The 243,653-nt window shown below is 38.1% G+C and overlaps 4 protein-coding genes and 1 long non-coding RNA gene across 11 annotated transcripts; 4 read left to right on the top strand and 1 right to left on the bottom strand.

The window, feature by feature from the left end:
* The first annotated feature begins 21,493 nt into the window (after positions 1-21,493).
* LOC116751019 (serine protease inhibitor Kazal-type 14-like) lies at positions 21,494-26,635 on the top strand. The gene is made up of 4 exons (XM_032626505.1): positions 21,494-21,561; positions 22,413-22,458; positions 25,427-25,635; positions 26,590-26,635. The coding sequence occupies exons 1-4, from the start codon at positions 21,494-21,496 to the stop codon at positions 26,633-26,635; spliced, it is 369 nt and encodes a 122-aa protein (XP_032482396.1).
* A 10,538-nt stretch (positions 26,636-37,173) lies between these two features.
* On the top strand, positions 37,174-75,992 carry SPINK6 (serine peptidase inhibitor Kazal type 6). The gene is made up of 5 exons (XM_032626504.1): positions 37,174-37,185; positions 37,707-37,838; positions 64,330-64,389; positions 73,946-74,061; positions 75,934-75,992. The coding sequence occupies exons 1-5, from the start codon at positions 37,174-37,176 to the stop codon at positions 75,977-75,979; spliced, it is 366 nt and encodes a 121-aa protein (XP_032482395.1). The 3' UTR covers positions 75,980-75,992.
* Positions 75,993-102,801: 26,809 nt separating this feature from the next.
* On the bottom strand, positions 102,802-189,631 carry LOC116751953. Of its 2 annotated transcripts, none has more exons than XR_004349374.1 (12): positions 189,553-189,631; positions 189,113-189,240; positions 182,349-182,446; positions 181,199-181,351; positions 118,660-118,758; positions 117,764-117,801; positions 116,691-116,804; positions 115,590-115,747; positions 113,499-113,632; positions 107,190-107,520; positions 104,110-106,776; positions 102,802-103,148 (listed from the first exon to the last, which is right to left on the bottom strand). It is a non-coding gene; the product is annotated as an uncharacterized LOC116751953 (long non-coding RNA). The 2 variants fall into 2 exon arrangements; XR_004349373.1 differs by lacking the exons at positions 107,190-107,520; positions 181,199-181,351 and adding exons at positions 107,124-107,189; positions 107,595-107,836 and having other exon boundaries at positions 189,553-189,622.
* On the top strand, positions 132,455-140,730 carry SPINK13 (serine peptidase inhibitor Kazal type 13). The gene is given in 4 exon segments (XM_032628458.1): positions 132,455-132,524; positions 134,586-134,623; positions 135,278-135,405; positions 140,682-140,730. Coding segments are annotated over 4 exon segments (285 nt in total).
* A 135-nt stretch (positions 189,632-189,766) lies between the features above and the next one.
* On the top strand, positions 189,767-243,373 carry FBXO38 (F-box protein 38). 6 transcript variants are annotated; one of them, XM_032626106.1, is made up of 22 exons: positions 189,767-189,882; positions 196,818-197,007; positions 201,175-201,308; positions 204,118-204,281; positions 204,491-204,656; positions 207,035-207,172; positions 208,337-208,474; positions 210,359-210,452; positions 211,462-211,592; positions 215,353-215,523; positions 217,167-217,309; positions 218,209-218,419; positions 225,868-225,987; positions 227,431-227,610; positions 229,190-229,699; positions 234,989-235,089; positions 235,306-235,408; positions 238,279-238,445; positions 240,363-240,508; positions 240,991-241,094; positions 241,584-241,697; positions 242,486-243,373. In XM_032626106.1, exons 2-22 carry the CDS (start codon positions 196,880-196,882, stop codon positions 242,662-242,664), a joined length of 3,342 nt encoding a protein of 1,113 aa, XP_032481997.1. In that variant the 5' UTR covers positions 189,767-189,882; positions 196,818-196,879; the 3' UTR covers positions 242,665-243,373. The 6 variants fall into 6 exon arrangements, with proteins under 6 accessions (XP_032481997.1, XP_032481996.1, XP_032481992.1 ...); XM_032626105.1 differs by having other exon boundaries at positions 229,190-229,924; XM_032626101.1 differs by having other exon boundaries at positions 229,190-229,957.
* Positions 243,374-243,653: the final 280 nt, after the last annotated feature.

The raw sequence follows: 243,653 nt of genomic DNA, 5'->3' as shown, positions 1-243,653 counted from the left end.
TAAAATGTATCTCCTCCCCAGATGAAGGCTAGATTCATGAGATGTTTCTCAGAAATATTAGAAAAGGCTGCAGCTAAAGAGAAATGCAAAAGCAGTAGGAGCCCAGAAGAAAATATGCTGTGAAGTGTATTGTTATAATTAGCCTTATTGTAAGTTTCAACTAATTAATTTGCTCTTTATCAGCTAAATATATGGTATGTAGTTATAAAGAAAATCTCAATCAGGGAAAGGTTATTTTATTTCAGATTGATAAACTCCCAGGCTGACAGAGCTAGAAGAAAATCAGAGATGATTTATCCAGCATGTTTAGTATATGGGAATCCTGAAGCCAAAAGAGGGGAAGTGATTTTTCTAAGCTTACCCAGATAAGTGCAAAGGAGAAATACAAATTCAAGTAAATGGTTTTTAATCTCATGTCCCTTACATCACTCCCTCTGGCCTCATGAACCACAGTTCCATGCTTTTCATGTAAAGAAAATTATCTATCTGATTATGTTTTCAGACAAAAGGGTGGATTTTGTATCAAATGATCCTAGAAAACTTCATTATCTACAGAAACAGTCACGTCTGTTAATCTGTGGAATACTTCACTTCCAAATCTATGGATCATGTGGCAGGAGACAGTACACATGCAGATTTTTTAGCATAGAGTAATGGGATTAGCAATGAAAAGTGAATTCTAATGGCTTGACTTAATACGAAAGAAGTCCTGGGAGCAGTAATAAAATGGAAAGTTGCCAGCTATTATATTCTCATCTCTGGATCCACTTTGCTCCTTAAATTTTAAGTTAGAAAGTTGCCAGAACTCCTACTGCCAAGGTCTCTAAAAATGAGCTCTGACAAGTTGTGTTCACAAAGGATATTTGCTTAGGTCCTGGCCTCTGGTCACAAGACAGACATGGATGATTCACGAAGGAAATGCCCCATCCGTCTCTACCCAGAGGCTGTTCCCAGGCACCCAGGAGAGGTGCAGGTAGTTGGAGAACCTCCAATTATAAGTACCCACTGAAGAATTTCTGGTGGAGCTGTTTACCCCCAGGTTAGCACTTATCTGGAAGCACAAGGTAGGTTTCTAAAGATGAATGGAATTTTGACATAGTCATTTTAATGTCAATATGTCAAACAAGAATAACACAGCATCAACAACTAAGGCAGTAGTTAAAAACTATTAACTAGTTTTCTTTTTATCTTTCCTTCACTCTCTATCACAAAGCTTGAAGAAAAAGGTATGTATTTTTACTTTACAGGATATTTGAAATAAACTGGACAAAAACATAAAAAGGGGCAAAAAATTACTCTTAATGGCTTGAGTACATTAGAAAGTAACCAAAGCAGAAGAAATTAAATTTTCAAAAGAAATCAAAGGGACGGAGTATTGACCAAGACTGCTGCCCGGCAGCTTCCTGAAGAGGAAGAGACTGCTGAGTGTATGACTATACAAAGTATCTGCTGAACCCTAGATGCATGGGGTTCTCAATCTCAGTCAAAAATCACCCTGTCTCATGGGTGGTACAGAATCATGGAGCAGCCTCAGTGAGGGGAACCATTTAAGGCTGGCTTGCACTGCTGAGATGCAGGCAGCAACCATGCCTGTTCAGAGATTATAGGGCCTGTTCTCATTTTCTGTGCACTGCTTAAGCATCTCAGATCCTCATAAACTCCAATAGTGAATGAGACCAAATCTCCCCAAATCTAGGCAGAATGAAGACCTCAGAGTCAGACATAATTTTATTTAGAGAAAAAGAAACAGATACTGTTGTACATATACACTTATTGATCGAAACTGACATCTACTCTGTGTGGGACCCATGTTGGGGATTGCTAGGAATTCCTGTGCAGTGTATGTCCACATTAAAGGCTGGCTGCCCCAGAATCACACCTAATCAATTAGTTTTGAAAAAAACTGAGCCTGTTAAGGAACTGGTAATAGAGATGAGCGTGGATTTGTTGAAGGGTTTTTTGATTTGGGCAATGTATTGTGATGATGTTGAGTTTCAGGTAATTCTATATACTGTTTTTAAATCCTTAGTTACTGAGTAGGTGGTGAAAGGAAAATGCAGTCATGTTAGTTTGTTGACCAGATTAATTCTTCGTATAAGTATTTCCAGAAAGAGAAGAACATGGGTAGTGAATTTTTAGATCATTATTCTTGAACCCTGAATTTTTTAACATCTTTATTGGAGTATAATTGCTTTCCAATGTTGTGTTAGTTTCTGCTGTAAAACAAAGTGAATCAGCTATACATATACATATATTCCCATATACCCTCCCTCTTGCGTCTCCCTCTCACCCTCCCTATCCCACCCCTGTAGGTGGTCACAAAGCACTGAGCTGATCTCCCTATGCTCTACAGCTGCTTCCCACTAGCTATCTATTTTACATTTGGTAGTGTATATATGTCCATGCCACTCTCTCACTTCGTGCCATCTTACACTTCCCCTTTCCATGTCCTCAAGTCCATTCTCTACAACTGTGTCTTTATTCCTGTCCTGCCTCTAGGTTCATCAAAACCATTTTTTTTTTTTAGATTTCATATATGTGAATTAGCATACAGTATTTGTTTTTCTCTTTCTGACTTACTTCACTCTGTATGACAGACTCTAGGTCCATCCACCACTACAAATAACTTAATATCGTTGCTTTTTATGGCTGAGTAATATTCCATTGTATACATGTGCCACATCTTCTTTATCCATTCATCTGTCGATGGACACTTAGGTTGATTCCATGTCCTGGCTATTGTAAATAGAGCAGCAATGAACATTGTGGTACATGTCTGTTTTTGAATTATGGCTTACTCAGGGTATATGCCCAGGAGTGAGATCGCTGGATCATATGGTAATTCTATTTTTAGTTTTTTAAGGAGCCTCCATATTGTTCTCCATAGTGGCTATATCAATTTACATTTCCCACCAACAGTGCAAGAGGGTTCTCTTTTCTCCACACCCTCTCCAGCATTTACTGTTTGTAGATTTTTTTGATGATGGCAATTCTGACTGGTGTGAGGTGATACATCACTGTAGTTTTGATTTGCATTTCTCTAATGATTAGTGATGTTGAGCATCCTTTCAAGTGTTTGTTGGCAAACTGTATATCTTCTTTGGAGATATGTCGATTTAGATCTTCTGCCCATTTGTGGATTGGGTTGCTTGTTTTTTTTGATATTGAGCTGCGTAAGCTGTTTGTATATTTTGGAGATTAATCCTTTGTCAGTTGCTTCATTTGCAAATATTTTCTCCCGTTCTGAGGGTTGTCTTTTCATCTTCTTTACGGTTTCCTTTGCTGTGCAAAAGCTTTTAACTTTCATTAGGTCCCATTTGTTTATTTTTATTTCCATTTCTCTAGGAGGTGGGTCAAAAAGGAACTTGCTGTGATTTATGTCATAGAGTGTTCTGCCTATGTTTTCCTCTAAGAGTTTTATAGTGTCTGGCCTTACACTTAGGTCTTTAATGCATTTTGAGTTTATTTTTGTGTATGGTGTTAGGGAGTGTTCATTCTTTTACATGTAGCTGTCCAGTTTTCCCAGCACCACTTACTGAAGAGGCTGTCTTTTCTCCATTGTATATTCTTGCCTCCTTTATCAAAGATAAGGTGACCATATTGTGTGGGTTTATCCCTGGGCTTTCTATCCTATTCCCTTGACCTATATTTCTGTTTTTGTGCCATTAACACAGTCTTGATTACTGTAGCTTTGTAGTATAGTCTGAAGTATAGTCTGATTCCTCCAGCTCCGTTTTTCTTTCTCAAGATTTCTTTTGCTATTCGGAGTCTTTTGCGTTTCCACACAAATTGTGAAATTTTTTGTTCGAGTGCTCTGAAAAATGCCATTGGTAGTTTGATAGGGATTGCATCGAATCTGCAGATTGCTTTGGGTAGTATAGTCCTTTTCACAATGTTGATTCTTCCAATCCCATAACATGGTGTATCTCTCTGTCTGTATCATCTTTAATTTCTTTCATCAGTGTCTCATAGTTTTCTGCATAGAGCTCTTTTGTCTCCTTAGGTAGGTTTATTCCTAGGTATTTTATTCTTTTTGTTGCAATGGTAAATGGGAGTGTTTCCTTAATTTCTCTTCCAGATTTTTCATCATTAATGTATAGGAATGCAAAAGATTCCTGAGCATTCATTTTGTATCCTGCAAGTTTACCAAATTCATTGATTAGCTCTAGTAGTTTTCTGGTATCATCTTTAGGATTCTCTATGTATAGTATCATGTCATCTGCAAACAGTGACAGTTTTTGTTCTTCTTTTCCAATTTGGATTCATTATATTTCTTTTTCTTCTCTGATTGCTGTGGCTAAAACTTCCAACATATTACTATGTTGAGTAATAGTGGTGAGAGTGGGCAAACTTGTCTTGTTCCTGATCTTAGAGGAAATGGTTTCAGTTTTTCACCATTAAGAATGATATTGGCTGTGGGTTTGTCATTTATGGGCTTTATTATGTTGAGGTAAGTTCCCTCTATGTCTACTTTCTGGAGAGTTTTTATCATAAATGGGTGTTGAATTTTGTCAAAAGCTTTTTCTGCATCTATTGAGATGATCATATGGCGTTTCTCCTTCAATTTTTTAATATGGTGTATCACATTGATTGATTTGCATATACTGAAGAATCCTTGCATTCCTGGGATAAACCCCACTAGGTCATGGTGTATGATCCTTTTAATGTGCTGTTGGGATTCTGTTTGCTAGTATTTTGTTGAGGATTTTTGCATCTATGTGTGTCAGTGATATGGGCCTATATTTTCTTTTTTTGTGACATCTTTTTCTGGTTTAGGTATCAGGGTGATGTTGGCCTTGTAGAATGACTTTGAGAGTGTCTTCCCTCTGCTATATTAAAGAGGAGTTTGAGAAGGATAAGTGTTAGCTCTTCTCTAAATGTTTGATAGAATTCGCCGGTAAAGACTTCTAGTCCTGGGCTTTTGTTTGTTGGAAGATTTTTAATCACAGTTTCAATTTCAATGCTTGTGATTGGTCTGTTTATATTTTCTATCTCTTCCTGGTTCAGCCTCGGAAGGTTGTGCTTTTCTAAAAATTTGTCCGTTTCTTCCAGATTCTCCATTTTATTGGCATATAGTTGCTTGTAGTAATCCCTCATGATCCTTTGTATTTCTGCAGTGTCAGTTGTTACTTCTCCTTTTTCATTTATAATTCTGTTGATTTGAGTTTTCTCCGTTTTTTTACTGATGAGTCTGGCTAATGGTTTATCAATTTTATCTTCTCAAAGAACCAGCTTTTAGTTTTATTGATCTTTGCTATTGTTTCCTTCATTTCTTTTTCATTTACTTCTTTATGATTTCTTTCCTTCCGTTAACTTTGGGGTTTTGTTCTTCTTTCTCTAATTGCTTTAGGTATAAGGTTAGATTGTTTATTTGAGATGTTTCTTGTTTCCTTGAGGTAGGATTCTATTGCTATAACTTCCCTCTTAGAACTGCTTTTGCTGCATCCCATAAGTTTTGGGTTGTCATGTTTTTATTGTCATTGGTTTCTAGGTATTTTTTGATTTCCTCTTTGATTTCTTCAGTGATCTCTTGGTTTTTTAGTAGTGTATTGTTTAGCCTCCACGTGTTTGTATGTTTTACAGATTTTTTTCCTGTAATTGATATCTAGTCTCATAGCATTGTGGTTGGAAAAGATACTTGATACAATTTCAATTTTCTTAAATTTACCAAGGCTTGATTTGTGACCCAAGATATGATCTATCCTGGAGAATGTTCCATGAGCACTTGAGAAGAAAGTGTGTTCTGTTGTTTTTGGATGGAATATCCTATAAGTATCAATTAAGTCCATCTAGTTTAATGTATCATTTAAATCTTATGTTTCTTTATTTAGTTTCATTTTGGGTGATCTGTCCATTGGTGAAAGTGGGGTGTTAAAGTCCCCTACTACGATTGCGTTATTGTCGACTTCCCATTTTATGGCTGTTAGCATTTGCCTTATGTATTGAGGTGCTCCTATGTTGGGTGCATAAATATTTACAATTGTTATATCTTCTTCTTGGATTGATCCCTTGATCATTATGTAGTGTCCTTCTTTGTCTCTTGTAATAGTCTTTATTTTAAAGTCTATTTTGTCTGATATGAGAATTGCTACTCCCGCTTTTTTTTTTTTTTTTGCAGTACACGGGCCTCTCACTGTTGTGGCCTCTCCCGTTGAAGAGCACAGGCTCCGGACACGCAGGCTCAGCAGCCATGGCTCACAGGTCCTGCCGCCCTGAGGCATGTGGGATCTTCCCGAACCAGAGCACAAACCCGCGTCCCATGCATCGGCAGGCGGACTCTCAACCACTGTGACACCAGGGAAGCCCTCCAGCTTTCTTTTGATTTCCATTTGCATGGAATATCTTTTTCCATCCCCTCACTTTCAGTCTGTATGTGTCCCTAGGTCTGAAGTGGGTCTCTTGTAGACAGTAATATATACAGGTCTTGTTTTTGTATCCATTCAGCCAGTCTAATGTCTTTTGATTGGAGCATTTAATCCATTTACATTTAAGGTAGTTATTGATATGTATGCTCCTATTACCATTTTCTTAATTGTTTGGGGTTTGTTTTTGTAGGTCTTTTCTTTCTCTTGTGTTTCCTGTCTAGAGAAGATCCTTTAGCATTTGTTGTAAAGCTTGTTTCATGGTGCTGAATTCTTTTAACTTTTGCTTGTCTGTAAAGGTTTTAATTTCTCCGTCGAATCTGAATGAGATCCTTGCTGGGTAGAATAATCTTGATTGTAGGTTCTTCCTTTTCATCACTTTGAATATGTTCTGCCAATCCCTTCTGGCTTGCAGAATTTCTGCTGAAAAATCAGCTATTAACCTTATGGGGATTCCCTTGTATGTTATTTGTTGCTTTTCCCTTGCTGTTTTTAGTATTTTTTCTTTGTATTTAATTTTTGATAGTTTGATTAATATGTGTCTTGACGTGTTTCTCCTTGGATTTATCCTGTATGGGATTTTTTACGCTTCTGGGATTTGATTGACTATTTCCTTTCCCATGTTAGGGAAGTTTTCAACTATAATCTCTTCAAATATTTTCACAGACTCTTTCCTTTTCTCTTCTTCTGGGACCTCTATAATTCAAATGTTGGTGCATTTAATGTCCCAGGGTTCTCTAAGACTGTCCTCAATTCTTTTCATTCTTTTTTCTTTATTCTGCTCTGTAGTAATTATTTCCACTATTTTATCTTCCAGGTCACTTATCTGTTCTGCCTCAGTTATTCTGCTATTGATTCCTTCTAGAGAATTTTTAATTTCATTTATTGTATGTTTATCTTTGTTTGCTTGCTCTTTAATTCTTCTAGGTCCTTGTCAAACGTTTCTTGTACTTTCTCCATTCTATTTCCAAGATTTTGGATCATCTTTACTCTCATTATTCTGAATTCTTTTTCAGGTAGACTGCCTATTTCCTCTTCATTTGTTTGGTCTGGTGGGTTTTCACCTTGCTCCTTCATCTGCTGCATATTTCTCTGTCTTCTCATTTTGTTTAACTTACTGTGTTTGGGGTCTCCTTTTTGCAGGCTGCAGGTTAGTAGTTCTTATTGTTTTGGGTGTCTGCCCCCAGTAGGTGAGATTGGTTTAGTGCCTTGTGTAGTCTTCCTTGTGGAAGGGACTGGTGCCTGTGTTCTGGTGGGTGGGGCTTCCCAGACCATGGCTCGAACCCACATGTCCTGCATTGGCAGGTGGATTCTTAACCACTGCACCACCAGGGAAGCCCAAAAGAATATACTTAATATTTTTGATTTTGTTGTTTCATCTGCAGAATAGCAATAATACTGCTCTTCTTGTTTCATAAGGTTAACCATTTAACAAGCCTTCATAAAATGTTGTGAAGTGTGTTCATGCTCTAGAAAAGCAAGGTTTACAGAGCTATTAATGTTGTCTACTACAGTACATTTTAAAGAAATGTGCTTCTATGATCCTTTTCAACTTTCCTGCATCTAATATAATCTTAATGCCCTTTATACGTCATTTAAATGTCTATTTGCTCTTTACTACACCTATGATTTTATTTGTTCTCAAATATAGCCACACCATTATATTTGCTGAGTGATCAAAGGGTTATTATGTAAAACATCTTCTGGTAGATGAGTTTCAGGATGTAGCTGTTCCAAATGTCTGTAGCTCAAGATAATAAGGAAGCTTTCCTTGACAAATGAAATAAATACCCTAGCTTGGATTAATAGCCAATCATCATTGCAAAAGCCAATTTTAATGAGGATGGGACCCTGCCCTGAGTATATATATGTGTATTTGGCAGACTGCTTTTTCTCTCTTTCTCTCTGAACTCCTTGCCTCAGAGCAGCATCTCTCTACTACCCTTATTCATCATCACTATGAAGAGCATCATCCTTGCTCCGGCAGCCACTACATGAGCTGTCACTCCACCTAGTAAGTTAGTATTCCTTTTTAATATTCATGCAACGTTAACCGCAACATATTCAGCCTTCAGTAATTATAGAATGTTAAAGTCAAAAGAAAATTTAGAAGACATCTATTTTGATTGGTCTAATCAACAGAGTGGGGGTGAATCAGACTTTGAGGAAGAGGAAGAGGAAGAGAGACTGAGAAGAATAAAAGGATTGTGAGCTTTCTGCTCAGTTCCTCATCGGGATCTCTCAGGTTTCTGACTTGGCCTTTCAGAAACCACCTATACAACTTTGAGACCATAACCCCAACTCTACCCTGGGCATGCCCACAGGATCTCCTGGACAGCCCTTTCTCCAATGACCAGAGATTCCCCCCACCACCTCATTATTATTATTATTATTATTTTTGGTCAGAATCATATATCTCCGACTTCCCCCCGAGTTATCCCTGAGTAAAGAAGTGACCTCTTTTAGGTCTGGCCTGGGCAAGGGATGTTGGGAAATGGGTTTTAGTTACTGTGCAAAATGAATTCAGCTTTGCATTTCTAATTGTGGAATTTTCTATTTCTCCAATTCCTTCTCTCGAAATGAATCTCGTCCTACTCTCTTCTGGCGATCAAGCAATAGGGACAGAGGTGAGTACATTTTCGGCATGCTCTTGGCAAAAATGAAATCAGAGCTAATGTGTAAATGAGTCATGAAAGTAGCTAAACTCACAGTGGGCTGAAATAATTCCCTAGGATGTAAAACTGTTCCTACTGTACTTTCCTGGTGGTGTTTCTTTCTTTAAAGGTTACAAAATGAATCTCCTTGCAAAAGGAGAAGAGCAGATAAAGTAAAGTTTTACCTTTTGGTAGCATTTTAAACTTTTCTCAGTATTTTTCACATTCATTATCCCACTGGACTCTCATTATAACCCTAAAAAGAGAGATTAATATCTCCTTCTTAAACTGCTAATTCTCATTTAAGGACTATTCTAGGTCTGATTTATTTTTGCAGCACAGCACCTGGTCCATAAAATATCTTCTAGACATGTTTGCTGAAAAGTTAAAGAGACTAGTATTCTTTCCACTCTCTTCTCCCTCTTTACCATCTCAATATGAGAATGACGCAGAATTGAAGGAAGAGAATGTAGGGTATTATTTTTCTTCCAATTACAGGTGGACTGCACCAAATACAACAGAAAAAGTGCCAGGATTGCATGCACAAGGGAATGGAGACCATTATGTGGCATAGATCAGAAAACTCACAGTAATGAATGCATGTTTTGTATGCTAAATCAGTAAGTACAGTACTCAATTTGGAGCCCTGTTTTGCTTTTGTTTTATGATCACAAAATTCACATTGGCCAAAATCTGCTTGGTTTTTAAAAACATGGTTTGACAAACCTTACCTTTTGTCATGATCCTCCAGTACTCTTTGGACATTGCTTTGTTTTGAAAAAATAGCTATATGTAAGGATATATATGTGTATATATTTTTTTGCTATCCAGCCAAATTCTCATTTATAGTATACAATGTCCCTCAGATTAGCTGTTACATATAGACATTTTTATTCCCACATTACATTTAAGGAAACTGGGTCTCAGGCGGGAAATATATTCTTGGTCAAAGTTTCATGAATCTCCTGTGTCACATTTTTCTTATCACTTAGTGGAAACTCAGAAGACAGCTGTCTCTATTTGGGCTGTTAGCCATGGACACTGTTATAAGACTGATCTATCCTTCATACCCCAGAGGAGAATCATGTTGCTTCTCTGATTGTCTGGAGAAGTCTAGGGAAGAGAATAAAAGCCCAAACGCAGAGTTGGAATTAGTTGGAATCCTCACCACCACCAGCCCCACCCATTAAATATTAAGTCCTCACTATAAACAACATCTCAGCTTCTAGGAGATTTTAAGAATGGTTATTACCAGCCATTCCAACAACTTTCTTTTTTTTTTTCATTCCAACAACTTGAATTCACTCCTTTCTGATTAGTAGTTAAAATCATGGGCTTTTTATGCTAAAAACCCTGCAGAAAGTAGGCACAGAGGGAACTTTCCTCAACATAATAAAGGCCATATATGACAAACCCACAGCCAACATCGTCCCCAATGGTGAAAAACTGAAAGCATTTCCACTAAGATCAGGAAAAAGACAAGATTGCCCACTCTCACCACTCTTATTCAACATAGTTTTGGAAGTTTTAGCCACAGCAATCAGAGACAAAAAAGAAATAAAAGGAATCCAAATCGGAAAAGAGGTAAAGCTGTCACTGTTTGCAGATGACATGATACTATACATAAAGAATCCTAAAGACATTACCAGAAAACTACTAGAGCTAATCAATGAATTTGGTAAAGTAGCAGGATACAAAATTGATGCACAGAAATCTCTGGCATTCCTATACACTAATGATGAAAAATCTGAAAGTGAAATCAAGAAAACACTCCCATTTACCACTGCAACAAAAAGAATAAAATATCTAGGAATAAACCTACCTAAGGAGACAAAAGACCTGTATGCAGAAAATTATAAGACAGTGATGAAAGAAATTAAAGATGATACAAATAGATGGAGAGATATACCATGTTCCTGGATTGGAAGAATCAACATTGTGAAAATGACTCTACTACCCAAAGCAATCTACAGATTCAATGCAATCCCTATCAAACTACCACTGGCATTTTTCACAGAACTAGAACAAAAAATTTCACAATTTGGAAACACAAAAGACCCCGAATAGCCAAAGCAATCTTGAGAACGAAAAATGGAGCTGGAGGAATCAGGCTCCCTGACTTCAGACTATACTACAAAGCTACAGTAATTAAGACAGTATGGTACTGGCACAAAAACAGATTGATAGATCAATGGAACAGGATAGAAAGCCCAGAGATAAACCCACGCACATAGGGTCACCTTATCTTTGATAAAGGAGGCAGGAATGTACAGTCGAGAAAGGACAGCCTCTTCAATAAATGGTGCTGGGAAACCTGGACAGGTACATGTAAAAGTATGAGATTAGATCACTCCCTAACACCACACACAAAAATAAGCTCAAAATGGGTTAAAGACCTAAACGTAAGGCCAGAAACTATCAAACTCTTAGAGGAAAACATAGGCAGAACACTCTATGACATAAATTACAGCAAGATTCTTTTTGACCCACATCCTAGAGAAATGGAAATAAAAACAAAAATAAACAAATGTGACCTAATTAAACTTAAAAGCTTTTGCACAGCGAAGGAAACCATAAACAAGACCAAAAGACAACCTTCAGAATGGGAGAAAATATTTGCAAATGAAGCAACTGACAAAGGATTAATCTCCAAAATTTATAAGCAGCTCATGCAGCTCAATAACAAAAAAACAAACAACCCAATCCAAAAATGGGCAGAAGACCTAAACAGACATTTCTCCAAAGAAGATATACAGACTGCCAACAAACACATGAAAGAATGCTCAACATCATTAATCATTAGAGAAATGCAAATCAAAACTACAATGAAATATCATCTCACACCAGTCAGAATGGCCATCATCAAAAAATCTAGAAACAATAAATGCTGGAGAGGGTGTGGAGAAAAGGGAACACTCTTGCACTGCTGGTGGGAATGTGAATTGGTACAGCCACTATGGAGAACAGTATGGAGGTTCCTTAAAAAACTACAAATAGAACTACCATATGACCCAGCAATCCCACTACTGGGCATATACCCTGAGAAAACCATAATTCAAAAATAGTCATGTACCAAAATCTTCATTGCAGCTCTATTTACAATAGCCCAGAGATGGAAACAACCTAAGTGCCCATCATCGGATGAATGGATAAAGAAGATATGGCACATACATACAGTGGAATATTACTCAGCCATAAAAAGAAATGAGATTGAGCTATTTGTAATGAGGTGGATAGACCTAGAGTCTGTCATACAGAGTGAAGTAATTCAGAAAGAGAAAGACAAATACCGTATGCTAACACATATATATGGAATTTAAGAAAAAAATGTCATGAAGAACCTAGGGGTAAGACAGAAATAAAGATACAGACCTACTAGAGAAGGGACTTGAGGATATGGGGAGCAGGAAGGGGAAGCTGCGACAAAGTAAGAGAGAGGCATGGACATATATACACTGCTAAATGTAAGGTAGATAGCTAGTGGGAAGCAGCCGCATAGCGCAGAGGGATCAGCTCGGTGCTTTGTGACCACCTGGAGGGGTGGGATAGGGAGGGTGGGAGGGAGGGAGACACAAGAGGGAACAGATATGGGAACATATGTATAGGTATAACTGATTCACCCTGTTATGAAGCAGAAAATAACACACCATTGTAAAGCAATTATACTTCAATAAAGATGTAAAAAAAAAAAAAAAATCACGGGCTTTGGTGTCAGACATCTGGATTAGAATCCAGGCTGCAGTTAGTAGATCTGTGACATTAGGCAAATACCCAATTCGCTACACAGTTCTGTATTCAGTAAGACAGAAATTATAATAGTGTTTAGGATTCACTGTGATAAAACATGTCAAACCTTAGCTAAGCAGCTGACACAGAGTGAATACTCAAAGAAATAAACTCTTCTTCCTTTTTATAATTTTCCTCCTTCTTTTCTAGACCTTCTGAAAATTTACAAATATAATAGCAAGTGTTATCCAAAATAAAGTCTCTCAGGGCTTCCCTGGTGACGCAGTGGTTGAGAGTCCGCCTGCCGATGCAGGGGACACGGGTTCGTGCCCCTGTCCGGGAAGATCCCACATGCTGCGGAGCGGCTGGTCCCGTGAGCCATGGCGGCTGAGCCTGCGCGTCCGGAGCCTGTGCTCCGTGCATCCAGAGTCCGTGCTCCGCGCGTCCAGAGCGGAGCCTGTGCTCCGGAACGGGCGAGGCCACAACAGTGAGAGGCCCTTGTACCGCAGAAAAACACAACAAAATAAAGTCTCTCGAGATATGCAAATTCATGCCCTAATAAAACCATCAGAGATTGAAGACTGAGATGGTATTGATTATATTATCTCATATCTTCTTTTTAGAAGGAAGAAATCTAATACTCAGAAAGGAGAAATGACTATAACAAAATTACATAAACTGTAAGTGCCAGAGATGTATGTGTGCATATTTTCTTTTAAAACTGCAAAAATGTTTGCACACTATATTATGCTTTTGATTTCCATCTGAATATTCATGGACTACTTTAAAAGTGCCCAATCTCCTTTTAATGTTGATCTTGTTTTTTATATTTTTATTTGTTTGCAAAATGATCATCTATCAAAGATGTTGATGGTAAATATCAGCTAACTAGGGTAGAATATTAACCAGCACTCTTCATTCTTAGTTCAGGTCAGACAACACAAAATGACATATGACTATGTTTTACTCTGTAGATTATGAAATATCAAATAACTGTATGACCCATTCAATAAAATTTACTTTTCCAGACAGAAAGGATCTCAACTCAGGAAACTTCATGATGATGAATGTGTAAGTATACACAGAAATTTTATTTATTCTTAATATAAAATGTTTTAACAATTTCTCACTTTCATCGAGAAAAAGTGTTTTCAGATATGTATTCTAGAAATGATCTATGACTATGAGTAGTCATAGATAAGACACCTGGCCAGCCTAAACAGAAAACCTAAAGTATAATTTATTTACCCAGAGGAAGACTCCACAAACTTTATTCGTAGCCCTTAACTGGGGCAGATTGATATACATGTGGTTATTTTCTAATACTGCAACTAATTAGCAGGTTAAGAAAAGAACATTAGGGACTTAAGAACACTAATAACAGTAAAAAAAAAAAGTTATTTAAAAAGCACGAAAAAATTCAAGAACACAAAAGTAGAGATAATTTAGGGGTAAAGAGCTATGTGAGTGGAAAGTCAATAATTTTAATAGAGCTTGAAATGTGACACTATAAGAGAACGGCAAACATGGGGTTGTGGTAGTAAAGACAGTTCATTTTAAGGATGGGCACCTAACCCATTGTGGTGGGTGAGGGAGAGAAATGCGGCCATGAAACTGTTACAAAAGTAAAATGATATTTGAAGGAGAAGTAGCAGTCAGTCTGATGGATGAAGTGGGTAAGGGCATGCAAAGTAGGATAAATATGAGAAGCAAAGGCACAGGGATGTTCAGGAGCAGGAAACACTGGGAATTCAGTCCTTAAATTCAGCTGGGATAAAAGGCAGAGCAGATGAGACTGGAGAGATAAGCATGGGTCATGAGGGGGCTTTCTGTTGATGGAATCAGTTAAATATTTGAACAAGATCAGATTTGGTTTCTAAAAATATCACTCTGGCATCAATGTGGAGGGTGAGTGAGGGTGCTGTTAGTCATATAATGAGCTAGTGTATTAGTATGCCAGGCTGCCATAACAAAATACAGATCTTCCTCCATTTAGGATGGGGTTATATCCCGATAAACCCATCATAAATTGAAAATATGCACCTAACCTACCAGCCTCACCTACCTTAAATGTGCTCAGAACACTTACATTAGCCTACAGTTGGGCAAAATCATATAACACACAGCCTATTTTATAAAGTAATAAGATCTTGAATATCTCATGTAATTTATTGAATATTGAAAAAGTGAAAAACAGAATGGTTGTATGGGTACAGAATGGTTGTCAACATACGGATTGTTTACCCTGGTGACTGTATGGCTGACTTGGGTGCTGTGGCTCACTGCTCAGCATCACAAGAGAGTATTGTACTGCTTATCACTAGCTCAGGGAAAGATCAAATTTCAAAGTACAGTTTCTACTAAATGCATATTGCTTTCACATCACCATAAAGTCAAAAAATTGTTATTTGAACCACCATAAGTAGGGAACTGTCTATACCACAGATTGGGTGACTTAAACAATAGGAATTTATATTCTCACAGTTCTAGAAGTCCAAGATCAAGGCACCAGAAGATCTGGTGTCAGGTAAGAGCCCACTTCCAGGTTCACAGTCTACTATCTTCTTTCTGTGTCTTCCCATGGTAGAAGGGGCAAGGTTGCTCTCCAGACACTGTTTCATAAGGGCACTAATTCCATTCATGAGGGCTATGCCTTCACGACCTAATCATCTCTGAAGAGTTCTACCTCCTAATACCATCACATTGAGGACTGACTACAACATATGAATTCTGGGGGGATATAAATATTCAGGCAGTAACACATGCGAGACCTTTAGGATGATGGTCATGCTAGCTCATGACTGGAATGGTGAGCACATGGGGTGTTGACCCTGTAATAATAAATAATTTGCTTAACTATAAACAACAACAATGACAAAGTCTACATATTGTAGAGTGGATATATTGTAGAGTACATTATATAACCTATGTTTTAAAAATATATGTAATTATACAATAATTACATAATTTTCTTTTTTAACCTATAAGTTGAAAAAGTGAGTTTACTTACATAAACTCTGCTTTTGTCTAAACAAAATTTTCCTAGGCAGATATGCAAGTCTGGACAATGTTGTCCTGTGGCTTCAATAAAAAACCCTGAGAAGGGAAAGACTTTCCCCTATGGTCCAGGGTGGGACCGATCACTTGTGTGGTGGCTTTCCTGTGATGGAGAAACAGCTCTGAGAACCTAAAGAATGGCAGATTAGTACTGTGGTGGAGTTATAATTGTTTAAAGAATGGACTAGACTGTGAAAGTTCTACGGTTTGGGCAGTTGAATTGACTTTCCTTTCTACTGGAGAACATGCAGTCTTAGGTAAAATCCTATGAAGGATTTCCACATTCCTAATGGTGGTAAGAATCTGCTTTGGCCACACACCTATGGTCAATTAACCTTCAACAAATGAGTCAAGAATGTACAATGGAGAAAAGACAGTCTCTTCACTGAGTGACACTGGGAAAATTGGACAGCTACATGTAAAAGAAAAAAATTAGAACATTCTCTAACATCATATACAAAAATAAACTCAACATGGATTAAAGACCTAAATGTAAGACTGGATACTATAAAACTCTTGGAGGAAAACATAGGCAGAACACACTTTGACACAAATCGCAGTAATATGTTTTTGGACCCATCTCCTAGAGTAATGAAAATAAAAGCAAAAATAAACAAATGGGACCTAATTAAACTTAAAAGCTTCTGCATGGCAAAGAAAACTATAAACAAAATGAAAAGACAACCTGCAAAATGGGAGAAAATATTTGCAAATGATGCTACTGACAAGGGATTAATTTCCAAAATATACAAACAGCTCATATAGCTTAATATCAAAAACAAAACAAAAAAAGAAAACAACTCAATCAAAAGATGGGCAGATGACCTAAACAGACATTTCTCCAAAGAAGACATAGAGATGGCCAACAGGCACGTGAAAAGATGCTCAACATTGCTAATTATTAGCGAAATGGAAATCAAAACTACAATGAGCTATCACCTCACACAAGTCAGAATGACCATCATTAAAATGCTGGAGAGGGTGTGGAGAAAAGAGAACCCTCCTACACTGTTGGTGGGGATGCAAACTGGTGCAGCAACTACAGAGAACAGTATGGAGGGTCCTTAAAAAACTAAAAATAGAGCTACCATATGATCCAGCAATCCCACTTCTGGGCATATATCTGGACAAAACTATAATTCAAAAAGATACATGAGGGCTTCCCTGGTGGCGCAGTGGTTGAGAGTCCGCCTGCCGATGCAGGGGACACGGGTTCGTGCCCCGGTCCGGGAGGGTCCCACATGCCGCGGAGCGGCTGGGCCCGTGAGCCATGGCCGCTGAGCGTGTGCGTCCGGAGCCTGTGCTCCACTACAGGAGAGGCCACAACAGTGAGAGGCCCGCGTAACGAAAAAAAAAAAAAAAAAAAAAAAAAAAAAAAAAAGATACATGCACCCCTAAGTTCACAGTAGCACTATTCACAATAGCCAAAATATGGAAACAATCTAAAGGTCCATTGACAGATGAATGGATAAAGAAAATGTGGTACATGTATACAATGGAATACTACTCAGCCATAAAAATTAATAAAATAATACCATTTGCAGCAACATGGATGTACCTAGAGATTATCATATTAAGTGAAGTCAGGTAGAGAAAGATAAATATCACATAATATCACTTGCACATGGAATCTAAAAAAAAAATGATACAAATGAACTTGTTTAAAAAACAGAAACAGACAGACACAGAAAACAAACTTACGGTTACCAAAGGGGAAAGGGTGGGGGAGGGATAAATTAGGAGTTTCAGATTAACAGATACACACTGCTATATACGAAACAGATAAACAACAAGGACCTACTGTATAGCACAGGGAACAATATTCAATAACTTGTAATAACCTATAATGGAAAAGAACCTGAAAAAGAATATATATATATGTATTATAATATATATATATATATATATATAACTGAATCACTTTGCTGTACACCTGAAACTAACACAACATTGTAAATTAACTATACTTCAATAAAAAAATAAACTTTAAAAAAAAGAATCTGCTTTGGACTGTAGAGTGAGGAGTTGGTTTTTTAAAGTATTTGTTTGAGGTGACACTGGAACATACAAACTGAATTATTTCATAGCTAGGAATAGGAGCCTGACATCTAGGAACAAAGCCCCAAATTGTAGCTTCTGGAATTCAACCATGGGTATGAGAGATGATGAGGAAGTCAAAGACTAAGGATTCTTTGAGGAAGATGGGATCCCTCAGTCTTATTTACTCTCCTCTCCCAATATTAGTTCAACTGGAATTTGGAAAAGCTAAAAATATTTTAGCTTGATATTTTCCTATGTTTTTCTTTTTCTTCTATGTATTTTCCTCTATGTATTTAATCTACAGGATTAAATACTGTTTGTAGACCTCTCTCTGTTATCTTATTTTTGCAGCTATTAAACAGGGTCACATATTGATGATATGCAATTCCTTTTATCTTAGGAAAGTTTGCTTCACTTTTACCTAGTCAATATATTGGATCTGTGGAAATTATTGTTTGATTTCTCACTGCTGTTATGGATGAGTATCAGAGGGGCCATGATTCATACTGGAATGTCACAAGAGTCAGGAAACTCAAATGTTAAAATTTGCTTCTTCAAGTCTGCCTTCCATGAGTAATTATTTGTTTAATAATATTCTCCTGCCAAGGTATAAGCTCCATTAAGGTAAAGAATATGCCATTCTTTTTCATGGCTGTATTTCCAGTGCCCATACAACTCCTGACAAACCAGAATCCCAGACAGTAGAAGGCCTACGGGAACTCATTTAACCAGTGATACCCTGCTAATAACAAAATCTGTGACAAAGCAAAGTTGAGAAAAATGTAAATTATTTATTATCAGGTGGGAAGTAATTTCACGCTCATTATTACCTTTGAATACTCATACAATGCAATCAATCTGCGGCTCTGAGCCCATAAAGCCCATATCAGTAGCGGAGGCAGGCAGTTTTCCAAGCTGTTTAAATGTTAGCTCACTTAAACCTCCAAAGAGTTCCTTAAGGAAGGTTTGATTACCCCATTGTGAAAATGGGAAAATTCCGTCCAGAGAGAAAAATTACTTTTCAAGTTGACAAAAATATTGTAACTTGATCTTTTGCTTTTATGTCCAGAAACCTTCCTAAACAATGGGATGCCTCTACCTCTGTGAACTGGGAGATGACTGATTTACTTAGGAAGATGACAGGGTATTTTCAAATTGTTCCATATTAGACTTACAGAGCCCACAGGTTGGATGAAAACCACTTCTTTCATATTCTAAGTGACCCAGGTCCTTTCTGGAAGTTTCCAGTAGGTCTGTTTTTAGGCTTTTATTGAAATGAAGTAATGAGACAAATTAACTGAGGTAAATAAAAATTTGTTCATTCCAGTATTGTTAAGAATAATGAAATTGAAATCAGCCTAATTGAGCAACTATGGAAGAATATTAATATAATAAAAATCCAGGGCTTCCCTGGTGGCGCAGTGGTTGAGAGTCCGCCTGCCGATGCAGGGGACACGGGTTCGTGCCCCGGTTCGGGAAGATCCCACATGCCGCGGAGTGGCTGGGCCCGTGAGCCATGGCCGCTGAGCCTGCGCGTCCGGAGCCTGTGCTCCGCAACGGGAGAGGCCACAACAGTGAGAGGCCCGCGAACTGCAAAAAAAAAAAAAAAAAAAAAAAAAAAAAAAAATCCATATATGTGATAGAATATGACACTAGGCATCTAAATTCATGTTCTATATGACTATATTTAAAGATCAAGAAAATATATATTTCTAAGTCAAAAAAGTGTAAAACAATATATACTACAAAAATTTGATCAAATATGACAAGAACATGTATATATGTTCATTTCTGTGTATGTATAGATTTTTTTTTAAAAAACTGGAACGATATAATTCAATACAGTTTATGTTTCACAGTTATCTATGGGTTTTGAGGTTTCTTGTCTTTTTATTTCTTTTCGAATATTTCTACTCTTTGAATTTTCTAAACTTGTATTTCCTTGACATAAGAAGAATTGCTTTTTAAAAAATGTAACATAGAGGCAGGAAGTTCAGAAATTAGGAGGAAACCCAGCTCTGATAAGGTATCTTCCTTGTTACAAAGCTGCAAAGGTTTGGATTGCTACAGGACAAGGCTGGACCCACTGCAAATGGCATCCACAGACCTCATCTGTCACTGCAACCTCCTCTCTTCCTCAGCTGTTTCCACATTTTTCATTCTGGCCAAAGGCACTAATTATTGTTGTGGAACATTCGATACTTCTATGCTCTTTCCTACTGTGGTATGTTTCTTCTGCTATTGCCTCTTTGGATTGCCCACCCAGGGCTGCCCTGGCCAGCGATCTGTTCCCACCACCCAAGTCTTGTAGGCATCTCTGTACTCCCTTCCCCAACACCTCCTGCTGAGTTTGTCTTTGACTCATCCTAAATGTTTGGCCTCCCAGGGCCTGCTCAGCCCAGCACACAATGCATCAGTGTCTTCCCTCTCCTACACAGCTATTCTATCCCCTCTTGAGGCTCTAACACATGCTCCTTAAAGGAGAGGCACCAGCCACAAAGAATTACATTACATCTCACTTCCTTTCTGAGGTGAGTCAACCTGGATACACGTTGCAGGGAGAGTGGGCATCTGGCATTGTGTTCTGGTACAGCTGGATCTCCCACTGTTGAAGCTCCATTCCTAAAAGAATCCAGGGAAGATGTCAGGAAGAGATGGGGATGTATTTAGAAAAACTTGGAGTCATAGACTGTCTCAGGAGCAGGCCAAGCAGACAGCTCTGGACATTGTGCCTGGAGCCTCCAGACATCCTGGAGAGTGGAGTACTGTGGAAACATCTCAGTGTCTCAGATAACAAATATCACACCATAGCATAAAGGCAAGTTCATGTATATTACCTATCAACATATGCTACAGAGCAGAGAAAAAGGCCTCTAGGACATAGGGAGGACCAGGTCACTTTCGCAGGAACAGGAAGACAGGGAGAGTTCAATGTGGTCCTTGGTCAGGACCTGGAACCTCCATATACCATTCTTTAGGGTCAGAAAGGCTGCTACAAGGAAAGGCAATCCCAAGGGAGGATTTGCTCACTGAATTCTCCCTTTCTGTGTCTGGATGAAATAGCTTTGGAACTCCTGTGAGATAGAGTTTGCAGTCTCTCAGAATGCTCCAAGAGGGTTTAGCTTTCCAAGTCAGAAGATTCTCAGCACAGCCAAGTAGGCCTGGAGTATTAGAAATCTTTGTCTTAATCTCAAGAGGCAATCTCTGCTTCATGACCAAGTACAGACCTGCTTCCTCTATTGAGACGCCCTTGTTGTCTAGAAGCCTCTAACAGCCTCATCATTTTCTTTGTATCCTTTCAAATAAAAAAATTTTGAGAGAATCGTCAGGTAAGGTGCCTTTTCAAGACACTTAAAATATCTCCATCCTAACATAATACAGTTATTCCCAAACAGTAACGTCTGATTTACTTCTGTCTTCTAAGTAGTCACAGGTCTGTCACTGAGATCTATACATTTATTTGTAACTAACCAAAGTTTATTCCTGAGCATTTGTTCTCGGAGAAGGAGCATACAATACGTATACTGGAGATGAATATTCACTTCAGAAGTGGTCTTAATATCCTGATAGCCTCTTCTTTTGTGATTGTATCAAAAGGCAACATCCTGAAGCAGTATCTCAGAGAATTATTCTAAGGACCCGCCAGGAGGAAAAATGGCCAAATCCTTCCCAGTACTCTGCTCACTTCTGTTCTTTATCGTGATACATTTGACGTTACCTTCTGGTGAGTAATGTAATTGTTTTGCGCAGGGATGTAAGGTTGATTGCTGGGCTGTGACATGATAATCTAGAAGAGAATGCTTTGAGATTTTTGTGTATATATATTTTTATTAAGTGTACCATTTTACTATACTTATATATCTGTATATATAGAGAGACAGACAATGGAGTGTGATCAAAAAAAAAAAAAAAAAGGCTCTGGGCCAATGGGCAGGGGCCTTAGCTTTCCCATCTATTAATGCAGACTATAAGACCTAACTCGTGGGGACCAGGGGCTTGGGTGACTGGGTGGGGTAACATGTGAAAGTGACTGGCAATATGCCTCCAAGACAGTGCATCACAAAAATTCAGAACTTTTGAAAATGCTCTGCCATATATCTGACTGGGTCATTATCTTTTGTGTCCTTTTTTAGAGAAGTCATGTAGAGCGACCTAGCTTCAAAGACTGAAGAGTTTAGTTTTCTTACATATCTGCCATGAATTCTTGGGCATTTCATAAGATATGGGGATTGGGTTAAAAGATCTCTTTAAAGTTCTAGCATTTCTTAATTTCTTTCATATATTGGCTGTCAGCTCTGAATCCTCTCAAGCCCAGGCTAATTACTGTTAATCAAAAAATTATTTGGTACACTGGACTGGCAGTGATGTACCTATATAGTCTTCTGCTGATTATCTACCAGGAGTAAAAGAGTCACTCCACATTTTAAAAAAATGAATGAATATATGTATAAATGAAATAATGTTTTCAATTATTGCAAGCTTTCTTGGTACTACATAGAACTCTTTTATTCTGTCAACAAATTAAGCTATGACTTACCAGATACTAGATTCTTTAACTATTTTCATTTATTATGGTTTCAGGCCCTCCACACTGGTGGCCACCACGTGGAAATATTAAGGTAATTTTCCTCTAAATTTCCTGGGAACGAGGCTCTGAGTTTTCTTTGGAATTACTATTTTAGAACCTTACTGAGGCCAGTGATGTTCTTCAATGTCACATGAATGTGGCAGGTACACTGTAGGTATAGGAGTTCAGAGGAGAGTAATCCAAACTGGGACCCAAGCTGAGATTTGGTCATAGGTATACCACAGAGCCCTCGGTAGTGCCTGGAAAATGTTTATGGACACTGGCGGTTGCCAGGGGGCATGGCAGGTTCTTATATGCCCACAGACTTGGGCATAACATGGTTTCTGCTCTGGAGGGGCTCACAGTTTGGTGGAAAGAATGCTCCTAACTGCCCTGTGATATGCAGAGAATGCCTACGGGAGTTGTGAATGGCAAACGCCAACTCTAAGATATAGACTGAGGAAATGTGAAGGAACAGGAAATCTCTGAACAGAGCCTCAAATTCTGTTTCCAACTCGTATGAGGGCAAAGTGACAGAGACACCTTTTTCATTTTCAGCTATACCTCTGAGCACTGAACATATTATGGGGTAAAATAAATGTTTAATAAATGGGGGAAATAGTGAAATGAAGGATTGTTTTGGTTTTTTGATGTGGATTTGCATCACTGCAGTTCCTCACTTCAGGAGCACTTGCACTTTAAGCTTTTGTCTCATTAGTAAATTTTAAATTTTACTTCTTAAAAAAATATATTCATGAGTTGACTGGTGAGAAAGATGTTTTGAGGGCAGCTTGGCCTTCAAGGGATGCAGAGATCAGAGTGTAGAACCTGTCAGAGGCTATAGCTCCAGCAAAAAAGTCTATAGAATTTGTCCAGGATTTATACTCTAGTCTCATAGAGTTGAGTCCTAAAGTTTTCCTCTTAAGAAGGTTGCCTGCAAGAGTAGTCCTCCACTTGTCCATAAATTTATAAACAAAAATAACCTTACTCATTCTTACTTATTTTCTCATGAAGCTTACAAAAATAGCCAGAAAAAACGAAGAGAGTGACTGTTTTTAAATTCTATAAATAATTCTATAAATAAAAGAAAAAGGATGGTACAATAGAGAATATCTTTTGAAAGTAGAGATACTACTATCAACAATGTGGTCAGTGAAGGCTTCTTGGGCATGGGGATATCTGAGATGTGAAGGGTGAGAAGGAGCCACCCAGATGGAGAGCAGTGAGTCACTGATTAAAGACCTGTGTGAGGGCTTCCCTGGTGGCGCAGTGGTTGAGAGTCCGCCTGCCGATGCAGGGCACACGGGTTCGTGCCCCGGTCCAGGAAGATCCCACATGCCGCATAGCGGCTAGGCCCGAGAGCCACGGCCGCTGGGCCTGCGTGTCCGGAGCCTGTGCTCCGCAATGGAAGAGGCCACAACAGTGAGAGGCCCGCGTACCACCAAAAAAAAAAAAAAAAAAAAAAAAGACCTGTGTGACTGGAACACAGAGAGGGAGGGAGAGGGTGCAGCAGATGTTATAGTTACACAGATGAATACATAGCCTACTCACCCGATGAAAATATATCCTACTCTAAAGAGAAAAAAAAGCTATATTTAAAGATGATACTAACTATTCTTGCTATTATTTGACTATATTCATTCAGTTTGAACTATTTAAAATCTTACTCATTTTGCACATATTTATACAGCAAGACTAAGTGCCAATATATGTGCTGGACACACAAAGGTTAGTCTAATCAGAAACAGACCTTACCCTTATGGGCTTATAATTCTTTGGAGTGTGGAATTAGTCAAGTAATTGTATAAATGCTTTATTACACACTGATTAGAGGTATTTAAAAAGGAATGGAAAGTTGGGATTGTATTTTGGGAACTCTCTGAGAAAGTAGGTCATAACTTGAGCTCTGAAGGCAGAATGAGTTTAGGTTCAAGAAAAAGACAATACATTTGATGGGGTGGTCGTGACAAACCACAAGACTCTGAGATGGAGGGACTATGGAGCACTTGAAGCAAAAACAAAACAAAATTTTTAAAAAGCCAAAAGAAAACCATGGAAAATGGCAAAGAGCAAGGTGGTATAAGGCAAGGTTGGAAAAGTCAGAAGGGTACAGATCACATAGGGTCTTTTAGCTTATACTAAGAAGAAATTTTTTATGTGCAGTGAAATGCAATTAAAAGAGTATAAGTACAGGAATAATATGATTCAATGGATGTTTAAATTACAGAAATTAGAGGCTACAGAGGAAAGGAGAAAGTGGAGGGGGTAGCTGGGTGACAGACAGATGGTGGTGACCTGGCCATGGTGCTGGTGTTGGATAAGGGAAGAAGGGAGAAGAGCTCAAATATGATCCCTCTTTCTCTAAATAGCCCAAACTCCTACCCACCTTGTATTAGAGGTAATTTATCTACCTATCTTATGGTAATCATAGAGCCCCTGAGACTATCATCGTCAAGCTCAATCATCCCAGAGTCACTGCTCTCAAGCCATCACTGATACCAACATTGCAAGCAGACATGGTTTCTGGTCCCACTGAGACATGCCCCTTTCTTTGTTTTCAGTTTTCCCTACAAAATCAGAGAGTTACTCTAAATGATCTCATGTTTTACAACTTCAAGATAAGAGTTAGCTTGGAGATATTTTTAGTAGATAAGATGTGATAAATATTTTAAGTCAAGGCATATAGATTTCAGTGAAACATCTTTTCCAATTATGGGGCTTCAGTTTCCTTAGCTGAGTTACCACAGAAAATCTCTAAGACTTATTCCAGGTCAAATATTCTGAGAATAAAGGAGATTGAGAGAGAAGCTAAATTTCCCAAATCTGTCCTGTTAACGCACTCTTCCTTTTCCCACTATAGCATAGCAGGCCTCCTTTCTCTCTTCCTGTCAGGAGGTCCTGACAACAAGGGCATCACGTACGTTGTTAGCTGATGGACATACGTGGGTTCTGGTTCCCTTGCTTTGTGGAGGGGGAAGCTAGAGAGCTTTTGTCAGACTAGGATATGATTCTATGTTTAGATTTTCCTAGTAAAGTCCAGGGGTGTCTGTGAGTGTAATTCTAGTCATATCATTCTTTTCAACTCAATTTCATGTGAAATGTCCATACAAGAAAGTAGATTGAGTTGGTTCAATGGAACAGTGAACCCCTGCCCTGGTATATATCAACCCATCTGTGGCAACAATTTGGTAACCTATGAAAATCCCTGCATCTTGTGTGTTGAGAGCATGTGAGTAATACTGGGAGAAAAGAAGAGAACAATGAAAAAGCTTAGTGCAAGGTGATTACCTCTTCTACCAAGTACAACAGCCTTGAAGCCAGGAATTTGCTCCAGTTTGCTCAGATAATAATCAGTCCCTGCTCAGGAGAACATGTGGCAATACAAAGCCCACTGGAGTGGAAAGCAGACTCGCTGTACTCAGTAGTGTTTGCTAGGCCCTTTCTTCTCTCAGCCCTCTCATTCCCATATGCCAATTGATAGATTTTTTTTCACTTGAAGCTTTAAATATCCCTTTGAGTCCTTAAAATTCTTTGATTTTAAAACAAACTATACTTTTGCCTTCTCTCAGATATCTTCAACTTCATATGTGTCTGAAACTCTGAGCTAGGATAGGTGACTATAAAGTTTGGGTCCTCTGGCTAGTTTAGTTTTTGGATTTATGTGACATGATTATCAGTGATTAGACACTAAGTCTCACTAAACTGTGGCTTCAGGGTTGATCTCTGTATAAGACAATGAAGTTCACAGGGAGAAAAACTCTCCCCGTGGCACCAGACTGAAGCCCTCCACCCAATGATCATTTTGTAATTTTCACAAAGAGCAATGAGACAGGAATGTGTAAACCTCAGGCCACCCCTACTAATGAGGAATTCAGCCAAAGTGTAAGAGTATTGACAGAGTAAGATGAGGACTGATATGCCTCATATATCATAAACTGAGGCCTGATTAAGTAACTTATTTTCAAAGAGCTTATAATATAGGTCATAATATCTTCAGTGGCATCTTGGAATCATGGAAGGATAACAGGGTAGGAAATCCAATAACGTGGCTTTTGTCTGTAATCAATGTCCTTTATGCTCTTAGTTTCCTCAAATATAAAATAAGGGTGATAGATAATTCTACAAGTATTTTTGTAGCTCTGATATTATATTAATGAAATATTTATTCTGATTCTTCCTTCAGGAAATCTCAGGGAAAAATTAGATTTCTGCATGATGGAAAATGCTGAGTGGACTCAGACATGAAAGAAGTACCTTTTTTTATCTTTCCATTGAGAAAATCGTTCTCTTGCAACTCACCCCTCCTTAGATGTGTTCTTAGTGACAGAGAGCTACCCCTAGTGAGCTTGTAGACCTCTCCCCTCATCGATTCGCTGCCTTCCATATTCTCCCTAATAAATAAACTTTTCTGAAAGTCTCATTTAACATGGGTCTCAGATCCGTATCTCAAGCCTCAGAAGTAGAACAAAATGAACATTTGAGCCAAAGGTCAGAGACAAACACAGGGCTTAATCAGGTCTCTGATACTGTAAACTGTGGAATAATCTATCAATATGTAAAGGCTCCTGGTTGTCTTCCAAAGAACACAACAGAAATTTCTTCCATATTCCTTCAGAATTAAAAATATATATATATTAATAGGAAACATGCCTAAAATAACCAGCTGAGCTTCCCCTTGCAGCTGTAACCAGAGTAGTCATCCATCCACCAGCTCTAGTTTGTCTAAGACAGACTTGGAATAGAAAAAGTACACCCTGGGAGAGTGCTCTAAGCTTTCACAGCTCTTGTCTGAGAGGAAACTGCTATCTAGAAATTAAATGAAGGTATAAGAGCATTCTCAGAACTACCAGTCTTGCCTGAACCAAGATGGCAGAGTAGAAGGACGTACTCTCACCCCCTCTTGCGAGAACATCAGAATCACAACTAGCTGCTGGACAATCATCGAAAGGAAGACACTGGAACTCACCAAAAAGATAACCCCACATCCAAAAACAAAGGAGAAGCCACAGTGAGATGGTAGGAGGGGCGCAATCACAGTAAAATCAAATCCCAGAAATGCTGGGTGGGTGACTCACAGACTGGAGAACACTTATACCACAGAAGTCCACCCAGTGGAGTGAAGGTTCTGAGCCCCACATCAGGCTTCCCAACCTGGGGGTCCGGCAACAGGAGGAGGAATACCTAGAAAATCACACTTTGAAGGCTAGTGGAATATGATTGCAGGACTTCGACAGGACTGGGAGAAACAGACTCCACTCTTGGAGGGCACACACAAAGTAGTGTGTGCATCGGGACCCAGGGGAAGGAGCAGTGACCTCAGAGGAGACTGAACCAGACCTACATGCTAGGGTTGGAGGGTCTCCTGCAGAGGCAGGGGAGGCTGTGGCTCACCATGGGGACAAGGACACTGGCAGCAGAAATTCTGGGAAGTACTCCTTGGTGTGAGGCCTCCCAGAGTCTTCCATTAGTCCCACCAAAGAGCCCAGGTAGGCTCCAGTGTTGGGTTGCCTCAGGCCAAACAACCAACAGTGAGGGTACCCAGGCCCACCCATCAGCAGTCAAACGGATTAAAGTTTTATTGAGCTCTGCCCACCAGAGCAACACTCAGCTCTACCCACCACCAGTCCCTCCCATCAGGAAACTTGCACAAGCCTCTTAGATAGCCTCATCCACCAGAGGGCAGACAGCAGAAGCAAGAAGAACTACAGTCCTGCAGCCTGTGTAACAAAAACCACATCCACAGAAAGATAGACAAGATGAAAAGGCAGAGGGCTATGTACCAGATGAAGGAACAAGATAAAACCTCAGAAAAATAACTAAGTGAAGTGGAGATAGGCAACCTTCTAGAAAAAGAATTCAGAGTAATGATAGTGAAGATGATCCAGGACCCTGGAAAAAAGAATGGAGGCAAAGATTGAGAAGATGCAAGAAATGTTTAACAAAGACTTAGAAGAATTAAAGAACAAATAAACAGAGATGAACAATACAATAAATGAAATGAAAACTACACTAGAAGGAATCAATAGCAGAATAACTGAGGCAGAAGAATGGATAAGTGACCTGGAAGACAGAATGGTAGAATTCACTGCTGCGAAACAGACTAAAGAAAAAAGAATGAAAAGAAATGAAGACAACCTAAGAGACCTCTGGGACAACATTAAATGCAACAACATTCGCATTACAGGGGTCCCAGAAGGAGAAGAAAGAACCCGACAAAATATTTGAAGACATTATAGTCGAAAACTTCCCTAACATAGGAAAGGAAATAGCCACCCAAGTCCAGGAAGTGCAGAGAGTCCCATACAGGATAAACCCAAGGAGAAACACACAGTAATCAAACTGGAAAAAAATCAAAGACAAAGAAAAATTATTGAAAGCAGCAAGGGAAAAACGACAAATAACATACAAGGGAACTCCCATAAGGTTAACAGCTGATTTCTCAGCAGAAACTCTACAAGCCAGAAGGGAGTGGCATGATATACTTAAAAGTGATGAAAGGGAAGCACCTACAACTGAGATTACTCTACCCGGCAAGGATCTCATTCAGATTCAATGGAGAAATCAAAAGCTTTACAGACAAGCAACAGCTAAGAGAATTCAGCGCCACAAAACCAGCTCTACAACAAATGCTAAAGGAACTTCTCTAAGTGGAAAACACAAGTGAAGAAAAGGACCTACAAAAACAAACCCAAAACAATTAAGAAAATGGTCACAGGAACATACATATTGATAATTACCTTAAACATGAATGGATTAAATGCTCCAACCAAAACACACAGGCTCGCTGAATGGATACAAAAACAAGACCCATGTATATGCTGGCTACAAGAGACCCACGTCAGACCTAGGGATACATATAGACTGAAAGTGAGGGGATGGAAAAAGATATTCCATGCAAATGGAAATCAAAAGAAAGCTGGAATAGCAATACTCATATCACATAAAATAGACTTTAAAATAAAGAATGTTTATAAATAAAGAGACAAAGAAGGACACTACAAAATGATCAAGGGATCAATCCAAGAAGAAGATATAACAATTATAAATATATATGCACCCAACATAGGAGCACCTGAATACATAAGGCAACTGCTAACAGCTGTAAAAGAGGAAATCGACAGTAACACAACAATAGTGGGGCACTTTAACACCTCACTTACACCAATGGACAGATCATCCAGACAGAAAACTTAATAAGGAAACACAAGCTTTAAATGACACAACAGACCAGATATATTTAATTGATATTTATAGGACATTCCATCCAAAACCAGATTACGCTTTCTTCTCAAGAGCACACGGAACATTCTCCAAGATAGATCACATCTTGGGTCACAAATCAAGCATGAGTAAATTTAAGAAAATTGAAATCATATCAAGCATCTTTTCGGACCACAAGGCTATGAGATTAGAAATGAATTACAGGGAAAAAAACGTAAAAAACACGAACACATGGAGGCTAACAATACATTACTAAATAACCAAGAGATCACTGAAGAAATCAAAGAGGAAATCAAAAAATACCTAGAGACAAATGACAATTAAAACACTACGATCCAAAAGCTATGGGATGCAGCAAAAGCAGTTCTAAGAGGGAAGTTTATAGCTATACAAGCCTACCTCAAGAAACAAGAAAAATCTCAAGTAAACAATCTAAACTTTCACCTAAAGAAACTAGAGAAAGAACAAACAAAACCCAAAGTTAGCAGAAGGAAAGAAATCATAAAGATCAAAGCAGAAATAAATGAAAAAGAAACAAAGAAAACAAGAGCAAAGATCAATAAAACTAAAAGCTGGTTCTTTTTTTTTGAGGTACATGGGCCTCTCACTGTTGTGGCCTCTCCTGTTGCGGAGCACAGGCTCCAGATGCGCAGGCTCAGCGGCCATGGCTCATGGGCCCAGCTGCTTCACAGCATGTGGGATCTTCCCAGACTGGGGCACAAACCCGCGTCCCCTGCATCGGCAGGCGGACTCTCAACCACGGCGCCACCAGGGAAGCCCTAAAAGCTGGTTCTTTGAGAAGATAAACAAAGTTGATAAACCACTAGCCAGACTCATCAAGAAAAAGATGGAGAGGACTCAAATCAATAAAATTAGAAATAAAAAAGGAGAAGTTATAACAGACACCATAGAAATACAAAGCATGCTAGAGACTACTACAAGCAACTCTATGCCAATAAAGTGGATAACCTGGAAGAAAAGGACAAATTCGTAGAAAGATATAACCTTCCAAGACTGAACAAGGAAGAAACAGAAAATATGAACAGACCAATCACAAGCACTGAAATTGAAACTGTGATTAAAAATCTTCCAACAAACAAAAGCCCAGGACCAGATGGCTTCACAGGCGAATTCTATCAAACATTTAGAGAAGAGCTAACACCTATCCTTCTCAAACTCTTCCAAAAAACTGCAGAGGAAGGAACACTCCCAAACTCATTCTATGAGGCCACTATCACCCTGATACCAAAAGCAAAGATTCTACAAAAAAAAGAAAATTACAGACCAATATCACTGATGAATATAGATGCAAATATCCTCAACAAAAGAGTAGCAAACAGAATCCAACAACACATTAAAAGGATCATACACCATGATCAAGTGGGATTTATCCCAGGGATGCAAGGATTCTTCAATATATGTAAATCAATCAATGTGATACACCATATTAACAAATTGAAGAAGAAAAACCATACGATCTTCTCAATAGATGCAGAAAAAGCTTTTGACAAAATTCAACACCCAGTTATGATAAAATCTCTCCAGAAAATGGGCATAGACGGAACCTACCTCAACATAATAAAGGCCATATATGACAAACCCACAGCAAACATCATTCTCAATGATGAAAACCTGAAACCATTTCCTCTAACATCAGGAACAAGGCAAGGATGTCCACTCTCACCACTATTATTCAATATAGTTTTGGAAGTCCTAGCCACGGCAATCGGAGAAGAAAAATAAATAAAAGAAATCCAAATTGGAAAAGAAAAACTGTCACTGTTTGCAGATGACATGATACTATACATACAGAATCCTAAAGGTGCCACCAGAAAACTACTAGAGCTAATCAATGAATTTGGTAAAGTGGCAGGATACAAAATTAATGCACAGAAATCTCTTGCATTCCTATACACTAATGATGAAAAATCTGAAAGAGAAATTAAGGAAACACTCCCATTTACCACTGCAACAAAAAGAATAAAATACCTAGGAATAAACCTACCTAGGGAGACAAAAGACCTGTATACAGAACACTATAAGACACTGATGAAAGAAATTAAAGATGATACCAACAGATGGAGAGATATACCATGTTCTTGGATTGGAAGAATCAATACTGTGAAAACAACTGTACTATCCAAAGCAATCTACAGATTCAATGCAATCCCTATCAAATTACCAATGACATTTTTTACAGAACTAGAACAAAAAATCTTAAAACTTGTATGGAGACACAAAAGACCCCGAATAGCCAAAGCACTCTTGAGGGAAAAAAACAGAGCTGGAGGAATCAGACTCCCTGACTTCATACTATACTACAAAGCTGCAGTAATCAAGACACTATGGTACTGGCACAAAAGCAGAAACATAGATCAATGGAACAAGATAGAAAGCCCAGAGATAAACCCACGTACCTATGGTCAACTAATCTATGACAAAGGAGGCAAGGATATACAATGGAGAAAAGACAGTCTCTTCAATAGGTGGTGCTGGGAGAACTGGACAGCTACATGTAAAATGAAATTAGAATGAATGAAATTACAACACTCCCTAACACCATACACAAAAATAAACTCAAAATGGATTCGAGACCTAAATGTAAGACCAGACACTATAAAACTCTTAGAGGAAAATATAGGAAGAACACTCTTTGACATAAATCACAGCAAGATCTATTTTGACCCACCTCCTAGAAAAATGGAAATAAAAACAAAAATAAACAAATGGGACCCAATGAAACTTCAAAGCTTTTGCACAGCAAAGGAAACCATAAACAAGACGAAAAGACAACCCTCAGAATGGGAGAAAATATTTGCAAACGAATCATCAGACAAAGGATTAATCTCCAAAATATATAAACAGCTCATGCAGCTCAATATTAAAAAAACAAACAACCCAATCCAAAAATGGGCAGAAGACCTATATAGACATTTCTCTGAAGAAGACATACAGATGGCCAAGAAGCACATGAAAAGCTGCTCTACATTACTAATTATTAGAGAAATGCAAATAAAAACTACAATGAGGCATCACCTCACACCAGTTAGAATGGGCATCATCAGAAAATCTACAAACAACAAATGCTGGAGAGGGTGTGGAGAAAAGGGAACCCTCTTGCACTGTTGGTGGGAATGTAAATTGATACAGCCACTATGGAGAACAGTAGGGAGGTTACTTAAAAAACTAAGAATAGAATTACCATGTGATCCAGCAATCCCACTACTGGCCATATACCCAGAGAAAACCGTAATTCAAAAAGACACATGCACCCCAACGTTCAGTGCAGCACTATTTACAATAGTCAGGTCATGGAAGCAACCTAAATGCCCATCGACAGACAAATGGATAAAGAAGATGTGGTACGTGTATACAATGGAATATTACTCAGCCATAAAAAGGAACGAAACTGGGTTGTTTGTGGAGATGTGGATGGATCTAGAGACGGTCATACAGAGTGAGGTAAGTCAGAAAGAGAAAAACAAATATCATATATTAACGCATATATGTGGAACCTAGAAAAATCGTACAGATGAACCAGTTTGCAGGGCAGAAATTGCGACACAGATGTAGAGAACAAACGTATGGACACCAAGCGGGGGAAGCGGCCGGGGGTTGGGGGTGGGGGTGGTGTGATGAATTGGGCGATTGGGATTGACATGTATACACTGATGTGTATAAAATTGATGACTAATAAGAACCTGCTGTATAAATAAATAAATAAAATTCAAAAATAAAAAAAAAAGGAAACATGGAGTGTTGTGCTCTTCCTGGCCATTCCTGTTTCCTACTTTCCACATTAAACAATCTCACTTTTGGACTCAGCCTTTAAGCAGAGGTATTTATGCATGTCTGGCTTGGATCAGCAGGGTCCTACATTTTCACCAGCCCCCCTTTTCTCCGTAGAGGAGGTTTACATTAATGGTATTCATGAATGTCCCATTGATCATTGGTTTTTTTGGGGTTTTTTGCGGTACGCGGGCCTCTCACCGTTGTGGCCTCTCCCGTTGCGGAGCACAGGCTCCGGATGCGCAGGCTCAGCGGCCATGGCTCACGGGCCCTGCCGCTCCGCGGCATGTGGGATCTTCCCAGACCGGGGCACGAACCCGTGTCACCTGCATCAGCAGGCGGACTCTCAACCACTGCACCACCAGGGGAGACCCTGATCATTGGTTTTTTTCTTAACTTCTCTTGACACTCTTGACATTTTAACCTTTGAAACATATAGGGACATGTTCTTCTTTGGGTTATATTCTCTCTCTCTCTCTCTCTCTCTTTATATATATATATATATATATATATACACACACACACACACACACACACACACACACACACATATACACACATATACACACACATACTTTATATGGAAAGAAGACTAACATAAAAATAACATGTTCTCTTTTCCTCAGCAGCTTGCTCCTTACTGGCCTGGGAAAGAATATCTCTTTTGACTCTGAATATCCTATAAGACTGTTGTCAGATTGTTTATATGTTCTGTTGGCTTTTTAACCTTAACTACCATGTTGATTACATGGGGGGACACATGGCTCCAGGGTCCTCTTAAAATTATCTCTGCATCTTATTAGAAAGAAGCCAATGGACTTCTCCCACTGACACTTTGGGTATCTGTTACAGAGGCGCCAAGGGAAGGATGCCATCTGAACTGGCACAATATGCAGTCTCTACCATACAGAGCTTAGGGTAAATCAGTGGAAACAATCACCTTGGGTCTCTCATCTTTAGAATATGAAAAGCAAATAGCTCTGGGGACAATGACAGTCTCTATCTTTATAGTGTGTCAATTTCCACTGCTCTGAGTCCTGGGCCATGCAGGAACACCAAGACATCCAGGGAGGATTGGTTTCCAACACTATTGCTTTGACTTCATGTTCACAAAACTCTTCCTTCAGTAGTAATCCATCTTCGATTAACACCATTCAGTAGCTTTTTCATCTCAAACATTTTAATTTTGATCTCTACAAGTTTGATTCATATCTTACATGTTCCTAACTTTTTTTAACATCTGGAATACAGTTACAATAACTATTTTTATGGCTCTATCTGCTAATTCTAATATCTGTGTCCATTCTGGGTTTGCTGCTTTTCTTCTCATTATAGATTATATTTTAGGATATTAGACATTATGAATTTTACCTTGTTTGGTTCTGAATATTTTTGTATTTCTAGACATATTCCTGAGCTTTGTTCTGACACATAGCTCAGTTACTTGGAAACATTGTGATCCTCTGGAATTTTGCTTTTAAGAGTTAGATGGGATCAGTGCAGTATTCACTAAGTGGGCTATTTACTCCTCATGACTGAGGCAAGACCCTTTTGAGTACTCTACTCATTGCACCATGGATTATAAGGTTTTCTGGTCTGGCTAATAGGAACAAGCACCGTTACCAGCTCTGTATGAGACATGGGCTCTGTTATCTCTAATCCTCTCTGGTGGTTCTTTCTTAGCCTTGGGTAGTTTCCTCACACAAAAGCACAAATCAGAGTACTCTGCTGAGCTTTCTCTCCAGTTCTCCCATGGTCCTGCAAACTATAGCCACTTTGGTCTCTCTCCTCTCAGCTCTGTCTCCTCAATTCAGGGAACCCACTTGCCCTCTCGGGGCTCCTCTTTCCTCTTCCTAGAATCTCTCACAATGCAGAAACCAAGGCCAACCATAGAGCTTACCATATTTGTTTCCCATCTCTCGGCAATCAGCACTCTTCATTGTCTGACTAGACAGTGTCATTGTTTCATATATTTTGTCTGATTTTTTGTCTTTTCAGATAGGAAGCATAGCTGGTCTCTCTTACTCCATATTATCCGAAAGTAGAAGTCAGCTTTATCTTTATCATGTCATTGTACTTACGTTTTCTTCTGATATCTTCTAACGTCTAGAGTACAATGTCATTATTTTACTTTTTCTAAGGACTCCAAAAGATAAGATCATGCTCTGTAATAATACAATTCCCCCCCACAGAGGATAATAACATGTTTACTTAAATTTGCTATACACAACAGTAAGAACTTTCATAATATTTTTTTCTGTTATTTGAGAGTAGACATTTTCAAAAAAGGAAAGGAGGTGAGCATATTTACCTAAATGCAAGACTTCCTTCCTTTTAGTGCAACCCCTAAAAGATGATCAATTCCACAAATACCCTACCATTGTCAACATGAAAGGAGAGTCTCCCTTAGCGTTCCTAGCTTTGACAACAACTGCCTGTGCTTTCTCTCCCTCTCCCTCTCCCCCTCCCTCTCTCTCTCTCCCCCACCCCACTCTCTGGCAGGTGTTTTGAATTTTGAAATCCCTCTGTCTGTCTGAAATCCCTAATTGTTGATCAGTCCCAGGTTTTTGTCATTGCCATCTTCTCTTTACCCATCCCCACCTCCTCTGCTTGACAATCTCTCTCAACAACTATAATTACTCTATTGCCTATATATACTTACAACTCACATTTTCACATCATGAGACTGTACCCATCTTCTTAGTATCAGATAGTAAACATCTTAATTTCACTGGCTCAGAATTTTTAAAATCAATCTATCCAATATAAATTTTATTTTTTCCTTTCTAAATGTGTTCCTCCATGTGTTTAGAGTTAATGAAAGTTAATGTCACTACTCTGAGTCCTTTCTCACTCAAACTCAATTTCAATATATAATTTCTATATATTCCTTATTTCATCTTAAGTATAAATTAAACCCATAAACATGTATTTAATCCAAGTCTTCATCACATTTTATGGTTTATTTTTATGTTCTTATTATTACCTCAGCCTCCATTCCCTTCTCCCAGACATAATTCTGCCTCCATTCTATAATGATTTAAATATGATCTGTTTTAAAAAGCACTATTTTTTGTCTTATAATACAAACATCTTAGTATGACTCATAAGATACATTTTTCATCTGCTACAGGCACTCTATGCCCAACTTTAACCATAATAACTCTTGAAGGACTTTTAACAAACCCCGTTTACCCATAAGGTGGCAGTAAAGCACTGCCGTTTAAATCAGTAACTGACTAGACCTATGAGCAACTCATAACATACCAATAATATGATTTTGAGGCAAGTTGCTAATGCTCAATGAGCTACATATTTCTCACCCCTTAAAATGGTGATAATACAGGGCTCCAATCAAGATGGCGGAGTAGAAGGACGTGGAACTCACCTCCTCCCACAAACACATCAAAAAATACTTCTACAAATGGAACAATTCTCACAAAACACCTACTGAACACTAGCAGACCTCAGACACCTGAAAGGACAAGAAAGATCTCCATGTAACCAAGTAGGATGAATGGGAAAAAAAAAAAAAAAAGAGGAAGCAGGATAAGACCTGCACCCCTGGGAGGGAGCTGAAAAAGAGGAAAGGTTCCTGCACCCTGGGAAACTCCCTCACCTGTGGGGAGATCAGCTGGGACAGAAATACAGCTTCAGAGGCTCAGAGAAGAGCATAATAAACAGTTTGTGGCAGGCAGAACAGAGAGAGACCTATACAGATGGTCATGCCACCACCCTGTGCGCCCCAGCTGGAGACATGCGTCTGCTGGTATGGGTTGGGACTGGGTGCTGAAACTTGGGGTTTAGAGGACAGACCCAGTGAGAGAAATGCGGTTGGCTGCACAAAGACAGCCTGAAGGGGCTGGAGTGTGATATGGTCTCATCTGGGAGTCCTCTGCGGAAAAAAGCCCAGGCCTGCCATAGAAGCAAAGTGCCATTGCAAAGTGCATGCAAAAGGAGGGGGTGGGGTCACCTTAGCAGCCTCTTTATCCACACGCCAGCCCCCACCTCCAAAGGCTCCAGGAGAGCACGCCCCAGCCACTGTCTTAGGGTTTCCCTCCTCAGCAGACTGCGCTCCCAGCTGCCACCATCAGCGGTCTCTTGCACCCCAACTGCCACCTTGGCGGGCTCCAGGAACAATTGCCAATGGGTTGCCCACATGCAGAGGCAGGCTGAAACCAGAACGTAAGCCCAGGGGCTGCACAAGCTAGGAAGCAAGGCTAAAGTGTCTCCCCCGCTGCTGTTCAAGGGCTCAGAGTTTACACCTCCACCACTGCTTTCTAAATTCAGCACCTGCAAGACATCCGAGTGGACAATGGGTGCTCCTGTGACCAGATGGACCTGGCCTTAGCAGCTGTAGGCCAGAGGGTCCAGGTGCATGACTACAGCGTCTTGGGGCCTGACTTCAATGGATCTGTGCTGGTGGGCCTTGTGAAAGCAATGCCTGAGGGACACCATGGCTGAATGCCGACATTCCCTGGTTGAGGCAGGGCCCAAGGGCAGTGCCAACAACAGTGTATTTTGGGAGCTTGCACAATGGGTGACAGGTGAAAAAACAGAACACACTCACTGGTGAACAGCTCTGGCAGAGGAATACTCCAGTAGCTCCTTTCCAGTGGGAGCACCCCAATCCCACCTACCTCCCAACACAGCTCAAAAATGCAGTTCAGAAATGGATCTGGGCCCTCTACTACAACAACGAGGGAACAGACCCAGCCCGTGACAGGGCAGTGACAACCACAGTGCAAAGAGGAGGTCCTGCTCAATATCCAGTGCAGGCTCTGGTCACAACACCAGTCACACCTCCCATCAAGGGAAATAACATCCAGCATATACTGAGGAAAGAGGTAACAGGCATCCACACTAAAAATAGCCCTCGCAACAAAATATATTAAATCCACACAGGCTAAACAGGAATGCTCCCACATAAAAATAGCCCTCCAAGACCATAGTATATAATGGTTTCTCCCAAGCTCATACAGCCAGAGAAATATAAGTAAAATGAAGAAGCAGAGGAACCACTCCCAATTAAAAAATCAAGAGAATTCCCCTAAAAGAACAATCAATGAAACAGACCACTTTAGTCTAACAGACATCGAAGTCAAACAGGAGATAATGAAAATACTGAAGGAATTAAGAAGGACTATTGATAGAAATGCAGATTACTATAAAAAGGAACTAGAAACTATAAAAAGGAACCAAGAAAAATTAGAGAACTCATTTGCAGAGATGAAAGCTGAGCTAAAGGCAATGAATACCAGACTGAATAATGCAGAAAAACAAATAAATGACCTGCAAGATAGAACAATGGAAATCACCCAATCAGAATAGCAGGCAGAAAGCCAAATGAAAAACAATGAAAGCAATAGAAGAGACCTATGGGATAATATAAAGCTTGCCAATCTACACATACTAGGGATCCCAGAAGGAGAAGAAAGAGAAAAGGGGATTGAAAATGTATTTGAGGAAATTATGGCTGAAAACTTCCCAAACCCAAAGGAGGAAACCGATATCCAGGTACAGGAAGCACAGAGGGTCTCAAACAAGATAAACCCAAACAGCACTATACCAAGAAATACTATAATAACAATGGCAAAAGCTAACAAAGAGAGGATTCTGAAGGCAACAAGAGAAAAACAAAGAGCTAATTAAAGGAAACCCCCAGAGGACTATCAGCTGATTTCTCTACAGAAATGTTGCAGGCCAGAAGGGAGTGACAAGGAACATTCAAGGTCCTGAAAGGGAAAAATCTACAACCTAGGATACTCTACCCAGGAAGATTATTATTTAGAATAGAGAGATAAAGAATTTCCCAAACATGCAAAACCTAAAAGAATACAGCAATACTAAACCTATCCTAAAGGAAATATTGAAAGTTCTTCTCAAAATAGAAAAGAAGTAAGAATCTATAGGACAGACAAAATCATAATTGGAAGGTATATCACTCAAATAAGCCAGTACACAGATTTTTTTTAAAAATCAAAAAATTTCTATGAAAGCGATGATAACCACAATGAAAAGCAAAAGGATGAACATCAAGATATAAAAGACATCAAAATCATAAAATGTGGGGAAGAGAGTAAGAAAATGTAGATTTTTTTCCCCAGAATGTGTTTAAGGCTATATAACTACCAGTCTAAAGCAAGCAGACATAGGAAGAGATTAATATATTCAAAAGACAGGGTAACCACAAATCAAAAATATACAATAGATTCACAAAAACTGAAAAGAACACAAGCATAATACAAAATAAAATCATCAAACCACAAAAGAAAAAACAAAAAGGGACAAAGAAAAAAATATAAAATCAATGGGAAAATAAGGTTTAAAATGGCAATAAATACATGTCTATTAAAAATTACCTTAAATGTCAATGGATTAAATGCTCCAATCAAAAGACACAGAGTAGCACACTGGATTAAAAAGCAAAACAAAACCAAGATCTTACAATATGCTGACTACAAGAAACTCACTTTAGGGCAAAGGAAACACATAGATTCAAAGTAAGGGCATGGAAAAAGATATTTCATACAAACGGAAATGAGAGGAAAGCAGGGTCACAATACTCATACCAGACAAAATAGACTTTAAAACAAACGCTATAAAGATAAAGAAGGACACTATATAATGATAAAAGGATCAATACAAGGAGAGGATATAACACATCACCACTTATGCACCCAAATACATAAAACAAATACTAACAGACATAAAGGGAGAAACTGATGGGAATACAATAATAGTAGGAGACTTTAACCCTCCCACTCACATCAATGGACAGATCTTGGAGACAGAAAATTAATAAGGCAACAGAGATTCTAAATGATACAATAGAAGAGTTAGACTTAATTGATATTTTCAGGACATTACACCCCAAAAAAGCAGAATACATTCTTTTCAAGTGCACATGGAACATTCTCTAGGACTGACCACATATTAGGGCACAAAACAAACCTCAACAAATTTAAGAGTACAGAAATTATTTCAAGCATCTTTTCCAACCAGAATGGCATGAAACTAGAAATCAGTCACAGAAAAAGAAATGATAAACAATTACATGGAGAATAAATGATATGCTTCTAAAAAAACCAATGGGTCAATGAGGAAATCAAAGAAGAAATTAAAAAATACCTTGAGGCAAATGACAATGAAAACACAACCACACAAAATCTATGGGGAATTCCCCAGTTGTCTAGTGGTTAGGACTCAGCACTTTCACTGCCATGGCCCAGGTTCAATCCCTGGTCAGGGAACTAAGATCCCACAAGCCATACAGGATGCAGCAAAAAGCACTTCTTAGAGGGAAGTTCACAGCGAAACAGGCCTTCTTTAAGAAACAAGAAAAATCTCAAATAAACAACCTAACCTACCACCTAAAAGAATTAGAAAAAGAACAACAAACAAAACCTAAAATCAGTAAAAGGAAGAAGAAAATAAAGGTCAGAAAGAAAATAAAGATTTTAAAAAATAAAAAAAAATCAATAAAACCAATAGCTAGTTCTTTTAAAGGGTAAACAAAATTGACAAACTTCTAGCCAGGATCACCAGGAAAAAAACAGAAGACCCAAATAAACAAAATAAGAAATGAAAGAAGAGAAATCACAACCGATACTGCAGAAATACCAAAAAAAACCATAATACTATGAACAATTATGTGCCAACAAATTCAACAACCTGGAAGAAATGGACAACTTTCTAGAAACACATAGTCCACCAAACTGAATCAAGAAGAAACAGATAACTAGAACAGACCAATCACTAGAAGCAAAAAAGAATCTGTGATAAAAACAAAAATAAGAATCCCTACAAACAAAAGTCCAGGGCCAGATGGCTTCACAGGCAAATTCTACCAAATATATAAAGAATAACTTATACCAATCCTTCTTAAACTCTTCCAAAAGACTGAAGAGGAAGGAACACTCCCAAAGACATTCCATGAAGCCACCATCACCCTGATACCAAAACCAGACAAAGACACTACCAAAAAAGAAAATTATAGGCCAATATCTTTGATGAATATAGATGCAAAAGTTCTCAACAAAATATTAGAAGATTGAATCCAACAACAAATTAAAAAGATCATACACCACAACCAAGTTGGATTCATCCCAGGGTCATGAGGCTGATTCAACATACGCAAATCAATCAACGTGTTAAACCACAACAACAAAAGAAAAGACAAAAACCACAGGCTCATCTCAATAGATGCAGAAAAAGCATTTGATAAAATTCAACATCCATTCATGATACAAACTCTTACCAAAGTGGGTACTGAGGGAACATATCTCAACATAATAAAAGCTAATTATGACAAACCCACAGTCAACATAATACTCAACAGTGAAAAGCTGAAAGCCTTCCTGCTAAACTCTGAAAAAAGACAAGAATGCCCACTCTTGCCACTTCTCTTCAGCATTGTACTGGCCTAGCCACAGCAACCAGACAAGAAAAAGAAATAAAACATATTCAAATTGGTAGGGAAGAGGTAAAACTGTCACTATATGCAGATGACATGATACTATATTTAGAAAACCCTAAATACTCTGCACAAAGACTATTAGAACTGATAAACAAATTCAGCAAAGAAGCAGGATACAAGATTAATATACAGAAATTGGTTCCATTTCTTTACACTAACAGTGAAATATCAGAAAATAAATGTAAACAATCCCTTTTAAAATCGCATCCAAAAAAAATAAAATATTTAGGGATAAACTTCACCAAGGACGTAAAAGATTTATATGTTGAGAACTACAAAACATTAATAAAGTACACTGAAGATGACTCAAAGAAATGGAAAGATATGCCATGCTCTTGGATTGAAAGAATATTATAAAATGCCCATGCTACCCAAAACAATCAACACATTTAATGTGATCCTTATCAAATTATCCATGACATTTTTCACAGAACTAGAACAAATAATCCTAAAGTTTATACAGAACCATAAAAGACCCAGACTTTCCAAAGCAATCTTTAGGAAAAAAAACAAAGTAGGAGGCATAACCCTCCCAGACTTCAGACAATAATACAAAGCTCCAGTAATCAAAACAGCGTCGTAATGGCAGAAAAACAGACATATGGGTCAATGGAATGGAACAGAAAGCCCAGAAATAAACCCACACACCTATGAACAATCTTCAACAAAGGAAGCAAGAATATACAGTGGGAAAAAGACAGTCTCAAAAAAAAAAAAAAAAAAAAAAAAAAAGACAGTCTCTTCAGCAAATGGTGTTGGGAAAGTTGGACAGCCACATGTAAATCAATGAAATTAGAACACTCCCTCACACCACACACAAAAATAACCTCAAAATAGTTTAAAGACCTAAATGTAAGACATGACACCATAAAACTCCTAGAAGAGAACATATGCAAAACATCTTCTGACATAAATTGTAGCAATCTGTTCTTAGGCCAGTCTCCCAAGGCAATAGAAGTGAAAACAAAAATAAACAAATGGGATGTAATCAAACTTATAAGATTTTGCACAGCAAAGGAAATCATAAACAAAATGAAAAGACAACCTATGGACAGGGAGAAAATATTTGCAAATGATGTAACTGACAAGGGATTAATTTCCAAAATATACAAACAGCTCATACAACTCAATAACAAAAAAAAACCAACCCAGTCAAAAACTGGGCACAAACCCTAAAATAGACATTTCTCCAAAGAAGACACACAGATGGCAATAGGCACTTGAAAAGATGCTCAACATCGCTAATTCTTAGAGAAATGCAAATCAAAACCACAATAAGGTATCACCTCACATAGGTCAGAATGGCCATCATTAAAAAGTCTACAAATAATAAATGTTGGAGAGGGTATGGAGAAAAGGGCACCCTCCTACACTGTTGGTGGGAATGTACATTGGTGTAACCACTATGGAATACAGTATGGAGGTTCCTTAAAAAACTAGAGTTATCATATGATACAGCAATCCCACTCCTGGACATATACCTAGACAAAACTATAATTCAAAAAGATACATGAACCCCTATGTTCACAGCAGCACTGTTTACAATAACCAAGACATGCAAACAACCTAAATGTCCATCAACAGTTGAATGGATAAAGATGATGTGGTGTATATATATGTGTGTGTGTGCACACACACATACACAAACACACACACACACTGGAATATTAGCCATAAAAAAAGAATGAAATAAGGCCATTTGCAGCAACATGAATGGACCTAGACATTGTCATACTAAGAGAAGTCAGAAAGAGAAAAACAAGTACCATATGATATTACTTATATGTGGAATCTAAAATACAATACAAATGAACATATCTACGATACAAAAACAGACTCGCAGACACAGAGAACAGACCTAATGGTTGCCAAGGAGGAAGGGGGTCAATGGTGGGAGGATGGATTGGGATTTGGGGATTAGCAGATGCAAATTACTATCTATAGGATGGATAAACAACAAGGCCCTACTGTACTGCACAGGGAACTATATTCAATATCTTGGGAAAATCCATAATGGTAAAGAATATGGAAAAGAAATATATATGTATAACTGAATCATTTTGCTGTACAGCAGAAATTAACACAACATTGTAACTCAACTATACTTCAGTAAAATTTAAAATAAAATAAAATGGTGATAATAATAGCATATACTGGATTTTGAGGAGAAATGAAGGTCCAAAAAGTTTAAATAGGTTTAAACTTTAAAAGGTTAAATAGTTTAAATAGATGTCCAGGCGAGTAACAAATGGGGGCAAAATCTTAGGTAGAAACAAGAGGGCCCCTCTTTCATTGCTTACTTATTAATGCCCATTTCTGAACCCAGTTAAGGGAGAAAGCTTGAGATGGAGAGAGATGTCAGCAATTTCTGATGTTACTTTTCTTTTTTTCTTCTTCCCAGGAAGGTGAGAGCTCCTAAAATAGTCCATGCTGAGCTCTTATTCGGGTTTCACATTAGATGAGAGTTGAGAAATGTTTCTAACTAATGAACGAAACATTACTCTTACAATTCTATGGGCTTATTTTTTCCCCTACTGATTAGATCCTTTTTACTCGAAGAAAATCAATTCAAAGAGTCAGAACTGAGTAAACTGTTAACCATATATTTTCCAAACAAAAATTAGGAGTTAGTTGGAGTGTGGGTCTGTGTAGGCAGCCAAAGAGGTTCATTGTTATTTGAGACAGCATGCAAAAAATGAGACAACTTACACTGCAGTTAGTTTTCTTCAATTTAAAATTTAAATCTGTATTTCAATGTAATTTTGCTTTGAAATAATAATATATACTCTTCAAGAAGCATTTAAAAATACAGAAAAGTAAATTTTAATTAAAAAATAAAATTAACCAAGCTGTAACATTTGTAACTTGGCATAATGAAAAGGCTTATAACATGAAAAAAATAAATAAATAAAATAAAATTAAGCAAAACATTAAAACTAAGACACACTGTCATTAATATTAGATGAAAATCTTTCCTGAACTCTTCCTGTTCCTCTCTCTCTCTTAATGACTAAGTATATAGATTTAGTGCAATGGAAATGATATCATAAAAACAGGAACATGCTACTTTTGAAATGAGAATTTGCTGAATAAAAGGTCCATATGCAAAAAGAAGAAGAAATCAGGGACTTCCCTGGTGGTGCAGTGGTTGAGAATCTGCCTGCCAACGCAGGGAACATGGTTCGATTCCCGATCCAGGAAGATCCCACATGCCATGGAGCAACTAAGCCCGTGTGTCACAACTACTGAGCCTGTGCTCTAGAGCCCACGAGCCACAACTACTGAGCCCGTGAGCCACAACTACTGAAGCCCGTACACCTAGAGCCCGTGCTCCGCAACAAGAGAAGCCACCTCAATGAGAAGCCCACACACCGCAATGAAGAGTAGCCCCCACTTGCCACAACTAGAGAAAGCCTGTGCACAGCAACAAAGACCCAATGCAGCCAAAAATAAATAAATAAATAAATTTATAAAAAAAGAAGAAATTATAACGTAAATGTGTGTAATAAATAGAAGATGAAACATTTAAAAGATATTTCCCAGAAAATCAAAAATAACAAATGTATAAGGAAAAACTCTAATAAAAAGTGTGTATCATATCTATTCTGAATATTACAAAACTTTCATGAAATATTTTGTTTTAATCTCTAAATAAATGGAAGTATATACCCATTCATCAATTAAACAGTTCAATATTATAAACAGGTACATTCACTCTAAATTGTTTTGTAGATTCAATATAATCTTACTCAAATAGGTAGGTTTTTTTTTGAGAATAACAATTTGATTTTCGAATTTATATGAAAATGTAATAGGAATAAAGAGCAGACAATATAATCTTGAAGAAAAACAAAGATGAAGGACTTACACTACCAGACAACAAGACTTATTCTCAAGCAATAATAATAAAGAAAATATATTGTTGCAAAGACAGACAAAGAGACCACTAGGATGGAATTCAGAGTCTAGAAACAGACTCATACATATATGATCATTTGATTAACAACAAAAGACACTGCAAAATTATGAAAGAGAACATCCTTTCATATACCCATGGGATATACACGTTGGAGAAAATGAATACTGACTCATCTTAATTTGAATTGATATTTATAAAAACAATTCGAAAAATCTTTTGAAGGGAAATATGTCTTCATGAACTTAGTGTAGGCAAATATTATTTAAACTGGCAAAAAAAAGCACTAAGTCTAAATAAAAATATGGTGAACCATGCAATATTAAAATTAAGAATGTCAATTCATCAAAATATACCATTAGTAGAGTAAAAGGTAAACCACCAACCAGGAGAAAATGTTTCCAATACATATATCCAACAAGTGGCTCATATTAGAACTATGTGGTGTCTAAGTTTTAAGATTAAATAGAGAGGTCAGCTAGAAAGAATATACTCACTGCTGGAAGAATTAGGCTCCCTCTGCTTTCTCTCCTTTTTTAAAATTCACATGAGCAGTAATATATCTTAAGCACACAGAAAGAATAGCTTAGTGGTTCATTTATTCTCCCATTTTGGTACGGAACTTTGGAGTTTAACTTTCCATCAGAGATGACTAAATCTAATTTTTAAATTCATTTCTTTCAACCTTTATTTCATGGTGTCTCTCTTCATTCTTCCCCTCACCTACCCAACCTATCAGAAGAGGAAAACAATAAAACTGCCCTTTTCCAAATCTTCAAATAGTCTTATCTGTGAAAAATTTGCAGAATTTTGTAATCTCATTATTTCTGCATCTGAGGTTAAATTTCAGGTTAGGAGTTAAGCTTTGACATACCAGACACCTTTTTCTTTCCTTATTTTCAAATTTTGCAATGTACTTTACAACCTGGTCCCTATGTATTTTTTTGGATGCTGATGGAAAATTTTGACACACTTTTCATTTTTGTGGTTCATTTGTTTAAATCTAGAAGAAGTCAATTCTATGACCTGATTTCACTCTGCCACTGTGCTTTGGTTATCAACTGCTGGATAGCAAATACTCCAAAACTGAGTGACTTAAAACAATAACAACAATTTGTTATTTTCACAATTTGGGGGATTGACCAATTAATTCTGCTTCACATGGGGTCAGCTGGAGTACTGGTGTGGCTAGAAGCTTCAAAATAACCTCATTCACAAAGCTGCAGTTGGTACCACCTGATATCATGGAGCTCAGCCACAACCATCACCTGGGAGCACCTCTTCTATTCAGCTTCTCTGCCATAAATAATATTAATTCAATTTTAACATATTTTTTTCTGGCTGGAGAGAATTTCCTGAACCCTGAGCTTTTCATCTACACTCTTCTTGAAAAATGGGAAATTCTTTTAGTTTACTTCTCCCTTCCTTAATCTTAGTGACAGCTAGAAGAACCACATGGCAGACAAAGAAGACTTCAGAATAAGAAATATTACCAGGGATAAACAGGAACATTACATAATGATAAAGGAGGCAATTATAGATGTGTGTTCACCTAATAACAATCCTAGATATGTGTTCATCTAAAATCAGATTATCAAAATATATTAAACAAAAATAAATAAGACTCTAAGAAAGAATTTTAAAAACTAACAAATATAATTGGAGATGTCAACACTTCTCTGTCATTGATAGAACAAGTGGATGGAAAATCATTAAGAGTATAGAAGACCTGAACAACACAACCAGACAAATTGTTGTAATTGATATGCATAGAGCACTTCACCAAACAACAGCAGATTACATAATTTTTTTCAATTGCACATAAACATTTACCAAGATGGACTATATCATGAGACATAAAACTAATTTTAAAAACTTCACAGAATAGAAATCACACAACGTATGTTCTCTAGAAGAAATTAAATTAGAAGTCTACAACTGAAAAATATCTCAAAAATCCCCAATTATTTGAAAGTTAACACATGGTTTCTAAAAAATCCATGAGTTATAGAGAAATATTCAAGCAGTTTTTAACAGAATGATATATGAACACAATCTATCAAAATTTGTTGGTTGCATCTAAAGTAGTTCTTAGAGGGAAGTGCATAGCATTTAATGGTGTAAGTAAAGAAATGTATTAATCGGTAATCTAAGTTTTCCATTTAAAGAAACAGGAAACAGAAAAGTAAATACAATCTAAAGCAAGTAGAAGGAAGGAAATAACAAAGGTAAGGGCAGAAATCAGTGAAATTGAAAGAAGGAAAACCACAGATAAAAATCAGTGAAACAAAAAGCCATTTATTTTAAAATGGTTGCCAAAAAGGGGGGCTGGGGCAGGAAGGGAGTAAAAATAACCAGTATCAGAAATAGTGGAGGAAACTCACAGATACTAGTTGGATAATAATATGATGAATGCACTCCATGCACATGAATTGAAGTGCTTAGATGAAATAGACAATGTATTGAAAGTCACAAATTATTAAACTCACTCAAGAAAAAATAAATAATGTGAACAGTTCTATCTAGTTAAAATTTTTTTCAGTAAAGACCCTTCCAGGGCCAGATGGATCAAAGATAAATTCTACTAAATATTTAATGAAGATTTAATCCAAATCTACACACTCTCTTCCACAAAACAGAAGAGGACAGACCACTTTCTAACTCATTTTATGAGGCCAGCATTACCCAGACATCATAGTCAAAGATAAGAAAAAAATCAATACACAGAAATTTTCCATAAAATATTAGCAAATCAAATTTAGCAATATGTATTTCTGGATAAAACAAAATCAAAACAAAAACTCTCTGCCGGGCTTCCCTGGTGGCGCAGTGGTTGAGAGTCCGCCTGCCGATGCAGGGGACACGGGTTCGTGCCCCGGTCTGGGAGGATCCCACATGCCGCGGAGCGGCTGGGCCCGTGAGCCATGGCCGCTGAGCTTGTGCGTCCGGACCCTGTGCTCCACAACGGGAGAGGCCACAACAGTGAGAGGCCCGCGCACAGCAAAAAAAAAATGTAAAAAAAAAAAAAAAAAAAAAACTCTCTGCCAACTAGATATGGAATGGAATTTCCTTAACCAGATAAAGGGTATCTGTGAAAAATCTGGATCCACCATTATACTTAGTTACGAGAAACCTAATGTTTTCCCCCTAAAAACAGAAAGAAAACAGGGGTTTCGGCTCTCAACACTTCTACTCAATATTGTATGGGGGTTCTAGTCAGTACAATAAGGCAAGAAACAGCCAAAAAAAGGGAAAGAAAAGAAAAAGCATCCAGATAGGAAAGTAATTAATAAAATTGTCTTTATTTGCAGACTACGTGATCATCTATATAGGAAGTATGATGGAATCTACAAAGCAACCTATTAGAACTAGTAAGTTTAGCAAGGGTGGAGGGTGTAAGAACAAAATACAAAATAAATTCTATTCCTAATATACTAAGAGGAAATAATCAGCAATTTAAATGAAAAATAATGCCATTTCTAACAGTATCAAAAATATGAACTATTAGGAAATATGTGATGAAAGTTGTGCATGTCCTGTACATTGAAAAAATAATTTGCTGAGATAAATATAAAAGTCCCAGAAAAGTCAAAACAACATTGAAAAAAGCAAAGTTTGAAAGCTAACTGGTTTTAAGAATTATTATAAAGTTACAGTAATCAAGACAGTGTGGTATTAGAGTCAGAATAGACAAATAGATAAAAGGAAAAGAATAGAGAATCCAGAAATAGAGCCATACACTTATAGATAACTAATTTTTACAAAGATGTAAAGACAATTCAGTGGAGAATGATAATCTTCAACAATGGTGCTAGAATGATTGGATGTATTTAAGCAAAAACAATGAACTTCAATCCACAGCTTACATCACATACAAACGCTAATTCAAAATGGATCCTAGAAGTAAAATATAAAACTATAAAAAGTTTAGAAGAAAATATTTTGTGACCTTAGGTTGGCCAAAAGTCTAAGATACGACACCAAAAGCATTATCTATAAAATAACTATTTGTAACATAGACTTCATCAAAATTAAAATCTTCTTTTTAAAAACACTTAAGGAAGAAAGATGAGACAAACTAGAGAAAGCATCAATCTTTACAAAGCATATATCTGATGAAAGAATGGAATTTAGCTCATATAAAACTCTCAAAACTTAATAAAAAGAAAACTAACAACCAAATATAAATGTGCAGAAGATCTGAATGGACATGTCAAAGCATATATATGGACGGTAAATAAGCCAACCAAAAATGTATATTTGGAAATCAAAGGGATGGATCTAAAACATTATGATATGTGAAAGAAGCCAGACACAAAAAGAGTACATCCCGTATGATTCCATTTATGTCAGTTCTTTTAAAAAATAATAGGGGAATTCCCTGGTGGTCCAGTGGTTAAGACCACTTTCCAACGCAGGGGGTGCAGGTTTGATCCCTGGTCAGGGAGCTAAGATCCCACATGCCTCCTACAATTGTTTCTTTCTTACTGCTCCCCAACTCATAAAACGGCAACTCCAGTTTTTCCAGTTGCTAAGCCAAATCCTTGACTATACTCTTTTTCTCACACCCAGCATGTGACCCATCAGCAAATTCTTTTGGCTCTATCTTCAAAATATGCCCTAAAGCTAACCACTCTTCATCACGTCCATTGCTAATCCTCAGTGCAGCCACTGTCTTGTTTCACTTGAACTATTACAATCTTCTAATTACCATCCTTGCTTCCTCTTTCAGTACGCATTCAACATTATACATCAACACAACACATTCAGCCAGAATAATTCTACACAAAATTTTTATCATGCCACTTCCTTCATCATAAATCTCTAACAACCAGGTTAGTTCTTTGATGAAGGCCCCATACTCCTACCTGGGAGCAATTCTCTGCTTTTTATTTTGTCCTCTGGTCCCTTGGTTATTCCCTCTGAATCACCTCTCCTCCCCTGGAGAACCCCCCCATAAAAAAATGGCTTATGTTTACAGCTAAGTAATTTTCTTAACCTACTTTCTGCCCATAAATATTTTGTATCACATTTCACAAAACATGGCTTCTTCATTTTTTAATGTCTGTCCCTTTCAGCCTAGGCTTGCTTAGTTTCTTCAAAAATGTTTTGGGTTCTGCAGGTACCATTTTGCATTACACTTTACTGGACAAAAGGCACATTTCAAATCTATTCGAGAGAAGTCCTTCTCAACCTCTGGTCCCTGTATGGTTACTGTCAGACAATGCCAAGTAGGTGCTCTATTGTTTCACAGAGAGTTGATGAGATATATCCTTAGGGTCCTTAGAAGGTCCTGACTAACTAGTACAAGGGGCTTATGAAGGATCATCTGAAAACTATCTGAGGTTTAAGAGGGTTTGATAGTTTCATACTTGTATACACCTTGAGATGTTTTACTGGAAGCAACCAGGCTTTTATTTTTGTCCCGAGTCTCTTTCTGAGAGAGACTAGGGATGAGAGACAATTGTTTAAAATCCAGAAAGCCGTAGGTTTTTATATCCCCTCTAGATTCTGCTTGAAAACTGAACAATTCCTTCTTTAGCTCAGCTCTCTTTTTTCTGTGCCTCTTGATGAAATCAGTTGATATTTTCAACATTTAACCTAGAAATCTCCTTAGCAAGATTTATCAGTTTATTAGATGACATTTTTCCTATCTTCCATGTTTGTTAAACTTTTCATCACTAAATTTTTAAAAAAGCCCCCTTTCCTCCAGCTTCTTGTAACATTTTTGTCATTTTTATTTAAGCCCTCTCCAATGGCCTCCTTGAGGCTCATCAGCCTTCTGCTAATAGCTTCTTCTAGGCCCTTCTAGCTTCTGCCTACCACTCAGTCCCAAAGCCAGTGCCATATGTTTAGATGTTTGTTATATGTATTTGTTATATCCACACACAACTTCCAGATACCAAATTTGGTTATACTTATTAGTGCTACATTATAAACCAACTTTAAATCAGTGGTATAAAATAACAACCATTTGATAGTATTCATGGATTCTATCAGGGCAGGGAACAGACAACAGGCAATATAATTTCTCTCTGGTCCATAACATGGAACTTCAGTTCTAGAAGATTCAAATGGTTGAGATGACTTGAATGACTGGGAAGTAAAATCATCTGGAGGTTCTGACATCTGGCCAGGCTGAGTTCAGCTGGGACTTTTGACAGGAACATTTATGTGGGACACTGTCAGGTAACTTGGGCTTCTTACAGCATGATGGCTGCATTCTAAAAAGGTACACACCAAGAAGGTGATCCTGTTCAAGCTCCCCCATTACATACTGAGTATGAGGAGACGATGGGGGCTGACAACATGCCTTATAATGTATAGGTCTCCATAAAGAGCTGCTTTCAGTAATCCTAAACTTTTTGCTGGTTGCAGCGACTGGGTAACACTTTATACTGTCTCCTTTGAGGAGTGGAGTGGGTATGTCCTAAGTGTGGGGAAAAGGGTGTACAAAGTTATCTAGTAGTCACAGGGGATAATTGTCTACAAAATTCATACTCCACTGTTAGAATATACAATCATTGCTGGGAAGTGGAAGCCCAACAAGGGAATTGATTTTTCTACCCCAAATTGCATATAACTGTGATCATGTGACTAGTTCTCAGCAATGATGAGTGTGTTGTGTTTTACTTTTAAGCCAAGTTGGTAAAAAATCATGTGTGACTCCTTCGCAATAATATTCTTCTTCCCATCACCTTGATGCAAATGAGCATGGCAAATTCGAGCCATGTGTTGAAGTCAGAAATGAAAGAGGACTAGGTCTCTTCATCACAGCTTGGAGAGAAGCTGCCTGTAAATCAGGGATAGTCATCTGGACTTGACACAATTGAAAAAACAGACCTCCTCTGTGTAAGTTATTATGCATTGGGGTAATTTGTTATATTAACTGAGATTATCCTACATAAAACAATTTGTAGGGAATTCCCTGGCGGTCCAGTGGTTAGGACTCCGAGCTTCTACTGCAGGGGGTATGGGTTTGATCCCTGGTCATGGAACTAAGATCCCACATGCCGCAAAGCACGGCCACAATTTGTAATAAAAGGTATGATGTGAAATTTACCTGCATCAAGAGTATGGAGATAAGGGAGTTATTGGGTTGTACTATCCGACAGATACAGGATGATTCAGTTTTTCATATACTCAGGCAACAAGACCAAGTCATACATATTGACTTCTATATGTAACATAACTGAATAAAATCTAGCTTTTGTAAATTGAATCATATAAAGCATTGATCCTCCCACCCAACATAGTCAGCTTCTACTATTTTTTCTAGTGTTTAGGAAGGATACTGGCATATGACAAATAAATCTTCACCCTCAAAAGGCTACAGAGTAATAACGAGTAACATCTATAAGTTAGGTATATACTCATAATATACACAATGCTATAAGCCATGAAAGGTAAAATGCTATGTTTTATTACAAGTCAGAAGAGAGAGATTGATTTCTTCTTGGGCAACTGTGGAAAACATTTCAGAACAGTCTTTATTTTAGCTTGTTCAGGCAAGTTGAATCAGATTCTGATAGGCAGGGGTAGCAACAATTGTTTTAGAGAAAATATTAATGAACAGAAGTGAAGGAAGAGAAAATACAGATTACTCAGGAGTCTAGTGGTACGAGCCTCTGATGCTTGGAAAGGAAACAAGGAGATGAAATTGAGACAGACGGTAGGCCAGATCACAGAAGAACCTTGAATCCCAAGCTAAAGCTCTGTAACTTTATTGGCTAAGCTTTGTAAGCAATGAGGAGGCACTCCCAGTTACTGTTTACCTGGAGTAACTTGTCTGGACCAGAGCTAATAGACATGGGAGAGAATCTGTGTAGCAGAAATAATGGTATTGTTGAACTTAGAAATAAAAATTCTTGCAGAAGCTTTTCTCTAGTTTAGGGCAAACCTAATAATGCCTTGTTCGAACTAAATCACTTGACCTGTGAAATACTGCTTCCTTGTGATTTTAAAAGACTTTGGCAAACTTTCCCCCCATATGGTAGAATGTATTAGCAAACATTTAAGAGGGCTTCCTCTGATGGTTATAATTAAGCTTCAAAGGGAACAGGCAAAGTCAGACATTGAGTTGGGCTGAAACTATTTCCATTTTCCTATTGTTACCAATATGCAATCTACCCTAGCTTGCTTTCCATCGTATTTTCCAGAGGGTGAATAAAGGTTCCGATTTGGTGGCAGGGAAAATCAGTATGCCAGCAAGAATTTTTAATGCTATATGATTCAGAGCTAGTTGAATCACCTTGGGCCACTGTACACTCTGTAAACAGCACGACACTCTGAACTTTTGGGTCCTGGCCTATTTTTCAATCTCCTTTTCAGCTATCTTTACCCAGGTATCCTATGCTTCAGCCTACTGAACTATTTGGTATTCATATAGTCAGTAGTCTTCACACATTCATGTCTATTCTCGTAGATTTCAGCTTGATTTTATCTACACCTGTGTGCCCTCCTCATCTACTTCATCATCCAGTCTTATTTTGCTACAGAACTCTTATTTTCCTTTAAGATTCACAGTTGTGCAAGTATATGTTTTTATTGAGAACTTCTATGATGATACTATCATTAGAAAAGATGTATAAGATGATACTATCTTAGAAAAATTAATTGGATCTTTATGCACTCACAGCACCTTGAAAAATATATTTTCTAGAATGTTATTACATTATAGTTGAATTGTATTGTCTATATCTGACTTGCTAAATTGTGAGCTCCCTGAGTACAAGAATAACACAATGTTATAAGTGCTAAAATTCAAAACGTGCAAATTGCTATGAGAAGCTAGAAGAAGCAAAGCCAAATAATCCTATAGAAACCATTCAAAAGCCTCAACACTCCAAAGCATGGTATAGAAATTAGGAGGCAGTTAAGCTAAGGTAACCAAAGATTAGTGAGTAAAAAAAGTATAAATAGGGCTTCCCTGGTGGCGCAGTGGTTGGGAGTCTGCCATGCCGATGCAGGGGACACAGGTTCGTGCCCCGGTCCGGGAAGATCCCACATGCCGTGGAGCGGCTAGGCCCGTGAGCCATGGCTGCTGAGCCTGCACGTCCGGAGCCTGTGCTCTGCAACGGGAGAGGCCACGGCAGTGAGAGGCCCGCGTACAGAAAAAAAAAAAAAAAAAAAAAATATATATATATATAATAAATATGAAAACAGTTTGCATTTTTTCATTCAAAAAATATCAGTAGGAAAATTTAGAAGAAAGTAAGATAAACCCCTGTCTTGGCCCTCAGGATCATTATAATCTCATAATCTCACATTGTAGATAAAGCTACCAAACAAGAATTAATCAGTAAATAATGTAACATAGCAGTTCAGTACCAACCTGAATTGGTACTGAATATATATGTGTCTACTATATACCTTAGATATACCAGTCTAGTTACCATGTCAAAGAAGACAACAAAATTACTCTGACCTATTTTTCTTGACACCTAAGGATAATGGCATCCTTCCACAGTGTCCCCTAAACCTATACTATAATAATCTCTTTTTCTCTCTTACCCAAATTAATGCCAAGCTGTAAGACTTAAATTTAAAAAATAAGAGATTTGAGGAGGCTTAATATAAAAACACATATACAAAATGCAACCTTAAAAATGAATTCAAGTAGAAGTATACAAAAACAATAAAGAAAGAAAGTCAAGAAGAGAGAAATCTCTGATGGATTTTCTTAAGACAATATTAAGAGTTATAACATCATAAATTGATACAGCCACTATGGAGAACAGTATGGAGGTTCCTTTAAAAACTAAATCTAGAATTATCATATGAGCCAGCAATCCCACTACTGGGCATATACCCAGAGGAAAACCATAATTCAAAAAGAGTCATGTACCAAAATGTTCATTGCAGCTCTATTTACAATAGCCTGGAGGTGGAAACAACCTAAGCGCCCATCATCGGATGAATGGTTAAAGAAGATGTGGCACATATACACAATGGAATATTACTCAGCCTTAAAAAGAAATGAAATTGGGTCATTTGTAGAGATGTGGATGGACCTATAGACTGTCATAACAGAGTGAAGTCAGAAGAGAAAAACATATTGTATATTAACACATATATGTGGAATCTAGAAAAATGATACAGATGAACTGGTTTGCAAGGCAGAAATAGAGGCACAGATGTCGAGAACAAACGTATGGACACCAAGGGGGGAAAGCGGCAGGGGGGTGGGTGGGGTGGGTGGTGGTGGGATGAATTGGGATTGACAACTGGGAGACTGGGATTGACACGTATACACTAATATGTATAAAACAGATAACTAATAAGAACCTGCTGTATGACAAATAAAATAAAATTCAAAAAAAAGAGTTATAACATCAGTTAACTTCCAAAAGTTTTATATAGAAAACTATACTTTATGACTTAGATTGAGTTCCACTGTGGCTAAAGTAATATAAATAAGTGTAGATAGCTTTGATCATAGTGAAATAGGATACGAAGGGAGTGTGGATTATGGGGAAGAGGTGATCAGTGGTGCAGGTTACATGAATTAAAAGAGAGGGAGAGAGAGCTGCCACTCAACAACGTGCAAATTGCAAAATCTGACTCCCAATGATGTGATTAACTATGTGCTCCTGAATGAGAGTCAGTGAGTATTAGAACCTATTCCTTCTATCTCATTAGGAAGCAGGGAATGATAGAGGGGTTTATAAGTGAGATTACAGTCCTGTTGAAATGTGGCTACAGGAAATCAAAGAAATCAAAGGAATGGTAGAAAACTAGACATAAGCAAATATCTACATATTTAAAACAAGGAAGAAGACAGATTTTGGAAAATATTAGCTAGAATAATAACTAATGACCTGTGGTGAACACATAGTGCAAGTTATTTTTTAAAAATCATATTTGTTTTTTTGAATAAATGTGGAATTGCTAAATACAAGACAAAAATTTGGATAAAAGATTAATAAGATATAGATTCTGTTCACGAGGAACATCTAGACAAATAGAGGATATGTCTGATGGGCATAATTTTACAAAGTAGAACATTTTCACAAGAAAAGCAAAGACACATGTCATGAGAACTATGAAAAATAAGTATTACTAGTGTCAAACGGCAAGATTCTCAAACTCAAATGCCTTGTAGGGTTAGCAAGTAAAGAATACATTTGAATGTGGCAGTTACCACTAAACTTTAGCCGACTTTTGCCACGGCAATGAAGGGCCCAAATATTAAAAAAAACAAACTTGTGTTTTATTTTCCTGTTAAATATTCAAACTGTAAAAGTCGTGGACTATTTTTTAAAAATTAAAAAACATTGTGTGGGTCAAATAAAATATATCAACAAGCCAGAACTGATCTTCATGGTACTAGTCTAGGATAAATTCCTTAGAGGATTAAGAAATGTTCTGTGAAGAATTCAGTAATTTGGACTTCCCATTGTATTATATATAGAATTTAGATGTGTAGTGATTTAAAAAAAGAAGATCCCAAGCAAAGACAACACCACAAGTTAAGGCCGGGAAATAGGAATGTGATGGAAGTAAATGAGAAACTATGGAGAGCTTATTTTGGAAGAGGTGTAGTCTGTGATGATGTGGAACAGGAAATATGACAATATGAGCATTTAGGGGAAAAGGTGAGGATGATCAGCATTCCACAGAGATTCTTTAAAAGCAGTCATGCCAAATATACTTTACTGTATTTCATAAGGGTGAGAGCTTGGTAGCATGCCGGAAAAAATATGAACATTGATTTCAGTAGAGTAACCTTGGAGGTAAGTTGGTAAAACATCTTCGAGCCTTTTTTGTTCAACATTTTTCAATGATATTGATGATGATCAAGAAGACGTTTACTAGATTTATAGCTGATACAAAGTTGGGAGCGATCACTAATGTGATGACATACTCAAGTCTAAACAATTTTGAGAGACTAAATGCAAAATTCCAACAAAACAGTCAAGGTGTTTTTGAGCCAAGAAAGTCAAAGAAATAAGATGCATGAAAATAACCCAGAAAGCCATCTTTAAGAATGGTAAGACTCAGAAAGTTTAATTAACATCCCTTAAATCACATAATTTGTGGCAGAAGTGGAATGCACATTCCAGGTCTATCTAGAATCAAAGTCTATGGTCTTTCTTAGTCATCAAAGAACCACCAACTATATAAAAGTACTATGTCTATTTCTTAGAACTTTAGATTGTACTTTGTATTGAGTGGAAGATTGAAGTAAATGTTCTTTAAGGTCACAATAAATTAAAAACTCTATGTTTTATTATTTTCTGATCAAATATTAATGAAGTTTGGACCTAATATGCTGAGTAGATTTTTATATAAGCTATATAAAATTTTTATATAAGCTAATGCTTATAACTTATTTTAATTGTTCTTTTTTTCATTTCATAGTAGCAGCAGAAAATACTTGTTTCAACAAAGATATTTCAATCTCAGTCATTTAACAAATATTTTCTGAGTGCCTATTAATTGCTAAGAACATTTAAAAGTCCTGTGGATACCACAAAATTTCTCCCATTAAGGACCCACATTTTACCAAATGGGCATGTCTCTGGTTCCCTTTCTCATTGGCTCTCCTCACTTCTTCTTCTCCCCAAAGATAGCATCTAAACCCAGAAAAAAGCTTCATGACACTTGCAGAACAGTGTCTCATCTGCACTGGCCTCTGGTGAGGTGTTTCTTACCAGTTGGTTCCTGGATATTGACTTCAATCTCCCCATGAATTGCTGCAAAATGTCACACGGCTCCCACGGTCTCTGTGTTCCCTGCTTGTTTCTCCACCCCCTCCAACTCCTTTTTTATCTATCTGATTTTAAGGACTCTTGGGGAAAGAAAACTTTATATTAACAAATAAAATGTCAAAAAATACAAGCACAAATATGTGTATGTCCCTGGACACAGACCTAAGCGTTTTCAAAACAATGAAGCTGCACCTCAATAGATGAAGTGATATTACAGAATAAGCAGCAAAAGTTATAGAATCAAAATCACCCTTAAAATTCTTTAAATGTGTACAGATGACTTTGTGTGTATTACTCTGAATGGTAATACCTGTGGGTAAAGGTATCACCTTATGTAACAGAAAATGTAATTTTACAGAGTTTTTGCTTTTAATTACATAAAAGAAAATGTGCATAGCTAATTTTTGGAAGTCAACTGAATGTATGTTGGGACTGCATTCTACTACGTCTATATAAAAGCCATGACTTTTACTGCCTTCTCCCATACCTCCTTTTATTTATTTTGTGTGTGTGTACATGATTCAACTCATTGAAACTTACCCTTAAATTATTTCCTATATTCCTTTCAGAGTATTACAGAAAACAAAATTCAAACTTCTCCCATCTATTTACTTGTAGCCAAAAGACTAGAAATACACAGCTTCTTTAGCATTTAGTTTCTCTGTAAACTATTATCTCAGCTTCTTAGTAAAGGAGCTAATTTAGTGATTCCCATAGCATGTTGCTTACCTTTCCCTTTAAGTTGTATGAAAAGAAAATAAATCTTTCACATGGGCTCAAAAACCTAACAAAAATTATTGTTCAAGATACTGGACATATCCTAAAATATTTATATATACCACTGATACAATATTCCCTCCCCAACACCTGCCCAGAGTCAAAATTTAATTTGTGCTTTCGTGCTCCCAAGCTTTGTTGTGGTGAACAGGGTAAATGATGAAGAAACAAAACTGAAAACGTTCAGAAAAAGAGGGTAGATTCATTCTTCCTAAGAATCATTCTACCAAAGCACCTACTGAAGGAAAGCTCTTGAAGGATGGGGGAGGTAGGGAAGGACAGAGTGGAAGGTGAGGAGACAGTAACATTTAGGTAAACAGAGATCCTGAGAGTTTAGAGCAAGGTACAGAAGCAACTACCATAAATGAAATTTGAGGGAGAGAAGTTTAAGCAGATATCTTAGGAAGGACACCATGGATTTTTATGATGGAATATCACTGACCACCACTGTTTTTCATTCTGTGTTAACTCTTTTGAACTGTCTTCATTTTGAAACACAAGGTTATGCTTAGACTGGCCCTAAATATTCTGATCACAGAGAAGAAGAAAGAAACGGAGAAGGCAAAAGTGCAAGCATTGGGAGTGGAATGGGGAAGAGGAAGGGAGCACCATACCTAAAACCAAGCCTTTGCAATGTTTCAAAGTTTCCAAGCACTGCCTTCAGGGAGGTGGATCTGAGATCTGTTCTCCCATCTTCTTGCTTGGCTGCCTCATGAAGAAACCCCTTCTCTGCTGCAAACCTCAGCAGCTCAGCATTTGGCTTGCTGTGCATTGGGTGAACCAAACCTGGTTTGGTTAACACTTGCCAGGCACATACTTTCCCTTCCCAATCCTATCTATACTCCTCTCTCCTCTATCATTTAAGTTCAAGTCTTTAAAAATTGTCAGGGAGGCAATGAAAAGAAAATAATTCTCACTTTTATCACAGTCACGCTTCAGTTCTGAATAAACAGTAATATCTTATTTGATTATCAAATTCAGTGGAATATAGTCACCATTTTCAAAGACAGAAAATGCATCCTAAATATTGAGATGAATCAAAGTAAAATTCCTAAAAATATGTAACTTCCAAATGGAAAACAAATATCCTGAAATAAAGGGAATAATAGCTGAACTTTCTATATATTTTCTTAAAGTGACTGTTTAAAAAGGAAACCAATTATTTAGATATATAACTTCTAAGTTAGTTATTTATACATTGCATTAATCACTTGTGTTTAAATTGGGCACATTTTTCATAGTCTTCCCATACTCGAAATTGTTATATTTTTCTTCATGATATTTTTAGTAGCAGTTTATGATTTGAGACAGACTTTCTCATAGTTTATCACTATAACCATGGTGGGGGTTTTTGTTGTTGTTCCCTTAAAGAAAGGTTTGGCATCCCACTCTTTGACCTGTCTAGCAATTAAATTGGCCATGACAGTAGGATTCATCTAATTTTGTATGAAAAGTATATTTTCAAGGAGTCAAAACATAAAGAGCTTTATTATGACTACTTTTTTTTACTTTTCAGAAAAAGGAGAAATATTAAATATTCTGCATTTCAAATATTCCTCAGTTCAGTAACTGTTAAAAATATTTTTTACAAATTAAAAAAAGATACATTGACTCCCTTGTTCATTTTGGCTCAAAATTGAAAATCACTGGCATTTGACAACAATATTTTAAAAAATAACAATCAGATTTCTGCCCAGAAAATGATTTTGCTGATACAGTTCTGGTGACAATGTAGACTACCTACCTCTTTCAGGTACACCTTGGATGATGTGGACTCTGAAAATCCAAGTTACATCCAAGATTCCATTCCCCTGTGGTTACTCATCTGGATCACAGACATGTAGACATAGCACCAAGTGGGACTCCATCAATGAGTCAGTCATCCCTTTCATGCAGCAAAACCTTAGAGGGAAGAGCAAGGAGGATGTATTGGCTATTAGGAAAACGTAGACTGCTGGCAGAAAATGACATCCTCTAATAAGATCTAAGGTATGACTCATACAATTGTCCTAATTTTTAAGATTGATGGGAAGCATAAAGCATTCTTTAAGTTGGTGACTGGTTCCAATAAATGCCTATATAGTACTGCACATGGCTTTAGAATGTGAGTTTATAAAGAAGGTGGAGATCCCAGCTCCCTCCATCATGTCTATATATATGTCTGAGTGTGTGGTTTAGAGCTCTGGGGAGTGTCTTGACAGAGAACCTGAGCTGGACAAAGCAGCCTTAATCTGAGTGAGCTAACCAGCACCATGAAAATATCAGGTGTCCTTCTGCTCCTCTCTCTGGCTCTTTTCTGCTTTTATTCAGGTGAGTTGTGTTTTTTTTTCCCTTAAAATTAAAATCCAATACTTATACTAAACGGGAAAAGACAAATGAATTTGTCCACCATATTTCAAAATCCTAACAATTTTTATATAAAAGACCAATTCTGAGAGATCATTATAATGACTGTGATGATGAAAATGGTGATGGCAATAATTACAGAAATAACTTTCATCTGTTGAGCATATACTATATTCTAGGCATGTACCCAGGGCTTTTATGCATTATCTCCAATACACATAGCAAGGTATTCATATCCAAATTCCATATATAAGAAAACTGTGGCACAAACAGTTAAGAAAACTGCAAGGACTTGTAACCAGTAAGCAGAATTTGGAATTTGAATCCGGGTCTTTAGACATCAATGATGTCTGTTCCACAGAAACAGTATGGAGAATGGGTACTTATTTTAAATATTAGCTTGGCTTTCCAAGACAAGGGAAAGCTTTCCAGTCCTCATTATTCTTCTAATTAGGACTCAACTGAAATTGAAACAAGCAGAAAACAGGAAACTCAACTGGAGAATCCTTCAGAAAAAAGTTATTGAACCTTAGAATTCAGAAACATATATGCTATTGGTGAACTAAACAATTCTTCAAGTAGGGGAATATCTTTGGCCACCTAAATGAGCAACAGTCATATATTCTATGAATTCAGATTGTTCAAAGGACAATTGTACTTCAGTTTGATGTTTTTCATCACATCATCATCTGTGTGAATGAACAGGGCCATTGCATCTATTTCTTTCCTTCTTTATTATTCTACTCTATGCTATTGTAGTGGGCAAAATACACACTAGAGTCTCTGGACCCAAAACCTAGGCCCATCTCATCTACCAATGTCCTGTGTCAACTAGAGAAACAGCTCAACTCTCTGAGAGATTCTCTCATTTTTAGAATCCTAGACATGAGACTGAGTCCTGGGACCTTCCAGGTCTGGTGTACCATTTTCTGTGACAAAAGTAGTTGAATTTTGCTGCTATCAGAAATTTAAATGCCCAAACATGTAAAAACAACAATTTTTCAATGAGATCGAGCAGATGAAGAAGTCATTGTTCACGGGAAACTGGTCATATTTTCATAAACAAATACATTCAGAAATATTAAAAAAATGGATAAACGATTTCTGTGATATTATGTAGTAAGTTTGACTACTAAAGCCAAGTAACTCGAGTAAGTGGCTCAGTCAACTGCTGAGATGACATAAAAACAGATTTGACTATATTAAAATCTACTTGCAAAGACTGACTCAGAAATCAACTGACAATCCTCGTATTGCTTCTCTTTAGAAAGGCTAATTCATCTATTTAATTGGACCTGGTTGACCAATACAAACAAATACTATCAATAATACTAAAACAGGGTCCTTGATAGACATGCTGGCATTTGGAAATGCATAGTGCCCAAGAGCCTTAATGTTGAGACCAAGAGAAATGAATTTCAGTCCTGGCATTTCCATTTTATAGCTGTGTGACCTTTCTGAGTCTCATTTTCCTCATCTGTAAAATGGGAATATAAAAGGACTAGTGCTAAATAGGGAAGTAAATGAGAAAATGCATGTAAAGTGCTTAACATAGTGGATGGAACATATTAAGTGTTCAAAAAATGTCTATTAATGTTACTATTACTAAGTTTTAATAACAAGAGTACTAGTTGGACTCAGGCATTGTTATTTAAGCTTGCTTCCACTTTGACATTTCATACATATAAGACGTTGGGCAAAATCTCTCCTCTTCTGATCAAAGATCTGTACAGCTGAGAAATGACTGAATATTGTAACAATGAGTCTTCCCTGGTTATAAAAATCACTTGGAGTGTTTACAGAACTACAGACTTCCAGACCGTATTTGGTCTTATATAATGGAATTTTTCAAGTGGTTGTCCTGGGAATCTGTATTTTTAATAATCAGTCATGCCATTGCATTAAGGTTGGTAATCACTACAGTAGATGAGCATTAACTTTCTTTCAAATTTAAAAGCTTTGTTCTCTCCTTATCCTTATCAAAATTCAGCAGCTCGTACCAGGATTGAAGCTAAGACTTTTATTATTTCAGGATTTTAAACTACCGTGCTTATTAGCCACGACCTAAAATCACACATACAATTATAAAGATGCAAGACTGTATTTATGGACTTCTTCTCTTTCGGGAATTTAGAGAGATGTAGCAGGAAAAATGAGTCACAGCAAAGAAAATTAGTTTGTCCTTGCCAGTCTAAATTTGGGCCAAGTCTTTAAAGCTGAGTATAGAAAGCAGAAGAACAATTTAGGACTCAAAGAACAAATAACAAACCCAATCCCTTTCCTCAACTGCCTGTGACAAAGTCTTTGGGGAGGGACCAAAAGCACTGAAATTTGGAATGGCAGAGTTAGAGGAAACTTTCCAACCCAACTTCTCCAAAGTGATGCCAGAAATGATAAAAATCATTCCCACAGTAAATTAGTGACTGGGCCAAGACAGTAACATGAATTTCCAGATCCTTAGACTATTTGTCTCACCCCACCCCAACCTCCAAGAAATATTACCTCATCACAGTCCATATCCACATATCACTTGCCAAGTCTCTACTGTTCCCTAAGAGGAGAGCACATATAAAAGAAAATAACCAAGCCAGGACTTGTTGAGATGGCCAAGAACCAAGAACAAGCATCATCCTAGGCTTGGGGATTTCCTGATTTTGCAAATCTCACTTTTTGCGTATTCAGAAATTACAGTGTTTGGATTTTATGCTTTTTTTTTCAGGTGTCTTCAGTCAAGGAGTTCAGGTCAGTACCTAATTTTATTTATCCTTCAGACCTGAGTGGTTCTTGGCTGGTACTCCCTGACCAAAGAGGTTGTCTATGGGTAAAAGAGCAAAGAAATGGACAAGCAGGCCAGAGGAAGAAAACAGCAGAAGTACTTAGTTTTCTAACTACAATATCTTTATGAGAATACTGTTTTCAGTTTAAAAGAAACTAAACACCCACTCCCAGATTTTGTTAAAGTAAAATGAATATAAATAAAAATAGAATGAACTTGTGGTAACATTCATGCTCTTTCACTGATTTCACTGTGTGATCTTAGGCAAGTTACTCAGCTTTTCTGAGCTACAATTTCCACAGCTATAGAAAAGGGATATTATTATTTACCTCACAGAATTGGACTTAAATTACATAAATTATGTGGGAGCGTTTGGTAAACTATGCATAGTTACAAAAACTATGAAAGGATTAGTTATTGATCAATAATTAACAGCTTCTGAAAGAGTTAGGACAGAGGTTATTATATTCTTTTTAGAAATAAGGCAACAAAGAGTTGACAGAAATCTTCTTTAGTGCTTTGTACTGAGTATACACAAACTGATCAATCAAACTTAAATACAACTTGGCTTAAAAATTGGAATGGGCACAAATTATCTTTATTGTTTGGCTGATTTTTTCCAAATTAATCCACCAACATTTTTCCAGTTTTCTTGTTCTATCAAAAAGGCAACAGAAACGAGGTATTTGCTCTGCCAATCACATCCCATGTCCATATTGAACATTAATACTTGACTTGGCACTGGTTGTTGTTTGCCTTGCTGTGCCCAAGAAACCTTGGCATCAAAAGTTTCCAGACACTACTGCCAACTAATTGGAGTTGGCAAAGAAGTTGAAAAATATTTTCCAACCCTAATATAACTACTACATTGCATAAGACTTTTTTTTCAAATTTTAGCATCTCAGAAATTGGAATGTATCTTACAATGAAAGACACCTTACAATTAATTGCCTGTGTGTGTGTGTGCATGCACCTGTGTGTGTCTAATGCATGCACACGTGTGTTTGTACTGGTATACATAATTGTACATTTTAAAATTGATTTCTTATGTTTAAATACATATGGTAGCACAGCCTATGTTAAATATCCAAAAAAAGAAACACGAAAAGGACATGAGATCCAGCCAATACATTTTATATCCCATTAGGTAGTAAAATATGATTAAGATCATTACACATAGGTTTTTAAAATATGGAATTTAATCCTGATTTTCTCATTAACACAAAAGTCACTTCCCTTCTTTGGGCTCTCATTTCCCAGATTGTTAATGTTTCCCAGATTTTTAGTGGTTCCTAAAGTTCATTTAAAATAATCTATCTGCTTGCTTTAGGATCTCTGGGGATGCTTACTAAATATTAATATGTAGATCCTCAGGGACCATGCCAGGCTTACTGAATAATAATCCCAGGTGGGAGGTTTTGAATCTGCGTTCTAAGAATCTAGTGCTGGGATGTACTGACTTTGGAGCGCTCAAGTATGTTGGAGACTATATAGATGAGCTCCAATTTGAAAACTTCCTGCCTGTGTAGTTTGAAGGATGTCTCTTTCCCTTCTCATTGCCTTTGTTTCTACATCTGTAAAATGAAGAGTTGGATTTAATGATCTTTAAAGCCCCTTCTGGCTTAGGTATCTGAATCAGTCTGAACCAAGCATGCCTTGCGAAGACTGCTGTCTCTTTTCCATTCAAATATAAAGGGCAGGGGCTTCCCTGGTGGCGCAGTGGTTAAGAATCCACTTGCCAATGCGGGGGACATGGGTTCGAGCCCTGGTCCGGGAAGATCCCACATGCCATGGAGCAACTAAGCCCGTGCGTCACAACTACTGAGCCTGCGCTCTATAGCCCACAAGCCACAACTACTGAAGCCCACATGCCTAGAGCCCGTGCTCTGCAACAAGAGAAGCCACCACAATAAGCCCGCGTACCGCAACAAAGAGTAGCCCCGCTCGCCGCAACTAGAGAAAGCCTGCACGCAGCAACGAAGACCCAACGCAGCCAAAAATAAATAAATACACAAATATAAAGGGCAAAGAGGGTACCACCTTTAGGATGACATCAAGGCTACCCCTTCTCTTCTGCATGCCTGGAAAGAGGGTGACAGTCCCAAAGCCAGGCAGAAAAAGTTGAAACTAACCTTAGAAGCATGCCTGCCCAGGTTTGATCCAGCCAAGACAAAAGGAAGAATGATTTTTTCCAACACTCAAGTCAATCTTTTCATGCCAAGAAGTCTCTTCATTATGAAGCATCTGATGGGAGATTACCGCTAGCAGTCTAAATTAGAGATTTGTAAAAGTTTCTCATTCTTTCAAAAATATTATTTGAGCTAAACAAAAAGCATGTTCTGAGACTTTTGGAATTCATGGTCCTACAAATTCATGGTCATTTCCCTGTAAATGTAAATGACTAATATGCTACCAACTCCAAGTAGGAACATTAAATAACATAAAATAATAATAAAATAAAAATAACTTAAAAACTACAATTTACCATCACCACCTTTCATTACAGAAATTGTCGTATAATAACAAATGCTTGAAAGTCATAATCTCAGAACAAGGATAGTCCTTTAACCTGGATAAATTTTGCTTCTAGAATCACTTACTACACTATGTTTATTTTTCTTATTTCCCCTATCAGGCTGTGTATTTGGGAACCATATACTTAAAGAGATGTTTAAATGAATATTTCTGATTGGAATTAACAAACCTCTCAAAAACAATAATTGGCAACCATTTTCTTTTACAATAATTTTGGGGATATCTAAGTTCAGTTTTATTTGTATTTTAAGATAAATGCATGGTAAATTTTAATAGTAAAACAATGCTCCATGACTAGAATATGTTTGGGGCTGTTAATTTTTCCTAATTAGCTTGAATTCACTTATAATTAATATACTGACAGAATACCTAATACAATTTGGAGATGTTAACCAGCCTCTATGACTTAACTACAGAGGAAAACTGAAGCCTCAGAAAGAGGACCTTGCTGAGTCAAGTTTACCAACAGCAGTAAAGCTATGCAGTCTACAACTCAGGACCCCTGACTCCATACTGAGTGAGCTTCCACAGCTCCATGCTACCTATAACCAGCAACAGAAAGCCATTGTGCAGTTCATGGGAAAGTGCTTTGAGCAGTATAATTGTCTAACAAATACATGTCTTAAACAAAGAAGTAATTAAAATAATAGTTTCAAGTAAGATAACCTGTCTCCACATGTTGAAGGAATTCTGAAACTTGAAGGAAATGGAGGAAAAGAGAACAGAATTGACTGCATTGGCTCAGGTCAGAAATGTTGAGGGTGGGTACAGGTGGTAAATTTGGAATTAGTGAAGATGCTTAAGATAAAGAAATACATGAAAGACAACACTTGCAAGGGGATAGAAATGATGTTTTAATCTGAGGGTAGGCTGAGGAATCTGAAGAATGGTGCTGTTACGAAAAATGGAAAAATTAGAATGTAAAACTAGTTTGGAGGGAAAAATAAAGTTATATTTTGGTCATAAATGAACATTAAGTATGAATCAGATTGTTGATTAAAAGTGTCTTGTACATTTCTGACCAACAGACATTAGAGTTAGAGATTTTGCTGAAGACTCAAGAAAAAAAAGTCTAGGACTCATTAGCACCACCTGGGAAAACATGTTCTCAGAGAAAATCAAGTGTATAAAATTTTCTTGAAAATGAACATGAATACTCAGGAGAAAACTAGAAAAGACAATAAAAAGGATAGAGAAGATATAGGTAGAGAACTGGAGTACTGACATATACAGAAATCAGGAAAGAGTTTTGAAAAGATGGGAGTGGTCAAGAGTAGCACATATAAAGAAATCATGAACATTTTATAAATAGCCAATGGATGTTCCCTGAAAGATGTCATTTTTTTAGACCAGTTTTGGTAGTGTGGAAGGAGCGTGAAAACCGGAAAAGTAGAAGCCAAGTCAGGGACGGGTTAGGAAAACTGGTACAATAAAGAAAGGGATTGATTTAACCACATAAGTAGTAAAGGGAAGAAGAAATGAAGTCCTACATCCTAGGGAAGTTGTGTCTGAAATTTTTCTTTGGCTTTATTTGTAGAATTAAAATATTAAACTAAAATATCAATGATGCTGACTCTTCAGTTGATTTAGTGACCATATAAACTCACTTCACACCCAAGTTAAATGATTTTGTAGTCACTGTTAGCAAAGATGACTAATTTGGGTAACAAAAATGTCACTGCATTCCAAAATATTTAGGAAGGCACAGTTCTTTGAAGAACCATAAGAGGTCAGGCTGACACTAAACACTGGCACCCAATGCCTGGAAGTAGTATCTGAAAGCTGGACTATCTAAGGAAATAAATGGAGGCACTTGTTAAATTCAACACCAATCTAAAATTTTTAAAAAACTGTTTTAAGGGCTTCCCTGGTGGCGCAGTGGTTGAGAGTCTGCCTGCCGATGCAGGGGACACGGGTTCATGCCCCGGTCCAGGAGGATCCCACAGGCCGCGGAGCGGCTGGGCCCGTGAACCATGGCCGCTGAGCCTGCGCGTCCGCGTCCGGAGCCTGTGCTCCGCAGCTGGAGAGGCCACAACAGTGAGAGGCCCGCGTACCGCAAAAAAAAAAAACAAACAAATTGTTTTAAGCTAAGTAAAGTAGGGTAAGAAATAATGGGCTCAAAAATTCTAGAACGTGATACAATTTACATTATTAGTGTTTATAATAGTAATCTTACACATGACACTTTACAAAGTGTTTTCATAGGATTTATCATTACAACAACCCTAGAAAACAGGCATTACTGGCCCCTTGTTAAAGATGAAGAAATTTAAACTCAGAACACTGAGTGCACAAAATAATGCAGCTAATAAGTGGGAGAAACAGAATTCAGGCTTAGGTTAGTCTAATCCCATCTTCAGGATAATCCCCTAGAATTACAGAGTATTAGAGCACTTGAAATAGGGGGGGTAAGGGTTGTCTTTTAGCTCTCCTAGGTCTCCCAAATGCCTCCTGGAGGACACTTTAAAGGAGAAAAGATAATCCTATTGTCACCCTTTGTCTAGACCTGCTTCAGCTTGGACTGAGAAGCCAATTGCTTGGATTCTGTTCAAAGGAGTCTAAAATAAAAATACAAAAGAGGAGAGAAAATCTCAGCTGAGGAATGACACGACACTCCAAAATCAGCCTACTTCTTTTTGGTTCTGAGAGATGTGGGCTCTTTCCAGTCTCAACTCTGATATTCCTCTGCCTCACTCTTTGTCTCACAAAAGGGATTTCTGGCTGGCTCTACAAAGGCATTCTTAACCTCGCCCAACCTCTGGCGCTCTCAGAGAGTGGTCCTTTTCTGCCCCCAGTCACCAAGCTAAACATTTTCACACAGTGAGTGAAGTGGATCCTCTAGACATAAAGGAGGAAGCATTTGGGCAATAGTTGTTGTTCTCCCACCCAACTGCACAACTAAGGACCCAGCTTTATTTAAGCTACTCCACCGGAAGAAGTCACAGCTAAATCTTGGGTTATCAAAGCTGGAGCACCATTAGAGTTTATCTAGTCTGACGGTACTTAGCATGTGCTATGAGTTACAGAGCCTTTCAGAATGTGATGAGAGACATAGTTAGGGCAGGCCTACAATGAGCAGTTTCTTTTCTACACTCCTCCTCCAGGACTATTTCAAATATTCCACACTGACTTTCTACAACTCTCAGGTGACCACATTTGATCCTTATAAAAACCCTGGGAATGAGACATGGCAGCTGTGTTTTCTGGTTTGGGGGTTTTAATTTTTTGGTTAAGAAAATTGAGGCACAGATATTGAGTACTTTGTCCAAGATAACACAACTGGCCAATGGCAAATGGCAGAACAAGTTCTATAACATGATTCCTGAGCTTACTTCAGGGATCATGAAAGGCCACTGCAATTTACAGGTATGTAGGTTTTTATCTATGTTAAGGAGGTTTGTTCATATACCGTTTGGTTGATTAGGTTTTATTCGCTGAAATCCTTTGCTTTTCCTAGTCTCATTCCCACGGGGCAGTGGAAGCGGCAAGTGGGTTTGGGGAAGCAGCTGGGTTCTAGAAATTCTCAAAGCGGAGACCCTCCCCCAGTGCCACTCCCATATCTGCTTTCTAAAGGACAAAAGACGCTACATCACAAGATGAGAAGGCCGGCTGCCAGGGAAAAGTGGCTTAAGGAGGCGTCTCTTTCATGTAAGAGACTTTCTTTTTTTCTTTTCCTTACCTGCCCTGAGAGGCCACCTCCGGTATCTTCCCCATAAGCGTCTTTGCCGTAAACATCTTTGCCCCGGGTGTTTTAGCCATGGGTAACTAATTAGCCGTAAGGCAATTTTGCCGTAAAAGATTAACAGGTTGATCGTTTGGGTTGATGATTCGCTTTCCACTGGTAGGCAGTTTGGTTTCATTTATCCATTGATTCAGTACTCCAATTTTTATATTACATAAATCCTAGCCCTCATAATAGTCTAGACGGTGAGGAGCACACTGGCAGTCTTAAAATAGTGGATGATAAAAACTACACATATGGGCTCGATAGAAAACATGGTGATAATACTTACTTGACAATATACCAGGAACAAACAACAGTGTAGAAGCTTTTACGAGGCAATTCAAAGCTTAGTTACAAATGTGCATCCTAGTATTTGGAAAACAATACCTCTGTTAATGAAGGCAGAAATTTTAGCAAAAAAGAAACAGTGCGATGCCGATGCCAAACGAGGAGACGAATCAAGCAAAAAAAGATATAATACTATGAACTAAAGACGTTGATGGCAAATGCTTAGGTACAGCCCACAAAATTAAATTAGGTATTTGTGCAATATGGCCCTGAATTTGCACACATTTTAAATGAATTCAAACATGCTGTATTTTGCAATAAAGTCTTTTTAATTTTGCTATGAAAAATAAATTTCATTATATCCTCATTAATGTCCCTCTTTTATTTTTAGTAATTTTATCTTTTAGAGCAAAATTGCCTTAGGGTCAACTAGCTATCAGTGAAAGTGTTTGTGGCAAAAATGCTTGTGGCAAAGATGCTTACAGAAAAGAAGTTTATCGTGAAAATATTTAGAACCTGTAGAGACACACATATCTCTGACTTGAGATGCCCTTTTCTCAGCTTCCACATTGCCTCTATTTGTCCCACTACGGCATTTACGACACGTTGTGCTGAAATCACCTGTCCCTCTGTTTCCCTAATGCAGATAAGATGGTGAGCTTATCGAGATATTTATAACCACTTCCTCTTTGTATCACTAGCACCCAAACTGTGTTTTCAAAATACTATCAATAACTACCCATTAGCTCTTTGTGAAATAAAGGAAAATATCTATGATGATTCTGTGGTTTAAAGAATTTTCTTGACTCAAGCACACAATTGCAAATGTGTATATTAATGACATAAATACAAAATGCATTAGCTTTTGAAAAAAATATATTCTATGTTTTACAATATCCTAAAGATTTTCCAGCTTTTATTTTCTGTTTGGAGACCTAAAGAAAAGATTACTCTCCTGGAAGTGGTATGAGAGGATGGAGTGATCTTTAAGAGCACAGGAGAGAGTGGGCCTGTAGGTAGGACTGTAAGAAGCCTAGGTATCTCCTATCTGACCGTGCACTAAGAAAATCTCTGGTTAGCACCATACTACCCAATCTTAATAGTACAAGATGCCAAATTTCAACAAAAAGTGTATACTTAAGAGTCTCAAGTATCTTAAATTTAATATATGTGATAATATTTTTAAACTCAGTTGTATAGCTCTTTTGCTGGGCATTTTCTCATGCAAACCTTCAGAGGGCGATATCAGTATATAATGGTTTGCTAATACTTTAAACAAATGGTTCCTCTTACCTCTGCCCATACAGTCCCCTAATAAGGTATTTTAATAAAGCCTATGTGGCCTGACTATAAGCATGGTCAAGGGTATACCATGACACTTGGTCTTTATTTCTCTCTATGAGGATGTGTTGGAAATCAACCATAGTATACTGTTGGAAATTCTGGGTCAGCTATGAGGAGTATGTTCAAGCACTGGTCTCAATGCTTCTGGTTGTGTGGCACTGGTAAGCCACTTAATTTCCTGAGGATCAATTATACATATTGGCTAGAGCTTCCCTGGTGGCACAGTGGTTAGGAATCCGCCTGCCAATGCAGGGGACATGGGTTCCAGCCCTGGTCCGGGAAGATCCCACATTGCCGCGGAGCAACGAAGCCCGTGCACCACAACTACTGAGCCTGTGCTCTAGAGCCCGCAAGCCACAACTGCTGAGCCCACGTGCGACAACTACTGAGGCCTGCACGCCTAGAGCCCTTGCTCTGCAACAAGAGAAGCCACCGCAATGAGAAGCCCGTACACCGCAACGAAGAGTAGCTCCCACTCGCTGCAACTAGAGAAAGCCCGTGTGCAGCAACGAAGACTCAATGCAGCCAAAAATAAATAATAAATAAATAATTTTTTAAAACAATTATACATATTAGCTAATATGTATAATATTGTTCAGTGTGCATCTCAGGGTTATTGTGAGACCACTGAGTTGATCGATATGAGAATAGTTTGGAGATTATGAAGCAATTAATAAACATAAGACAGTATTTTAATGGAACTGCGATGGGGTAAAGTACGGTCCCTCTATTCATGTTTAAATGTCACTTCATTCAACATAGCTGCCATCTGAAGAAGTTCAGTTCTACCTACTGCATATTGCCTGTACCCTGGAATAAAATGGCTCAAATATTATTTGCACGCCAGATATTGACTCAACTGACACTGAATTGAAAAGAATCTTAAAACTTCAGACTACTTCTGAGAGACCACTAGAACCAAGGGGATATATTAGTAGCATAAGCTCTATCATTCCTTCTATAGAGCACTTGATGATATTAATCAGTCATAGCGTGTGTTCTCACCAAGGTTTGATGCAACCTCAGAATCCTTCAAAACAGAGCAGTTTAGGGTAGCCATTACTCAGTTATTGTAGTAGGCACAAAAGTTCAAATTCTACAAACAGACTCTGGGACAGAGTAAATTACATAATGACATTGGAATTTTGTTTTCAAGAGTTAATAAATGGATGTAGCAGCCACAGGGAAAACTAACAAGCTAACAGATAACATCTGGGAGCTCCTAGCAGTGATCTTTAAAGCAGTGCAGAAGGAGTGCTATTGGAGTTACATTAATACAGTTAAAAAAAAAATGTCATTTAAAGACCAAAATCTACTCTTAGTCGGAACAATTTAGTGTTGGAGCAGAAAGTCATACCTATAGCATTTGCCTTACTTCTTCTGTAAAAAGTAAACATCTGCCTTACATCATTATCTTACTCCTGAATACAATAATTATTAAAAAGTCTTAATTATGTTTAATATATTCTAGTTAGAAAAGGAAAGTGATTTCCTATTTCAGGAAACTTTACATCACAACTACATACAATACTATAGATAATTCTAAGTTTGCTGTCCAAAACTTCTGTTCTGAGGGACAGCCCCTTAGACAGAATGCACTAATATCAATGTCTGTGTGTTTACTTTGCTAGATTGACTGTGCTGAGTTCCAGGACCCCAAGGTCCACTGCACTCGAGAATCTAATCCCCACTGTGGTTCTGATGGCCGGACATATGGCAATAAATGTACCTTCTGTAAGGCAATGGTGTAAGCATCACACTCACCAAAACTTCCTTGCAAACACAAACTTCCAGAATAAGACTATAACACTTTCCTTGAGATATTCTAGAAAGTTCTACTCATACCCACCCATAGAAACTGAAGAAATAAGCTGCAGGCAGATGGGTTGAAAACATATGGGTCTGTGACACAAATGAACCTATCTATGAAACAGAAATAGAATCACAGACATAGAGAACAGACTGGTGGTTGCCAAGGGGGAGGGGTGGGAGAGGTTTGGATTGGGAGTTTGGGATTAGCACATGCAAACCAGTATATATAGAATGAATAAACAAGTTCCTACTGTATAGCACAGGGAACTCTAGTCAATATCCTGTGATAAACCATAATTAAAAAGAATATGAAAAAGAATGCATGTATATGTATAACTGAGTCACTTTGCTGTACAGCAGTAATTAACACAACACTGTAAATCAACTATACTTCAATTAAAAAATTTAAAAAAAAGAAAACATATGGGTCAAAAACAAACCAAAAAAATTATCTAAATTATTTGAAAACATAAACAGTTTACTTTGTTATTATTAAATTTGACTCAGGAAAATTATTTTCAAAATTTATACATCTTTAAGAATTTTGACACAGTTTCTTATTTTTTCCTTTATTTCTAATTAAAATTTCAACAATTTTCATTCAGTTATGTTTGTTGTTATTATTAATAATTTTGGAAAAGAAAGAAATTTATAAAAGTGCAGTCAAGTTTGAAAATTCATCAAAATCAAAAACTTGTGAGAAAATTTATCAAGAAAAATATTACTTTAACCAAATTACTTTCAGACATTTTATTTTATCACAAATTATATGTTGCTAAGGCACCAAGTCCCATTCATTCTTCTCTTTTAGTCTGATGAAAAGAGCCTTTCAATAAAGAATAGAGGAGAGGATTATCCCTTATTAACCAGGCATTCAAACTTTACAGATAGTATACTAGGAAGATCCTATCAAGGGCCAATATTTATTGAATTTACATGTTTATAAGAACGGTGCTGTAGATTTTAGCCAATTGACTGTGAGATTCCTGATTAAATATAATTTATAATTAATAAAAATTTATTCGATCAGTCAACCAATCTTTTGGTCTGATCGCTCTAAAAGCAAGGGGGTTTAACCCAGATAAAAGTTTAACCCAGATAAATGTTACCTCACTTCCTCTATCGCTGTCATCATTTTCTTGTATTAGAGTTTCTTCTATGAATGCCTTAATTTCCCTCAATTTAGCCATAAAATTCCTAAGCACAGGGATTATATAAATCCCTATCAATAATAACAGGGCTAAGCACATAGAATGATATAAATAAATATTGAATCAATGCATAGTACATGTGTGTCTATGTTTCTATATAACATATCTGAAAAATCAATACCAAAATCTACCCAGGAAAAGTGCAGTAGGGTAAGGTGTGATTTGATTTAATGGTCCCATATTGCTGAGAAGGCCTGATATATGTCTGCTATAAAATGCCAAATGCCTGAATATTTGGTTCAACTTCTTACATCTTCTATCAGGTTAGAACTATGACAGTATAGTCTCCTTGCCATTATATCTCCTGTCACTTTTACCTTTTCTAGTTGTATACATATTTATTCTCAGATAATGAACAGTTAAAACCAAAAAGTCTAAACCCTAGTAAAACTCTGAAGTTTGTTAAGATTCAGGCCTTCTGCATTAGGCAGATGTTACCTCTGAGTGCATTTAAATAACCCCTGCCTAATCACAGACATGGATACCTGTAAAGCAAATGATTACATGGACTATGACAGAGTTAAAACTTTTTCCAACCTCTGTGAGGGATACTAATGATATTGCACTGAGCATATATTTGTCTTTCTTTTTTGTAGGAAAAGTGGTGGGAAGCTCAGCCTAAAGCACCATGGAAAATGCTGAATCAGAACAAGCGTTTTCTGCTGACTTGCCAGCTCCCTCATCCTTCTTTTCTTGCCTCTGCTCTTACTTTTCTCTAGTGAATCCCTTCAATTTATAAAGACACACCTTCTACTCTACCTTGAGCTTGGGGAGTTCAATATATATTTCCCTTGATTCACTCATCAATAAAGTAAATTCTGTAGAAGTACTGTTTGTGTTTTTACTTTGTGATCAAGAAAACATACAGATACAATATGGAATATTGACCTGGCGTAAACCTGGATAAAAAGACCTGTTTTTCTGATCAAAATCAACCATGCAGTCACTGTGGGATCTTAGGAAAATCCCTTCTCCCTCTCTTATTCTTGGAATTTCAGTGTGAATAATTTTTAACAAAATGACCATATGTTTATAATTATTTTACAATATCTACCATTTAAGTCTCAGATCATGAATTATAGGTTCTTTCCAATTTCAGGAAGAGTATTTTATATAAAAATAAAACATTTATCCTCTCTGGACCATAGTTTTCTTATCTCTATGGAATGATGGATTACATTACTACGTAATAGACATTACATAAAGACACGGTTTATTTGGTTTCCCAGCAACATCGAAGGGTCTAACAGAAAGAAGTGAATATATATTCAATGAATAATGAAATGAATAGATGCAAAGTTTCTAAAAGTGTGCACATTAAAGAATGTAGTTAATTGATCTTAATCATGGAATGAGAGAACTGGATGAAATGTGAGAAATCTTAAGGCCCAGAGAAAGCTTACTTATACTGCCAAAGAAAAAAGCTCCAGTTAGCAGAAAAGTCAAGGTTAAAACATAGCTCTTTGGGCTTCCCTGGTGGCGCAGTGGTTGGGAGTCCACCGGCGATGCAGGGGGGGCACAGGTTCGTCATGGCCGCTGGGCCTGCGCGTCCGGAGCCTGTGCTCCGCAACGGGAGAGACCACAGCAGTGAGAGGCCCGCGTACCAAAAAAAAAAAAAAAAAAAAAAAAAGCTCTTTTGATAATTAGCTCAGTCTCCACGTAGCTGGCTCAATCCTAGGTAAACAAGTTGAATATACAAATATCTCATTCTTAGCCATCCAGTTGGAAGTATTGAAAAATCTCCCTTTGAGTACTCTAATTCAGTAAAGCATGTATTTACAAATAACATCTTCCTGGATGAACTCACACGGAAGACCTCTCCAGATGCATTTTCTAGGTGATCATCCTTCTGCCAGCAAACAGTTACTGGGTGCCTACTCTGAAGCAGGCTCTGTTCTCCGTGCTTAGAATCCAGTGATGGACAGGGGTGAAAAAGGAAAAAAAAATCCCTACCTTAATGAAGTTTACATTCCAGGAAGGGGAAATAGACCCAAAAAACCCAATAATAATAACATAGTAATACTTAAGGCTAATTGCAATTCTAAGAAGAGTCCTAACTAGGAAGACATGGAGATGAGGGAGTTAGCCAAAAAACTTCGTGTAGAACAGCAAATGAAGAAGCTAGAACACAGTCCTTAAGGCTGAAGCACACCTGATTTATTCAAGGTTCAGCAAGGAAGCCATGGTGATTGAAGAGGAGTGAGCGTGTGGGCAAATTACAGGTGATAAGGTCAGAGAGGCATGAGCCAAATCATGAAAGATTTTGTAGTCATTGTTAAGATTTTTTCTTTTATTCTTATGTATAAAAGTGTGTTAACTATAGATATTAAGATCATGTTTCTGTTTGTAAAATCTCAATTATATTTTATGCACATAGATGTTACCCTTTATGTATATAATGGAAGAGGGCCTAACCAAACTGGGGGATGCATCTGATATTTAGGTAAAGAGCCTGGGAGTGGATTAGCTTGTGCTAGGGAAAATAAATACCTTCTCCTCTGTCAAGTGTGGCACTTGCACTCTTCCATGCTTAAAGGTTGTTCCCCTTGCTGAAGAAAAATAACCACATAATACATAATTAGGATAAGGTGATTCTTAAGAGGGTGGATCTTTGAATTGTACTGACCAGAATGTGAGTCATGACTCTGACATAAGGTATGTGTTTTTGAACACGTCATCTGACTTCTTTGTATTGTGATTTACTCACCTGTAAAACGGGGATACTAGTCTTTACCTCCTAAATGTACTGTGAAAATTAAGAAAATGATGCATGTAAGCACTTAGTCTCTGATATGCAACAAGAGCTCAAACATCAGTAACTTTTATTATTATATTCTGTCCTCAATTTCAGCATTACATTGTCTTTATAAAGCACTGGTCAGGACATCTTTGCTCTTTTTCTCAGTATTTACATAGTTTTTAAAATGTCTATCTTCTGTTCATTTAACATTTTTGAAAATTCACGAGGTGGTTTTTTCTGTCAATTTTATCTGTGTACTAAATTCCCCGCTCATTAGAGAAATTAAGCCCTTTTCTCTTTAGTTTCTACTCCCTGAAGTTATTTAGCTACTTGAACATCAACATGTAGAGTGCTGTGTGTATTTTGATAACTGAATCACTTCACATTTTTGGAAGTACTACCTCTCTGCGTGGCTCACTCCTCCTTTCTCCTATTGGAACTTTCACCTCCAGCCAGGCCAGATTCCTGTCAGCTGTCCACACAAAAATTACATTTCTACCACTTCGCCCTCTCCTGCCTGAAATGCCTCTTGTGCCACCTTCTGTCACTCTGCCTGCCTTTCTCCCTCATACAAATCTCATATCTACATCTTAAGACTACTATTTATTTGCAGGCTTATTTCCAGTGCCATAATTGAGTAAGTGAGCAAAATACTATCTCTTGTCTAGTTCTTAGCTAGTCTTTGGGTATGAAAGGGAAGCATATAAAAAGCAAACCACAGAAGACCAGCAATCATATGCTTCTTAGAAAGAAGAAGCAAGTCATATATAAAAATCAACACTCAAAATACAGGAGTTTGGGTTCAAGGATGTATACATTTGTCAAACCTCAGTGAATGTACACTAAAGATTTATGCATATCATAGTTTGTGAATTTTACATCAAAAGAAAAGGGTGTAAAAATGTAGTGTAGTCTTAGCTATAACATGCATAGTGAAGTTCTCAGAGAGAAGGGCATTGATATCTGCAATTTACTTTGAATTGCATCAAAGATGGATTAATGAATAAATGGATCAATATGGGATGAAACAAGTGTAGTAAAATACTAATGGTTCAATCTAGAAGGTGGGTTTATAGGGAATCAGTGTAAGATTATTTTAACATTGTTGTATGTTTAAAACTTTTCCTTACAAGTGTTTTTTTGTTTTTGTGGTACACGGGCCTCTCACTGTTGTGGCCTCTCCCGTTGCAGAGCACAGGCTCCGGACGCGCAGGCTCAGTGGCCATGGCTCATGGGCCTAGCTGCTCCTCGGCATGTGGGATCTTCCCGGACCGGGGCACAAACCCGTGTCCCCTGCATCGGCAGGCGGTCTCTCAACCACTGCGCCACCAGGGAAGCCCACAAGTGTTTTTTTTAATGATTTTTTAAAACACACAAACTCTGCCAACAGGAGCAGATACTGATAATTCTGTTTATGTTCCTCATTGTTGTGATATCCAGGAAGGAACACAATGTTTCAAGTATAGTTTGTACTCTTCAAAGCATAAAAAAGACCAATTTATTTGATCTGAACACCCATATCTATCATTATACCTTCAGATGACAATGGGAACATTGTCAAAACTGGGTCATAATAAACTTATAACCACTAACTATCCTCAGGCATTTTTTTTTTTTCCCCACACCAACTGTTGCCAAGTCACGTCCTTCTCAACTCTTCTCCATTTACTGGTTTTTTGAAGTGAAATTCCTTGCAAATATGAAATGGTGTGTCAGTGATTAGGCTTAAGTGAAGGGGGCTTGTCTTGGGTTTTTTCTGTGCCAATGTAAAGGTTTCTTGAAGTGGAAACACACAAACTCACACACACACACACACACACACACTCTAAAATGAAAAGGGGAACAAGAGGGGGGAAAAAGGCCAGAGAAAATAGTAACTAAGATAAAGACTGAAATAATTCACCACTAATAAGGTTAACCAACTATATACTATTTCCCATGGTCACTGTGATAAGCCCACAAACATTATCACATTAAAATTCAGCAATAGTTGTGAAGTTACAGTCCCATTTTATAAAAGAGAAGCCTGAGGTAGAGAGATATAAATGATTTGCCCATGATCCTATAGTCAGTGTGTTTCAGAATCTGGATTTACGCAACATGGTTATGCCAACCCCATGTTCCTAAACTACCTTTCACATAATCATAGTAAGTTGAGTGACTTGGATATAAGTGTTAAATTGGAGGGATTATATCGTATATATTTGGAGACATCAGAAATGGAAGTAGTCATAATTCAACAAAGGCTTAAACAAATGTGTAAAGAGGGTGGCATACATCTTCCATAATTCCTAATATGTGACAATTATGTTAATTTTGTGATGGGCCTACAGCTCTAGCCTGAGAAGGCCTGGTTCAAAAGGGCTACTAACCCTAAAATAGGCATTTAGTGAAATGTTCCCTGTCTCTCTCAAACTTTCCTTTCTTCTTTCCCAGTGCTGGTATTTGTGACTTTACAGAATTTTGGCTCATTACAGTTCTGCAGTTTGACTTAAGGGAAAATAAGCTGAACAGATTTTTCCTTCTTTAGTTTGAAAAGATTTAGACCTAAACTAACAAAAAAATGTGTCCTTGTAGGCCAAGTTTACCTCACCACAGCTACCCTTTAGATTTGATAAGATGTGTATACTAAAGGAATGAACATAAGAAAGCACAATTCCATAAGTTTTGGTATACTGTGTTCCCAATTTCATTTGTCTCAAGTTTTCCCCCCTTTTGATTTCTCCTTTGACCCATTGGTTTTTGGGGAATGTGTTAACTTCCACATATTTGTGAGTTTTCCAGTTTTCCTCCTATTGATTTCCAGTTCAGTAGTATTGTGATTGGAAAAGATATTTGATATGATTTCAATTTTTGTAAGTTTGTTAAGACTTTCTGTGTGGCCTAACATATGATCTATGCTGGAGAATGTTCTTGGTACACTTGAGAAGAATGTATATTCTGCTGTTGTTGGATGGAATGTTCTGTTTCATCTGGTCCATCTGGTGTACACTGTAGTTCAAATCAAATGCTTCTTATTGATTTTCTGTCTGGATGATATTTTGTTTAAAGTAGGATACTGAAGTCCTCTACTATTATTATACTGCTCTCTATTTCTCCTTACAGTTCTGCTAAAATTTGCTTTATATATTTAGATGCTCCAATGTTGGGTGCATATATATTTACAATTGTTATATCCTCTTGATGACTTGACTCCTTTATCATTAAATAATGACCTTCTTTATCTCTTGTTAAAATCTTAAAGAAAGATATTGAAGAAGACACAAATAAGTGGAAAGATATCCTGTGTTCATGGACTGGAAGAATTAATATTGTTAAAATGTCCATACTACACAAACTATTCTACAGATTCAATGCGCTCTCTATAAAAATTCCAATGGCATTTTTTACAGAAATAGAAAAATTAATTCTAAAATTCATATGGAACCACAAAAGACCCTGAAGGGTTAGAGCAATATTGAGAAAGAAAAAAGCTATAGACACCACACTACCAGATTTCAAATTTTATTATAAAGCTATAGTAATCAAAGTGGTATGGTACTGGAATAAAAATGGACACATATAGACCAATGAAACAGAATAGAGAACCCAGAAATAAACTCACATGTATATGATCAACTAATCTTCAACAAAGGCACCAAGAATACACAATGGTAAAGGATAGTCTCTTCAATAAATGGCATTGGGAAAACTGGATACCCACATGCAAAAGAATGAAACTGGACACTCATCTAATACCATATACAAAAATCAAGTTAACATGGATTAAAGACTTTAAAACAGTACCCAAAGTTTTAAAACTCCTAAAACAAAAATAGGGAAAAATCTCCTTGACGTTGGCCTTGACAATGATATTTTGGATATGACACCAACAGCACAGGCAGCAAAAGCAAAACTAAACAAGTAGGACTACATCACAGTAAAAAAAAAAAAAAAGTTAACAAAAGTGAAAAGGTAGGAATATTACTCAGCCATAAAAAGAAACGAAATTGAGATATTTGTAGTGAGATGGATGGACCTAGAGTCTGTCATACAGAGTGAAGTAAGTCAGAAAGAGAAAAACAAATACCGTATACTAACACATATATATGGAATCGAAGGAAAAAAAAAAAAAGGTCAAGAAGAACCTAGGGGTAAGATGGGAGTAAAGACACAGACCTACTAGAGAATGGACTTGAGGATATGGGGAGGGGGAAGGGTAAGCTGTGACAAAGTGAGAGAGTGGCATGGACATATATACACTACCAAATGTAAAATAGATAGCTAGTGGGAAGCAGCCGCATAGCACAGGGAGATCAGCTCGGTGGTTTGTGACCACCTAGAGGGGTGGGATAGGGAGGGTGCGAGGGAGGGAGATGCAAGAGGGAAGAGATACGGGAACATATGTATCTGTATAACTGATTTACTTTGTTATAAAGCAGAAACTAACACACCATTGTAAAGCAATTATACTCCAATAAAGATGTTAAGAAAAGAAGTGAAAAGGTAATCTATAGAATGGTAGAAAATATTTGTAACCATATATCTGATAAGAGGTTAATATCTAAAATATATAAGGAGGGCTTCCATGGTAGCACAGTGGTTAAGAATCCACCTGCCAATGCAGGGGACATGGATTCGAGCCCTGGTCCAGGAAGATCCCACATGCCGTGGAGCAACTAAGCCCATGAGCCACAACTACTGAGCCTGTACTCTAGAGCCCATGAACCACAACTAATGAAGCCCGTGTGCCACAACTAATGAAGCCCGTGTGCCACAACTACTGAGGCCTGCGCACCTAGAGCCCTTGCTCCGCAACAAGAGAAGCCACCGCAATGAGAAGCCTGTGCACCGCAACGAAGAGTAGCCCCCACTCGCCGCAACTAGAGAAAGCCCACACACAGAAACGAACACCCAATGCAGCCAAAAATAAATAAATATATTTTTAAAAATTAAAAAAATAATAAAATATATAAGGAACTCATATAACTAAAAAAAAAATCTGATTAAATAATGGGTACATGAACTGAACAGACATTTCTCCAAAGAAGACATACAAATGGCCAGCAGGTACATGAAAAGTGCTCAACATCACTAACCATCTTAAAAAATGAAAATTAAAACCACAGTGAGCTATCACCTCACACGGTTAGGATGGCCATTATGAAAAATTCAAAAGGGAACAACACTCTGACATAAATCACAGCAATATCTTTTTTGATCCATCTCCTTCAGTAATGGAAATAAAAACAAACAAAGGGGACCTAACTAAGCTCAAAATCTTTTGCACAGCAAAGGAAACCATAAGCAAAACAAAAAGACAACCCACAGAATGGGAGAAAATATTTGCAAATGATGCGACCAACAAGGATTAATCTCCAAAATTTAGAAACAGCTCATGTAGCTCAATATATATATATAAAAACAAGCCAATCAAAAAATGGGCAGAAGACCTAAATAGACATTTCTTCAAAGAAGACATACAGATAGCCAAAAGGCACAGGAAAACATGCTCAATATTGCTAATTATTAGAGAAATGCAAATCACAATAACCAAAACATGAAACAACCTAAATGTTCATTGACAGATGAATGGATAAAGATGTGGTACATATATACAGTGGAGTACTACCCAGCCATTAAAAAGAATGAAATAATGCCATTTTCAGCAACATGGATGGACCTGGAGATTATCATACTAAGTGAAGTAAATGAGAAAGAGAAAGACAAATATCATATGATATCACTTATATGCAGTATCTAAAAACAAAAATGATACAGATGAGCTTATTTACAAAACGGAAAGAGAGTCACAGCTTTAAAAAACAAACTTAAGGTTACCAAAGGGGAAAGGTGGGAGGAGGGATAAATTGAGAGTTTGGGATTGACATATGCATACTACTATATTTAAAATAGATAACCAACAAAGGACCTACTGTGTAGTACAGGGAACTCTGCTCAATATTCTGTAATAACCTAAATGGAAAAAGAATCTGAAAAAGAATAGATACATGTATATGTATAACTGAATCACTTTGCTGTACATCTGAAACTAGCACAACGTTGTAAATGAACTATAGTCCAATATAAAATAAAAAGGTTTCTTAAAAAAAGGGAACAAGTGTTGGCAAAAAGGGAAACTCTTGTACACCGTTGGTGAGATTATAAATTGGTACAGTCATTATGGAAAACAGCAAGGAAATTCCTCAAAAAATTAAAAATAGAACTACCGTGTGGTTCAGCCACCCCACTTCTGGGTATATATCCTAAGGAGATGAATTTGGATCTCAAGAGATATCTGTGCTCCCATGTTCATTGCAGTATTATTCAGAATAGCCAAGATATGGAAACAACTTAAGTGGCCATCGACAGATAAATAGATAAATAAATTTTGGTATATATTGTTAAAAGATAAACTGAGGCACATTAAAATTTACAAGAGTTTATTTGGGCAAACATCCATTCAAATCAGCCAGTGCCAAACTGAAAGTGGTTAGGAGTGCTCTGCTGACAAGCCAGGGGAAAGGCTTTAAAGAGAAGATGTGGAAGTAAAGCAAAGAATTACTTGATTAGCTGTAGCTCAAGTGGTTGTCTTATTTGGGAAAGCCTAGTTGGTGGCTAGCAATTAGTTGTTAAGTTTTGTTTTCTTGGATTCAAGTGCACTGACTCTAGCTTAGTTTGGGTTTGCTTACTACATAGCTACTAAGTCACTAGAGCCTCCTCAGTCTAATGGCCTCCTTGTTTAATTACTTTAACAATATATACAATTGAATATTATTCAACCAAAAAAATAAAGAAGAAAATCCTGCCATTTGTGACAAGAAGAATGAACCTATAGAACATTATGCTAACTGTAGTAGCCAGACACAGAAAGATAAATATTGCATGATCTCATTTACACATGTGGAATCTAAAAAGGTCAAATTAACAGAACTAGAGAGAATGGTTGTTGCCTAGGGTTGGGTGGGTGGAGAAAGGGTACAAACTTTCAATTATAAGGTGAATCAGTGGTGGAGCTCTACTGTACGGTATGGTGACTAAAGTTAACAATCCAGTATTGAAAAAGTACGTACGATCATCTCCTGAGAAAGGGAAGCAGTAGTGGGAGAAGGGAACCACGCAATTGTCAGGTCAGAGCAACAATGGCAGTTACCTTATTTTATTTTTCATAGGAATAATTTGACTTAATAAATACCATCAAGTTGCCATTACACAGAAAACTATTTGCTCATCCAATAAAATCTCACTCATTTTGTGGTAATAATCTTGTTAGATGTGCAATGCTTTGGAAACTTTTATGGACAGTTTAAGCAGACATCATTAAATACTTTCTTCTGAGCCTATAAAGAGGCACTGAGTCCCTCCTACAGATGTCATAACTATAGGTTAATTTCTGGGACTTACTGAAAACCTTCATACTCTTTTATGTAAGTGAAACCGGCAGAATCTCATAAACATATCACCGGGTACCATTTCATTTCTAACGTTCTCAGGAACGCAAGCTTTTTGTTCCCTAGATCCTAGATTCTAGATCCTAGAATCTGGGAAGAAACTTGCATCTACCTGCTAATAAGTTTTTTACGCACCTGGTTTGAAGGAAACTGTTGAACCATGCTGCCTAGGTGAGAAGTGCAATACTGCAGAAACACACTACAAGGGAAGCCCTGTTTGATAGAAATGTGTAGGCCAGTAGACAAAGTAAAACAAAAAAGATGACAAAAGGGAAGAATCATTCTTTTTCATGAATTTCCGTCTTTGCCCCTCTAGCTCAAAAGTTATCTCTTCACTGGGGGCCTTGACCACCTTAGTCCTCACTATCAACCCTATCTGTATTAGCAATCACTCTGTCTGTGCTCTTGGTGCATCTGTTCTATAAGAAGTTTGTCAGTCTATTTTTTGGAAAAATATCCATCATATAAAGAGATCCAGCAATAACACAAATGATGCAATTGGTAGATGAGATTATTAAATTAGTTATCCCTTATGTTCTAGAAGGTAAAGATAGAGCATGTTAATAGATGGAAGATATACATGGATATATAGATATAAAGAACCAGAGTGTATTGAGAAAAGCAAAATGAAAATACACCATGTGATATTAACAGCAGGTTAGCTATTTCAGAAGAAAAGATTAGTAAACTTGATACAGCATTGGAATGAACAAAAATAAAATACAGAGGGGAAAAAACAGAAAAAAAGTATTGAAGAGAGCATTAGTAAGTTGTGGGACAACTTCATGCAGCTTGGGAAAGGGTGATGAGGGAATAAAAATATGTATTTGAAGAAATAATAGTTACACAATTTCTAAATTTGATGAACACAAGAAACCCATAGATCCAGGCATCTTAATGGACCCCAAGTACAAGAAATATGACAATCCTTAGCATAGCCTGTGAAATCTATTATCTTAAGGCCTGCATTTGAGTCTAACTATTACTTTCATTTCTAAACATATACGTTAGCTCTTATTTTTCTTTTTTCCATATTATGCCTTATTCTTGAAATACTGGTTATCACTCTATGTGTCTCCAACTTTCTAGTAACTCTGAGGGCCAAATCCTCTGTGAAGTCTGGCTGTGACCACCTCCTCTCTGCCATACCTTCATCCTACTCAAATGAATGTGCTCTCTTCCGTGCGCCCCTACTCATTTGTATGTAACTTTAATCAGATTGTTTTCTTCTCCTTTAGCCTGTGAGCTTCTCTTACTCATCTTTAAATTTCCAGAATCAAATAAAGTACCTGGAATCAGTAGGTTCCACCCAGCAACTATTTGAGAAAAGAATAAAGAATGTAAGCTGTATGAATCTGTCTTTATTTCATTGTCAGCATTTAGTAATACTTGGAGTAAGTGGTGTTCAATTATTATTTTAGAGTGAAGGAATTTTTATTAGCATTTGAAAAATCAGAAGGATGTCTACATACTTCTATGTGCAAGACATTGTCTGTGCATGGAGACACAGGAGTGGAAAAAGATCCATGAGCTTATATCCTAATGTGTATGTGCCTACATTTGTCTATATGATTGTATTTATTTGGTAGTGGGAAAATATACAAGTAAATAAGAAAGACAATTTTTTACGTTGAAAAGCATTATGGAAGCAATAAAGCACATTGATCTGAGGTGGGGTGGAGGTATTTTGAATTGACAGGGAAATCTTCACTGAGCAGGTAGTATTTGAACTGATTTTTCTAGAAAAAACAGAAACTGGCTATTCAAGTTTCTTGGCCAGGAATTTCCCAGGCAGAGGAAACAATAAGAGCAAGAGCCATAAGGTGAAAAGTACCTGGTGTATTTGAGAGAGAGAAAGAAGTGTGGATGGAATTTACGCCCAATGACTAAAATCCATCTGTGAAATACTTGTTAAAATAAAAATGCCAAATAGGAACCATCATGCATGTGTTGCCTAAAAGCAAGGGGTTGAAGAAAATAGCCCTCTAATTCACATTCACGGGGAATATTAAGGGTTTTAAATTTAAAGACCATTAGGAGTATGCTCTCTGTCATTCTAATAAATTCCTTGACCTTGAAATCCCTCACATTTTAATTTTTCTGGAAGTTGTGACAACAAACTTCATTAATATTGTGCACAAACTGTACAGACTGGTCCCAAGGCTCTGATGGGGGCAGATTCAAATATGCAAATTGTTAGGAAATTACTTGATCACAATTATTGCCGAATGCTGGTGAAAGCAAGTTCTGAGTGTATTACATACAATTCACTTCATTCTGCCTAAACAACATTTTGGACGATTGTTCCTGACTCTTTGAAAATGGCATGAAATAAGCTTCTTTGATTTCTGGTGTCTCTAATAGCTGGGGAAATAGATTACACAATCAGGGTGGAGAATCCAGCTGGCTGCCAAATGTATAGGTACTTAGAAGCATGCATATAGATCTACTTATAAATACAGCCTGTAGAACATCCACAGTGGTGAACTCTATTGACACATTCCTTGCAGACCCAGCAGATATCACTGACCATGAAGTCATCAGTCACCCTTCTGCTTTTGGTCAGTGTGACCTATTTGTTCATCTTTGCTGGTGCGTACTATATATATACAAAATGGAATTCTGGACCAGACTGGTCATTGTCAGCAGTCATGATGTGATGTTATTGTTTATGATGATGATGATAAGGATGGTTAATGATGGTGACTGCCCATCACACTATAATTTTAGAGGAAACTTTTACTTACAGAATTAGCAGCTTTAATTACCACTATAATACTATGCAAGAGATAGTGTCACCTAATTGCAAAAACAATGTTATACCTCATAGGATGAGATGGTCTGTCCTAGGCCAAATGGGCCCCAAATGTCTAATCTATAAGTTCCAGGACAATTGTGTTGCCCTCAGCAAACCACATTTAAGAGCATAAGGTTACAAATAAGCTTCATTTTTCAAGGTAACAACTTATATTGAAATTAGAAATTCTCATATAAAGTCACCTTCAAGAAATTCTTATCTAAAGAGCTTCAACTACGAGAATGTTCCTGAGATGCTTCCATTTTACTGAAAGCTGAGGCATTCTTAGTTACCCTGTAGGTAAGCAAAGTAAAAAGATAGTTAGAGACAGAGAGAGAGATACAGAGACAGAGAAAGAGAGAGAGCACGCGAGTGAAAGAGCCCAGGACTAGGATCCTAATATCTGGCCTCTAATCTTCATCATGCTACTATGTTTTTCTTTAATATTGAACAACTTACTCCCTTTCTCTGGCTACTCTTCATCATATTAAAATAGAGTGTGAACCTCATTTGCTCTGAGACTTCAATAAAAGTTTATGGTTAAGTACATTGGCTTTAGAATCTAAGACCTGAGTTTGATTCCTGGCTCTGTCATTTACAAGGTGCATGTTCTTAGACAAGTTATTTGCCCCAGATTTCAGTTTCCTTATCTTTAAAATAGAATTATTAGTATGACTTAATATATGTAAGATTTAATTCAATGCTTGAGATATAGAAATCCCTCAGTATATGGTAGATATTAAGAATGGTGGTAAATTATACGATTGTTTTTCAGTGCTTTCCAAATTATTTTGTATTTTTTTTTATTATATAAGCACTTAGTTGCCCAATTGTCTTGATTATCCTTTAATCAAATGGCTTCTAGATTTTGGAATTTTCAACTTCTTTCTGGTTAAATATATGCCTCTTTGGCACCTATTTTTGCCTTCCTTTCTTAAGATATAGCCTAGTTTTAAGGTAAACGTTAAAGTGAACATGATTATATAAAAGCCACATAAATCATCAGTAGCAAATGTAGTGAAAAGAGCTTTGTACTGATCATTTTTAACCTGGCCTCTAGCTCAGCTGTGTAGTTAACAAGCTGTGTGTCCTGGAGCAGTTTTCTTCCTTTCTCTGGGCCTCAGTTCTTCATCCATAAAACAAGACAGTTGTAATTGATGGTCTCTGAGGATAATTTTAACTCTAAGATTCTGATTCTTGAATCTTCCTGAGCTGTGGTGATTTATCATTTTCTCTCCTTGCAGAGGCTGTGAGCCAAGGAGGCTCTCGGGTATGTGTTTCTCACTCTCGTGGGCCCTTTTCTATTACAACAAGAGGTTGTCTTACAGCAAAGGTGATCTTGAGTTGGGAAGTACTGTGACTATTTTATTAAGGTCTTCTGAGTTCATTTGGTTGGTCTGGTGAGAAGGTGGAATGACAGCATAACATGCTTATTTAGACAAAATATCATTATTAGTGCAGATGCCTTTTCCTTAACAGTAGAAAAGGACTTGAAGATTACCTCCCATTTTCTTTAAATTAGTCAGATGTCACATTTCCATAGAAAGAGTATATATACAGTTAAAGCCGTGAAAACAGCACATTGCTTATAAAAATATGGGATGAATATCTTTTATTTTCTAAATAAGGATAATTTTGAGAGTGAAAGCAGTTTTTACATAGTATTTTCAAGAAGACTATCATCAACTGAGACTATCCAGGCAACGCAGAGCATACGGTTACTCTAGATCTGAGTGCCTTGCTCATAAAAGTCTTTACGAATGCCTCATAAAATGCATTCCTCTTCCCTACACATACATATCAGACCTACTGATTGAACCAGAATGTCTAGGGATGTCGAGGCCTAGGATCTACATTTTAAGAAGCCCCCCAACATTAAAATTGGAGAATCACAGCTCTAAATTTTACTAAACACACTTGGGTATATAGAGAGAGTACTTGCCAGACTCACAGACACTGAATCTTTGGTAGCTTGTTTGGCAATTAGTAATCACAGAATCTACATTCTTGAGAGAGTAATTTGTAATAACAGGGTCTACAATCATAAACAATAGTTGTATACCTTAAAAATTTTTTAAATGTAGTCAGTATAGTTTTCTTTTTGAAATACGGGTTTTGAGAAAGAGAATATTCAAGTTTACATTCCAGCCTTGTTACTCAGTAAATGTTTGATTTTTGGTAACTTACTTCATCTTTCTGTGCCTCACTTTCTTTATCAATAAAATTCAGCTAATAATAGTACTTAATTCAATATTACATGAGTTAAGTGCATACTAAATGCTAAATAAAAATGAACAATTATTAAATCTTTAATGATTTAATCTTCATAACTGTTACATTTATCATTTCACTTTTCTAATTGAAGATTAAATATTTTAAACAAAATATTTATAAAGTAGATATAAAGAGAAAGAACTCTAGTACTTTAAAAAGTTAAAGTAATTCATTCAACAAACATCCTCCACACTAATACCAAAGAATGCTCTAAACATTTTTAACTTTATTCATATGGACTCTCTTACTTCAAAGTCATAATGTTTCATCTGCAAGAAGATAATATCCAAATTCTTTAGCTGGCTTTTCAATGTCCCTTATCAATCTGTTGACAATCTCCTTGTTCAGCCTCATCTCATTCTCTAACCACCTATGACCCCAATGCTTTTAACAACATCTCAACGCCCCTACTGGTTTCTAGCATACCAGGACCCTCCATATGCCTTGGCTAAGGCTGCTCTTTCATTCTGAAAGACAATTACCAGTCACACCATCGTTAAAAGTGTGCTCATTCTCTCATTTAGAAGGACCCTTAAATCTACCCTCATGTACCCTACATCTATGGAAATCTCCTAAGAGCAAAATCACTTCTACTCTGTCATCCCTATGAATGATTTATTACTTTCTCATCTGCATTTCTATTGGATTTTGTTAATATACTTAATTCAACATTTATATTATGCTACCCTTCACGGATAGTCTTCTCTCTTAGAATGTGAGCTCCTTAAGGTCAGAAAAAGTGTTTTCTCTCGTGTGGATCCTAGGTCTTTAAACATGGAAAAAATTCAATAAATACCTCACCTAATGAATGGATAGGTGGATGAATGGATAAATGAATCGACTGGTAGATGGACAGATGAATTTATGAATGAGTGAAAGATTCAGCAAATGTTAGAGAATATACAAGATAACTATCAGATGTGAAATACAGTATTTCTATTTTCTGAAAACTAGCCACCTACAAGAATTTTGAGATAAGTTTTTGTGATCCATACATCTTACCAAAATTTTAGTTTATGATGGAAGGTTCTAAACTGACTTTTTTATATTTTAAGCTTTTTTAAAAAATCTTTTCATTTTGAAATAATTTAACTTTATACAGGTAGTAAAAATAGTCCAAAGAAATACTATATGTCTTTCATGCAGCTCCCCCAAGTGTTAATATTTTATATAACTTTGGTACAATAATCAAAATCAGGAAATTAACATTATACATAACTGTTAACTAATTTATCATCTTGTTCAAATTTCACCAGCTGTCCCAAAAATATCATTCTCTTGGTGTAGGATTTTAATCTGAGATTACATGTAATTGTTTTGTCTGTTCAGTCTCTCCGACTCTTTCTAAGCAACAGTTGCTTTCTTGAGGCAAAATTCAGTTGTAAGATTTTAATTAGAAATTTGACAAAACTACAATGAAATTTCAAGTTACTGGCACAACGTAGGTATTCAATGTTTGTCGAATAAAAAGTAAAGAAATAAAATTGATTTCTTTATGGAACCATACAAAAGGGAATTAAAAAGGAAACATAAGCAACAAAAAGGAGAAAATAAAACTTTGAAAATTAAATCATGCTAAATAAGAGAGAACATAAAAGAGAATGTATTGTCTTTGGAAATTAACGTCTGGGGGGGGGCGAAGTCAAGATGGCCATACTAGAGGATGCGGAATTCATGTCTCCTCACAACTAGGGCACCTACCAGGCACCGGTTGGGGGGCCACTGACACCTAAGGGGATGGAGGGAAACCCCAGTGACTGGTAAGATGTGGGGTGTGAGGGGAGTGAAGGGGGAGAAGAAGTGGAGTGCAGGATGGGACTGGCCTCCTGAGGGCGGCTGGGGCAGGGGAAGATATCCCATACCCAAAGGGGTAAATTGGGGAACCATTTAGGAGGGCAGAGGAACAAAAGGGAGCATGAGCAGTTTTCCCCTGCCCACTCGGGCCCCTGGAACCTGCTGAGATCTCAGGCCTGATCCTCTGCCCACCTAGGTCCCCTCCAGCTGGGTGGATCCTGAGGAAGTGGGAAGGAGGGAAATGGGAGCAAAAGTAAAGGCTGGACCTCCAGGACCAGCACCCCTGAGGGGTGGCTGGGGGAGGGGAGGAGTTCCTACACCCAGAGAGATCCACCCACAGTTAGGGGTCCAGCAGCAATGGGGGAGACCCTGGGGGAAATGGTGGGGGAGGGGTGCAAAGGAATGGAAGGGAATGGGGTCAGTGCTTTCTCTCTCCACTTAGGCACCGAGGAGCCTGTTGCATTCCTGGTCCTAATCCTCTGCCCTGAGAGCCTCCCTCCTGCCATGCAGAACCCAAACCCCACCCCTAACCCCCACCCAGGGCCCTACCTCTACACTCGGAGACACCCTCCAACGCACTGGCCTAAACCGCACCCACATAGCCTCACTCAAGGTCCTACCTCCAAACTCTGGAAACACACACTCCAGAGGCCCTCGTTTCCACGTACTGCCTCTCCCCTTCCACACAGGTCCTAAGCGGAGGCCCCATCCCACCCTTGAACATGGCCCCGCCTAGGCCCCTCCCCATGCTCAAACATCGCCACACCCCCCAGGTCCTGCCCCACACTGAACCCTGCCTCTGCCTAAGTACCACCCCTGCTTAAACTCCACCCCCATAGACAAGGCTTTTTTTTTTTTCTTTTTTCCTCTTTTACAGAGGGGTTCTGTTTTACCTTGTTGATTCATTGTTACTGATTCTTTTATATTTTTATTTTTCCTAATTAAATCTTTTATTTTTCTAATTTTTATTCTTTATACTTTCTTTTGTTCTCTTTTGGCTTATTCCCCCACACCGTTTTTTTTTTGTTTTGTTTTTTCTATTGTGGTTTTATTTTACCCTGTGGCAGTTGTTTCAATTATAGTTCTATTTTTCCTAATATAATTTTTATCTTTCTAATTCTATTTTGTTTTTTATTCTTTGATATTATACTGCTCTTTTTTCCTTTCTTTCTTCCTTTTTTTTTTTTTTTTTAACCTTGCCACACAGCTTGCGGGATGTTGGTTCCCAGGCCAGAGGCTGGGCCCAAGCTCTTGTGGTGGGAGCTCCAAGTCCAAAGGCCTGGACTAACAGAGAATCTCAGACCCCAAGGAATATCAATCAGAGTGAGGACCCCCAGAGGTCCTCTTCTCAGCACCAAGACCTAGCTCTATCCAACTGCCTGCAAACTCCAGTACTGGACATCTCAGGCCAAACAAGCAGTAAGACAGGAATACAGCACCACCCATCAAAAAAAAAAAAAAAATGAAATGACAAAAAATATGTTATAGACAAAGGAGCAAGGTAAAAACTTACAAAACCAAATAAATGAAGACGAAATAGGCAGTCTACCTGAAAAAATTTGAGTAATTAAAGATGATCCAAAATCTCAGAAACAGAATGAAGAAAATACAAGAAACAATTAACAAGGATCTAGAAGAAGTAAAGAGAAAACAAACAATGATGAACAACACAATTACTGAAATTAAACATATTCTAGAAGGAATCAATAACAGCATAGCTGATGCAGAAGAACAGATAAGTGAGCTGGAAGATAAAATAGTGGAAATGACTACCACACAGCAGAATAAAGAAAATAGAATGAAAAGAATTGAGGACAGTCGCAAAAACCTCTGAGACAACATTAAATGCATCAACATTCGAATTATAGGGGTCCCAGAGGAAGAAGAGAAAAAGAAAGGGTCTGAGAAAATATTTGAAGAGATTATACTTGAAGACTTCCCTAACATGGGAAAGGAAATAATCAGTCAATCCAGGAAGCACAGAGAGTCCCATACAGGATAAATCCAAGGAGAAACACACCAAGAAACATATTAAGCAAACTATCAAAATTTAAATAAAAAAAATATTAAAAGCAGCAAGGGAAAAGCAACAAATCACATACAAGGGAATCCCCATAAAATTAACAGCCGATCTTTCAGCAGAAACTCTGCAAGCCAGAAGGGACTGGCAGGACATATTTAAAGTGATGAAAGGGAAAAACCTACAACCAAGATTACTCTACCCAGCAAGGATCTCATTCAGATTCGATGAAGAAATTAAAACCTTTACAGACAAGCAAAAGCTAAGAGAATTCAGCACCACCAAACCAGCTTTACAACAAATGCTAAAGGAACTTCTCTAGGCAGGAAACACAAGAGAAGGAAAAGACCTACAATAACAAACCCAAAACAATTAAGAAAATGGTAATAGGAATATACATATCGATAACTACCTTAAATGTAAATGGATGAAATGCTCCAACCAAAAGACATAGACTGGCTGAATGGATACAAAAACAGGACCTGTATATATGTTGTCAGCAAGAGACCCACTTCAGATCTAGGGACACATACAGCCTGAAAGTTAGGAGACAGAAAAAGATATTCTATGCAAATGGTAATCAAAAGAAATCTAGAGTAGCAATTCTCATATCAGACAAAATAGACTTTAAAATAAAGACTATTACAAGGGACAAAGAAGGACACTACATAATGATCAAGGGATCAATCCAAGAAGATTGTCTCGATTACTGTAGCTTTGTAGTATAGTCTGAAGTCAGGGAGCCTGATTCCTCCAGCTCTGTTCTTTCTCAAGATTGCTTTGGCTATTTGGGTCTTTTGTGTTTCCATACAAATTGTGGAATTTTTTGTTCTAGTTCTGTGAAAAGTGCCATTGGTACTTTGATAGGGATTGCACTGAATCTGTAGATTGCTCTGGGTAGTATAGTCCTTTTCACAATGTTGATTCTTCCAATCCAAGAACATGGTGTATCTCTCCATCTGTTTGTATCGTCTTCGCTTTCTTCCATCAGGGTCTTATAGTTTCCTGCACAGGGCTCTTTCATCTCCTTAGGTAGGTTTATTCTTAGGTATTTTATTCTTTTTGTTGCAATGGTAAATGGGAGTGTTTTCTTGATTTCATTGTCAGATTTTTCAGCATTAGTGGAGGATTGCAAGAGATTCCTGTGCATTTTCTATCCTGCTACTTTACCAGATTCATTGATTAGCTCTAGTAGTTTTCTGGTAACGTCTTTAGGATTCTCTATGTATGGTATCATGTCATCTGCAAACAGTGATGGTTTTATTTCTTTTCCTATTTCAATTCTTGTTTTAAATTTTTTTTGTCTCTGATTGCTCTGGCTAAAACTTCCAAAACTATGTTGAATAATAGTGGCGAGACTGGGCAACTGTCTTTTTCCTGATCTTAGTGGAAATGGTTTCAGTTTTTCACCATTGAGAATGATGTTGGCTGTGGATTTGTCATATATGGCCTTTATTATATTGAGGTAAGTTCCCTCTATGCCTACTTTCTGGACAGTTTTTATCATAAATGGGTGTTGAATTTGTCAAAAATTTTTTCTGCATCTATTGGGATTCTCATATGGTTTCTCTGCTTCAATTTGTTAATATGGTGTATCACATGGATTGATTTGTGTATATTGAAGAATCCTTGCATCCCTGGGATAAATCCCACTTGATCATGGTGTATGATCCTTTTCATGTGCTGTTGGATTCTGTTTGCTAGTATTTTGTTGAGGATTTTTGCATCTATGTTCATCAATGATATTGGCCTGTAGTTTTCTTTTTTTTGTGACATCTTTGGTTTTGGTATCAGGGTGATGGTGGCCCTGTAGAATGAGTGTGGGAGTGTTCCTCCCTCTGCTATATTTTGGAAGAGTTTGAGAAGGATAGGTGTTAGCTCTTCTCTAAATGTTTGATAGAATTCACCAGTGAAGCCATCTGGTCCCAAGCTTTCTTTTTTTTTTTTTTTTAAGATTTTAAAAATATTTTATTTATTATTAGTAATTTTTGGCTGCATTGGGTATTTGTTGTTGTTTGCAGGCTTTTTCTAGTTGCGGCGAGCAGGGGCTCCTCTTCATTGTGGTGCACGAGCTTTTCATTGCAGTGGCTCCTCATTGCAGAGCACAGGCTCTAGGCACGTGGGCTTCACTAGTTGTGGCACGTGGGTTCAGTAGTTGTGGCTCGTGGGCTCTAGAGCGCAGGATCAGTAGTTGTGGTACAGGGGCTTGGTTGTTCCGTGGCTTGTGGGATCCTCCTGGACCAGGGCTCGAACCCGTGTCCCCGGCATTGACAGGCAGATTCTTAACCACTGTGCCACCAGGGAAGTCCTGGTCCTGAGCTTTTGTTTGTTGGAAGATTTTTTTTTAAAAATTATTTTCTTTTTCTTTTTTTAAACCCCACATTTGTTTATTTATTTTTTTGGCTGTGTTGGGTCTTCGTTTTTGTGCGAGGGCTTTCTCTAGTTGTGGCAAGCGGGGGCCACTCTTCATCATGGTGTGCGGGCCTTTCACTATCGCGGCCTCTCTTGTTGCGGAGCACAGGCTCCAGATGTGCAGGCTCAGTAGTTGTGGCTAATGGGCCCAGTTGCTCCATGGCATGTGAGATCTTCCCAGACCAGGGCTCGAACCTGTGTCCCCTGCATTAGCAGGCAGATTCTCAACCACTGCGCCACCAGGGAAGCCCCATTTGTTGGAAGATTTTTAATCACAGTTTCAATTTCAGTGCTTGTGAGTGGTCTGTTTATATTTTCTATTTCTTCGTGGTTCAAGTCTCGGGAGGCTGTGCTTTTCTAAGAATTTTTCCATTTCTTCCAGGTTGTCCATTTTATTGGCATATAGTTGCTTGTAGTAGTCCCTTATGATGCTTTGTATTTCTGCGGTGTCCACTGTAACTTCTCCTTTTTCATTTCATATTTTATTGATTTGAGTCCTCTCCCTCTTTTTCTTGGTGAGTCTAATGGTTTATCAATTTTGTTTATCTCCTCAAAGAACCAGCTTTTAGTTTTGATCTTTGCTGTTGTTTTATTGTTTCTATTTCATTTATTTCTGCTCTGATCTTTATGATTTCTTTCCTTCTGCTAACTTTGGGTTTTGCTTGTTCTTCTTTCTCTAGCTCCTTTAGTTGTAAGGTTAGATTGTTTATTTGAGATTTTTTCTTGTTTTTGAGGTAGGCTTGTAGAGCTATAAACTTCCCTCTTAGAACTGCTTTTGCTGCATCCCATAGGTTTTGGATCGTTGTGTTTTCATTGTCATTTGTCTATAGGTATTTTTTGATTTCCTCTTTGATTTCTTCAGTGATCTCTTGGTTATTAAGTAGTGTATTGTTTAGCCTCCATGTGTTTGTATTTACAGATCTTTTCCTGTAATTGATATCTAGTCTCATAGTGTTGTGGTCAGAAAAGATACTTGATACAATTTGAATATTCTTAAATTTACCAAGGCTTAATTGTGACCCAAGATATGATCTATCCTGGAGAATATTCAATGAGCACTTGAGAAGAAAGTGTATTCTGTTCTTTTGGATGGAATTTCCTATAAATATCAATTAAGTCCATCTTCTTTAATGTATCATTTAAAGCTTGTGTTTCCTTGTTTATTTTCATTTTGGATGATCTGTTTATTGGTGAAAGTGGGGTGTGAAGTCCCCTACTATGATTGTGTTACTGTCTATTACCCCTTTTATGGCTGTTAGCATTTGCCTTATGTATTGAGGTGCTCCTATGTTGGGTGCATAAATATTTACAATTGTTGTATCTTCTTCTTGGATTGATCCTTCAATCATTATGTAGTGTCCTTCTTTGTTTCTTGTAACTGTCTTTATTTTCAAGCCTATTTTGTCTGACATAAGAATTGCTACTCCAACTTTCTTTTGATATCCATTTGCATGGAATATCTTTTTCCATCCCCTCACTTTCGGTCTGTATGTTTTCCTAAGTCTGAAGTGGGTCTCTTGTAGACAGCATATGTACGGGTCTTGTTTTTGTATCCATTCAGCCAGTCTGTGTCTTTTGGCTGTAGCATTTAATCCATTTATAGTTAAGATAATTATCAATATGTGTGTTCCTATTACCATTTTCTTAATTGTTTTGGGTTTGTTCTTGTAGGTCTTTCCCTTTCTGGTGTTTCTTGCCTAGAGAAGTTCTTTTAGCATCTGTTGTAAAGATGGTCGGTGGTGCTGAATTCTCTTAGTTTTTGCTTGTCTGTAAAGGTTTTAATTTCTCTATCTAATCTGAATGAGATCCTTGCTGGGTACAGTAATCTGGGTTGTAGGTTTTCCCTTTCATCATTTCAAATATGTCCTGCCGCTCTCTTCTGGCTTGCAGTGTGTCTGCTGAAAAATCAGCCGTTAACCTTATGGGGATTCCCTTGTATGTTATTTTTTGCTTTCCCCTTGCTGCTTTCAATATTTTTTTGTGTTTTTTCTTTCTTTGCAGTACGCGGGCCTCTCACTGTTGTGGCCTCTCCCGTTGTGCAGCACAGGCTCCAGACGCGCAGGATCAGTGGCCGTGGCTCATGGGCCCAGCCGCTCTGCGGCATGTGGGATCTTTCCAGACCAGGTCACGAACCCGCAGCCCCTGCGTTGGCAGGCGGACTCTCTCAACCACTGTGCCACCAGGGAAGCCCTGTGTTTAATTTTTGATAGTTTGCTTAATATGTGGCTTGGTGTCTTTCTCCTTGGATTTATCCTGTATGGGATTCTCTGTGCTTCCTGGACGTGATTGACTATTTCCTTTCCCATATTAGGGCAGTTTTCAATGATAATATCTTCACGTTTTCTCAATCCCTTTCTTTTTCTCTTCTTCTGGGACCCCTATAATTTGAATCTTGGTGCGTTTAGTGTTGTTCCAGAAGTCTCTGAGACTGTCAATTCTTTTCATTCTTTTTTCTTTATTCTGCTCTGCGGTAATTATTTCCACTAGTTTATCTTCCAGGTCACTTACTTGTTCTGCCTCAGTTATTCTTCTATTGATTCCTTCTAGAGAATTTTTAGTATTGTTTTAGTTTAGTTTAGTGTTTAGTCATTTATTGTGTTGTTCATCATTGTTTGCTCTTTTAGTTCTTCTAGGTTCTTATTAAATGTTTCTTATATTTTCCCCATTCTATTTCCAAGATTTTGGATCATCTTTACTACCATTACTCTGAATTTTTTTTCAGGTAAATTTCCAATTTCCTCTTCAGTTATTTGGTCTGGTGGGTTTTTACCTTGTTCCCTCATCTGCTGCATATTTCTCTGTCTTCTCATTTGTCTTAACTTACTGTGTTTGGGGTCTCCTATTTGCAGGCTGCAGGTTTGTAGTTCCCGTTGTTTTTGGTGTCTGCCCCCAGTGGGTAAGAGTGGTTCAGTGGGTTGTGTAGGATTTCTGGTGGAGGAGATTGTTACCTGTGTTTTGGTGGATGAGGCCGGATCTTGTCTTTCTGGTGGGCAGGACTGTGTCTGGTGGTGTGTTTTGGGGTGTCTGCAAACATTATTTTAGGCAGCCTCTCTGCTAATGGGCAGGGTTGTATTCCTGTCTTGCTAGTTGTTTGGCATGGGGTGTCCAACACTGGAGGTTGCTGGTTGTTGAGTGGAGCTGGGTCTTAGCATTGAGACGGAGATCTCTGGGAGAGCTCTTGCCAATTGATATTACGTGGGCTGGGAGATCTCTGGTTGTCTGATGTCCTGAACTCAGCTCTCCCACCTCAGAGGCTCAGGCCTGACAGCCAGCTGGAGCATCAAGACCCTGTCAGCCACACAGCTCAGAAGAAAAGGGAGGAAAAAAAAAGAAAGAAAGAAAAAAATAATACAGTTATTAAAACAAAAAAGTAAAAAAATATTATTAAGATAACGTGAAAAAAAGAGAGCAACCAAACCAATAAACAAGTCTACCAGTGATAACAAGCACTAAAAACTAAACTAAGATAAACTTAAAAATCAGAAACTGGTCAGTTGCCTACAGCAATCCCCAAGTGTTCAGTTGCTCCCAGAGTCCACCACCTCAATTTTAGGGTGATTCATTGTCTATTCAGGTATTCCAGAGATGCAGGTACATCAAGTTGATTGTGGAGATTTAATCCTCTGCTCCTGAGGCTGTTGGGAGAAATTTCCCTTTCTCTTCTTTGTTTGCACAGTTCCTGGTGTTCTGTCCTGATTTGGCCCCACCTCTGCCTGTAGGTTGCCCTCTGGCATCTGTTCTTTTCCCAGACAGGAGGTGGTTAAAGGGGCAGCTGATTAGGGGGCTCTGGCCCACTTAGGCCAGGGGGAGGGAGAGTTACAGAATGTGGGGTAAGCTTGTGGCGGCAGAGGCCAGCATGACATTGCAACAGTTTGAGGCGCACCATGCGTTCTCCTGGGGAAGTTTTCCCTGGATCACAGGACCCTGGCAGTGGCTGGCTGCAGAGGCTCCTGGGAGGGGAGGTGTGGATAGTGACCTGGGCTTGCACACAGGATTCTTGGTGCCTGCAGCAGCAGCATTAGTGTTTCATGCCCGTCTCTGGTGTCTGCGCTGATAGCCGTGGCTTGCACCCGTCTCTGGAGCTTCTTTAGGCCGGCCTTTGAATCTCCTCTCCTCATGCACCCCGAAACAATGGTCTCTTGCCTCTTAGGTCCAGACTTTTTCCTGGACTCCCTCCCGGCTAGCTGTGGTGTACTAGCCCCCTTCAGGCTGTGTTCACGCAGCCAACCCTAGTCCTCTCCCTGGGATCTGACCTCTGAAGCCCAAGCCTCAGCTCCCAGCCCCCACCTGCCTTGGTGGGGAGCATAGAAGCCTCTCAGGCTAGTGAGTGCTGGTCAGCACCGATCGTCTGTGTGTGAATCTCTCCACTTTTCTCTCTGCATCCCTGTTGTTGCACTCTCCTCTGTGGCTCTGGAGCTTCCCACCCCACCCCTGCCAGTGAATAGGCTTCCTAATGTGTGGAAACTTTTCCTTCTTCACAGCTCCTTGTCTGAGGTGCAGGTTCCATTCCCTATTCTTTTGTCTGTGTTTTTTCTTTTACCCTACCCAGGTACGTGGGGAGTTTCTTGCTTTTTGGGAAGTGTGAGGTCTTCTGCCAGTGTTCAGTAGATGTTCTGCTGGAGTTGTTCCACATGTAGATGTATTTTTGACGTACTTGTGGGGAGGAAGGAGACCTCCATGTCTTACTCCTCCGCCATCTTGAAGGTCCTCCCACTGAATGTTTTTTATACATGTCTTTTGTAAGGAAAAAAAAAGGATATGAAGGTGGTTGAATGTGTTTTTATAATGTGGCTCTAAATCTGTATATTTTAATGGATACTTTCATTAAAAATTAGTACTGGGCTTCCCTGGTGGTACAGTGGTTGAGAGTCTGCCTGCCGATGCAGGGGACATGGGTTCATGCCCCGGTCTGGGAAGATCCCACATGCTGCGGAGCCGCTGGGCCCGTGAGCCATGGCTGCTGAGCCTGCGCGTACGGAGCATGTGCTCCGCAACAGGAGAGGCCACAACAGTGAGAGGCCCGTGTAACACACACACACACACACACACACACACACACACACACACACACAAAAATTAGTACTGAAGAATGCAAATGAGTAAGTAACCCCCATGTGGGTCACTCTTTTAGATGTGAAAATGTTTACTGAAAAGCAGAGCAGGTCTGATATCACAGATATAGCAGCTTGAAACTTGCTTTCTTGTAGTTGGTCTACATTTCTGCCATTAAAACTAAGCTTTAAATGAACATTTGGGGGCTTCCCTGGTGGCGCAGTGGTTGATTGTCCGCCTGCTGATGCAGGGGACACGGGATCGTGCCCCGGTCCAGGAAGATCCCACATGCTGTGGAGCGGCTGGGCCCGTGAGCCATGGCCACTGAGCCTGTGCGTCCAGAGCCTGTGCTCTGCAACAGGAGAGGCCACGACAGTGAGAGGCCCACGTACCGCAAAAAAAAAAAAAAAAAAAAAATAGATGAACATTTGGCCACTCAAATGAAGCCTGTTTCTTGCTGGTTGAGTGGTGAAGAGAAATAAAAAAGCATCAGACTTGGAGCACAAATGAATATCCTAGATCCGTAACGGCAGAGTTGCCTGGCCTGCCAGGATCACCAAACTATCTCTTGACTTATTTGTGAGAGACAGAGAGAATAATATAGTTTTCTCCCAAGCTTCAGAAATCACACAATATCTTTGAATAGTCTCTGCAATTCATTCAATTATAGATATGTGCTATGTTTTAGCTGTCTTGGCTAACACTGGTGATCAGAAGGTTGACCTGGAGTACTTGTTAGAATTCAAGTTCCCAGATTCCTCTTCTAGAGTTTTGGATTCTTTAGGATAAAGAGAAGCCCAACTCTCTGCACTTTTAATAAACACCCAAGTAATGGATTATATGTTCACCTTTGAAACTATTTCTTTAATTACAGTTACCAGAAGTATTCATGTCTTTTAATCCACTAACCAACCAACCAAAGAAAGAGTATTTTAATAAAGATAATACTATTTAACATTTTATTGATTGAAATATTCATGATTACAAATTACATTAGATTTTGTATTACTGCACACACAATTAAGATGGGTTTTCAACTGTCACTGAATACAAAATAGAAATCTTTCATTGGCAGGTTCTTAGAGTTGGAAAAATTCTTCAACGATCTATATTTCATCTTTTGTAGTATTGAAGGCTTTGTCTGATCATCTAGGAATTTAAAGCCCTGATGGAGAAGACTAATTGTAGAATCCATTTCACAATAGAATTGCTATAAAAGCCATAGGAATGTGTGGCTGAGGCAGAGTCAGCAACAACCCCAATGACTAAAATCAAATTTTCCATTATCTTCCCTGTAAAGAAAGAAAAAGCAAAAAAGAAAAATTATGCTTAAAAAAGTATTTAAAATTGCCTGAGCACTGCACTAAGCGCTTCTCCATGAGGAGAATCTGAATATAAGAGTGCTAGGAGGGCTGTGCTCCCCTTCCTCAAACAGGTAGCTGGGCCCCTCCTTACCCCCCTACCCTACACAGGTCCTCCCAACCACCTGGGGCTACTTGGCTCTTCCTACATGCTTAGTCCTGACTCAGCCTTGGAACCCACTGAGGAGAGACCTCAGAGAGGAGGATTAGAGATTGTTTTCATGGTTCTCTAGAAGGAGAAGCCCATTTGGGGATTAAATGAGAGGAAACACCAGTGAGAGGAAATGAGGTGGGAAGTAGGAAGGCTGGCTGAACCTTGAGACTGGGAACTCCCTCGGGGGAATGAGGCAGCAAGGGAGGTTAGGTGGAAGTGTCCTAGCATGCCCTGCTCTCTAAGGAAAGTTTGGAGTCTTGTCAAGGAGATCAGGGGACAAAATGGACCACTGGAGGAGTTCCTTTCTAGCATAAATTGCCCATTGTGATGGATTTAAATTTCTGAAGTCAGTGGTTTTTCTTGCTCAGTTATGCTCTCTGTAGCTTGGAGCTACATCATAGAGGTTCTCATTCAGCCTCTGGAGTTAAGAATTACATTATATCGGTCAGCAGACTTCCATTAGTAAGTCACAGCAATTAAATCAAGTTAAAGTAATTGATTTATACAGTTGGGTAACATCCAACAGGGATGGATATACTCCGAGGTCAAATGAAAACTACTTTTAGGAATGAGACTTAAGGGAAAGGTACCAGTGTGTTTTTTTGGCTTTAACAGAGAAAGTACAGTTATTTTCCATCTATACTGTGACCTGGCTATCAGAAAAATGGAGGTTCCTATAATTTTGTGATTGTTTCTTCATTATTTTGGATGAGCCAATATTTAGTCTTGTGTTCTTACAGCTTTTCACTGCAGAAAACACATTTATTGGAGTACGTTCGGCCATTCGTTGCACAGATTGGGTCCATTTCTCTGGTGCAAAAATGTAACTGATCCACATACACGTTACATTCTGGCTGTTAAACAGACAACATAAAATTTTTCAGATAATAAACTTTTTGAATAAAATATTTTTTATTCCTAATACAAAATGGTATGCATCAAAATGGAATATATTCTATAGTCTATATTGAGGTTTAAAAATAGACATAAGTCATGCACAGAGACATAAAAATATATTGATATATTTTTGCAACCCCAATATTTTTTGTATTTTTAAAAAACATACAAATGGCTAAATGCATTTTAATAATTTAGCCACTCTGCCCCTACTTCACCTCATACATGGATCAGATTTTCACCATTATCTCATACCACAAAAAATTATAAAAGTGAATTTGTTATAATTCTTCTGTTTTCCTCAAGTTTCACTAATAGATAATCTGATAGTTTCAGATTATCACCGTATACGTATGTGTTCATATATATGTTTGTATATGTGTAGTTAACCATATACGTGTATATATATAATTTGTGTAGTGATGGCAGTGTTGGTAATTTACATAAATAAACAATAGTGTGTGTATCCTTACATGATCTGCTTTTTAGGCATCTTTAAAAATGTTTGTTTAGATGTTTAGAAATACAGTTGATTTTCTTCACCTCTATATAATATTCCAATCTGTGATTTTATGAAAATTATTTTATATTCCTGTAAGTGGAAAATTAGGTTTTTTTAAAAATAAATTTCTGTTTGAGTCCCTGCTTTCAATTTTATTTTATTTTTTTAAATTTTATTTATTTTTGGCTGCATTGGGTCTTCGTTGCTGTGTGCAGGCTTTCTCTAGCTGCAGCAAGCAGGGGCTACTCATTGCATTGGCTTCTCTTGTTGCGGTGCACAAGCTCTAGGTGCACAGGCTTCAGTAGTTGTGGCTCGTGGGCTCTAGAGCACAGGCTCAGTAGTTGTGGCACACCGGCTTAGCTGTTCCGTGGCACATGGGATCTTCCCGGACCAGGGCTTGAACCCGTGTTCCCTGCATTGACAGGTGGATTCTTAACCACTGCACCACCAGGGAAGCCCAAAATTAGTTGCTGTTGTTTTTTGCGGTACACGGGCCTCTCACTGTTGTGGCCTCTCCCGTTGCGGAGCACAGGCTCCGGACGCACAGGCTCAGTGGCCATGGCTCACGGGCCCAGCTGCTCCGTGGCATGTGAGATCTTCCCGGACCGGGGCACGAACCCATGTCCCCTGCATCAGCAGGTGGACTCTCAACCACTGTGCCACCAGGGAAGCCCCCTAGTTTTTTTTAATCCTCTTCTTTTTCTAGGGTGAACAATTCCACTTTAAACCGTTTTTTGATGCCTGTATATAACAAGGTTTATGCTCAATAATAAAACTGTGAATAATGGGATACTTTTACCTTGTCTGAAATGACGGATGGTTTTATATAGCTGGCAAGATTCTATTTCTTGAACTTAGTGTAAGAATGACACTTTATCTTACTTTTTGAAGGACTATTCTGTTATAGATATTTTTGATAAAATTTGCTGTTAAAACTTAAAATATAAAAAAAATTAAAAGTTTACCTTTTTCAATTCCCACATTAATCAGTATGAACTTACAGTTTCACGTGTCTCTCTTAAGGGTACAAAAGCAGTTTCTGCAACCATCACACAAAAGGTAAATTGAAAAGAAGAAGATGAACAGGGGAAAACAATGTCTCTGGTGGGAAGTACCCACATCTATGCAAATCACCTACTCAAACACAGCAAGTAATGAGGTGAGGCTTTTGTGGTAGTATCAAAATAATCATCTCACAAAATAACTTCAAATCTGGAAATAGAATTCTAAATTCATCTCACTCTGAAAAATAACTTTAAGTATGGCTTAATAATCACCAAACCCTGCTGTGGAGATACCACTTTTTTTCATTTTTATAAATAGAGACATCCTAGTCAGAGAAGACAATGCCTTGCTTAAGGCCACTTAATATGAAGAAGTTAATTACTACTTAGCATTCAACTCGAGTATCATGGATCTCTTTAATATCTCACAGCTACTTTACTCTGAAATTCATGGGCCATCTTGTGCTTTAAGAAAGATAAGTTTTCAGCAGAGGGATCAATTACTTCTCTCCTTACACAAAGCCTTGACTTCAGTGGACTCAGAGCTGGCAAACAACAAACAGGATTGTCAAGGATACCAGATCTAGAGGACTTTTTTACTGCCCACACTCTGCATTTAGCAACGATGAAATCTGACCTCCAAAAAGGGGGAAAAATCAGGTAAATATCTTTAATCATAAATAAACAAACAACTAAATTTTACTGCTCATTCTAACCCCCTCTGTCTCTACCTTTCTAAGGTGGGAAATGAGAAAAAGCAATCTACTGATGTAATTTTTAAATAGGTATTTGTAACATTTCATTTTGCCCGTTTAAGTATTACACACCCAACAGCAATCTCCTTCATTCCTAGATAATAGCAGTTGTTTCCTACATTTCCTAAAATATGTTAGTTGCTTCATCCAGGTCTGAAAATTTTACTCACCAAAATAAAGAGGAAATGCCAAGCCAATAATGATAATAACTCTGATCCATGATGAGAAGAGAGACATCTTATCAAGTCTGTAGAATAAATGCATAGGAATGCTTATAACACATGGCACAGGGACAAATTGCCCATTTCCAAATGAAAGTTTCTTACAGCTAAGGGAACTGCCCTTCTCTCCTAGGTTTGTAATCATGGTGGGAATCTTCCCCCCAACCCACAGGACACACATGTGAACAGAAGGCCTTGTAGAAGACTTGAGAGAAACACTAGGACAAGTTCTCTTTGCCCATTTAAGGAAGAGCGGTTTACTCTTCCAACCCTTGGCTCAGCCAAGGAGCCTGGCTGCATTTAAAGAAATATGCACTTTGGAATTTCAGTTTTTCCTCAGAAAACAGAAATAGTTATTTCAGGAAGGACTGACCTGCAGCAGTCCTCACAGCAATGTGACACACCAGGGCTACCTCCACAGCATCCCCACCTGACCTACCTGAAACAGAGAAGGCAGTGGAGAGTGAGGTCTGCAGCTCCAGGGACTGTGCCTATTTTGATTCCCTTTCCTTCTCAACCACTTCCCCCAGCTGAAGAGTCTCCTTTATTGGACTGTTGGTGACCAGCCTGGTGGCGTAAAACAGATGGCCCCCAGCAGATAAGACCCTGAGGTTTTCTGTGTTCTTCCTCACGAAGATCTCACACAGATCATCTCTCAGCAGGGGTTTGGGACAATTTTATCTGATGAACACATGTATGAGGAAGGGAGAAGGTGACAACAATTCTTTGAAACTCTAAGGTACAGAAGAGATGGGAAGCTTTCCGAGTTCCTGAGTTGAAAAGAAAGGATAATCAAAACAAGAAAGAAAAGAATGAGTTTTGGGAACTATAATTAGATACATACCTACACCCTTAGTATTTTGAAGGACAGTAGAAGTCCATTAGACTCAATGGGAGATTTGATTTTTATTAAACTTTTTATCTTGAGTTGAATGGAGATTCTCATCAAGCCGTAAGCACTAATGCGGAGAGTTCTTGTGTTCCTTTTAATCAATTTCCCCCACTGAGAACATCTTGTAAAATTATGGTACAAATTCACAACCAAGAATGTTCAAAACGACTGTCAGGGCAACCAGCTATGGAAACCTGAGGTAGAGGACAGAATGTGAATATTAAGAAGAGAAAGAAGGCTTGGGAATGAAACTGAGACCACAGGGGACAATGCCCTCAACTATATGATGAATAATTTGATCTTTACCTCAAAGTAAAGTGGGAAACTGTGCAGGGTTGGAAGTAGTAGGAAGGGGTATATAATATGAGCTATTTAATTAATCTGCTTCACAGTCTGACTCTGTGGGAAGAACTTTGGCAAATGAAAGTCCTGAGTTCAAATGCCATCTACCACTGAGTAACCTTGAGACAATATTCAGACTTTCTAATCCACTATTTCCTAATTTTAAATGTGGGAATAATTTCTGTCTCAATGATTTGCCATAAACATTAGGGATAAAATATTAAAACAGGATGCACTTAAAGTTGTGCTAGATTACATTTGTCACCCTAACCGAACCTTTTTTTTTTTTTCAGTGAAGAAAGCCAAGATTGAGAAAAGAACCTTTGAGTCTAGCACTGTTCCATGCCAATTTAATGGGAGGATACAAAATCTGGTAAGTGCTAAAATTTTTCCTTTATTATAGGAAGTTATTATCATGCTTTCGCTAGATTTTGAATTATTTACATAGATACCATCAGAGATGTCTGTGCAGATAATCCTTCTGGCACACAACCTTGGAGGGTAAAATTAAACTGAAGTTTAGAGTTGAAGTGATTGTACAGTCCTTGAATCCCACAACACTGGATTTTTTCTCTTATGTGCATTCATTAGCAGAGATTAAGAGCAGGAGACACTGCCTATGAGATACAACAGGCCATGAGGTTTCTAAATTAACCACGAAAGGGAATGTTAGATGTGTGGGTTATTTGATGCGTATTTTTTCTGAAAATGTTTAATGTGCATAAATACATTTATACTGTAAAGTTACAGATATTTAATATACAACTATACTAAAATCACATATAAATATATGCATATGTGTATATATGCAGATATATGCATGTGTATATATGTCTATATATGTATGTATATAATTCTATATATCTATATATTCACAAATATACTAACATTTACATGTAATAACACATATATATGTAATAACATTAACAATATAGACACACACACATATATATATATATATACACACACACAGAGCATATAGATATACATAGATATCTATATATGTAAGTTATCTAAGTGAGCCCTAAATGTTATCACAAGTATCCTCATAAAAGGGAGACTGAAGAAGATTTGATGCAGACACACAAAGAAGGCCAAATGAAGATGGAGTTAAGAGAGATCTGAAGATGCTGGCCCTAAAGATGACTGATGATAAATAGATAAAAATAGAGACAGAAGAATAAAATCAAGACATTTCTCTGTAACTTAGTTTTTCATTTAACAATCAATGGTATATCTTCATATAAGCATATACAAATACACAATTCCTTTTAAGTTATTCTTGCTACCAGTGTTGTAATGAACATGGTTGTGCAGGTCACTACATGCTCATTCAATTAGTTCTATATTTTTAGTAGTTGCATTTTTGAGTCACATAATATGTGCAGTTTAAATTTTAAAGATAAGACCAGTTTACTTCCTGAACGCCTTATATCATCTTACTATGAAAAAGACAGATTACAAGTATGGTTGGTTCTCTGTATCTCACCAAATGAGTGTCATCTGAAATATTCATGTTTTCACACTCACAGTTAAATATATACAAAAATATAAAATGTATATATTTGGATGATTTTGTTCAGTGACAAAATTTCTCCATCTGGGAATAAGCTGAAATTGTTTATTAAATAAGTTAATGAAGTCATAATTTCTATTTTTTTACTTTTAAGAATTTTCATCTACAAACATGGTTTAACTTCCAAATTATTTAAGTGCTGAATATGTGAAGAAAATATTCCTCTCTAATTAACACAATTCATAGTTATGTTCTGTAATGAGAAATTTGGAAATCTTTGGAGAAACTTCCTGTTATATATACATATACAAATGGAACAGCTTATTTGAAGTGGTGATGGGTGAACTTTGGCTACCCGGCCTCTTTTGTCTATTTAGAGTTAACTAGCTGGAGAACGCTGAACTACATGTCTATGTTTCCTCTCTAATATTCCAAAGTTTATGGTGCTTAGGAGATCCTGTTAGATGATCCCTGAGCACAAGATAATGCAGTCTGTTTTACACTGTCACAAGGTTCCCCTGCCCCAAATATATATTCCAGCTTTATTGAGTATGACATAACAGGCATACCTTGGAGATACGGAAGGGTTTGGTTCCAGACTGCTGAAACAAAGTGAATATTGCAATGAAATAAGTAACACAAATTTTTTCATTTCCCAATGCAAATAAAAATTATGTTTACACTATACATATGTAGCCTATTAAGTGTGCCATAGCACTGTGTCTTAGAAACAATGTGCATGCCTTAATTTAAAAATACTTTATTGCCAAAATATGCTAACCATTATCTGACAACACAGGGTTGCCACAAACCTTCAATTTTCAAAAAACACAGTATCTGAAAAGTACAATAAAGGAAAGCATGCCAAAAGACTAATGGACATAGATGAAACAGTCCCCAACAAAATATCAGCAAACCTAATTCAACAGTATGTTAAAAGGATCATACAACATGATCCAGTGAGATTCATCCCAGGGATACAAGGATGGTTCAATTTCCAGAAATCAAACAATATGATACACCACACTAACAAACTGAAGAATAAACATCATAATGATTATCTCAATAGATGCAGAAAAAGCTTTTGACAAAATTCAACATCCAATTGTGATAAAAAAGTGAGTATAGACAGAACACACCTCAACATAGTAAATGCTATCTATGACAAGCCCACAGCTAACATTATACTCAATGGTGAAAAGTCGAAAGCATTTCCTACAAGATCAGGAAAAAGACAAAGATGCCCACCCTTGCCACTTTTATTCAACATAGTATTGGAAGTCTAGCTGCAGCCATCAGAAAAGAAAAAGAAATAAAAGAAATCAAAATTGGAAAGGAAGAAGTAAAACTGTCACTGACTGTAGATGACATGATACTATACACAGAAAATCTTAAAGATGCCACCAAAAAAACTACTAAAGCTCAGCAATGAATTCAGCAAAGTTGGAAGATACAAAATTAATATACAGAAATCTATTGCATTTCTATATACTAACAATGAACTATTAGAAAAGAAAATTAAGAAATGAACACCATTAAGAAACTAAGAAAACAATTGCTTCAAAAAAATAAAATACCTAGGAATAAAAAGACCTGCACCCAGAAAATATAAGACACTGGATGAAAGAAGTTGACAATGACACAAACAGATGGAAAGATTTGCTGTGATGGAAAGATTTACCATGTTCATGGATTTGAAGAATTGACATTATTAAAATGATCATAGTACCCAAGACAATCTACAGATTCAGTGCCAAAACACCAAAGGCATTTTTCACAGAACTAGAACAAACGGTCCTAGAATTTGTATGGAAACACAAAAGACCCTGAATAGCCAAAACAATCTTGAGAAAGAAGAACAAAGCTGGAGGTATCACACGCCCTGATTTCAAACTATACTACAAAGCACCATGATCAAAACAGTATGGTACTGGCATGAAAACTGACACATAGATCAGTGGAGCAAAATGAGACCCCAAAAATGAACCCATACTTATATGGGCAATTTATCTACAACAAAGGAGGCAAGAATATACAATGCAGAAAAGACAGCCTCTTCCATAAATGATGTTAGGAAAATTGGACAACTACACACATAAGGATCAAACTGGACGCTTCTCTCACACCAGGCACAAAAATAAATTCAAAATGGATTAAAGATTTAAATGTTAAGACCTAAAACCATAAAACTTTTTGAAGAAAACATAAGCAGTACACTCTTTGACATAAGTCTTAGCAATTTTGTTTTTGGATATGTCTCCTCAGGCAAGGAAGACAAAAGCAAAAACACCCAAATGGGACTACATCAAACTAAAAAGCTTTTGGACAGTGAAGGAAACTATCAACAAATCTAAAAGGCTGCCTACTGAATGTGGGAAGATATGTGCAAACTTATTTCTCACAAGGGATTAATATCCAAAATATACAAAAAACTCATATAACTCAGTATGAGAAAAACAAACAACCCAATTAAAAATTGGGCAGAGGACCTGAATAGACACGTTTCCAAAGAAGACCTACAGATGGCCAACAGGCACATGAAAAGATGCTCAACATCACTAATCATCAGGGAAATGCAAATCAAAACCAAAATGATATATCACCTCATGTCTGTCAGAATGGCTACTATCAGAAAGACAACAAATAACAAATGTTGGCAAGGATGTGGACAAAGGGGGACCCTCATGCACTGTTGGTGAGAATGTAAATTGGTGACGTCTCAATGGAAAACAGTATGGAGATTCCTCAAAAATTAAAAAAAAGAACTACCATATGATCCAGCAATTCTACTCCTGGGTATTTATGCAAAAAAAAAAAAAGGAAAAAAAAAACACTAAGTTGAAAATATAGATTCACCCCTATATTCATTCCAACATTATTTACAGTAACCAACATACACAAGCAATTTAAGTGCCCAATCAATAGATGAATGTATAAAGAAGATGTGATAGTGATACACACACACACACACACACACACACACACACACACACACACCAGAGTATTATTTAGCTATAACAAAGAACAAAATCTTGCCATTTGCAGCAACATGGATGAACCTATAGGGTATTATGCTAATTGAAATAATTCAGACAGAAAAAGACAAATACTATATGATTTCACTTATACGTACAATCTAAAAAACAAAAACAAACACAACTAAACAGAAACAGAGTCACAGATACAGAGAACAAACCAGTAGTTGTCAGATGTCAGAGGGGAGGGGGTTGGGGGCTGAAGAGAAATAGGGGAGAGAGATTAAGAGGTACAAACTTTCAGTTACAAAATAAATCAATCACAGCTATGAAATGTACAGTGTGGGGAATCCAGTCAATAATTATGCAATATCTTTGTGTGGTGACAGAAGACAATTAGATTTATCATGGTGATCATTTTGAAATGTACAGAAATATAGAATCACTATGTGTGTACCAGGAACCAACACAGTGTTGTAGGTCAATTATACTTCAAAAACAAACTCATGGAAAAAGAGATCAGATTTGTGGTTACCAAAGATGGGGGGTGAGGAGAGATGGAATTGTATGAAAGTAGTTGAAAGGTAAAAACTTCCAGTTATAAGATAAATAAGTACTAGGCTTGCAATGAACAACATGTTAAATATAATTAACACTGCTGAGCATTATATATGAAAGTTAAAAGAGTAAATCCTAAGAGTTCTCATCACAAGAAAAAATTTTTTTCTATTTCTCTAATTTTGTATCTGTATGGGATGATGGATGTTCACTAAACTTACTATAACTATTTCATGATATATGTAAGTCAAATCATTATGCTGTAAATCTTAAACTTACACAGTGCTGTATGTCGATTATATCTCAATAAAACTGGAAGAGAAAAAAGAGGTATACAGTAACAATTGTTGGTGAGGATGTGGAGGAAACGGAATTCTCATACATTACTGGTGGGAATGGTTAAGAATATACAGCCACTTTGAAAAATACACTGATAGGTTCTGGAAGAGTGCAAGATAAACCTACCATACAAAGCATCCATTCTACTCTTGGGTGTTCAACCAAGAAAAAATGAAAAGAAAAAAAGACTTGTATAGTAATGTTCATAGCACCATTTTTCTTAATAATCAAAAAGTGGCAACAATTCCAGTGTTCATAACCTAGTGAAAAAGTAAAACAAAACATGGTATATCAATACAAAATGGAATACTACTGAACATTAAAAAGTAATGAACTACTGATGTATATGCTACAGTGTGAATGAACCACAAAAACCTGTAAAATGAAAGAAGCAGATATAAAAACAACATACTGTTTCATTGTCTTTACAGAAAATGTCTAGAAAAGGTAAAACAAGAGAATACAATGTAGATGAGTAGTTGCCTTGGGTTGGGGGTAGGAAGAGGGCATGACCTCCAAAGGATGAGAGGCAAATATTTGGGGGTGATGTAAACACTCTAAACTTTAATTGTGGTGATGGTTGCTTATCTCTCTCCCTCTCTCTCTCTCCCTCTATATATATATATTTCAATTATTACATCATGTCTAAAACTGATTAATTTTGGGTATGTAATTACAACAATAAACTGGTTTTTAAAAAGAATAAAATTTCAAGCTTTGTATTCAAACTCTCTTTACCAAAAGATCAGGTTTAAAATACTGTAAGATTTCCTGTGTCTCATTTTCATTATATGTAAAATAGAGAGCTGATGTCTACCTAATGTGATTCTTAGAAGAACTGAGTTAGGTAACATGTAGAAAACTGTTTCACAGAGCTTTTGAGGAGAACAGTCATGCAAAAACGAGGATTTCCATTCATTAGTGGATAATAACTTTAATCGATAACATTTAAATTCCTAGATGATAAGTAAAAGCAGAGCTGATCATTGTTATCTTATTTCTCGCATCTAAATAGGGCTTGACACATAGACCTTTATTTATGTGGAATTTAATAAAAAAGAATACATAAATGAATACACATGTTCACTGAAGAACTTTTTCACAAAGTCCTCTGCAAAGAAAAAGTGCTGCAATTGGCCGAAAGCATTTTTATAACGTTGCTCTACAAATTAACATTCTAATGGATACTTTCCTTAAGAGGGATATTTGAGATTTTAAATGATTTAATAGCTCCCACACTGATTACTCTTTAGATGTAAAAGTATCTATTGATAAGAACAGCATGCCTAGCATAGCATATGTCATAGATTCCCAGTTGTCATTCAACAGTCAACCTACATTTCTGCCACTACATTCAAGGTCTGAATGATCCTTTGGGCACACAACTAAAGCCTGCTTCTTGTGGCTGGAAAACTGAGACTAATGGAGAGACATCTGACTTGGCCCTAATAAAGCAAGTCCTAAGTCAATAAAGGCCGTGTTGCCTCTCATCCCAGGAGCACCCACTTACCTCTCAACTGACTTGTGATCAAGAATGAAAAACATATAAATTTTTCCCAAGCCTCATAAATCTTATATTATCTTTCTATACGTTCTGAAATTTATTCAATTATAGACATACCCGAGGTCTTAGAGTCAGTATTACCTAAGATTCATGATCATAATATTACCTGGGGTGCTTGTTAGATTTCAATTTCCCATAAACCTCTCCTAGAAGTTCTGAATCTTTAGAACAGACAGAATCCAGCGGCCATGGCTCATGGGCCCAGCCGCTCCACAGCATGTGGGATCCTCCCAGACCGGGGCACGAACCTGTGTCCCCTGCATCGGCAGGCAGACTCTCAACCACTGTGCCACCAGGGAAGCCCTGTACTTTTTATAAATACCCAAGTAATCTAATATTTGGTCATATTTGGAAAATATCTTTTTGGCTATAGGTATCAAAAATTGTTTATGTCTTAACCCATTACCCAACGAAATAAACAAGGGGCATGTTAAAAAAATATGTAACACCATTTAACATTTCATGGAGCAAAATATTTAGGGTTTTAAGTTGCATTAGGTTTTACATTATCAAACATATAACTAAGATACTAATTTTTCAAACTGTCATTGAAGAACTGAACATAGAGAGTAAAAATGCTGAAATGAAAGGATCTTAAAGTTAGAAAGAACTTGGAATATACTACATTCCACCTTGTATTCTACAGGGTTCACCTGGTCCTCTAAGAATGGAAGACCCTGACTCTGCAACTCTAATTGTCTGTAGAATCCACTGCAAAATGGGATCACAGTAGAAGTTGTAGGAATGTGTTGCTCCAGGAAAAAGTCAGCATTCACTATAATGAGCAACAGCAAATTTGCCACCACTTTTTCTGTAGAAAGAATCAGACAGAAAGTGAAAAAAAATTATTAAAAGAACACATAAAATTAAACACTGTGGCAGTACACAAAATGTTTCTAAATGAGGAGATCTGAACTATGGGACATTACAGAAAGGCTGTGCTCTACTTCCAGAAGGAGCTGGACCCTGCATGCTCCCCTGCCTTATACATGTCCTCTCCCTACTGTGGGGCTGTTTGATCCTTCCTACCTGCTCAGTCCTGACTCAGTCTTTGGACTAGACCTAAGAAAGGAAGGCATTAGGCATTGTGTTAATCCAGATTTTCCAAGAGGCAGAAACAATTTTGGGAGTAAGTGGGCAAAGATTTTATGAGGAACACATGTGTAACAAAATGGGGGAGTGCTGCAGAAAAGGCTGGCAAAGCTTTAGACCACAAACTCCTTCCGAGTGGAGGAGAGGGGGATGTGAGTTTGGGTGGAGGTGTCCTAGACTGCTCTGCACTCTCAGGAAGGTTTCAAAGGCCATGATGATTTCAGGAGACAAAGTTGACAATCACATGATTTCAGTGTGTAATCATGAGTCTGTTCTTTGCTCAATTATGCTCCCTGTGGCTGGAGGTCTGCAAGGCTGATTCTCATGACTTCACTGAGATCTTCTGTTGAGCATCAGAGCTTTGGAATAACATCATCTTGGCCACTAGTCAGCCATTAGTAGTTCATAATCAATTAAATTAAGCTAAGTTAACTAGTTCTTTCATTTGCAAAACATCCAGCATGGTTATAGTGATAGTTTAATACTACTTTCAGAAGTAAGAATTTTAAGACATGGTAGAAGTGTGTCTCCTTGGCTTTTAGAGAAATATTATAGTTATTTTCTGTGCATGTTGTGCCTACATTATCAGCAAATGAATTTTCTTATCATTTCATGATTTTTTATTACTTTGCAAGAGTAAATATTCACTATTGTGTTCTTACTTGAGTGTACCACAAAAAAAACCATTTATTGCAATAAGTGTGGCCATTGGTTGCAAAGACTGGATGATATTCTTTTGTGCATGTTTTCACACCACTGTATGGACCACATTCTACCTGTCAAATATAGAGAGATAATATACATTAGACAATGAATATTTGAATACAATCTTCTTAAATCTTAATATGAAATGCCATACATCCAGAAAAGGATAAATACAATATATGTCTAGGTTTAAAGAGAAAACTTTATGGAGTCACATCCAGTAATTAAGAAACTAATATCAGTATCTTTATAGAAATAGTGTATTAACAAAAAGGCCATGCAAGTGGCTGAGTGTATTTTTATACTGTAACCAATTTCCCACCCCCACCCATGACCTTCCCCTCCTAGGTGATATTTTTCTTATCACTCTCTCACTCACACAAACACACACACACACACACACAAGTAAGTCACCAAACTGAGTTTCTACCTCCCTCTAGAATTTCACTACATATCAATACATATATATTTTCACTATATTTATATATTTCATAGTTTTGGGTATCTTGGTAATTTTCACAAATAAATGATACAATATGTATTCTTATATGCCTTTCTTTTTATACTCCCTTATGACCTTTATTTATACTGATGTTCAGAGCTGTAATTTATTTTCACCCTTAAGTAATACTCCACTATTTGGCCATATAGAAATCATCACTGTCTATTCTCCTACACACTGGTAATTGGGATGGTGCTTTTTTCCCTTTCATTTTGTTAGGATGAATAATTCTACTCTAAACATACTTCTATAGCTCTCAGTTTTGTGTGGAGCAAGTAACTACCCATGATAGGAAATTTAAGGTAATAGGATAAATACGCTATCACCTTGTATAGACACTGCTAAATGGTTTTGTATTACTTGCTAGATTCTATTTCTTAACCTTGATGTAATAATAATACATACACACTTTTACTTTTTGAAGGAGTGTTTTTTACATTCTGTTTGATCAATTTTGCTGTGATTTTAAAAACTGAAAATGGTTAAAAATTTACATTTCAACTTCCAAATGAACCAGCAGTAACTTACCCAATGCTTGTAACTTGATGTTTTTGTAAGAGCAGTTTCTGCAACCACAGAACAGTTTAAAAAAATAAGAAGCCCACACACACATTGGCAGTAGAAATCTATGTAAGTGGTCAATTCAATGAACTACAACTAATGAGATAAGAATTTTGTAGTAGTAACAAAAACATAAATTCTCAAATATATACAAACCTTAGAAAAAAATAACCCCCCAATTATTCTAGCTTTGTGAAAAATGGTATTATGTATTATATTTTTTAGTAACTCCTAATACCCTGCTTGAAGATACCAATTTTTTAAAGCTCTGAAAAAGAGACATATCATTGTGATGAAGACAATGCCCTGGGTGAAGTCACTTAAATGTGAAGAAATTCTGCTCAATATCAGGGTATTATTCAATACCTATATAACAGCTCCTTTTTTCCCCCAAATTTTATGGGCCACCTTGAACTTTAAGGAAGATAACTGGTCAACAGAGGTATGAATGAGCTCTTTCTTAACACAATGCCTTAATTTCGGAGACTCAGAGCTGATAACTAAAACTTTAGATTTACAAGGAATACCAGATCTAGAAGAGCTCATTCTTTCCCCACATTTTGTAATTACAACCATAGAATCTGGGCCCCAAAAGGAAAAATAATTTAGTTAAACAAAGAGATAAGGTCTACTGCCCATTCTAATGCACCACTCTGTTTTAACTTCTCTAATATGGGAAATGAGAAGAAGCAATTCAATGATGAAACATTTAAAAGGAATTTATAGTAAACCCTGTGTCACTTTACCAATTTAAGAATTACGAATCAATGAAACTACCACTACATTCCTACGTTACAGCAAAATGCTTCCTGCATTTCTAGGATATATGAAGTGTTTTCCCCAAGACTGAAAAATTTACTCACCAGAATAAAGAGTAACGGCCAAGATGATGAAAATCACTTTGACCCATGATGAGGTGAGAGGCATTTTATCGAATCTGTCAGAGAAACTCCTCAGGATGTCTGAAACAATGGCACAGAGATACATGGCCCATTTCCAACAGACAGGTAAATGAAATCTAGACAAACTTAGAAAGTGTTTTACTTGTAGAGGAACTACTCCAACTCCCTAGATCCCAGGTTAAGGTGGACTGTCCCATCTGTTGCTCCCCCAACCCTACAATATCACGACATCAGAAGACTGCCCTAAAGTGTGAGAGAAAACCCATGAAAAGTGCTCTGTGAATAGGTGAGAAGAAGCTGATTATTCTCCCCAATCTTTGAGTCAACCCACAAGGAGCCTGGCTGCACTTCGAGCAAACATGCACATTTGAATCTCTGTGTGTTCTTCTGACAAATAGCAATAGGTATTTCTGGAATGATAAATCTGGAGCAATACAGCAGTGTTCCAGGGCTACTTCCCTAGGTTCTCCACTTGACCTGCCTGACGGAGAGATCAAGAGTGAAGCAACAGTGGCTATCTAATTCACCTTTCCTTCCTGACCATCCATCTCCACTCTTACTGACTTGTGAGTGAGGAGATTGGTGGGGTAATACAGAGCACTCAGGGCAGATAAGAGGCAGAGATATTCCGTGTCTCGCCTGGGGGGTATTCAGTAGGTCAGGAGTGATGCCTCACAGATATCTTGCAATACATGTTCCCTCAGCAGGGGGCTTGGGACAGTTTGATCTGATGAACCCAGAAGTATGAGGAGGAAAGAAGGAAATACCTGCAGTTATAGATTTTACAGTAAGAAGGTATGTGGGGAAAAAAGAAATGTGAAAACTTTCCAAGCATGTGAGTTGGAAAGGAACAAGAGAATCAAGCAGGAAAAAAGAAGAGTTTGGAAATGTCAATTCAACTGGGGTCTAAACTCTTAGAACTTTTAAGAAAAATCACCATTTGCTAAAGTATCTCTTATACAAACTACCTGTTAAAGAAAGAATAAAACTTGATGAAAGTGCTGGGGAGAAAAAAAATTTTTTTTTCCTCTACCCTCCTAAGTTCTTCTGGTTGGTCTAAGAATTAAGCTGACATAAGAGACATTCACAGGAGAAAATCAAACTTAATTATTTAAATATGGTGAATCCAAACATGAGAAACCCCAAAGACAGGCAAAATGATACACACATGCGCGCTAGGTTCCTCCCTGTCTACCACACCCAGTTTATATTATACTCTAGGTATCTCTGGTGATAGCTCCCTTCCTGGAACAGGTCCTCTATCTACATTCTTTAGGCAGTTAGGTCAAAGGTTCTTCCTGAGTCTTTTCTTTCTTAAAAACAATCAACCCAAAATAATCCTCATGCCAAAGAGATCCATTTAGGGGTGGCAAATTTTCCTTCCCTTCAAAAGCAAATCTATTAGAGGTCAAGTTAATGTTGTTCAATAAATTTTCATTCTAATGAATACATAAAGAATAGACACCTGAGATATTAAATTATATTTATAATTTATTTACAAATTATAAAGGGTGTTATATTTATCACCCTTCCATTCCCCAAAATATTTATGGAGTCATTACCATGAACCTGACATGGTAATTATGGTATACTCTTATTTTCAAATATTAATTGTACATTTCATTAGAAAAAAAATTTTTAATGAGCATTTGGCTTTCCAGTTAAGCACAATTCTCACTGGCTTAGAGGTGGACAGGAATGGACCACCATCTGTCACCTACCCCAAAATGGAAGACTTAACTTGTGGATGGCAGCCCAGATCTATCCATCTACCTTGGAACCATTACACGGAAACAAATAAAATCGTAAATAAGGGTGCTATAGTCTTTTACGTTTGTTGTATTAGTTTAGCCTATATCCTAACAAATACAGTGAACTTCAACCAACCTTCTGTACAGAGTTGCATTTCTTTGTATGTTAAGCACATGTATTATGGCAGTCTCAGTCTAATGATGGAGATGCTAACGGCTAGGAATGTGTGAGGCCTGGAATACTTGTGGCAGCCCCATTTCCCCAGTGAGTCAATGCTGTGGCTGGAATGGCCCTTGTGGTTCTTACTATGATTGCAGGACACAATTCGGGAATGCAAAGTGGATCATATTGTCTGTTTTTCCAGTTATGCTCCAGAAATAGGTCATGTGCAATTTTATGTGCTCTCCAAATTAATCTGTATTTTGGGGGTTGGGGGTGGAGATGTGTGAGGAGATCTGATTTACCCAGGTGTCATTTTTGAATAGGGATCAGGAAATCTTCTTAATGTTTTTCTGCCTGGAAAAACTAAAATTATGCTAGTAAACAAAGGATCACTTAGGCTCTTGAGAACAAGGGAAAAGGAACCCCAGGGATGCAACAGGTAATTAGTAGCCAAAAGACTCTGAATCTTTAGCAGATAAAACTCTCCTCAGTTGGAGGGTGCAGGCAGTTTTCTTTTCGCATGTTAATTTAATTTCTAAAGTGCTTCTAAAGGCACTCAAAAAGTGGACACTAGTGCTAAACATATTTAAAGACCTTCTAACTTACCTCACCCTTCTCTATACTCTTTTTCTTGTAATCCATACTTGAATTCAGCCTCCATCTCCTGCTCCAGAAGACACAAGTCCCCAACATACTTTTTGTCTATTATCAGGTGTACATGTTTCATGGATGTTCATGAACAAACAGATTTCAGTTACACAAAATAAAATGTTACATTTCTTCACATTCAAGTTTTACCATAAATAATAACTGCATAACATAAGCAATGAAGAGCCAGTGGAAGACTTGAGTAGGGCAACTACATCAGATTTGTGTCTCAGAAATAGCATTCTTGAAACTCCTAAATATTGAGAGAATGGATAGATTTCCCTAGAAGTCACAAAGAAGGCATATCACATTCATATATGAAAAGACTATATTAGAGAGGGCTCACTGACACATCTGAGCTGTGGCTGCTCTGAGAATTTTTGCTATTCAGTGTACCAAGGTTCTGCATTACCTTTTCAATTTTTATTTTAAATTTGCCAGAAAGTGATATGGGAAATTCCTTCACTTAAGAAGAAGGACAAAGAGGAAGACTGGCTGCAACCCCATGAAATTACTGATAATAAAACTAACTTGGAAAAGTTAAAAAATGTATACAAATATGAATTTATACAACAACTAAGTGGAGAAGCTGGCATTACAACTCAGTTCTACAGCCCCATCCATTAGCAGACAGGGTGCCTAAAGCCATACTGAGCTCACAGCCACCTCTAAACACACACCCTTGCCATGGCCCTGCCCACCAGAGGAACAAGACCCAGCTCTACCCACCAATGGGCAGGTACCAGTCCCTCTCACCAAGAAGCCTGCACAAGCCTCAGGACCAACCTCACCCACCAGAGGGCACAGACTAGAAGCAAGAGGAGCTATGATCCTACAGCCAGCAGAAAGCAGACCACAAACACAGAAAGGCAGACAAAATGAGAGGGCAGAGAAATATGTTCCAGAAGAAGGAGCAAGTAAAAACCCACAAGAACAACTAAATGAAGTAGAGATAGGCAACCTACCTGAAAAAGACTTCAGAGTAATGATAGTAAAGATGATCCAAGATCTCAGAAAAAGAATGGAAGCACAGACTGAGAAGTTATAAGATATGCTTAACAAAGAGCTAGAAGATTTAAAGAACAAATAAATAGAGATGAACAATAACTGGATTGAAAAATACACTAGAAGGAATCAATAGCTGAGGCAGAAGAACAAATAAGTGAGCTGGAAGACAATGGCTGAACTCGCTGCCACAGAACAGAATAAAGAAAAAAGAATGACAAGAAATGAGGACAGTCTCAGAGACCCTTGGGGGCAACATTAAAAGCACCAACATTCGCATCATAGGGGTCCCAGAAGGAGGAGAGAGAGAGATAGGGCCTGAGAAAATATTGTAAGAGATTAAGGGTGAAAACTTCTCTAACATGAGAAAGTAAACACTCATTCAAGTCCAGGAAGCACAGAAAGTCCCACACAAGATAAACCCAAGGAGGAACACACTGAGACACACATTAATCAAACTGACAAAAATCAAAGACAAAGAAAAAGTATTAAAAGCAACAAGGGAAAAGCAACAAATAACATACAAGGGAATCCTCATAAGGTTATCAGCCGATTCTTTTAGCAGAAACTCTGCAGGACAGAAGGGAGTAGCATGATATATTTAAAGTGATGAAAGGGAAAAACCTACAACCAAGAGTATTCTACTCAGCAAGGCTCTCATTCAGATTCAACAGAGAAGTCAAAAGTATAACAAGCAAAAGCTAAGAAAATTCAGCACCACCACACCAGCTTTACAAGAAGTCTTAAAGGAACTTCTCTAGGCAGAAAAGAAAAAGCCACAACTAGAATCAAGAAAATTATGAATGGAAAAGCTCACCAGCAAAGGCAAACATAAAGTAAAGGTAAGAAATCATCCACACACAAATACGATATCAAAACCGGCAATCATGAGAAGAGAGTACTAATACATGATATAGGAAATGCACTGGAAATTAAGAGACCAGCAACTTAAAACAATCTTGTACATATATAGACTGCTGTATCAAAACTTCATGAGAACCACAAAACCAAAATTTACAGCAGAAACACAAAAAAGAGAAAGCAATCCAGGGGACTTCTCTGGTGGTCCAGCGGTAAAGAATCTGCCTTCCAATGCACGGGATGTGAGTTCGATTCCTGGTCGGGGAACTAGTTTCCAACACGCCACGGGGCAGCTGTGCCCAGGCACCTCAACTAGAGAGCCTGTGGGCACCAAACTACAGAGCCCACGTGCTCTGGAGCCCATGTGCTGCAAATACAGAGCCCATGGGCTCTGCAACCTGAACGCCACAACTAGAGAAGAGAAAAAACCCGCCTGTCACAAGTAGACAGAAGCCCACATGCCACAAGATCCTGCATGCCTCAACAAAGATCCCATGTGCTGCAACTAAAATCTGACGTACCCAAAAAATATTAAAACTAACTAACTAAATGTATATTTAAAAAAAGCAATCCAAACACAACACTAAAGATAGACATCAAATCACAAGAGAAGAGAACAAAAGAGGAAGGGAAGATAAAAGACCTTCAAAAAACAAATCCAGGGGGTTTCCCTGGTGGTGCAGTGGTTGAGAGTCCGCCTGCCGATGCAGGGGACGTGGGTTCATGCCCCAGTCCGGGAAGATCCCACATGCCACAGAGCGGCTGGGCCTGTGAGCCATGGCTGCTGAGCCTGCGTGTCCGGAGCCTGTGCTCTGCAACAGGAGAGGCCACAATGGTGAGAGGCCCACGTACTGCAAAAAAAAAAAAAAACAAATCCAGGGACTTCCCTGGTGGTACAGTGGGTAAGACTCTGCGCTCCCAGTGCAAGGCGCCTGGGTTTGATCCCTGGTCAGGGAACTAGATCCCGCAAGCATGCCACAACTAAGAGTTCACATTGCTGCAACTAAGAGTCTGCATGCCGCAACTAAGAAGCCCGCATGCTGCAACTAAGAAGCACACATGCCACAACCAAGAGTCTGCATGCCGCGATTTAAGACTCTGGATGTTGCAACTAAGAAGGCCGCGTGCTGCAACTAAACAAAAGATCCCATATGCCTCAAGAAAGATCCCATGTGCTGCAACTAAGACCTGGCACAGACAAAATAAATAAATAAATCTTTTAAAAAGTCCAAAACAATTAACAAAATGGCAAAGAACATACATATCGATAATTACCTTAAATGTAAATGGATTAAATGCTCCAACCAAAATACATAGACTGGCTGAATGGATACAAAAACAAGACTCTTATATATGCTGACTACAAGAGACCCACCTCAGATCTAGGGACACATACAGACTGAAAGGGAGGGGATGGAAAAAGGCATTCCATGGAAATGGAAATCAAAAGAAAGCTGGAGTAGCAATACTCATATCAGAGAAAATAGACTTTAAAATAAAGAATGTTACAAGAGACAAAGAAGGACACTTCTTTGAAGTGTCCTAAGAAGGACACTACATAATGATCAAGGGATCAATCCAAAAAGAAGATATAACAATTGTAAATATATATGAACCCAACATAGGAGCACCTCAATATATAAGGCAAATGCTAACAGCCATAAAAGGAAAAGTTGACAGTAGCACAATAATAGTGGGGGACTTTAACACCCCACTTTCATCAATGGACAGATCATCCAGACAGAAGATCAATAAGGTAAAACAGGCCTTAAATGACACATTAGATCAGATGGACTTAATTGATATTTATAGAGCATTCCATCTGAAAGCAAGAGAATACACTTTCTTCTGAAGTGCACATGGAATATTCTCCAGGATAGAGCACATCTTGGGCCACAAATCAAGCCTTGGTAAATTCAAGAAACTGAAATCATATGAAGCATCTTTTCCAACCACAACACTATGAAAATAGAAATAAATTACAGGAAAAAAGAAACTGTAAAAAACACAAACACATAGAGGTTAAACAATATGCTACTAAACAACCAATGGATCATGGAAGAAATCAAAAAATATCTAGCGATAAATGACAACAGAAACACAACAGTCCAAAACCTGTGGGATGCAGCAAAAACAGTTCTAAGAGAGAAGTTTATAGTGATACAAGCTTACCTCAGGAAACAAGCAATATTTCTAATAAACAACCTAACCTTATACCTAAAGCAACAAGAGAAAGAAGAACAAACAAATCCCAAAGTTAAGTAAAAGGAAAGAAATCATACAGATCAGAGCAGAAATTTTAAAAAAAGAAACAGAGGAAAACAACAGAAAAGATCAATGAAGCTAAAAGCTGGTTCTTTGAGAAGATAAACAAAATTGATAAACCCTTAGCCAGACTCATCAAGAAAAAAAGGGAGAAGACTCAAATCAATAAAATTAGAAATGACAAAGGAGAAGTTACAACCAACACCACAGATATACAAAGGATCATAAGAGACTACTACAAACAACTACATGCCAATAACATGGACAACCTAGAAAAAATGGACAAATTCTTAGATACAACCTTCCAAGACTGCACCAGTAAGAAACAGAAAATATGAACAGAGCAATCACAAGTAATGAAATTTAAACAGTGATTTAAAAACTTCCAACAAACAGAAGTCCAGGACCAGATGGCTTCACAGGCAAATTCTATCAAACATTTAGAGAAGAGTTAACACCTACCCTTCTGAAACTCTTCCAAAAAGTTGGAGAGGAAGGAACACTCCCAAGCTCATTCTATGAGGCCACCATCACCCTGATAACAAAACCAGACAAAGATACCACAAAAAAAGAAAATTACAGGCCAATATCACTGATGAACACAGACACAAAAATCCTCAACCGAATTTAGCAAACTGAATCCCACGACACGTTAAAAGGATCATACGCTATGATCAAGTGGAATTTATCCCAGGGATGAAAGAATTTTTCTATATCTGAAAATCAACCAGTGTGATACACCACATTAACAAGTTGAAGAATAAAGACAATATGATCATCTCAATAGATACAGAAAACGCTTTTGATAAAATTTAACATCCAGTTATGATAAAAACTCTCCAGAAAGTGGGAATATAGGGAACTTACCTCAACATAATAAAGGCCATATGTGACAAACTGACAGCTAACATCATTCTCAATGGTGAAAAGCTGAAAGCATTCTGCCTAATATCAGGAAAAAGGCAAGGATGTCTATTGCTGCCACTTTTATTCAACACAGTTTTGGAAGTCCTAGCCATGGCAATCAGAGAAGAAAAAGAAATAAAAGGAATCTAAATTGGAAAAGAAGAAGTAAAACTGTCACTGTTTGCAAATGAAATGATACTATACCTAGAAAATCCTAATGATGCTACCACAAAACTACTAGAGCTCATCAGTAAATCTGGTCATGTTGTGTGATACAAAATTAATACACAGAAATCTCTTACATTCCTATACACTAACAATGAAAAGATTAGAAAGAGAAATTTAGGAAGCAGTCTCCTTTACCATCTCATCAAAAAGAATAAAATACCTAGGAATAAACCTACCTAAGGAGACAAAAGACCTGTATTCTGAAAACTATAAGATGCTGATGAAAGAAATCAAAGATGACACAAAAAGACAGAAAGATATACCATGTTCTTGAATTGTAAGAATCAATATTGTCAAAATGACTGTACTACCCAAGGCAATCTACAGATTCAGTGCAATCCCTCTCAAATTACCAATGGCATTTTTCACAGAACTAGAACAAAAAATCTTAAAATTTGTATGGAGACACAAAAGACCCTGAATAGCCAAAGCAATCCTGAGAAAGAAAAACGGAACTGGAGGAATCACACTCCCTGACTTCAGACTATACTATTAAGCTACAGTAATCAAAACAGTATGGTAGTGGCACAAAAACAGAAATATAGATCAATGCAACAGAATAGAAAGCCCAGAAATAAACCCACACACCTACGGTCAATTAATCTACTACAAAGGAGGCAAGAATATACAATGGGGAAAAGACAGTCTCTTTAATAAGTGGTTCTGGGAAAACTGGCAGCTACGTGTAAAAGAATGAAATTAGAATATTCTCTAACACCACACACAAAAATAAACTCAAAATGGATTAAAGACCTAATTATAAAGGCCGGACACTATAAAACTCTTAAAGGAAAACACAGGCAGAACACTCTTTGACATAAATCTCAGCAATGTATTTTTTGACCCACCTCCTCAAGTAATGCAAATAAAAACAGAAATAAACAAGGGCAACCTAATTAAATTAAAAAGCTTCTGCAGAACAAAGGAAACCATAAATAAAATGAAAAGACAACCCACCGAATAGGAGAAAATATTTGCAAATGAAGGTCAATACCCCCACAAAGGAACAATAAAAAAATGGGCAGATCTAAGCAGACATTTCTCCAAGGAAGACATACAAATGGCCAAAAAGCACATGAAAAGATGCTCAACATCACTAATTATCAGAGAAATGCAAATCAAATCTACAATGAGGTAACACCTCACACCATTCAGAATGTCCATCATGAAAAGGTCTACAAAAAATAAAGCTAGAGGGCTTCCCTGGTGGCGCAGTGGTTGAGAGTCTGCCTGCCGATGCAGGGGACGCGGGTTCGTGCCCCGGTGCGGCAGGATCCCGCATGCTGTGGAGCGGCTGGGCCCGTGAGCCATGGCCGCTGAGCCTGCGCATCCAGAGCCTGTGCTCCACAACGGGAGAGGTCACAGCAGTGAGAGGCCCGCGTAACACAGGAAAAATAAATAAATAAATAAAAAATAAACGCTAGAGAGGGTGTGGAGAAGAGAGAACCCTCCTAACTGTTGGTGGGAATGTAAACTGGTACAAGCACTATGGAGAACAAACAGAGGTTCCTTAAAAAACTAAAACTAGAACTACCAAATGATCCAGCAATCCCACTCCTGGGCACATATCTAGCAAAAACCATTATTCGAAAAGATACATGCACCCCAATGTTCACTGCAGCACAATTTACAACAGCCAAGACATGGAAGCAACCTAAATGTCCATTGATGGAGGAATGGATAAAGAAGATGTGGTACATATATACAATGGAATATTACTCAGCCATAAAACAGAACGAAATAATGCCATTTGCAGCAAACAGAATGAAATAATGCCATTTGCAGCAACAGGGATGGACCTAAAGATTATCATACTAAGTGAAGTAAGTGAGACGAAGACAAATATCACATAATATCACTCATAAGTGGAATCTAATTTTAAAAAAAGATACAAATGAACTTCTTTACAAAACAGAAACAGACTCACAGACTTCAAAACAAACATCATTACCAAAGGGGAAATGTAGGGGGAGGGATAAATCAGGATCTTGGGATTAACATATACACACTACTATATATAAGATGGATACCCAACAGGGACCTACTATATAACATGGTGAACACTACTCAATATTCTGTGACAACCTATGTGAGAAAAGAATCTGAAAAAGAATGAGTATATGTATATGTATAACTGACTTTGCTGTACACCTGAAACTAACACAAAATTGTAAATCAACTATAATCAAATAAAATTTTAAAAAATTCAGTTCTGCCTTTCTGAGAGAAATAAAGCTTATCTTCATACCAATAAATTCCCCTAGCTTCTTCATCTATGTCCAAGGAAGGCATTTATAAATAGAAAACTGACAATTCCAAAATGTATTTGATACAGAGGAACAGTTAAGTAATACCACAAGGAAGCTAACAGGCAAATGCAGAACGTGGTATGTTCTATGAAAAAACTGATCCAATTTAAACAAGTCAAGGACACAGAGAAAGAAGAGGAAGACAAGTAGGCTGCTCCGAATTAAGAGTTGTAAGAGACATAACCACCAGTGTCAAGAGTGGACCTTCTTTGGATTCTTACTCAAACTCTAAAAAAACAGCATGTTTGAGACAATAGGGCAATTTGATTATAAACATTTATCATTTTAGATGATACAAAAGAATTATTGTTAATGTTAAGTGTATGAATCTCAGTAGGATTACTGAAGAAAATGTTCCTGTGTATAAGAGATGCCGGCTGAAGTTGTAGGAATGAAATGACTATGCCTGAAGCACTTTATAATGCTTGAGGATTTTTCTAAAAAATTGCATAGGTAAAGCAAATGTGCCAATCTTGATAATTACTGAATCTATATGATAGGTATATATGAGTTCATTATGTTATTTTCTACATTTTTGTGTATGTTTGACCTTTCGTAATAAAAAATACTAATGTAAAAAAAGACTATATTATAAAGATGTTACTTTTACCAAATTTATGTGACTCCAATAAAAATTCCAGTAGAATTATGTCTTAGTGGACTAGACAGTGTGTCTAAAATATATCCATGATGATACGCTCTCAAGAATATCCAAGAACACAGTTTTAAAAAAATGGATGGATTTCTTTGTTCCTTCCTTCTGTACGTATTACTGAATACTAATCAAGTGATTTAAAAAAAAACAAAAACAAAACCCTGCAATGCACTGCAGTTACAAGGTCAAAATTAGGTAAAGATAGGGTCTTCTCCTTAATAGAGCATGCAATCTCATTATCTAGGGGGTAGTATCGTGGAGAGATTAGGAGTACTGACTGTGGAGAGAAGGAGATAGAGGGCAAAATCAAAGACGCTGCCAAGAAAGGCATAGGGTATCACACAAGACTGGTCTAAGAAGACTATGGATAGTAAATTAAAGGGAACATTCATTCTCTAAGATGAAAGAAAACTTAGAGAAAGTAATGGAACGTGGGCTTTGGAGTTAAAGGTACCTGTGTTTGAATCTCATCTCTGTCCATTTGTAGCTTTGTTAGTAGCTAGTTAGCTTCAGCAAATGACTTTACTCCCCTCAGCCTCGTTTTCTTTTTCCCTTACACAAGTTTCAGAGTGATATAAACCTCATGGGATTATTGTGAGGAATAAATATGATGAGAAATGTAAACCACATAGCCAGGTACTGGCAAAGAGAAAGGAATGGATGAATGTGTAAATCCCTAGGTAAGTTGATATGGAGAGAAGGATAAAAGTAGAAAGATAGATAATAAAATTTTCAGAATTACAAGGCAAAGGGGAAAAAAGTGGAGCTAGTTCATCCTGAGGTTTCCCTACACAATAAAGAAGAGGTGAAGTTTACTACTCAGAGTAATGTAGCAGAGGTGGGGTCAGACAGTTGAAAAAATTGGATTAAAAATGGAAATTATATGGAGATGGGTGGCATAGGTAGCAACCCGACATTAAATAATAAGAGACCTCCTTAGGAGTCTAGAGGGCCTAGGTCAGTAGTGATGATAGCAGGACTGCAGACTCCATTGTATGGAAGTTGTTCCATCCTTGCTCCACAGCCAAGGTCTGGAGCAGGAAAATAGCATGCTGAATTTATCCCGGCTTGGAAGAAAGAGGGAAGAATCAAGAACAGGATGTCAAGAGAGCATGCTCATGCCAAGGGGCTAAATATAAATGTCAGTCTATGGGACTCAGACTGAGAAGGGAAGACAAGCAGCAAAAGGAGTACTAACTACTCTAGGAGAGTTTAAAGTGTGTGAGATAGAAATTTTCCAGATTATGGCAAAATTTCAGTCTTGCCTACGTTAAGGTGGAGGGGAGGGAAACACATGGAGACTTCAGAAGACTTAGGTATTGCAAAGATTATTAGTCGTGGTGCGGGAGTTTCCCTGGCTGATGTCAGAAATCATGTCCTACAAAGATCAAACAGATAACCCTTCTGAGAAGCAGGATGGGCTAAATGACCTCTGGAGGCAGAGACCAGGAAAATGAATCAGCCTTGAATTTGGTGAATGTATACCAGATTATCTGGAATAAGGTAGGTAATTAACCTGCTTTGCAAATGTCATCTTGTTCTCATGATCCACAATCAGAAACCACAAGTGCAGAACCTCCAGGTCTGTCCCTGCCTGCTGGAGCATGAAACATCAGAGGAGGTGGTATAAGAGAGGGGTCAAACTAGGAAACAGCTATTAGCGCAATATCTTGCCAATCAACTGGTCACTCAACTGAGCAAGGAGCCTGCCTCCTCTGCTCAACATGCCCCTGGGCCACAGACTCATGGAACAGCAACTTTGCTCAGGGCTAGCTGTGACCTCAGGGTGACTACAGTGGGCTCACATTTTGCAGCAAGCTCATTCAGGCAAACATCTCTTCACCTCCTTATTCTAAGTCAGTGATGGTATCTCTTTGGCTTTCTTCTCTGTCACTAGGTTTCCCAGTACGTTTGTTTTCCTCCAGCACCCTCCTTTTGTTTCCTCTGCACAGCTAATATGGTTCTCTCTCATTTCTCTATGTGTCCACCAGCTACAATTTGGGGAAGAGACTGAATGAGTAGAGTAGGGCATGGGAAGTTGAGTAAATGACTTGGAAAGTATCTTCTCTTTGGGCCAAATCTTTCCATTCTTACAAAAGAAGAGTTTGGCTAAAGAAATTGGTAATTTAATATAGTTAAACTCTACTTATATTAATATCAGTTGATATTCTCAGTATCCTGTGATGTTCATGCTTTTTGAGGCTCATACTTCCAAGAAATGTTGAAGCTAGAATTTGAACTTACCAGTGTCATCAAAATCATGTGTACTATATATATATGAATCATAAAAGTGATAAAAATCAATTATCCTGATTTGTGTATCAGGAAAGGTATACATAATTTTTATGACCCCAGACCAACAATTCCATTTTCAATCTATTCTTTGTATTTGGGCACATGTAACTTGCCTGGAAGAAGAAACTTACTTAGGAAATGGAGGACTTGAATGTGGGAGAAACTGGTCTATCCCAGGAAATCAAACAATGTGTATTATAAAGTGACACATCCCTGATTGTGCAGCATAGTCCTCAGTTCACACCTATTTTCTCAGAATTCTTATGAATTCTTAGTGTCCATATTCACTAACATGAGTGTCTCAGTTTAGATGATATATTGTAGGATAAACCTATTTATACGTAACATGCTGGGGTCAGCCCTGGTGAGAGCCCTGAGGCTAATTCCTCTTCCAAGCCAAAACAGTGACTGTACAATGGCTGTTGGCAGGGGGCGAAAAAGTTATTTTAATGGTTTTCTTTCCCTCTTTAGAGCAGAAGAGCCTTCTTAGGTCTGAATCCCTAGAGACCAGGCCAGTTTGGAATCACCATGGCCAAGTTCATGGGAATGGCACCAATTCAGAGTAGTGGGTTCTCTCACGTTTGGAAAGCCAATTATGCAAGAGATTACGAATAAACTATCGTGAGCATTTTCACAGGCCTCACCAAAGCAGGACGTTAGATGAGATCAAATGGCTGCCTTTCCCTGCATGACCATATTTCTCCTGGTATCCTCCACTTTGGCACAGATTGTTTTTTCAGGTAAGCATATGTCTTTCTTTTACTTGCAGAAGAGAAAAAGAGTCATTTGTGACTGGATGGGTAAAGTTTTGCTGAAACATAGGCCTTTGGGCTTGATAATACAAATGGGGTATCAATTGGCTATCACTATTGGAAAAGGATTGCTATTGGATAGCAATTTAAAATTATTTTGAACATGACAAATGAAACAAAATAAACCAAAATGAACAAAAGTTTAGGTTCAAAGATATGTCACTGCCTCCATACCCTTTTCCTTCCACTGCAGTCCCACCCTCATCTTTTATGTAACCAATCTTGTTTTAGGTACCTATTTGCATCCTGCTTTTCCCAATTCAGAATGTCCTGAAAAGCAGTACATATCAGTTCACAGGGATTTCCTCATTCTTTTATACGACAGCATAAGACTTTTTTGGATGGATGTACCAAAGTTTATTCAACCAGTCTTAGGTGTACGGGCATTAGTTCGTGTCCAATATTTTGCAATTAAAAACAATGCTGCAATAAATAATCTTATGCATATGTATTTTTCTATCGTTGGGAGTTTATCTTCAGGGTAGGTTCGAATTGTGATTGAATGTGAATGCAAAGTAGTTTTGTTCAACGTTGCCAAATTTCACTTCATAAAAGTTGTGCCAACTTGCATTCCCACCAGTAATAGATGGTATTTCAATATAGTTTTCATTAGCATTTTTCTTATCATACTGCATTTGAATATCCTTCACAAATTTAAGGGTCATTTTCATATCTTTGGGGTTTTGTGTGTGTGTATGAATTGTAGGTCCATGTATATAACTCATTCAGCAATTGGGATTTTTTTCCCCTCAATTTTAAAGTATTCTTTATGTATCAGGTATATTAGGCCTTTATCTATGACATGTGTTGCAAATATTTTTTCCAGTTTATCAGATATCTTTTTTAGTTTATGTTTATATTTTGTCATGAAAAAGCTATTTTTATTTGGATGTAATAAAATGTATCAGTCCTTTCTGTTACTGCACAGAGATTGAGTCATTATCAGAAAGTCTTTTGTATATTAAGATTAAAGAGCAACTCAGTTGTGTTATATTTTGATCTTTGTATTGTTTTGTTTTTTATGTTCAGATCCAGGTCCATTTGAAGTTTGTTCTTATGTATGGTATGCAGTGTATATATATTACTTTATTTTTACTAGATGAAGGCTTTTATTTTTCTTTTTTCATAACTATATCCAGCTGCTTTTGTTATTAAAATATTCTGGCTTTTTAGAATTAGAGAGGAGCATTCCATCTTTTTTATTCTCTGAAAGAGTGCATAGGTAAACTGCATAGTCTATTCCTGGAGAGGTTGGGAGGCTTGTTGTTTCCTTTATGTGAAGATTTTAAAATCGTACAACTTTTCTAACTTTGTAAATTCTGACTTTTGGGAAGCTAGAATTTTCTTGGATATTTTAAATATCACCTAACAGTGAGAGATAAGGCAAAACTTCAATAGGTCTTTTCTTATTTTATTCTCCCATAACCAGCTGGTCATCCTCTATCCCTAAGCAACACCAGCACCCCTCGTAAAAACCAGTTCACCATATCCCTCAGTCTCTCCAGAGCCAAGGAACTCCTAAGCTTTCTCGTCATCATTTTTAGTATCCTCTTTAGTTCAGTATCTTGGTAGGAACTGGCCTAATCCTTTATTTACTGTATTACTTTTAATTTTTACAACCATCTTTAAAATGCATATACTTATCCTAATTGTTGTGACGAGGAAACTAAAGCCAACAAAAGTCAAGTGACTTAATGAAAATAACACGGTTTGCAAGTTAAGCATACAACTCCAAATGGTTTTTACTCTTTCCTCAATGACACAGCAAATTTATAAATGAAGTCAGGACTATGAATAGGAGAAAATAAATGAAGTAGTTAACAAAGGAATACCACCCACAAATTTTGTTGTCACAAATTATTTTGTATACTTTGTGCAAATGAGTAATTGCATTACATTTCTTTGTTCAGTCAGTAACTTCAGTGAGTGAAATCAAACTCCATGGAGAACTGTTTCTTTTAAGCTATTGTGTCTGTACTTTATTTGCAGAAATCTTCAAACCACATGACTATTCTAAATGGCCTATGGTAAATTTAAATTTCTAAATTCTGAATTCTGATTTTAATCTGATCACTCTCCTGACATGAGAGACCTAAAACTTCATAGTGGTTAAGTAGAATGGAAGTTTTCTATGTGACTTTGGGAATGTATCTTAACCTCTTCAGGCTTAGATTTACTCCCATGTAGCACAAACATTATAATAGTAAGATGCATCTCTGAACATTAAATGAATTAATACCTGCCAATTGTCCAAGGCCACAGAGTTTAACAACGGTATATACAGAATTTAATCCCAGTCTCAATACAGAACCCTCACTCTTAAAAACTACATTTAAGCCCCTATCTTCTAGGAGTTCAGAGACACATAACTATCTCTACTCACAAACTTCTTATAATGAGTTACTGGCACTGGGACTCCAAGTTTAAGTGAAAACTTTGCATTTGGGATTTAAGCTGAGTTATTATACTGCTTATGACTAGCAAATGATGAATGAGTGAGGATACTGTAGTTAGAAAAAAACTTGCCTGACCAAAGCCCAGAGGAGAGGAAATCTTGCAAAAAGATCAATTGACTAGTAACATTTGATATTATTTCTATGTAGGGCAGAAGTGACAGGCCAGGAATAGATGAGGGAAAATCTATCAGTTGTTATTCATATGATATTTTATGATGTTTGTAGCCCCCATGTAAAATGTACTACCCACTGGATCCCCTTTATGATGCAAACTGTCCTGAGGTGACAGCATATGTTTGTGCTACAAATGGCCACACTTAAAAGAATGAGTGTTTCCTTTGTGTTGATCAGTGGTAAGTTCAAAACAAAATACCATTATTTTTTCTCTATATTTCTTCACAGAAATTTCCAATAATTTTAGCAAGGAACTGGATTTGCTGATGCACGGGATTTTTTTTTTTTTAATAGCCTCTTGTTCACAAAAGACTGAGGACAGACTACATACATAGTAAACAGAAAAGTCTTTTTAAAAAATTTAGTTAACATTCAAAGTTGACTCATTTAAAAAAAAAGAAAGAAAAGCTTACATGATATTTTGGCAGAACTGTACAGAGATCATACTAGTAGATAGCCTATAGATTATATTCAAGCAATAAATAGAAATCCATCTTAAAAAAATCAAATTTTCTTTAACAAGTCACAGTGACATCCCTATGAGTAGCACCCATATTGTTGCCTGGAAGAAGTAAATATAGATACTGATACAGACATACAGACACAGACATAAATACAGGTGTAGATATACACGTTAAGTAACAAAGTGATTATGTGGTCTTACATGGAAAAAAACTGTCAAATTTTTTTGCCTTTCAAATAAATTCAATGGGAAATTTAGATTAAAAAGTTAATAATATTCCTTGTGATATATTTTAGCTCTATTTGAAACTGTTTTTACAAATCAGCCTTATCGTGTCTTGTCAGTAACTCTTCCATGACCTATGAGATCCTCTCTGTTGGGAGTCTCTAGGAGTACCCTCAGGTTTGATGATTCCCTAGTAGGACTGATAGAACTCAGAAAAGCTGTTATATGCATGCTAACAGTTTATTACAATGAAAGGATACAGAATAAAATCAGCAAAGGCAGAAAACTCATAGGGTGGAGTCTAGGAGATCAGGCACAAGCTTCCAGTCGTCCTCTCCCAGGGGAGTCACACAGGCAGTGCTTAAATTCTCCCAGCTATCATGTGTCATAACTTATATACTGACAACCTGGGAAGCCCCACCAAAGCTTTGGTGTCCAGGGTTTTTACTGGGGACACGCAGCACCTACATGGTTGACAACTACTTAGTCTCCAGCCCCCCCGCCCCAACCCAGGAGTTAAACTGATACAGAGCGGCTCAGCACCACAGGTGAACAAAAACAGGCATTCACCTCAGGGTAAATTATCTGGCATGACCTATGGCCCTAGGTTACAGAGTTACTCTTATCAGCCGGAATATCCCAAGGGTGTAGAGATTACTTCCTATGAGCTGATTTGAGCATCTCAAGTCTGCTGAGCTAACTCTTTAATGCATATCTTCCTTTGAGAAGAATCTTCAGGGACTTCGGCATCACATTAGCATGCCACTGCAATTATTTCTGAGCACTGAAGGAAATGAGGTGTAGAAACTAGTCCAATAAAGGTAATACTTGCTCATCTTCAGAGCAAGTACTAGACTCAGAGGATGATTTTAAAGGAAAAGAATGGGAACTGAAAAATGTGAATTAACCAAGTATCTCCCATTGACTTCAAAGAAAGATGAATGAGAATTCATGAATATTAGCAGACTATGTAGAATGATTAAATTACATAATCATTCCTTCCAAATGTGGTGGTTGTCACTTTCTCAGGCAGGGCTAATTAGGCAAAAGACTTTGGGAAGCGTCTTCTTAGCTCTTCCACATAAGCCTTTTCCACACTGTCTGGCATTTGGATGCACAACATTAAAATGAGCAGCATAAGAAGGACCCACCCACAATGGCTTGGGCTTCTGAAAATCAGCATAGGTTGATGCAGAATCACATTGGGGACTTGATTTTCCACTCTGCTACAACCAAATGGCTTCTCAAAGATGGTTCTGAGATTTTTTTCAGCCTCATCTAGGAGACTTGAGAAAGTCTCAAAAGCTCTATCAGCATGCCTCTGATCTGTTCTGGCACTCTCCCACCCTCTCACTCTCATTCTCTCTCCTTCTCTCCTTTCTTTCTTTCCTTCTTTTCTATCTTGTAAGTCTGCCAGATATACTATGAACACTGTTTTTTCTCAATCAAAGTATAAATAAGGAGCCTCTGCTGATTAAAAAAGAAAAAAATGGTTCTCTCATTGGAGCCATTATGAACATAGTTCTTATCAAACATATCTATTTCTGGAACACAGAGAACACTGATGCCAATGGCAGGGATGGTACAGTTGCCTGTATATTTGTTTTAATTCTCACTGTGACTTGCATGTATAAACGTGGCCTCCATGCCATTTCTGGATCTCGGGGCAACAAGAATAGTCATTATGCTCTTTTGAGTAATGGAAGCAGAAGAGTAATTCTTCTGTCTCTGCTCTTAGCTAGTGTTTTGAAGAAAAATTCTGAGAAACTGGACTCACAATCCTGAGAGATATCCGCCATTTATGAACAATGTAAATCCCTTGAAAAACAGAAAACTTAAGTGTGCATCTTGCCCAGAATTGAAAAAAAAAAAAAAAAAATCAGTCATTATCCTTAAAGGAATCCCCCAAGCCTACTCAGTGTAGGGCCCTCATAATAACTACCAAGAAAATAGAGTTGTCGGGCTTCCCTGGTGGCGCAGTGGTTGAGAGTCCGCCTGCCAATGCAGGGGACACGGGTTCGTGCCCCGGTCCGGGAAGATCCCACATGCCGCGGAGCGGCTGGGCCCGTGAGCCGTGGCCGCTGAGCCTGCGCGTCCGGAACCTGTGCCCCGCAACGGGAGAGGCCACAACAGTGAGAGGCCCGCATACCACAAAAAAATAAAAATAAAAAAAATTAAAAGAAAAAGAAAATAGAGTTGTATGAAACAGATCCCAGACTCTTCATAAGTTTGTGGTCTTATGTGGCAAAAAGAATATATTACATAAGAAAATTCATGATAATAGAAAACAGTATTGGTTCTGTTTAACCAGAATAGTATTTCAGTAAGTTTTAATGGTTGACAGTATTTCAAAAATCAGATTTTACCTAAAAATACAGGTTTCCAATTTATTTTAAAAAAATCAAACATTAATAGTAAGCTAGGATTTCACATTCAAGAAATAAGCAACAGTTATCTAGTAGCAGTTCCCCATCCAAATGGAGTGCAGGCAATATATATATATTATTTTTCAGATTCTTTTCCATTATAGGTCATTACAAGATACTGAGTATAGTTCCCTGTGTTATACAGTAGGTCCTTGTTGTTTATCTATTTTATATACAGTAGTATGTATATGTTAATCCCAAACTCCTAATTTATCCCCCCAACCTGCTATTGCCTTTGATAACCCTATGTTTGTTTTCTATTTCTCTGAGTCTATTTCTGTTTTGTAAACAAGTTCATTTGTATCCTTTTTTAAGGTTCCACATATACATGATATCATATGACATTTGTCTTTTTCTTTTTCTGACTTACCTCACTTAATATGATAATCTCTAGGTCCATGCATATTGTTGCAAATGGCATTAATTCATTCTTTTTTTTTACAGCTGAGTAATATTCCATTACACACACACACACACACACACACACACACACACACACACACCCCATATCTTCTTTATCCATTCATCTGTTGATGGACATTTAGTTTGCTTCCATGTCTTGGCTAATACTGCTATTAACATTGGGGTGCATGTATCTTTTCAAATTAGAGTTTTATCCAGATATGTGCCCAGAAGTGGGATTGCAGGATCATATGGTAACTCTGTTTTTAGCTTTTTAAGGAACCTCCATACTGTTCTCCATTGTGGCTGCACCAATTTACATTCCCACCAATGGTGTAGAAGGGTTCCCTTTGCTCCACACTCTCTCCAGCATTTATTATTTATAGAGTTTTTAATGATGGCCATTCTAACTGCTGTGAGGTGATACCTCATTGTATAACCTCATTGTAGTTCTGATTTGCATTTCTCTAACAATTAGTGATGTGGAACATCTTTTCATGTGCCTGTTGGCCATCTGTATGCCTTCTTTGGAGAAATGTCTATTTAGGTCTTCTGCCCATTTCCTGATTGGGTTGTCTTTTTTTTTTTTGATATTAAGCTGATGAGCTGTTTGCATATTTTTGAAATTAATCCTTGTTGGTCTCATCGTTTGCAAATATTTTCTCCCAGTCCTTAGGTTGTCTTTTCATTTTGTTTAAGCTTTCCTTTGCTGTGCAGAAGCTTTTAAGTTCAACTAGGACCCATTTGTTTATTTTGGTTTATATTTTCATTACTCTAGGAGGTGGATCAAAAAAGATATTGGTGCCATGTATGTCCAAGAGTGTTCTGCCTATGTTTTCCTCTAAGAGTTTTATAGTGTCTGGCCTTATAATTAGGTCTTTGATCCATTCTGAGTTTATCTTTATATATGGTGTTACAGAATGTTCTAATTTCATTCTTTTACATGTAGCTGTCCAGTTTTCCCAGCACCACTTACTGAAGAGAATGTCTTTTCGCTGTTGTATATTCTTGCCTCCTTTGTCATGAGGCAGTTAAAGTATTCTTAAAGAAAAAGTGCATGGACTGGTGGCGCAGTGGTTAAGACTCTGTGCTCTCAATGCACAGGGCGCAGGTTAGATCCCTGGTCAAGGAACTAGATCTTACATGCATGTTGCAACTAATGAGTTCGCATGCCACAACTAAGGAGCCCGTGTGCCACAACTAAGGAGCCCACAAGCCATAACTAGGGAGAAAACGAGCTACAATTAAGGAGCCCGCCTGCTGCAATGAAGACCCAGAGCAACCAGATAAATAAATAAATAAAAAGCTAATACTATGTTGAGAGGTTTAAAAAAAGAAAAAGTGCAAAAGAAAATAGAATGGGCAATTTACACAGGGCTCACTGCTTGGGAAAACACATGGAACTGAGAAACTGCAATGTCTTTAGGGAAATAAGGAAGATAAAAATTGTGTTGAAAGTAATGTCAGGTATTTAAAGGACAGTAATAAATAAGGTGGAAAGTTAGGCAGACGCTAGTCTTCTGGGAAACATAAATCCTAAAGTAAGGGGAACAGACTGTAGTCTATGGGCAGTGTAAACCTAGTGAAAATTTGAGTAGAGTGTGAATTATGTGAATTATTACGCATAGCATTATTGCTGTGGTTATCTTTTACTTCTTGGTAGAGAAATTTGACATTGCTACACTGAATGAAAAGGTATTAAAATGGGAATGGGTTGGGGAATGAAAGACTCTCTACTGAAAAACTTCACAGAGCAATTTTTGAATAATCAAGACATGGGGGGGAATGTGCCAACTGTGGTGGCCATGAAAAGAGACGGAGGTAAAGGGAATTGTAGAAGCAGCTCGCTTTCTCAGGACTTCATTTGGAAGAGAAAGGATGTGAAGCAAGGCCCCCTTTCCTTATGATACTAATCTCTTTTTTCTTCTCTTTTCTTTAGGGAATTCGGTCCTCATATTAAATTTGATAAATACGGAAAACGTGATTAATGGATAACAGAGTACTATATACTTGCTTATTCTTTTCACTAAATTCTGAAAATTATTTCTTTTGGAATTTGAGGGTGTATAATAAATAACACAACTCCATGCTGCACCCAAATTTGGAACAACATTGGAAACAAAAGAAAACTAATGGAGAACTGAGTATCACATTTATTAGAAATAAACACCATACTGAAAAAGGTGGTAGATATTCATCTCTGGGTACTGATTGTTTCAAGTCAGCTTTCAGTTTGCTCGGGGCTGAGGCCCGTTATCAAACGTGCTTATGAACACTCCCCTGAATTCAGTTTATTCCAGATGGCAGGCTTATCTGCAAGGTCAGACGCTGCCCCACTAATCTCACTTAAAGACGTGAACAAAAGGGAAAATATCCCCTCCACACATGCACACAGTTGTTTGAGAATTTCTACCTCATATTCATAAATGAAGCCCACTTTCAGTAGAAGAGAAAAAGGTCCACATGCTAACAGAAGGAGAGAAGAGCCAAGAGCTTTGGGGAACAAGCATGTTTTTGAGAGAAAGGGAGAGAGTACTCATCGTCTGACCCCCAATTGCAGTATACCTAATCCTCACTCCATCCCATTGTTCACATTACATCGTTCAATAAATTCCCTTTTCTTTTTTTGCTTGATCTGGTCTATAATCTGTCACTTGTAGCTGAAAGATCTTGACTAATACAGGGAGATGAAGTCATTATTTTACTTGAGGCTGGGGAAATGAAAAGAGCTCTCTCCTTTGCCACGTGTGCTCTGTGTTAGTACCTGTTGTTGCCACTAGATGCCAGCCTCAATCTTCTAACTTAATCTGACTAGTTGAACCAGACAGGTCCAGAAAGGTATGCACAAGTCTACTTTCTCCATCACCTTTCCAGCATATACACAGTCCACCTCTGCTAGCAGGGGAGACCCTCGTCCTCTTATGTCTTCATCCCTCCTGCCCCCAGCACTCCAGGCCAGTAGGATCCAGCTGGGTGGCTCTCTTTGGAGCTGGGGTGATAAAGTTTCAGGTCTCTCAGGTCCCTTAAAATGAAGAGTCTCTTAAAATACAGACCTTCTCTTGTTAATTATCATCTTGTATAGTTGAACACTATTTCATTATTTCACCTTTCCATCTCTGCCTCACCAAAAATAACAAAAGCAGAATCTTCTCCTCAAAAAGGGGGTGGAAGGTATAACTTGTCCTACCACAGAATAAAAAAGAGAGAACCAGGAAAATTCTATCTTTTATTTTCCCCTCCTCAAAAAAAAAGAGAGCCCACAATTATTCTACTTTAGTAGGAAAATAAACAGGCATAGTTAGAAATCCCTGACTTAACAAGCATCTTCTCTGTTGTGTGAAAATGCTGGGCTAACTGGGAGACAGATAGGAACACACACATGGTAACTAAGCTCATATGAAGTGTAAGCTGAGAATGGAAATAACCATCTGAAGTTTTAGATGATAACACAGGCATTCCAATAAAGGAAGGGGCAGTTTGACATCTTGGCCCAGCCTTAAAAGCAGAGGTAGAGTTCTGACAATAATTAGCCCATGTTCAGTGAGCACATGCACCATGCCAAGTGCTGTGTTTTATTTGCTTTATGTCAATTAATCCTCTCCACAGTCCTATAAGCCTGCTATCATTGTGACCCCCACTTTACAGATGAGGAAACTACAATTAGACAAGGTAAACTATGCAATCTTGTAGTTTATAAAGGACTGAAATTTAAACTCAATTATCTTGCTCCTAACCACAACCTTATGTTGTCTACAAACCCGAAAGGGACTAGAAAAAGAGAGCCTAGACGCACTAATGGACAAATAATGTATCAAAATAAAATTTTGTTTTCAAAATTATAAAATCATTCCTCAAATGGGAGCCAAGTTTCCTGCTTACTTTTCAGGTATTTAAAGTAAATTAGTTAAAATTCACTTAGCATCAACTTTTTAGGCTTGATCGCCATTTCTGTTTTCTGATCTCCAGATCTATTTATTCTCTACAAAACAGTAAGAAATTTTTTATAGAGCACAGGCAAATAAAACCTATTGGTTTGTTTAATGAACATTTATTGGGTGCCTATGCTGTGTCAGATACTGTTCTAGGCACTGGGCAGATAAGGCCTGTATTCTCAAGATGACCTTGGTAAGAGCATAGTGCTGGGGGAAAAACCATAACAAACAAATAAACAAAACCCACGAATAGCAAGGTCAGGAGTGGATACTGCCTGCTATAAGCAGAGAGATTGCTGGAGGGGCTAGGAGAAGTCAAGACCAGATGTTGAGATCAGAGAGACCTGGGAGATACAACGACGTCATGTAGGTAGGCCTTAAAGCCACGGATAGAAGTCTAGGTCTTATTCTGAATGAGATGAGAAGCTGTTAAAAGGGTATTCCTTTAATACTTTGAGCTACAGCCTGCTCCTCTAGATGCAACTCCTGAACGTAATTTATCTGTAAACACTATGGCGGATTTCTCACTTCTTCATCTGCCTCCTGACTTTCCAGACCCTTTCTCCTCAGAGCATGGTCAGGAACAGCACTGGGAGCTTGTTAAAAATGCAGAATTGCAGATTTCACTGCAGACGTGCTGGGTCAAATTCTACAATTTATCAAGATCCCCAGTGGAATTTTAATGCATCTCAGGTTGAGAGGCATTGATGTATACCCCTTAGAGGAGACTTTGGGAAAGAGAAGTGGTTTTTTTTTTCCCAATGGTTTTGTGTTTTTCCTGGGAGACACATATGCTCCCAAGACACTGCCTGGCTAAGTGTTAATGAGTCTGAACAAGGCTCACCTCAGCATCATTAATCGTTAGTGGTAAATGGCTAAGAATACAAGCTCTGAAACCAAACTACCTGAATTCAAACCTCAGCTTGATCTCATGTTACTTAAGTGAACTTCAGCAAGTTAGTTAGCCTCTCTCCTCTATACCTTAACTTTCTTATGTGATAAAAACTGTCTTGGACAGGGAGATCAGCCCGGTGCTTTGTGACCACCTAGAGGGGTGGGATAGGGAGGGTGGGAGGGAGACACAAGAGGGAGGAGATATGGGGATATACGTGTAGCTGATTTACTTTGTTATAAAGCAGAAACTAACACACCATTGTAAAGCAATTATACTCCAATAAAGATGTTAAAAAACAAAACAGGGCTTCCCTGGTGGGGCAGTGGTTGAGAGTCCACCTGCAGATGCAGGGGACACGGGTTCGTGCCCCGGTCCGGGAAGATCCCACATGCCACGGAGTGGCTGGGCCTGTGAGCCATGGCCACTGAGCCTGCGCGTCCGGAGCCTGTGCTCCGCAATGGGAGAGGCCACAACAGTGAGAGGCCCACGTAATGCAACAAAAAAAAAAAAAAAAAAAAAAAAATCCAAAATCATATTATTTTTTGAAACATTTTCTCTACAAGAAAGTAAGGTCCAAGAAATAAAGTCCTCACATGTCTTATTTATCTCTGTATCTCCAGTGTGGATAACACTGTCTGGAACAGAGAAGGGAAATGGTGAGGTTATTACCTGTGTTGTACTATTATTAAGTAACTTTGCATTGATATGTCAGGGTAGGGAGGACATACAGGATTATATACTATAAAAAAATATTAAAGAAGCTGATCTATATCATCTGGAGAAAAAAGAGACCTTGACTAGGCACTCTACAGCTGCCTTTGCATACTTGGAGAGAGCAGACACATTCTATTGGGCTCCACTGTAGAGAACCAGAATATATGGAAACCAGATAGAGATGCAGTTCTGTTCAATATGATAAAGAACTTCTGAGCAGTCCAAACAGACCAAAAATTCAATGATCTTCCTTGGTAACTAGTCTTTATATAGAACATCATGACTTTATGGGAAACTGGAGTAACTCCTTATTTGTTAATGTCCAAGGAAAACACCAACAGCTCTTTAGATGTTATGTAATGGGTAAACTGTGGCAAATTAAGTTTGGTGAAAATTAAGTTTAAAGTGAAAAAAAATTTCTGTATTGTAGAAAATTTAACAGAACCTTTAATAAAATAAAGTGCATTATGAATCTCCAGAAAAGAAATAGAGTGTCTAGGGTTTCCCAAGTCTAATTGACCAAAGAGTCCCTTTTTCAAGAAATACTAGTTAACATTTCAAGGGATACCAGTGTCTTGAAGATCAAAGGTCTAGGGTTCTCTGCATGAAAGAAGGACATGAATTGGTAGAGGGTGGGAGTGCAGAGGGAAGAATGTTATGGACTGATTTGTGTCCTTTCCAAAATCCACGTGATGAAGTCCTAACCCCTAATGTAACTGTATTTGGAAAAGTGCTTTCAAAGAAGTAATTAAGGTTGACTGATGTCATAAAGATGGGGCCCTAATCTAATAGGGTTTATGTCTTTATTAGAAGAGAAAGAGTTACCAGGCCTCATACACTCAGAGCAAAGGCCCTGTGAGGACACAGTGCAAAGGCGGCTGTCTTCAAGCCAAAGAGAGAGGCCTCAGGAAAAACCAGCCATGCTGGCTCCTTGATCTTGAAGTTCTAGCCTCCAGAACTGTGAGAAAATAAATTCTGTTGTTTAAATCACCCAGTCTTTGGTATTTTGTTATGGCAGCCCCTGCAGGCTAATACATCCTCTAATGTTGGCTAACTCTAGGGTTACAGGTGTTCCCTTCAGCACTGAGCACAGCAGACATGTTTTTAGTAACAAGAGCTGGGAGGTGTGTGTGTGTGTGTATGTAATCCAGATCCAGATAGTGTCAGGTCACCTAGAAGCAACATGAACCAACAGGAAATAGTCCTTACTGTTAATTCACAACATCTTGTCCCATGATTGAAACTATTAAGCCTCAGTGATTCAAAGAAAATTGAATAGAACCAAAGCATTGGATCCCTAGATGTGCTAACTCCCTGTTCCCACAAGAGGCAGGGAACAAGGTCCTGTCAGACACAAATCAAAATGCAAAGATCAAAATGCAAATATTCAGATCTCTGGGTCACTGTGACTCAGTGCACAGAGGCCTGATCACAGTGGAGGGGAGGGGAGGGGGGAAGGGGGGAGGGGGGAGGGGAAGGGGAGGAAGGGAAGAGGAGGGGAGAGGAAAAGAGTTGGAGTAGACTGCCCTGGGGGTCCAGTGGTTGGGACTCTGCGATTCCAACACAGGGGGCGTGGGTTCGATCCCTGGTCAGGGAATAAGGATCCCACATGCTGTGCAGTGTGGCAAAAAAAAAAAAAAAAAAGAGCTGGAGAGTGAAGGGGCCACATAGGGAAGGGAGAAGAGGACAGACAAAAGGCTAGAGCTAGTTCAGTCAAATCTAGGCCACTGATTTTAAACTGCCACAAGAAGGCCTTGAAGGTGTTGGATGCCAAGAAGGAAGGAGCCTGGGGTTGGGGGTGAGCTGGTACAGAAATAAGGAGAGAAAAACAGAATTAAGTAGTAGAGTTCCAACTTCTCCCTAGCCAGCCCCCATCCTCAGCCTTATTTATTACTTGTACATATTAGGGTTCCTAGGAGGGGTTTTTAACTTGAAAACTTGAAGCACCAGTCTAGCTGTGGGGGAAGCAGAAAGCACCAGATGGCAAAAGGGCTGTCACAGCACTGCACCTTAGATGAAGGTGGAGGACAGGGGATGAGGCCTTGTCTCCTGATTCTCAATCATCCCCTCTCCCACTGGGATCCTCCTTCTTTCCAGATGATTCTCACACATGAAGAAGCCATGCACCCTGACCTGGTGCTCAGCCCTGTCTGCTTGCTCACTTAAAACATCAGCTCTCCTTCCTGACTGCTCTGATGTGGCTGGTTTTACTCCTATTACTCCAATTTCCAATATGTCTTCAGGTCTACCTCTAAGATTTCGATTTAAAGGCAATACACCAGAGTGAGTAAAAAGTACGGGCTCTTAACCTTAACCATAAACTAGCCATTTCTCTAAGTCCCTGTTGCCTCAGCTAAGTAAAAGGGCAAAACCCACAGTGACTCAGTGTCATAACATACTTTGGAAGGAATGTTAAGCATGGTATTGACTGGGTCTGCTAAAAACTAGTACTAATTTTGTCTAGTGGCCACTAATTTTATATCCTTTGTTGACTATCTGACTTGCTCCCATCCAGGTCTGTGCCAAGCCTTCTTCATTCTACTCCAGCTTCCAGACCAACCTGATTCTTCCACTGCAAAAGGCAACCCCAGGACTTAACAGTCAGAGCCAAGCTTACAATGGGTACCCCTTCACCTTTCTTTCTCTTCCTTTCACAATATGTCTCTACACTCATCCGCTCTTCTCTGTCTTCCATGTCATAGGGAATGGTGTTACACTTGTGCTCTTAATCTTATTTCTTACTTTTCTATACTCCTCTAATTAGACACACTCCATCATGTTACCTTAAATTTCTTCTTCTTCCCTTTGTCTTTAAGACATGCTCAGTCCATCCTAGATCTTGCTGAAGCCTTTGTTTTTTCCATTCTTCTCCTCTGACTATCAAACATCTAAAAAAAAATAACCCTATCTTTCCACTTCATCCTGATCACCCTTTGATTCCATTCCCAATCCTTTTAGCTAAAATTGCATTTTAAACTGCAACAAAACACCTCTTCTTGAAATATAATGGCTTTTTCTCAGTATTCATTCTCTTCAAACTTTCACAGTAAACAATAAAGCTTATAATTCACTCTCTTTATTAGAACATTCACTTCCCCTTTTTTCCGTGACTGAACCTAATAGTTTCCTACATTAATTGGTATCATGATCTTGGGAAGATTACTTAAATCCTCTGAGCCTCAACTTACTCACTGATAAAACTGGATAATAAAAATTCCTCCCTCAATCAGTTGTCATGAATATCACATTCCATATCATTAGTTACCCTATATCAAGCTCTAATTATGATCTTAGCATCTGATATACAAACACACACACACCAGAGATTTTACCTATTTATAGACACATTTTATATATATATATGTATATATATATAAAATTGTATTTCACACTCAAAACCACTCTGTGAGGTATTATTTCTATGTTACAGATGAGGAAACTAAAATATCAGAACTTAACCTATGCACTCAAAGTCACACAGCCAACATTTATTAGAAACAAGATTGCAAATAAGATCCATGGGACTCAATGCACACTTTTTTTTTAAGGCTGCACCATGTGGCGTGTGGGATCTTAGTTCCCTGACTGGGGATCGAACCCATGCCCCCTACATTGGGAGCATGGAGTTTTAACCACTAAGACTAAACCACCTAAACCATCAGGGAAGTCCCAATGCACATATTCTTAACTAAGAGATTATACTGCTCCCCAAACAGATGTAAGAGTCTAAATTTTAGGGAGGCATGCAATGTCATTTATTATCTTTTGTATGTGTTATGCTTCAGAATGTACTACAATAAGCCTGCCAAGCAAAGCACTGGTGAAGCAGACTCTACTGCCTTCCCCCAGGTTTTCATACATATGTCCTCAAGATCAAAAGATAAATAACAGACATTTGGATAACTGTGCTTGGAAAATACAGTTTAAAATCTAATGTCAGCAACTCACAGCGGAGACTCTTGGCCTGTCAATAATAATAATAACAATCACAGCAACAATTACATGCACTGCACTTGAAAACAGACTTTCATGTAAAAGACTCCAATTATGTGAACTCTATTGGGGCTAGCAATAGGTCCCACTTGACATGGCATGAAACTAAGGCTCTGGGGTGGTCTCTGTGTCGTTTGCCAGCTATTTCCAGTTCTTCCCATTCCAGTTTTCAAAATTGGTGGTCAGTGGTTAAGAATCTGCCTGCCAACACAGGGGACACATGTTCAAGCCCTGGTCCGGGAAGATCCCACACGCCGCGGAGCAACTAAGCCCATGTGCCACAACTACTAAGCCTGCACTCTAGAGCCTGGGAGCCGCAACTACTGAGCCCGCATGCCACAACTACTGAAGCCCATGTGCCTAGAGCCTGTGCTCCACAACAAGAGGAACTACCGCAATGAGAAGCCTGCACACCGCAACGAAGAGTATCCCCTGCTCAATGCAACTAGAGAAAGCCTGTGCACAGCAAATGAAGACCCAACACAGCCAAAAATAAATAAATAATTTTTTTTTAAAAAAAGAGAGAGACAAGGTAACACTGTACCCAGTAACCTCTATGGTTAGGCCAGGCCACATCCACATGACAGTGAAGAAGAGTGACACTGGTGCCACTTCTGAGATGGAATATTCAATTGCTGTAAATGGAAATCCTCAGGAATGCATCTTCACTTCACTTTGACAATGAACAATATTCCAAATGGTGACTACCCTGTCTACTTGGAATCCATTGAAGGCATGCGGCACCATCAGCTGACCACCATACATGAATAGCTTGAGTAAAAATCAACTTGTACTGTTTTAAGTCACAGAAGTCTTGGGATTATATGTTACCACAACATAACCAGCTCTTCCTAACTGATATAGGCTCATGGCACAACTGACTTCCCCAAGATCACACAGCTAGAAAATGTCAATGCCTTTCTCCAAGCCTCATAAGTGCTAAGGTCACTAGTCCTTCCACTATATCCCAGCTTGCTTCATGGGTTTATTGCCTCGAAAATAAAACAACATTTTCCCAGGAGCCAAAATATAAACCGAAGTGTAACCTGTCTAATCTGAGTTTAATATCCTCTATTTTGGTGAAATAAAGAAATTTTGATATTTTCATTTATTTTGTAAATAGGCTAAGCAGCCTATACTTAATCTCTTCTACTATATGAGGTCTGGAATTCTAAGTAACAACATTCCCCACCTCCAGAGCAGACAGAAAAATACTTCTCACCTTGCATAATCAATCTGTTGGTCAGACAGGAAGTAGCAATTGAGTGACAAGGACTGTATCACCACCCAGGGTGTGACACTGTGCTTTGAGAGCCTCTCAGAGCCAACACTGACTCTGGATGACCTCACAGGAAAGGTGGAGAAACCAAGCATTGCCTTATAAACATGCCCCTTTCCTAGGGTATGGCTGATGCAGTTGTTGTGACGGTCCTGAGCAGCCTCTGAATCACAGCCATCTCCATCATGAAGATCATTGGGGATCTCCTTCTGTTCTGTACAGTGGCCCATCTCTGCACCTGCTCAGGTAAGTTAAGCGTAGATAGTGCCCTGTATAGCCATTAAGCTTGTTCTCTGAAATAGCCCCTCGTAGGATGTGAACATCTCAGAGAAATGTCTGGTCATGTGGATTTAAAGTATACTAGTTTGTAACAGAAACAGCCCTGGCCTGGAAAAGGAGACTCTTATGTCCCACCTGGAGTTGAGGGATTTGGATCTAGTGCATTCCTTTTAAGGATTTCTATTTCCATTCATGGAACCAAAAAAACCAAAAAAACAAAAAAGCCTTATTTTTTCGTAAGTCTCCCATTTTATTAGGACACTAGAAATTGCTGGTGCTATTAGATACTACTCCTCAGTGCAAAGACTCAGAGAAACTTGGATCTCTCTCCAAATCAATACAGGAGGATCGATATAAAGCACGATTCTCCAAAACCCAGGAGTCAACAATTAAACTTTTAAACAGTGAAAAATTACTTAAATAAGATTCTGATGCCTTGGAGATATCCCATTACATTCCTTTATATCAACTAGGAGGGGGAGAATATCAAAGATGGTGCTTCAGGCTCTTAGAAGTGGTGACTGCAATATTTTTATTGCTATCTGATTTAAAACATTATCAGAAACACGATGAACTCCAGAAAACGTCCCATGGTCAATAAACGGAGGAACTTTGGATGATTCTCTTACTTGAACCAAGGCTTACCTAACCTATTGGCCATTTGGCTTCCTCAGCAAACAGCTGGGTTTTGTGAAAGGACGGGGTCGGTGCTGAAACTCATCACCAGAGAACTACAGTCTCAATCGACAGACTTTCTGTTAATTAATGAGACATCACAACTTTGCTTTATTTTTAACATTTCCAACTGTATATCTCTTTCAGAAGCTGCCAGTCTGCCTTTAAAAACAGTGAGTATATTGAACCACACTTTAATTTCAGTTTAATTTCCTATTTAGTTTTACTTTAATTTCCTATTTACTATATTTAGCCAACAAATACTTATGAAATATATATGTAAGATTAATTCAGTATGCTTGGGGGGGTGAAAGGGAAGGCAGCCACAGATAAATTGCCTTTGCTTTTCAGAAGGCAGCTGAAGAAATATGACATACATATATGTAAATAACCACAGCCTAAAGAAAAATTTCCAGAATTAAGAAAGAGCAGGAGAGGACTTCTAGCTGAGAAGATGGTGATGTCTTCATGGAAGGGATAACATGTGAGAGGCAAGAGACATTTACCTTGGTTAATTGCACAGACTCTGGATTCAGATCCCAGCCCTACCACTTACCAGCTTTTATGTTAGACAAGTTCTCTTTTTAAGCCCAAATTTCCCTCATCTGTAAAATAGGGGTAATAGTAGAACCTACCCTATTCAGTTGTTCTGAAGATTAAACAAAGAAATTTCATGTAAGATTTAAGTTTAATGCCTGGCAAAGAAATGCACATATGTATACACACACACACATACACACACACACACACACATACATATATAATAGAAGTGGTGCTGGTAGTACTAGTATTTGTCAGAGTGGTCATATTATTATCAATAGAAGTAGCCACAGCAGCATCAGAATACTGGAGCTGGGACGTCCAAGATGGTACTGTGCTTCCTGTTCAGTAGAGGCCAGGGTAGCCCAGCTTGAGGACCAGGAGAAAAGCAGGACATCCTCCTGTGACTGTCGCAGGTAGACTGCAGCATTTACGAGAAGCACCCAGTGGTGGCCATCCCCTGCCCCATCACATACCTGCCTGTTTGTGGTCTGACTACATCACCTATGGGAATGAATGCCACTTGCGCACTGACAGCTTGTGAGTACTGCATGGGAAGAAAAAGCACCTAGGGCAGCGTCCTCCACTGCAATCTTCTCCTCTTTCCACAAGCCTGCTTAACTCTCCAGAAGCTATACTCTGCCCACCCAGAGAAGCTGGGAGAGATAGAAAACTTGCTGCCTCACAGTCAGATTAGGGTTGAGCCACCTGCTCTGCCAGCTTGGACTGGTCCCTCCATGACAGAACCTCTAATTCCTGTCTGTCAATTGAGAGAGTCTAACAAGACCATGAGCTTCCAAACTGCTGTCCCCAGAGCCCAGAGGTTCTGTAGAGGCAAGTCAGGAGTCACCAAAGAGGTTATGGGGATCGTTTGGGGTGGTCTCCAATCCCAACCAGCTTTCGACTATTTTAAGGAGTAGAGTTCCAAATAGTTTCTTATTGGAAGAAAGGGTTCTGAATCCCACACTAAAAAATAATTGAAAACCACTATCTTACATGACTTCTAAGAGACTTAACAGCCAACAGACGATTCTTAGATAAACTGTAGCCAGAGGGTCTTTACCCTCCTCAATTTCCTAGTGGCTCTAAATATCTGCAGCCTTAGGGAGATAGGGAGGATAAGGCTACCACAAAGATTATATTTTCTTTGATCTAAAATAGGGGAATACAAGCTGTCAGTACTTGGACCAGAATCCCATGAACATGTTTTAAGTATTTTGTTTGGCCTGCACAGGGTTTTGGAAGGCAATAACCACCAGGCAGATGTCACTTCTTTGGTACAAAACAGGCAACTCAGCATTTACTATCTTAACACCAAGTCCCCTTTGCTCACTGTTAACTCTCTTTTAGACCACTGGATTTTGGCCACTTGTCTCAGATCTTGTGGTTTTTCATCTTTGTGACTATCTTATCAAGTTAAAATATGGAGTTAGGGCCTGAGCCCAGAAAGACATGTCTACATATTGATTCCTACTCAGGAACTTTTATTTCACAAAAGGGAAGATTCTCTAATGTGCACAGACACTGGGTCCTCAGCCTAGAAACCAGCCTGTGTCCAAGGACACTGAAGGGGACATGTGGTGGGAGTTCTCACTAGTGCAGGATCCAGCCTCATCACAGGCCCTGCTGACCAGAAAAGGCTGAGGCACAGCCCACCTCAGCTTCCCTTGTCAGACTTCCCCCTTCTTTGTTGTTTTAAGACATTGGGTGATCAGTCTGGGTTCTGGGATAAGTGGAGGCAGCAGGTGGGATGGAAGTGTCACTGGTCTAGGGACATTCTGCTTCTGCCTCTGTCAGGAACTGCCTGAGGCCAGGACATTCCTTTTTAGAAACTCATTTTCCTCATCTGTAAGATGAGGTTCTGCCTATAATCTCTATAGTTCCTTTCAGCTCTAATATTGTGTAAAATTTCCTCTTGTGCTAATGAACCCTGTTAACTGTGTTGTTCCCATAGGAAGAGTACTGAAAAAGTTCAGTTTCTTCGTGAAGGAAGATGTTAACTTCTCCATAGACGTGATTACAGAGCAAGGATATTGTCATTGTCATCTTCGTCATCCCTGGGCCTCTTCCCTCATGTTGGCACAGGTTCCCAGGGCGTGGGGTTGGTAGGGAGGGGGCAGACACAGATTCAGAGTCATCTTTGCTGGGTGGAGAAAACTGCGCTCTCCTTCAGACTCCCCACCTCACTGACTGACAAATACAAACATGCCAAAATAAACTAAAAAGTACAATGAAATTCTAACAATTCATTGTTGAGGTCTAAGTATCAAATAAAATAATTACGCTTATTAAAAACTTTGTAGAACTATCATCTACCTAGTAACCTTAATAGATCAAAAGATAAAAACCCATTTTAAATGGAACATAAAGAGCAAAATATGTATAACACCAAGAGCAATGGTCATAAATTTTTTTAGGAATGACATGCCTTCATAACTACAAATTTATTCCATAAATACCTTTCATAGTAATAATTTTATAGCAAAAATTATCAAAATAAACCAGTGAACTTTCTGACACAGCTTAAAAAATCTAACTTAATCCTAAGGTTTAAAAAGTATATTTTTAGAATTGGCAAAAAAATTTTCATCTGCAATGAAAGAGACACTATTTGGGTAATTTATTTTCTAATTGTTCTAATGAAACTAATTCCTAGCCAAGTCTTCTTTACTTGACCATACCAGTCTGTTTTAACAATGATGCTGTGTGACTCTACTCAGGGAGTAGGGCACACTTGTAAATGCTACTCTAAATTTAACACAGCTCTGAACCACCTTTATTATTTTAATTATCAATCTAATTGTGCCACCAACGTCAGCTATTCCATGTTAATAAATACCGACCCATGATTTTAGACTCCCAACCCTCTAATCCTAATGTTAAATGCATAATTTATCCATAAACCTAGCCAGTTCAAGTGTTTAACTCAAATCTATGCTTAACACTAAGCTCACAATATTTGACTCCAATCTGTTAATCACAGTAAGGCGCTCAGTAATCTAATAATTCTCAGCCTTTGATGTTTCTGACACACCTTCTCAACCCAATCATAGACATGAAGAACCAGTATGTAAGTGCACAAAAGAGAAGAAATATTGGTCCAGAAATGCTGAGTAGTGAATAAAAACAAAAGACCACTCTTTCTCCTTCCATTTCATTTCCTTTTTCCTATCAAATAGCTTTCCTTTTCTCTATCTTACTTTTTTCTCTTTCTATATATTCCTTCTCTGTGATTTTTTATTGCTCTTTTAACTTTTCCTAACTTTTCCTTAAATTCAATACCTTTTTCTCATTCTCTCTAGCCCCCATAAGTATCTTTTATTTATTCAAGCCTTCCAACATCCATACCTCAAGGTCTGACTGTAAATCCCTTTGCAGCGATGGTCAGATGAGCACATATGCCCACATACACCCTTCGGGAAAATTTATATTTTTAGACATTTGTCTCAAAATGAAGAGAGCTTGGGACCCACCTCCAAAACTTTTATCACATATATTATTCTGTAGTCAAATCCTTACCTAGGTTTGAGGCCTAATTTATAGCTTATATCTCAACATTTAGAAATAAATTCTAATTTCACGTAAATCCAAACAATGTTCACCTTATATCTAAATCCCAATTTTTACCTTTCACAGCTACTTCTATAGCGTAATTCTTAACCATTCTCCTCAAAAGCCAACTCTTAATTCTCTCTTTTAACTCAAACCTCGAAATAGAAATCTTTAACATTATTCTGCATATGATTCATTTCATATAAATAAATCTGAGAACCAACACTGAAGTCAGTCCTGAACTTTTAAAACTGTCAACCAAATTTTTTGTTGTCTCTGGGTCTTATTTCTATTCACTGATTGAATCAAAATGCCTGTTTATATGAATACGGTACTCTGCTTGTGTGTGACTGTGTCACTGGAAGCTATAATCTCACTTTGTGTGTCAATAAGTATTTAGGTGTATGTTCACACGTGACTCTTTATAGATGACCAGATCATTGCTGGTGGCCCCAGTGATCTGGCCATAAGAACTGTATTTGAAAGTCATTATGCATGAGAAAATAGTGAGTTATTCATTTTCAGTTTATAAATATGCAGGTTGTTCCATTTAATATCTTACTGTTGACTATTTACACTGGTACAAATAAGTCCCTGTTGTTGGTTTCCCCAAGTACTGAAAGGCTGAAGTTGAAATAAAACAAAAATTTAAAACACAAGATAACAGAAAAAATAAAACACAGCTAAGGAATTTTCATTTATAACAAAATCATTTTTCAACCTGAACTGTTTCTTTGACTCCAGTTGCTTTAAAGTTAAATGATTTCAAGCCAATTCTGTGCCTCTGTGACAAGCTGCTTCTATCGAGACCTAATTGAGTCTGCCTTACTGCATGTCTCTCTCAGCTTGGGTCTCCTGGTTATCAGTTTGTGCCTAAAAAGCTGCCAGGAAGTGTCTATTTCTAATAGTCTTATTTATTTCCCACCGTGTCTATAAGCAATCTCACAGAGTTGCCCGAGAGGTGGGACAAGCAAATAAGTTCCTCACCTTCCACAGTCATTCTGCCGCACCAGTGAAGACACGATGCACTTGTGGCTTCCTCAAGCCAATGACCTGGGACCTCTGTGTTCTTTGGGAACTTTGGGGAAGGGATCAGTCTTGCCCACATACTTGGAGCTTTGGATTATAAGCCTGGATCTGGAAAGCCAGATATCTAATCACAAATGTAAATGTGAAGTAAATTTATTTTAAAAATTTTACATTTCCAGGTTTAGGCCTTGGAGAACACATGATTTTATTTAGTTTTACTCGCTTCTCTGTACTCATAAACATTTGCATCATTGAGGTCTTTATCAACCTCATCATCATTGTCTTCATTATAAAACTCCACCAAGCCATGAGAACACAACGAACCTTTAAATAGAAGACTGTGTGCTTACCCCAACCTGAACATTTACCAGGTGTGTAGCTGTGGGTAGGTCACTCTATATGTGCAATATCCTTTTCCTTACTGATAAAATAAAGAGAATAATAATCCCTAGTTTAACCTGTATATTGTGAGAATCAGATGAGATATGCATGTGTACATGCTTTGTAAATTATAAAGTCTGATAGAAATGAAAGGGATGATTATGATGTGTATGTCCTTTCTTCTCCAACATTTACAAAAGCATAAAAACATATACCACATTTTTTTGGCAATATGCTTGGCATGTTAAAGTCTCATGACCAGTAAATTCTCAGGTATTTTTCCTTGGTTTGAGAAATGGGAACATTTCTGTTCATTAGGAATTGATACTAGAAAGTGAAAAGGAGAATATGTAGTTTAAACATATAAGATTACACACATTTACTTATACAGTTTGCCCCATTTGAACATGGCCTCACTTAATAGCATGAGTAAAATTGCAATAAAAATGATATTTACATAATCTCAAGGAATATTATTACAATGTATTTATTAATTTTGAAATGAAAAAAGAGTAACTTTACAGTGGAGAACCTGGCAGCTACTAACTTACTCGAGTGATTAAAGTTAGCATCATTAGTGATGGGGCAAATCAACATCATGTATGCACACGTCAGGGGTGGGTCCAGGGGTGTATCTAGCAGCTGTGGACTTTGTTGGTACACTCACCAGGTAGTGGGTGGCATCACAGGATCCCAATGACCAGCACCTGGGAAGGAGTACCCAGAGGTACCTTTTAAGGCAGGAGCACTCTGGTTCTGCCCACGTAACACCACAGCTTGGAGGCAGATCTAGGGTGAACAGATCCTGGGGGAGCCCTACCACAGAGGCAGACCAGGTCCCAGGCAGCAGCAAAATCACTTCGATTCCTGGAGCCACAACACCCCAGCCTCCAGAGCCTAGCACTAGGTCTGGGACAAACATAATGGAGAAAGGGACGCAAAATTGGGCTGCCTCTGGGCAGAACAACAAACACCTGCACGTGCAGCCCATAGGTTCACTTTGACCGCATGGGCCTCACTTGCTTCAGCACTCACCGCCTTGGGGACAGAGCACACATGTAAAGGCAATGGACCCTTAATGAAACCAACCCTCAGCGCTTCTACTCTAAAATCTGGGGAGGAGACCCCCACCCTCAACAGGGCTATGACAGCCATGGAGCAAAGAGGAGGCCCCTCCCATCATCCAGTGCAGTCTCTGGTCACCACAACACCATCACACCCCTTATCAAGGGGATAATGGCCAGCACATGCTGAGGAAAGAAGTGGCTGGCATCCATACCAAAAATAGCTCTGGCACCAAAAATACCAGACTTACACAGTCTACATACGGATGTTCCCACATAAAAACACCCCTTCAAGGCCACAGTAGATAACTTGTTCTGTCTCTATGAGTTTATGGGAAACAGTTAAGTAACATGAAAAAGCAGAGGAACTATTCCCAATTAAAAGAACAAGAGAAATCCCCTGAAAGAACAAACAACAAAACAGACCTCTCAAGTCTACCAGACCCCAAGTTCAAAAAGGAGGTAATAAAAATGCTGAAGGAAATAAGAAAGATTATCAACAGAAATGCAGATCAGTGTAACAAGGAACTAAAAACTATAAAGAGGAACCAATCAAAATTAGACAACTCAATTGCCAAGATAAAAACCAAGCTAAAAGTAATGAATAGCAGACTAAGTTTCACAGAAGAATAAATAAGTGATCTGGAAGACAGAATAACAGAAATCATTCAATCGTATCAGCAGACAGAAAGACAAATGAAAAGAAGATGAAAGCAACATACGAGATGTATGGGATAATATAAAGTGTGCAAACTTACGCATAATAGGGATTCCAGAAGAGGAAGAAAGAGAAGCGGGGATCAAAAATATATTTGGAGGACTTCCCTGGTGGCGCAGTGGTTAAGAATCTGCCTGCCAACACAGGGGACATGGGTTCGAGCCCTGGTCCAGGAAGATTCCACATGCCGCAGAGCAACTAAGCCTGTGCGCCACAACTACTGAGCCTGTGCTCTAGAGACCACGAGCCACAACTACTGAGCCTGTGTGCCACAACTACTGAAGCATGCATGCCTAGAGCCCATGCTTCACAACAAGAGAAGCCACCACAATGAGAAGCCCGCACACCACAACAAGGAGTAGCCCCCACTCTCTGCAACAAGGGAAAAAAGCCCACATGCAGCAATGAAGACCCAATGTAGCCAAAAATAAAATTAATTAATTAGCTAAATATATATATATATATTTGGAGAAATTACGGCTGAAAGCTTACCAAACCTGAAGGAAAAGATATCCACATATGAGAATCAGAGAGGGTCCAACACAAGATGAACCCAAAAAGACCCACAACAAGACATCATAATTAAAGTGGCAAAAGTTAAAGAGATTATTCTAAAGGCAGCAAGAGGAAAACAAAAAGTTACAAGGGAACCCTCATAAGGTTATCAGCTGATTTATTTGCAGAAAATTTGTAGGCCAGAGGGAGTGGCATGATATATCAAAGTGCTGAAAGAGAAAAACCTGCAACCTAGGATACCCTACCCACCAAAATTATGATTTACAATAGAAGGAGAGATAAAGAATTTCTCAGAGAAGCAAGAACTAAAAGAATACAACAATACTAAACCTAATAGCAATAGTTAAGTTCTTCTCTAAATAGAAAAGAAGCAAAAACCTATAGGAAAGGGAAAAACACAGTAGGAAAGGCAAATACATAAAAGGATTGAAGATCACTTAAAGAAACCAGTACACAGACTAAGAAACAATCAAAAAAATTTTTTTAAGCAATTATAACTATAATCAACAGCAAAAAGATGTAAAATAGGACCTCAAAATCGCAAAATGTGAAGAAGGGAGGAAAAAAGTGTAGGCCTCTTAGAATGTGTTTCAACCTATACAACTATCAGTCTAAAGCAAGTTAATAGAGCTATGGGTTAACATACTTGAAAAGCAGGGTAATCACAAATCAAAAACATACAATAGACTGACAAAACAAACAAAAATGCAAAAAGAAAGGAACTTAAGCGTAATACAAAAGAAAACCATCAAACCACAAAAGGAAAAACAAAAAGATGACATGAACAAAGAAGAACTACAAAATCGATTGGAAAACAACGTAAAAATGGCAATAAACACATACTCATCAACAATTACTTTAAATGTCAAAGGACTAAATGCTTGGATCAAAAGACATATAGAGTCAAAGATTAGATAAGCCAAGAACTACAATACGCTTCATACAAGAGACTCACTTCAGGGTGAAAGACATATAAGTTTAAAGTGAGGGGATGTAAAAAAGATATTTCAGGCAAATGGGAATGACAAAAAACAGGGGTAGCAATATGGACAAAAGAGACTTTAAAAGCAAGTTCATAAAGAAATACAAAGAAGGACAGTATATAATGATAAAGGAATCAATACCAGAAGAGAATATTACATTCGTTGACAAATATGCACCTGATATAGGAGCACCGAAATATATAAGACAAATACTAACAGACATAAAGGGAGAAATGGACAGAAATACAATAATAGTAGGAGACTTTAACACCCCACTGACATCAATTGACAGGTCTTACAGATAGAAAATCAATAAGGCAACACAGATCCTAAATGACACAACACCAGTTGGACTTAATTGGCATATACAGGACACTACATCCAAAAGAAAAACCAGAATGCCCATGTTTTTTCAAGTGCACATGGAACATTCTCTAGGCTATATCACATGCTAGGTCACAAAACAAGCCTCAACGAATTCAAGATGACATAAACCATTTCAAGCATCTTTTCTGACCACAATGGTATGAAACTAGAAATCAACCACAGAAAGAGAAATGAGAAAAAAAACCCAAAAACGATTACACAGAGACTAAACAACATGTTACTGAAAAACCAGTGGGTCAATGGTGAAATCAAAGAGGAAATCAGAAAATACCTTGAGACAAACAACAATGAAAACATATCCTTACAAAATCTTATGGGATGCAGCAAAAGCAGTTCTAAGAGGGAGTTCATAGCAATAACAGGCCTTCCTCAAGAAACAAGAACTACCACAAATAGAAAACCTAATCTACCACCTAAAAGAATTAGAAAAAGAACAAACAAAACCCAAAGTCAGCAGAAGGAAGGAAACGATACAGATTAGAGAGGAAATAAATAAAATAGAAACTTAAAAAAACCTGAAAAGATAAATAAAACCAAGACCTGGTTTTTTGAGAGGATAAACAAAACAAAAACCTCTAGCCAAGCTCAGCAAGAAAAAAAGAGAGAGGACCCAAATAAACAGAATAAAAAATGAGAGAGGGAAAATAACACTGATACCACAGAACTACAACAAAAGCCATGAGAGAATAATATGAACAGTTATATTCCAACAAATTGGACAACCCAGAAGAAATGGACAATTTTCTAGAAACATACAGCCTACTAAAATTGAGTTAAGAAGAAAAAACAGATAATCTGAACAGATCAATCACTAGAAGTGAAATAGAATCTGTAGACAAAACAAAACAAAAAAACACAAAAAACACAACTCCCTGCAAACAAAAGTCCAGAACTGAATGGCTTTATTGGGGAATTCTACCAAACATAAAACAAGGAACTTGGCAAGCTTCCCTGGTGGCTCAGCAGTTCAGAATCTGCCTGCCAAAGCAGGGGACACAGGTTCAAGCCCTGGTCCAGGAAGATCCCACGTGCCGCGGAGCGGCTGGGCCTGTGAGCCATGGCCGCTGGGCCTGTGTGTTCGGAGCCTGTGCTCCACAGCCGGAGAGGCCACAACGGTGAGAGGCCCGCGTACCGCAAAAAAAAAAAAAAAAAAAAAGAAGTACATCCTTACCATCCCTAGGCCTGAAGGGGAAACAGGAGGAAACCCAGAAAGAGGAAGCCCTCTGTGGAGAAAATGATCTGACAGAACCTGACACACTGAAGGAAAAGTAGTCAATGGAGACCCTATAGGGAGGGCACCTCCCTCCTCGATCTCCTGCCTGCACTCTCCATTGGATGAATTAACGAGGAGCTACAGGGCAAAGAGTCCTGTGATAAAGTCCACAGCAGTTAGCGTCCCAGGGCACAGAGCAGGGTGAAGAAGGGAGAAGTGAACTGAAGATATCAGGTACATCCCCTGAGGCTGCTTGGATTTTTCCACTCACCCTGGAAGTGGTTTTCAACTAAAGGCCATTTGGTTGTAGAATTAGAGTACTGGAATTTTGAATTTCTAGAAAGGACTTCAGAGAAAAGCCAAAGGCATCCAGATACCAAATGCAGAAACCCTCCTCTCAACATCGGTGACAGCTTCTACTTGGACACCTCTCGCAATGGAGAGCTCATCAACTTGACAACTGAAAGCTTTGAATGGTTGGAAAGTTCTTCCGTATGTTGAATCTCTATTTCTCCCTTTAGTTTCTAACCATGGGTTCTAGTTGTCTTGCAGTGCCCACATAGACCAAGTCTGTTTCTTCTTCTCAGTGACAGACTATCATAGATTTTAAATGACTTTCATGGTTCATACTCAGTCTTCTTTTCCAGGTTAAACATTCTTGGAAAATATTCTCTTCATCTAAGCATGACATATGACAATACTTACCAATTTGAGTCAAAAGATGGGTTAAGGACTGGCTGTGCCATGGGACCTTGGACCAGTCATTTCAGGTCTCTAAGTCAGAGTCCTCGAAAAGTGGCAAAAATGGAAACAGAAGTAATCCCACTTCATAAAGTGAGGACCATGTCATAATATATGTGAGAAGAAACATGTGGTGGAAAGGGCACAGGCATGTGCCAAAGAGTGCTGGTCTCAAATCTAGTCTCACTTTATGATTATAAGCCAGTCACTCATCATCTTAGAGTTGTTAACACATTTTTAAAATGAGAGTAATATCTAGGCCCATGCATTGTATTTGGGAGCTCAGGGCAAAAATTAAGATGGAAGCCCATGTACTGAAAATTTATAGCTAAGACACATTTAAATAAAATTATATCCTCCTACCTTGGCAAATAATAGCTTTATTGCAATATGATAACCCAGGTTGAAAGGTAAAATTCTCAGACTCCTTAGAATTCTTTCCTGGAATATGGTGGCATGGGAGAAACTGGCCCCGGGTCATCAGTCTCTCTCCTGGACTGCATGCAGTATCTCTCTTCTCTCCACTCCCAATCCTGTCATGCCTCATGAAGAGCCTCATGCACATGGACCTACACACCAAAGCCTGCATGTCCAAACTTCACTCAAACCCCAGCAAATGGTCATGCCTAGGTCACATCTTGGGGTGAAAGGTGTGTATCCCAGCAACACAGGCTGCCTTGGAGAATGGAGCCAAGGAAGACATTTACATAGGTCCTGTAAGCAGAATCAAGTCTGCCTGGGATGGGAATTCAGGAGTTCAGGGTTCCAGGGTATAGTCCAGAAGGAGATTACAAGCGTGTGCAGCACATGTCTTTGACCTACATGCTCCTGGCCCTATAGGGAGAGGCATGGCTGGAGAAACTTGGGGGTCAAGGGCAAAGAAGTCCCTTTTGCAAAGGTTTAAAGATGGTAGCAGTGATACTTAATTTTCAAAACTATTGTAAGAATTAGCATGGAAGGGAAGTACTTAGAACATATAAAAATGTTAGCAATATTAAAACATATAAACGTTGTTGTTGCTATTGTTCCTGTTGTTGTTATTAGAATATGTTTGGAACACCATTAGGTACTACCAGAACACAGGTAGCATACTGGTAAAGCTGACTCCTTCGGACTCTAAAAGACCTTGTCATTAATTATAATATCAGGGAGAATCTACATTTATCATGGCTGTTAGTTTGAAGAAGCTCTTCTGGTCTTAAGTACTTTAAAGTACAGACCAGCAGTACACGTGGTATCCCTGAGAAGTTTGAGTCTTGTATTCCTATTTCTACTTTCTGGCTGTAAGCTTTGTATTCCTAAATGAAGCCTTCTCCCAGCTCGGCAAAAACTTCTAGCATGCTTTTACCATCTCAAATCACTAAGAGATGATTTAATAATCAAGATGAATTATGAAAATAATGCAAGTACAGGAGGGTTGGCTGACGCTGCTAGGTTACCTGTCTTGACTTTACCTCACTGCCCCTGGTCACCTCAAGCAAATGAGAATAGCACTTGCCTCCTGTCCCTTTGCCTTTGCTTTCCATCTGTCTTCAGTGTGTATGTCCCTTTCAGCACTGCCCTAGCCATGCCCCAGACAACGGCAGCCCCATGACTGTCTTCTGCCCAAAAAATTCTCAGATATTGTCACCTCACAGTTGCCTGGCAGACACTGTGAAAATGCGTTTTTATGACTATCAAGAAATCACAGAATCTCAGTGCTTGAAAAAGACCAAACACCTTTAATTTTTCCATTCAAAGAGGAATCTGATTCCATATCTCTGAGAGATCGTTATTCAACTTTTACTCCTGTCTGGATAGCCCTGAAGATGGGGAATTCAGGCCTCCCTAAGGCAGCCTGTGTCACTGTTAGGCATCCTGAAGATTCAGAAAATTGTTTGCTCACTATCTTTTAACCACTCATATGCCAGGCACTGCGCTAGGGGCCCAAGATGCAATGGTAAGATCATCCTTGTCCTCAATGAACTCTTTATGTTGAGCCAAAATGTTAAATAATAGAGTGGTTAAGTTGTTGAGCTCTGGAGTCAAATTTCCCAGTGGCGCATCCTGGGGAAATCTGAGAAATGATGGTATTTTTAAAATAAGACTTCTTTCCTTAGGAGTTAGGCCTGATTTTCTCATGTGTTTGTTTTGGTAACAATATAAATTAAGCCCTGTTGCACCTGGTCATAACACAACCTTCAGCACAGAATTACTGCTTATTCATGATCTGCAGGACGCTGCCTTGTTATACAAGCCACATATTATAATAGAAATCACATATAATGGACTTGAGTCTCCATGCATGCACCCTGGTTATTTATTTAATATGTTTTATGTTAAATATGAGATAGCAGATGCTATGAACAGGGAAGTAGGAATGGGTACGGTAATAATAAAGGGTAAAGAGATCACTCTAGGAAAGGATAAAGATGGCAGAGTAGGAGGATGTGGACCTCACCTTCCCCCAACAAACACATCAAAAATATATATACATGTGGAACAATTCTCACAGAAACCGGGAGGCAGAAGAGCTCTTATATAACCAAAGCTGCAAGAAAGATCCCCATGTAACAGAGTATAATGGCAAAAAAAGGGGGGGCATCAGGATGGGACTAGTGTCCCTAGGAGGGATCTGTAAAGGATGGAAGGTCCACACAAGTGGCCCCTCACCCTGGGAGGCCTCCTTGCCTGCTGGGAGGTCCACCAAGACAGAAAGAGGGGTGGGAGGGGTCTGGACTCTGCTCATTAGGAGTGTGCATTGCTGGCTTGCTAGCAATCAGGGTGGACAGAGAACAGCACTGACAGCTGCCTCCTTGCCACACTTCCCAGTCCAAAGTGCACACTGGGCAGAGCTGCTGGTACAAACTGCACCTAGGCACTGAATCTTGGGAAGATGGGCCCTCGGAGACGACTCAGTCTAGCTGTGCAAAATCTGCCAAGAGGGCCCCCAACAGGGCTGTGACAGGCACAGAGCAAAGAGGAGGCCCCACTGAACATCCAGTGCAGGCTCTGGACACCACAACACCATCACACCCCCTATTAAGGGGATAACAGACAGCACACTCTGAGGAAAGACGTGGCTGGCATCTATACCAAAAACAGCCCTGGCGCCAAAAATATAGGACTCACACAGTCTACGCAGGGACACATAAAAACACCCCTTCAGGGCCACAGTAGATAACTGTTTCTCATAAATTCATAGAGACAGAGAAAGCTAAGTAAAATGAAAAAGCAGAGGAACTATTCCCAATTAAAAGAACAAGAGTTATCCCCTGAAAGAACAAATAATGAAACAGACCTCACCAGTTTACTAGACATTGAGTTCAAAAAGGAGGTAATAAAAAAGCTAAAGGAATTAAGACTGTAACAGTCTTACAGTCTTACAGTGAAATGCAGATCACTGTAACAAAGAACTAGAAACTATGAAGAGGAACCAATCAAAATTAGACAATTAAATTGCCGAGATAAAAACCAAACTAAAAGCAATGAATAGCAGACTAAATAATGCAGAAGAATGAACAAGTGATCTGGGAAAGAGAATGATGGAAATCAACCAATCAGAACAGCAGACAGACAAATGAAAAAAAAAAAAGAAAGCAAAATATGAGATATATGGGGTAATATAAACCCCTATGCATAATAGGGGTTCCCAAAAAAGGGAATTGAAAATATATTTGAAGAAATTATAGCTGAAAACTTCCCAAGCCTAAAAAGAAATAGATATCCATGTACAGGAAGCACAGAGGTTCCCAAACCTGATAACCCCTAACAGACCCACACAAGGACACATAATTTAAAATGGCAAAAGTTCAAGATAAAGAGAGGATTCTAAATGCAGCAAGAGAAAAACAGAGTCAATAACGAGGGAACCCCCATAAGGCTATCAGCTTATTTCTCTACAGAAACTTTGTAGGCCAGAAGGGAGTGGCATGATATATCCAAAGTCCTGAAAGGGAAAACCCTGCAAACTAGGATACCCTACCCAGCAAGATTATCATTTACAATAAAAGGAGAGATAACAGATTTCTCAAAGAAGCCAAAACTAAAATATTAAATACTAAACACTAATACTAAATACTATTTTAGTAATACTAAACCTCACCTAGAAGCAATAATGAAAGACCTTCTCTAAATAGAAAAGAAGCAAAGTTCTACAGGAAAGGGAAAAACACAATAGGAAAGGCAAGTATATAAAGGGATTGAAGATCACTTAAATAAGCCATTACATTGATTAAAAAACAATCAAAAACCTTTTTTTGTAAAAGTGAAGAGAAAAAGGATAAATGTGAAGATAAAAAATAAAACAGGACATCAAAATCACGAGATGTGGGGTAGGGGAGTAAAAAATTGTACAACTTTTAAAATGTGTTTGAACTTATATAAGTCTAAAGCAAGTAGATATAGTTATGGGTTAACATACTTGAAAACCAGAGTAACCACAAACTAAAAACACAGATTCACAAAAATCAAAAAGAAAGGAATTCAAGCATAATACAAAAGAAAAACATCAAACCACAAAAGGAAAAACAAAAGAAAAAATGAACAAATAAGAACTACAAAATCAACTGGAAAACGAGATTTAAAATGGCATAAGTACTTACTTATCAATAATTACTTTAAATGTCAATGGACTAAATGCTCTGATCAAAAGACACAGTGTCAGACTGGATTAAAATAAACAAGAACCTACAATATTCTGCCTACAAGAGACTCAGCTGAAGGCAAAAGACTCACATAGATTGAAAGTGAGGGGATGGAAAAAAGATATTTCATGCAAATGGAAATGATAAAAAGCATGAGAAGCAATACTCATATCAGACAAAATAGACTTTAAGCCAAAGTCCATAAAGAAAGACAAAGAAGGACATTATATAATGATAAAGGGATCAATAAAAGAAGAGGGTATTACACTTGTTAACATATATGAACCCAATATAGGAGCACCGAAAACACAGCAAACAAGTACTAACAGACTTAAAGGGAGAAACTGACAGGAATACAAAAAAAGTAAAGGACTTTAACACCCCACTGACATCAACGGAAAGATCTTTCAGACAGAAAATTAATAAGGCAACAGATACTAAATGATATAATAGGACAGCTAGACTTAATTGATATCAACAGGACACTACATCCAAGAAAAGCAGAATACACATTCTTTTCAATAGTGCATGGAACATTTTCTAGGATAGACCACATACTAAGACACAAAACAAGCTTCAACAAATTTAAGGGAATAGAAATTATTTCAAGCATCTTTTCTGACCATGACAGTATGAAATTAGAAATCAACCACAGGAAGAAAAATGGGAAAAAAACAATCACATGGAGACTAAACAACATACTACTAAAAAAACCAGTGACCAGGGCTTCCCTGGTGGCGCAGTGGTTGAGAGTCCGCATGCCGATGCAGGGGACACGGGTTCGTGCCCTAGTCTGGGAAGATCCCACATACCGCAGAGCGGCTAGGCCCGTGAGCCATGGCCGCTGAACCTGCACGTCCGGATCCTGTGCTCCGCAATGGGAGAGGCCACAACAGTGAGAGTCCTGCGTACCGCAAAAAAAAAACAGTGACCGAACAATGAAATCAAAGAGGAAATCAGAAAACACCTACAGACAAATGACAATAAAACACAACCTTACAAAATCTATGAGATGCAGCAATCTATGAGATGCAGTTTTAAGGATGAAATTCATAGTGATACAGGCCCTCCTTAAGAAATAAGAATATCTCAAGTAAACAACCTAACCTACCACCTAAAAGAATTAGAAAAAGAACACACAAAACTTAAAGTCAGCAGAATGAAGGAAATAATAAAGATCAGAGAGGAGGTAAATACAGATTTAAAAAACAATAGAAAAGATCAGTAGAACCAAAAGCTGTTGTTTTGAAAGGACAAACAGGATAAAAAACCTCCAGCCAGCCTCACTGAGAAAAAAACAGGGGACCCAAATAAACAAAATAAGAAATGAAAGAGGAGAAATAACAAATGATACCATAGAAAATCATGAGAGAATACTATGAACAGTTGTATTTCAACAAATTGGACAACCCAGAAGGAATGCACAAGATTCTAGAAACTTACAGCCTGCTAAAATTGAGCCAAGAATAAACAGATAATTTGAACAGACCAATCACTAGACATGAAATAGAATCTGTAATTTAAGAAAAAATCTCCACAAACAGAAGTCCAAGATCGGATAGCTTCACTGGGGAATTCTACCAAACATAAAGAAGAAGTCATACTGATCCTTCTCAAACTCTTGCAAAAGATTAACGAGGAGGAATCACTTCCAAATTCACTCTATGAAGCCACCATTACCCTGATACCAAAACCAGACAAAGATACTACAGAAAAAGAAAACTATAGGCCAATATCTTCGATGAATACAGATGAAAAAATCCTCAGCAAAATATTAGCAAACCAATCCAACAATACATAAAAAGGATCACACACTATGATAAATTTAGGTTCATTCCAGGGTCACAAGAATGTTTTAACATATGCGAATCAATCAGTGTGATGCACCACATTAACAAAAGAAAAGATAAAAAGCACATGATCACCTCAACAGATGCAGAAAAAGCATTTGATAAAATTCAACATCCATTTATGCTAAAAACTCTCACCAAAGTAGGTCTAGAGGGAACATATGTCAACACAATAAAAGCCAGTTATGACAAATCCACAGCCAACATAATACTCAACGGTGAAAAGCTGAAAGCTTTCCCACTAAATTCTGGACAAGACAAGAATGCCCACTTTCATCACTCTATTCAACATAATATTGGAAGTCCTAACCAAAACTATCAGACAAAAAAAAAGGAAATTAGAGGTATTCAAATTGGAAAGGAAGAGGTAAAAATGACACTATTTTCAGATGACATGATATTCTATATAGAGAACCCTAAAGACTCCACACAAATACTCTTAGAACTAATAAATGAATTCAATAAGGTAGTAGAAGATTAATATAAAGAAATCTGTTGTATTTCTTTATACCAACAATGAAATATCAGAAAGTTTTAAAAAAATGTCCCATTTAAAAGCATGTCAAAAAAAATAAAATATCTAGGAATAAACTTAAGCAAAGAGTTGAAGGACCTGTATGTTGAAAACTATAACACATTGATAAAGGAAACTAAAGATGACTCAAAGAAATGGAAGGCTAACCTATGCTCTTGGATTAGAAAAATTAATATTGTTAAAATGGCCATATAACTAAAAGCAATCTACAGATTTAATGTAATCCCTATCAAAAAAACCCATTACATTTTTCACAGAACTAGAACAAATAATCCTAAAATTTATATGGAACCACAAAAGACCCAGAATTGCCAAGCAATCCTGGGGAAAAAAGAACAAAGCTGGAGGCATAACCCTCCCATACTTCAGACAGTACTACAAAGCTACAGTAATCAAAGCAACATTGTATTGGCACAAAAACAGACATATAGATCAATGAAACAAAATAGAGTACCCAGAAATAAACCCACATGACTACAGTTAATTAACCTACAACAAAGGAGGCAAGAATATACAATGGTGAAAAGACAGTCTCTTCAGCAAGTGGTGTTGGTAAAGCTGGACAGCCTCATGTAAATCAATGAAATTACAGCACTTCCAAACTGTACACACAAAAAAACTCAATATGGTTTAAAGACCTAAATATAAGACACAACAGCCTAAAATTCCTAGAAAAGACAAAAGCAAAACATTCTCTGACGTAAATCGTAGCAATATTTTCTTAGCTCTCCCAAGACAAAAGAAATAAAAGTAAAAATAAACAAATGGGACCTAATCAAACTTAAAAGCTTTTGCACAGAGAGGAAACCAACAGAATGAAAAAACAACCTACAGAATGGGAAAAAACATTTGCAAGCAATGCGACTGACAAGGGGTTAATGCTCCAAAATATACAAACAGCTCATACAACTCAGTATCAAAAAAACAAGCAACCCAATCAAAAAACTGAGAAGACCTAAATAGACATTTCCCCAAAGAAGACACACAGATAGCCAACACAGCACATGAAAAAATGCTCAACATTGCTAATTATTAGAGAAATGCAAATCAAAACCACAATGAGGCATCACTTCACACTGATCAGAATGGCCATCGTCAAAAAGTCTACAAAAAATAAATGCCGGAAAGGGTATGGAGAAAAGGCAACCCTCCTACACTATTGCTGAGAATGTAAACTGGTGCAGCCACTATGTAAAACATTATTGAGGTTCCTTAAAAAACTAAAAATAGAGCAATGATATGATCCAGCAATCCCACTCTTGGGCATATACCAGAAAAGATGAAAACTCTAATTTGAAAAGATATGTGTACCCCAATATTAACAGCAGCACTATTTACAATAGCCAAGACACGGAACCCAAATGCCCATCAAGACACGATTGGTTTAAGAAGGTATATATATACAATGGAATATTCCTCAGCCATAAAAAAGAATGAAATATTGCCATTTGCAGCAACAAGGATGGACCTAGTGAATATAACACTAATTGAAGTCAGACAAAAACAAATATTATATGATATCACTTATATGTGGAATCTAAAAAATAATACAAATGAATTTATCTACAAAACAGAAACAGACTCACAGATATAGAAAACAAACTTATGGTTACCAAAGGGAAAAGTGAGGTGAAGAGGAATAAATTAGGAGTATGGGATTAACAGATACAAACTACTATACATAAAATAGATAAGCAAAGAGGATTTACTGGGTAACACAGGGAACTATATCCAATATCTTGTATTAACCCATAATGGAAAGTAATCTGAATATATATATATATATATATATATATATATATAACTGAATCACTTTGGTGTATGCCTGAAAAGATACAATATTATAAATCAACAATATTTCATTTTTTAAAAAAAGGAGATTGCTCTAGCAAAACAGAACAATTGCCTTTAAGAAGTAAGAGAGGAAAGGACCCCCAAAATCAACTCTTTAGTAGACAATTATAGTCTCCTAATCCTTGGTTCTCAATTAAAGAGGCAAATCAGATTCTACTATGCAGTTTAAATGTGTGTGTGTGTGTTATATGTCTGAGTCACACTCTAGACCTACTGAATCAGAATCTTTGGGTTGAGGGGAGCAGGTGTTGAAGGCAGACGTAAATTAAAAAAAAAAAAAAAAAAAAAAATATATATATATATATATATATATACACACTTCTATGGAACTGAATAATTTAACAATCAAACAAAACAATGTTATATCATGCTGTCAAAGCCTCAGCTCCAAAGCCTGTTAAGAAGGAAACATTTTACCTGCAACTCTTGTTCTTTAGTGACAGGATGACTTTGCCCTCAGTGTCACATGTAAACAGTTATTAGCAAAGTGACTTCATAATGGGTTCTAAGGTTCTCATAACGGGGCCACAGCTCTCAGATCATCAACAGAACTGAGCCTTTGAGGATCTGCTATGAACTTTCAACTGAAGGAACTCCCGCGGATGAATCACGTTGTTCTTTACGGAAAAGATGAAACCTTTCTCTGTGGCTGTCTTGGCTATTGCCTATTTCTCATGTAAGGATTTATCACAGAACCTCAGGGAGGGAGTAAACATTTGATCTTCTAAGGGAAGTAACCAGCCAATGATAACTGACTTCTGGATGTTGGGATTTTTGAAATTTCTCTTGGAGTTAACGAATTCACTGCTTCAACCAAAATGATTATTGGTGGTTGAGTCCATTTTTTAATATCCCAAAAATTCTGCCACAGAGAGGTTCAGACTCAAGATATTTTAAGGGATGATCCCTAAAATGTACAACGAACATTTGATAAATAATCGGTCTCTGACTTGATAATCAATTTCCTCTCTCCTCCCTCTTCTTCCTGATACTTGCCCACCAGCCAGACACCCCCACACACTTGTGTCGTGCGTGCGCACACACACAAAGGCCTTCTACACAAAGCAGGGTCAGTTTCTGACGTGGCTTACTATTACAGCACAACCCGATGTTATCAAATCTCAAGAGAGGGCTCAGCTCTTCCTAAGTCCAGCAAAATGACACCAACAAGGGAGGTCTGTGATGTGAAACAATCTGCTGGCACGATGACAAAGATAGAGGGGGAGGCAAAGAGAAGCTTCAGCCTCAGAGCTGAAAGAAGTCAAGGCTGTGAGGTAGACATAAAGGATGAAGGTAACAAGAACAGTTAATAGTTTGGGTAAGCAGTTGTTGACACAGAGGCCAAACAAAGGAAGACGCTTCCTTAGAAACATAGAGAATTTGGAAAGAGTATATTCAAGACAGGAAATTAAAAAAAATATATATATGAAGGCAGGTATCTAAGAGTTCTGTCAGCAGGTAGCCAGGATTGACTATCAAGAACCAGACTTGTCTCTAAAATGGGTCTAGACAATGTGTGAGCTGCCCAGCAGTGGATATGTTGAGTCCCCGGGTTTAAATCTCTCCTGCTTAAGGTCAGCATTAAAGCTAGAATGGGCTAAGGCTGAATTCTCAGGTGGCACATTGTGTGTCAGGCATGAGGAGGGGAAGGAAACAGTGTTTGGGAATCAGGCCTGGTCAGACAAACCTTGTGTGAAGAAGCTGCATATTTTTCTATGATTTTCATGGTTATTGATTTGCATGAGGTTACTTAATGGGCAAAGTAGCTGTTCACATCTCAACACTACATTTTTTTGATCCTTTTACTAAATTTTTTTTTCCAGATATTATTGGTAACATTGCATATAAGGTAAGTTTGCTACTTCCTGCATAAGAATGATTTTACAATCCTAAGCTTGTAGTATTTCTATTAGGTTGAACCATATCAAACCATATAAAACTGCTAATATTTGACCATTTTTGAGCTACACAGTGGCAATTTACATGGTTCAAGCTAGACATCTCTGTCAAAATAAATACTGAGGAAAACCAGGACTCATCCCTGTCTCTTACTCCTCCTTCACCTCCTTATCTACCGATAGCAATTAAAGCTCCTAATTTTTGTTTTTTAATAACCTTCTTCCCTCTAAGTTCATTGCTGATGCTTTCATTCAAGCCCTTCTAACTTTTTGCCCATATTATTTCAAGAGCCATCTAACGATTTCTTTGCACTTAGTTTGATCCAGGGGTTGGCAAACCATGGCCACCACTTTTTGAAAATAGAATTTTATTGGAACACAGGCACACTCATTTGTTTACATACTGTCTCTGGCTGCTTTCAACAACAAAGCTGAGCAACAGAGAGTGTAGTACGGCTTTTAATTGGAAAATATCTACTACCTGGATCTTAATAGGAAAAGTCTATCAATCCCTACAGTAATCTTCTCCACAACCGTAAGAATGGGCCTACTAAAATGCAAATCTGATTGAGACACCACCCTCCTTAAAGCAGGACTCCTACTACTCTTAGCGTAAACTTTTTGCATATCCTCCTTGACCCAGCCTCTTTGTCCCTAAAAGGAGAACTCCCCTTTCTCAACTTTAGGTTCTAGCTAACTTAAACCATCTTGGGGTCCTTGCTATTCCCATTTGTCTTTGTACTGTAATTCCCTCTAGTTAAATTATCCTTCTTTCTATACTTATATCCAATTTTAGAAGTCATTTTCATTCTTTAGGAACACACTAAAGAATCAATTCTTCGGTAAATCCTTCCCAAACAAACCATATGGGCTTAATCATTAAAAGACGAGATAAGAGACAAAAACAGTATTTCCCAAAGAGTGATTTGAGTACTTTCTTATAGTATTAGTGATGACTGTAGTTAATATGCCAATGAATATCTTTTACTGCAATAATTATAGCTTTTTAAAATGTGTGTTAGAAAAAATGTAAGTACAACTTCAAATTCAAGATATCATGGATATTCATGCTTAGGACCAATCTAAGGGGACTAGTCAAGTTTAAAAAGGCAGCCAATTAAAGAAAAATGGTATATGAATTCAGAAGGAATCATGAACCAAGTAACAAATCTGAGAAACATTACTGTAAGTAATGGGAGCCACTGAAGTTTTGTACACAGGGCAGTAGGCTAAAAAACTGGATATATGGATAGACTGTGATCTGAACCTATGGAGTAGGGAATTGTGGCAGCTCATTCTTAATCTGCTCATTACACAGTTCACATGAACTTTCCAAGTCTCCCTGTTGCCTACAGACAAATTATTTTGTCACTCAAGTTCCTCTAAGACCAGCTTACTCCAACTCTGGTAATATTGAAGAAATCAGGATAAAATGGGGGAGATAACTGGTAAAATCTGAACCTGGTAGCTTCTTCCCTCACTATTCCAGCTTCCTAATCCTCAAAAGACTGAACTATAGCCAGTGCCAGAGTGGGACCACACAGGGTAGCCCAATCCAGGCACAAGAGTTAAAAGGAGGGTGGATTTTGATGAACTAAAATGACTCCAGAGGCACCTGGACAATGGTTATAGTCATTATTGCCACTTCCCAGAATAATCTACTTCCCTTCTAAGAAGTTACAGATACAAAATAGTCAAGGATTAGGGCTGAATAGCCTCAGCTGCCTTTCAGAGAGAAAATTCCAAAGACTCTGACTGCTGAATTTAAGAGTTTTCATGTTTGAAGTCTAAAAGAAGACATGTTTGATCATTATCTCCTCTCTGCACAAAACACCCGAGAACTTATATAAGAAGCCATTAAGAGATCATGCTGGGTAGAGTCTGACCTATGAGTTTTGTTTTAGGACGTTTCGTGCCATCATTATCAAAAGAAGGCTATACAACGGAAACACATATGCTCCGTAAGAGTCAGCCCATTATGTGCTTCTAATAATGTTACATATTCTAACTCCTGCGTGTACTGCTTTGCGAACATGTAAGTGAAAACCAAAATCCCCACACAGAACCCTCTTTTGAGAATCTAATGTGTAGCTGACTGATAACACTTCTACATATTTTGGAAAATGTGTGTGAACTCCTTAAGATGAGATCCTCTAAACTGAAAACAGCGTCATTGGAGTTTCAGTTCTGCTGGGTGAATCCAAGGGGTGTGGGGTAACAGGGACTAAAGTGAGATTTTGAGTCTCACCTACAACTCTAGCAGAGAAGCCTCCCTCTATCAGTGTTAAACATTAGGTTTCAATATGAGGTTTTATGTGAAAAAGGTTTTGTTCCTAAAATGTTTGAAAATCATAGCTGTCAGACAAATCACCCTTTTCAAGATAACAATTAAAGCAACAAGTCTCAGTACTCAGTCAGAAGATCTTGGGTTGAGTCCTGCCCTTGTGGTTAAGTGATACTGGCAAATCTCATAACTCCTCCAAACCTTGAGTTCTTATTTACAAATATGAGATTATATTTACTGCTTCACTTGCTAAATATGCTCTGACCACACTGACTCTTCTTTCCTAATATTTTCAAATGTACAAAGCTCTTTCCTGCTCCAGGACCTTTGGACAAACATAAGAATGTTTTCCCTATGATTTTCATAGGGCTAGTTCTTCCTCTTCATTTAAGTTTCAGCCTATATATTTATTCCTCACAGATGCCTTCCCTGGCCATTCTACCTAGCACAGATTTATCTCTGACATTTTCCACGTTAATATGCTTCTATTTCCTTCATAATTCTTATAACTCGCACTTTATTTTCTATTTCTTTTTTTAAATTAATTAATTATTTACTTATTTTTGGCTGCTTTTTGGGTCTTCGTTGCTGCACACAGGCTTTCTCTAGTTGCAGAGAGCGGGGGCTACTCTCTGTTGTGGTGCGCAGGCTTCTCGTTGCAGTGGCTTCTTTTGTTGCGGAGCATGGGCTCTAGGCACGCAGGCTTCAGTAGCTGTGGTGCGTGGGCTTCAGTAGTTGTGGCTCACGGGCTCTAGAGCGCAGGCTCAGTAGTTGGGGTGCATGGGCTTAGTTGCTCTGCAGCATGTGGGATCTTCCCAGACCAGGGCTCAAACCCGTGTCCCCTGCATTGGCAGATATACTTAACCACTGCGCCACCAGGGAAGTCCCCTTTTTTCTATTTCTTTATTTCCTAATTTTAAGCTCCATGAAGTCAGAAGGCAGGTTTTTGATTTATCATAGTACTTAGCACTATGTCTAGTACTTCATAAGCACTGTAAGTACTTATTGAATGAATGAATGAGTTCTTGGGGAGAATGAAAGTAATAATGGGTATAAAAAGCACGTTTAAACTTAACCCTTTATAAGTTATCTTTTTTTGAAGTTTTATCACTTGTTGTATGGACTCAATCTCTCAGAACTGACAGTGTGGTTAAGAGCGACGACTGATCCTTATTGACCTGAATTGGAATTTCAGCTCTTCTATTTAAACTATGATCTAGGACAGATAATTAACCTCAGTAATTACCTGAGAGGTTGGCCGTGAGAACTGAAAAAGATAATGCATAAAGGGAGCCTAGCATAATACCTGTCACATAGGAGACCATCAGTGTCCTTGTTATGTTGCTTCTAACTAGAGGACCAACTGTCCCAGTTTGCCTGAGACTGAGGGTTTTCCTGGGATGCAAAACTTTGAGTGCTAAAACAGGACAGTGTCGGACAGACCGGAATAGTTGTCATCTTACCATCAACATGCTTTCATACCTACCCCCTAGTTCTCCTTCCATATTTACCAAGTCTTTCCTTCACTCAGACCATAAAACCTATATCATAGTCATTTTCAGCCAGTACGACACTATCTTCCAGACAATCTCAAAACTTCACGTTATAGGCTTCCAAGGGAGTGCTCATGATAATTCCATGGAACACACTGACATTCCTTAGAGGGAAGAGAAACTGTACAGATGACTGCTACCCCTTCTCCCAAATTTATTACTAGCTCTTCACTTCCATCCTTTCTTCAAACTTACTGTCTACCCATTTTCCTAGGATCCCAAGGTTTCAGGGAAATGAAAAGTAACTTCTCAGTGCTAAGAATTTATCCTTAGGGTTTTAGTTTAAAAGCAGGATGAATATTACTCTGTTGAAGTATATAATCCAGGCTTTAATATATTCACAGAGTTGTGAAACGATCAACACTATCTAACTTCAGAATAATTTTCATCAAAAATAAACCTGTATCCATTCTACCATCCCCCCAGTACCTGGGAATCACCAGTTTACTTTCTGCCTTTATGGATTTGCCTATTCTAGACAATCAATATAAATGGAATCATACAATATGTGGCTTTTTGTTTCCGACTTCTTTCCTTCAGCATAAGGTTATCAAGGTTCATCCACGTTGTACAACATATCAGTTATTTATACTTTTTATGGCTGAGTAATATTCCATTGTATGGCTATACCACATTGTTCTTATCCGTTTGTCCATTAATGGACATTGGGTTGTATATACTTTTTGGCTATTATAAATAATATTTCTGTGAATATTCATCTACAAGGTTTTGTGTGGACATATTTTTCATTCTCTTGGGTATATATCTAGGAGTGGAATTTCTGAGTCATATAGTAACTCTATGTCTAACATTTCACAGGATTGTCTAACTGTTATCCAAAGCAGCTGCAACATTTTACAATCTTACCAGCAATGTGTGAGAGTTCCAATTTCTCCCCAACCTCATCAACATCTGTTATTGTCCATCTTTTTTATGACAACCATCTTAGTGGATGTGAAGTGGCATCTCATGCTTATAATCTGAATTTCTCTAGTGAGAAATGATATTTAATATCTTTTCATGGACCGACTAGCCATTTGTATATTTTCTTTGGATAAATTTCTATCCAAACTCTTTGCTGACTTTTTAATCAGATTATTTCCCTTTTTATTGTTGAGTTGTAAGAGTTCTTTATATATTTTGGATACAAGGAACTTGTATCTAATCAGATATAGATGTGCAAATATTTTCTCCCATTCTGTGGGTTGTCTTTTCATTTATTGATGGTGTCCTATGAAGCACAAAAGATTTTAATTTTGATGAAGTCCAATTTATCTATCTGTTGCTTGTGCTTTGTCATATCTAAGAAACCGTTGCTTAACCCAAGGTCATAGAGATTTACTCCTGTGTTTTCTTCCAAGAGTTTTATAATTTTAACTCTTACACTTATCTCTTTGACCCATTTTGAGTTAATTTTTGTATACGGTATGAGGTAGAGGATCCAACTTCACTTTTGGTATGTGGATATCCAGTTGTCTCCACACCATTTGTTGAAGACTACTCTTTCCCACTGAAGCGTCTTAACATCATTGTTGAAAATCAATTGACCATAAATATAAGGGTTTATGTCTGGACTCTAAATTCTATTCCATTGGTCTATATGTCTATCCTTATGCCAGCACCACACTGTCTTGATTTCTGTAGCTTTGCAGTAAGTTTTGAAATTAGGAAGGTGGATTCTTCAACTTTGTCCTTTCTCAAATTGTTTTGGCTATTGTGAGTGCTACAGAAAGTATTAAAGGTGGTGTTAAGCAATAATGTACAGATCTGTTTAGCATAATAGTTCTAAGAGTAACATACAAGGGAAAAGTAAGTATTCTAACAATAGATGATTGGTTTCGATAATTTATAGTATATCTGCAATTAACAGTTCCTAACAGTTAGAGAAGGAAATGTGTCACTGCTTATGGTAATGCTAAAAATGCAGATGCCCCAGTGACCTCTGAATTTACTGGCAGGAAATTTAGTATTGTCCAAGGTTTTTATTTCCCAAATAGTTCTTAGCATCTCCAAAGATAGTAACAGGACTGAAGGGAAGTACAGTTTTCTCAAATTAAATCTTCTCCTTTTCCCAGGGTGGTACCGCCACTTAAACATCCTTGTCCATGCCTCTCCCTGATGTTTAGTACACCTATTTCGTGAGAATCTTCTTGTCCCAGGCCAGTAGAGAAATCCATTCTGCTTCTCATGCCCAGCAGTTTCAGAGATTTCACACACAAGAATTATTTGAGTTCCCAACTTTCACAGTATCTTCTTTAGCCTGTAGTTGCTTTCTTTTCAGATTATGAAGGCATTCCAAATGTGAGGCCAGGGCATGTACATAATAAGATGAGGGGGTCAAGCACACTTTTACACTGACAACACACGCGCCTCCAGCCTTCAGGTTCCAGTTCAAGTTCTGTCTGATACTTTCTTTCTGCATCCTGGGACAGTCAGAAGGTTGATCTGCTTGAGAACACCAAAACTCTCTGGCTGAACATTTTGCTTAAAGGCTCATCCTTTTTAAGCCATATATGATTTTTAAAAAGTCCCACTAGACCTTACGCATTACGTTTTCTAAAAACCATCATGATACAATGTTAAGTTAAAAAAGAGAAAATGTAAGGATATAAAATGATGTATACAGTATGATCAGACTTTTGAAAATATATTTATTACATATATACCAAAACATAAAATATTAAAGAGACTACATGATGGGGAGCTTTTGAAAACTTATAAATACACCTGACTTTAATGTTTATTATATGTCAGGCACTGTGCTTGATGCTACATAGGAATTATCTCATTCAGTATTCAAAACAATCCTATGAAGTAGGTATTGGTATTAACTCTCATTTTATAATTGAGATTTGGAGAATTTAGGGACTTATTCAAGATCTCATAGCTCATGAGGGGAGAAACCAAGAAACGATTCCAGAAATCTAACATTCAGAGCCCTCAAGCTTAACTTCACATTATCTTGATTAGAATCTTATATTTGTCCAGAGCCTTAGAATTTTTTAAAACAATCTCTCATTATTTGTCCATTTGTTTCATGAATCTTTAATAAACCCCTAGTAAGTTCCAGACACTGTGCTAGGTGCAGGTAAAGTGAAAAAAAAAAAAGAATAAGATACTATTACTCTCAGGCTATTACTATAAATAATACAGGTATATAATTAACAGCCTGCTAGAGTTCAGAAAGTACTTTCCTAAACAGGGCACCTATGAAACCCATACCAATACTGCATGGTAGGCAGGGATGAGATTATTCCCTTTTTACACATAAAAAGAAAAGACTCCAAAGTTAATTGCTTTGCCCAAGTCAAACAGGAAGTATTTACAGAAGATGAACAATGTTTTTTATTTCCTATGTGGCTACTGTTACTTTTTTTATTTAATGGACCACTTTTTCAAGAAAAATGCAATAACAGAAGTCCACTGACTATAATTCATCACAAAATGTAGTAATTGGCTTGCTGTTGTTATTACATTTCTGCTGAAGACAAATATTTTCACTTATGTTTTCCACACTGCTGTATCTATTTTTTTCTTGACCATTATGCTCTTTGCTGCCCCACAATATGAATCGTCCCTGTTTGTAGTTCATAGAGCACTTTCACTATGAGCCTCCAAGAGCCTATCTCAGTAGGTACCCAAAATGACCATAATTATGGTGATTTTACAAATAAGAAAATTCCGGTTCAGAAAAGTGAAAAGATTTTCCCATGGTTCTTCAGGGAGTCATTGTTTTCCCTTCCCCCTACTTCACATACAAGTTTATACATTTGCTAAAAGCTCTAATAATATTTCACCATGATTACAAAGTAGAGGGGTCTCCAGAGTGAAGGGAGTATTGAGGGGAGAGGAAAATCTTTGTAGTTCCGGGTTATTTTTAAGTTAAGAGTTTACAGATCAAGACCTGTCTTTGCTTAAAATCCCTATAATAGTACAGCCAGAGTAGAAGGAAGAAAGGTTGTATTTCATACAAATTGTCACTAAATATTTATATCAATTTCTCTTAGAGCTTTGCACCTCACTCTTACAATTCAACACAGTGGAAAATGTCAGAAGGCCAAAAAATCTTGAATGTGAAGTGATTTTCCTTTGTTCGTCATGAGTGAACCGATTTGAATCAAGCATCATCTTTCCTTCAAAAAGCGGAATTCATTGTATTTTCTTATTTTTAAAAAATCAATAAATCTTATCCTATGGAAAGCTCCTCTTTAACTCAAGATATATTTAATGAGATGCACCAGAATTGTGTTTGTTTTTAGAAATACAGAGCTGAGTAGGAAGTGACCCCTGAGTTTAAGCAACTCACAGTCTGGTAGGCTAACTGGACAATTCATTCATTTATTCAGTAAATATTCTTTAAGGACTTATGAAACTGAGAGACTTGGCTAGATTCTGGGTCCTCAATGGTAATCAAAATAAGCCTGTACCCTTGTGCAGTTTACAACCCAGTGAGGGAGCAAGAAAACATGATTAAAAATATATAATAAAATGTGAGAAAGAGAAAAGCAACCCATGACATCCAGGAGCTGACCATGGCATTGCTATAGTTTGGCCTTCTACTCACAGCTAGGCCTTGATGTTCTCCTGTTTATCATAAACAATTTCACAAAACATGAACATCCAACAAAGCTGCTCTGCAACCATGATGCATCAAGACAAAGACAATACTACTCCATAATTACGCCCGAACACAGGCAAAACATAAACATTACCCAAACTACCAAACATCCCCTATCTAGGCTAATATGAGTGACTGTTGCTTCTTTACCAATTACAACTCTAGCCTGTGGCCATTCTTCCCTCCTTCTAAATAAGACTTTTTAAGATACCAAATCATAGAATTACCCTCACTTCCTAAAAGCATCCAATCCAGGGCAAAGCCAGCCTTCCTTAAAATTTCCCTAAATCAACCTAATAATCCCAAATCCTACAGTAAATCCTTCCTAGTATCCTTTTACTGAGTTACCTTATGGCTTCCATGCGTGTTCTCCCTCGCGGTGATGAATAATAAACCCAATTTGTCCAACTAAAGTGCTCCTCGTGGTCTTTGACAAATGCAAAACTTGAAAGTGGCAACAATACCATGCCTGTTGTTCAAACCCTCTTTTCTCACTTCTCTCTGCAGGGGCGTTGACAGGGGTATAAAGAATATGAAAATAGGTGATACTTGAACTCTTAAATTAAGGGGTAGGAAATAGTTTATTCATTTATTTATTCATTCATTGGCTTATATGCTAACTTGTTCCAAAAATAATTTAATGTGACTGATATTATTCAGTGGATTCAGAGGTACAAAGTAGGGGGCAGCTCCCTGAGAACTGTCATATAAAGACAACACTCCTGACCTAAGGAAACACCTAAAGACAATGGAACGCTAAGGTGGAATGGGGGTACTCCAAATAACACTGATGTTTAATGGGATACCCCTTCCCTAACAGCCGAGGCTCCCTCTACCCTTTCCCCAACCAGGGATGACATATTAATCACCTGCTGTCAGGTTCTACCTGACTTCCTGTCCTTATAAGCATCTTCTTCCCTTTATTAGAGACTCTTCATTCCCATCTCCATTTTCAATTCCTATCCACTACTGGTAACAAGTCTGTTCTCAGGTTCTAAAAGAAAAATCCTCACTTTTTCCTGTTAGTCTTGAAGAACTTAAGAAGCTCTAGATCAATTCTCAGGTGAGTCCAAGTCAAGTCACTCTTAGTCAAATCTAATGATTTTCAAGTAGAGCAGTACTGTTCTCTTATGAGGCGTTTAAAAATATGTTGGGATGTGATTTTTGCTTGTCACAGTGACTGGAGTGGTAGTACTAGCATTCAGTGGATGAAGGCCCTGCAAGGCACTGGACAGTCCCACACAGTAAAGAAGGAACCCATCCAAAATGCCAACAGTACTCCTACTGAGACACATCTTACCCATAGATGGAAAGTATCTATCACATCCAACCCTCCTGCTTCTCCCCATGCCCACACCAGATATCAATAATCAATGTCAGTATACGCCACTGAGCTGAATATGGTTTCAAAAATCTTTCTCAGCATAGCAATCCAAGCAGGCTGTGTCTATCAGATTTGGCATGGATGACAAAATCTATCTGCCATTCTTGCCCTTACCTTTTTCTGTTTAAGACTAAGGAAGCTTCATTGTTCTTGAGATGAAGTCTTCACCTGGCACCCTGGTCCTATTCCATTTCCTTGCCTTGGTCATCTGACTGTAACAGAGAAGAAAAAACCTGATATGTACATGATAGCCCATTCTCAAGGCTCTGCCTTCCAAACTTGACCTTTAAAGGTATAAGACTTTTCATCTGTATAGAAATAAAAAGTTGCAGAACAGAGAATAACATTGGCTTGTTAGAAGTTTACAGGAACATTGTGACCTGACCTATGTGGACAGCTGGAAGCACAAAGGATTCTGGCACCAAGAAGTTTGCAACAACCAGTCACACTCCCTCCCCTTTTTGTATAAAAGAAGCCTGAATTCTAACTCCTGTAAGATGGTTCTTTGGGACACTAGTCCACCATCTTCTAGGTCTCCTGGCTTCCCAAATAAAGTTGCTATTCCTTGCCCCAATACCTCGTCTCTTGATTTTTTGGCCTGTCATGCAGTGAGCAGTATGAGCTTGGACTTGGTAACATGACTGCTCTCCCAGGTCTTCTAAGACAAGGGCCCTATCAGCAATGCGACCTCTGTGGCTGGGACCCTGCATCGTCCCAACAGGTCTAACAACAAATGCCTGCCTGCCGGATTACCTCTCTGAAGGCTTGCTCCTGGTACAGTGAGTGAGCTACACCCTCTAGTGGGGAAACTACATGTAGCATATTGAACTTTGGAAGAATAACACCCAAAAGAAAATCCAACTCAGTGACTGAATTTTTAAAAAGGGGGGTGGGGGGATATGAAGCGAAGTGGGGGAGGCAGGGAGGATTTCCATGGCACCTGTACTTGAAAAGTCCAGAGGAATCTCTGAATTCAGGCATGGCTAGATACGGAGTCTCAAAAAATGTTGCCAGAATCTTTCTCTCTCCATGTTTTGGATCCATCCATGCTCTCCTCGAGGTTGTCTTCATTCTCAGGCTTTGACCACCCCATCCCGTTCCCACTGCAGTGGTAGACACTGGCAGTTCTAGAGATACAACTTCAGTAGAAGAGAGCTTTCCTTTCTCAAAACAAAAGATTTGATGCTTATTAGACTAGTTGGGATAAGACTGCTGAATCAGTCTTCAGTGCTACAAGCATGCTTAACTATTACTGAAATTGAAATGGACTGATTTACAAGGCATTGCAGGAGCCAGGGGTGAGACAGCCCTGCTACGTGGACTAGAAGAGGATAAAGAACTGTTCCCCAAAGGAATATTGAGGCACTACTGCCAGGAGAAATGAAAGAAGTCAAGCAAAAACAACATGCATTGACACTACCCTTTCTGGATGCCATTTTTCCCTCCTCTGAATCTGAGGCTGTCCTCAGGCCTGCCCAGAGCTCAATCCCCTGCTATTTTTCTGCCTCTACCACACTTAACTATTTAGTCTATTTGTATCATAATAAGTTATGGTACTCCCAGGAGCTGAAACACTTTACTATCTCGGTAGAAGGCAAGGAAATGTCACCCAGAGAGCTAAAGCTTCTGGAAAATACACTTTCGTACCCATACAAAATCATTTGACATCCTGGCCCACAAACCATGGGCAGTCTGGTGTCCTCCCAAATTCAGAGGACCACAGGGCATTTACGTTCTCATGGTTACTTCTTGCTCCGTATCCCTAATTTTGCAGAGTTCTCCATCAGCCCCTCATTTCACCTTTTAATACTGACACCTCATTCTCCACCACTTTGGTGCAGGTTAGACTCTCCCCATCTTCCTTCATTCCTCAAGCACTTTCAAGGCTATTTGGCGTAACAAACGTTTTCTGAACATCTGGGATAATAGAGGAGATTAATGGCTAACGTAGCATAGGAAATATATTAGGACTATTCTGGTTAAGAGTGATGAAATCTAACTGAAACTTAGGTCAAACAAGAATTGTGTGGGTTCATGTGATTAGGAGGATCCAGGGTGGGTCTTAATTCAAGCACCGCAGTATCCCCAGACTTAAGCAATGCCAGGAGTCTTACTCTCCACCTCTGCCCTCTTTTAGTCTATGAATTTCATTACATGCTGGTTTCATCATCTCCCATACAGACTCCATCTAAATGATGATATAATGGCTGCTACCACCCCCAGGCAGGTGTTCTCATAGTTCAAGAGCCAAAAGGAAAAGGGTTGGGGGTGGGAAGAAGGGAAATCATGGGGCTTAGCCACCCCCCCCATCAATATGCAACTGCAATCCCCCAGTACAGGGAATTGAATTTTTTAAGTAAGTGTCTTATAACCTCCAAAAGATTAAACGTAAGCACAGAAATGAGGAGTAAATCACATCTATATTGTAGTTTGGGTTAAGAAACAGTCTACAAATAATTGTAATTTTAAATATTTATATTTTAAGAAAATATAGCATAGTAAAGAATATGATGGATGAATCTTATGATTCCAACTTGAAAATTTTAATTATTGATGTAAATTTAGAATTGTAAGAGAATAAAAATTTTATTAAGACTGTAAATGTTATTGGCATTTTGAAAAGTTGTCATTTGCCATATTTATGTTTAATTGAATAGACCTGTAACATTTACTTGTGAAGGTTTTTTGTTAAACAACTGAAGTGCTTAAAAGCAAAAACTGAGTGTATTTATCCTTTCCTTAATCCCTTCTTTCAACTAAACTTAACTGTGTGCCCACCCCATTTATGTTTGAGAAACTGACTCACCTGGATGTTTATTTGATTGTCTCCCTTTAGCAAACTGCAGGTAGAAACATATCCACTTATCATCATTGTTCCCTTGCACCTAGTCCAATGCCTCATCCCCAAAATATTTGTTGAATGAACCATGTCAGGCTCAAAATGCAACCAGCTTTTGAAAACTACAACTGCTTTCTACCTGCTACTTTTGGAATTTAAGGGAGATCAGTTTCCATCTCAGTATTGGGCTCACCTAGCTGGGCCCAGTTCACCAGCACTTTCCATTTCTTTCCTTGTAACAGCTGGATGAGGTTGATTCACCTTCTACTTATAGGGGGGGCATCTTGCTCATTTAGTCAAGGTCAGGAGAGTCATAGGGTATGTGAGGGGAAACAGTGAGTCCTGTGTGCACATAGGACATGATGTTTGTGAAGCAAAATGAGATTGAAATGGTAGGCTGCAACCAATGAATACTGGGCCTTGGAAGTCTGATTAACAAGTTACAAATGTATACTTCAAGGTTTAAAGTTGAAGAAAAAATGAGCCATTGACACATTACCCAGTGTGCTTTAGGAAGATTAAACAGATTGTTATTTGGAGGCAAAATTACAAGATTGCACAGGAGGAATATGGGTTTTGAAGTAAGACAGGGATAATTTCACAATGATTATCTTTATTTACTGGCTGTGTGAGCTTTAGCAAAATACTTAACCTCTCTGAACCTGAGTTACATTACCTGTAAGATGGGGCAAGCAATACTTACAGAGTTCATAGGGATTAAATATAATCATGTATTTAAAAGGGTTGGTAGAGAGACATTGTGATTAAAAAAATACAAAACAATACGAATTTGCAAGAGAGACACTAGAGCCAGGATGATGATACAGAGACACAACTAAGAAGGAGTGACAGAGAAGCTCATGGGGGAAGGAGAAGTGAGCTGAAGAGGGTGTCTGTAATTACTATTTCAAGTGTAGCTGCATAGAGCCTGGACTCACTCAGTGTCTTCTGTGCTGCTTGGGCATCCTGACATTCCACTGTGCCAGGATTTCCCAAATTTCACTCAAGTGTTCTTGTAGATGATGTCTCCCAGATTGCCTAGGAGCAGAGACTGTTTCCTAGTCATCTCTGCAGCCCTGTCTAACATATTCCCAGGTCCCATGTAGTCTCTTAGTAAACGTTGGCTGATGGTAAATAGCTCTTGGCATTTCAAACAATTTTTTTCTAAAAAAATAACTTATTTACTCTCACACCTCTAGAGATCAGGCTAAAAGATCAGCACTAGATGCAGTGACAGGGAAAACACAGTAAGGCTATTTATTTATTTGTTATTTTTTTCTGCCACACCATGCAGCACGCGGGATCTTGGTTCTCCGACCAGGGATGGAACCCGTGCCCCCTGCAGTGGAAGCACAGAGTCATAACCATTCGACCTCCAGGAAAGTACCAAGGCTAATTATTTAAAAGAAAGCTTTTTGAGTTTCTGAAGTTTCATTCTAAATCTTTTCACTTTCTTGGGATATAACCTTGATCTTGAACAGTATGGTCCAAATTAAAAATGATAAACAAGGGCCTTGCTCCTTTATGCTCACTCCGACCTCATGTTTATAAAAGCCTCCTATGCAGCTTTTTCTTTTCTTTTTTCCTTTTGTGTGTGCATGCCTAATCTACCACCTTGTGTTTGGTTTTGAAGCTTCGATTCCCTATGCACATACCTACGTACAACATCCTTTCACAGCATTTCCTTATGTAACTTGGGAAAATTTATGATGCTTTTGAAAGTGAACTTCATGCTAAGAATATCACATCCTAAGAATTCAGCCCTTGCAACTTCAAACACTGCTGAGAAGAAGGAAGAAAAAGAGGCTTCTGAAGAATCAAACAGTAACTGCTAACCTTTGCGGAATATTTGCTATGTGCCAGGCACTCTTTAAGTGGATTACAAATATTACCTCACAAAACACAAATGAGAGAAAGGTGGTGGAGAAATTGGAACCCTTGCACTGTTGGTGAGATTGTAAAATGGTGCAACTGCTATGGAAAAATTAAGAATTACCATATGATCTAGCAATCCCACTTTGGGGTATATATCCAAAAGAATGGAAAGCTGGATCTAGAAGAGATATCTGCACACTAATATTACCTGAAGCATTATTCACAAATGTCTATTCACAACAGACGTTTGGGAAGCAACCCAAATGTCCACTGATGGATGAACGAACAAAATATAAATACATGCATACAATGCAATATCATTCAGCCTTAAAAAGAGAAGCCTGACACATGCTACAGCATGGATGAACCTTAAAAACATTACGCTAAGTGAAAAAACCCAAACAAACAGGGACAAATATTGTACGAGTCCACTTATATGAGGTACAGGGAGTAGAACGGTGGTTGCCAGGGGCTGTGGTGGGCAGGTGGGGGTTGTTACTTAGCGGGCATAGAGTTTCAATTAGGGGGGATGAAAAAATTCTGGAGGTGGATGGCAGGGCAGTTGCACAACAATGTAAATATTCTTAATGCCAATGAGGTACTTAATGCCACTGTGCACATAAAATTGGTTAAAATGGTAAACTGTGTTATGTGTATTTTACCACAATTAAAAAGAAATCATGTAAAGAATCATTCATGTACAGACTCAAGACTGTACTGGTGGGGCTACCAGCCTTCCTTTTTTTTTTTTTTTTTTTGCGGTATGCGGGCCTCTCACTGTTGTGGCCTCTCCCGTTGCGGGGCACAGGCTCCGGACGCGCAGGCCCAGCGGCCATGGCTCACGGGCCCAGCCGCTCCGCGGCATGTGGGATCTTCCCGGTCCGGGGCACGAACCCGCGTCCCCTGCATCGGCAGGCGGACTCCCAACCACTGCGCCACCAGGGAAGCCCCAGCCTTCCTTTTTGATGCATGTGCTAATAAAGTCTACATACATCCCTCCAACAACAAACAGTTAAAAACAAACAAATGAGGTAAACTAAAGCGTGGTAAAGCGTGGTAAATTAAAGATGGCCATAAATTCTTTGCTACTCGTTCAATTAAGAGGAGGAATCTTCCCTATCTCCCCTTGAATCTGGGGAGATTCTTTGATCAACAAAATGTGACAGAAGTAACTTCTACTCCCAAGGCTAGATCATATGAAGTCCTGTCCTTGAGCTTCCTCCTGTACGGCTTGGAACAGCTCACTTTCTGCTCTATTTCCGAGTGTTCCCTATCAGAACCCAGCGATTTGCCCTGAGAGATCCAAACCAGAGGGAGAAGACCATGTGTAGGCACTCTGGTGGACAGTTCTAGCTAAGCGCCTAGAGGGCTTACACCTTAAAGTGCCTACAATATAATTTCCATTGGAGCCCAAAGTTAACTAAAGTCTCAGCTGACATCGAACTTCAAATGCATGAAACCCCAATCTAGAACTGCCCAGCTGAGCCCAGTCAACTCACAGAATCCTAACAAATTATTTGTGTTAGCCACTAAATTCTGCAGTGGTTTGCTATGCAGGTACCACAATTATGTCCATTTTTACCTAACAAACCCAAGGCTTAGAGCTGACATCTCAAGGTCACAGAGTGAGTACTCTATGGTTGGTTGAACCTGCAGATGTGGACTGCAATAAGGAGGACCTACTGTAAAGTTATAAATGAATTTTTGGCCCCTAATCCCAGAGATATTCAAGGGTTACCTGTACTTAGGGGCAAGAACTCGGGATTTGGAGGGTAAAAATCTGGGTTTCTGTCTAGCTGTGTGACACTGAGAAATTACCTATGTAGACATCGAATGCTGCCTGCCATTTCAGTTAGCAAAGAATGGTGTGGCCGTCAAGCCATCAATCACTGCAGCTGTCCCTGAAGGTGCACCCTAAGGGGAGTCAGGATGGAGAAAAACAGGATTACAGACCCTAGACGCTTACGGTACATATCAAAGGAATGATTTCAATAAGCCCAGATTCTCACATCTTCTCATACATAAAAAAGAGCTAAAGTCACTAATTTGACATGTCTGTTTTTTCTTTAATCAGCAGTAATATTTTCATGTTCGACTACCTGTTTTTGTTTTGCGTTTTGTTTTCTTTTGCAAAATCTCCTATATATCTTGGTTCCTTCCTTACCTCTTCAGAACAGTCCGTCGGAGATATCTGAGAGGCTGTCTCCCGGGCTCAAGTCCTCAGCAAGTGCGCTGAATAAAACATAATTCTCAACTTCCAGGTTGTGCATTTTTTTTCAGTCCATATCCTCTCTGAAGATAATTTTTATAAGGAAAAAAAAAAAACGGGTTAAACTGACTCCTGCCCATACGTCACGGTGTCAGGGAGTTTTCAATGAGACAATGACGTGAAAACCCTTTGGAAACTATAAAATATTGTAAATTACGTGTAGAGACAATGCCCCAAAAGTAGGGAAGGGCTTATTTAACATTGACATCTTTAACTGCCCCACCCCCCCAAAAAAAAAAGATTTTCTGTTTTCAGGTGAACGAATTCTGGAAATATCGCTACTGGAACCTAGCTCGCTACTTTACAAAAGAGAAATGCGAAGACTGAAAGCTCACCCAAAGCCAACAAAAAACAAACCACAGAATCACGACCATCTAACCGGCGTCCGACGCTAGACGCTTTGGGCGTGGCGCCGCTGTCACGTGAATGAAGGACGCGCCCCCAGCGCGCTCCGAAACGCCACGCTTAACATGGCTGCCGGGACTGGACACCCGCGCCCCACACCCAGCATGGGCATGGGGAGCGGGCCTAGCCCGGGATACCAACACTCCGGAAGTGCCCGAGGGGCGGCGGAAGCGGAAGCGCCCCGGCGGTGGGGGCCGCGGGAAGTGTATGTTGCGTTTCTCCCTCCCTCCACCACTACAACAAACGGAGGGCTGGCGTAGGTGAGGCGGCGGCCGGGTGGGCCGGGGGCGGGCGGCGGACTGCAGAGCCCGGGGTGCGTGCGGCGGGTGGAGGCGGCAGGATGGGGCTCTGCGGCCCCCGACCGCTCGGGCTCTTGGTCTTCGGCCCCTTTCGGGCCTAGAGCTCCCCGAAGAGCCGGGATTGGGTTTGTGGTTCTTGGCCTTCTAGGCCATGGTGACAGGGTTTGCCACCTTGCCTGAATCTGGTCCAAGATCCCAGGATACAGAACCCTCCCTGAGTCTTGATTTTCTCAACAAAATGGGGACTTTTGGCCTGGCCAACTTCTGGGACCCCATCCCACTCTGGGCGTCAGAAGTTCCACGATTTTAACGTTAAGTCAGTGTTTAAGCCGGTGTGTTAAGGACTGTAGTCAGCTTACTGAGGAGATGTTCTGAGCAGGACGCAGTGAATACATCTTTGAGAGGCGGCCAGCTAAGGGATCGGGAGCCCGGAGTTCTAGACTTACCTCGTCCACCGACTCACTCTCTGACCTTGCCCAGGTCCGTTACCCTCTCTGTGCCACGGTTTACGTATCTGTAAAACGAAGGTGTTGGATGCTTCTGATCCCCCTCCTAGCTCTAAAATCAGGTTCTCAACTCCCTTTCAAGGAATCTTACCTTAGAGACAGGCCAGAAAAGCATCTCTTCCCTGCATTTTGTGTAGCCAGGATATGACTTATCAGAGGTGTCTACCATGTTTCTTTCCAGACGCCAAATCGGCCAAGGGCAACTGGCACTTCGTAAGGTTCCTGTGTTTCCTGTGTAGTGGAAAGCTCTGTCCTGAAGACTTTGTTTTAGAAACCTATACCAGCAGTGTAAAACACGCAAATGTGAAACATAGGAAACCTTTGTTTTTTATCTTAAAACTGCTATTAAATTGCTGGTTTACCTTCCTATTTCTGGACTGCAGATTTCTCATCTGACAAACGAATAAGTTAGATTAGGTCACAGGTTCTTAATCCCCTTTCCCATAGTCTGCACGAATGAAGAATAAAATAATGCCTCCATAAAGCCATGATTTTCTGGGGGAAGGAAGAGGTGAGGTGTGGAGAGTACATATTATGTAGCCATATAGATTGAAAAATCTGTGCTTGTAATTTTTAACTTTTTTTGACAATTACTGGTCTAGGTTATCACTAAGGTTCTTTCTCTTTAAAATTTGTGATGCTGTGATTCTTATGTCCTCTTTGGGTAAAGAATATAGACTTGTGTGTTTGTTTAAATGACTGTGTGCCTGGAAGTACACACTTTAGTTAAAAAAAGATACACAATGGGAGAAGAAGGAAAAGCTAAATTACAGTAAGGAAAAGTAACATAGTGAAATAAAATTGAACTTGAACTAGAGTTTAAGACATGGATCCTTGTTTCAGCACTGGTATTGATACATTCTGGGTTTGTGACTTTGGGCAAGGCAGCTTACCTCTCTGGTTCTTACTTTCCTTATCTTGGAAAATGAAAGGTTGGACTGGATGACTCCTGGACATTTTCAGTACTATAATTCTGTTTTCTTTGTTTTTTATCTGACCAGCTTGGTGGATGTGGTGCGGCATTTCTTTAGGCAAGAGAGGCTGTTCTAGGAAGTAGACATAGAAGATCTATGATAAGGAATGGTGTCAAATTGACATGTAATATTACATTGATATGAGCAAGCTGAAGCCAATAGAAACTGAAGAAGGGTGTTAGAAACCTGAAGGGCAGGGGAGCCCTTGACCAGATAGGAATATTGAAGACATTGGGAAGTTTTAAATGGGAGAGAGAGATTTTTGGTGAGGTTAATGAAGGGGAATTTAAGTTATAGTAATTGAAGTGGCTGAGTTGTCAGAAACTGTTGGTAGAATCTGTCTCCACTCTGAGACTGTAAGCTTCATGGGAGGAAAGACTTTGTCACCACCTAGCACCTAATAGGCAATAAAAAAGTAGTCGAGTGAGTGGTTGGTTGGATGGACTGATGAATAGATAGAAAATAACAATTCTCTGGAGAAACTCCTTTTTAAAAAATTGCTATTAATTAGATACAGAATGGTGAAATTGATTCAGCATTGTGAAAGTTTCATAAAAGAAGAGGTCCCTAAGTTTTCTCATTAGTTGTAAGGTAAGTCGGTTTATTGCTGCCCTATAAAGTATGTTAGTAAGAGATAAACACGTACCTTGGAGGGTCCAGTGTGATCTGAGTAAGAGAGTAATTAGTAGAATAAGACAGGGATGAAAGAGGATGTTGACAAGATGGAACAGGTGTAAGAAGATTTCTAAGTTGTGCGTTTAGGGAGTAAAAGTAGGTTTATATAGGACTTTTATAGGTATCAACAATTGTCAGAATTGTGTACAATACATGTTAAAACCTCTATAATGAAAGTAGAGAATAAAAAGGAAAATGATTTTTGCAAGCAAGGAAATGTTGGTGCTCCTCAACAAGAGGTTGAAGTAGCCTGGAGGGTTCAGGTTTAAAAGATAGGGATAAATCTGGGAGCAACCAGAATGAATTAACTTAGTAGAGGTTAGTGTAGTCTAGTTTGGGATAGGAGGAGATTTGAACTGGCAGGTTGCAAGGAGAGGAGCACACCTACGTGTTAATGAGAAGGACCTTCCTTACCTTGTTGGGTTTCTCAAGTTTAAAGAATGCTCAGAAACAATTCAGGCTTACTACTTAGAACATACTTGGGCCACTAGGACAAAAGTGATGCTTCCTGTGGCTAAGGTCTGCTAAACAGCCAGCCACAGGATGACTGTAGGAGACCCAGGGCTGCTGTAGGCTACTGTGTGTGAGCCAAATTAGATGGACCACAAGCTCTAATTTGTGAAGGAGGGTGTGGTCAGCAGCAGTTCTATCAGAGCATCGAGAAGTGGATCTCCAAGCACTGGGGCATAGCTCTGGAATGTAGGCAGCCAGCCGAGGTGCAAAGGATTGACTTGATGACAGGTTGTATAGTGTAGGCTGAGAAATCTGAATCCCAGCCTGAACTCTGACACTTAATATATGCCCTTGGCAAGTGACTTATACCCTCTGGTTCTGTTTGTCCATCTAAAAATTGAGGGACCAGCCTTGGATAGGGTCCTCTGGATGTCTTCCATGTCTCTGTGAAGCCCCTGAAATTATATATGAGTCTGGATGTGTTTTGTTTTTGTCTTGGGGGGATGTACAGCTTTCATCATAGTCTCAGATGGGTTTGTGACCCACAAAAAATTAAGAACTGTGTGACCCTTTAAGTCTGTGAAGGACTCTTCACATTTTAACTTTCTGGGATTCAAAATGATATTTCTTTGAGGTTTAGAATCTCAGCCTCCAGGACTTGCTGACCCTAAAAAATGACACCTAGTGCTGCAAAATATAGTCTCTGCATATTTATACCCACTTGTTACTTATACTCACCTCTCCCTTACCCTCCATAACTCCTCTGCTAGGCCCGTTCCTATGTGTCATCTTTATCTACTGTTGATAACTGGAATTTCCCTCTTTTCCTCTTTCAACTTGCTGCTGCTTTGGACCTTCTCTACCTTATTGAGTTTCTCAAGTGGTGAGTGGTGATATTTTAGAGATAGGGGTAGGAAGAAACCAAGACACAGAAGACCAGTCATGGCAGTTTTCTATTCTTACCTGCTTTTATCCCTCATCCCACTAAAAGACAAGCAATTGAGGGAGAACATGCACGTATAAGAGAGACTCCGTCATCACTAGGTCTCCGTCTTTCATGGTGTTTTGTTTTCAAACAGGGATACCAGGCCTTTGTACTCAGTGCCTGGGATGAAATGCTCTCAGCCTAGTCCAGTCATGTATTTCACTTAAGTGATGATGAAGCCAGCTTTAGTTGAAACAGTTGTGTGGGGTTTTTTTGTTGTTGTTTGTTTTTTCTAAGTAGAGTTTGAATGGTGGTGAGGGCAAATAATTGAGTCCTTGAATGAGCCTTTTATCTCCTTAATATTGCCAGGGGCACCTACTTGGACTGGAGAGGACTGAGGAATTTCCTCCAGCCATGGGTCCTGAACTGTTAAAGCCCCTAGATGGAAGATGGCGGTCTTATCCTTTACCCCAATGTTCATCTCCACAAGTCCCTTTCCCACCGAAGCCTTGTAGCAGGGGAGTCACTACTCCACCTGCTGCCAAATAAGTAGCTCTATGACCAAGTTTTCAATTCTAGATGTGATATGGGAACTATGTTACAATTTCACCTAAATTTTTGTTGTAGTCCTCTTAATTTAGGCCCTTTGGTAGTAGTGTTAATGCATAGTAGGTTAAATAGATCTTTGTGGGCTTGCTGGAGACTTAACCTAACCTCTCTATAATGTTGTATAATGTCATATCTGTGAGTAAATATTTTTGTAAGTTCTAAACAAGGGAACCTTATATAAACTCAGTGACATTTAAGGTGCAATCTATTGGTTTAAAATTTCAAATGTATGTTGTGCACTGGAGCTGCTAAATCTGATTCACCCAAAACCACAGTATTGCAAAATAAGAAGCAATAAAAGGTGGAATCATAAGATGAGGGTGGAAATTATTAAGTGGTGTGGATTTGCTGAAGGAAAAGAAGGGGGAAGGGCCAAGAAAGATTTTTACTTAGAGGATGAAATCAAGAACGTGGTATCCTTGAACAGTTAGAGTTGTCAAAGGTGAGGGTGTAAAAGGTGAAGCATGTGCTAAATAACATAGCTGGAGAATTAATCCATGGTTGGATTGGTCTGTACTGGTTTATAGCCTTGTCAACGTATTTGAATGCCTCAGTGTAGCTAATTGTTATGTGTAAAGTATGATTGCATTTTTGCCAGGGTTACAGGCTTGTTTCTGAGATCACTGAGTGCTGTGGTGGCAAAAATAGGAGCGTGAAATGGTTCTTAGCAGCCTTGCAGCTACTGGGCGCATATGGAATAATGGAAAGACTGATGGATATTCACACATCAGACATGTGTGATTTGTTATCACCCAGTGGCAGGAGATTGAGATTCTCTTCCTTTTCCTGGCAGAGACATGATCAATATAATACTATCCAAGTTGCTATGGGAGAAGCTAATGTTAGTTAAGTCTCACAGGGAGCTCAGAAGAGGAGTTTAGTAGGAGACGTTTTTTCAGAGGACTTAACGTTTAACTAGATTTTGAAGGCAGAATAGTGGTTTTCCAGGCCAAAAAAAAAGGGAAGGAAAGGACATTAGATTTAATAGCTTACTAGGAATAAAAGATGAATGTTAAACAAATGGATGAACTGGGATACTGGTGTGGCTGTAGTGAGCAAGTGATAAGAAGTGAAAGATGAGATTGGAAAGGTGGCTTGGTCAGGTTGGAAAGATTTTATCCTCTGCAAACTAGGATTTCTTGTAGGCTGATTTGGTTTCTGTTTGATCATGTGTATTAAATTTCTTTAAAAACAAATTCAGTGAACTGTAGCTCATGTACCTACTCTTTGCAGAATTCCTTAAGTCCATACTACTAACTGCCTGTTGATATTAATCCACACACAATTCTAAAAACTTACTTCTTTGGTTTCCCAGGCCATAGCTGATTAGAAGCAGCAAATTAGAGGTGTGTGTGTGTGTTTGGGTGGAGTGCAGGGAGAAGCAAGCATGCTGACACCTGTCAGAAGTCACAGTGCATAACCTTTCAGTGAGGGAAGAAGAGACCGGAAAACACACACACACACACGAAATAAAAGAATTCACTTAGCCTTGTAGTTTGCTCCCATATGCTGCTGAAGCAAAGGAACCCCAGAAACTCCATATAGTTCAGGAGTCCTTGAGACTATATTGCAGAATATAATGTATATTCAAATGATAACCTCAGGTCATCAAGAAAAGATTACACTTTTATTGCAACTCTGTAAGAAAATGGAAACATGGGGTCCACTTTAGAAACTTTTGATAGTAACAGATTATAATAAAGAAAAAGCATTGGTGCATAAAAGGGAGCAAACACTGTTTAATCCAGAGATTGACAGATTTGCGACAGCAATTCTTTGCATCACTGTAGCATGATTAAGCTCTGAACTCTACAGTTCTCTCACTTTGAATCCAGATAAGTTTTCCGAATTTTACCAGAGATAATTGATAATGCTGTTTAAAGGACACTGTTTTCACATAGTTCCTTCTTAACCTGATCTGCAAAATAAAACAAACCTCTGGGCAGAAGTTCGCTCATCTGACTTTTATGTTATTTCCCCCACTCCCGTTCCTCTTCCTTTCTCTTCTTCCTCCCTCACTAAAGCTTATTTTAAAAACAAACAAAACATACATCTGATACATAAGTGAATTAACCTCTGCTCCTTAATACTTAATGGGAGAGGGAGAGGAAGAAGGGTTGTTTTATTCTTCCTCTGAAATTGCATGTAAAATTAAGTAGTTTTTTTGGTTATTGCTTTTTGTAGAGAAGGTTAATAGTTTTTTTTTTTATCAAATTCATAAAGGGATATGTGACCCACCAGTGAAATCTGATCCCCTCACTTTATAGGTGGGAGAAGGAAGAATTTAAAAGGTGATTCAAGTTCATAGAAGTAGTTTGTGGCAGATCCAGGACTAGAATCCAAGAGTCTTCTGCTTTCTGCTGTGTTGGGGCAGTCCTAGAATCACAAGCTCCTGGAGTTGGAAAGGGTTTTGTTTGTCTAGTTTAATCTTATCTTACATATGAGGAATTTGATGCTTGGAGAAATTGATTGAATTAGCTAGGAAGCAACAGAGTACGAATAGAATCCAGGACTCCTGATTCCTTGGATTTTTGCTCATTCTAAGTAATTCATTTTTATCTCTACTGCTGTTCAGAAAAAAGATGTTCTGTGCCTTTTCGTGTAGTATTTTTATTAATTTGAATGTAGTCTGTACCATTGTAATAGCACTACCTTTGTGTGTCTGTATTCTAAAATAAACATTGTTTTACCAAGATAATTTCTGCATCTGGGTTTGGTGTGTTTTAGTCTACTCTAATCACTGCTTGCTTTCAGGTCTTTGAACTCAAGTAACCAAAAGGAGAGATTTGCTCTTTGATACTGGAGATAACGCAGCAATGGGTCCACGAAAGAAAAGTGTTAAAACGTGTCTCATGAACAATGATATTCCTGAAGAAACAATATCAGATGAAACAAAGGACTATATGAATCAACTTTCACATGAAGTGCTTTGCCATATTTTTAGGTAAGATTTTGTTTGGTTGATTTTCACCTACATGGAATGTATAGTATAAGTAGGAGCAAATGCTAGAGCTATGCTGTCCAATATGGTAGTCACTAGCCACATGTGGCATTTAAATTAAATTAAATTAAAAATCCAGTATGGCTAGTGGCTACAGTATAGGAGAGTACAGACAGTGAAGATAGAGAATATTTCCTTTATTGGAGAAAGTTTTATTGGGCAGCCATTATCTAGACTGTGTTAACATTCCAGGCTTCTTGGAATTCTTACTGACTGATAGATTTGTTGACTTTTATTATTACAGTACCTTGTGTGTATGATATAAAGCAGTGTTTCTGACTTTTGGATTACAGTCTACAGTGAGAAACACTTTTGCTCTGTGTGCACATAAACGAAAGGAAATGAAAAAAGTTTTGTGAAATAATACCCATCATTGGTATATGCAGTGCACACATTAAAGTTGTTTTGAGGTAAATTTTTTTCAAAATCCTTTTTTAAAACTATATATATATATATATATATATATATATATATATATATATATATATATATATATATATATATTTTGCAGTATGCGGGTCTCTCACTGTTGTGGCCTCTCCCGTTGCGGAGCACAGGCTCCGGACGCGCAGACTCAGCGGCCATGGCTCACGGGCCCAGCCGCTCTGCGGCATGTGGGATCTTCCCGGACCGGGGCACGAACCTGTGTCCCCTGCATCGGCAGGCGGACTCTCAACCACTGCACCACCAGGGAAGCCCTAAAATTATATTTTTATCTAAACTGTATTATAACAATTGTTAAAGAAACCAGAGACAAAACCAAAAAAACAACCAATGAAACCCCTTCATTATAGTTTCTCCTGCTCTCTTCTTTCATTATCCACTCAAATAAACACATCCTAATATACTTTGTCTCTGGAATGAGAGACCAGAGTTTGATCCTGAGTCTCTCATTTACTATCTCTGGACCAGTGATAGATATAAAGATGTTATTATAAGGATTCAATGAGATAATGCTTTTAAAGCACTCAATACACTGCATGGCATAAACACTTGGTGTTAATGGTTATATTGTGTTTGCCTTTTTTCATATTGCTGCATAGTCTTCATAATTATCATTTTAGTCACTGCTTTCTTTTTTTTTTTTGTGGTATGCGGGCCTCTCACTGTTGTGGCCTCTCCTGTTGCGGAGCACAGGCTCCGGACGCGCAGGCTCAGCGGCCATGGCTCACAGACCTAGCCGCTCTGCGGCGTGTGGGATCTTCCTGAACCGGGGCACAAACCCGTGTCACCTGCATTGGCAGGCGGACTCTCAACCACTGCGCCACCAGGGAAGCCCAGTCACTGCTTTCTATTCCACTGACTATGAATGATAATTACCTTTGCTTGTATTCTTTCGTCTCTGTTGTTTCTAATTTTTCTCATATATAATGCAACTAATTTAAGCATCTGAATTTTCCATTATTTTAGATTATTTACCTAGGGGAGATTTCCATATTTGAAGTTCCTAGAAAAGTTTTGAATTTTTAAAAAATTATTGAATATTTGCAGATTAAGAAGTTTTAAAATCGTGATAGCAGAGTTATTTTAGGGAACTATGGGCACTTTATTTTTCTTTTCCAGTATAAATTTGTATTAGTCTTTATCTTCTGCAGTTTGTTATTATGTGACACAGTATAGTTTTTGTTCAGTTCTATCTGGGAATAGAAGGCCCAATTAAACTAATAGACTTTTTTTTTTAACATAACAGGATAATACTAAAGTTCACCTGGCAGGAAAAATTCTGTAGCCAAAATTTTTCAGAAAAAGAGTCTAACCCTACTAGATGTTCAAATGTATTCTAAAATACACAATAATTAAAGATTTGGTATGGGAGAAGATAGCCAGACAGTTGGGTAAAACAAACTCCATATATAGGCTCCATATGTAGATGCAAATATACGTGGGGATCTAGTTTATGATAAACTTGGTATTCACATCAGTGAGGAAAAGCTGAGTGGATTATTCAGTGATGATGTCACAACCGAAAAACATTTGAAGAAAATAATAAAAGCATGTTCTCTCTCTCATATCTGACAACTATATTCTAAATGTATCAGTGAATTAAACAATGAAGCTATTAAAATACTAGAGGAAAGCATAGGTAAAATTGTTTCTAGGGATGTGTGTTAGATGTTTGTTGACTAATGGTAGGGCATATTATGAACAAATTTGATCATATTTTAAATTGAGAGTGGATTCGATTTTGCAGTTCAAACAGAATATAACAGTAGAAGGAGTGGAATCAAATAGAAGGATGTTACCCTGGTTATAATGAAAAAAACATGCAGCAAATTGGCAGAATGTAAGGAGAACTGTGAACTAAGCTGAGTACTTGAATATGGTATTCTAAAAATAAACATTTATTTTTAGGCTTCTAAAGTTTTTATCTGAGGACTCATTTTGTAGTCCTGTAATAACCATTTAGCATGTTTTCATGAAACAAGAAAAACCATGGCTTCCTTAAAAGAAACTTAATCTTTGCTGTACCTGCCATGTTAAACACATCTTTTCTAAAATATGTTTGATCTGCCTTTTGAACTCCAGCTTTTTGACTATGTATCTGTGGAGTAAAAATACATTCTTTTTCTGAGGGCAAATATAAGATAATCTCCATAAGATTACTGATGTTTGTATTTCAAGGGAGTATAATATTAACTCAGGCAAATACTTTGGATAAAAATCAGTGATTTGTGGAAAAAAGTTTTAGTGGCAAAACTTGATTTAGAAAACATTCGGTTTTTCATTGTTTATAAAGTGTATAGTTATATAGTTTCTGAAAAGTATCCTCATATCTAAGTTATGGAAACTGTAAATTAAGTTGGCAATAATGCTTTTTTGGTAGAGAATTTGACTTTATTTTATTCTCTTTATTTAAATAGTTATAAAGGAGAATACAGAGGGGCCAGAGGTAGAAAAAAATAGAGCAGAGAAATATTCAGCAGGTATACCTGGACTTTCCTTTAGAATTAGCTTAATTTTTAGGAAATAGACCCAACCGTTGACATCCTTGCTCTTCCTCTCTCAAATTATTTAGCTGTTGACTTTTTTCTGGTTAACTTTTCTGAGCCAATTTCACCACTTGTAAAGTGGAGTAACAATAGCACCTACTATATCAATGAGAGTTGTATCAGGAAACAAGATACCCTCGGCTGGAATTTGAAGATAACTTAATGAAGGGATCATTCAGAGAGGTGTAGGTAGGGTTAAGGGAACGAGGAAGAGATGCTAAAGATTCATTCAGCTAGGGGACTAGCAATAGCAGAAAGCCTTTGCCCTGCCTTCTGTTGGCCAAAGTCACCTCATAGCCAGAGGGGTGGGGAACACAGCAGAACAGAGAAGGGAAGAAAAAGGATTGGGGGAGGGCTGTGTTGCAAACAGGAAAAGAACCTAGCTTGTAAAAGTTGTGAAACAGTGACTGTAGTACAGTGTCTGTGACACAATACCAGCTCAATAAAGGGTAGCTTTTGCCTTTTTTTTAAAAAAATTAACCTAGGTCTGTTGAGAGAGAGATATATATATTGGTATTACTGGAAACAGAACAAAAGTAGAGGTTAGTTGAAAAGCTTCATGAAGGAAGAGATAACAGGGGAGGTCGGAAAAAAGGAAATTGTAATTCAGATGAGTGTTTTTCACTTAATGCTTATGCAATACTTTTATTAGAGTATGTGATTAAAAGGTAAAAGATCTAGGGGAAAATGTACACTATAAACTTAGTATACATATTTGTTCAAATTGATCAGTTCTCTGATCTTTTGTACATTCCCTTATCACTATACCTTGAAATGTACTGAGATTTTTTTTATCCTTCCTTTTTTTTTTTTTTTTTTTTTTGAGATTTTCTTTGTCCTTAAAATCAAAAGGAAAAAGGCAGGATTTATCAAATGCTCTGTGGAGGGAGCTCCACACTTTATTTGGATGCTTGAGTATTTGCTGATTGTTTTTTTTTTTTTTTTTTTTTTTTTTTTTATTAAAAAGGTATGTATGCATGTTAATCTTAAAACTCGGTGAATATTACTACAGTCTTATTTTATTTGAGGGGCAGGAGAATGGAGGAAGGAAAAAAATAACCTGTCAGTGAGATGAAGTACTTACCCACTTGGTAAATATGAGTTTCTTTCTCTTACAAAGGTACCTCCCTCTGCAGGATATCATGTGTATGGAATGTCTTTCCCGGAAGCTAAAGGAAGCAGTCACCCTATATCTGAGAGTTGTGAGGGTAGTGGATCTTTGTGCAGGGCGATGGTGGGAATACATGCCGAGTGGTAAGTAAATTTAGCCTGTAATGTACAGTGGAGCCCCACTAGAAACTACTAATAACGTTCCCATGAAAAGCTACTTGTTACTTTGGGATAGGCAATCTAGGCACCTTGTAGGTAGGGAGGCAGGATTTTATCTAAATTTTTTAGGTTAGTTTAGGTTGATGAAATGAGTTTTGCCTGAGGCTTTACTGTTTTAGTGGTCTGTTTTCATTTCCTACTCCTTAAGAAACTACATCAGTCTATTCCACAAATATATGATTGGAAAATACATATTGAGACTTTGATTAGCTAAGTATATGTCTATCACATTTGACAAAGTGTCCTTTCTTCCATGATGCAGATTTTCATGCACCCTCTGGTTAAACAGATATTTATCAATTTTTGTAAAGCTGCTCTAGTTGTAGGTCACAGAAATTGCACTTCTGGAACTTTCATTTCTTTAGCACTTTTAAAAGGCCTGTGCTAGGTCTTGGAGATTTCTCAAATAATGCATTGGCCTAGCGTGTGAAGAACTCAAAGTTAGTACCCTAACCACAACAAATGGACCTCAGGTAAGGAGACCACCAGAAAAGAAAGTTCATGACTTTAGTTAAGCAGAGCACACCTCAAAGGGGAGAAATAATATTAAGGGCTAATCAGGCTTCTTTTCAGTTAACACCAATCTGTTAATTATTCCGCTTTAGTTAATGTTGTTTAGCAATTTTGAATATCTTTTTAAACTACCTTTCATCAACAATATTCAGATCGTGATATTTTGAAAATGTGATGAAGCTGTGGTGCTGGGCAAAGGGGAGGGGTCCTTAATAGAAGTGAAGGGCTGAGGAGATAATGGTCTTCTTCTGTTCTATTGTGTGGAACAGAACAGACTGCCTCTGAAATACTGAGATATTGTACAGTTTGGGGTGCTGCATAAGCTTTCAAGAGGGTCATCAGTCAACTGATAGCTCTTATCAGTTGGCCGGAGTTATCACTATATCTTTTTGTGAAGAACATTGCAGAGACTTGAGGCTAGAACACAGCTTGATGGGAAGCAAAGCACATTTGTCTTCAAATACTTTAAAGAAACTATCGTAAGGGAAAAGCATTCATCATATTGCAGAGACAGCAGGAGAGAAAAAATCAGGGCAATGTGAAAAGGACTGTCATTTCTTTTATTAGATTTTCTTTAACGGAGGTTAGGCCAGTAGAAAATATGGACATGGGGTTAATGCACTACATAAAGAGATAGGATAGCAGAGCTCCCATGTGGTGCAATCTTACAATTAAAATCTCTGCCCCGTATCAAATTAGAGAAGAATTTGTCTGCACATTGCTGGCTTCTTTTAGACTGTGATAAATACCTGTGAGCCCAAGACTTCCCATCACTGCAACAAATATAAAAGAGAGTCAAAGCAAAGTCTCTATGGCCTAGAATAAGGTCTTACTAACCCTGCTTTGCTAATGCCACCTTGGTCTGGTCTCTGGAGTTTATACCCTGATTCTCTATATAATAATGCTAAATAAGGTTTTTATAATAGCACTTTTTGGTTTACATATATGATCTCCTTGGACTCTCACACCATCTCTGTAAAGAAGGTGGAGAGAGGCAACGTGTAATGTACAACAAGAGAGGATGGACATTGGCAAAAGTCACATTCAGTTTTTACATTTTTAAATAGGGTGATAAACCTTTTCATTGGGTTGTGAGAGTAGATATGTAAAATGATTAACACATTGAATCGTTTAGTGGAGTTACTGTATAAGACAATAATAAGAACTGTTATTATAATTAGAGAGACCAGGTAATCTCTTGAGGTCCCTTCTTACTCTTCATTTTTTTGTGAATCTGAAGCTTCCATAGCATCTAGACTAGCCCTGTACAAGTAGAACAACTTTTGAACACGGTAGTAACACTTAATGGTTTGGGACTTCATTTTTATTCTTGAAAATTAATATTTTTATTTATCATTAGTGAGTAGACAGTTAGCTTTCTGGTGGCCTCCATTAAAAACAAAAAGTAAGATAATAAAGTATCATCAGTATGAGACTTATCTCCTTACTTACCGCACCAGCAACTTGCACTGTGGAAGTAACCTGTATCTTTCTCTTCCCATCTGGTTGTTTCCCACTGTGGAGCACAGCTGGCCTCTCAGATAAATAGTTTTCTGTCAGTTCAGCATCCTCGTAGTTTGGATTGCTTATGCTCTCTTAGCTAACTTGCATCTGTCTTTTTCAAAAGAATGAATTGTCTAAAATGTCCTGGGAATGATAGTTAAACACAGGATAAAGTAATTATTGGGAAATGGGTAACTAAGAGAACGCAGTTTGACATGGGATTTGGGTTAGAACTGTGAGCTTCCTGAAGATGGGGATCCTATCTTACTTATTTTTTTAGTTGTGACCTCTATAGAGCCTAGAGGTTTTATGGACCAGAGAGTACCTTTGGGGGAGGAGGGTGGTGGCCAGAAAGGTTGTCCGTCCTCACACATCAGTCAAGTAGGTCCAAGTCATCTGGGTTAAAAGTGTGCTGTTCTTAGTTGAAGATTTATGTGCCTTAAAAGCAGGAGCAACAACAAAAAAGAAAATAGTAAATTCTAAGTTTCAGCTGTAAAGTATCAACTCAGAATAAGTGGTGTTCCTGACACATTTCCTCTGTTACTAAGGGAAATATTTTCTGTTTAACCATTTGTTCAGCTGTAGTGTTAGCCTTATGAAAATTTAAAAAGGAAATCTCTTTTTTTGTTGTTTTAACTTTTGATAAAAATTACAAGTGCCTATAAATTTTGACCAACAGAAAGATGAACTTGGCTCTAAATACTTGTGAACTTCTTAGGCTTCACAGATTCCAGTTTTCTGACACTATTGAAGAAGATGCCAGATGTTGAACAGCTATATGGCCTTCACCCTAGATACCTTGAGAGGCGAAGGGTACGGGGCCATGAGGCTTTTAGCATTCCAGGAGTTCTGGAAGCTTTGCAGGCATGCCCGAACTTAGTGGTGAGTGCACCTGGTTGAACATTTGACATCAACTAATTGATGAAATATTAAATTAAAAGAATGATAGAACATGTTCAGTCACATGAAAATTTCATCCACAACGAACTTTTAAGTTCCACTGCATGCTTAGCATCTTATGATACAGAAATAGAAGCTTTGGATGCTAAATTAAAAGCCATTCTTGTGTTTGCTTTGGCATTATTCTGTAGGGTGTGGAAACTTCTCATTTGGAATTGGTAGAATCTATTTGGACATACATGCCACATGTTCATATTTTGGGGAAGTTTCGTAATCGTAATGGAGCATTTCCAATTCCTCCTGAAAATAAACTGAAAATTCCTGTAGGAGCCAAAATCCAAACTTTACATTTAGTTGGTAAGTACATGTTTCTTGGGTTGCTTGTGACTCCTTGAAATGCCATACAACTGAATATTCACTGAAACGGAACAATGAGGATTTTAGAAACGGCTTTGCTGATTGATGATGGTAAAAGAAGTGCTTATGAGACTTGTATACAATTTTAGATTTCCCATTAAAGGGCCCCAGGGAGTGGGGGGTTGGCGGCAGACAGGTAGGTGAGAGAACTACTATTTCACAACCAATCTGATCCCGTTTTGATAGGCAGTTTGGGTAGTTTTGAAAGTTGTTGGGGTTTTTGTGTTTTTTATTTCTTTTTTGAATGAGCCAGAACCCTGCCCTTGTTCTCAGATATCCACCTTTTGCTCCTAGTTCTACCCTCTAGAGGAGAGTTCTCCAGTACAGCCTTCTGTGGTGATAGAAATGTCCTATATTTGTACTATCACATATGGTACCCACTGTAGCCAGTGAAACAGAGGAACTGAATTTTTAAATTTTATTTTATGTTTGTTTATCAAATAGCCACATGTAGCTAGTGGCTACTTTATTATCCTGCTCAGCTCTAGAACATCACAGAATAAAAAATCTTAGATAACTCTAAGTTTACTTGTACCTTCTCCAAGCAGGCCCCTCTTTCTTCAACCCAGAGCTGATGGAAAACTCTGCCACTTCCCTTTTTCCTGAGAAATGGAGAGGGAATGGTTTTTTTCCAAAGGCACCTTATTTGCAATGGTCACAGTGTGCATTCTCCATGTAAATATTCTCTGAAATTGTATCCTAATAATTTCAACCTAAGTAAATGATAAGAACAGATATTTTCTCAAATTTAATTTGTCATCTTTGGCTTAGGTTGCTGAAAGGAATTTTGGGGGACTCCTGTTACTATAGTCTATTAATATTTATTAAATATTTTCTTTAAAATATACATATTGAGTATCTCCTGTACCTTATTCCAGGTACTGGGGATGGCCCTGAAGAATTGGATATTTCTGAAACTGGGTCAGGTGGTGAAGGGAGAGCAGCAGGGATGATAAGGACTAGGTCTTAAATAAGTCTTAGATGTGCAATTATGGGAGAAGAGCAAAGCTCTCTAGCAACCCTTCATTTACAAGATCGAGTAGTGGTTCTGATGAAGGAGTTGGATATCTAGTTTGAATTTGGACTTTTAGATAATAAAGGGATTCTGTAATATCTAAAGTTTATAATATAAGCTCTGTAAAGTCAGAGACTGTTTTTATATCTTTATATTTTCCATGATGCCTGTCACAGTTCATTGCAAATATAATAAGTACTTGGTAAATTCTGTTGAAATGCATTTAATTCATTTGATTAATTCAACAGTTTAACACTGTTATGGTGATACAGATGTGTATAGTAAATTAATGAAAATGCTGGGGAAGACAGGTAATTGTGTCCTTTGTTTATAGAATGGATTTGGGGTAAAATGTGGATTGGGCATAGAATATAACTGTCTTGTCTGGATCTGTCTCACCCTTGCTACCCTTGGGTTTCCTAGTCGAAGCGACCACCATCATGGTAGATGCTAAATGTACCTTTGTGAGTTTTGCATCTTGAGTCCTAATCTGTACTTCACTTCTTCTGCTTTTCTTCCTTTGGACTAATCCCCAGTTAGTACAGTGTTTATGCATAGTTCAGTACTAAAGCCAACTATGTTTTTTTGCGTGGACCAGGTTAAGGAGTAATCCTTACAGTAGGAGCATTCTGCAGAATTTAGCTTTCAAAGAACCAACAATTTAAGTACTCCCAATTTTGCTTTCTCTAGTTGCTATTGCTAGCAGGGCTTCTACTGACTCAAGGTTAAAAGTTATATTAAACTGTTTTTGCCAGCTACTGCTTTTTAAATGCCATCACCCTGGATCCTTGTATTTCTCTCCGAGAATTGTGTCACTTCTTGGCTGTTCCCTAGTCTACAGTGTTTAGACTCTTGGACAGGTTCCTCAAACTGCTTCGTACCATAAGAATTTTCAAGTTACCCATGCTCTGTCTCCTTCCATATCTCCTGACTTATCCTCCCACTCTACATCCCCTTTCTTCCAGAAATGGTCCTCTGCAGGTATGATTCCTAGTAACTCTGGAAGAGTTAGAGTTGCAAGAAAAACTTGTGTGTATAAAATGTAGAAGTACTTTTTAAATCCCATCTTCCCATATGCCTTTTCTAAAGAAATAATAGTCTGTTTATTGTTTTCTTAAACTGTTCTTTACAAGCCTGTTTTAAATAAGCTTATCTTCCTACATGTTAATTAGGTAATTTGTTCTGATGAAAATATACAGGAAGGATATATTGTTAACTTGAAAAATAGACTATTGAACTTATACACAGAATACAGTCTTTTAGTGGTTTTCTTGTTTTTTATTTTTTTGTATATATGCTTTAGGGGTGAATGTTCCTGAAATTCCTTGTATCCCAATGCTAAGGCACCTTTATATGAAGTGGGTAAGACTCACTAAACCACAGCCATTCAAAGATTTTCTTTGCATCAGCTTACGAACTTTTGTCATGAGGAACTGTGCAGGTAAGGGTACATAGTTGTGGTGGAATTATACACATACTATTCTAAAAATGTCCTAAAGCAAACTCCATAGCTACATTTGTAAGTGAAATTATGTTATGCTATTACTGTTTATGTTTGTAACTTACCTTATGAAGGTAAATGTACTTTTTGTTTTAAAGACAGTAGACATATAATTTGCCTTTGACCCTTAGCAGAAAAAATAAGGTGTCAAAATGTCTCTACATATTTCTTACAGGCACTTTTTATAGGATTGTTTTAATAAATTTTTTTTACTTTCTTTGTCTCTGGCCTCCTGATCATTCTGCATGTAAATAGTTGTCTGGCCTAATCTACCTTAAAGCATAAAACACTGCTTTTATGATACTACTTTTCTGTTCTGAAACCTTCAGTACTTCTCTTGCCCTAGTGTGTCAAGTGGGAACTGTTCTGCTTTAGAATTCATAATACCCAGGGCCCCTCTTGATATCCTTATTTCAGACTCCTTTCTAAGGTACTCCTTTTATTGTCAGGCCTGCCTACTCACTGTTCCCAAACAGCCATACCAGCTTTCGCCTGAGTGTTTTTCCATATTATTGTTTCCTTGTCCTGAGGTTTACACTTCCTTCTTCCTCTTCACTTGTATACATTTTTTAAGTTTTGTTCTTCAAACTTTCTTTTTTTTTTTTATGTAGTATATCAGATCTTATTTTTGTACCTGATATGTTCTGCCTTTTTATCTTTTTTATAATTATTCATGTTAGTTTTATGTTTGCGCCAGTTGCGAGCTCTTTGATGGACAGGATCCTATCTTTTGTAATCTTCCATAACACCTAATATAACACTGGTCACATAGAGAGATGTTTAAGTCATTGAGCTGTTTGTTAGAGTGAAGGATCAAATTTTCAACTTGCCTTTTCCCCTTATTTATTTTGAGCTCAAAACTATTGAAACTTCAGGGAATTTACAAAAAATACTAAATCTCCAACGTTACTGAAAAATCCTTATGCTGAATAAGTATGTGGTTAACAGACTAATACTCTTTCCAATGAGAAGTATAAATCGCAGAGAGCCAGCCACTTGGCTGTCATTTTCAGACATAGAACTTATAAGTTATTCATTTCAGTTGCTGATTTGAAAAATCATCTTTACAATTTACATTGTTGCATTGAAATTGTCTTTCTCCAGGACCCACAAACTCCTTGAAATATGTCCCTTTAGTAACAGGCTTAGCCTCTGCCCGCAACTTGGAACATTTGGAAATGGTTCGAGTTCCTTTCCTTGGAGGTCTTATCCAACATGTAGTTGAAGACAGTTGGAGATCAGGTATTCATTTTCCTTTAGTTACTAAATATTTTTAAAAATCAGTTTAAAATTTATTAAGCTTTTATTTAGCTTCTCTTTTGAGTCTTTATAAAAGAAAATGCTTGTTAGTAATTGTACTTTCTGTCTGATGTATTTAGTGAAGAATAAGTAACCATGAGTGTGGCCAGTATTCATTACCTTTTTATGCAGTGTTAAACCTTCTCAAATAGTAGAGTGATAAGGCATGTTTTCTGGCTTGTTAATACTTATTGCTTAGTTAATAACTCATGTTATATTTGGACTCTTTCTGAGAGATGTTAACAGAGATATCCTAGTGCCTTTTGCTGGGAAGAGATGTTTTTTGACTTAGACAACTTAGTTCTACAAAAGAACTTAGGCATTAGTAATGTTAATCTAACATTTGCTTAATACTTATAGTATATAAAATGTTTTCATGTTTATCAGTTGGATATTAGGTCCATCCATCAGATGTTGGCTTTTGAAAGAAAAAAAGATTTTACTTTCTAGCTCCCATAATTATATTTTAAATGATCATATGTAGCATAATATGCTCCACGTTAATTATCTCCTCACTGCAACAAAAAGACCAAGAAGTTTAGCTATATAGATAATTAATAGTTGGGATCAGAAAATGTAACTGTGAATATCCAAAATATAAATGAAAAATTATCTAGTACCATTGGTAACAAATAGACATTATCATTAATACTGTTAAAATATGAGTAAGTACCTTTTTAGCATTTTGTCAAGTAATCAAGTCTGGTACAAGTGCACTTCATTAGATTGTGTGAAGGGGATGGAGACTTCCTCAAGATCAACAGCATAATTTTTTTTTTTTTTTTTGTGGTACGCGGGCCTCTCACTGTTGTGGCCTCTCCCGTTGCAGAGCACAGGCTCCGGATGCACAGGCTCAGTGGCCATGGCCCACGGGCCCAGCCGCTCCATGGCATGTGGGATCCTCCCAGACCGGGTCACGAACCCGTGTCCCCTGCATCAGCAGGCGGACTCTCAACCACTGCGCTGCCAGGGAAGCCCAACAGCGTAATTTTTATTCCATAGCTCTAGCTAACAGGATAAAATCAGAAAGGAAAAGAATGCTTGGTGTCAGTTTATTTACCTCTTGTAAAAATAAAAAGTAAAAAATAAATTTAATAAATGAAAGGAAAAGAAGACCACAGTGCAGTCATTCATTAGAAGACCTGGAGACAGGTACCAAAAGCTAAGAGTTTGCATGAAGGGCCTAAAAGAGCAGCAGAGACTTTTCTTCCCTAATAAGTGTTTAAGAATGACTCCACCTTATATTTTACTTAAGGAGCCAGCATACCTCACACAATAGTTAATTCCAGATGATTCATAGATCCAAATGTAAAAAATACAGTTTTTAAAAGAAAACTCAGGAGAACGTCTTCTTGACCTCTGGTAGTCAAAGATTTCTTAAATAGTATACCAAAGAACACTTACCATAAAGAAAAAAATTGGTAAACTGTGCTAACGATTTTTTTGTTCATCAAAAGGCATGAGTAAGAGAGTAAAAAGCCAAGCTATAGAGTGGGAGAAGCTATTTGCAATACAGCTGACAGACAAAGGACTTGTATCCAGAAAGAACTAAAATTAGTAAGAAAAAGTCAGAAAACACAATAGGAAAAACGGGAAAACATTTTGAATAGAAAAGATTTCACAAAAGAGGATATCTAAATGGCCAGTAAACATGAAAACAGGATAAATTTCACTAATCATTAGGGAAATGCAAATTAAAACCACAATGTGATATACAAGCACTAAAATGATTACGCCTAAACAATTATCATCTAAAGTATGTAGAAATGCTTTACTGACAGTGCTGTGGTCAAATGGAAAACTTATTGTTTTTGTTCCTTTAACTAGGTGGTTTTAGAAATTTGCACACTATTGTTTTGGGAGCTTGCAAAAATGCACTTGAAGTAGATCTTGGTTACCTCATCATCACTGCTGCCCGTAGGTATGTTTCCTCTTCACATTGTTTCTTCTGTCTTAGAATTATGTTTTTTCCTGTTTTATAAAAATTGGTGGGAACATGTGTTTGAAGTTTGAGCATGCCTTTTTCAGATTTAAAATACAAAGGAGTTGTTTAAATAGCAGTAGGTTATCACTTAGGGGGAGTCTTCTGTTACAACTGATGACCAACTGAGCTGCACTCCAGACCTAGCAAGCTTTGAATGGGCGTGGTCTCATCAGAGAAAAGCAGTCAATTATCTGGAAGTGCCTGAGACTCCAACAGAAGTCAGCATTGATGCTTTGGTGTCAGCAGCCGGCTCAGGAGCCATTGTTTTAACCTCCGGATGGTTTTCCCAGTTGTTTTAGCTAGTTGGTGATAATATTTGCTATTCAGAAATCACTGTTATAAGTCAGCTTTTTCAGAGTCCTGGCCTTTAACATCTTTATATTTTTAACCTATTTTCACATCACTTTATGCCATGTTTATTATTTCCTACATATCAAAAGTCTACCTCTACTTTAATAATACTTAAATTGAATTAACCATTTTTCAATTTATTAAAAAAAAACTCTTACTTTCCATCAGTAGAATATTAAGAATATAAATACAACAAAACTGTATCTAAGTTTAAGTGAGTAAATATCATTACTTACTATAGAACTATATACTCTTTGTTTAAATGGGACTTAATACTAGCCTAAAAAAGATATTAAAGAAATGCAGATTCTTGCCTTGACTTAATCAGGTTTAAGAAAGTACCAGAAAGGATATAAGATTATACAACAGTGTAACTCATTATTATTTACTGTAACTTCAGTGTACACGTAAGGCGCGTCCGCACTTTATAAAATACCCTTTTAAAGGAAACATCTGATATTTTTTAGTGGAGGGGGGAAAGTTGTTTGCATTTGACACTTCAGTAAGATAAACTTCTTTCAGAGCCTTACATTAGGAAGTACCTTTGATTCTGATGGCTTTCATTTTACTTTTATATGTATCTCTTTGTTCATAGGTTACATGAAGTTCGGATCCAGCCTTCCCTAACCAAAGATGGCGTCTTTTCTGCCCTGAAGATGGCAGAGTTGGAGTTCCCTCAGTTTGAAACCCTTCATCTGGGATATGTAGATGAGTTTTTGCTGCAGAGTAAGAATTATCTCATTTAATCCCTAAAATTGTTGTCAGGAACTTACTTGACAAAGTGAACTCTGAATTGGGATGTGCCATTATTTTCTTGAATATAAAACAGCTTAAAATCTTAGGTGCTCTCACTTCTTGAAAAATTTAAACTTGAAGTGTCAGTGATTTTTTTCTTTCTATATTGCCTCTGATTTTAGCATATTATAGAAAGTGTAGTGATTGTCTACCCAAAAAAAAGATCCTTATTTACATTTGATATTGTCTCCCCTTTGCTCCCCAAGTTTCTTTCCCATTCTGCTTCATTTTTTTCACAGAATGTCATCCCTGGTTCCATTTGTTGAATTTGATCTGCCACACTTGAAGCTTTTGATGGTCCTCTCTGATGAGGTCCCATTCCCTGCCCATGCTCTTCATTTCTGTAATAAGCCCACTGGGGGTTCTGGATTTTCCAGATAGTGTGAGCACATAATGGTCAGTATTCGTTTAATGATGATTGCTGTTGGAAGGCTTGTTCACAGCATTTTCTGGAATGTATTTACAATTGGGAACTCATTCCTTTGGGTTTGAATGCATGTCAATTCATTATTCAAACTTTTTTTCCACATGACATTAGTCAGACATACAAAAACATTTACACCTTCAGCATGTTTTTATTTTTGCAAGAATTAGTTTCTTACCCATGTAATTTGTAACAAGTCTTCCTAAACTCTCATTGTCATACCAGATGACATTTTTTCTTTGGATCTAATTTGCATTGTAGAAGAACATAAGAAGGCTTAATTCTTCTTAGTCTAGATCAAACAATATGACTTGTTTGTCCCTTTTCACTTCTGATATATGTCACAATAATAGTTGGGATTTTTGTTTTGTTTTTACTTTGTTGCAGTTCTCATCAATACAGGTGAAGCATTAAAAAAAATCAAAGCATTATTTTCTAGCCTTTTTAACACAGGAATCATTTTTAATCTATACAGCTTTGAAAAGATCAGCTTTTTACCAACATAGCTTTAAAACGCTAAACTAGCATAGTAATTTCAAATAAAATTAATGTATTTGGTATCAGGCTTTTTTGGTTTTCAGTGAAGTTGTTTCTATAGTATCTATATAGTAACTTAAGATTATTAGCTTGGTAATTGGTGTTTTTTTCTACTGTCTTGTTTTTTGTTTTTCTCGAAAGCTAAAAACTTGACAAATTTTGTATTTTCATGATTGCCACATTTAGGTCCACTGAAAGAATGTCTTTGAGAATTATCTTTAGAACCAGCTATTTCCCTATAGTGTTTCTTTCCCCTCAACACATATTTTCAATAGAAAAACACTTTACCTTTTCTGGGGGCTGCGTTGAGTCTTTGTTGCTGCGCACGGGCTTTCTCTAGTTGCGGCGAGTGGGGGCTACTCTTCGTTGCAGTGCGTGGGCTTCTCGTTGCAGTGGCTTCTCTTGTTGCAGAGCACGGGCTCTAGGCATGCAGGCTTCAGTAGTTGCAGCTCAGTAGTTGTGGCGCACAGGCTTGGTCGCTCTGCGGTACGTGGGATCTTCCCGGACCAGGACTCGAACCCATGTCTCCTGCATTGGCAGGTGGATTCTTAACCACTCCGCCACCAGGGAAGTCCCAACACTTTACCTTTTGACTACCATTATCTCGTTTTTCAACATAACTTGTTTCATAGTCTCCTTAATATTTAATAGTCTCTTAGCTTTGATTTTTTTTATAAGCCATTCTTCATATTTGTTGCAGTTCATCCATTTCTCCTGTATACATACTCTCCTCTATTACTCCAAAGACAGTCTGGGATTCTCTGTATGAAAATAGGTGCCAGGTGTGTCTAACAGACTATGTAGAGAGGAATGAGAGGTCACTGCTTATACTCTTTCACTTAATCTCTTGCTTCTCAGCCACTTAGACTTTGAAGCATCTCTCCAGGAGGTTAGGGTGGCTCCTGGTAAAACTTGCAGCAATTCTTTGTTACAAAGTTTCTGGCAAAATATAAATAGAAACATCACCTTTGTCCCCATACACTTATCGTAAAAATGACAGTGCCAGATTGGGGAAATGGGTGTGCTGAAAAGCAGATGCTGTGTACTGGGAATATAAGAAAAGTGATCCAAGGATGAATACTTAGGGGTTCTTTGTTTACATAGAATCATGATTTCAGAGATTCATGTGAAGGTGATAGGGGTGCAAAACTCATTCAGATCCAGAAGCAGTATAGAGTAGTCTTTAGGGCTGGGGCTTTGGAAAGACGGAGATGGAAGTTCATTAATCATGGGACCTGGGGCAAGTTATTTCTTGGGTTCAAACCACCCAATAAAAAAGTGGGAAACGGTCTTATCTCCATTTAACAAATGAGAAAACATGGTATTTTGTTATTACAATCTCTTACACTTAGAAAGCATTCAGTGAATGGTAGCTTTTACTTTTAGCTGACCTCTGGGCTGAATCAGAAAGAAACAATCTGAGTCCTAGGTGATGTCATCAGGGTTTTGAGGGAGTGTGATGATCAGGAGACCCTAAGAGCAGGAACAGGTCTCAAAGGAATGAATGTAAGACATAGGTTTATCATGCTAGGCTGTAGCAATTATTCTGACAACACCTTACCTGGGATCAGTTCAAAATCTACCTGATCATAAGGGAGAAGGCAAATTTTAAGTCCAAAGGGCAAGAAAGAAGTTTTTACCAGGAGACTAAAGAAAATTGCTCAGAAAAATTATGAAGAATTGGTTAAGGTGAAATCTCTAAGAAATGCCAGTAAATACAAAAAACAGGGACTCTAGGAGAAAGACCATGAACTATATGGAAAGTGAAACTGGAAGAGTTGGGAGTAGACTGGTTGTTTTAAACATGTCCAGGCTAAAGGTATGAATCCCTGCCCTGAAGGGCAGGGCAGCTTGTCCAGAGCAAGTGTTTTCTTTGTATTTTATGTCAGTTGATTGCAAGGACCATGAGAGACATTTATTGGGTTCCTATATCATAATATTCCAGCATTATGCTGGACATTGAAAATGTAACTATAAACTAATTAGGCAGAGTCCCATTTTCCTTCAAATTGCTCATAGTCAAGTGGACCATCCTGTAGAGCAAAGGTGAGGCAGATGGCAGGAATAATGATAGGAAGCAAGGGATAAGGTGTGATTTCCAGTAGCATAATCTAGAATGGAGGATCCTTTTACTAAACCCACTCCCTAGTCTGTGACAAGACAGTAGGCACTAAAGCCCAAGGGCAGAGAGAGTTGGGTGTATGTGTGAGTTAAAAGTCCACTTTCTGAGGTTAGGTACATATTTACTAACCTATACATGGTTCTAAAAATGAATCTGAATTTCAAAGTGTACTCTTCTCTACACATGGCCACACCCGACTCCAAAAACATTATCCTTATAGAATGAAAGAGTTACATTTTTAAGATTTTATTTTTCTTTTTAAAAGCTTAAACTAAAACTTCACCATAAATGTAAACCAATACAATTTGCTCCTCAATTTTGCTTTAAGACTTTGCCTTCTTTTTTCCTTTTCTAAACAATTGAAAATAATCTTTTCCTACTAGCTGTCCATTAACTTTTAACATAAATTTCTATTTTGCAAAATAAAGGCTACCATTCGTACAGAATACCTAACCTAAAATTGTACCTGAACCTGAACCTGATGATGGAGAGATGACGCCGGATGATCATAGAGACTGATCATACTGGATGTTAAAGTAAAGAATTGGCAACACTCCATGACACTTTAAGAACCTTTTTTTGTTTTTTAAATCAATTTCTCTTTCTAGGCAGAATGGCTAATGCAGATCTGGTGAAGTATGGTTTGGCTGATGTGGTAGAAAATCCTGGTATCATCACTGATATAGGGATGAAGGCAGTCAACGAAGTTTTTTCCTGTATCAAATATCTGGCAATTTATAATTGCCCCCATCTACATAACCCATACAATTGGATCTCAGGTACTGTATGCTTAAGTGTGGCTCTATTTTATTAATGTCAAAATAATATGTGTCTTTGTTTTCTGTGTGTGTCATGAATTAACATTCCTGATATAAAATGTAGATATTTTATATGGATCATTCATAGAAGTTCTGGGAACCTTTGATAACTGAGTTGGAAATATTTTCAGTGCCTCTTTGAACTCCTGAAATTCTCTGCCTAGAAATTAGCACTGTCCAAGTTATAATTCAGTTGTACTGATCCTTACTTATTTGTTTTTCTTTGGGCCAGGCATGTAAAGTTTAGGTTAGGAATTGTTGCCTGGGATGTTATGGTTGTTTTCTCTGTATTCAAATGGCATATCATCTGAACCAACAAAGTGGGTATGTATTTTAAAAACTTGAGTTAGGTGACATATTAAACATTAACTTGTGAAATTTTCTATTGCCTTAAAATCCTAGGCTATTTCAAATCTCCCCTCCATACAGTATCCCTTGTGTATAGAAGTGTGACTTTTGCACTTGGTATTTTTCATTATGAGGGGAGTTTATTTCCCTCCCTGAGAGAGTAATGCTATTTATTTCTTTTAAAGCCCTTCTTAAAAACCTAAATTCACAAGCCTTTAAATAAATTCAGAGCTAGAGAATTTTCGTTTTGACATCCTCTTAGCAAACCAAGCCCCCTTACTGACACCTGCAGACCAGTCTCTTCTGCCGTCTGAGCCACCGCACAGGGATACTGTAGCTCCTTACAAAACCCATCTTCAGACCTGTTGTAGGGCTCCCAGGCCTCTGCTGAGATCATTTGTTAGAGTGGCCATGTCTCACCCATGAGAAGAGAAGTTCTACCCCTTGCCCAGCAGCACCAAGAAGTTATTGGGAAATAAACTTTAGGCTGTATGTGGCGTAGATCGCTTTTAAAAAATAACATTTATTGGGTTTTTGGTTTGTTTGTTTTCTTAAATACAGAAGAGTATAAAGAAGAAAATAAAAAATGGCCTATAATCCCATCACTCAGAACTCCTGTTAACACTTAAAAACTAAAAGTAATACATGCACTTGATAAACAGTATCAAACAATACAGAAAGGTACAAAATGAAAAGTCTCCTCTTCTCAAAGGTAACCACCATCAACGGTTTCTTGTATATTCTTCTGGACAGGTTATTTTGTGCATATTGCAGCCTATACATATATAGCATTTAAAAATGATTTACATATACGAAAGGACGTTACTGTGTATACATTGTCCTGTAGCTTGTGTTTTGCACTAAGAATATTTTGGAGAGCTTTCCATATTAGTAAGCATATTCAGTTCTTCTTCATTCTTTTAATAGCTGCATACTCTTTTATGAAAGGAATATGCCAACATTTCTTTTAACTAGTATCCTATCGTTAAATAGGCATGTAGGTTTTTAAGTGAATCACATTTAAGTATAGGCTGACTTAGTTTCAAGTTAATGATTTCCAAGCCATCTATTTCTCACAATGAAATTAGGTAAGGAAACATCATAGTTCAGAGTCATCAAGTGTTAGAGATCATGAAGTAAAAGAAAATTTACTCAAGGAAAAAGGATTTGAAAGTCTTTGTGACCTATAGCAAAATTCATGAGTAATGGAGAAAGTGTTAGTTACATTCTCTCTGGCCATATCGTTTCTTCAATAGACCACTCAAGATGGACTCGATTGGTTGATATCAACTTAGTGCGTTGCCATGCTTTGAAGCTGGACTCCTTTGGCCAGTTTATTGAATTGTTGCCCAGCCTGGAGTTTATTTCACTGGACCAGATGTTTCGTGAACCACCCAAAGTAAGTCACATTTGAGAGCATTTTTGTTTATTTTGATACTGAAGGAAGAAAATAAAACAACCTAAGTAATTTTTTTTCCTAATAATATGCCTTTACAATGTTATAATTTGACTTTTTACTGTCAGCCTCAGTGAAGGAAGGCATAAAGGTTATAATAATGTATAGCCACTTGTTCTGGTAAATGACTATTAAGGGATTTCCAGAGAAAGGAAAGGAAAAAGTAAGTGCAAAGCTGTCTCCATCAGGTTTATAAAGTGAAGGTAAGAGCAAAGGTGGAAATTTAAGCTAAAGCAAAAGTTATTACTCAAGAGTAATTAGTTGGAAGATTAAATCTCTAATTAGCAACTCAAAATATAAGTAAGGATTAGGAATTTTGTTTTGGGAATGTTTTACTTTGCTACTACCTTTTCTGTTCAGTTGCATATCTGGGGAAATTTGAGGTTGCCCAGTTGTACAAAATGTTATTTTAAAACTGCTTAACACATAAAGCTTTATACTCGCATCGTAATAAAAACTTAATGTTTCAACAAATTATGTTCTCTCTTGTCAGTTCTTAACGGTTATATTCCCACTGTTGAAGCAGTGTGATATAGTGGGGAAAGCTCAGGGTTTGAGGACAGATTATTGGGTTTCAAGTCCCAGGTGTACCACTTACTGGTCGTGCACTGTTGGGCAGATCCCTTCCCATTGTGCATGTCATCATCTGTAAATCAAGAGTGATAACGCTTTTTCTTGCTTGAAGCGTTCTGGGCCTTAAATGAGGTCCTTTATGAATATGTGAAAGTATTTCATAAAGTGCCATATAAATATTCTACGTAAAGATGAAATGAAGGAATATTAAAAACGCAGGGCTCTACACTAACCCAAATTAATAAGCACGTGGTTTCTTCCTGCTTTAGGGCTGTGCCCGGGTTGGTCTGAGTGCAGGCACAGGAATTGGGGTTTCCTCGGCCCTTGTTAGCAATCAGAACTCCAACAACGACAATGATAATAATGCCCAGAATAATGCCAACATCCACGACAACAATCACCATCACCCAGATGACTCAGACGAGGAGAATGACTTCCGGCAAGACCTGCAGCCAGGAGAGCAGCAGTTTGCAGCCGACGGTAACCCAGATCTTTTGTGAGCTCCAGATAGAAATGATTTTTACTTTGGGTCGTATTTCTCTTACTCTCTTCTCTTTCCTTCACCGCCTATTTCAGTTTGTCACTTTACACGTTGGGGGACCTTGCTAACAAAACAAATGAGGGGGGCTTCCCTGGTGGCGCAGTGGTTGAGAGTCCGCCGGCCGATGCAGGGGACACGGGTTCGTGCCCCGGTCTGGGAGGATCCCACATGCCGCGGAGTGGCTGGGCCCGTGAGCCATGGCCGCTGAGCCTGCGCGTCTGGAGCCTGTGCTCCGCAACGGGAGAGGCCACAACAGCGAGAGGCCCGCGTACCACGAAACAAACAAACAAACAAAAAACAAATGAGGGGGTGGATGGAGTTTGCCTATCTGCTTGTTTATTTTAAAGTTATCTTTATGATGCCTCCTGTCCATAGAATCTATTGGGGTATTTACAGAAAGGGAAGGACTTAGATGCCATGAGAATTAAGGTACAGTGAGCCTTAGAGGCCTGGCTTAATGGAGATTTAACCGTCAGGATATGGGTGAAGGAGCATCTTTCAATATCTTGCTGACCAGTAGATAGCTACATTGGACTTGAACGTGGAGATCATTTTTGGGTGTTCCAAGAACTGGAAAAATGAATAGTAGTCATGTGCTAGACATTGTGTTGGAAACCTTTCATATACCTTTCATCATTAAGTCTTCAAAACCACCCAGAAAATTAAGTACACGAGCTAATAAGGACCTATGGGATTTCACTTATGTGACTATCCATTCCAGTTCTTTGATACTGACTGAACTCCCGCTGTGTGCCAGCCCATGTGTTATTAGGCTTCATCTGCCCCTGTGTTGATGAGTGAGAATGGAGTGAAATTGTTTCCTTAACAAATTTTCCAGGTTCCCAGTTGACCCTTAAGAACTGAAAAAGGAATCTCTTCTAGCCACTATTTGGTTGTTGCCCTTTCACTCATTCTTTTAGGCAGAGTAATTAATGAGAAATGGGGTGCACTGGTGTTATTAACTCCTTTCTTAATGAAAGTATTCTGTGTATAGAGCGTAATTTCCTTTAGGATCACTGAGTATGCATGTCCTGACCTAAGAATCATCTGTAGGCATTGTCTTCACTTCCTTACCTCACAGGTTCTCTATAGAACTGTCCATTTTGGCTCTTGCCAAAGTCACCAGTGACTCTCTTATAAAGGCTAGTGGTCATTTCTCCACTTGCATCTTCTTTGACATCTCATCTCAGCTGCATTTGTCACTGTTGTCCACTTCTGTCTTCCTGAGATATTTGCTCCTCTTGGCCTTTCTGAAACCATTTTCCTGGTTTTCCTGCTATCTCATTGGACATGCCTCCTCAGTTTCCTTTGCTTGCACCACCTCCTCTATTCCACTCTTGTCCTTGTTCTCCCTTTTTCTCTACACATTTTCTCTAGATGACCTCATTCAGTCTCATGGCTTCAGTACCAACTATATGCTAATGAATTCTAAACCTGTATTTTCGGCTTTGATATTTCTATTTTTTAAAGTAATTGCAGTTATATCCAATTTCATACTTTTAATTTCCACATGAGTACTCTTAGGCATTTCAAACTTATGGCTAAATCTCTCCTCCTAAAATACAAAAACAAAAGTGCAGAGCCAGCAGGTGCTAGGGGTGAAGGAGCGGGGAGTGAGGTCAGGTATTGTTTCTTTGCCTTGTTCTTGAGTGCCATCATAAGGATCTGGACTTCAGAGAATACCAACCGTTCATAGAAAACTGTTACAGCAGCTGCAGTGCAGAACTCCTCAAATCCTACAAACCCAGTTGTGGTTGACGTTGATGTACTGGACAGATTATAGACTCCACTAGAAAGTTACATGGCCATTGGCTTCTCAGTATAGAATGGAGGATGCCTTCCACTGTGAAGTCACATATTGACGCAGCAGGAGCTAAAACTTATGCGAGAACACGGTATTTGATTTAAGAGAGAACAATGGAAACTTAAATCTACTAACATTTGAAACTAAGGTTCAGTAGATGAGAGACATGACTACAAACCAAATACTTGAGGTAGTATTTGTCAAATATGATACTTTCAAATGCTGAGAAGCAAAGGAATTAGTGACATAAATGCCAAGATTGAGGAATTCAACAGCTTCAACAAGAGGAAGCCTAAGAATACCAAAGATGGTGGCAGAATTTTAGAGAAATGAAGATTGGCATAAAACGTTAGGTTCCATGGGTCTTTCCAACTTGGCAATATGTTTATGTGCATTTATTATTACATACATGTCAGGTTGATCCTTTTAAATAAAAAATAATGACCAGGGGAATTTCCTGGCAGTCCAGTGGTTAGGACTTGGTGCATTCATTGCTGTGGCCTGGGTTGACCACGGGACCCACAAGCCACATGGCATGGCCGCCCCCCAAAAAAAAAGGGACCTGGAGAAAGGCCATGTGACTGTTGATCAAAACCAGGAGTGGTGGAAAGAATTCAAATAAAAGAAAGAGAACTAACAGAAAAAACATAAAGAGTGGTACAGGGATTAAAAATAAAAGGGATCATTGGGAAATAATGTTAGTTGAAATGACTAACATTGATGCTTCCACTCTTTAAGTACAAGCATAACAATATTTTAAATATTACTTTAGTTTAGTTTAGTTTAGAAATGGGTATTCACATGTTGAGTTTCATTAATGTAGAATTTTAAAACTTTCCATGCACGAGCTTTTGGACCAACGCTGGAATGAAGCGGATTCACTCACTCTTTTACTCTGTTGTATTTAACTTAATCAGCTTGCATGAAGTAATTGCCTAACAAAGAAGGGCACTGTATAATTTTAAAAGCAATTTAATTTGTATAAGTTGTGTCTTTGCCTTATAAACCACTGAAATAAAATATGGTGTTTTATAGTGAACATTATCATTAAGGTAATAGATGACTCCAACAAAAATATGCTTTTGTTGTTTTACAGAGTACTGTATTAATTTACCAAAATTCGGTAATTTGGTTAAGGATATTATCTTTCTTAGATTTGCACTTCCAAAAGTGTTAAGATTTAGAATGCTTTATTGTGAGTTAGTTATATTAACTGAAAATACAAGTTCATTACCTTCATTTTGCAGCACTGTAAAACAGGAAGAGATGTTCATATATTCTAACAATTCACATTGCCTAACATAAGATTACCATATGTCAAAATCATGATTCTGTAATTGCTAAAGCATTTTGCCACATTATTTTAATATAATTACTTTTGAAGTAATTATAACAACAAAGCATAGTTTTGCCTATACATCATTTAACTAATTTTCTATCTGGATTTAAAACAAATCCCACATACTGCTTTTAATAGTGGGGTGCCACTCCATTCCCTCACCACTTACCTCCACAAAGTAACCACTAAGTGAAATTGCTCTGCAGCACTTAATTTTGGGCAATGGCTCTCAAATTTGAGTGCATCAGAATCACCTGGAGGACCTGTTCCAACAGGTTGCTGGCTTTCACCTCCGAGGCTCTGAGTAGGTATGTGTGGGACCAGGTAATTTGCATTTGTAACAGGTTCCAAGGTGATGCTGATGCTGCTGTTTGGGAATCATATGTTGAAAACCACTGACTTTTGGAAAATCCTTGTTTTTGAAGTCTGAGGACCAGCTACAATGTGAAAAATAATCCCGGTAGATTCATTTTGTTTTCTATTTGGGGGCAAATACTTGTCAACCGCTAAATAGTTATTCCTGATACCAGAAATTGTTGCATGCAAATTATTTTGTTAAATGTCAGTGACTTTTTTATTTTATAATGGTTAATGAAGGCTATAAATTTAGAATCAGGTTTTATATAAAAGAGACCAGTTAATATATTTGTTAAAATAGCTCAGATCCATTAAGGTTTATGATTATATTTGGTAACAGGATTTTTTTACAACTGAAATAACATTTCTCCTGAACAGAATATTTAGTAAACATTGATACTTGATTAAAAGATAGCTTACATCGTTTCTGTAATTTAAAATTGTTCTGAAAAAGATGTACTGCCCAATAATAAAATATTTTGAAACAAAGAAAAAAAAATCAAAACCAAGAATCACTTGCATTTTCCCTAGCCCAAGGGTAGCATCATCTCATTTAATTACCAGAGACATCTATTGAGACATCATCCTTTCTTTGCACCTACCTGCACTCCCCAACACCGAGTCCTTTAGCAAGTCTTGTTGACTGTCTCTAAAACATCTCCCCAATCCATCTACGTTCTCCTTCCTCATTGTACCAAACCTTTTTTTTTTTTTTTTTTGCGGTACACGGGCCTCTCACTGTTGTGGCCTCTCCCGTTGCAGAGCACAGGCTCTGGACGCGCAGGCCGAGCGGCCATGGCTCACGGGCCCAGCCGCTCCGCGGCATGTGGGATCCTCCCGGACCGGGGCACGAACCCATGTCCCCTGCATCGGCAGGCCGACTCTCAACCACTGCGCCACCAGGGAAGCCCTGTACCAGACCTTTTTTACCTAAATCTTTTAACAGCTTTCAAAGTAAAATTAGTTCTTAGGACAGCCAGGGCAGTTTTTAAAAAACATGCACCAGACAGTGTTACTCCCTTTCTTAAAACTTTCCAGTAGCTACGCATTGCCTTAGAAAAAAATCCAGTTTCTTGATTTGGGCCATAAAGTGCTACATGATCTGGCTTGTCCTCACCTTGTGCTACTTCCCACCTCACACACCATGCATGAATGTGCCAAGCTGTCGCCAACTGCTGCCTCTTCCTAGAATGTCCCTCCCTCCATCTTTGCATGGCTGGCTTCTTCTTGATATTCAGGTCTTAGCTTAAATGTTAACCTCAGAGCTGTCTTTCCTTACCACCTTAATCTTTTTTTTTTTTTTCAATTGAGGTATAACTGACAGTGTTTGTATATATTGCAAAATGATCACAGTAAGGATGTCTAGTAAACATCCATCACCATACATAGTTACAAAGTTTTTTTCTTGTGATTAGAAATTTTAAGATCTGCTCTTAGCAACTTTCAAATATGCAATACGTATTAATAACTATAGTCACCATGCTGTACATTATATTCCCATGACATATTTATTTTGTAACTATAAATTTGTACCTTTTGATCACCTTACCACTTTGTCACCAATTCATTCTGTTATATCATCCTCTTTTAATTTTGTTACATAAGATATTATTTTCTGATATTTTCATTATTGTTGATTAAAATTTTTTTTTCTAAGGTCCATGAAAATAGAGATATTGAATATTACCACTGTTTCTTAGCACCTAGGAACAGTAACACATTGTAGTAGGCGCTAAATAAATATTCAAATGAATGGATACAATTAAAGAAGTTAGTTTAAAATAACCTTGAGATATTATATTAAATATTTCCACAGGTTATTGTGGCAACCTAAAATGCAATTGCTCAACAGCTTTGCAAAACCTTATCACGTAGATATAAGAATGTACTTCTGTTCCAGTGGTTCCCTCTGCCTATAAGAAGCAATTCTAAGCTTTTCACAATCTGGGACCCAGACTACCTTTTTAGCTTTCTTTTCTCTTTCATACCATCATCTCAACACAAACTCTTGTTCTTTTTATCACTGGGCTACTTACTCTTCTGTAAAATGTAACGTGCTTCCTAGTATATATGAAATGTCACCCCAACTCAGTGAAACCTTCCCTGTCGAACAGGAGAATTAACTGCTGCTTTTTGGTCCATGTCCCCCTTACTTGGACTGTTCTAGCACTTAATGAGTATATTCTGACCTTATTCTGTGTGTCTAACATTTCTGCTCGAAGGTGTGCATTCTCTGAGAGCAGGGACTATAAATTTCCCATCTATTCATCATCCCTGTATTGTAGCAGGCTCTGGAAACAGACCTCATTCCAAATCCTAGCAAATTACTAACCTTTCTAAGCCTCAGTTTCCTCAACTGCAAAAATGAGGCTAGTAGTAATACCCTCGTAAGATTGCTATAAGAAATAAATATGGTAATGTATATAGGAGCATTTAGCATAGAGCCAGGCATAGAGTATGTACACATTAATTACTAGCCGCTGTTCATAATCACTGTTGAATGAAAGAAGCAAATTGATTGGCTTTTATCATGTAATGTTTCCGAACAAGGTGAGTTCTCTTTTTGGCCCTAAATAAAGTATAGTTATTGAGGGCTAGGGCTGGGCATAAATTTGGGATGGGAGGCTAAACATGAGGGGGAATGTACTGTTGTGTATATTTAAGACCAAAGCAAACCCCACTGTCCCCCTGAAATCTCAGACTTCTCTGCTGTATATTCCAGTGGCATTTATCTGAGTGGTATCTTTCTGGCTTACTCATATTTTTATCTTGTTTCTTTGTTGACTGTATGAATTTGTCCTGTCTACTTACAAATTCTGTGGATTCTTTAGTTCTTTCTGGAACAGGATCTTGTTTTCTTCTGTGTTGGTTTATTCATTTCATTCAGATGGTTGGTTGATTTCACAGCAGTAGTGTTGAGCACCCGAAGGCGTTGAGTGGTGCACAGGGTAAACAGTCTGCCGCCCTCTGGGTCCTGGCCGAGCTATAAGTGTAAAGGACAGTGTTGGTATTGTCCTGACTGAAACTGGGACCAGGAACCCAAGCTTAGGTGTACGTAGTAAGAGGGTACTGGGTTGAATACTGACTTGAGGGATTTGGATTTAATCTTGTACAAAGCTGGCAAAGCCAGGAATTATTTTATTTAGGATCCTCGTAGAAAAGTGACCGTTGTATCTTAAGATGTAGTAAAGTGATTGAAGCTTATCAGTCTGATATTGTTCACTGTGCTTATCATCTGGAAAAAATATAAACGCTCCCATTCACTGATAGGCACTAATAACTCTAGTGAAGACTTAGATGCAAATAAAACATTTGAGTGATATTAAAATGTTAAATATATACTTACTGTGTTTAATAATCCTTGCCACACATTAGCCAAAAATGATGCAATCTCTAGAGAGCAGGAAAAGAAATACACAATTTGAGCTTGCCTGCTCAATGAATGCATCCTGATTCAACTGGCAGATACTATACGACTAATTGCTTACGAGATGATCGTAAGGTCTTCCAGTAGCTGGCTCTCACTGCCATTAGGCAAATAGCTTAGAGGGAGACAAACAGTTGCCTCATAAGCCATCCCTGGTAACATCTTCAGGAATGAACAGGTGCTTTCTTCTTTCAGCGGTGCCTTTCTCCCTGCTTTCATCTTAAAATGATGGACTTTCTCTACCACGTGATCCTTTCCCATCTGTGATCTCCCCTCCTATAGAATTGGACACTCCTTACTGATGTCAATATAATGAAGCACAGTTACATGATGTTCTTTCTGAATGGGCCTAATGATCATGAGGCTGTTCATTTCTCGAGGGTGCCACAGTTTTGCCTGCCACTGTGGTTGTTGTAGGCATCTCCTGGTTTTATTTTGACTGTGATTATTTTTGTTTAAGCACTGAACGAGATGGAAGACGTGGTTCCAGAAGATGGAGAGGTGACGGCTGAGAGTGAGCATGAGGCTCCAGCTCCCAGTCAGGCAGTTATTCCTGTGGACGTCGACGAGGAACAAGCAGGTGAGTGTGTGACTTCCCATGTTCATGGTTCTGAAAACTAGGCCCGACTCTAATGAAGAAAGTAAAACACTGAGAACGATGATTTTTTCAGCATTTCAGCTAATGATGTTACATGCTGCTTATTTTTGACGAGGCCTGTATTACATTTTGATGTTCTTGCTGCGCATGTGTATACATGTCTTATTAAAGTTTGGTTTTGATTTTTTGTAACTGTGGCAGCAACTCCTCTTTCTATATTGGTGTACACATGTGCATATTTGTGCGTGTGCGTGTGTGTATGTGTGGAGAAAGCAAGCACTCAAATTATAGCTAGGAAAATAAACACCCTGATTAAATATTCTGCTTGTCCTCTCCCTTCATTTTGGTGGGGAGAAGGAGCAGTGGAGAGGTTGATTTAATAAACAGACCAAGATCTAGTCTCCGTTTGCCCCTGGGTCACTTACGGCAGGCTAGGAGTCATAGAGTACATAAAGATTACCTAATATAACCTTTCATCTTTACAGATGGGGAAACTAATATTCTTTCAAAAGTTTGAATGATTTACTCAGGACCACTCAGCTACTGATCAAAGGACAGAATTGAGATGAGAACGCAAGTTTTCTCACTCCTGGTCTGTTCAGATGCTACCTTGTCTTTGAATTGAACATATTCTTTAACTACTCTTGTTTTAAGTGTCTTACAGATGCAGTCACTTATTCAACAAATATTTATTGAGTGCCTGCTCTGTGCTAGGCATTGTACAGTGTGACAGGGAAAAGACAGGGAAGGTTCCTTGGAGCTTACATTTTATTGATGGAGCAGATATCAGTCAAAAGTGGGTTGTAAGAGCTGAAGGTTTACAATGTGTAATGCCAAGAAGATAAAACATTTTTGACATAAGTATAATCAAATAAGCAAACTGTAACATGCATCTAGCCTTTCAAGAACATGTCTGTGACATCCAATGCATTAGACCTATACTTAATTAAAGAATGCAGAGTTCTCACCAGTCCCATAGGTGTCAGAGGCTCATCTTCATTTGCTTTGCTTTCATTCATACATTTGCAAAATTAGGAAAATATCTAGCCTATTTTTTAAATGATTATTATGACTATTTTTTTATTTTTATTTTTTATTATGACTTATTTTGATTATTTTTAGGATGAGTATGTGACTGTTTCAAACAGTGAAAATCCTGAAGAGAGATGCCATATGCTCTTCTACTTTAATTTTCCTTTAGAGATACATAATGTTGGGTGGTATATTAATCATACTTAATGTTTACTTTAGAATTAAAGTGTTTTCACAGTGTATTATCCAAGTATATGCTCATTAAAATGAGTGATCAGGGAGGCTGCATAGAGCCAAAGCATCTCTGTGAGCCCAGATCCCTGGAAACAGTACTTTGAGTGAGACCCTTTGTTGGGCAAAAAGTGACTGTTACGCCTGTGCTCTTTCTTTTAGGACCCAGCGGTCTTCAGCGTGTAGTAAAACCAACCCCAATTACTGTCCATGACTCAGAGAGTGACGATGAGGAAGACAGTCTAGAACTCCAAGAAGTCTGGATTCCTAAGAATGGTGCCCGGCGTTTCTCTGAGCGTGAAGAAAAAACCGGAGAGTCTGTACAGTCCAGGGAATTATCAGGTGAGAGACTGTGTCTTACTCTGACCTGTTAGTGAGAGTCACCATGAGAACAGACACACTGGCCTTTATATAATGGTGTCCCTGCCACAGCTTGTGGTGCAGTTAACATATCCTTACAAAATGTGACAGGAGGCAAGAAAGGCAGCAGCCCGAGCAAGAGAGGAAAATCTGGGTGGTGCTATCAAGGGCAGGTGCAGCACAATAAGAATCTTGTGGAATTGGGGCTCAGGGAAGAGAAGACGTGAGGATTGTCAGTCCCACAGTGGAGGCTTTAGGAAGTTGTGGCATCAGAGTATCAGGGATTAGCAAGGGGCCTCTGCATCACATAAAAGATGACAACTGAGTCATCCAGAGCAGTGAAAAACAACCATTCCCCAGTTGGTAATCTGTCCAGTTGTGTTTAGCGAATGTTGGTGGCTAGTTTGGTGCTTGAGGAAGTCCTAAAGTATGTTCTTACAATCCCTTGTCTCCCTTTAAATCCAGTCAACAACCTTCTGCCATTTGCCTCACCAAGAAACTGTAATTCTCTTAACTTTTAGGTTTATACTTCTTTCCTTGTCTTCCCTTCTGTTTCCCAGAACCGTACGCTTACCACTTTCTGCAAAGGATGAGGTTTTTTAAAATTGTCTACTTATTTTTCCTTGGTTACCCTACTCATTAATGTATCTGAATGTTTAGTATACATTTGTATACACGTAACACTGAACCTGAAATATATACACACTTCAGTGTATGGTAAGCTCAGTTCTTTAGACTTGGAATAACTTACTAACCACTGACTGATTACTCAATTCTCATTTTATTCCTTTTAAGAAATTCAGATATCTTTACACTGTGATTGAAAGAGCTTTAACGGACACTGAAATTTAGGAAAAGTAGTGTGACCAGCTGACTAACCTGATGTTTCCTAGAAAGTTTAGTTTCTGAATTTAGAAACCAGATCTTCTGTCAGCCAGACAAAACATTATTTAAGTATTCCTTTGTATATTCATTGAGGCTTACTGTGCCCCAGGTACTGTGTTAGGTGCTGTGAGGGGTGAGATGAATAAGTCGTGATCTCTCTCTCTCTCTTTCTCTCTCTCTCTCTGTGTCCCTCTCTCTCACTGTCTCTCTGTCTCTCTCTCTCTGGAGTCTGGCTGAAGAGTCAGGTCAGAAACATAGATAACAATATTACAGGGCATATACTGCACTTGCTTTGGGTTGGGGTGCAAAAGAGATTGGACAGAGGTCCAAAGCAGAAGGATTGATGAGAGTAAAGGCTCCAAGGTAATAAGGCAGGGGTATATTCAAAGAAAAGTTTGGACTGGGGTGTAGAACGTTTATAGGGAAGACAAGAATGGAAAGTTAGTTTTCAGTTAGGTCACAGTAAGCCTTGAAGGCTGAGCTAAGGAGTATTAACCAGGTAGGCACTAGGGAGCCATAGAGAACTTGTGAGCAGCTGAGTGATGTGGTCACCATTTATACTTTAGGAAAATTAGTTTACATTGTTTCCTGTTCCAGATTTACTCTTGCCTTTTGTCCAGAATTTGTACTGAAATCTTTTCTTTTCCTCGGGCCATTCTTCTTTTTCTGTAAGCAGTAAGTGGAAAAGGCAAGACTCCACTTCGAAAGAGGTACAACTCCCATCAGATGGGCCAGTCGAAGCAGTTTCCCCTCGAGGAAAGCAGCTGTGAGAAAGGCTGTCAGGTCACCAGTGAGCAGATCAAAGCCGATATGAAAGCAGCTAGGGATATTCCTGAAAAGAAAAAAAACAAGGATGTTTATCCCAGCTGCAGCAGCACCACCGCCAGCACAGTGGGGAACTCCAGCTCGCACAGCACTGCTTCTCAAAGCCCCGACTTTGTAAGGACGGTGAACAGCAGCGGCTCTTCCGAGCCTAGCCCTACAGAAGTGGATGTGTCCAGGCAGTGTGTCTGCTCCCCCGGTGGGTCAGAGGACTCTGAGGCCATGGAGGAGGGAGATGCAGAGAGTTCTGTCTGCCCCAGATGCTGCTGTCACAGGCCCCAGGAATCCCAAAGGAGAACTAGCAGGTGTTCTGATGAGGAACGTCCTTCAACCAGCCGAGCCTGTGTTGTGAATGGCCCGGATGGTACGAGATCCGCCTTTTCCTTTAGGACTCTGCCACCAGGGGGGTCTTCAGGCCCAGCACATGATGAGAGGACTAATGGGAGTGGCTCTGGGGCTACAGGTGAGGACAGGAGGGGGAGCTCCCAGCCTGAGAGCTGTGACGTGCAGTCTAATGAAGACTACCCTCGGAGGCCCCTAACAAGGGCCAGGAGCAGACTCTCCCATGTACCGCTGGTATCTGAGTCAGGTATGACAACGCTGCCAGGATTAGCTACTGCAGGTTAGGACTTGAGAAGGGCATTTGCTCCTTCCATAAGTTTTCTTACATAAAGCCAGTTGGGCAAATTGATTTCTACATTGGGGTTCTGCGCTCATACAGATTTTGAGCTCACTTTCAGTGATGGGGTGGGGGTGGGGAGCGGGGGTGGCATGTAAAACAGCTTGTAAAATACCAGCCAGGAGAGGCACAGAGAGTTAAGCTTCTGAGAAGAGTGCGACTGTGTGTGTACTGACCTTATATACAGTGCCAGTCCCACGTCTCACTCCCAGTATGTAAACTCTGCTCCCGTCCCACACTGCAGAGGCTTAACTCCTAGTGCAGTTTAAAAACCTTAGCTGAAAGGTAAGGACTGGAAGTTGCTGGACCAGGGGGGAGCCCGGCGTGCGGGTGCCCCCCCTCCACCTGCCTCTGTAGCGTTGAGTAATTTTTCCCAAAGGCTAGTTTTGCTGCCAGTTAGGCTTGCCAGGAGAAAAGCAGGTAAGTAAGTAGTTTAGCTGAGAATCATTTTGGTGAAGATATCCTCAAGACACACATATATATATAATTTCATTAATAACATTTAGGTGTATGCCGAGGCATGGGGTTCGGCGGGGGTAATAAGCACATTCCTTAATTATAATCCTGTTTATATTTCTGATCTTAGTTTTAAATAATCTCTCCTGCCTTTATTAAGTCATGAATACCTGTCAATGAATAATAATACATTTTATTGTCTCTAAACCTTACTCAATTTAAAAATCTTAAAATCAGCACCCAGTACATAGAGTTCCTTTTTATCTGCTTTTGCAATAAACAGAGCTGATTGAATCATGTGGAGCTAAACTAACAGAAACAAGCTTTCATAAGATAAATAGGAGATATTAATTAATTATGTGCTAATTATCATAGTAGCCTAGGCTCATATTAAAGTATATGAGTTTTATTTGCAGATTTTATTATGCTTTGCAAACATCAGTTCTGCCATGATGAAAATACTTTTCCCAGCTTGAATTTTAAATGGTTTATCTCTTTCTTTATACGTAACATAGGATTTACCATTTTAACCGTTTTGAAGTATATAGTTCATTGGCATTAGGTACATTCGCATTGTTGTGGGACCATCACCACTATCTGTCTCAACTTTTTCATCTTCCCACACTTAAAGTCTGTATCCATTAAACAGAAACACCTCATTATGACACCCTTTGTTGTGTGGTTTTTCATATTTGTTAAGTCAGATCTACATGTTTACTTTTGTGATTTCATTATTTTTATGCTGTGGAAAGCCTTCCCTACACCTGGCTCAGATAATCGTTCACATCTTCTCATTCTTTTATTCATTTACTTATCTTAGTTTAGTTCTTTATCTTAATCTGTGGGAACTAATTTTATTTTTTATTACAAATTGTCACCAAGTTGTCTCAATACTATTTATTGACATCCATCCGTATGTCATTTTGAAATGCTCTTTTATCATGTACTTTGACCATACTGTGGTTTATCTCTGGGCATGCTGTCCTGTTCCAGTGTTCTGTCTTCTTTCATTACTCTTTCGCAAAATTTTCTTGGTTAGACGTGCATTTATCATTTATTTTTATAGTTTTATTTTATAATAATTTTGTCAAGTTTCAGAAGCAAATCTTCTTGTGTTTTGTTTGCAATTCCTTTACATTGACTGACTGAAAAGATAAGTGTCATTTTTACAGCACTGAGTCTTCCTATTTAGGGACTATTTTGTCTTATGTGTCTTGGTAAAGTTTTATAGTTGTTACTGTTTTGGTGGGTTTTGTTTTGTTTTTGTTTTTAACGTGGGTCCTTCACATTAACCATATTGGGGGGAGGGGTGTTAATGTCTTCTTTGCCTTATGTTCTGCTGTTCCCTTTGTCATTTTCTTCTGACTTGTTTCATGACCAGAACCTTTTCTTAGGTTAAATAATTTTCTAGAATTTTTTTAAAAAATTCATTTATGTAGTGCTTTTTACTTTTTAAGGTTAATTATATCTGTTGTCTTAATGATTTTTTTTCCCAATTTGAGAAGACTTCTAATGTATGTAGCTAATGTGTATATGGTAGGTAAATTACTTGCCAATATTTTTAAACACAATACAAATGTCCATTTACTTTCAATAACAGTTTTTCTGGAGAAATGTCAAACTGCTGATTTTTAAATTATCCAGGTCTCTTTTGGAAAGAAGAACAAGTTATTTGGGTGGCTTTCAACTTGTTATTTTTAATCTAGCATGTTTTTGATATCTGTTGGCCATTGTGCTTTAAAAGTTTTAAGGAGGTAAATCCAAACTAATAAAGGAACGAACTTGATTGTTATGGATTCTTTTTTAATCCCTTCAAAGAAAATATTTGAGTTTTTAATTTGGTTTTTGATATACGGCCTTACATAGTGTTAAAACCGTGTTAGAAGTAGTTATTTGTCTTGTGATTTCCTGTTTTGGGAATAAATGCCTCTAAGTTGTTCTTTTTACCCTCATTGTATAATACTTTATAAAATAAATGTCACAAAAATAACTAATTGGATTGTCAAAGAATAGCACTTAAGATGAATATGATATGGTTCTCATGAATACTGACCTCTTTCCTTGACACCCCATGACTGGATTGGTCTGCTTTTCTGTGTTTCTGTAGCATCTTTGCTAATGTCAACTACACCGTGTGTTGTAATTCCTTGTTTTAATGTCTATTTTTCCAGTAGACTATGAGCTCCATGAGGTCAGGGACAGTGTCTGCTTGTTCACCATTATATTCCCAGCTTCTAGCACAATGTCTTACATGGTATGGGGCTCAGTGAATAATTGTGAACTTAATAAGTGGTAGGAGCCATCATATGAGGTATGTTGATGCTGGTGGATGTATGAATTCATTAAGGATTGTCCCTAAACAAAGATTTACTGTCCCTAATAAACAGAGGGAGTCATAAGGAAATAACAAACACAATGAACTCTGTTTTCTTTTTACATTGGGAAGCATTTGTTTTTCAAGATTATCTACATATAAAGTGTGACTTAGTCTTATAAACTTATCATAGGAAACAAACCGCCAGTTTGGGTATCAGGAGAGCAGGAAATTTAGCTTTGAACCCCACATTCTGATCAGTTAAGGAGTAGGGGAAGGAAGCAACCCATGAAGGTGAGAGGCTGAAAACTGGAGCATAGAAGGAGAATGCTAACAGAAGATTCTTATTTGAACACTGGGATGAAGGGTTGGAAACAAACCTGTTTTTGTCTGTCTTCATGTTGTGGTACTGGGAGAGGGAATCAGGACCTATTATTGGTTGTAACAGGAGTATGAATTTTGGCTGTTGTATGAAATGGTGGCTGCTGTTAGAAGATTCCTTGTCAGTGAAAACAGATTGTTCATGAAGCTCCTTCAGGAATACTGTGGAAGGTGGCCTCCAGTGGGTCACCTAGATCAGTAGTTTTCTCTTCCAGAAACCCAGTGTTTTGCTTGGGTTCAGGGTCCTTGGAGAAAGTTTGATGGATAAAACTCTTGGGCTCCCTTTTAGGCTTCAACCAAATTAGCTGCTTTCAATTGTTTTGCATAATAAGATTTCACAAAGATTTCGAATGGTGGAGGAAAGGGTTCTGGTGTATTGAAAAAAAGAAAAAAACAAACAAACACTTGAACTAGATCTCTAGAGTCCCTGTCTAACTCCAAGCCTTTGGGAATTTGTAGTATTTGTACCTCGTTTCCCTATCTTTCTTTGTAATCTTTCATGTTTGAAGTGAGAGAGTTAACCAAGTGGTAACCCTGTAATCTAGTAGTAGTAGCAGTGTGCAGTATGGTGGGATTTAATTCGTAAAGGTCAACCTTTTTTCATTCGATATATGCTCTGCTACAGAGTGACTCTCAAAATGAAGACAGTGACTTTTAGTGTCTTGTCTTGGAATATGTATGTGCTTGTTAAGTTTTTGAGATGAATTTAGAATTTGTATTTAAATAATATCAACATAATATTTGTTTTTATAATTAAACTATGACATTTTAGAACAGTACTAGTAAATAAATTAGGGCCATACTAGGCAGAGTTTGGCAGGTAAATGATTGCAGGTTTTCTAGCATACTGATAAATACATTGGCAAACTGTTCTCCCTTCCCATGTCTCAGTTTACTTATTTGTAAAATAAAGAGAATAATCTATCTCAGAGGGCTGTTAAAAGGATTAAATTAGTTAATACAAGTAAAACCCTGAGAAAAGTGCCTGATACACAGTAAGCACTCAGTAAATATTTGCTGTTATTGTTATTACATTGACGTATCCATGATGCATTCATTCATTCAGTGAATGTTGAGTGCCAGTTCATTCAATAAATGTTCATTTTAGCTCATTGTTAGTGGCTGACATTGATACGAAGATGAAATGACAATGATGTTGTCTTCAGGGAGCTTTTAGTTTAAATGGAGAAATAAAACAGATATACAGGGAATTACAGAACCATATATGATGTTTGGGGATACAAGTGACTTATTAGAATAGGTGGCATTTAAGCTGGACCTTTCAGGGATGGGTAGTATTTCAAAAAGTGAAGTCAAGAAAGGTATTCTGGGCAGAAAAAGCTAAAACAATTAATGGCTTCAGAGGCATTGGCAATGGGAGATGACTAGGATATGGTATGGAATAAAATTGAGAACATTTGGAGCTAAAGCATAGCTCCAAATGTCAGGCATTGAAATGTATTCACTAAGCAGTAGTAGTCAATGCTTTAAAGTTGTTTAGCAGGAAAGTGGTGAGTTTAATCTACCAGTAGTATTTAGGATGGCTTGAGTGCCTAGGGACGAGAATGTTGATTAGACTGTTGGAATGGGCCAGGTGTGAAGAGCGCAGTGTTATGTTTGATGTTGATATGTTTGAGACAGCGGAAGGTGATCATATTTTGGAAGAGGCAATTGGAAATGGCAGTCTGACTGTATTCCTTTGGGAACCAAGTAGTAGAATTGAGAGTTTCCTTGGTGGAGTTTATACATACGCAGTTGAATGTGCTCTCTTTGAAGGAAAGACAGCAAGGCTAAAATTTGGATTTTCCTCTCGCCTTTTTTAGAGGTTGCCAAAACAAAGCCACGTCATGCCATGAAGCGGAAGCGGACAGCAGATAAGTCCACCAGTACCAGTGATCCTGTGATTGAGGATGACCATGTGCAGGTGAAGGAGAAAATCCTTGCTTACCTTTTGGTCCAGCCAAGTTCCTGAATAATGTAAAGGAACTAAAGTTCCCATCTTTACATAAGTTTCTTTGCCCTAAAGAGAAGAGACTGGTAGTAGTTGCTTCTCACTTGTGCCAGTGAAAACACTTAAGCTTTAAAAAAAAAAAGAAAGAAAGTACAGGAAGATACATCTTTTAAATTTTTCTTCTTGTAGGTCCTTGTATTAAAATCCAAAAATCTTGTTGGAGTCACTATGACCAACTGTGGAATCACAGATCTAGTGCTGAAAGACTGTCCCAAGATGATGTTTATCCATGGTATGTATTTAGGCCCATGTCATACAAGAGCATCATGATTGAGTTTAAAGCATTAAAGTCTCATAAATACTACAGTAACATTACTATATTACTTTTTCAAAAGAATCATTATTAGATTTTTCTGTCCTCATTCTGTAGTTCTCAACTAATTATTCCATCATATTTCAAGGGACCATGTGCAGAGCCTTGGTTCATCTTTTAATATATAGCCTCTCCTCCAGTTTCCTCCAAATGATAATTACAACCTGATCTGACAGAGGTTAAGTTAACAGCATATATGGGCTTTGGAGTCAAGTAGGCCTCACCTTGAATCCTGTCTTTGCTATTTTCTAGCTGTGTGATGTTGGACATGTTTTATGTATGTTTTGGGAGGAGGGGGGAATAGTGACTGAGCTGTAAGTGCTTAACGGCACTGGATTTGATTGATATCATCAATCATAACCTCAATTCATGGCACATTATCCTTAGTCCAAGCCCCACTTTTCTTTTCAGTCCCATTTCTCCCTCATTGCCAATCGCATCGGCTCCCATCACCTGTAGTCAGGTATTTAATGTTATGTCCTTTCAGTCTATCTTTCATGTCTTTATAGACATATCTGTCTCTGAACAAATAATAGGGTATTATTTTGTGTGAGTTTTTAACTTTTTAGATACATAATATGTCTCATACATGATCTGTTTATTTTTCCATTTTACTCAAATTTATATTTTTGATACCTATCCATATAAAATTATGAAGAACTGACTTGTTCCTTGCCTTGTGCAGTTTATATATATTCTGCATTCATTTTTTTCAGTGTGTGAAGTATACATAATTTTACTTACCTTATAAAGCATTTGTGAAGGTTAAATGGAGTGGTTGATACATGCACACATGTGTGTATATGTGGATGTATGTACCTACACATAAACACAGTAGAGGGTCTGACCTCTAGTAAAAGCCTAGTAAATGTTCATTAGTATTAGTATGGCAAAAAAATATTTAGGGGCTTTCTATTTTTTGCACTTCTCCAATACTGATAGTAAACAAAAGAAGGAAATCCTTACCAAACATTTTGTCATAAACTAGGAAAATCCCAAAAAGGAGAGATAAAACAAATTTAAGCACTACCTCTCTCTTGAATTCTAGAAGACTCCAGACATGGGGACCCCAAACCCCGTGTTTACCCTTAAAAGGTGGTACTTTATCTCATGTTGAAGTGTCCCCCTAAAACGGAACGGGGGTCTTTCAAAAGCTCAGAGATCATAGCCAACAGCAGAGCCCAGACTAGCATAAGAGCTTTCAGTGTGTCAGCACTCTACTCTTTGAGGTCTGAGACTCTACCTTCGGACTCTGCTGGTTAACTTCTCATTCCTGTCTCTATTCTGAGCTCTCTGAGAATCTGACTGGTTTTTACCTCTGCACTTGGCTTTGCTGATTCTCTCTATATCTTCTTTAACATTAGTGGTGGATCACATGGCCTCAGGCCCAATCTTTTCTCCTTAAACCAAACTTTTTAGCTCAGCTTATTGTGGGAGAGAAGATCTTAGATAAGAAGCTCAGTCCCTGGACACCCACTGATGGATGGGTTGTCTGTTAACGGTGGATGAGATGACTAAATGAGATTAGAACTGACCTTAGCCAAGTCTGGTTTTACAGCAGGGAACCACTGAACCCTTATCGCCATCTAGTCCTCTCTTCCCTCTTTTCCCGTCCCCAACACTGCTTCCTCTTCCTCCTGCTGCTTCCTCTTCCTCCTGCCGTGTCACAGGAGAAAATGAGTCTGAAAGGCGTAAGACTTGGTCAGTGTTCAAACATCAAAATTACAGGGCTAGATTGCTCAGTAAGATGATGACATTTGGATCAAGAATGTTACAGAACATGTCTTTTATGAAATGTTTAAAAGGTCAGGCATGTTGGCCTTATGGCTAGAATATCTTTGATCTGATTCTGTCTCTTGAGTTGGACCAGGTTGAAATCTATGGTAAAAACTGGATCAGATTGAAATGTGAGATTAAAAAAAAGGAAGGGGATAATTTTCTGAAGTGGGTATACTGTTGTAGTTAAATGTGTCTGTTATATCACAATTACTTTTCTCTATAACCTCAATATTTTGTATGTTAAACGAGAAGAATATTTAATCATGTTTCAGACCAGCACTTTCAACAGAACTTTTTGCAGTGATGGAAATGTTCCGTATCTGTACTGTTCGATATGGTAACCACTGGCTGTTTGTGACTGTTGAACATTTGAACTGTGACTAGTGTGTGAGGAAATAGTTTTATTACACTTCAGTTAATTTAAATTTAAATAGCTACAGGTGGCTAGTGGCTACCACATTGGACTGTACATCTTTAGACTGAAGTATCCAAATATTTCTGGGTCTTTTTTTTTTTTTTTTAAGGTTCTGGTTTTATACTTGAGGTAGGAATTTAAATCAACACTGCTCATTTCCTATGGGTGAATGTAAGATAACGTATGTGAATTATCCCAGGAACCATTACCCATAAAATTGTATAATTCAGTAGTTGCCGTCATTCATTCTCTTCCATATGTATTTCCTAAACAATCCCTATATTTAGGCAACTCATTCTCTGGAACTTGAATTTCTTGCCAGTAACATCTTAGAGAGGAAAAGGTATCTCCCTTCTAGCATGAGGGTGACTGCCTTCTTTTGAACAGGACAGAATCATATTTTCAAGTCATTTTGATGACTGTCAGTTGTCCTTTGCACTAGTACTTGACCTATGTTAAAGATGTTTACATCTGCAATATTTTATGCTAATAAAAGGTATGCCACTCCTCCAAAGAGGATTCCAAATAGGTTATACGTTGCTCTATTATTTTGTATAAATTATTTGTAGAGCTTACCATTGTTTTCATTTTGTAGCTACCAGGTGCAGGGTACTGAAACATTTAAAAGTAGAAAATGCACCAATTGTAAACCGATTTGACTATGCACAGTGCAAGAAACTGAATATGGATCAGGTACTAGACCAGATACTAAGGATGCCTCCTGAGAGAAACCGTATCATATACCTACGCCCCATGCAGCAGGTAATGAGCTCTGCTTCTTTTTGGTGATCACATATTGCAGTGATATTTTTTAGTGTTCAGCCTTTTTGAAATTGGCTTTTATTCATTTGCTGAACCCACAGTAATGATTCTTTAGATTCTACAGAGTTTTTTTAACCAGCCTAGACTACCTTGCCAATCTTCTTCATCAGTGCTTCTCTGATAGATTTTTGTGGGCTTTTAGCAAGTTATATGATGAGGGGAGTTGTTATGCAGCAAGTTTTATACTTATTAAAAGTTGCCTGTGGTAAAGAGCACAGACTCTGGTTTCAGACTTCCTGGTTCCAGTTCTGGTTCACTGACCTGTAGCAGATTACTTAACTTCTATGTCTTAGTTTTTTCATCTCTAAAATTAGAAGAATAAAAACCTGCTGTTACTGTGATGGTTAAATTAATACATGTTAAGTGCTAGAATAGTTGCTGGAATGTACTAAGCAATCATATGATAGTTGCTGTTACTATTATCATCATTATTATAATAGTAAACTTTTTATAGTACCTATGAGATGATGGGTGTTAGCTGAACCTATTGTGGTAAACATTTCACAATATATGTAAATCAAACCATCATGCTTAAGATATGGCACGTATATACAATGGAATATTACTCAGCCATAAAAAGAAACAAAATTGAGTTATTTGTAGTGAGGTGGATGGACCTAGAGTCTGTCATACAGAGTGAAGTCAGTCAAAAAGAGAAAAACAAATACTGTATGCTAACACATATATATGGAATCTAAAAAAAAAAAGTTCTGAAAAACCTAGGGGCAGGTCAGGAATAAAGACACAGACACAGAGAATGGACTTGAGGACACGGGGAGGGGGAAGGGTAAGCTGGGACAAAGTGAGAGAGTGGCATGGACATACATACACTACCAAATGTAAAACAGATAGCTAGTGGGAAGCAGCCGCATAGCACAGGGAGATCAGCTCAGTGCTTTGTGACCACCTAGAAGGGTGGGATAGGGTGGGTGGGAGGGAGACGCAAGAGGGAGGAGATATGGGGATATATGTATATGTATAGCTGATTTACTTTGTTACAAAGCAGAAACTAACACACCATTGTAAAGCAATTATACTCCAATAAAGATGTTAAAAAAACCCCAACAACATCACACTGTATACCTTAAAGGTATACAGTGATGTGTTGTCAATTATTTCTCAATAAAACTAGGGGAAAAAAGAGTAACATTGTGTGTAAGACTCTGTGCTTGATGTTAAAAGAAGGTTTAAAGGAAATATGAACCTTTGCAGTCAATGTTTGAACCTGGCCTCAAAAGAATCATTTCAACAAACAAATTGCTTGTTTAGTGTTTATAATTTGCTGGGGCTGAAAAATAACACAGGACATCATCCTTCTTGAGAAGTTTGCCTTTCCACGAAGGGGGTAGACATATATGTCATTAGGATGACAAAGTGGGATTTCATAAGTAAAATAGGGATGAGGGCATTCCATGAGAAGAAAGCAATGTGAACAAAGCTTACAAGGGGGCAAGGAAGTGTGTTCTGTCTTTAGGAATGGACACTAGTCCAGTTAGAATGGGGTATATGGTAATACACATTCACAGTTCTATAGTGCAGTCAAAATTTAAACCTGTAAAGGATATATTCGGAAGTGGATTGCTGGGATCAGTTACCTGAATCCGGATTCTCTGGTTTAATTCACATTTATATAACAGTGAGATGTAAACTGCTGAGCTTACTAAACAGTTGAATTTGCTAAGCCTCATCCCTAGCATGGCAAGCTGTGTTCAGGGTGGATTGTGACTCTTTGATTTTCAAATCAGCCAGAGATTCAAAAACTGAGGTCCCAAGGAAAGATTGTTCAAGCCCTAGGAGATAGATTTCTAAGGCATTCTCTTCCTTGGTCCAAAATCCTCTCTCTCGTGTTTTCCACAGGTGGATACACTAACGTTGGAGCAGAAGCTATTTAGTGGTCCCTACCCCTATCACATCTGTATTATCCATGAATTCAGTAACCCTCCCAATGTCCGGAACAAGGTGCGCATTCGCAGCTGGATGGACACGATAGCAAACATTAACCAGTAAGTTATCTGCAGCCACTGACGACCTTCTAAGTCAGTTCCCAGAGCAAGGATGCCCACAAACAACAAATCCTAATTATTTTTTATTTTAAATGATTTCATCTGGGCTTCTCAGGCACTGAAACAGGAAATGTAATGTGAAAAAAAAGGGAAATGAGGACTTAAAACTAAAATGCGTACATAAATATTTGTAACTTTTTATTTTCAAACTTAGAGAAGAATCACAAGAACAGACCGTACATGTATATTTAGTTTCATTCCTTTAGCCTTACAGCATGGAAAAGAGATATTAAAGATCCTAAAACTGTGATGTTTTACATCATCAGAAAATTTGACTTTTTATGCATTTGTTATTTTGATATTTTGTTTGAGACCTTCATCAGAATCTAGGCATAACACATTTTGATAGTTCCTTTCTAACCTACATCCCAACATTATTTTCAGTTTTATAATTTTTATTTAATTTTTCTTGTTGCCTCCAGAGAGCTCATTAAGTATGAATTCTTCCCTGAAGCCACACGAAGTGAAGATGACTTAAAGAAGTATCCCAAATACCCATGGGGTAGAGAAATCTATACTTTAGAAGGTGAGCATTTTATTTGTAAATGGTTGGAAAGCTAAATAACTGTTAACTAATTAGATGGAGAGACATGTCTTAGGGAAGATTGGAGTAGGAGCCTAACAATTTGTCAAAATAATGGGAATATTGAATATCTGCAGGTAGCAGGGACCAGATAAATAGTGCTCTCTCTGTATGAGTCTTTAGCATCCCTAAAATAATCAGCAGTACTGAAACACAAAAAGTGAAAGAAAATTGAAACTTGCTATACAGTTTGAAAGCTGCAGTGACTTGAGGAAACCTGTGTCAGCCTCTTTATTTTGTGTGTATATATATGTACACATATATAGAAAGGGAAACTGAGGCTTAATGGAAGCAAAGGATGACCAAAATCATATGACTCAATAGTAGCAGAGCTAGAATTGGAATTTATATCTGATGCTGCTTTCAAAATACTAACAGCGTTCGGCCCTATCATTACTTCCACCCCAGTAGCACTGTTGATCTGTCTTTTAGGTGTTGTGGATGGAGCGCCGTATTCCATGATTTCTGACTTCCCTTGGTTGAGATCACTACGGGCAGCAGAACCCAACAGCTTTGCCAGATATGATTTTGAGGATGATGAAGAAAGTAATTATGTCCTGACTTGATTTTTATTCTCTAGTTTGAGGTTATCCTACGGTGTTAGATACTTAGTATTTTGTCTGTGTTACGAGCGGCGCAGCTTTTTATCACTTCCCATATAAATGTTTTTGCTTTTTGTTATTGTTTGGTTCACCCCTTGCTAAAAAAAAAACAGCTCTAAATGTATACAACAGGTAACCAGTTGACTTACTAGGGATATATGAAGGTTGGTGGAAAGGATTCCTTCAGACAGATTGTCCTACCTAGATTTTTTTATTACCTAAATGTTTATAATCTTGTTACTCCTTATTGAAGAATTTGGTCAACTATATTGTTTCAGAACTGTTCCCGTTATACTAATTATTCTGCTACTTATGAGCTGCTTCTTGTTGGGTAGCATGTGGGAACTTATGATTTAGGTGTGGATACTTGATGGGGGAACTTGAAGGGACTCTGGAATATAGTTCTTCTAAGTGTTAGCACCCTTGAATATCCATTTGTAGGAAGTTAAAAAATATATGTTTTAGGAGGAAATCGATTTCATAAACTACATGTATATATGTATGACTTACCTCTCTGGTACATTTTTCACCTTGGGCCTTTAATCATGTGTGCTCTTTTTGGCATCAAACATAGTATATAACCAAACTGATGGGGACCCATTCCATGAGCTATACATACATCAGTTACACTGCATGAGAGTATACAGGCATATCTCATGGACCAGCTAAATCAGAGTGGCTTTCCAAATGATTCTGATAATCTTGTTTCCCCTTTTCTTTCTAATTTCCAAGGCACCATCTATGCTCCTCGAAGGAAAGGGCAGCTGTCTGCAGACATCTGTATGGAAACAATAGGAGAGGAAATTTCAGAGATGCGTCAGATGAAGAAGGGCGTGTTTCAGCGAGTAGTGGCAATTTTTATCCACTATTGTGACGTCAATGGAGAGCCTGTTGAAGATGACTACATTTAACTGGTCCCTCCTCTTTCCAGCTATTCTGGCAGTAAGCTGCTTGGGCCATCCAGCTGCCAGAGAGCTTCACAGAGGCTTGCGGCATGCAGTTGGGAGGCTCCGGTGCATTTTGGTATATAGGAAATGTATAAGGAACATTGAAGTTGTATACAAAGATTTGTACATAGAGGAAATACACAAAGATATTTCCTAAGTACCAACTTTATATCATATGTTTATACAATTTAATTTAAAAATTCATTTTAATGAAGGCAGAGAATTGGAAAGAGTTCATTTTGTTCATTTTTCCAGGCAGTTCATAAGGTGTCACTTTCTGGCTGAGCCCCTGTTTACTATATTCTTAATCATCACTGTCACGCCCTTAAATCTGTGCCTTTTTCTTCTCGAGCAGAGCTGTTTGAGTAAACCTGTTGAAGCGTCTTTTTGTCTCTTGTGCTCTTTTTGTGTTACTATTAAAACTCCAACTAAACCCTATGGTCAGAGGTGGCTGTATGTTTGTTTCTGTACAAAATTGTGGTTCTTTTTCCTCTTGGTATTGTAGTTGCCATATTTCTTAAAATCAAGTAAAAAAAAAAAGACTCATAGGTTTAAAAAAAAACTGAGTTTGAGGGGGAAATGGAAAAGTTTCCAAAGCATTTCTAGTTATTTATTTCCATATTGTGTATATGCTTTATCTTGAATATAAAAATAAAAATTTATTAAAAACTTTTTTCTTGCCTTGGAACTGAATCCCTCATTTTAAAGAAGAGTAGCAAGTACTACACAGAAAAGGAATGTGTAGTTGTGTCTAAGTAAGATTTCAGTGTAGTCTAATCTCTGATCTCTTTTTTTAAAGTTCCGTGGCTGCAAGATGTTTAACTCACAGAACTCTTTATGACAGAACACTGGGAACAGCAGAATTTCCCCAAATATCTGGTCTTCAGGAGATGGCCTTGCTCCTTTCTCAAGGAGAGAAATTCACCTGCTACATGGCAGTGGTAATATGCAGT

The sequence above is a fragment of the Phocoena sinus genome, chromosome 3, assembly GCF_008692025.1.
Source record: "Phocoena sinus isolate mPhoSin1 chromosome 3, mPhoSin1.pri, whole genome shotgun sequence".
Lineage (NCBI taxonomy): Eukaryota > Metazoa > Chordata > Mammalia > Artiodactyla > Phocoenidae > Phocoena > Phocoena sinus.
Note: the sequence above shows the minus strand (reverse complement) of the source record. Positions and strands in the feature narration are given on the sequence as shown.

What these genes read in the sequence shown, in the direction of transcription:
- FBXO38 (XM_032626101.1), top strand. Translation starts at nt 196,880, where the DNA reads ATGGGTCCACGAAAGAAAAGTGTTAAAACGTGTCTCATGAACAATGAT. An exon ending in TGAAGACAGTTGGAGATCAG is followed by an intron (nt 208,475 to 210,358) that starts GTATTCATTTTC and finishes TCCTTTAACTAG; the next exon opens with GTGGTTTTAGAAATTTGCAC. An exon ending in CCCATACAATTGGATCTCAG is followed by an intron (nt 215,524 to 217,166) that starts GTACTGTATGCT and finishes TTTCTTCAATAG; the next exon opens with ACCACTCAAGATGGACTCGA.
- LOC116751019 (XM_032626505.1), top strand. Translation starts at nt 21,494, where the DNA reads ATGGCCAAATCCTTCCCAGTACTCTGCTCACTTCTGTTCTTTATCGTG. An exon ending in ATACATTTGACGTTACCTTC is followed by an intron (nt 21,562 to 22,412) that starts TGGTGAGTAATG and finishes TTCATTTATTAT; the next exon opens with GGTTTCAGGCCCTCCACACT. An exon ending in ATCTTGTGTGTTGAGAGCAT is followed by an intron (nt 25,636 to 26,589) that starts GTGAGTAATACT and finishes TTCTTCCTTCAG; the next exon opens with GAAATCTCAGGGAAAAATTA.
- SPINK6 (XM_032626504.1), top strand. An exon ending in ACTTCAATGGATCTGTGCTG is followed by an intron (nt 37,839 to 64,329) that starts GTGGGCCTTGTG and finishes TTGCGTATTCAG; the next exon opens with AAATTACAGTGTTTGGATTT. An exon ending in TCTTCAGTCAAGGAGTTCAG is followed by an intron (nt 64,390 to 73,945) that starts GTCAGTACCTAA and finishes TTACTTTGCTAG; the next exon opens with ATTGACTGTGCTGAGTTCCA.